We start from the raw sequence: 243,793 nt of genomic DNA, 5'->3' as shown, positions 1-243,793 counted from the left end.
TTTATAGCCTTTAATAATGATAAATAAACTTACTTAAAAGGTTGCAATGACAAATAAATACATTTTTTGACAAATAAACTCACGTTATAACAGGTTCCGTGTTTTTTGTGTCAAGCGCTTGCCGCTTGGCTTGTTCTTTTTTAATTGGGCAGATTGCCACTGTTGAATAGTGGCAATTAGTAACAATTTTTTTTACGTTATAACGTGGGTGAATGGTGACTCCATAAGTTTGAATTTTGTGTTTTATGTTGGTTTATTAGTTTTTGACATGTTTGTATAAGAAAAGACATAAGATATATTTATAATTATTATTTTTATGTAGTTTCAAATAGCCACTGTTGCACAGTAGCAATTGCTGAGCACTTAGTGAACAATGTTGAGCGCTTAATATTGTTCACTGAACGCTTGATAGGTTCCGTATCACTCGGTGGGTTCATTAAAGTGGCCGGCCTGTCATCGATTTTTTTTGGGTGGATTGGTCTGTCCTTCTATTTTCTAAACTAAATTAAAAAAAAAAAAAATCCCAACTTATTATGCACCTGATTTTTTTTACATAAAATAGTATATATTTGATTAAATAAACATTTTATCAAGTTTCCTTCAACATTTTTTTTAAGGATATTCTATCTTGTCTTCCAAGTTTGGCTTTTTTACTTTATTTGTCTTCACAACCCCTTTCCCTTCTTTTCGGAATGAGCTATTTCCCTTTTATTTTCTGCACTTTTTCCTTTTCTTTGAGAAGAAGAATATAACCTATTGAAGCAATATTATCATTTTTTTTCTTAGGAATTGTATAGTGAAACATACTGATAAAAGGGCATTACCCAACTTGATTAGTACGTGTCCTTACTCATTTGGAATTGGATCTCTACTAAACCCCTAGAACATAGTTGATCATTATATACGATTACCAATTTTGTTCCACCAAATCCAATTAAATATCTTTAATATTCCAATTTGTTCCACATATAGTCACTTATATAGTTATATAATGATTAATTATGCAACATGCAACTTGATATTCTTGAATACATAATATATATATATATATAAAACTAACTGGTTAATAAATTAATACGAAGCTAACCATGCTTTTGGACCACCACATAATTAATCTCATAATCCGAACCGTCAATTATTTAGGTCATACTTCAAAGATCATTATTGCAAAAAATTAACTAAATCGGAGATTATGTAGTCATCTAATTTATATCAAATAAATAGACGATCAGTGTTTTCAATAAAAGTATAGAAATAGTTGACTAAATGACTTTCGATTTTGAAATTTTTTTACAGGAATGATGTTTGAAATAGGGCCTAAAAAATAGATAGTTCAAATTTTAAGATTACATTGTACAGTGGGCCCAACATGGTAGTTAGTTTGTATTAACTTACTAACAAGTTAGTTTTAGAACATTTTTGTATATATATATAGAAATATACGATCATCATTAGAGTACTTTATCAATTTGTCCTTGCTCTCTTCCAACTAACTTTGTCAATCACCATCGGCCAACTCAACCCACATGAAGTTAAAGTTACCCCCCCTTCTCTCCCTCTCAGTGAGAATGCTTCTAAATTATTATATCCATGAATCACGTGTGAAAAGTATCAGTAATATTTTACAACTAATTCTAAAAATAGCTATTGACAAAAAAAAATTCTAAAAATAGCTAGGCACGCACACAGACAATGATTGTAATGATGTGAAACTACATGTAATAATTGTATAGCCTTGTATGACAATTCAGTACCGTAAAAGCAGTTGCATACCAACACTGATCAGTCCTTAATGTTACAAACTTAACATTATTTATGAAAGATTGATCGATATACATTATGTTGTTGACTTGTTGGTTCATTTGTTAGTATCGAGATTTAGTAATTAATTTAGCATCAAAGCCTTAGTTGTAGAAGGTCATAGATTCAGTCCTATAAAGTAAAATAAACAGAGGATTGTTGTATGATAAATTTGATGTGACTTCTATTAGAGTTTAGTGCAGTGCGGTAGATGTAGATAAGAATTTCCATACATATTTATTAAGGCTAATTATAAAATACCCCTCTCAGGTTTAGTGTCATTTTTAATTTTCTCCATAAGATTTCAATTTTTTTAATATGGTATTGTTACTCTCAAAAATCACGGCAGAGATTGTCGAGAAAATTGATTAAAACACTGGTAGTCCATTAAATGAATATGCGGGCATGCCATTGTCTTTCGACTGAGAAGCCGTGGACAAAATTTATAACTGAATTAATTGATGTACTGCGCTGTGAAACTGACTTCCTAACCAAACAATTGTTCGGCGAGAAAGGAACAAAATCCCGCCTTGGCTCAATCGCCTTGATCCTCAAGGACTTTTAATTACTTGGTGTGACGATGATAGTGTACTCGAAAGTAAAGATGCGATGAATGAGTGCTTGAGTGACTGGATGCAACGAAAAATTATGAACTTTAATGTAAAAAGTATGGACAATCTGATTATTTTGGAAACGAGTGACAATTGTAGTTCTAATAACAAATCTTATAGTGAAAAGATATGAAAACTAGGATTAAGTCAAAAGAAAATTAGAAATCATTACTAAGAACAATGAGATCCTAGTAGAGCTAAAACAAGGAGAACAATTTGCTTGAGAGCTTGAAGAACTTGAAAGAAACAAGATGTTTGATTTGAAATTTGTATTGAGTAGTGTTTGATGTGTTGGAGAGAGCTTTTCTTTCTAATGCCTTGCTTTATATAGTGATCGATCTCCCTAGGGTTAAGAGACCCTTTCCTACTTGACTTTGGATTTCTATTTCCTTCTTTATTTCTCCTTTCTTTCCACCCAAGTTACTGAATCCTAGTCTCTCAAGGACTCTCGGCGGGGCTGGACTTCTTTTGATGAATCTTCTCGACTTGGATTTTGACTCTTGGGATTGCTTGCATAAAAAAAAAAAACTTGGGCGGCATCCATTGGGCTTTATTAATAAGAGGATGGGCTTGGTAGTGGTCTCGGCCCAAAACCAAAATTGGGTGTAAACATGTATATGTAGTTTTCAATTTAAGTCAATATGCAAACTGAAAAAAGAAAAAAACTAAAAAAATAAAAAATAACTCAATTACCCCCACATTTCCTAGCCCCATCTCTTTTTCTCTCCGGCTCTCTCTCTTTGCTCCCCCGTCATCCCCCTACCCTCCCCAGCCTTGTCGCATCCCCCTCCCTACCACCGCCGGTGACTCGCCCCTCCCCCGTTAACGACGCTTCTCCCCTCTGCACCATCTTTCTTTCTCTCTAGCTCCCCCGACAACACATTGTGAGGAAGATTGGGAATTGGAAGCCATAGTTTAAAAGTACTAGAGGATTATGAGGGAAGATATGAAAATGGCTTGTTTTGAGAACATTTTCAAAGGTTTTGGTGTAGAGATTTGTGCTTGGATTTGTTTTATTCTTAAAACAGGTGCTGAGATTTGTTTGGAGAAGCTCTCATTTTTTATTTTGTTTTTGTTTTTTTTTTTTTTTCAGTTTGCACATTGACTTAAATTGAAAACTATATGTATCACATTGAAAAAACTAAAACCTTATTTGGGGGGTTGGGTTGGGTTGGGTTGGGTTGGGGAATTGAAAATGACAATAAACCTGGAAGGGTTATTTTGTAATTAGCCCTATTTATTAATTAATTCTCTTTTGCGACTTACATCTATTAACTCCATAAATTCTAACCCATTTTATGATAAGTTAATTAGTGGTACGTTGTAGGGTGGTATTAATCTATAATGAATTTCTAACTTTCGACCAAAAAAAAAGAAAGAATTTCTAACTTTTCCTAGGCTCCTAGCTAGCTCTTATTCCCATTCCCACTTTTCTCTTCCACACAGAACTTTGGCACACACAAGGCTTGCGTGTGGGTCTAGACGTCTAGTACTTATCAAAAGGACCATTGGAGTTTGAGAGTTTCTTCCTTTAGCACTAGTCCTACAGAAGTTCTTAGATATGTCTTTAATTAGATTACTAGCTAGGGACATACTTAGGCCCAGTAGGTAGGGCCTAGGGACATTCTTAGGTCGTTTTTAAACTTTCATTTGATTGCATTTCTAATAAAAATCTATAAAATTCCAACCTTTTTTTTTTTTTTTTTGGCCACTATAAAATTCCAACCTTAAAGCGACGTTTTTGAACAAAAACTCGAAAAAAAAGAAGGAACAAATAGAGCCAGCTAATCTCTTAATCAAATTTTATTAAGTGGTCAAATGATGTGGAATTGTAAGACTCCATTTCAACGCAAATTATTATTATTTTTATTATAATGTAGTGTTGAAAACTTGAGGACAAAAAGGTTCTGTTCGCTTTCAACATTGACTATGGGATATGGAACATAATGATCATTGGTGCAATATTCTTCTATTGCGTGTATACACAATACAATGCTAATAAAGTAAAAGTTGTCAATAAAACACACAATTGATAATTATGGAGATAAATACAATTGATCGTCCCTACCCCAGTCTTTAGAGTCCATTGTGGGCCCCATGCATGATGCATATATATATGGTTTTGTAGATTTTTTTTTTTTTTTTTTTTTGAGAATATGGTTTGTAGACTTTATAGTTCTCATACTGATTTAGATTATATAGCAAGGAATCTCTCTGACTGATTGAAGAAATTGAAATATAAAGTGGAGTTATAGATGCATGAAAAGCATACAAGTATCTTAATCATTAAGATCAAAAGCAGTCCTTGCAATTGGTTCCAACTCTAAAGAAGGAAATTAATTAGAAAAAGTGGGTTTCTTCTTCCCCTACTTCTTTTTTTGTTTGTAACTTTTTTATATGGTAAATTAGGAAAGTTTTCCTCTATTCCATTCGGGTACGTACTTTTGTTTTGAACTTTATGCAGACCATTATTTTTTCCTTGTGAACACTTCTTGATTTAGGTGGGGGCCTCTTTGTCTACATGATATACTAATTTACAAATTACAATGCTATATATAATCACCGAATTTATTCACTAAATTTACAATTGATGGCTCAATAATATACGCGTACCTTACTCCTACTATATTGTTGAAAATAAATGACCATCAAAATATACTTAAATTTAAATTGATAACCTTTATACGTACTCATATAAACATCAAAGTAATAAAAAATTAGAGGATAATAATAGAAAACGACCGATATAGACATATATGAAATTCCGTAAACACTTGATATTAATTGAATAATCCTAAATGCAAGTTTTTTTTTTTTGATAACCAAGGGTGTTCTGGGCCAGCTTTCACGTACCAGACTAATTCCTTGGGTCGGTTAAAGGCAGCCAATCCACGCCGGGCCTGAGGGATTCACAAGAAATTTTACCTTTGTTACTACCTGGCTCCAAGGGTCAAATTGGAGACTCGAACTCAAAATGCAAGTTTTTACTTATTATAAATGAATTCAAGGTTAATTTGAATATAAATGAATGAAATTCTGTCACATTTAATTATACAATTTTTTCCAACCTACATACTCTAGGTCGGGGTAGAGGCCCGGGTGGGGAAGTATTAATTATTGTATTTCATTTTCAAAACAAAAAAACAAAGTGATATTTAGTTTTGCTATATATGCGCGTTACGCTTTTCAGGTTTGTTTGGGAAAATCAATAGTGAATTATAATGAAAAACAAATTTTGTCTTTAGTACTTGACCCAATTTGCAAGTAAATTGCAACATAGGATGCTCCCATCACCATCGCACTAATCATTTTCAAGTGGACATTATATCTTTCATCTTTGTTAAGAAACAATAGTACAAATTGTCAACTGTTCTTCTATATATGCCCGGTTTACTTCTATAATTTTATGATAACTTCAAATGCAGTAAATGAAAAACCTTAATGTCATTCATAATGGTGCGAATATGCCAGAGAGCTTTCCTTTGATGCAGTCTAATAAGAGTCTTTGAATATATGCCTTTTATTAACCAATAATTGGATGCCTATAATTTAGACATAATCATAGTCCTAAATTTATTATACTTTTTATTTGATATCTTACATTGGTCAATATCAAATTCGAAAGCAATTTCTCATGCATGTGGTCCACGATTAATTTATTTTTCGTATCTGCCTTGGCTATTTATTACTATTGAACTCACATTTAAGGTGAGATTAAAAGTTGGTCTTCAATCGCTTTAAGACGAAAACACTGTCGATTTGACCAGAAATGATAGTAATGAATGTAATTAATTCAGCAATATTATTATTCATAGACTTTGAGTTGTTTTAAATAATAAATATTATTCCATATATGTACAGTACACTCTATCGGCTTTAAACTTGAGTAGTATATATTACTAGTACATATATTAGTAGGAGAGAGAGAGGAGGCTTTCATATATTCTATAGTTTATACATCATTAACTAAATTTTAAATAATTCATTTCAATTTGCTTCGATAATCTTTTTATATGTGAAGGAAAGAGATTTAAACTTGAAGTTTTTAAAAAAAAAATGAAAAAGAAATATCACTGAACCAATAGTTTATTGACTTAACAATTCAGATCACTGAACTTGCAATCAAAAAATAAATGTTTGCACTTTTTACTATTTTCCATGCCCACACTTGAACCTTTTTGTATAATATATAAAATGTATATATATTTCTTTGAAGCTTTAATTATAAATTTATAATGAGAATCCAGATTTACCACTAGAGTCAAATGCATCAATCATTTCAACAAAAAAAGAAAAAGAAAAAAGGAAATCAATGGATTTTTCTTATAGCCCATACTCGTAGGTAGACATGGGAATACTTTATTATTTACCTCAAATATATTTACATTACGTTGGCAGTAATTAATAAATAACACATGGAAGTGTGCAGGAATCAGGAATGGCCAAACATGATTTGAAGCTCAACTTTTTGGCATCACATTCCAATTCAACCAAACCGGCTGCAGTCTGTAAAGACATTCAAAACTGATCGAACTTCTTGATTTGGAGCTGCAGCAAAAGCAAAAGCAGCAACATATATTAACAAGTACTTTAACCAAAAGCTGCTTATCTATCAACTTATGCAACTTAATTCTTCAATTACCATCTTACTTTCCATTGGTTATTATTAGCTCGATCACTCCAATAAGAACGGTTCTTGATCCACCGGCTCGGCTCCAGCCAGTTGCCACTGCGCCGCCGTCACAGAGAAATAAAACTCATGATGATGATGATGATCAACGTCTAGAAGAAGATCAGGGAGGTCGAAAAACGTGTCGTCGTAGTTGTTGGCCGACGAGTCTTGTCCGGCTTGGCTCAGCTCGGCTTCGGTTTCGGCTTCATGGCTGGTGCAGCTAGGGTAACTGAGAGCTGCTGCTTTAGCGGCAGCCGCTTGGATGTCCTTTGGCGACGCGCTGGCCGGACGAGGCAGCGCGTGAGCCAACTCGGGGAAGTTGAGGTAAGCCGAGCCGCCTTTGATTGTGAGAGCCGCGACGTCGTGAGCTCGAGCCGCCATTTCGGGGGTTGGGAATGTTCCGAGCCAAATCCTTGATTTCTTTCTCGGTTCGCGGATTTCGGATACCCATTTGCCCCATTGGCGCATTCGGACTCCCCGGAACGTTGGATGGTTGGCATCATTATTACTATTCCCATTTTTCACTTTCTTTTTGGTAATTCCAATATCACCCTTTTGTTCAAGTTCTTGTTGATTTCTCTTGTAGATTTTTTGTGCTTGATGATCAGATTCTGCAGCTGAGGTAGTTGTTCTTGTTGTTTGAGATGGAGGTGAAGAGGAGGATGATGTGGAGGTGGTAGTGGTGGTGGTGGTGGCGGAGGTGGTTGAGTAAGAGGAAGAGGTTGTGGTTTGAGCTTCCCACTCTATATTGCATTCTTCTTCTGCCATGTGGGTTTTTGGGGGTAGCAGAAGGTGTGGTGGACTGAGCTTATAACAGGGCTCTGCTGGTTCACTCCTTCTTATGCTTCTTTCACATTTAAAAAAAGAGTGGGGTTATGTTTTCTTATTAGATATCTTGCACGTTATCTTGTCATATTAAATTATTAATTTGAATTACATGTACGTACAAAAACTTTAATGAATTAGTGACGTATTATGTTGAAGACTATTAATTTAAACTACATATTTTAAATAAGAATTTAATTAATACATGAATGTGTGGTTCAAATCAGAAATATGATAATATAACATGTAAATTATTTGACGTAAGAATATTTTTTTTAAAGATATATTATATATTAAAGCAGTGGACCAAAGCAAAAAAGGTTACAAGTCTACAACAATATTGGTCATTTTGCTGCCCCCATGTTGATGTTTGAATGATGTGTGCCTGACTGCCTGTGTGGTATGGCATCATCTTTTACAGCTGCATGTATCTTGGCCTCTCCTAATTGTCTTATTAAAGATTTCTTAATGGGGATTGATTAGTGCAATTTTTCATGTGCTTATTTTAATTGGGCATCAAATTTGGGAATATATGAGGCATATCAGCATGTGCAATTTTTATATAAGCTTATTTACTAGTTTGTTCCTAAAATAACTTCAATTCTCACTTTACCTCCTAAGGTTTATTTTGTATCACATTACTCTATAAAATTAATTTTTGTGTATTATTTTACCCACTTTCAATTTTTACAAACTTTAAAAATTAATTAAAAATAACTTCAGACTCATAAAAATACACGGAAAATTCCTACGGACTCATCTTCACTAGTTCTAATTTACTATGGGGTCAAATTACCAATTTTTCCTTTGAGAGTTTCCAAAAAATTTGGGAAGTCTCAAATTTATTTATATAAAAATTCTAAAACTTTCGTAAAGTCTTGGATGAATTCTGAAAAATATTTTAGAAATTACCAAAAACCTGTTTAGAGAATTCTTTCGAGATTTTACGGAAATTCTAGAATTTTTCTAGAATTTATTTTATAAAGGAAAATTTATTTTTCTCTAAGACCGAGAGATCTTTTGGGTAGCAAGCGTTCATAAGAAATGTAGTGTTATTGTTTAGAAGACCAACGGTGCAAATCTTGTATTTTTTGGAGTTCGAGAAATTATTCTACGAATTTCCAAAGAGTTTAGAGTATTTTATTTTTCTTGAAATACTCGGATAGAAAATTGTTAATTTGACCCCATAGTAAATTAGTACTAGTCAAGACGAGTCCGTATTAATTTTTCAGAGTCCAGAGCTATTTTTAATTAATTTTTAAAATTTATAAAAATAAGAAGTGAGTAAAGTGATACACAAAAATTAATTTTATGGATTAATATAATACAAAAATAAACCTTAGCGAGTAAAGTGATATTTGAAGTTATTTCAAGAGGTGAAATAATAAATAAGCCTTTTTATATAATATAATTGAGGATTGGTGGGGGCCCCAAAAAATATTTGCTTACTGCAAGCTGCTAGCTAATTAACTACCCTCAGATGTTTGTTTTTTTCAAGCTATGAATTTCACATGGAAGCTGGTTCGAGGTTGTTTGTTGGTTGGTATTTTGAGATGTTATGCCATCTGCAGCTTTCATGTAATTACAATGTCTTAAATTCTGATGATCATCACACAAAAAATTAACAGAGAATCTTAACTCCAAAATCAAATAGGTGATTGAAACCAATTTTTTAGTATATATGAAGAGATTCTTTAGTAGGGTAGTCGTGTCACGTGTTTACAACCTCGAATGATATACTGATATGTGTGTATATTTTTAAATGTTTTTAAAGTAAATAATATACATAACGCGTAACATTGGATAATCGTAACATATACGTAATGAGGTAGCCCTATTTAAGAATTTCTCATATAAATGTTTTTTCTATATTAATCATTGAGTTTTAATGTCTAGTTTAGGACCTTAAGCAAGGAAACAAAGCACATTGGCCCATCAAAAGCTAATGAATGTGCATGACCAAAAGAAAAAATGTAATGAATGTGACCTAAAATTTGATCAAGTTATTAATTTACTTGGTACTTAACAAGAGGTACCAAGACATTGTCACATGGCGTTGTACGTGAGCTGGTCAAGGTAACCATGTGGGGCTACGTTAAATTAATACTAAGACATATAATAAGACCGTTGCCCTCACACTTGTTTGGGCAGTGAGAAAATTGAGAAAAAGACACATTATACAGAGTAGCAAGACTATGCTAGTTGTACTGTCTCAGCTACCAACACTGTTTATAGTACTGAAGTAATGACTATTTCCACACTTGTGCGTCTATATGTATATTCTCTTGTGTGAAGTAAGATTCAGATTTACATTATGAAAAACATGCTAAATAACTAATAAGATAATATTATTTTCAGAAATGGTTTTTTAAGTGACAAATTTTGAGCAACAGTGGATATAATTATAGGTTGGATTGAATGTACGTATAATCTCCAAAATGAATAACCCATTGATTTGTTGTAATTCATCTAACTATTTAGTACAATATGGACCAAAAAAAAAAAACTACTGTACTAATTTAGTACAATAAGTTATTGTAGTTGCTCAAAATTTGTCTATTTAGGAGAACATGATTGATATTACTCTATATATAGCCTACTTTTTTTTTTTTTTTTTTTTGTAATGACACAATTTGAGATGTTAGATTATCTTTAGAGGAGGTAGCAAATTTATAGGTCAAATGTGTACTTTGTTAACCTATATGACATTTTATTATGAAAATTCACTTCCTAAAAAATTTGTAATTTTAATGGATATGACAAATGGGTAGAACCGTAGAACAGATATTATTTTATGTATTTGATATTTATTTGGGCCCTAAATACAATAGTTGGTATGAGTTTCATTTATTAAATAAATGAGATGGGCAAATATATGTGTCAGATGGAATGGTAATCCCATCTGGCATAGCATTCTGACTTTGACAGTTTGACATATATAGTGTTTGCTACTTCCCTGGAGGTCTCAAACTGTCAATTAAATTAGACATTCAGACACCATCTTAATTACGTGATTAATAGTTATAGACTTCTAGTTGTCAATTAATATATATAACATTTACAATGTATGACAAAAAAAAAATTGAGCATATGATCATTTTAGTCTCTGTAGTTCATCCATAATTTCAATTTGGTCCCGCAATTCTATTTTTTCAATCAAGTCCAGTAATTTAGATTTTGTTCTAATCAATTTTAGAATTAAGGTTTATTCCAAATTTTAGACAGAATTTTTATATAAAAAAATCGCGTGCAACATTAGCAATTGCAATTTTAAGAACAAAATGATCAAAACATTCGAATAGTTGCACTACTATATTAATAAAAGGAACAATTTACCGTCAAATATTAACAAAGACTTAATTAAGAACTTAAGACTACATAGACCAAATTAAAATAAGAGTTATTTATATTTATACACCCTGAAGTTTATCGGTTTTTCACATGCATCTCTTAGGGTTTCAAAAATTACACATGCACCCCTTAATCTTTTAAAATTGTTGCACATAACTCCTACAATGAGATGAAAAATAATGAGAAAGTATGCAAAAAGACATGCTAAAGGGGTGAAATAACTTAATAAGATTACTCAAGGTGTAAGGTCCAATCTCAATACAAATATATATTTTTTTATTTATTATTTTCTCTTGCAGAAATTATATGCAACAGTTTTGAAACTTCAAGGGTGTATGTGTAATTTTTAAAATTTCAAAAGATATATGTGAAAAGACAATAAATCTCAAAAAATGTAAAGATAAATAATTCATTAAAATAAATGTTGGACTATAGAGACTCAAATGGTTATTTGCTCAAAACATTATTTACATAGATGTATACAGTTAGTTAATATAGAAGACGAAACATGCATGCATATATATGTTGACAAAATATAAGCCATGGGGTTCAAGCAATTGTGACTTTGGTCTTCCAAGGGTGAAGGGACTATTTTTGTCCCATCGACCTGTATTATAATAGTACCTCGATCTCGTACCATTATGCGAATTCGAATAAAAGATGTTCATCAAGCACAAGGCACCTTTTTAGTTTTTTCCACCACCTTCTATAAATGACACATCATCGATCTGATTCTAATACGAACAAAAACATTAATCAGTCAAGCCAAACTTTTAAAAAAGAAGAAAAAAAAAAAACCCAAAAATTGAAAAACAAGAAAAAGTGGCTCAAATTGCTTTCAAAGAGTGAAATGGTTAATCGATCGAGTTTGTGGTTTCCAAATATATTCAAGCATTCATGTGTTCTTAGACCATCATATGAAACAAAAGTTTCTTATTCGTTATGGGAGTAACCAAATTCTTCTTTAATTTATTTGTTTATCCAAATTCCATATATATTGATGCTATTATTGCCTTATTGTCTTGGGGAATCTACAATATGCAAGTGGTCCATCTTCTATTTATTATTTATATGTCCTATGTTTTGGGACCAATGTCCTTTTTTTCTATTAAATTTCTTTTTCTTAATTGATACATAGGGGGTCTTATGACAGACACATAGGGTATCTGCAGTTTCACATTAAAAACCTATATATGACCACATGATTTATACCCAAATTAATTAATGTAAATGGACTGCAGGCTGCAGCCCCACTTTTAGTCTTATTCTTGGTCAAAGTCTTCTTTTTTTTTTTTTTGTCAGTCTTATTCAAAATGACCTTGTTTGGCTGATACGAAGAATTAGTGATTGTTTAGGGTCTTTAAGTGGAGCCTCTAATCTAGGTACATTCTAATTAATCTGTACAAACACCCACATTGTCCCTATATATATCCCTTAAACTAAGTAATTAATAGCATCACATATGCCAACTTTTTTTTTTTTTTAATGTAGTTTATTAATTTTTTATATATCTTTAGCTTTTCTTACCAACTTGTTAGACGTACATATTAATGCTAAGCACTATCTCATGGTGTTATTAGAATTTTTGTGTTGCAAATGGATCAAGGAAATATCCACTGCTCCATGTGTGCTTGCTGGTAGCTAGTAACTAGTTAAGGCATATTCTTTTAAAAAAGAATTAATTACTATAAACACATGCAGCTGGGGCTGAAGATCCCTATGTGCTTGAGGAGGTAGCGAATAATATTCTTGGGTGAGCCAGCAGTATTCACGGTTGTTGTGGAGGGTGGAGTTGAAGGAGCGATTGTGGAGGAGCTTCTTTCTCGAGTTTGTGGTCCTCCGGCTTTCAAGTGGTATCACAAGGTTCTGTGCACCTTCAAGTATCAAATCTATGGCCTCCAGTAAACTGTGTACAAATAAGACAAACCAAAATTTATTAGTAAGCCTTCAAAATAAATTAAAAACGAAATCCAAAAATCATCGTATTCATATCAAACAGCAAATCATCAAAACCTTTGAAAAAAAAAAAATCAAATCAAAAGTCAATATTAAACAATCTCTTCTAAACTTCAAAATTATAATTAAAAAAAACATAAATCTGATTACTAGTGTAATTGTGAGTCAAGAACATTATTATTTGATGTAAATAATTAACTACACATCATTCAAAGTTTCAAACACTCGTTACAAAATTAATCGATCGAGTCTTATACTTAAGAAAACTGTATTTTGTAATTGTCAATCAATAACATTCTTATTTCAAAATAATTATGGGACGTTACTAATTAAATTCGTCCAAAAAACTTATGAATCATCCACCGAAAGATGAAATAAAGAATTAAGAAATATAAATTAGTTATTGTTTGTAATCTCTACTACCATTATTTATATAATGAAAGAATTAGGTTAGTCTATTAAGAATCAGGTAATTGAGCATGTGACTCCACTTCAGGCAACATGTGATGCGCTTGCCAGCTAGATTGGTTAGAATGTTAGTTTTACGTTTTCTCTCTCTGTTCTCTCTTGCTTTTCCTAGCTGCAACTTTCCTTGACAGCGTGCGTGTGCATCTGGCCATGGATGGCGACGAGAGAACCACCCTTGAGTTCCTCTCTCTTCCCTCTTCATCTCTGTGAGCTCGGAACACCCAGCAACCCCCAGACCCGATCGGAGCCCCGATGTTGACTCTGATCTCGGCCTTGTCACAACGTTGCCAAAGAACAAGCCAAGTTCCTCACTATAACAACGCCTAGAAAGTTATTGGGGAAGCCAACTCCACTCTTGTGCCTTCCTTACCAGTAGTAGGTTCTTGATTTTTTTTGTTTAGTTCAGTTTCTGGAATTGCAAGTGAACTGAAACTGCAGAAACTGTAATTTCTGGAACTGCAAATGAACTGAAACTGCAGCTTCTTTATCAGTAGTAGGTTCTTGATTTTTTTTGTTTAGTTCAGTTTCTGAAACTGCAAAAACTGCAGTTTCTGAAACTGCAAATGAACTGAAAAGAAACTGCAGAAACTGTACTTTCTGGAACTACAAATGAACTTAAACTGCAGTTTATTGGAGTTGCAGTTACTAACTGCAAATAAACTGAAACTGCAGCTTCTTTATCAGTAGTAGGTTCTTGATTTTTTTTGTTTAGTTTAGTTTCTGAAACTGCAAAAACTGCAGTTTCTGGAACTGCAAATGAACTGAAACTGCAGAAACTGTACTTTCTGGAACTGAAAATGAACTTAAACTGCAGTTTATTGGAGTTGCGGATTTGCAGTTTCAGTTTCCGTTTTTTGGTGATGCGTTGATGCTGGTATTTTGGAAGATGTCTGCATGTTATGTTTTTGTTATGTCTATTTTCGGATTGTATTTTGGGATCTAGTGGTGGTGGTGTGGTGTCTGCATGGTATTTTGGGATCTAGTGGCGGTGTGGTGTCCGCAAATGAAGAATGAGTTTGTGGTAGGTGGTCCGCAAAGGAAGAATGAGGCTTTAGGTGATTTTGGTTAATAAAATTAGATGCCAATACCTATATATTAATGAACTTTTAAAAAAACCCACTAGTAAAGGCATACTCATGAATCACATACACTATTTGTACACTAATATTCATATATATATATATATATTATATGCATGAAGTCACTCAAGGTATTTCACAATAATGCTAGGTTGTGCCGCCAAATTTATTCATTAAGTTTGTTCGTTAAATAATTAATTTATCAATAGGTATACATATATACCGATATCTTGTTAGAAATAAAGGAAATTCAAAATAAATTTATATTTGAATAAATAAAATTTTATCATACCATTTTTTAATAAAAAAATGGTGACTAACAAATTCAGTGATTCTAACAATATTGTTTCCCTCAGACTAGTAAAATACATTAGATTAATTGAAGATTATAATAGTGTCTATCACTCTAATTTGGGTAAGGAATCTAAATTAGACAGACCAATTAAAGTTAGATCCCTTAAACTAATTAATGTTGTTACTTACAGTTAAAACTATTTATTCTCTCATCTAAAAAAACAAAGAATGCAAAATAAAGAGTACAGAAGATTAAAATAGCTAGTGTCCTTGATATGCATGTGATTGTGATTGGTCATAAGCATGGAGGCATCAAATCTGCATGTCTTTGTCACAGACATGTCTTGTGATGTTCATAAGGCCAACAATGCCTTATTCTTTTCCTCATAATAGAAACTTGAACACCTTTTTAAAATTTTCTTCTGCTTATTATTCCTTTCAAACTTTTAGTACATATGGTTTTAATTTGCTCAACCATGCTTAATAATTGGTTGCAGAGCTCTTCCTGGTTTTAAGTACCATGCTTAATTTGTAGTACAAGCCAGATAGCAAAGCTGGGGTTTCTGTAAGACAATGTTGAAACGGAGCTCAATAATAGAAAAGTTATTATTGTCAATTAGCCATTAATTCCTTCAATTAATATAATTCTGTCAAAATAATGTTTTGGTTGACAAGAAACTAGGGGATTGAGGGGCATTTCTATATTTACAATGTCTATTACCTTAAAAATGATGGATAGACAATATACATCAATTAAATTCCTTTCTAATTGTCAATTCTTCATATCGAAAATCTTTGATTGGGACTAACATTTAATTATAGTCCTTAATTTAATCAAAGTGAAAACAAGATCCTCAATTAAAAATATGGGTATAGTTGGAGTCTTTTTACTAAAATTTTCTTTTAAAACTTTACATTCAGATATAATTATAATTTCATCAATAGTCCCTATTAGTAACCCGGCCAACTGATAATATAACATTTCCATCTGATATGTAAGAAAGAATAGCATTTCCTTACATCTCTTATATATTCATACATGAACTAATACAATATAATTACCTGAAATTAGCCATATATGGTGGATGGGATCTGAGCATCCTGATAAGATCATGAAGAAAAGGCAAATTACTTTTGAGATATTATAGTAACATAAAATGTGTATATTTTTTATCTTATAATTAGGAAATTGTGATTACTTCCTGAAGATGAATGCAAGTTTATTACCATTTGTTTAATGAACATGAACATGTCTTCAGTAAGCTTTGATGCCCATCATGTCACAATGAGCAAAATGAACCTGAACTATAGGGTTCTCAATGGAGGCCTCCCACTGAAAGCATACTCAAAGACTCAAAGTCAATTTTGGCACGTGTGAAATAGAATTGTGAAACAAAATTGGAGGTTTGGGAGGGTGAGTTTATGGCAGGTTGGTCCATGAGAATGTAGTTTGGAACTGGTACTTGTTAGATTTTTATTTTGGAAATGCCAATTAGTTGTTGAGATGGTCCACAATTAAGACAGCTAGCTGCCGTGTGAATGCGATTGCAGCCATTATTGGGTTGGCCAAGGGGTGTATCTTAGGGATGGACCATCCTTCATAATTTGAAAAGACAGGGACAATAGGAGAGAGGGAACATCACTTGAAGAGATTAGGGGGCAGTCGGTGGAGAGAGTCTTCGGTGGGGCTGGAATGCCACTCACCTAATGAGACTCCCTTTCATTTTTTAACATCTGTCATGATTTTGTCCAGCTGGACAAGTCTCTCTCTCTCTCTCTCTCTCTCATTCTCTTCAACACCACCACCTAACAGGCCAGGCCAACACACCCTAACACAACCCAGACCTAGCACGGCAGCACACCCCCACCACCCTCCACAAAAATATTGAAAAACAGAGTTGGGTCAATGGCATCTTCCAAAGGGAGTTTAATAGATGATTGAAACTATTTAAACCCAGGCCCATCCCCTCCCCGCCCAGCCCCATCTCAGCCAGCCCCCACCTAGATCGGAGAGAGTGAGTGAGCAAAGAGAGAAAGCAAGAGGAAAAAAAGAGGGGAGAGGAGAGAGAAGGGGAAGCAAGGCCGGCGGCGGGTGGTAGGGGTGTGCTGGGTTGTGTTGGGTGGTGGTGTTGATGAAGAGAGAGAGAGAGAGAGGGGAGAGAGGAAGGCAAGGTCTGTTGTCTAGCTGGATAAAAATATAACAGGTGTCAAAAAATTAAAGGAAGTCTCATTAGGTGAGTGGCATTCCAGCCCCACCCAAGACTTTCTCGCAGTGGGTGTCATCAAAAGGCTTATGGTCCAATGGGTTAGTTGGGTGTTAGCTAGTCCAGCCCAATTAGCCACAATGTGCTGGGCAGGGACCCCCACTCCTTGAATAGGAGGGTCGGACGAACTCATGACCCTTGGCCCACAGGCCCACTAATTATAGGCCCATGGGCCGGCCAATTATAACCCATGGGCCTACATTCACTAATGTGTTCTACAAATGCAGCCCAAGGTGGAAAAAGAATGATTGACCAAACTTGCTGAATAGCTTTTATTGACACTCATGTTAACCATATTCATCCATAACAATAAAGAAAACAAACCCGCTGTTTGCCATAATCTAGAAGTTGACATTCTAATTATGTATGAAAAGCCTCCGTTACATTAAAATCAGAATTCATTGTGGACAGCAAGTAGTTGTTGCTAGCTTTATTGGCAACAAAATCACAATCATAGTCTTGCGTTTCGGAGTTGGTTCTTCAGCAAAGGCTGGACGTATTCGCGATAGCCATCGGGCACAACTGTGTCATTGAGAGGATCCTTCCATGCCTCCTCATAGAGTTTTGGGTACACATTACCATCATAGCGGCCAAGAACCGAACCAAGGTAGTGATCAGTGTAATTAAATGCATCAACAAGGGCAATGGCATTGGGACGGAGCTAGCATAAGTTAAAGATATAGATTAATCAGATGACAGCAGCCTTTAAAGAATGAACAAGTAGAACTTAAAGGAAAGCCGTAAGGGGCAAACCTGGGAATATAGAGATCTAAGTTGATCATTGGCAAGTGAAGCTTGCTTGGCTGTGATGCTGCCAGTGGAGAGGAAATCACCGAGATAATTGTGAACAAGGAATAAAGCATATACGTTGCAGAGGATCTCCAGCTGTTCTTTCACTCCCTTCCCAGGTATGTCTTGTTGCACTTTCTCAATGAACCTATCATGAAAGAGAAGCTTCTTGTTAAGATTAACAAAGTGGAAAATCCAACAATAGGTCATCAAGAATTTAATTTCCTTCCAGTAGTTCCCTCTACATCCTTCGAAAAATTACTTCATGACTACCATCATCATACAGTCCTACTGCCATTTCACTTGAATTAGTGAGCACAGTAAAAATCAAAAACTTTTTCAAATGACATTATAGAAAGGTACCACAGGGAGGAGTTCAAACCCAAAGAATTGTGTGAAGTCAAAACCTTTTTCAAATGACATTTATAGAAAGGAAGAAGCTTACTTGGAAACAACAATTAATTGGCAATGAGCAACTGCTGCCTCAACTAAATTAGGCGAGAGTTCCGCAAAGCCTGAAGAAGTGGAAACACATCAAAATTAACAAACATATCATAATGACATAGCAAGAATATATGAGATATGAAATATGAAATATGAATGACCATGGAACTTAAGTAAAGTGAAAAGTTGATGTTTAAATACAAATTTAGAGCAAAATGATATTAACCAAATGAGGTGTCACAAAGATTAGAAAACAATTCTACTATCTGTGTCAAGTATTCCCTTAAGATAATGGTGAAAAATACTTAGGAAAAATTTAGCTAGAGGATTCCGATTATACCCCATGTCACTATTCAGGATATGAATTTCACTTTGTATCAATTGAGGATTCCAACTTTGATTTTGTATCAAGTAAGGATTCTCCGTCAGTTGCGTTACAAATTCTGTTAAAAATTGGTCACGTGACATGCACATGACAATTTTTAGGGACAAAATTGTCTCTTTTCTTAAAAAATAATTATAAAAATTAAACTAATTAAACTAATAAAATTATCAAGCACTTAAATTATAACAAAAAATTATAAAGCACTTGACAAACAAAAACAAAAAATTATAAAGAATGAAGCTAAAAGGAAAAAAGAAAGTTTGATAGAAAAAGAAAAAGAGAAAGAAATAAAAGTAAGATCAGACATTCAGACCTCACCCCCGACCCTCCCCACCCACCAACCCCGACAAGCCCACCCCCACCCACCTCCCTCCCCATCTCCGGCCAACGGGCAGCACCCCCTGCCTGCAAACTTCTACTTCTCTCTCCCTCTCCCTCTCCCTCTCTTTTCCTCTCTCCTTCTCTTTCCTCTCCCCCTCCCTTTCTCTCTCTGCAACTCTCTTTCTCTCTCTACTGGTGCTGGACCCAAAGGGTGCCGGCGGCTTCACTGGCCTCCCAAACAAAAGTGTGATATCAATAGGGAAAATTGCAATATAATCAAAGAACCCATATTTTAATTATCTTCCCAAACAATTCGAAATGGTATCTTCTCTAATTATCAAATTGAAGCATAAATTCAAATAAAAAGTTTTATATAATCAAAGGTTGGATTGAAAATCCAACAAAAAAAAAAAGCTACAAAGTACAAAACATAGGGCTTTATTGGTGGGGCCACTAAAAGTACAAAATAGCAACCTTTATTCGTTGTTAATCATTTCGCCGATTGTGCAAGTCAAGATGGAGAGAGGGAAGGTCGTGCAGTGGTCGGATCTTCCCAAGGAGCCCTGGCCGATGAGAAAAAGAGAGTTGCATAGAGAGAAAAAATGTGACAGAGAAAAAGGGGGGGGGGGGAGAGAGAGAAAAAAAAAAGAGGGGGGAGAAAGAGATGGATGCTAAAAGGTAGGGGGTTGCCGATGCGGGGAGGGACGAGATCGTGGCCGGAGAGGGGGAGGGGAGGGGTCAGGTGGGTGGGTGTGGGGAGGGGTTTATGAATATATATATATTTTTTTCCTTTTAGTTTGTTTTTTCTTATTTTTTAAAACTATTTTGGAGGTGGAGGGCAATTGGGGCAAATTGACAATTCTGTCCCTAAAAAGTGGTTACGTGACACGCACGTGACCATTTTTAGACAGTAATGTAACACCGTTGGCAAAAGTTCCTTACTTGACACAAAATGAAAGTTATAGTCCTTAGTTGACACAAAGTGAAATTTATATCCTGGATAGCGAGATGGGGTTTAATTGGCGTCCTGTACCTAAAATTTTCCGAAAATACTTATGCTACTCATTAAATAAAGTAGAGGTAAATGAGAAAAAAAAAAAAAAACAAACAAATTCAGACAAGAGGCAAAAAAACACAAACCCTCTTCTGGATTTGCAAACTTGCTAAGGTCTTGAGCACATGCGACAGACATTCTAGTAGCCCTTGCTTCAAATGCCTCCAGTATTACACTAGGCTTCAACCAATCCTCAGCTGCATGCCATTGAAAATACAAGGTAAACAACTTAAGCATGTAGTTGAACTCTACAAGGTATTCGAAAGGTATACCAAACCAATATAAGTACATATGCATATTAGTCAAGCACAAATTGCCTTTTAGACTCTGTATAATTTAGCAACCTTGTGTTTGACAAATTGAAAGATGTAATGAAAGCTTATAGAATAAATAAATAGTCAACCTTTTTGAACACTACAACGACATTGGATCAAATGTTCTGCACGCCCCATATACGTAGTTGTTCCAATAGGCTTTTTACCAGATGGCAACTGAGAAACAGTCTTCATGAGAAACCTTGCAACCTAAAAGAAAATTTTCAGAAAGAGTTCAGCACACATAATTAAATACTGACAGCAGTATGTTGGATCTGATGCTGAATGAATACAAAGCAAATTCCATCCAATAACCACCAACTTTCAACTATGAAATATAGGAGCCCTGGTTCATCTTAATACACAGCAATGCTAAATGAGGATGCAAAAATAAAAGCAAATTACAAAATAATTTACAAGCACATTTTGCTAAGACAGTAGAAACAGGCATGGAATAAGTCAAAGCAAAAGGTAAAGGGTCAAGTCAAAAGCAGCTCTTATAGCACAGTGGAACAGGCATGGTATAAGTCAGAGGGCAAGGTAAAGGGTCTAGTCAAAAGCAAGTAAGAACAAGGCTTCTTAATCCACAGACCTGTAGAAGTAGAACAATATTGTCTCCTTCATATGTACATGCTGGGACATAAACAGCAAATAACTCAGGAAGCCCACTGCTAGATAGATAACCATGACCACCACATAATTTCCGGCATTCTTCGATGGCATCCTGAAAAAAAAGAGGGTGTGAACTTCTGTGAATGGGATAGGAAATAGCTATCTTTGTTGTGTAGTCCACAAGCTCAATGAATGTCCAGGAAAAGAAGGAAAAAAAGTGAGGCGAGGGTAGCAATAATCTCGTACAGCAGTTGCAGAGGTAGTCAATGACTTCAAACCCGCAGTGCATGCATGAGCCTCAGGCAATGTAGAAAAGTCGTTTGCTTGCAATTTTTGGGTCACATCCGTATATAGCCAGTTCAACCACTGACCAACAAATCTGAAAGCATAGGCAGAAGCCAGCAAAGGGAAGAGTCTATTTTGCTGAGTCTTGTAGTCAATTACCTAAAGCAAAACATGAACCAAAAGCATTAGATACATCATATTCAGGACAAAAAGAAATGACTTCTGTAAATTCATGAAAGAGGATAACAAATTTAATGAGACAATTGGCTTTTGTACCTGTGTCTCAACACCACCATTTTGTGAGCCAAATTGTCGACGAACAGCACTATACCTAGTAGCAATACAAACTGCCCGTGATAAAGCACAGGAAGCATCAGCTACAATTGTTTGTCGCACAAAAACCATAGTTCCATAAAGTAGCTGCCGTGGAACATTGGATTGTACGTATTTTCCTTCTCTTGTAACCTTCGAAACCCTAGCATATTTGAAAGACATATCAGAATAGCCATCCTATCTATCTATGTGAATAATTAAGTAAAATGGGCAGTCAAAACTTTTAAACATCAGAAAGGCCATCCTATATCATTGATTATAATGTGTTAAAAGTACATACCTCATCAACATTTGTTCCCTTGGGATGCGCACATGATCAAATCTTAGGACACCATTGTCCATGGAGTTGTATGCCCCACTTCCAAATTTCATCCCAATATCACCAATTGTTATCCCTGGAAGAGGTAAATGATCATCCAAACTCCGAAGTTGGACAATGAAACCTGAAAATAGGAATTTTATATAATTAAAACCAATATAACATTCATTTCATGAAAGAAGTTGCAAACAATTGTATACTTAGTAGTTACCATGCACTCCATGGTCTTGACCATCAGTATTAAGACGGGCATAAATAACAGCATGTGTGGAAACTTTTCCCAAACCACCAGGCCACCACTACTCAAAACAATGAAGGAAGAATGATAAGAACCTAATCTAGATATTTCTATCAAGGAGAAACAGAAACAAAACTCAACATTATGCTTGACAATATCTAGATAATATAAAAAATGGAACTAAGAACATCTTTACATCAAAAGCTTGTTATCATAGATTCTAAAATTGCACAAAAAGAAAATTAGAGGAAGACAATAGCATTAACAAATTTACTCACTTTGCTTGAGGTCAGTGTAGGACTATGAATAATGAACTCGTCTGTCTGTGGATCAAAAGTTGCTGTGGTCTCAAGCCCTTGAACATTGGAGCCATGGCCAAGTTCAGTCTGTGCATAGCAGCCAATTATTTGCATCTTATATGCCAACGGCAACCACTTCTTTTGCTGCTCCTCGGTACCTGATCCTTTAATAGCAGGCACAAACATTCCCTGAAGAGGAACTTCACATATTAAGTTACATTATAAACTAAATTGCTTTCTCTTATGATAAAGTACCTTAATTAAAGAAAGTGATCAGCAAAGTTACTTTATCATTGTGAGGGCAATCATTTGTTAGACGCAGAAGACGTTATTATAAAAGTAAGTGATATCTAATTCACAAGCATGTCAACGTCTCTCAATGTAAATAAATACTGTCAAATAGGATATGGGAATGTAGCAAATTAGAATGCCACAAAGAGAAGGAATTGGAGCTTACCCAGTGAAGATCTGTATATGCTGGTTGATCGACATAACTCCTTAACTTGGATGCCTCTTCTTCTGCAATAATAGCAGCATAGTTGAATTATTCAACCAGAATGGAAAACGATAGACAAAAATAAAACAAATAATTCTATAAAAATAAGAACTCCCATTCCCTGGTGGAGACAACATACCAGAAAGTCGAAGCTCGTTGATCCGCTTCCAGGCATGAGCTACTTTTCTCAGAGTGTCTTTAAACAAGTCCTTCCTACTAAGCATAGTTCTATTGTCCTTTCTAAAGACCTAAAAATGAAACACATAAAAAAGTTTCAGTAAAATAAAAAATAAAAAAAATCCACAGCAGCAAAGAAGATTAGTAAACATATAGATAAGAAATAATCCCAATTGCTTTCTGCGTCTAATTTTTGACTCGTCCCCAATAAATCATAAGAAATGTTCAACAATCAAACAACTAATGAAATTTATTCATTATTATACAACTATTAACTTTGTTAGTGAAAAAAAGTATAACAGTTAATTTAGAGAGAACAAATTTGGTTTGCTGCCTAAAAGCTACAAACACTGCCATGTCGAATAGAAATTCGGAACCTTTTCCGAGCAATTTCTCGGAAACCAAACAGCTAAAATGAGAATGAATTACCGGATCGCTAGCGACAAGGCGAGCAATTCGATCGGAGACTTGCAAGGCGTGGCGAGAGCCGGCCCAGACGACCTTCATCTGGTCAACATCGAAGCGCGCCTTGCTCCTCTCGTGCGCCAAATGATCCACGCCCTCCATCTTCACAGGAAACAGCAAAACCCTAGCACCAAATCAATGGAAGACTGAGAAGAATTGAAAAGGAACACTCGCTCAGCTCTGGTTTTGTAATTAGTGTCCGCGAGTGTGAACAGAACGACTATTTATATTGTGGGCTGTGTGCCTGTTTGCTTCTTTTGGCTTCTTTTCTAATCAAATTTATTAACAAAACGGAAAAAGAGGAACTCTTGATAACCTTAGGATTTGGATTTTTGGATTTTGCTTTGTGTTTCCCAATGAACATGACAATCATGTTAGAAACAGGAATATAAATCTAAATTGACTACTTTCCCTTTTCTTTTTTACCGACCACATTTTTGCACGTGTTAATACACTTTATTTCTTTTTCTTTTTTGCAATCAAATTAAAGAGGAATTTTAGATAGCTTTTCCTTTGTGTTTTTTCACTTGTGCATTCTAGTGCATTACCATGATCGGTTATTTTATAAATCACTTTTTAAAGATTATTTGTGTAAATTATTGACTGAATTGAAAATTATCTAATTATTTAACTTGTTATTAGATAAATATATAATTTTAGTAATAATGGGATTTATTGTATATTATTTAATAAAGTTAAATAATTAAATGACTTACGATTTGCTTAAATTTTTTTATAATGAGTGATATAAAAAATAAATGATTATAATTGTGACATTATCTCTCTACTTATCTCGGACCCGGATCATATTGGTATTTTTTTTGTTTGGATCGAAATGATACCTTTTATAAACTTTTAAAATGAGGTGTGAACATATTTTGGCAAGTACTTTTCAATTCCTTGACCACTAATTGATATGTTTGATGAAGTCCTCCCTTTAGTTGTGTACTTTTCATATTATGTCCAAAATAGTTTTAAACTTTTCTTAGAGAGAGGAAACTTGAAAGAATTCAACTCTAATGCTCTTTATAATGTTTTTTTTTTTTTCTTTTGTCAAGGTCAAGGTTAAGGAAATTTAAGCAATTTAAACCTATGTATATTTGAACTTATGTTCAACTAGAGTTATTTAATGCATTTATCTCTATAATATTGAAGATGTTTTAAATTCACATTTCTCGTTTTTAAGATAAAATAAATAAAGTTATTATAATGTATTGAGAATTTGTGGAATTTTAGGTGAGTGAAAAATGATAATGTAACACTTATTGTATCTATGTAAGTATTTTGAATAATTCATTGAATGAATTAGCTAATTCTATCTTAAGGATCGACTCCTCCATTAGAAAAAATAAAAATAAAAATCATGCCCCCATATATTTCAACCAAAACATGAAAAATCATAAGGGGATTGGACTCAAATTGGGTCTTCCATTTGCATTTGGGGAATAAAATGCGAATCACCTTTTTATTTTTATTTTATTATTTATGGACAAAGCCTCGGGGATGTGAGTTTATTCAAAGTGGTAGTTTCCTCATGAATATACTTTTATGCTCAAGGCGTAGATTACAAGAACTTCATTAAATTGAAAGGAAAAATGTTGACCGAGTCCAAATCATATCATTCTAAGAGATTTTCTCAGTGTGTGCGGGATTTAAATGTAAATCAAATAAAAGTAAAAGAAAAACCTATTTGTTTAGATTCCTTGTTATGTCTTAATGATAAAGTAGTTGAACAAACTAATTATTGAAACTAAGGCCCGTTTGGTATCTGATTTAAAAACAATTTTTTGTTTTTAAAAATACTAATTCTTTTTTAAATTGAAAAACTGTGTTTGGCAACCCATTTTTTAAAATAAATATCCAAAAAAAACTCAAAAAAACCATTTTCTAAAAACAATAAAATGTCGTTTTTGCATTTTTTTTTTCTTACACCAACTCTCTGCCGACCTACGTTTTTGCCATCGTTTTCTCTCTGCCTCTCATGTTCTTTCATCTCCTCCATATCTCTCTTCTGCTCCCAATGGGCCTTGAAAACCTTGACAAAGAAAAAGCAGTTTGTTATCGTCTATGAAGATCTCAACAACAGAACCTTCAATTTTGCTCCAGTGAAAGTGATCAACATCGCCGTTGTTGCAGTTTGTTTTTTGTTTCTGTTACTCCGATCTAGGAGGAAGAGAAGGGGGGATGAATTTCTCTGATTTTTGCTGCTTCCATCATTCATGAATGGTTTTTGGGTATCGATCGTTTTTTGTTTTGGCTGAGAGACTAGATGCTATGATGACATTGATGAGAAGGGAGATGATAAAATTCAATTTCATACCAAACATGTTTTTAAAATATAAAAATTGATTTTTAAAATTCAAATTTTAAATATTAATCCTATTTTTTGAAAATAATTTCTCAAAATGATACCAAACGGGGCCTAAGTAGTTTTTTTTGAGACTTTGAATGAATCAAACATCATAAACTAAGAGGATTACAACGAAGTTGAAGCTCTTGAACTTGAAATGAAACATCAATTAATCTTTTCTTTTAAATTAACTTTGACTGCTGCGTTTGGTTTTGTACTGCTCACACAATGACACCTCCAGTTTGGAGTCTACTCATGATTTGCTGACTTGTTAATCAAACTCAAATCTTGGTACGTGACCTACTTTGTTGTCATTGTTGGCATGACCAAACTCAATTTGTTCCAAATGTGGTCCAGCAGTCCAGCTTGTATTGCGTTCAAACAATGTGGTTTTAGAGTTTAGACTTTTTATCTTAAAATAGAAATTTAAAATGACATAGTTTTAAATATAAGCTCTAATTAAAAATATCAACTAATAGAACATTCAATTACAATCAATGAATGATATAAAATTCTCTATTTTGTGTTTTCGGACATAAAGTCCGATATGGTATCATTTTGAGGTTTAACTTTAAAATTTAGGACCTATATTAAAAAAATAAAAGCATGAAATGTCAAAATATGAGCAAAGTAAACATCAAATAAAAAAGGGAAAATTCGAGGAAAATGACTCCAACTTATGTGTTGGAGCTAGATCACGGCTCCGACTTCAAAAATGTATCCATTAGGACTAAATCTTCACTTAAGCGTTAAATAAGGCTATTCCGTCAATTTAATCCAAATGTCCTCTAGTTTTAGGGGTAAAATTGTCACTCCACTCATCATTAAATAGGCCCCGTTTGGTATTGCAGTGGAAGACCCAAAAGCTGTTGTGGATGACAATTCTCAATCACCTACAGCAGTTTTAGTGTTTGGTAAAAAAATTAAAAACTGCTTTTTCCCACAATTCTCAACTCCCCACAACAAAAACAGAAAACATGTTTCTAGGTACTTTTGAAAGCTGCAGTGAATCACAGCAACAATGAATATTTTATTTTACGCATAATATCCTCATTGATTTCTATATTTTTAATTTGTTTATTTTAAATTAAAAAATATGTCCATTGTTAGTTATATTTTATATTGTGATAATTACTTATGATATTTTATTTGCACGATTAAAATTACAATATACCTAAAAAAATAATATACATACTTATTTAATAATGTTGTTCTTAGAAAAATTAATGCTAATAAAAATTTGTAGCCAAAAATTTAAAAAACAAGTAAAAAACATTTTATTTTTACCAAATAAATAAGTGAAAGACACTTTTAGCATCATGTCTATTTTAGTAATTATACACAGTCACAACACTTTTACATTAACATTTACCAAACATTTTGATACTGTTTTTTGCACTCACAGCACTTTTGAAAACATATTTTACCAAACACTCATTTGCTTTACTTTACAGCTGACTTTACTTCACAGCTGTTTTACCTCGCAGCTGTTTTTCCACACAGCAATACCAAACTGACCCTAATAATTATGGAGACTTAGAGTCCAGTCCATTTTACGAGTCTTTCTTAGATTAAAACCGGTAGTGATTTAGGGTTTTTAATCAAATCCTTTTATTTTTCCTCTTTGACGGCTTTATGTTAGGTTTTAACTCCGGGATTTTGGGCGGGGGGGAAATACCCTTCAAATCAGAGGAGAACTTTATTATCAATTAAAAGGATTTTTTTATAAATTAAAAGAACTTTATTATGAATTAAAAAAAAAATCTTATAAATTAAATGACTTTATTATGAATTAAAATGATTTTCTTATAAATTTTCAAACACTCTCTATCTCAAAATTGTTTTTCTAAAGGCCCAAGCCTAATTATCTCTAATAATTATAAAATTAAATGTTTTTTTTTTGTCTAATATAAAATTAATTGTTAAAAAAAAAATATTATTTGTTATAAACTTGCTCGTCCACTGCTCGTGATCTGTCTGAATTGCTGGGTGTTGATCACACCAAATATGCCCTACCATGGCTTTTCTGTGAAGCCGTGAAAGAAGTGCAACCACCATATCTTGCATGCATAATTTCCATTAGATTTGTAGCATATAACAGCCACTGTGGCACTTGGACTAATTAGCACTTCAGGGTAAAATATAAGTATGCATTTCAGCTCCTATTTTGTTAGGGCTCTTATTTATTGGACTGCTGAGTACAAATGGGCTGCTATCATGGTTATCTGATGGGGTGATTATCAATAATTCTTCTAAAACATCCATCATATAAGCCTATCACAATAAGTGATATGTCTACCTTGGTGCTTAATTTGCCTCGATCTTGAGCTTTATTCAGTGTTTTGAAATACTAATTGTCATCAATTATGTGACGTTTTCTATCTTTTACGAGTATGTGACTGCCGTGTGGCTATTTATAAGGAGCATTTTAGTCGTGGTAGAAGACCCTTTAATAGATTAAGATCTAATATTTGGCAATTTGTGGCTAATACAAATTAGGTATTGTGATTTTCTTCATATAATTGGGTGATTATAAAGAATAATTGATTGTAAACATAAGCATTTCCTTCTAAAATGCCATGACCGTGGGCACAATACATACCTCACTTACATTACCTTTTTATTCACCAATATATACCTCACATTACCTTATTATGCACCAAATTCCTTAACAACTTCCCAATAAACTTGTTGGTGCTGAGTTTTTTTTTTTTTGGTTTCTTTTTCCAAACAATGGGCAGTCTTTGAGGTGTACATTGGACCAGGCCAGCCTGAGTCTGGCATGGGCACTACCCGTTTAAAGTTGGCCCGACCCATCATTAAATGAGTCGGGCCAAGCTTGGTCCGTACTTATGGGCCGGGTCAGATCAAAGTTTTATATCCCATTAAGCCGGCCCGTTTATATTAGTTTCTCAATTATTTTTTAAAAATTTAAAGACTAACTTTTAGTTCCATAAATAAAAATATTTCCAAAAAACTAAATACAATTATATATTCAATTACAAATTTATTTCTTATTAATTGCAATTTTATAAAAATTTATATTGACATTGTTAATTAATTTTTAAAATTAAGTAATTAATTTATTAAATAAAAATAAAATAAATTAATCGACCCGACACGACCCTTTATAAGATGGGCCATGGGTCGAGCTGGACTTAAGTTTTAAAATAATTAAACCGGACCGAATTGGCCCAACCCAATTATTAAATAGGCCGGCCTGAATACGATACAAAGCACGAATGAGCCGATTTTAAACGGGCCTGCCGTTGTACACCTCTAGTCTTTGGTTGTGCATGAGTTCAATAAACCCAATTGAATGAAGACAATCCTCAATTCGTATTACTACTAAATCCCCAAATGCTCACACCTAATTGAAATAATCAACCCTCATCCCACTAAAGGGTTTTCTATGGTCTGCTGTGAATGAAATGCTCATAAAAAAATGGCCACACAAACACAATTGAAAGAAATCATCACACAACCAGCGGGCAGGGGCATTTGAAAGCACAAAATGAAATTCATGGGCAAAGGGAGTTAATTTTTCAGTTTGGGAGCAATGTAGACTCAGCTAAAATTCAAGGTGCAGCAATATTTTAGCCTAAGATGAAGATCAAGCATTAGTATTAATTGAAAAAAATAAAAAAGGTTAGAAGAAGAACTTGGCACTTTGAAGTTAATTTACAATAATGTTGCAACAAAATGTATACAAAGATTCATATAAAAATGTTGAAGTATATTAGAGAACTTTTTTTTGGCCAAAAAAGTATATTAGAGAACTTCAAATGTGCATCTAACCAGTCAGTATTTAAGGCATTTCCACGCACGCACCATTAAATGTGGAAACACATGCCAAAAGAACAAAGTTATCGACTCCACACTAAGCAACAATGGGTGTGATGATAACCACTCTTTTTCTTTCCTTCTCTGAATTCAACTCTGTTCTAACAAACCACATCCTTTCCAGCTGCCAACTTCCTGCCTAGATTTTCGAGACCAAGCCTGGTGGTGCCAATGATTTATGATTTATGATTCAGGAAGCGGGCTCAGATTGTTCAAGCTTGCATAGTGGAAGAAAACTAGAAAAGGACCCCCTTCAGGCATACCATAATTTGTTTTCATATACTGATACACATTCAGTGAATTAGAATTTATCATGTCGAAAGGCATTTGACAATGTAATCAGAAATTAGCTAGAACATGCACCAAACTTCCTCATGAGCTCTATACTATCTGCAATAGTTGATCCCGCAGTCCCAACAAATCCAAGAGAAGCACAACTGCAAACAGTTTGCTCTACGTATAGAAGAACATCAGGTGTTCCTGGAGGACAATCCTTCTTAATCTGAGCAGTTCCATCATGACTCTTTGGAACAGACCCAAACTTCAAGCCATGACCTGCATCCATGATTCTTTTAGCAGTTTGTATTATCAACTCATCTCTTTCTTTTAGAAAAAACAGTTTAAACTGACGCGAAGCTCCAGCCAAATCCCCCAAGTAACTTCCAGTCCAATTACTTTCAGGAAGATCAGTCATCACAAAGATATGAATTGGAAGAGGGCTCTGCGACAATGCGTCCACTTTTTTCTTAAACTCTTGAAAAGTAGCTTTCCGATGATTCTTGAACTGTCCATCTAACAATCTAAGCTGTGCACAAAGAAAAGGAGCCTTTATGGTATCAAAAGCAAACTTCTTTCCAGCACTCATAATTTCAGGAACAAATGGAAGAAATTCAATCTTCTCTATCAGAGTTCCTATCCTTTTATATCTTGGAGCTTCATGGATATTAATGTACAGCTCCGAACCTTTGTAAGGAGCAGTGAAAAGGCTTCCAAATGCCAGCACAGTAGCTGATTCAGCTTCAGAACCGGGTCCAAGAGTCTTATATACATCTCGGTGTTTCCTAACATAAAAAATTTTCTTCTTCTTGAGTTTTTCATCAGGTTGGAAAGAATCTAATGCCCCATCCTCATTACCATTTTGGTATGTCCAAACAGTAGTTCTGCAGTCTTCATTAACAGCATATAAACACTTTGCATTACCTTTGAGCCCACTTAGTAGAGATCCACATTGCTTTAGTCTATCAAACAAAGAGGCTTGTGTATCCAACTTATTGTAGCAAGCAAAATCTACGTTCACATTGCACCATAAGGATATAAAAACCCTGAAATCTATGACTCGAACTAAAGAAGAAGAAACCAATGATGACATATCAACAATGTCCGCCATGGAAACATACCTGAAACAGAGATAAAGATAGTTGGGTATTATGTAAAAATATACGAGAATGGAGTTATTGTATATTTTAAACATGGCATTTAAGGTCATTCTGCTTTTTGAGAAAACTTGTTTGAGAAGAAATTACATGAATTTTTGGAGTCTCAACAATCTCTACTCAGCTGAGCTGATTAGACTGGCCCAGTAGGGGTGAGTATTCCAACAATTTTCTCACTTACCCAGACGAGGGGTTAAATAAAAACGACAGTTGTTGGTACTATTAACATAGAAACTAAAACAAAGCCAACTTGTTATAAACCCACATGTCAATCCTACCAAACATCAAAGCAGAAAAGAATCCTACCAAAAAATCCAATCCATTTCCAGCATTTTTATACCAACCAAACAATGGGTGAAGCAAAAACCACAAGTTGGTGCCATTAGCATGAAAAACTAAAACAACCCAATAAAACCCACATTCCAATTCAACCAAACTTGAAAGAAACCAAGGAAAGGCCGCATACCTCCCACTGGAAATGAGGTCAATCACATGATCCCAGACCGAAATTCTGATCTGATTGGGCTCGGAAACCCGAAACTTGGGGCAGCTACCAAGGGCAACGGCATGGTGATCGAGAACGGGAGGGACAACCAAGGTCCGGTTGAGAATGGCGGCCATGAGAATGGCGTTCTTGAACTCCATGAGCTGGTTGCTGAAGCCACTGTGGGGAGCGTACCAGAGGAAGTTTTCTCGTCGTGCAGGGGAGGGGCATTTTGGGGAATCGGAGAGTCGGGTGTTGAGCAGTAGGGAAGTGGGAGTGAGAGAGAAGAAGTAGGAGAGAAAGAGGAGGAGGGAGAAGAGGAGGGTCAGATAGAGGAGTGGGGACCTGTTAAAGGGTCGTTTTTTGGTAGGCCATGGTTTCGGTCTGTTTCTTGTGAGAAGGTTCATGCCGCTCTCTCTCTCTCTCTCTCTCTCTCTCTCTCTCTCTCTCTCTCTCTGTATTTTTGTGATTGATTCTGGGATCTGAGGAGGAGGAGGAAGAGGAACGGGTCTGGTCTGACAGTGTTTACTGTTTACGCATAAAGGGGATTTTGAGAAATTTCTTAAACAAGAATGGGTTAGTAAATTAATACAAAATTAATCACTTTTTTTAATTCACAAGACCATGTAATTTTATAATTGAAATTATTTATTTTTTAAGATCCACTTCAAAAATTATTTGATTATAATAACTATTTATATATTTTTATTGAAAATAATATTCATTTATTTATTTGATCATGACTAAATAATTTTTAATTTGGTTAATTTTTTATAATAATAATCTTTGAAGTGGATCTTATAAAATAAACGATTTGAATTATATTATTAATCATGTGATGGGTTTAAAAGAGTGATTAACTTTGTATTAATTTGCTAACTATTTAATTTTAGAGTATTCATATTTCTTAATATTTAGAGAAATACCACTATACTCATTATACTCATTTCTTAGTTCGTTGTTCATGCTTCATTCAATTAATCCAATGATCCAATAGTTTGAAATTCATACACATGTTTGCATCACATGTAGTGACCGCATAATTTTGATAGATGAGGAACTTTGCACAAAATAGTACATCTCTTTTTTCTGGCCAGCAAAACAGTACATATCTTTAAACATTGAGCAATCTAGTGCTATTTTGAGTGATCCTATCAATTTTTCGTCGAGCATTCGAATAACAATTACACAAGCGTAAGCTCAACTTAAAATTAGACTTAAAAATATATTAGTACTGGATTTTTCTTTTCTAAAATTATTTAGACCAAGAAATCGAGTATTCATTTTCGGAGAAAAAAAAAATGATATGCAATTCAATAGATTATTTTGAGTCTTCGATTAACATTGTAATTGAAACAAAAGAGTTTACACGCCCATATTTATAATCATAAATTATTAAACCAATCAATTATGATTTTCCATGACATGGTGTATATGTAACCTCACACACCTCTGAAGTGCAGCCACAATTTGTTAAGTTTGTTTTTCTGTATATGATTTTCCACAGCCCAGAGTAACTGTGTAAGAACCTAGAAAATACTCCAAAATTTTCAAAAAGTAAAAAAAAAAGAATCATCTTGAATCCTTCTGACAAAGTAGATATTCAAATTTATTCATATTACAAGTGAATTACTATTCTAGAGGTAAGAGGGTTACTTGACTTTAGAATGTCTACATGATCAACACTAGGAGAAAAAAACAAAAAACAAAAACAAAGAGTTCGAGACAAAGACAAGATGTCAAAGATTTAAATAATTTTGACAAAAGATGGTACAGCCTAATAACTAAGAACCACATTATAGACTAAAATTAAAAACAAAAAGACATTATTAAGGTGATCTTGCAAAGAGATATGAACTCAAACCCATACCAGCCTGCACATTTCTAGTCTTGTATTAACAGTAACCTGTAAATTCCACGGCAAGGCTACCCACTAAACTGCATGGATTGGGCTACCACCTGAATTCATGTTTGAACTGCCAGAGCCTGGATTTGCATGGAAAGCTGACTGCCTAGAGGACCCTTCAACCAGTTTTAGTGAAAGCGAGGAGGAACCAGCAAGACCCTTAGGCTCTCCTAAACTCAGTTTCGACATGCCTACTAGTTCATCAACATTAATTGGGCTCTTTGAATGTACTGCCCTTGGTTTGAGAACCTCATGTTTATCCTCCTTAGTGGGCTCAGTGCTGTATCCAGGCCACAATGGAAAAGGAATTGGGAAAGGTGAGAAATATGCCGGATATATTATTGGGTAACATGACTGTGAGCTATCAGGCATTGGAGGGGCAGGTTCTCCATCTGAGTTGGTAGAATCCATTGATTCACATTCTTCATCCAAAGCAGGAGGAGCAGGCAATGGGTTGCTGCTTTGAGTTTCAGCTTGTGGATGGTTTTCAGGTAAGAAGTCCAGTGTTTCCATTGGCGCATCAACTGACTGTAGAAATATTATCAGAGCAAAGCATATATAATGATATTGCATCAACCAGAAAAACAAAAGAAATCAGAATCTAAATAGAGATCTCAAATAGGAATCATGCTATACCATCAAAGCATATTTAAACTATGGCCCTAGTTTATAACCAGACAAATACTGCACCCAAGATTCAGACAGAAGTGAAGGTTGTAAATAAAAGAAAAAGAGACAAAGAAGGACCAGGTATGTTAAATTTTTACACATGCAAGGGACATGACTTTTTAACCAACCAGAATACCTAGTCAATACAAATTGGAGAGCACATCAAATTGTTAACCATGAGAAAAAGAAGCTCGATGCAGGAAAAATTTCATATTTGTGCCTGTATGTGGGAACATGTGCATTCTGGTTATGGGACAGAGAAGATACTTACATCATCTGGTATAATATCAAACAGGCTGGAACGTCTTTTTCTCCTTGATACATTAGTCTGCCTAATGAAATATTTCTGAGCATGGCTAGCCACTTGAGTAGGTGTTCTCGTTACAACATAATTGCGAGCGATTCCACGCCAATCACCTTTGCCAAGCTTCTGGAGTCCAAGTAAAAACATCCTATGTTCCTCTTCAGTCCATGGAGTGCCTACAGAAAAGAAAAAAGAAAAAAAAAATTTATAATACTAAGACAAAGGCAAGAGTGCAAGAATAGTACAATGCCTTATACCATGTTCCTGAGGTTCTCTTCAAAAATTATAGTTCTAATAATGAGATGAAAAATATAAGCTACTAATCAATAAATCTTGTGTAATGTAGCACGTCTGTCAAGATTTATGTCCAATAAAACGTTAAAGGACACACTGGACATAGCTGACGTGGCATTTTTTAATGACATGGACACCAAGTTCATGCTATGTGGCCAGAAAACAACAAAAAAATTCAAAAACTTTTAAAAATACAAAATTTAAATTAAACAAAAAAACCAATAAAATTTGAGAACACCCCGAAGATTCCCCCATACACCCAGCATCCTCCCATTGTATCATTAAAAATGTCACATCAGCTATGTCCAGCGTAGCATTTAACATTTTTTTGGACGGAAATCTTGATGGACGGGCTATATTGTAAGTTTTCGTTAGTTCATGTATGAATCGAAATTTTTTTTTTGTTCGTGGACCAACTTGAAATACCCCCTATAGTTGGGGATGTATATGTACTTGAGCCATATAATTATAATAGTAAACAAATAAATAAGTCATTCCAAATCTAATCACTAAATGTATTGACTTAATCCAAATTTTATAAATGGCTTAAAAATTAAAAGAATTTCATGGGAAGTGATAGTTTGGATCTAAACTTTAAATTTACCAAAACAACTTAATACTTTGTTGATTTAATGCTCTAGCCAATATATGTAGATAGGCCATGAATGTCGATCTTAAGAACAAATAGGAGAAATTTATAAAAGGAACCTAATGAAATGAGCAATGTTTTTAGAGGTGTTTTTGAAGTGTGCTAGTGCAAAGCAATACCCAAACACCTGAAGTGTTTGGGTATTTAGCAATTGTTTCCAAAGGCAATCACTTTTTATGCAAGGTATATGCCTCTTCGGTATAAGGCATGCTTGGGCACACCTTTACCCCATAGGCATGTGCCTATAGGGCTAAAACACACACACATACACACACACACACACACACACACTCATTGTTTTGGGCATTGTGTTTGAGAAAATAAAATCACATAAACCCAACCTTAGCATGGTTGGTTACCCACAGATTTGCCAACCTTTGTACTTGCCCAAAACCCAACATTATCATCTCCATTGTTGGCAACCAACTATAATTCTGCTTTAAGTACCATCATCGATCATCCAACTCTCTGAAATTCTTTTTTTTTTTTTTTTTTTTCCATCTCTTCGATTCCTTTTTTTTTTAAACGTCTCTATAACAATGCTGGCAAAGCATGAGTTCATCGGCCTTGACTATATATGTGATAGCTTTGGTAGAGGTGAGTTCAAGGTTGAGTTCATTGGCTTTTCTATGTGTGTGACAATATGCAGCTAGTTCCGGTTAAGTTATACCTTAAAACCATGAGTAAAAAGGATGATAGTGATATTATTTTGGATGATGAGGACGAGTGGAATAAATGAAGTGACTATATTTTGGGATTGATTATTGAAAGATAATTAATCCTTTTTTCAACTCTTTTATATATTAATATTACTTTAAATTATAAATTATTTTGCCCTACAAAGCTTACGCCTCCTTTACACCTTCACCCTTTGCTCTTCGAATTCGAAAACACAGGAACCAAAACTAAGGAACTTAACCTAAGTTTTTCCCAAGACATAGTGGGCATGCACAATACAAAGCACTTCATAAGGTCATTTTTGTAGAAGCCTAAGCTTAATTGGCCCAGCATACTTATTTTCTTTTATAAGGCTTTTCAGTAGTATCATAAAAAAAAGTTTTTGCCTTGATTTGCAAAAACATATTTTCTAACGCATCAGCCAAAATCTAATGAACCCTTCATCATTCATTAAAAAGATGATTTAATATCTCTGCTCTACTTCCAATCAATCTAAATTGGAACATTGTTGCTCTAACTATAATGCAAAGAACAATTGAACATCAATTTTATCACCCAATGAAAGCATGAATGAACATGACACATAAGAATAGTTTAAAAGAAAGAGTTCCCTTATTATCTGATGTAAATAATTGCATCTTTCAAGAAAAGCAGTAGATATCCTTTGACAGGCAATCATATAACCACCACCCAAATACTCAATGAAACACTGATCCAGACCATATGATCCGAAATCCCTAGAAAAGGGTATTGTGCTGTATCTGAAAGTTACATTGCATTTCAATTGACCTTTCATACTGAATGAGGACGACCCGTGAGATGGTTTGAACACTTAAATAAAATCCAGAATATCTATTATAAGGAAGCCCGACATTACTCAATCCCTTAAACTCAACGATAAATTCAAGTACCGAACTTACTTGTTTTAACTTCTTAAAATTAATCAGATAATGTAATGTTAGCACCCTTGTAGTTAGTCAAAGTCAAACTTCAAAGCTTTTTTTAAAAAAACAAAAAAACAAAAAAGTAAGATCCTCTGCTTATGCTTGTGCTGCTATTATGTTTGCGTCCCAAATGATATCGTTTCAGGTTTAAGGTTAAGTATTTTGGATTTAGGGTTTCATAACTAGAGTTTATATTAAAAAATTCATTAAAAACAAGGTTGAACAAACATCGTCTAGGGTATAAGTACAATATCAGCACTAGATCCATGCTTTTTTCCTTTTCTTGAAACATAGTTATTTTATTTATTTGAACTAAACTATTCAAGCCTAGATTTGGATTTAGGGTTGTTCTTGTTGCAAATCGTTTGTTCATCCTCTTCCTTTACACTTAATTTGGGATCGAATCCATTCCAATTTTTTCTCCTTTACTTATTAACTACCATAGTACCACCAACAGAAAATCAAAATTCAGATTATGCTAATTTACAAATCACCGAAAAACACTAACCTTAACACCCCCAAATTCAAACAACTATCAAACAGTAAACTCCGAGACTATAGTTACAGTAATAGCACCAATAATCAAACAAAAACAAACATAATATTTAGAACACTCATTAATTATCCCCTCAAAAATAGAATCATTTTTTTTTCTCAAATCTCATTGAATTTCACCTCTAATTCCTCACGCAACTAACCAAGAAATGACCCAAACATATCAAATAAGTATCCAAACATAAACACATAAAACCCAAATTACTCAAAAATCCAAACTTGAACAAAACGAAATGCAAACAATTAAATCAGCTAAAAACAAAAGACAAGAAAAAACAGCACCTTTTTTACGTTCACGGCAGCTGGAAGACGATCCGGGCACGAAGTCCTCAGAGGCGTACCCGTCGGCGGCGGCAGAGTGATCGGCAGTGGCGTCACCAGGGGAACCCGGATTGTTGGGGTGGAGACCCGAACCCGACCCGGCATAGTGAGTGAGATTGCCCATGCTAGCGCTCTTGCGGATGGAGCCGTCGGTGAGGCGGACGCCGAAGAGCTTGACCCCGCGGTTGGGGCACGTCCGAGAGTTGTGGCCATTGTGGCTGCAATGCGAGCACCGGCGCGTCATGAGGATGTGAAACTGGGAATCGGATCGGACGAGTTGGGTTGGTGGGATCGGAGGATCCGAATTACATGATCCGAGACGAGAGCGTGTGTGTTGGGTTGGAGTTTCTGCGTGTTTGGCGGTTTGTTTTGGGTTGTAATAAACTTTGTTTGTTTTTTGGTGGCTCGGAGTCGGACCCTTGGACCTTGGGTTTAGCAGCAGAGCGGGGAGAGAGAGAGAGAGAGACAAAGAACAAGTAGATTAGCAGAACACTATCCATATATCGTGGCGTGGATAAAGAGGAGAGACTATTCGGTGTTTCGCAGGGTGATTTTCGGGTCCTTATTTATTATACCATATTAGCATCTATCATCTCAATGGTTACTATCAAATTCAATGGTTGTATTTCCAATTTTGGTACCCGGGAAAAATAAAAGTTAGAAATGGTAATTTTTAACAACACTGTGATAATATTATTCAAATTCGACATGAAGTTAATGGATTTAAATTGATTATTTTTTAATACAAGCACAAATATGACATGATATATTAAACATGAATAATAAATAGATCAGATTATATCATAAGATATATAAATCAACACAAACAAGACACGATTAAAAAAAAGTTGGTATAAGTCTATAAGATTGAGCCATTTGACAGGATTATAAACAAGTCAGGTTAATGTTAACTAGTGTTGAGTGTGAACACAAATGATACAACACGACTCGTTAACACGAATTGCCACCCCTAACCATCTCCACATCAAAAAACGTATGGTATCAATTGTTGTATCAAATATGATATTGAAAAATGAAAGATAAATTTTGAGCAACTGTGACAAATAATATATAATTACTGTTTAATTGAATTTGTAATTTCTAAAATTGGTAAGTGATTGACTCATTGTATTTGATCTGACCATTGCTTCCAATACATGCTCACTAGTGAACAAAATTTGCCCCTTAGGTGAATCATGAATGGGACTGTGGAAATGGGAAATGGTCGGGTATTTTTGAATTTTTATGAGGCCAAAGCCAAAGCCAAAGTTAGTAAGTTGCCAAACTGTTCTTTTAACGTGGACAGTGCTTTTGCGTCATCACTTCACGTGAAAATCAATGAAGGACTAATCGATTGCCTATATTATCAATGAATCTGCCTTCATTGATTTTGAAAAAAAAAATAATAATAGTCGTTGCAAAGTTGCAAACTCAACAAAGACTATTTTTTAAAATTGAAGCGGTTAATTAGAATTAAGAAAAAAAAAAGTAATTATTAAATTTGTATCGGATCATCTCTAATGAGAGGTTTATTTTTTATTTTTTGGCCACTTAATGAGAGGTTTATTTAGAGTACTGGTTTTATTTACAATTTGGTACCCCAAATAGGCAAATAGAACCTCTCCATTAGAATAACTTCAAAGGAATTTCTATCATTCCGGATATTAAATGGGATACCAAATATGAAAATGGTACCCAAATGAGAGCTTCACATTGTGAATAATGAAATGTGGCTTTAGGATATTCTATCTTCATGTTTTATTCCCACTTCTTATAAGAAGGCTACTACATTAGCCAAAAAAAAAAAAAACGCTACTACTTTTTTACTTAATTTCATCGGATTATTGTAATTTTACATGGGTAATCATCTTCATGTAATTATTGGCATATCAATTAAGAATAAGTGTTTTTAAACTTACAAGAGATCGAAAATACATTTACAACTCATCTCATATTCATCATTTATCACCGAACTCACTAAGTTACCATATATCATTAAGCGGAGGACACGGAATATTTACAAAGAGGAAGCAAGAAACAAGCTAACACAATTTTCTTGAAAAGTCTAGCATTACATGCTCTTACTTGTTTTTTCTCGATCTCTCTTTTATCTTTTCTGTTTCTTCCTGTCGTTGTTTATGGCTTTTGAGTAAGGTAGTTGGCAATTTGCCCCACCGACCTTGACATTCTATATGTATTAATATTATATTTATATAAATTATAGATAAGTTTCTTCTGGCTAGTTTGACACATCAACATGGAAGGCTTCTGAAGTTATCTCTTTGTCAGTTCATGAGCTCCATCTTGTATGTTTTCTTGACATTCTTGTCATATTCAGTATTCGGTAGTTTTAGTGGCCCAAAAATAAAGTATTCGGTAGTTTAACTTTTAGCAGCACTTGTTCTTGTAGTGACTCTCAGGTAAGAGACCCACAAATTTGTATACACAAGGAGTTAAAATATAACGCTTTAGCAAATATCTCAAAAATAATAATAATAATAATAATAATAATATAATAATAACAACGTAAAAGAAAGTTTGTTATGTTATGTGGCTTTTTACAGTAGTGCTAGATATACCACATTTTTATACCATAATTTCATACCACCTTATGTGGCAACTTACATGGCATTCATACATTGGATACTAAAAAATAAAAATAAAAAGAAAAACTCTGTTCAATAAAGTAATGACACGTGAGATGGTATAAGAATGTGGTATAAGAAATGTGGTAAGTATAGCATTATTCGGCTTTTTAATACCTTTGTTTAGCATGCTTATGTTATATCGTGTAAATCAGAATGATTAGTTAGATAAAAGTGATGATTTGGTATCCAAATTGTCATAGTTTGAGTGGGAGTGCTGAATTTTCTTACCCGTTTTGGTTTTGTAAAGTTCAATTATGAAAAACTAGTCTAAAACCCTTTAAATACTTAAAGTTGAAAAATTGATGAAATTTTGACCAAAAGGTTAAAAAGTGTATCGATTTTTACTTAACGTAATCAAATTCTAAGAATTTTATGTTCATAAAATTCATCAATCTCGGTCAATATTTAAAAATACTAAGAAATGAAAATGTTTTTAGTTAACCAACAAAAAATTTGTTTAAAGGAGTATGGTCATCGTTATTACAAAGTTAAAACTTCTGCACCAAAAAAAAAAACTTAAAACTTAAAACTAGAGAATAAAATAGAAAACTCAACTCTTTATTTACCACGAATGTAAAACCTTGTGGGAAAAGTAAATCAAAGAAATGCTAAAACGGGAAAAGGAGATAAAAGATTCAGATTCAGATATGCCGTACACGTGGAAGGCATATTCTTGCGTGTATGCTATCGTATCGTACAAAGAAGATTAAAAAAGCTCATCCACCTTATCCAAAACCCATCATAATCTCACAGATAATATCTCTAGCCTTTAAAGAAAAAAAGAAAAAACTTGTGGAGCCCACTTAATCTGAAATTTTTAATCAACGGCTACGATCTGCCGCAATGTATGAAATCCTGTATAGTGTATAGATTTCTTTTTCTTTTTTGTCTAAATTTGATTATTTGAAATCACTTAAGTTAATATTTTATATGGATGATGATTTTCACCCTCCAATTTGTACGTTTGCACTCTTTTTCTTGTTTTTATGCTTTGATAATTGAACAAATAATGGAAGAAAAATAACATAGTGGAGTGCAAGTGTACAAAATATAAGTATGAAACTCGCTACTTTTCATGGCCAAAAAAAACAAAACTCGCTACTTTTTATATTACTTAAAAGTTAAAACCATAGCTGAATATATCATCTTTGACCTTAAAAGTTGACACATGTCCAAAAATCTTGGAAAAAATCTACCAAACTGCAAGCTGCAAGCTGCCAAGCTCTACCAAAGCTTGATCCACCCACTTATCCTTTTTATAGGCTACTAAACAAACCTCTCAAAATTCCTCAATTCCTAAATAGTGAGACACAGAAGAATAGTAAAAGTTCAGCAATGAAGAAAAGGAAGCGTCCTTTGCCTCACAAAACATGGAGGGTAGGATTTTAGGCATGAAATAATAGTGAAAGGACTTTTCCTTTCAATTATCTGCCGTTTGGTTCAAGTTTTAAAAGCCTCAAAATGAGAAATTAATTTCATTCTCATGTTTGGTAAATACATGAAAGGAAAATGATTTCTTGACCCAAAGGTAATAATTTCTCTTATTGGGGGGAAAATAAAATCATTGCTAGAGCTCGGGTTTTGATTCCCCCTATCTTGAGAAAACATTTATTGCTTATTTTGTGAACTAAACTAACCCTGATATTTTATTAAATTAATTTTAAAAATTTTTTTGCTTTTGTTTAATAAATAAGGGCATAATTGAAAAAACTAAACCAATTTTATTTCATATTCCTGCATAAACCAAACAAGGAAATTATTGGTTTACTTTCCCAACATTACCAAATAGGGAATGAGAATTTTACATTCCATTCCCCCTGGAAAAGACATAGGAATTGATTTACCCGCGAACCAAACGGGCTAGACAAGTCAAACTTTTCATTGACTAGCGTATTGAGGACAAGATGCATGTTGGAGATGTAGATGTGAATGATAGTGAGTATCGTCCTTATGTAACCCTTGAAGGGGGGTTGAAAATTCCAGAGCACATTTTTAACCAACTCTTTGACTACCAAGGTAGGGGTCCAATGGCTATGGAAATTGCATTGCCAAAGAGTTGGTGGAATTATTGGAGATGAAATGGGTCTTGGTAAAACCATTCAGGTCCTCTCTTTCCTTGCTGCATTGTATATTTGTATGTATAAACCAATCATTATTGTCTGCCCAGTTACACTTTTGGTAAAAAATGGAGAAGGGAGGCTAAAAAATGGTACCCAAATTTTCATGTGGAGTTACTTCATGATTCATGGCATTGTATGTATAAACCAAGCATAAAACATGTCATCTATTGCAGACCCCATAAAACATAGAACGAATTTAACAACTCAAGAGATGCGTTTATTTTCATTCTAACAACTAAGGCTGATGGTTTAGGGACAAATTTGACTGGTGCAAATAGGGTGATCATCTGACATGCAGGCAAGGGAGCAATTTCTCACCAATAAGATATTGAAAACCCACAGCAGAGAAGGCTCTTTAAAGCTCGAGATATGAAGGACCTGTTCGCTCATATTCTCAATTTTTTTCTTTATGACCCTACTAGAAGCTTAACCGATCTGATGTGAGACTAATGCTCAACAGTACCAACACTAACAATGTCCAAAGGCATATGATTCTGCAAATCCTCAAATTTAAGAAAGATAGAGTGTGACTGAGACCACAATCAATGTGAATAGCAATTTGCTTCCATGGGGAATGGAAGAAGATTCAGTCGTATGATTTTCAAGGCATATATTATCACATAATGTCATCATCATGTACTGCAACTGAAAAAAAAAAAAAACAGAGTGATGGATTATGATATATTTTAGTTTGCATATACCATACCACCAGATGCAGCCTTGGATCTGGAAGCTTAGCCAATGCTTTCCATTTCCTGCTATGAGCCATATGTAAGTCTGAGACGCTCTTTCAGGTAGTCCCCGCTGCGGATGGGAAGAAATCTGCAAGCATGCTTGGTGAATATTATCTCCAGTGTAACTTGATTAAAAACAAATAGAAGGAAACAATGTTCTCCCTTAATGAGACATGTTACAAGCCAAACATGGAAGTTGAGGAAAGCTTTAGTCAGTGTTCTAATAAGTTTTCAATGCTAGCATCCAAATAAGACTTGTATTTGATATTTCTTGATTGCTCTCTAGATCATTATCCAGTTCAAAGGAACATTTATCTTAATAATCATGCCACATGAAAATATTAGAAAAACAACTTCATCACTAGTTCATTGCAACAGATTTAGCATAGAGAAAAATAAGGCATGTACCATATGATTTGGTATTAGAACAGATTCCACTATACAATTGGACTAAAGTCTACAGGAGGAGCAACCTATAGGTTGGATTAAAATGCATTAGTATTGTCTATAAACACAATACCAAGTCATTGAATATTGGTAGGTGGTAGGTGAGTGAATGATGTCTATAATAAAGGAAAAAGGAAATGACTACTACCATCAAGCTATCGGGCCAGTGTTGATGGAGGATTGTCATGTCTCAAATGTTTCATATTGAAAAAATAGTATATATTGGAGTAGTATATGAGCTCTTAGACACCCTTCATTCTACCCATGCACCATGACATTCAGAAAAACCAACACTATAAAAGTAGAAAAGCTAAAGCATTGTGTTGGGGTGAATTGGAAGTAAATGTGACACTGGGGAGGACAGAAAAATGGGTGACTCATACCTTGGGGGTGATGATTCACTGCAACAACTCTCCAAGCACTTCACTACCAAGTCTTCATTGGGATCTAAGAAGAAAGCCACCTGAAACATTGAAATATTTTGATTCAAACACTCTCAATTATGACAAAGACAACTCCCTTATGAAAGAGGGCAAACAGCAGAACTTATTGACTGAGAAAGGAAAAACAGAGTACCGATGGAATAAATTAGAGTACTAGACTTGTGGACATTCTGTGATATTATTCTCAGAAAGCACCTGAACTCATCTTTCATGGCATTAGAAACAATTCAATTTATTTTTCATCTTATGTAAATTCAGTTTGTCCATATATCATTTGTAGCTTGCAACTAGCCAACTACTCACTCAACAAGATGTATTCTAGAAATTAAAATTCAGAAGAATCTATATCTTCTGTTTATTTAAAAGGAAATGCTAACATATATCCCACAAATTTTCATTTCCAAGAAATTACGTTGTAGAATGACGCCAATTTGGAACAGGTGTAATATAAGGCTTAGATAGCACACAGCAAAAGTTCACCAACATTAGTAAGCCCAAACGTACAGCTAAACCATTTTCCTAATCAGAAGATGTCATAATATGCCCACAGAAAAAAGCAAATGAAATGGAGGCTTGTCTTCTTCAATAGGTTGGGAACTAAATACCATTTCATTGTAGAGTATTGTCTTACAAAATGTTTATTACTAAGGACAAAAATAAGAGCAAGCGGTTGGTAAATGATTACAGAGTAGCGTTCTTGTCCTGCTGGCATCACTCTGTGCAGTGTTGACCTACAAATAAATAACAAAAAAGAGAAAAAAAATTTCTTAGAGTTGTAAATTCTAAACAATTAAATAGAACAAAAACTTTTTTTTTTTTTGCTCAAAATGGGATAACAAATTACCGGAACAAACAGTTAGTCCACCTCTCCATCATGTCCCCAATGTTAACAATGAATGCCCTGCATATTCAAACTTTGAACATCAGAAAGACAAAGTGACACTTGGTTATTCACAGATGCAGTTTTGTAAAACATGTAGGATGCTAGTAGAAAAACCCAAAACAAACACCCTTCCATGAGAATGGTCTAACATAACAAAGCTATAAGAGTGCTTAACTTTTAACATCATGATCTAAGCAATCTACATCTAACAAAATCAATGGGACGCCATATCCATCCTATCATATTCGCTATATCACACTACCTTGTAATGTGGGACCGTGCACATATATGAACCTTTTTGAAGGCATGTACAAGGGGCTCAACATTCTTATACCAATCATATATCATTTACATGAAAATTCATGATCTTGGACTTACCCATCAATATGAAGAACATCTTCCCAGACCCGTGGTTGCTTAGATTTATCCCTACAAACCTGTCAAGTGCTTACAAGAAATCCCAGCTAAGAATATCATAATTGAGCTTTGAAGCGAATCACCAGGTGTTCAGTGAGGACTACAAATGACTAACAAAAAGCATGCCTGAAGTCCAGGAACACCATTGGATGCAAGGAGTGTGACCATCCCATAATCTGAATGAGCAGAAGCACCATATATTTCTTCATCAGATGATCCCAGTTGACCTGAAATTATGTATACCAAAGCCATGAAAGATAGAAAAAAAAAAAAAACAAAAACAAAAACAAAAGAGAAACAAGAATAAACAAGAAGAATCAAATTTCAAGTAAAAACAAAAATAAACAAGAATAGTAATCAATAAATTATTGAGAAAGAAAAAAATCCATGTTGAAGCTTTGTGCTACTACACCTGGATAGTGCAAAAGGCGAAGAAATGCTGTTGGCTTATTCAGTGCCCCCACTTTTTCAAAAAAATCTTCATCCAGGTTCAAAGCCAAGGCAATCAGAGAGATTAACCTTTTTCCAGCAGACCTGAGGCAGCAAATCCAACACTGGGAATTCATATACATACATTTATATATAACACTTCTGCAATAAATTTTCATGACGAAGCCAATATGCATAGTAACCACATTATAATAAAAAGCTCCTAAACAACTATTAATTATCACTGATGAACAACTCTTACTAAATACACAATGCTTGGAAGTAAATGGTTACCAAGGAGACAATAAAACTTACAGGACTTTTCTATAGTAGGATTCCATTGTAGGTCTCCAGGAGGGAAGGACATCTGTAATTTGCTTCTCAATTAGAAAACTATTTACTTACAAAAGAATTTCATTTCCATGCTACCATAATTAACATTAAAAAAAAATGCTTCCATACCTTCTGAAGGCCATTGATTCAAATTACTTTGACTTGCATCTTCGAAGGGACCAATATAATAACTCTCTTTCGAGTCACCTGTTTCCCAATCAACCCAAAAGGATTAAAATCAACATCATTTCTTCTTTGCCATTCAGAACAACTTACATGAGACAACCAAGTCCAACCACAAAGTTGCTCAAAATTTGTCCTCGTATGAACAATCCCACTTTTTAGTTTAACTTACAAGAAAAGAAGTGATGAAATAAAGGGTGATAAAAAGTGAGTGAGAACCTTTGGAGGTGGAGGTGGGGTCAAGGTTCTCAGCAAAGAGAGGCGTGTAACCTCTGTGTTGGTTGTGGGCAACTTTCAATTTATCTTCCAATGGGAGCGAAAAAAACTTGGTGGTCTCGTGGAACACTTGGCCAAGCAACTCTTCCTCAACACCATGATTCACTAAGTAAAAGAAACCATGCTCAATGCATGCCTGTATATAAATCTACAATTATCTTACAATTACATACAACTCTACACAAAACAAATAAATCAATCAATCAATCGAAGAACCTGACGGATTGAATTGGCGGAGGAGATGGGATCCGATGAGGACAAGTCTATGATAGGCAGTTTCAGAACCTCCGTCATCGCCTTCTTAAGCTACTCGTCCTAGTTTTCAAATTCAGTTTTAGTGGGGACTCAAAAGTCAACAGCGCCAAAACTCCAAAGGTAGAGAATTAGAGATCAGTGCCACCACCCGACCCTCGCTCACGATGATAATTAATTAATTAGTCTTCTTTTTTTTCTTGTAGCGGTATTGGGCTGCTCAAAATTGTTTTTTTCCCTTCAATAAACTCATATAATGTTTCCAAATTTCAAAAAATTTTATTGATGATAAATAAACTCACTTTATTAAAATAAGCGCTCAAATTGACCTAAAAAAAAGGTGCTATGTACACATAACAATAGTCACTGTTCGACAATAACTTTGCAATAACAAATATGTCAAGGGTTGATATGACTCTAAAGGTACTTTTTTGTGTGTTTTATATTGTTTTTATGAACATTTAACATATTTATGTCATAAAAAAATTATAAGTACCATGTTTATGCCTTTTTTATAATTGTTGTACGGTAATATATCCACTATTCAACAATGCCTACGTTGTAAAACATGAGAAAAAAAAAAGGAGTACCGTGTGCTAGGCTCCATGCCCAACACATTTTTCATTAAAGTGGACCACCTATCATGGTATTTTCCACAATAGGATTTTTTTTTTTTTCTTAAAAACACTATCTTGTAAATATTTTAAATTTTTCATATTAGTTCATCTAATTTTGGTATAATAATCTCATGTTCAAACTACTAGCCAGGCTGTTTTGCATTGGTTTGGTTCGGGTTCTCTGCTTGTAGCCTTGTATTTTATGTACAGAGAGGCAGAGAGCAAACCCTGATTGAGTTGTTTCAAACTTTTATTTGATATCTTTTCAATATAATTTCTATATATATTAAAACATAAACATAAAAGTACTTTTAATGAATTATTTCATTACGAGTATAAGAAGAATAAAAGTAAAAAAGAAAGAGGAATATCCCATTTCATATAAAGGATGAGGAGGAATGACACTCAGCAACATGAAACTAGAGATTGTTTTCAAGTCAAGGACACTAATCAATACTTTGACCATTGTTAAATGCATACAACAAATATTTGAGTGCAATTTTCAGAACGTTGGAGTGCATTAGTATATCTCTGTTTAGTGAGCTTTACCATTCTCATCCACAAACGTGTGTTAAAATATAGCTTATCAAAACTTGAAACTACTAAAGCTTTTGAACTCTGCATTGAAATTACATCAACAAGGATTCAAGAATCCCTCCAGTTCTGCACAGTTTGCCGCCGGTAAAAAACTACAAATCCATCTCTGATCCCCATTATGGATGCAATTACAGGAAGAAAAGAAGATGGCCCATCAAATTAGGCATCTCATTAACTGCATCTTAGCTGCACTTCACACCTATAAAACAGTATAATGTATACTATAATTGCTTGCCCTCCAATGGGTACCCTTTATCAGCATGAACCTCATATACAGTAAAGCAGCTTTGTTCTCAATAGCCCTTGAAGGTTTCCTTTTCCCGAAACCGTACCCCAAGGAACAACAATGGTGGGACAAGGACTCCATTTAAGTTTAAAAAATTGCAGGTGGAATATCATCATCTCTTGGAAAATCTGCTTTTTCTAAATCCTCTTGTGGTAGGAATCTGATGAGTGATCCCGATGGCTTCCTCTGGACTCTGCTCCTCTTCCTCGTCACTGGTTTCATCAGACCTCCATCTCGGTCCATGGTTCAAATTTCTGTCCTCAATTGCATAGTCTCCATGGCTGAGGATTAGGAAAATATTATACAAAGAAAAAAAAAATTATATTACTAGAATGTCAATAAAAACCTGCTAGATCAGCGATTAACCACACAAGCAACAAAGCAAGCAAAGAGATTCTAACCGGGCAACAGAGGTAATGTGGAAAACAGAATAAATAATTGTTGAATTCTCACCTCAAGGAGATGTCCACTGGATCATTCTTGGGAACCATATTCCAAGGACTATCATCCCTAGCTGATTGGAATACACTTGGATGAACGTTCTGTGCAGAATCTTTAAACAAGCCATGGTTGCTACTGGGTGCACTTACTGGATTAGCTATAGTGCTGCGGTAGTACGGACTTGTATTTTGTAATGGGGTAAAAAACCCGTTCTGTTCCATTTCTGGTGACAATTTATCATATTGGTTGTCATGGGGATGGCTATTTGAACGTGCTTTTGATGGACTTCTGTTAACGTCAACTGCTGAGGCGGGACTAACCCGGTGACTTCCAGGAGTTGATGCATCCTCAAAATTGAAAGTCTTGCTTAGGCCAACAGAAGGCCTTAATCGGGTTTCAGAATTGGTAAATAACCTTTCATGCAGAACTGAAGAGCCATAGTTTCCAAGTTCAGGCCGATAACTGTCAACAAGCCCAGCTCTTTTTTTTGGGGTTTCAGATATTGATGGTTTCCAGGGAGGATTCATATGATCCTTCCAAAGAGCATGAGAAGAATTGATGGATGAAGGAATCAATAAACTAGTTGATCTCGACTCTTGTACCTCAGGAGATGTTTCTGACATTTCAACTTCGCCAGAGGTAGTAACAGCCATCTCAGGCAATTTTCCATCCTTTACTTGTTGTCGTTGGACATCTGGTAGCAACTCCATGCATTTATCCTGTTCAACAAAAGCATCTAATCATTTAACAAAACAAGAAAAGCACCATGTACCCACAAAGAGACTTCAATAGCTTAATCAATGAACCAAAAAAAAAAAAATCCTCCAAAAGAGTATCAGCATCAAGAAAATACAAGAATGCAATGTCTAACCACAAGACAGACCAATAAGCTTCAATCCATGAAAAAAAATCCAGTCATACACCAATTAATTGAGCCCTTCCTAGCAGGCCCAATTCTCCCACACCTCAAACTACTGTGCCACTTACAAGAGCCCAATGCCTAAGGTTGAAATTACTGTCTGAATAAACAACTTTTAACCAGTTCTATTACATATTGCATTACAAAATACTTAGTTGTCAAAGTTAAGAATAAAACAAAGAAAATCACAAGGCCAATGAATTATGCTGTCTGCAAGTTGAGCTAGCTTATTAAGATGTCCTCATAAAGTCTTAATAGATTAAACCACTTACAATTAATCCTGCTCTCCAGCCGCTCATTGATCTCAGTCTAGATAAAACTTCTTCACTGGCAGAATTCTTTGAAATGAACTCCTGCTCCATGCTTTTAAGTATTTGATCAACTTGGTAAGCTTCAGAGTACCGGTAGCGCTGAAATGACAGAAAGGCAGAAAAAGGTAATTCTATGTCATGAAATCTCATCATAAAAGTTGCACTTTTAACAAAATAAATTACTGAATTATATCTTATAAGTAGATAAGATACATTACAAACTAATACTATAAGAAAACCAGAAGAAATAGTTTTGAAAAGAGTGAGATTCCTTTAAGTTCTTAATGCCACAAAGGTAAATACAAAGGGCCTGTAATCACTTTCATTTGCAGGCCGTCCTCTACTAGATATAAAATTGTGGAGAGATAATTGCAGAAATTATGATCTGCATAATCAAATGTAAGGTCGTACATGCCAAATGATCTTTCATAAAGTGGAGGCAAATTCTTTTCACACACCAACCGGCCCCACAAGAATTAAGCACCAATTCTCAAGCTTTGAATGCATAATGAGCAACACAAACAGCCAACAAATGATGATGCTTCTTAGAGATTACAATGCACAACTACATAGCAATAGCAATGTCAGATGATGAACTACAATTACTCAATTCTCAACCAAAGTCAACAATAAAAAAGAGAAGAATTACCTGAATATAGAATACAACAAGAAGGCTTCCAATAGTTGAGGATGGGTCACCAATAGTATAATCTAACAGGCACTTGTGGAGATGTTTCTCTTCATCAGAATTCCACGGCAACTCTATCATTCGATCTACCATGTTCCTCCGTATACAAAGCAAACAAATTTCAGTAACCAATATCTCCACCCAGTCCTCCCAACTCCTATATTTGCCTTTTGAATCATCAGTTACATCCCCAAATTGTCCAATCTTCAACTTCTTCTCCTTGACTTTGGTGCACAGCATTCTTTGATGCATAAATGCTTCAGTAAAAAGTCCACACTCTACCCTCACCCGAACTGCAGTTACAGCCTCACTAAGTGAAACTGACTTTGACGTACCATCACGACCAGACCACCGTAAAACCAAAAGAGCTGTATCAGGATTTCCCCTTTCTAGTAGTACTTGTGCAATCTTAGGATGAGTTTCTGGGCCTGAGATCTCTGGAAGAAGGTGACATGCTTCCTGGGAAATATATAATCACAAATAAATAAGCATGTAAATGACATTTCAAGAATTTTTTTTTTCTTATAAGAACATTTCAAGAATAAATAATCTAATTCTGAAAAGACAACAAAATATTTGAACTGTATTCTACAGAATATAGCAACATGCGACAACACTACATTATTACATGGATTCCCCCATAATCAGAGTTGTAAGTAGTTTAAAGTTTGATCTATTATTTCAAAATTTTCTTACATCCTTGGGTCATGTTAAATAACAAACCATAAACCAATTCAGGAATTTTAATATAGAAAAACATAGTTTTGTTTGAACTCAAACAAGCAGCACCATAACAGATAGTATTACATTTGACTCAAAATCTTATTTGAATTCTCAAGTCAGAATCTCTTTTTCTAGAGTAGCAAGGACTGGATAAGACCCCATTTCTCTAGAATGCCAAAGCCTGGTTATAGACATATGAATTGTACCTAAAATTGGAAGCAAATAAGATCAATTAATCTTGATACAACTGAGTAAACATGACTCCTATGGCATGGACAGAACTGTCAGAACCAAAACTGGAACTCAAAAGCAATCACCATCTAGAAAAATTGAGCACAACTTACCTGCAGAGCCTCGTCTGTGTGATCATCCAAGAGATAAAAAATTAAGGATTCCAGTAATAAATGCCTAGGGACACCAAAGGTAGCTCCGAAATCCTCTAAAATGTGCCTCCATTGCTCATCAGGCAATGTCCAATGCCGGTCAAATAGGTAATATAGCAACTGTTACAAATTAAGGAAATATAGATATCCCTGGAGGGGGGGGGGGAGGCAGGAATCATGCCCAACTTAGAATATGTACAATAAAGATAAACATTTAAAATCAAAATAAAAATAAAGGATACAATCGCTTGCTTCGCAACCACCAAATCTGAACTACCACTTAGAAAAAGTATATCGACAGCAGCTCGAACATTTTCAAATGGGTAGCATCCTGCAACCCCCTCCATCTTAGACCTGAAAATTGATGAGACTCCATCCTTCTGCAAAGAAGCAAGTTTTAATTCCTCAACCAGTTTCCCTGCATTTCCCTGCTCAATCTCCAGATTTTCAAGGGCATCTTCAATAAACAGGGAACCTTCCTGTCCAGTGGACTCTTCAGAGTTATTTACTGCGTCAGGCCATGATCGCTTAATTGCAGCTGATTTCCTTTCACGAACAAGAGAACGCCATGATGTGAAATTAGTATAACGAGGTCTCACATTCTCAAGGAATTCATGTCTTACACACCATATCATAATCTCCATATGCTGAAAATGAAAACCAAATGTGAAAGAACAATCAAATTATTTGCAGACATATAGGAATTTTTATTGAAAACATGGTCTCTTTGGGAATCCATAATAGAAAAGAGTTTAATGAAATATTCAACCAAATTGATGAGGCTATTAATATATAAAAGATTACAAGCAGCGATCTTGTCAGAAGAAAGTTAAAGGAGCACGATTAAATTTTCCTATGAACTAAAAATCCCATATGCTGCCACTTCTTATGGTTTCATGGCCTTCGAAGTTTGGGCCTTTAAGATGGTAGCTAACAAAATTATAATCTCCTTAGGAGTCTAAATTATAATGGAAGAATAAAAACTTAAGATTAGAGAAACTAAAACATGTATAATATGATAACACATATAGCAAATATCCTAAAACCAATAAAACTCAGGTAACATCAGAGAGAGGTAACATCATCACAGAAAGAACCTGCTTTGTCTTTAATATGCTCTCTTGAAGCTGGTGCAGGTCATGAAGCTGAGCTGAAAGAGACCCCTTAAAAGATGAATCCAAAACTTCAAGCACATTGGATATGCAAGCCAATTGTGCTGAGAACTTAAGAAGTAAACTCAACATAGTTTTCATTTTTTCTGCTTCAAGATTATCTAAAGAATAAAATATTAAGAAATACACACTATTAAAATTATTCAAGAATACATGAGCTTAATATCTACAGACTTCAGATTTCAAAATTTTAAAAAAATATATAAGGATACAAATCCCTTGAAGTTCTGTGATGATGTTCTGGAATGCTCGCTTGCACCAATCCTTAACAACCACTTCATCCAACAAAAAAGCAATAACAGGATCACTAGACACTGCACTTTCATCCAAACAAACATCTGTAACATCTGTTTAATCTCTGTCAAAGAAAACAAGAAAGTTTCAACATAAACATGAACATTTAACAGAAGTGACAGTTGGAATTTCCAAAAGATAAAAGTTCCTATAATGCTTAAATAGGACTATCGGCATGTCATGATTCCTAGTTATTTGTTTAGCTGATGATTTTCCAGTTTGGCTCAAATAAATCCCAGATAGAAAAATACGAGTTATATACCCAAAAAATGAGAAACAAATACTTCTCATTATTTTTACGTACTTCTCTTACCATAGAAATGGGAAAGACTGAAATTTGTGTGATTTTATCAAAACTGAACTGATCTATATGCCTTCAATCTTGAAAATAAAATAAAACAAAACAAATTAGTAAAGTAAAGACTTGATGAAAGGATACAGTGGCATATCAAAGAAACTAAGTTATTCTCCAGGGCAACATCAAATAAAGAATACAGGCGCTGGACATCAGTAGTTATATGCTCCTCCCCATCTTCTTTCTCTTGAAATCTCTTGTCACATCTTTTGGATATAAGGTGAGCTTCTAAACACTGATCGTAAAGGCGACGACGTAGTTTTGTGCCAGTCTTTGGTATCGGAATTCTACAAATCGGGCAAAGATCACACCGCTGGCTACACTCTGCGCATAATGAAGCATGTCCACATGAGTTCAACACATCCGTTACATAGCGTCCACAGCTTCTCAAGTCTCTTGTTGCCCGACAGCGTTCAACTTTAGCCTCATTGCATAACTCAATGAGATCAATAGATGCCAAATGTTCCAATGCTTCCTGAAATCGAAATTTAAAATCAAGATATATAAAAGTTCTGATTTTATTTTCAAAGTACAAGTTATTACATTTAACTCCAGATATTATAGATCCTTAATGGAAAATGAAATTGTTGATACTGTATTGACCTTAAGCTAGTTATCCATATTTGGATGGCCGCAGTCTGGTCCTAAACCTAGTCAACTAAATATTTATCTGAAATGGGTGAAAAAAGAAGTGGTTTAAACCCATCAGTTTTACTCCACCGCCCCATTTCTTGTTAAGTTGAAATCCTTAGACCTACATAAACCTCATCAACCTCACTCAATTTATCTACCTAAAGTCACTTTTAAGAGCTTCTAAAACCCTAATATACAAATTTCAATTCACAAACTCACAGGTTGTACCTTAACAACTCTGCTACTGCAATTTTCACATATTAGCCAAAAAAATATAAATTACCAAAAATTGCCAAACCGAACACCTATAATTCAGAAATGAAATTCTCCAAAACCCACCAAAACTTCTCCAAACACAAATGTACACAACAGGAACCAAACCGTGGCTACAGAGACAGCTAGGGTTTTAGGCAGTAGCTACGCAAGGGAAAATGCATGCAATTAGAAAATGAAACCTGAACAGCATGACTATTGTAGTTAGGTTGCGAACTCTGGGAACCAAATCTTGTGGCTGTGCCACCATTGACGGAGCTCGAAGGTCCTGTTGGTCCGTTGAATCTCCTATCCATTTCTCGGAGAGTGCGAGAGCTGCTTCGGTACGAAGTTGGAGACAATGAATTGGTGAAGTGAGGGTGAGTGGGTTTGTTTTAGGGTTTAGTGAAACGAGCCATTGCAGCTCTCACAAAAGCTTCAGAGACAGAGAGAGAGCGAGCGAAATAAAGAGAGGGAGGGTTTTGGGGAAAGGGTTCAAAATTGGGATTTTCGGACAACTAGTGAAGGCTGTGAATCTGTGATGCTGTAAATTGGGCTGGTTGGAGTAAAAAATTGACAATCGGCCCAAAGCAAGCCTATCCTAGCCCAACCCAAATATCAAAATTTTGGCCCAACTTAATTGGACTTGTGGAATAAGGGTCTTGAGGGAAAGATCCTACGTTGAACAAAATATAGTATTGCTTAGTGATTTATAAGATGTTAGGCTGTTAACCTTCCTCACTCATTGCTAATTAGTTTTAGCATGGATTTACAATTTTCTTCGTGGTATCAAAATAAGTTATACACGTATCAAGTCCAATGACCAACATGCTATCATATCACCCAACATAAATTGGTCATGTATTAAACATAACATTGTCTAGTGATTAAAACAATTTCCTTTTACACCTACACAAATCTAAATTTGCATAAAACTAAATAAGTGATTCATTTAAAACTTACTTCAAAATGTCATTAATGACTAAAGGTGGCAAACGTTGGATACTCAAATGTGTTTATAGAATAGTGCTCTAAAGTTAATCACCATTTCGGGTTCACCACACAATATAATTTCATAATTTAAACTATTAATTTTTTAGACACTACTTCAAATATAGTTATTGCAAAAACTCAACCAAATCAAAATCATTTAACTGTGATTAAATAAATAGAGAAACACAATATTTTTTATAAAGCACTAAAATGATTATAATTATATATTTGGCTACATGACTTTTAATTTAATTTAATTATATAAAAATAATTTTTAAAGTATGACCTAAAAAATGAACAATTCAAAAAATAATGCTAGTTGTACACACTTATTTGACCATATTAGCTAACCACATTATATGAAAGTTGATGTGGTGATACCATGTAATTAATGATATGAGTGATATGCAAATAATTAAAACGTAAAATTCATATCAACCCATCTTATTAATTAAGATAGCATGGCCACCTCAGCTGCCATGTAAGGTGGTTAGCTAATGTGGTTAGGCATTACATTGTTTCATGTAAGCCATTGTTTTATGAGATTACATTGTTAAATAGACCTAAAAAGATTATTAGTTTTCAATTAGTTTTAGAGTGAACATACATGTACAGTGTGTATTTGTACTTAACTTGTTAAGCCTTCACCCTACACGTGAATTTAGGTAGTAAATCCCAAAGAGAGTCCTAAGCTTGTAGGATAAGCAGAGTCCTATTATGGGAAGAAAGAAATAATACAATAAGGGAAAGATGAAATAAAGATCATGCAATTATGAAGATGAAAGCAAACCAAAATAACGATATTGGGCCATTAAGACCTCTTATAAATAGGAGGCATCATCTACTGAAGAAGCCATGTTTTACTGCTCATTCACACAACTACATGTAATGTTTCTCTTTCAAATCCCTAAACTCTAGTTCTAAGTTTTACAATTCTTTCTAATTTCTTAGTTCAATTTTCAATCTTCATTAGTTTTGTTAAGAACCAATTCTCTTGCAATAATCTAGGGAGTATATTTTCTCCATATTCATTGAGGTCGTGAATTTTGAAGCAAACACCATAAACAAATAATAACATGTTTGCGAGGTCTCTTAATAATAAGCATTGATTTTATTATACATAATTGAAAGCATTAAATTCATTTTTCATCTTTCAAGTTTAGGTTGTTTTTTTTTTTTTTTTGGTAAAAGGGCAGGCCAAAGCCCAAACAACACAACAAACTAGCCTTTAACTAACCGGGGTCTCCCAAGACCCAGACCATCAGCCAACACCAGACTAGCAATGGAGGGAGGGGGGGTCACAAAAAGATGACATCCAAGATCCAAATCATGACCAAGAGCAGCAAGCCCATCAGCCACACAGTTCTGTTCACGAAACACATGACGCACTACACAAGTCCATTGTCTGCTGAGTAATTCCTTACAACTACTAACAATGCTAAAGAGGGGATAATGAACCTCAAGAGGAGTCTGTAAAAGGGACACAGACACAGCAGAATCCAACTCCACCTCAAGCATTCTAATCCCAGAATCCCAAGCTAAACGGAGGCCAGTGTATAGACCCCATAGCTCAGCATCAAGAACACCTCCACTCCCCAAATTATAAGCAAACCCTATAATCCATGCACCAGAAGCATCACGAAGAACTCCACCTGCACAAATTCTACCAACATCCCTTCTCAGACTACCATCAGTATTAATCTTATACCAATCAATTGGAGGCCTCACCCAATAAACCATAAGAGACTTCTTAGCACCCATCACAGCCTGACCATCATTAGCCATATACCACTCATTAGTACATTTCCTAATCAACGCTTGAGGCTCAAGAGGCAATTGAAAACCAGGTTCAAAAATATATTTACACCTCCACTTCCAAATAAACCAAAGAGCCATAGCAAAAAGACAAGACCAAGGCAAGCCATTAGACAAGCAAACTTTAGATTTTAAATTCTGAAACAACCACTCCTGAAAATCAGCAGTAAGAGAGATAGAAAACTCCTCATTCCAATTCATGGCAGCCCAAATACGCATAGAGGACCTGCAACTTTTAAGCAAATGCTCCAAAGACTCCCATTGAGAAAAACATCTAGGACACTTAGCATCCTGAGAAAGACCCCTCCTCAATCTAGCCTCATTAGTTAACACCCTACCATGAGCCACTAACCAAAGGAAAGTCTTAATTTTAGGGGGAATTTTCATTTTCCAAATAAAAGCCCATTTCCAAGAGGGCCACTCCTCCCTACATAACAGAGACTGATAAGCAGTTTTAACAGAAAAAATTCCTGAAGGGGTGAGGCCCCAAATAAATCTATCTTCACCACAAGCAGCCCCACCAGCATGAATCCCACAAACAAGCTGAACAATAGAGTCAGGAAGAAATTCTTTTAATAGACCAATATTCCAACCAGAAGGAGTGCAAACATTATTAACAGATAGCTCAAGCATAGAAGGAGGAATGGACTTAATCACATAATCCCTCAAAGCACCCACCCCAGTCCAATTATCATCCCAAAACCGAGTGCTAGAACCAGTACCAACCCTCCATTTAAGACCATTAGCAAGTAATTGAGCCCCATACAAAATACCACGCCAAGTACTAGAACACACAGGGTAGGACTTACCACTAACATGCAAAATACTATCCGATCTCAAATATTTCTTCTCCAACGCCTTAGCCCACAAGCCCTGGTCACGCTGCAACAATCTCCAACTAGATTTAGCAAGCAAAGCTTGGTTCATCAGGGAAGTCTTCTTAAGCCCCAAGCCTCCACTGATTTTAGGAGAGCAAACAACATCCCACTTAGTCAAGTGAATTTTCTTCTTCTCAACCGTGTGGCCCCACAAAAAATTTCTGGATAAACGATCCAAATGATCACAGATAGTACCAGGCAGCTTAACCGTATACATAGTATAAATGGGGAGAGCAGAAGCAACAGACTGCAAAAGGGTCAATCTCCCAGCCATAGATAAAGTGCTACTCTTCCAAGCAGCAAGCCGACCATGAACCTTATCCACCAACACTTTGTAAGTCTCAGTAGTGACCCTAGAATGAACAAGAGGAACACCAAGATACCTACCAAGATTATCAGTGAGCGGAGAGCCACAAATATCAGAGATTCTACTAGCCAAACGAGGGTCCACATTTGGCGAACAAAACACCCTTGACTTCTCAAAACTCACCTCCTGACCAGAAGCTTGACAGAACACATCTAAGCAACTTTTCATCAGTCTAGCCTGCTCAAGACTGGCTTCAGAAAAAAGAATCAAATCATCCGCAAAAAATAGATGGGAAACAGCAGGGCCATGCTGAGAAATCTTAACAGGCTTCCACTTATGATTATCCACCTGAGAAGAAATTAAATGGGCAAGCTTCTCCATGCATAACACAAAGAGATAAGGAGAGAGGGGATCTCCCTGCCTCAAGCCACTTCCAGGGACCACACTACCAGACATCTCCCCATTAACCAAGAACTTAAAGTTAACAGTAGTCAAGCATTGCGTGATTAACTCAAGAATCCTCCCCCTAATACCAGCTTCCCATAAGACCTCCAAAACAAAGCTCCATTGCATTTTATCATAAGCCTTCGCAAGGTCAATTTTCCAAGCTAAAAAGCCCTTTTTCCCTTTAGAAATCCTAAACTTATGAAACAGCTCTTGAGCCACCACCACATTATCCGTGATCTGCCTACCTGGAACAAAACTGACCTGAGTTGGAGACACAAGATCCACCATAAGAGGTCTAAGCCTTTGAACCAAAATCTTAGACACAAGCTTGTAAAGAGTATTACAAAGGCTAATTGGTCTAAGCTGAGCCATATTACTCGGACAATTAACTTTGGGAACCAAAACAATCAGAGTATCATTCAAACCAGCAGGGAGCTGACAAGACTGGAAGCACTCCTTGGTAAAGTTTAGCAAATCATCCTTACAATGATTCCACATAAACTGGAAGAATTTAGCAGGCATACCATCAGGCCCCGGGGCTTTGAGACCTCCAATAGAGAAAAGACTATTCTTGACATCAAGCTCAGTGACCTCACAGTTCAACCCATTAACTAAGGAAGGGTCCAGACGGGGAAACAAATTAGGAAGGCCCTCAGAAATTCCATCCACAGGTTTAAACTCAAAAAGCTTAGAAAAATACTTAGTTGCAATAAGATGCATCTCAGCATTCCCATTATGCCAAACACCAGTATCATCATTCAAACCCTCCAAACGATTTCTTCTCCTCCTAACCACAGTGGAGAGATGGAAAAACCGGGTATTACGATCACCCTCTTTAAGCCAAGTGTTCCTAGATTTTTGAAGCCAAAAAACCTCCTCTTGTTCCAAAATCTTCACATACTCAGAATTAAGGTCCTGCTCCAATTGAACTAAATGGGGCACAAGCTTACGGCAAAGAACTTTTTGAATACCACCAAGCCTAGCAAGAATTCTCTTCTTCCTGGAAAAAATACTACCAAAAACCTCTTTGTTCCAAGCTTTGACAGCAGTGGTAAATAAAGCAACTTTCTGAGCAACAGCACCAACACCACTTGGCCAAGCATCCTTAGAAAAATCACCAAACTTCTCATGCCCAAGCCACATAGCTTCAAACCGAAAAGGACGTAGCTCAATTCTAGGAAGATGATCACTGAACAAGCTAATAAGAATAGGACAATGATCAGACTTAATCCTAGGTAAATGCCTAACAAAAGCATCAGGGAACAAATGTCTCCACCCCATACTGCAGAAGCCCCTGTCCAATCTTTCCCAAATAAGGATACCATCTCGCTTACCATGCCAAGTAAAATCAGCACCCATATAACCCATATCAATCAGACTATTCCTCTCAACCCAACTGCCAATACCTTTACCACCCAACACAATTCTACCACCACTTTTATCAGCACCAGAAAGCAGCTCATTAAAATCTCATGCCCCCATCCAAGGCAAATGAGAGCTAGAAATAACCCCATCCAAATACTGCCACAAGTTATCCCTAAGGGCAGCACAAGGGTTAGCATAAATGGCAGAGAACAACCAATCCTTACCAGCCCCACAAGACACTAAAGCAGTGATAGACTGACCATTATTACCAATAACCTGTAACTGAGTCTTAGTATCATTCCAAAGAAGCCACAGACCACCAGAAAATCCAACAGCATCAACAATGAAATGGTGGGAAAACCCAAGACACTTAACCACCTTAAGAGCTCTCGCAGAGCTAATACGAGGCTCAGAAATCACCAGGATGTCCACATTATGGATTCTAGTCAAATCCTTAATCAACCCAGCAAACCCTTTACTCCCTGCACCCCTCACATTCCAGATTAAAATATTCATCATGAGAAGAAAGAGGAAAGACCACCACACACTAATCAAGTCAAACACAACCCCTCTGCTAAACTGACAGAAGCAGACATAACATGACCTTCATCATGGTCACCAGAGCTCTCCAGCTCCTCATCATCCACAGAAGGAATCTCATCCACCATATCACTCCAAAGAGGATTACCCCTCATCCATTGAACATCAGGGGGATCAGGAGGAATGCCTCCTTCATCCTGCATCACAGCATCATTACCAGGACCCTCCATCAACGAAACATTAGGCACAGTGACCGAATTGACTGGAGAAAATTCATCCCCAACCCTACTCACAGGACCAGCCATGCTCGAACTAGCTAACTCAGGCGCTTTGAAACCAGCAGGAAGCCGATTAGAGATATCACCAAGGGCCTTCCTCGGTCTTCCAACCTTCTTCTTATCCCCAAAATCAGAAGAACCCTTACCCTTTCCCTTAGTGATAACACTAGACCCACCACTCCCATTCAGAGTCTTTTTCTGCTTGCCTTTAGCTTCTCCAGTACCCACAGCCTTACTAGCCTCCGAAAGAGGAGTCTGAGAAATAGCACAATCCTTAATACCAGCTTCCACAGCCATGACATCAACTTCCCTCGCATTCTCATTTTGCAAAACCCCAAATCTTGAACCCTGAGCACCAGAAGCACTTTTATTAGCATTAGACTGAGGCATAGCAGCCTTGCCCACATGAGCCTTCCCTCCTCTACCCTCTGGGACCTTCCCACCTTTTCCCTCCTGAGCCTTCCCAACTTTGCCCTCAAAAGCCTTATCACCCTTCCAAGGCTTATTCCTTCTGTAAGAGACTTCATTCCAAGGGCCCAAAGTAGGCTTATCAGGCACCACAGAGCAAACTGGACTCACACCATCCTTCAACTGAGCTTCATCTAAATTCATGCCCTCCCTAGCCACATCCGCCTCCATAGGATTGACATCTTCAGACAATCCCTCACCAATACAATGATCCCTAGTATGACCCACTATACCACATCGATAACAGATCGGAGGAAGACCTTCATACTCCACATGCACCCATCGCCCTTCAACCTCCACAGCAGGCACAAGAGGTTTAGTCAAATCAATCTCCACACACACTCGCGCATACTTGGCTCGAGATTGGGCAGCAGTATGAACATCTACTTTGAAAGTAGTACCAATAACATCACCAATTTTCTTCACAGTTTCATACTTAAAAAGCTCAACAAGAATTCCAGACAACCTAACCCAGACAATAAGCTTCTGAATCTTCTCTTCTGCCGCAAAAAAACCCGGCCGCCACCGTTGCACAGCCAGATACTGACCCGCAATGACCCAAGGACCACCAGTGAGGACATAGTTCAGATCTTCCTCAAGTAAGAAACGAACGATGTAGAAATCATTACCCAGATCAATCAGTTGAAACGAGCCCTTCAACTTCCACCGCTGCTGAAGACGACCAAGGATGAAATTATAGGTATGAGATTTCCCTACTAATTTCACAATTAGAGAGCACCGCCATGGCCTATAGAGTTTCTCCTTAATCCTCTCCGAGAATCGAATAGAAGGACCCTTCTCAGATCTAGAGACAAAACAATCACTCTCCTCAATCACAAATTTATCGTCATCTAAACCCCGTGCAAATCGATCCACACCAGGAAGAGATAACAATTTAGCCTTAAAACTTGAAATTGGATCTGAAGCTAACGGAATCGCCTTATCAACCTCTTCATCATCGAGAGCTCGCTTCGCCGCCTCATCGCAAAGCCGCTTAGATCCACAGCAAGGACCCCCACCCGGCGGAGGCCCACCGTTCGGAGCTCCAGTCCGCACCAAAGGAGGAGCAGAGAACACAAAAGGAATGGAGGCAGCCACTGTTACTGACGAGAATGGAGAAGACAGACGAAAACAGGGAGAAGAGAAAAGCGCGTGAGGCGCGTACAAAGATCTCACTTTTTCCCGGTTATCAAGTTTAGGTTGTTTTTTACTTTGCAGTATGACCATCAAAAAAACTCTCTACAACATACACTCTAATGTTTCTAAGCTTCAATTCATGTCCCTCTTCAACCTACCCTAACATCTATTTCTTTTACCGTGGTTCCACATAACCCTCAATATAATGCATTAGTTTCATGATTAGAATTGTTTACTTCTATTTACTTAATATTAATTAAATAATTTTTATATTTAGTTAATTTTTTTGTAAAAATAATATTTCAAGAGTGATCGAAATCTTTTTTCAAATATGATATTTAAAGAATGATGTAGAAAATAAAAAATTTCGATCATGACACTTTACTGTGAAATAGATAGGAATAAATTCCTCAATTGGTCATGTAGTTATATGATTATATCCATTGTATGAGGGACCCACGTGAGGGTGCAAAATGACGGTCAGGATGCGGTACGAGCACAACCATAAAAGAATTTTTATTTTTTTTGGTCAATATATGCCTAAGAAAGTAAGAATTATGTTTTCGTCGAGCAACAAAGAAAGAAGCCATCATCAATCCAGCATGCTTACCAGGTATTGTACACTTGAGACGAAACTCATCCGAGTAAAGAGGTCAACAGGTACAACACAGGAGAGCAGAGTCTGAAGGGTCCGACCGGGTCCCACAAATGGGAAATAAAGAAAAGAGGCAAGGCCAAAACAGTAAAATCAGAATCGTAACGCCGTAGTCCGTAGACGTAGACGTAGAGCGTATAGCATAGAAGAGAACCAAGTCTTTCTGCTCCTCCCTTCTCTGTGTGTATATATATAAGCAGAAAAGACTCCATTGCTTCTTTCACAAAACCTACACAAACAAACCCAGAGAACCAGAGCACCACCGCACCACCATCGCTGCTTCTGCTTCGCACACTCTCTGTCTCTCTAGAAACTTCTGGGTATACGTATAGATATATAGATATAGAGATATCTACATATAGATGTGTGTGTAGGTGGTGGGTTTGTGTGTAGCTAGAAGAGAATGGCAACAGCACCAGAGAAGCCGCCGCTGCACAACTTCTCTTTGTCATTCTTGAAATGGGGGAGCAAGAACCACACCAACACCACCCACCGCTTCCGCCGTCCCGTCTCCGCCGAACCCGAACCCGCCTCCGACGACCCTGACTCCTCCGAAACCCACCACCATCGGGTCGGATCCCGCACCCTCCGCCACCGCTTCTCGCTGACTTCGTGCTCCTCCGAGAAGGAGAAGAAGGTTCATAAGCAGAGAGAGAACGAGGAGAGAGAGAGCGAGGAAGCTTCCGAGGTTCAGAAGCCGTGGAATCTGAGGCCGAGGAGAGCAGCGGCGGTGTTGGGTTTGGCTGCGGCGTCGGGTTCGAAAGCGGTTTGTACAACTGCTGCTGCTGCGAACGGTGAAGTGCACGAACCGGAGGGTCCGAACCTGGTCCAGAGTGAACCCAAGTCGATGAGGCTGAGGGGTTTGGCGGCAGCCGAGGGGCATAGTGTGGAGAAGAAGGAGAAGAGGAAGTTCTGGATCGCTTTGTCGAAGGAGGAGATTGAAGAAGACATTTTTGTCATGACGGGCTCCAGGCCCAGCCGGCGGCCCAAGAAGCGGCCCAAGAATGTCCAGAAACAGCTCGATGTATGCGCTCTGCTCTCTTTCCTTTTGATTTCATGTGCTTTTTGTTGTTGAGCTGTTGTTTCTGATAAATTTTTGTTTTTTTGATGATTTTTTTTGGTGGGTTGATTATCAGAGTGTTTTTCCGGGCTTGTGGTTGGTGGGTTTTTCCGCTGATGCTTATCGGGCTGCTGATTCTCCGGCTAAGGTTTCTCTCTCACTCACTCTCTCTCTCTCTCTCTCTCTCTCTCTCTCTATTTTTTGGGAATTAAATTTTGTTGGGAATTTTCATGCTAATTAGTAAATGGGGTGGCTTGGTTTTTGCAGAGGTAGATTTGTGCCCAGAAGATTGTTACTTTCTTGAAAGCTTGCAAATGAAGAAGGCTGCATCTCTGCACCTGTGTTTTGGCGTGGAGACCTCAATTTGAGGTATAATGGTCTGAATTTTTACGAAAGAGGAATTGGAAATTTGGAATTACCTATAGAAGGCAAAAGGAAAATATATATGTGAGGAAAAAAGGAGAAAAAGATGTCTAATTTCCTTGTTCCTATGTTTTGTTCTCATTTTGTATTGCTCATTGGGGGCAGGATGCAGGGTCTCTCTTGTTGCTTTACATTTAAGCAGTTCTAATATGTAAAGATGAACTTCTAAATATAATGTATATGATATAGAGTCAATTCCAAACCTTTTCACTTCAATCCAGTGTTAATGGTATTATTAGGCTTGTGGGGGGGATTCGTTGTGTTTTTCTTCTGTTTTTTGTTTAATGATTCTGATAATTTGATTATTTACAACCTTTGACAGACTTCCCTACATCGTTGGGGGGCAGAGTAGCCTAGTTTGCAAACCCTTTTTGGTACAGGGTTTAATTGACTGCATGCTTCTTTGTTCTGGAAGAGCTCCTTGGTTCAATTGTGCTTCAACAAGAGGAACCCCTTGTGAGGTTGAATGTTAAGTGTTCTCCTGCGTGTTTTCATCTTTTAACTTTCTTTTCATATTTCATACTGATGCTTGTAGCCATTGTGGGTTTTGCATAAAGGCAAGCAAATATGTTTTGCATAAAGGCAAGCAGATAGGTTTTGCAGTTATTGTGCACCTAATGTTTTGCATCTTTTAATTTATATATCCACGTTAAATTGATTTTACATCTTATATAGGCATGTGGGGAGTGCTAGGTGTCCCTATTGTCCCTGCATATAGGTTTTCCGTTTGTGTAGGTAGTTTGATTCTTGTAATTCCTTTTTCAAGCATGAATGAATTTATAGAATAAGTCTAGTTTCTTTTCTGGATTAGGCTCTTTTTTGGTATCTTCAAAGGAGTATAACATTCTGTAGATCTTAATTAGTTAATGCTCATCTGGTGTATCGACTTACTATAGATATCAGTCTCTCTGATTTATGGTTTTTCTAGAGATATCAACTAGTTTGATGGTAATCTTTGGTGTTCATGATTTGTGTTACATGGTTTTAGTCTCCTTGCAAAACTGACACCAACGGCATATGAAGCAGAAAGAGACAATGAAACGGTCTTTAAAATTTTAGCCATAATCTTCTCTTTCTAGCTTGCTTGCTAGCTGTTTTAGGTCAGAATAGTCAAAGGGTTGAAAGTCTCTCAATGTTCTTGTTTTTTTTAGCGCCAAGTTCCATTAGTACTTGTAGATTGCACCTTGGCAATTGGTTTTGTATGAAATAGCTGAAGTAGTAGGGAACCTGATCGATTGCATAGGAAAATGGTGTTTAAATAGGCTTTTGTATGTATTCCACTGAATCACTTCATCTTTAATCAGATAATGGTATGAAGCATAAGTTTCCTGTTTCTATGTCTTGTTCGGATCTTCATAATTGGAGTCTGGCTGATAGAAAGTCCAATTTTCTTTTCCTTTCTTTTCAGTTTTCCTTATGTTACTCTCAATTCATTCTTCAAGTTCCTTTTGTCTCAAAGAGAATTGTAAAACCAATTTCTGAAAGGAAAAAGCACTAGTGATTTTCTTTTTTTCATTGATTAAGCAAGCTCGTTGCTCCCTGAGATTTAATATACTATTCATACTGATCATGCATTTGATCTGACTAGTGAGGCTTGGTCTTTTTAGTTCTTCTCTTAATATTCAATATTTGACATTTATCTTCTCCTTGACTATCAGGACGGAAAACAGCTTAGAATGAAATGTTTTGCTTCTCTGTTGTGAGAGATTTTAAGCATCATAACAATGCCATCAATCTCTCAGAGTCAAATATTTTCCTTCTCTGTTGTTCTTTGTGGCTGAAGCCTCAGAGGTGTTTGTGGAGAGCTATAACAGCTGAAGAAATACTGGTATTTCTGTGTCAGCTCATGTAGGTTTGCCTTTTTCTATACAATGGAAAAGGTAAGACAGGTAGTTAGATTATGTAGCAATTTTAAGCACTGTGCTGCTTAAATGTTTAAGTTGTTGGCTGAACTCTGCACTGGAACAGCAGGTTTTGATCTTCAAGGAAGATATGAGATCTTGAAGCTCCCATGATCTGGGTAACTTGATTTATTTTTCCCCTAATTTGGGATAGTCTCCAAATTCCTTCATATTCCATCTATGAATTATGACCCTGTTACAGGGAAAGTAGCAAACTTTTTTATTTTTAATATTTAATATCCAAAGTAAATAACTATATAATTTGCAATAAAAACTGCTGGGATCTTGCAGTTATACAGAAGGCCGTAACCGTAATTTACAAAACAGTAAAGTGACATTATTCATGTTTCTGTTTGCATGTAAGTTTATTTTCAGTTTCCATTCTTTGTGCCTCCTCCATTATTTTCATGTTTCTGTTTGCCCTATAACGATAATTTGTGCTGTAGGTTCTACCGTTCTAACTTATTGTATGTTTACAAGTAAACTTGTGACAAAGCAACCTTGCTTAAAGTCCAAGTCTTGTTAGTAAACTTGTGAGTTGTGACAAAGGGACCACAATGTGGTTTTTGTCATTGTCAATGGCAGCCACTTCGGCGTGGAGGAGTCGTCCTCTGTGTAGCAGATGATTTAAAAAACGTGGCAATGTTTTATTTATTTTATTTTAATTAATTATACTTTTTATTTATATTTTACAAATAATATATTAAAATAATAATGAGAAATTAACTAGTGAATAAAGTTAGTAGCTCTAGCATCATTAAAGAGGGCAATCATTTTTCTATCTCGAATTCCTAGTTTCTTCTTAGACACGTGGCAACAGTTAGCATTGCTCTAGTATTTCTCTTTTTATGTTTTTTTTTTTTTACTTTCTCTTAAACAAATTACTCATGATGGTGAAGTCCATGTACATTCGATTCTGTGCGGTTATTTTGTTAGATTTATCACATTTTTGTACCATATTTGATATCTCATCTCTTTGTTAGAGAAGTTGAAATGTCATAATAATGTAGAGTACAAATAAGTCATCCATTTTGTTAAGCCTTTTTTATATTGGGTACCTTTCAGAGTTTTTTTTTTTTTGGCCAAGGGTACCTTTCAGAGTTTAAATGGGAAAAGATTGAACGGTGTTTAAGGCCGAATAGGGAAGAAAGGTATAGCTTATCAAAGGTGAGTCACCAAACATCCAATTCTTGCCCGAGCCCAACCGTCTCATTCTCACCATATTTATCATATGGCTGTTTATGTGGTAGGTTTTACATAAATGACGTGAGAGATGAGCTTTTATAGTTTTATATATATATATATACAGGCTCCTTCTGTTGAGGTATACCTCAACTTATTTATGTTGAGGTATGCCATGTTGGGGCCCACACAAGTCGTTTTGTGTCGATCCGAACCGTTCATTTTTTACATTTCCATAGATAGATCATCATTGCAAAAAATTAGCCAAATCGGAAATCATTTGCCTATCTAACTTTGATCAAATAAATGGACGAACCAAATATTTTCGATGAAACCGTCCATTTGTTTTATCAAAGTTAGATAGGCAAATGATTTCTGATTTGGCTAATTTTTTTGCAAGGATGATCTATCAATGAAGATCATCCTTGCGAACGGTTCGGATCGATACAAAACGACTCGTGTGGGCCCTAACAAGGTCATACCTCAACATAAATAAGTTGAGGTATACCTCAACAGAAGGAGCCTGTATATATATATATATATATATATAAAACCGTGTATCACTGTATCACGTCACAATGATTATTTGTTCTTTTAGGTGAAAAAAAAATGCCGACTTTGAGTCTTTGACTTAATTATTTAATTATCTTTTTTTTATTTTATAAAAGGGGTTAATTATTATTAAGCATTAACACTTTGCACATTTATACAGCAAGGACAATTGCACTATATGAGAATACCATAAATGCCCCCTGAGTAATACCATAAATTTTCCAATATATGTATGCAAAATTATTTTTACTAAGAAATATATCACCACACATATCTTTTTTCTGTAGGTTGATTTTGAAAAAACGGTACGGTCATGGGCTCCATATGCTTATAGATCGGCCCACATTAATTGATACATATAGAATTATATTTGACACATTGGTGAAGTGAGCAGCCAAGTTTGCAGAAGTCAAGGTGATGAATTTCATTTACATTTTGAGCCTGGTCTTGAGGACACTGCCCAATACATAGTTTAACACATTACATAGCTCAGGAAGCAAATCACAAGTGCCTATGCATTTTTTTATAACAGTCATCATCTGCAGTTGTATATCCAGTAGTGAATACTAGAATTGCCATAATCACCACACAGCTTATTGCTTGCACACTCTTCAACTCCATTTTTGAAATTTCCTTAATGGAAACTCGCCTACATGAAGCCGGAATCGCTAGTAATCGCCGGTCAGCCATACGGCGGTGAATTCGTTCCCGGGCCTTGTACACACCGCCCGTCACATTATGGGAGCTGGCCATGCCCGAAGTCGTTACCTTAACCGCAAAGGGGGGGGGGGGATGCCGAAGGCAAGGCTAGTGACTAGAGTGAAGTCGTAACAAGGTAGCCGTAGACTCTCCACTTCCGGACCACTCTAATTATAAATTTATAAGAACTTCAAAATTAGCTTCTTGGCCAATCCAAGGACCCAAGAAAGGTCTCATTGTCCAAACCATCATTATTATATCATTCAAGTATCAGGCAGCTGTACATATAATCAGATATTCTAACAAAAAAAAAATCCTTATAATCAGATATTCTGTCAACAAAAAGTACCTATAATCAGATATGGATGGATTTTGTTTATAGCTTAGAAAATACAAATAGTAGTAGTATTAGGCTTTGTGTATATAATCAGATATGGACTGATTTTGCTCATATCTTAGAAAATCTCAAGTATATGCTAGAGTTGTCACTTATGGACAATTTTATTTTTTGAATTATTTACTCCTTGAAATTATAGTTTCGTCTTACTTTACCTATTTATAGTTTATTATCTCAAATTACCTCTTTAAGTTTTTCTATGTATCTAACATAACCCAAAACTGTCAAGTCCGTCTATTGCACCATTTGAATTGCGAACATGACATCCATATAGCAAGAGTAAATTGACGGATTATATGAGTCAATTAATTTTTCTTTAGAACTTTAAAAGAAAAATTATGTAAGCATATTAAATTGATTGTTTTTTTTTTGCCAAAGGAGCCCAAGGGCCCAAAGCAATCCAAATAATCACAAACGAGTCTGGGCCTACTTTTTTCTAGGAAAGCCTTGTTCCAGCGTGGGGAGGATGAGGATCTACAAGACTATGAAAGCCCAAACTAACTCTCTCTCTCTCTCTCTCTCTCTCACTCTCACCCACATCAAACCAAAAATTAATTTATCAATAAACAAAAAAGTCTAAAATCTTGTAAATTGTTATGCCAAGCTTCAAATACTAGACGTGGGATTTATATGGTTCAACCCAAAGACCCTACAGGATCAAGTGGACCCGACAAATTACAAGATTCTACCCCAACTAATTAAAAACAGTTAATAAGATGATTTGCACTAATTTATTGGCCAACCCTCATGCAACAAGCAGGAGGCTTCATGATCAAGCTGGTTGAACTTCAATTATGGTATTACTTTTGATCAGAGAAAAAGCTCATGCCAGCTTAAGATTGTTTCACCCCATTTAATAATGCAAGTAGACCACGTTTATCCCCAAATTAAATTAAACACCATCATTACTCATGCTCATAGGAAACATACTTACAAGGGAACCTAGAATTCACAAAAAGCAATTCATTTGTTTAGTCAACTTGGTCGCTACCTCTCATGCTTACAACCAAGCAATAAATTAGGTTGTTCCCAAATCATTATTATCAGTAGTTAATTTCACCAAATCAAATCATATAGTTCAATGTGGGATCTATATGATTTTTATTTCTCTACTTATTCTTATTTTACCTATAATCTTAATTTTTTAATATAAATTTAAGGATACATAACTATATAAGTATAAAATATAATAAATTTATAACACTTTTTAGATAATTTATGTGTAGAATCATATTTACAAATTAATAATCAAATCCTCAAATTTGTAATACAAAGTTACGATCAAAACAAGTAAAAATAAATATGGCTTATAATCTAAATATTATCGGACTCCAATAGATATTCAATACCAAATATCTTCAAAATCAACTTTCATCATTTGAAGTAATGGCATGATTGAACTTGAGTGTTGATTAAATTTTGAAAGATTAGCTTTTTTTTTTTTAAGAAAGAAAAATTTGTTAATGATTAGTTTCAATCTTGTACCAAAAAGAAAAGAAAAAAAAACATATTCCACATGATTAAACTATGATAGCTTAATATGCTCTGTCATTCGACTCCTTCCCAATAATTTAATAAAAAAGCCCACCAACAAAACATGCTTTTCCAAACACAATCCTTAAAAGTTAAAAACTTAAAACCATACATACTTTTCAGATTCCGAAACTACCCTTCAATTCCCCGCGTGGACCACCCCATTAATTAAACTAAGCATGGGCATATGCGTCAATCGAGTTGTACTTACAACCATTAGAAATTCAAATAGCGTTCGTGCAGCGCACGTGCAACCCAAACCCGGAACATCGATTAACGGAAAAACCGAATTAAGCAAACGATTCGTGTCCAGCCGTTGGATCACATGGTGACCAGCTCAGCTAGACACGTGGGGCCCACCCAAAACGCTTGAGCGAGTATCAAAGCAAAGCTGGCTTTTTTTTTGGGTTTTTTACAGACCCTTCTTTATTGGGAATGGTCGCACGTGCACGTGTGAGAAAATCCTGCAACGGTTGGGATTCGTTTCTATGCATCGGACGGCTGGGACTCAACTGTACGCAGTGGAGAACCGACTTGGCCGGTTAAGAGGGTGAGAGGAAGGCGTGGGGGGGGCACAGATTGGAGATTATTAAAAAATTGGGGAGCAAATCATTTGGATTTTTGGGGGGTGGGGTTTGACCGTTGACCAGATCCAGCAAAGACACGCAGGGTAAAACTTTGACCGAAAGTGTTGCACGTGCGGGGGGGAGGCTACACGTGTGCTTTGCTGTCCGTCGGCTCCATAGAAAACGGTGGCGCCACGTAGGATCACATGAGTGGTAATAATAGAGAGGCCAGAGTCGGGTAGGAAATAGAAAATCCCCAAGTGAAAACTGCCATCGAATGTTCCATAATTACTGACTTGCCCTTCTTCATATTTTTATATTTTTTCATGGTGTTTTTTCAATTTTTCCTATGCTGTTTTTCTTCTTCATCCCACTTTTTCTTTTTAAGTTTTTATTAATATTAAGGGTTAAATACAAAAATGGTCAACAAATTTTACAGTGAATCTCAATTTGGTCCATTAATTATAAAAAGTGTCAATTTAATTCACAAACTTTTCAATTTGTACTAAAGCAGTACAATTGCTAACTTTCATTAAAAAATTAACGGAATTGTTCACATGAAAATGTGTTGAACGGACTGAAATGCCTCTGAAAATGTGGTCATTTGTTATGCACATGATCACTTTTCGTTAATTTTTTCGATAGAAGTTAACGTTTGTACTGATTTAATACAACTTGAAAAGTTCGTGGACCAAACTGACACTTTTTTATAGTTAGTGAACTAAATTTAGATTTACTGTAAAGTTTATGGACCATTTTTGTATTTAATCCTAATATAAATTTTTTTTTTTCAGTTTTCTAATATATGTTGTAGTTATTATTTTATCATTTTTTAGTTTGTTATATTTTTAAGTTTCTATTTCTGATTTTTAGATTTATATATATGAAGTTATTTGAAGATTTAATTTGAATAATGTTGTACTTACTATATTCTTATACTATATTTTTATATCATTTTACGTATCATTATTTTACTGGACAAGGTTTTTCTTTTTCTTTTTGAATTTTTGTTTATCCATACTATCAACCAAATTAATGTGCACACTTGTCTATGTTTTAAAAGTACAAAAATAAAGTGCCTTATCTTTTTTCATCAAATTTGTCTGTGTGGGTGTGTGTCACAATTATAGAAAAAAGTATCTAAGGAATGTATGTCTTTTTTTTTTAAATCCACTAAAAACCCATAAAAAGAAGGAAAAAAGAATATTGTAGAAATGGGAATGAACTTAATTGACTTAAGAAAGTACAATAAATTACTTTAAATGCTATTTGACAACCCTTAATAATAAATAAACTCACCTAAAAGGATTTAATGACAAATAGGTCAACTTTTTGATAAATAAATCAACGTTATTACTTTTTCCATGTTTTTGGTGCCGAGCGCTAGGTTTTTTTTTTTTTTTTTAACTAGAAAAATTGCCACTATCGAACAATGTCAATTAGTATTAGTCATTTTTTTGTTATAACACAGGTAGACGTGACTCCATAAACATGAATTTTGTATTTTATATTGATTTCATTAGTTTTTTACTTGTTTATGTAAGAAAAAACATATGGTATATCTATAATTAGTATTATTTTTATGTAGTTCAAATAGCTATTGTTGCCCAATGACAATTGTCGAGCACTCGATGAACAGTGTCGAGTGCTCAATGAGTTCTATATCGCGCGCATTTCATGAAATTGAACCAGGTTGTGAGCGTACTGTAGCACGTGGGCCGGGTTATCATCATTATTTTTCAACTAGACTTGAAAAAAAAAAAAAAAAAACAAGAAATTATAGGCAAATGACATATTTTTGATAATTGCATGTATTATTTCTGCATCTTCTCCATTAATGTGCACAATAAACTCAAGTCACAGCTGGTCATTTCGATATGAGATCCTTGACTTATTTTTATAATGATTCATAGCTTTCATTAATCAAAGTTGATAAATTTTTCATACTCCCTAGTCTTAATCACCAACACTTGATTTCTTAGGTAGTTTGTCAAATAATTGATTCAAGATCAACTTTGGATTCGGTATGTAATGTTAGTTTATTATGAACACTCATTGGTAAGAGCATAATTGTTTGTTAGTTTAACAAAAAAGATAGCTAAAATCCATAGAGATCGATAAAGACCCAACAGGTTGTACTTCTATAATTGGTTGTACTTTTAGAAAAAAATAAAAATAAAACATGATTCGATTACTTAAAATATGAGGTGTAGAAAATGAAAGGCACATGAAGGAAGCAATTGGGTCACCATAGAAAAGATGTCAATTTTTTCCAACCCAGATTATTTGTATTAAGGTTATTACTTTTAATAGGTGATTGGTTTTTCTCATAGAAAAATGAAGAGATTGGGTTGATTATATTATACCAAGATCATGAGAATCCTTTCAACCTATAACAAGATATAAGTTTTATCTTTTTTTTTTTTGTTGCTATTTGACATCGAGGAACAAAAAATATATTGTTTTGCATATCAAATACAAGTGATGTGAACTAGTGAGATTGTGAAAAGTATTCTACTAATTTCATATAGAGCAATAATTATTTCACAACTATTAAGTACAAGAATTCAATAAAAATGTATTTGAATTCTTTAGTGGTTTATATTTAACTTTTAATTATGATCATCTATTATTAATTCATAAATGATGAATTCATAATAAATATAATATATTATATTTAATTAAGTGTGGATGAACGAATATGCTAATGTAGCAGTACATTTATAAAAACGATCGAGCACTGCACACTGCACCGAGTGCTCGGAGCTGGAGCTGGATAAGAACGTTTGAACACTTGAATAGGCAGGTAATATAGAGAAATTCATATATACGAGCAAAGATACTTTTCTATGCTTATGATGTTCAAAACTTCAAATCATGTTTTTCAAAAGAAAATATTATGTAAGAAATAAAAAATAAAAAATAAATTGAAATTCATTGTGGCATAGAAACTGACATATATAATGTGGTTGGTGGGGAGGGGGGGGATCAAAGGGGCATGAAATTAGTGTGATTTTACACATGACATGACTGAGCCCGAGAGCCCAGCCAACCAAAAAGTCTAATCCAATCACCGGGAGTTGTAGCCAAACGGGACCCACAAAATTAGAGACTCGAAATCATTGAACAAAGCCAGATGGTCCAGATGCGCATACATCTGAAGGGTAATACAGTCATTTCGCAACGCATCAATTAAGCAGATAGAAACAAGCACCAGGGTGGGGAGGGGGGCCTCGCATCACGTGCTGTTCACATGGGAAAGAACCTTGTACGGGCATGTGAGGTGGATGGAAATAGAAGGAAGGAAGGGGCCCACCTCCATCATGGGATTGTCGGATGATAAGAACAAACAAAAGCCAAGCCAATATCTCATAATTCTTGACAAAAAAAAAAATAATATTCTTGCATCATCTTCCGAGTCTTTTTTCAACTCTCTGTCCAAATGATAATTGAACATTTTAATAATAAAGAAATTAATAGTATCAAAACCGTCTTAGTTTCTTTTCTTTTTTTTTTTTGTAGAGAAAAAAAATAGTTCCTTTTCACTAGTATTATGAGCCATTTGCATGAGACCAATATTTGGTAGGGGAAAAAGTCAATTATCGATATCCAAGATTCATTTTTATTTCTTTAGAGAAATGACCTGGGTCCAAATGTCTAATTACAAATAAATTTATACATTTTTTCAAAATTATATATACATTTTTTTTATAATTTTAATTCAATCTAGCTAAAATTTAAAATATATATATATTATTATATGAATTTAGATTTGTATAAGGTTTGTGTTTGATTATTACGCAACAAAATGACTTAGGATTTAGTTCTTAAGTTTTTTTGGGCTTTGTCCAAAATATGAGATATAAACCCTAAGTCATTAGCTTTATAACCCTAATTCTAAACCCTAAACCATATTTATAAACCTTAAACCTTACTTCTATACCCTAAACCAAATCAAGAGCAATATCGTAATTTTATACCTATAAGTAATGAAAAAACAAAATGGGCAAATTGATATTTTTCAAAACACCCAAATACATGACATCAACATGCAGAGAAATTATTATGTGTAATTGATATACCGTCATGTGGTATAACCAATTCAACGTATCATAATATAGGTGAATGTTATTAAAACTATACCCTATTAATATAAATATATCGTCTAATAATACTTTTACACGTTGGATTAATTATAGAAAAGTGACGGTATATCGGTTACTTCCAATAATTTTTGTAACATATGAATTAGGCTTAGTGTCTAAAATGAGATAAAATTTCAAAACTCATTTAACTTTTATGAGAAAAGAAAATCACATTACTCAGTATGTAATATCGAAATATTTTGTTAATTAAAATGTAATTGCTATATTAAAGAATCAATTATTTTAGTTTTCACATTTTTGTTTTAGAAAACATGGAGAAGATAAATAGAAAGAAAATATTGATGGAACAAGTGGAAATTAGGAGGGACCTAGTTCACGTGAAAATCACATGCGCGGGGGGTAACGAAAGAGAGCCTCGTACGGGCAAGACTGAAAGAGCAAAGGAAGGATAGGAGCCCCCCCCCCCCCTAAAGGCCAAGGGCATGATGGGAATTTGGCCTAGTGGGAAGGCCAAATGACTCAATGACTAAATAGCGGAGATGATGATGATGTGTCATTGGGAATCGTGGCTGTAGGGAACACGTGGGACAGCTAGCACGCACGTGTGGGGACACCTTAATCATCACCCGACATCTTGTCGGTACCCATTTAGTAAATTATCCCCTACCCATTTCAAATACCCCCATCAACTATTCAACTCCATCTCTTCTTCATCATCATCATCATCATTACCATCATTCGATCATCAATCCATCATCATGCTTTTTATGACTTTTTTGAAGCTCCTCTAAACATTCTTCTTATTAGTACGTGGTTTTGCACGCTCTCTTTCTCCGCAAATGTGGCTTTTCTTCAAGCTCGGTCTTCAGTTCTAACTTCTAAGAGATCCAGACCAATTATAAAATTATGTTCACAACCTCTTTTTTGTATATTACTTTATCTTAATATAGTCTATTGATATAAAAAATTTAAGGTGTTCTTATTGACACTCTAAAAAAATCATTATGCATTCCAATTTTTTAAAAAATATAAGAGAAAATTCGTCTGTTGTAGTGACATCTATAGCCTATTTAGACAACGGTTAAAACCTGTTGTCTGAATGGTTTCATACAACAGTTATAATTTAAAACTGTTGTCTAGTGTCCACCAAAATGCATGATTTTCATCGAAAACGGTTGTCTCGTAACACAATACACAACGCTTACAGATATAAAACTATTGTATTAGTGGTAATCTCACAATACTTATTTACTATAAAAGTTGTCCAAAGTACTGTTAAACATCAGTTTTAAGAAAAACCGTTGCATAATTAAGTATTAAATTGGTCGAAATGTTGTTCCATGAGATCCTAAACAACAGTTTTTACTAAAAAATGTTGTTTAAATTGCATATACACATCTGTTGATTATCTAAACCCGTTGTGTATTCAAATTTCCAACAAGAAGTTTAACTAAAACAGATAGTTAACTTGTCTGTAGAGTTCGATTTGCCCACACTAGAGTCTCTGATCAGCACGATCTTGAACAGATAGTCGTACTCGTGATCTACTCTATTCGCCATATAGCCTCTCCTCTCCAATTTCAGAAAAAAAAAATCACAACTTAGCCCTAAAAATGAAAATCAAAAGCCCTAGAAAACGAAAATAAAAAAACATCTAAAGAATAAAAGATGCTAAAACTCAAAAAAAAAATAATAATAATAATAACCTAACCTTGAATCAGTAAATGAAATAGAGAAAGAGATGAAGGAGTATTTAACGACGCTCTTGACCTTGGTTCATCACCGGATCTAAGAGAAACCCAGAAAGAACAGAAGATCCAAGAATAGATCAAAAATGGTGGGCAAATGGACCCAGGTTATGAGACTACAAAACCCGGCCTCACTGACCATTTATCACCACAAGTGTAATCAAAGAGAAAAAGCAGAATGAGAGAGATTATATGTAACTGGAATTTGTTTTGCTTATACCCATTAAACTATGGGGCAAGGTGAAAGGCAGCTTCTGGGTTTCGATGGTGACGACGATCGAGACTGACAAAGAAAAGAGGGCGAGGGCGAGGTCGATCGAGGGAGGGTGTGAGAGAGATATAGAGAGTGAGGAGAATAGAAGAGAAAGTTTGATAGAGAGTGAGAGTGAGAGAGAGAGAGAAAAAAAAAAAGTAGATTGAGAGGGTTTGAGAGGGAGAGAAAAAGAGCATATCCAGGGGTGAGAGAGTTTGAGAGTGAGTGATAGAGGAGGACACAGATCGAGAGGATTAATTAAAATATTGTAGCACCGGTTTTTTTCATTTTCTTTCGCATACACAACGGTCACGACTAATAAGTGTTGTTTAGGCAAGTTCATAAAATGTATCTCACAAAAAATCATTGTATTTCATGCATAAATACAACGGTTTTTTTAAAAATTGTTATGTCTTAAAACTACACAACAGTTTTAAAACAACCGTTGTGTAGATAATGTCGTCTATTTATATTATTGTAGTAGTGCACCCCTAGTTTACTTCGTATACCTTTAAGGTCACTTCTATTATTAGTACGTGCTATATATGCTATCTTCTCTACAAATGGATCACAAGTTTTTAATCACGAATAATGTTAAATGGAGCACAATTTGTTTACTAAATTTATGTTTTTATGTTGATTCGGGAAGGAAAATTAAAATGTAAGACATTTTCACTTTGTGAAAAGAAAAATGTTACTAAACTAATAATTAGTTTGTTTTTTATGTCATATTAATTAGTATCACATTTTTAATAGAAGTGAGATCTACATATACAAGTGGGTCATATTTCTATTTTTATTAAGGGTACAGTGTTAATATGTACAGTAATATTGGAAAAACAAAAAGTAATTTAACCCAATTTTTTACTTTTTTAATTTACATGGTATTGTCAAAACTGACTATGATATTTTTGTTCTTTTTAATATACTGCGGGCGGTGTTCATATCATGTCCTAGTCTCCTAGCTAGATAAGTTATGAAAGAAAAATCGATCGGTACTAAGTAATTTGTCTATTGTACAAATAATTGTATGCTTTATTTTTGTTGGCCAATGAAATAATTGTATGCTTTAGGCATGGTAGAAAAGAGTGAGGTTTAGTGGAGAGTTGGGGTCTAGGTTCCATGCACCTTATTTGAGATATTTTGGATCAACTTTGACTGTCTCCTTGAGCCAACCAAAACATAGCACCTTCTTTAATAACAGGAAATAGTATGTTTGAGATTAATTTTCAAGCAGTAAATTAGTTAATGGTATTTTATTATATATGTTATCATTCTCATTCATTATTGCAAAATAAATTAGTACAGAGAAATATTGAAAGACTAATAGTGAGACATACGTATATGTGTACCTTATATACAAGTAAATGATTATCTTTAATGAATATGGTCCTTTTTATTTTTTATTCTTGACGAAAATGAATATGAACCTTGAATGAAACATACCAAATCAATTATGTCGTGATCATGAAAAATATCATCATCATAGTCCTCATAATACTCGTTGTCCCAAAATGCATGTAGTCAATTACATCAATTATTGTCTTGCATTATTTTCTATTTCATACAATGCCTTCCATTAAACCTAAATGTTTGAAAATCTTTAATTTTCTTTTGGTACACAGAAAATCAATAGATGAGGCAGAGGTTCCAACATTGAAAAAAAAATTAGATTAGAATTATCTGTGTAATCTCACATCAAATAAGTAAGCAGTTATTTATTGGTATATATAAAAAGAAATCACACATTAGTGTGAAGTCTTTTGTAAAATACTAAAATCACATACACATTTAGTATCAGGCATGAATAAATTAAAAAACATGTTATGTGTGTGAGCTTATTAAAATATGTAATCGGACTCACCAATTAATTTTCACACGACACAAATTATGAACTTACGTGTGTGTGAGTAAATTTTATGATTTTTATCTACCACTAAAATTAAAAGTCCTTATAAAATCTTTCGTATGTAAGTCAGTAAGTCTAGCTTAGCAATTTAGCATGTCTTTTAGTATTGCAATGGCCGCAGCTATGTCTCCATGAATCATGGTGTCATGCGGTCATCATTTGGACTAAGGTTAGTGATGCGTTTGGCCTATTTAGTCATTGTCTGAATATAATTTAAAAATTATACAAGTTATTTTAGCAAGAAAAGATTTAATGTTTTTTTACAAGGAAAATTTGATTTAGAATTTATCATAAAAAAATTTTCTTTGGGATGATAAAATGTACGTGCAATTAATAATAACTTACTTTCAAGATTCAATAATAGCCCATGAGACTATAAGAGTGAGAAGTACAGTATTGTCAAGCCACCTACTAGCTAGCTACGTGCACATGTAAACCTCCTATGGAAAAACTTGATGTATGAGAATATGAAAAACCAATATTTGAAATTAAAATAAATATGGTATCACATGTATTGAAGGCAAGATAGTGACTATGGGAAGAGACATTACAAAGTATATTAATTTCAAAATAAATGTGATTCATGCATGAACTAATACTAGCCAATGATTTAGATTTTGCAGTCCCATATATCTTAGAAATTTCGCATGATTTTCTTTATGTGTTGGTGGTTCCATGATTAGTAGGTGGGAAAAGTTATTTGCAGTCCAAAAATAGTTCCATACACTTGTTATGTATTAGTTGTGAGAGTTGTCGCTTTTAAATTAAGTGCATATATCACTTCTCTAATTTGTACTTGTTCATATTCTATCAGCTAAACTTTATTTATATAATTGATTTTGTGTAAAAAATTTGTAAATATAGAACACAATCATTGGGAAAGTTCTCCAATCTCATTATTTAGTACATAAAAAAGAAAATTTCTATGGTCAAACAATTTGATATATTATGTATGTTAATTGTCAATATAAATTATGGAAATTTGGATATTAGCCCTTTAAACTAATTTTTTATAGAGTCTAACACCATTATTTTTTTTTTCTGATGGTGCAGGTGTATTAGCTATTGTATTTTCATTAAATCTAGATTCCTTATTAAATCATTCTAATTTAGGTTTCTTATTGAATGATTTTGATGTAGGTTCTTTATGGTATTTTTATTAAATGTAGGTTATGTATTGAATTATGGTAACATAAGTCATATTGAATAATTCATGTAGATTCCTTAGTTTTTTTTTTTTTTAATACAAATGCTTGTTCCTTTGTTGTTGTAGGTTATTTATTTGTTTATGAGAATTGTATGTTTTTTTTTTTTTTTTTTGTGGATGAGAATTGTATGTAGATTCACTATTTTTACTTATTGTAGGTGTGTTGAAGTATATTTTGTTGATTTCTACTTATTGTATAATTCTAATTTTGTTAGTATAGGTTGTTTAGAAGTTTATGAAAAATTTATATTTGAAATTTTAAAAAATAAAAGTCAAAACAAAGAATTATGAGCATTAAAAGCACTAAAGATTTATGAAGCAATAGCATCAGTTACTAACAATAAAGAGTCAAATAATAAAAAAATGTTTGAAAAAGAGTTGAGTTCATAAAAGAGATTTACAATATCTGAATTTTAAGAAACGTTGACTAGAAATATATGAGAGCAGTTTTGCTCACCTCCTTTAATTAGGGTGTATGCTCACCTCCCTTCTCAAATTATGACATCTGTTCAAATAATTAACCTTGAGTTAACATATTTTTTATTTAATTATTTTTTATTTTTTTTTAACACAAAACTATCTCTCTCTTCTCTGCGTTCTCTCTCTCCCCTGACTCACCTCTCTCCTCCCAAAACCCAGCCTCTCTCATCTGTCTTGACCTTCGTCGTTAAGCCCAATGAGGGCTTCCCTGTACTTGATTCCCATAAGTTCACTGTTAAGGTAATCCCCAAACCCTCTGTGTTTGTGGGCCTATTTCGATTTCTCAGTTCATCCAAAACTGTGATTTGGGTTTTTTGTTTTTTAAAAAATCATTTTTGTGATTGGGTTTTCCTTCAATCTAGTTTTGAATCTGTTCTAAAAGACTAATGTGACAAAATGTTTAGTTCTTTTCAGAGTGAAGCTAATGTTTAGGCAAAGCATAGGCAATGACAATCTCCAAAGTCAAAATGGCCGTAGTGTGATTGTGTTCTTTATGTGTACATTCTCTTAAAGATTTCTCCAATTGGGTTTATTGATTTATATTGTAAAGTTGGCTTTTTTGGGCTCGGTTTGGATATTTGATATGGGGGGTTGGGTTTTCAGGGGTGGCGGCGACAGGGAGATCGAGAGAGATGAGTTGGGGAGAGAGAGAACGCAAAGAGGAGAGAGAGTGTTTTGTGTAAAAAAATAAAAAAATATATAATATATTAACTCAGGTTAATTTTTTAAACAAATGTCATGATTTGAGAGGGGAGGTGAGCATACACCCTAGTTAAAGGAGGTGAGCAAAACTGTTCTCAGAAATATATATGAAAAGTAAGTGAATTGGTAACTAGTTAAAGGAATAAATTATTGATCAAATGTATGCCAAATTTATCCAAGGGATTTTAACCAAGCCAAAAATAAAGCTTATCACACCAAATGATTGATGAGTGACTATTCTAACTCTCTTATCACATAATTGATTTTGCGAACACATTTTAAAAAATGCGATATTAGAACATAATGATCATTTAGATATTAGGATTTTAAAAAGGACAATATTTGGGTCACTCCCAAGGGGTATTCCAAGGTTACCCCATTTCCTCAAATTTTGATTTTGGTAATGTCGGTACATGATCGGAATCGTTCACTTTTTAGATAACCAATTAAAGATCATTTTTGTAAAAAATCAAATCAATCGGAAATCGTTTGATAATTGTTGTCAATTAAGTAGAAAAAATTGATGGTTTTCAATTAAAAAGTGATTTTTTTGACCAAACTGTTGATTCTTTATATTTAATCAATAACAGTTATATAACCAAATAATTTTTAATTAAGTTAATTTTTTACAGAGATGATCTATAATAGGTGATCTAAAAAATGAACAATTTCGATCATACATTGGTATTACCAAAATTATAATTTTGAAGTGAGGGGTGACCTTAGGGTAGTAACCCAAGTAGTGTCCTTTTAAAATTAGAGGTTGAGTGAGTAATATAGGGTCCAAATCGCGAACACAAAACATAATATTGTCCTTCTCCGTTGCTTCAGCACGCAATAGAGTATTGTTCCATCCTTGTCCAACGAGGGTGTAAATGTAATTTCAGATCAGATTTAGATTGAGTTACGTGTATATATTGTCCTGCTCATCATTGATTAAACCCTTGGCGATTTTTTAATTAAAGAAAATAAATAGAAGTTAATGATTAGCTCATTATCCTTTGGACTCTTTTGTCATTTCCTGAGGACGTGACTCAACCAGGACCAACTTGCATGATACGAGAACCTGGAGATTAAGACGGAAACGGAGCAACCCCACAAGCCCCCACGCTCAAAAGGAAGCACGAACCGTCACGCGGGTCACCGCATTGGTGGGATAGTAGGATTTGGGTTGCACGCTCTGGGGAGGAGAGTGGAGGGTGGGGGGAGTGATGAGGTGAGTGAGTTCAAATGATTGTGATGAGGAGAGTGTCGGGAAGTGGAGGGACAAGATGACACGCACGATTGTGTGTGTGTGGGGCCCACAAGGTGTAACAGCAAAGAGAGGGGAGGGGTGGGGAGCGTGGGAGAGCACGTGTCCCGAAGGGGAGTGGGGCCCAGGGGCAGAACATGTTGGTCCACGTGAGTTGGGGGCCAAGCCCAGGGCACCTCTGCTCTTTCTTCCACGCTTCCCTCATTTTCGCAATCCTCTCTCCCCCCCCCCCACGTGAAGTCCACTCTCCTGTGTTCCCTTCTTTCCCTCTCTCTCTCTCTCTCGCTCAATTTCGGCTTGGCTTGCACGGCTCAGTGAGTCAGCTCAAGAAAAAAAATTAGCTCGGATAACTGGCTCGTTCAATTTGTTTAACAAATAATGCAATACATATCAAGTACAAGATACTTCAAATTGTTGATTCATCGCCTTCCATAACCCGGCTCGGAGAAGGAAGGGATAAGAGGGCCTAGCAAGGCAGCTTGGACTCATTGGACTTAAACTGAAGACCTTTTAAAGTTAATATCGACTCTAACAATTTTATCTTTGTCTATCACTAGTTGATTGAAGATTTAATTATTGGTATACATAACTACATAAGTAAAAAACAAATTATTGATATTGGATTTGAAAAATGTCGATGCCCATCTAGTACATTTCTTGATAAGATGTGGGCCGATAATGCATAATGGGGCTTGGGATGATTACTAGGGCTCTCAACTACATGAATAGTTCAATGTACTCATCGTTCGATAATATCAAACTCTTAAGTATTTATTGTTTTCTTTGTTTGTTAGTTATGAGGCTTTCTAAAGAAAACTGCAATCGTAGTTTCATCAACTGCTCACAAGATCACCAAGATTCAATTAAGTTTAAATTTAAATAAATATTGTACTAACAAGTCCAAATTTGGCGAATGAAATATAGTGAACATAGTAGTGTTCTTGTCTTCTTGATTTGTCGATATTATTTTTCTAATAATCAAATAAGCACACATCACCTGAGCATGTAATTTTACCATCGAAAATATATTCATATGTCAAAAAAGAAATTGTTAAAATTTATATTTCTAAAAAAAAAAGAATATTAATCGATAATTACAATAATGCCTATACTTGCCTAGTTGCCTTTAATATGTAACGTTAATTCCAAATATTAATATTTTCATATTTGACATGTTCAATCATATCATGTTGTTGGAAAAAATGAATGCCCCTAAATTGCTTGGTCTGTATTTTGAACAAAAAATTTGCTTAGTCAAAATGAGAGCTGAGAGATTCAGAAATCATCCAAAATAAATGAGAGATTTGGTATCCATTTAACTAGCGGCAGTAGGAAATAGTTCTAAAAGCACATTAAATTGCACCAAGGCTAGGAAAGTAGGAATGAGTGTAATGAGCAAGCTGACTTTTACGATTGATATTACAAATTAATTGTCTTCAGCTGGCTTTTACGATTGCATTTAAGGCATATATGACTAAACCTCCCCCATTTGTTTCTAGTTGCCAAAACTTAATGCTGGTTACAAAGTCAATAAAATCAACCACAAAGGTATCATAAAATGTGAAGCATGTGTTATATATTAACATTAACAAAATAATGAGAAATGTTAGTTACATTCTTAAATCTATCATCTCATTCTACCTCACCTGTCAATTTCACAGTGTATTCTCATTATTGAAATTAAACATTTTATGTATCCATTAAAGATCATCCTTATAAATAATCAATAAAATAAAAAATTGTTATTAAAAAATAGATGATTTTGATAGTGTTAGATTTATCGTATATTTATTTTATTATAATTAGATGAGTAAATTATTTCTTAATTTGATTAATTTTTTAGGATACAAAGAGTAATTTATAAAATGAATGGTTATAATCATAAGACTATACTATGAACGAACAAGAGAAGAATGAAGGTAAAAATGAGAAGATAACTAGCATTATTTCAAAATAGTTTAGTAAATAAGTAGTTGTTAGTAGCCGAGTAATGTTTTCTTACTAGACAATTTGAAATACACTATCATTTAAGAATTATCCTAACTAATTGTTTAGGTATCAACTAGATATTAGTCTAGTGATATTTCTCTCCATAATGTTAGAAATGTTTAAAGTTTGAAATTTCGAATCTCCCATCTCGTAGAAAAAAAATAATGATCTAGATTCACAACTCGATGATATAACATCTTATACTAATAGATAGTTTGAAAAAAGAGAAAATTACAGATTTGGTATACTTACTTTATACCTAGTTCAATTTTGGTTCACAATTTTTTTTAAGTTTTGTTTTGGTCCACTAATTATTTCACTTGTTCAATAAAGGTCTAAATTTATTTTCACAAATTTGTCATGTTTTTTACTCTATCAAATCTTAGCCAAATTCAGAAAACATATACTTATTTTAAAGATATGCATCCCCTCTTTACAACCATATAAAGATCATTCAAATCGGAGTTCTAAAACTCAAGATAATTGGCCCCAAAGTATGGTACCCGAAAATACCAATTTTTCCTAGAAAATTATTAGATTTTTCAAACTTCATCAAACTTCAATTCTCTTTAATTATAATACTTCAAATTGGTTCCTATGACTAAGAAATGATGAAATATAACTTATACTTTAATTATAATTGAAGAAAACACAATCAAAATGATTTAAAATTATAACTTAAAAAAGATTGTAGACCAAAATTGAACTAGGTATAAAATAAGTGGACAAAAATAGAATTTAAAAAATATCGTAAATCAAAATTGAACTAAGTATAAAATAAGTAGACAAAATTTGTAAATTCCTCTTTAACAAAATAAGTTTGTAGTTAAGAAATATAATATAAGATTTAAGATAAAAAAGAGAAAAGGAAAACAAATTACACAAGATTGAAGTTGTGGCTCGGCTCTCAGCCATCTCATACACACTCTCTGTCCTTTAATCGTCACGAGCACGCAACACCCACGCGGGCCACACCTTGCAATGACAAGAGAGCGTGAAACCCACGCTAAGAAACGCGAGGGATATTTGTCGGCATACGAGGGGGTCGAAACGCACCGGTTTTAACAGAAGAAAAGGTTGAGAAAGCGACGCTTTTGGCTGAAACCGCAAACCCCGTCGCCCCCACTCCCCTCGTGGGAATCGCACGGGAAGGAACAAAAGAAAGAGAAGAAGAAGAAGATTTTTCAACAAAAGATAAGAGTGGGACCCACAGGTGTGTGTGGGTGTGGTGGGACCCACCAGTGACGAGCCAAATCAAAGGCTTATCTGTCTGTTCGCTTCTAATCGTAGCCATCCGTTTCCTTCACTGATTTGATGGTTGTCCAGCTTCAATTACATGGCCTTGGTCTTAAATCTTAATCATGGAGCACACACAGCGTTTTATGTGGGCCCCAATAGTGGAGTTTGATCAGGAACGTCGATCTTACGAGGACGTTCTAGTGGGCGGTGAGTGTGGCCCCGGGTATTAATGCTTGAGATTCGGTGTGATTGTCCATCTGGATTTGATGGTTTTCTTGTCAAATACCATTTCATTGGTCGATATGAGTGCGAGCAACTTGCATTGATTTGGTTCCAAGCAAAAAATGGAACAAAAAGAGAGTAAAAGAAAGCATAAAATTGGGGTTGGTATAGAAACTTCAATTTCTCATTAATCCTCTCAGAATTTTGATAGAGAACTTCATTATTGCAGGTTAGGTTTTTTTTTCTTTTTTTCGATGCTTTAATTATCAAAAAGAGAGAAAAAAAATAGTTGTCCACATTTGTATCTCACCTGATGTGTCATTACTTTACTGGAAGAGTATTTTCTTTTTCTTTTTTAGGTTTTATTTTTTAATTTTTAGTATCCAATGTATGAATGCCACGTAAGATGATATGAAATTGTGATATAAAAATATGGTAAGTGTAGCATTACTGTTTAATTATAAGTAAAAAATAAGAAAGTTAAGTAAAACTCCAGCTAGCTCAAACGTTAGGTAAAGCACTACTGAGCGCTCGGCGGGATTTGTCGAGCGCTCGGCAGATGCATGTTACATGCATCTGCAATGTAAAACATGTCATCTGCAAGCTAAAAAGATGCATCTAAAATTTAAAAATGTGCATATGTATACTACCGAGCGGTTGGTGTACTGAGCCCTCTGTAAGCTACTGTAGGGGTGGGCACAGGTTGGTTTGGTTCGATTTTTAGCTCAAATCGTAGATCAAACCAATGTGTTCAGCTTGATGGATTTTCAAATCAAACCAAACCAATTAAAGTGAAAAAATCGAACCAATCCAAACCAATCAAAGTCGGTTTGAACGGTCTGGGCTTGGCAAAAAAAAATGTAAATTTTGGCCCAAAGTCAAGTTTAAAGCCCAATAACAAATAACATTTATGACCTATTTGGTAATCTATTCAAAAATTAAATTTTTGTTTTTTCCAAAAATGAAAAAAACATGTTTGTTAGACCATTTCCAAATTTTTAAAAACATGTTTGTTAGTTGTCATGATTTTTAAAATTTTATACCAAACAAGTTTTCAAATTTTAAAAATTGATTTTGAAAAATCACATTAAAAAAAAAATCCTAATTATTGATTTTTTCTTTTAGTAGGATACCAAACGGGCCCTTAAATTCACCACCCCATTATGTATATGCCGCATATGTGATGCCAAATAAGGACCACAATAAGCCTAAAACTAACCAACAATGTGTTGCTAAGTGTATATTTAAATATATAATTTATTTATTTTAGTTGGTTTTGATCGGTTATTTGAGAGCCCAACCCGCTAACCAACCCATTAGTGGTTGAGTTGGTTGGGTTCTAAATCAACCTCTATTTTTTGAGTGTTAGAAACTAAACCAATCCAACCCAATTTAGTTGGGTTGGTCGGTTTGAATCAGTTTTTGTCCACCCTTAAGCTACTGAGCGCTTGGTAGTGTATTTTTTCATCTCCGCCCACGCATACACGTACATATTGAGTTGAAACTTTATAATAAATTACTCATAAACCTAGTTTTTAAAAGATTTTTAACAACAAATTCAGCCAATTAAAAATTGAATTGACCTGAATAATAACATTATACTTTCCCTACCAATAAAAAGGAAAAATCAAGTATGGAGTCCACATCCATGGTCCATCTAGATGAAGCTTCACTAGAAATGGTAGTTAATCATTGAAAGATTCTATTCAAATCTAAAAATGTAATCTTGGTCACCCATTATGAAAAAATAAATAAAATTCTATTTAAACCTTCATTTAAATTTTGTTTGAGTAATGTTAGAGATTTCAAATTTGGATCTCAAACAATATAAAACAAGTAAAACAATATTCCAAATTCTATTCAACATTATATGAAACAAAATGTTAGAGATTCATATATGAGATCACTTTGAGTTCATTTATCTAAAACAAGTAAAACACTAATATATGTATTGTCAATGACTATTTGGTCTAATAGATGACTTTCAGTCCTCCCATTGTTAGAGGTGACTCTAAGTTAAAAACTCATGGACGAAATCTATTAATAAAAAAAAATAAAACACTAACATATATATTGTCACATTATAATGGAATCCAAATTAAAAATTCCTAGCATTATTGATTTTAAAATGATTTTTTTTATAAATATTTTAAAATTACTTAGATTAGCTGTTTTCATTAATTTAAGCCTCTATGAAAAGTGACTTATAATTTGGGCCAAGAGACAAACAAGTAAGCCAAAATCATAGACATAATCAAATGAAACGGTAGTATCAAATTAACTAAATGTTTTACCTCTACATTTAAAAGAATAAATTCATGAATTTAACAATTTTTTGTATTAAAATAATTTAACCCATATTTTCTATCAGTGTAACAATAAACCTGACTTCTTTATTCAAATATCTTTCACTGTTTCACATCATTTAATTATTACGAACTTTATAAAATGCTTAAATTAGTAGTGTTTGATGATTCCAAGTTGGGTTCAAAGTAAATGAGATTGCACGTTATGTATGGACCTATGGTCATAAAATTGAAGCCTCTCAAACCTCTGTACTCCATATTAACATAAACATTTATGATGATATTATTGACAAAAAAAGCCTTACCTTTTATTGAAGTAATATTAACACAGTAACTTCTAGAAAATTAAATTCCCCAACTACTATTATTTATGTCAATAATAAACAAATAATTAATTAGTAACTGATGTTCTTCTGTTTTGTTTGGGTACAAATATTTTTCAGTTTTTGTTTTGGCCATAATCAAGGGTCAACAACACAGTTGGTGCTCACCATACCATGACAGCAAAGTGTACAAAATGTACCAATAAAGTTCAGAGTCAGTTAAAAGGTGTTCCTATATTTACCATGGTTAAAAACAGTGAGTACTAGGCACAGTAAATGATGAGAGATAGAGAGAGAGAACAAAGGTGGTGGTAGACTAGAGTTGGGCATTATTTTGGGGGAACAAGAGCCATGATTGAGATAATTGGGGGTTCCTGACACCTTAGTCATGATTGAACTTACACACCACTCCCACACCCATTTCTCTCAAACTTTCTATAAAACCAACCTCAACATCCCCACCACTCCTCTCCAAAACATACCCATCACCCATCAGGCCATCACCCTTCAAACCTAAACTTTCTCTCTCTCTCTCTCTCTCTCTACTCTCTCTTTGGTTCTCTTTTATCTGAAACCACACCCACTCACCGAGCAAGCACTCAAAACAGAGAAGCTCACACAAAACAGGAGTGAGACTTTTTGGGTTTTCTTGGCAGAGAAGAACAACAACAACCATGATGGTTGAAAGGGAAGATTTGGGTCTGAGTCTGAGCTTGAGCACTACTTTTCCTCATCATCAGAACCAAAACAACAACAACAACAACAACAATACCCTTCAGCTCAATCTCATGCCCTCTCTAGTCCCAACTTCTGCTTCTGCTTCTTCTCCTTCTGGGTTCAGTCCTCATCAAAAGCCCTCTTGGAATGAGGCCTTGCCTTCTTCAGGTTTGTACATATATATCTTGATCTTTCATATATCTGCATGGCTTGCAATTCCAGATCTGGCTTTGTTTATACCCTTTCAACCATTTTCTCTGCCCTTTCCTGAGAAACAAACACACTTAAATCCCCTAATTTTCTCCATTTCTCCCTTTTCGGCTTTTCCTTTGTCATTTCTTACAAACATAGCTTTTATCAATGTGTGTGTGTGTTTTCTTCACCCCTTTTCACACTCAAAAATCTCATCTTTCAGATCTGTGCCAACTTTTTCATCAATCTTAAACAAAACCCACAAATTATTTTCCACCAATTCAATCACCCATTCACTTTTTCTTATATAATTCATTGCGATCCGACATGCAGATCGAAACTCTGTCGCTCGATCCTTCCTCCGGGGCATCGACGTGAACCGGCTGCCGTCGACGGCCGACTGCGAAGAGGAGGCCGGCGTGTCGTCGCCGAACAGCACGGTGTCGAGCGTGAGCGGTAAGCGAAGCGAGCGAGACGCGAATGGTGAAGACCTTGAGATCGAGAGAGATTGCTCCAGAGGCATCAGTGACGAAGAAGACGGCGAGACCTCCAGAAAGAAGCTCAGGCTCTCCAAGGACCAGTCCGCTATTCTCGAAGAGAGCTTCAAGGAGCACAACACTCTCAACCCAGTAAGTCACTCTGCTGGTTTCTACTTAAATTTCTTTTTGGTGCCTCAGAAAATTAAAAAAGAAATTTCCGTTTGGTTACTGAGAAAGTTCTGTTTGGGTATTTGCGTCATTTACTGACATGTATGGTTATTTTTTGTTTTTGCAGAAGCAAAAGTTAGCGTTGGCTAAGCAGCTTGGCCTTCGACCGAGACAAGTGGAAGTTTGGTTTCAGAACAGAAGGGCAAGGTGAGAAAATTTGATCACAGTTGCCAATTACATTTATGCCCTCATGGAGTTGCTTATTTACAGATTTCATTTTCGTTTACAGGACCAAGTTGAAGCAAACGGAGGTGGACTGTGAGTTCTTGAAGAGGTGCTGTGAGAATCTGACGGAGGAGAACAGGCGGTTGCAAAAAGAAGTTCAGGAGCTGAGAGCACTGAAACTTTCCCCACAATTCTACATGCAAATGACCCCACCCACTACCCTCACCATGTGCCCCTCGTGTGAGCGTGTCGCCGTCCCACCCAACTCGTCGTCGTCATCCGATCCCCGGCCCCACCACACGCAGATGGGCTCCATCCCGACCCGGCCCATCCCCGTCAACCCTTGGGGCTCCGCCACTCCCATCCCGCACCGGCCGTTCGACTCCTTCCGCACCCGGTCGTAATTTTCGAAGCCGGTTGAGGACATTTTGGTCATTTTAGAAAAATGCCAATCCCATCCCAAAATCCCTTATCTTAGGAAGTCAGGCACTCTTAGAATCTGTACGGAGGATGTGCAAAAAAGAAGCGGTTGTAATAGCGTACCAATTCTTATATATTCCAAGTCTAGGTCTCTAAGATATGGTGGGTGAAATATGTGATTTGGTGGGTCTACATGTTTTGTATTATTTGGACCCATCATCACCACCACCATCATCATCTTCATCATCACCATCTTTTGTAGATTAGAGTTTGGTACTAATATATCTTCCCCTTCCTTGCAAGACTAAACAATTTGTAGGGAAAGAAAGGGAAGGAGGACTTTGTCTGTAAAGTGTAATGAATGTCTAATTAATTTCATTTTAACATTTGTTAAAGGAGGTTGTATTAAATTAATTAGAATTAAAGTTGAATCTCTCTTTGTCTCTCTTTTGTTTAATATTTAAGGACCCCCAATTTGTGGGGTTTGAAACTTTGAATGCCTAATTCTAAGTGGGCATTAGGGATTTGGTGTTGAATGGTGAGTGGTGGATTCATATAAGTTGAATATTAGGATTGTGATGGACCCAGAAGTGTATTTTTAGTCATGGGGGGTGTGGACAAGTTCCTTGTTCTTGGGGTTTTCTATTTTCTTAAAAAGTGTTTGACAAAACTTTGTTCCTTAAATCTTTGCTAATGCTTCTTTTTCTAGTCAAGAATGTCAAACTATGATCTTCCACATATTATAATCAGTTAATCATTTCTTCAGTTGATTTGGTACTTTATTTTCTTTTTCTCTTGAGCAAAATTGAATGTATAGTATAGTGGGTGGAGATCATTAAGGAAGCTTTGGGCTATATGACTTTTGATGAATGGTGATATGGAAATGGAGTGGTCATGTTAATACAATTAACCAGATATGAATCGTAATATCAATCGATTATGATCTGAATCCGATAATTCCACCAGTCACTAAACAAGCATTGAAGGAGTACTGAAATTTGATGACTACATATCAGTAAGGAAGCTGGAGAGGTTCATGAATTAATGGTACCCATTTGGCATGCTATATTGCATCATGAATTAATGGTAGGGGTGTGATTTGGATTGGAAAATCCGAATCCGACTGATTTCAATCCGAAAATAACCAATTTTGGAACGTCCGAATCAAATCCGAAATCCGAATATGCCGAATTCCGAAAATTCTGAAAAAAATTGGATTGGAATTAGAATGTATTTGTAAATTCCGATCCAATCCGAAATTTTCCAAAGGCATTCCGATTCGATATTTTCAAAATTATGCTAATTTATTCCATATTTCTATTAATATTATATCATTTATTTAGTTTTTTACTATATGTTTCATTAATTTGTTATTTGTTTCAAACATACACATACATATATATTAAAAAAAAAAAACTAATACTATTAATATAAACATATGTATATTATAAATATATATATGTATCATAATAACATAAATGCTAACAAAAATACCTACATTTTTTGTACGTGTAATTACTAATTTTTTTAGTTTGTTTTTACTAATAACAAAAAGTAACGTGAAAATTCTGATTTTTTATCTGAAAATTTCGAATTTTTATCCAAAAGTTATGAAAATGTAATATTCCGAAAATATCTGAAAATTCCGAGAAATCAGAAAATTCCGAATTGGAATGAGATGTTGAAATTCCAATTTTTTAGAATGAAAATTGGAATAGAAATTTCATTTCGAAATTTTTTAGATTAGAATTGAAACACCCTATTTCCAATCTGATCCGTTCGAAACACACCCCTAATTAATGAGCTACATCCTACATGTCCAGAAGGCAGTAAAGGAGAGGAAGCTGGCTACAGCAATTATTGCATTATTTTTTTCTGGTTGCAAATGCAAAAGCTGCAGGCAGCAGAATCTCCTGGAAAAAGCTTAGTAGGAAAGAAAAATTTAATGCTTTGCTCATTTGGTGGGTAGAGTTGTGATGCTTTGCATGGTTGCTCATCATTTTTGCATCCTTTATTTGAAGACTCCCTTTCTTGAATTTTTGAAAAGGATGTCAAAGGTTGAAAGACAGCAAATGAAATACCTGATTCTGGTTTTCGCCAGTATAATAAATATTTCTGATTCTTGTAACAACTTTTTTTAATAAGTGGGTACTGATTCTTTAGATCATATGATGTCTACTTCCTTTTTAAGAATACATGATTCCTCACAGAAGACGAATACATGGGCTCAGAACTTCTGCAAAGCCCAATAAATGCTCAAAAAAGAATGAAAAGCTTGGGCTTTTCAAAGCCCAATGTCTTATTTCTTCTGGCAAAGCATAGTATTTTGTTCTTTTGGATAAATCTCCATGAATTTCCTCTTCTTCTTTATTTTATTTATTTGTAAGAAAATCCCCATTATCATGAATAGCACAAAGGGGGAAATGATTCTTGTTATTATTGTTTGAGGAAAAAAAGTTGAAGCATCAACACGACTTCTGAAATCCCCAGCCTACATCAAACCGAAAGTTGAACACATTATGTATGGATGCAAAATTCTTCACTATTGCATTCACTTTAATTTTTTTTTTTTTAAGGGTCTAATCCCAGCCTAACATTGAGTGACATGAGGCATTAAAAGTGATTTGGCATTGTATGCTGCCTAATAGGTTCAAAAGGGACATTTGGGAAACCTCCTCACTTATTTAACTAAAAATTTCAAGTGTTGGGAGTATATCTCACATCGAGAAAGTAAAATCTTGCGTTACAATATATTATATTTTAAACTTCTCAACGTATTTCAAATTTGTTTTGGATACAATGCTCTAACTTCCACATGGTATATGAGTGGCAATTCATATGTTAGACCCAACAACTACAAATGTCCACATGTTTTCCAATATAAATTGTCAACGTGTTCGATGTAAGTCACCCAACACGTGAGGGGACAATGACTTGACCCAATACATTATATCTTTGTTATCTTCAACCATTATCAATCGATTTTGAGTTGAATGCTCTAACTTCCATTCCAAAAATAACTTCAGGATGAGAATATATATATATATATATATAAGGCTTAATTATAAATTTACCACCCAAAACTGTAACTCATTCCTACTTTGCCACCTGAAAGTTTTTTTGTCCCAGATTACAACATGTAACTTACATCTGTGTCCTATTTTACTTTATTCCGTCAACAATTCCGTTAAAATTGATGACATGGCGCGTTGGATGTGCGTCACGTGTCACATCTTTGCTTTTATTTTCGGATTTTTTATTTTTATAAACTTTAAAAATTAATTAAAAATAGCTCCGAACTCAAAAAAATACACGAAAAATTTCTACGGACTCTTCTTGACTAGCACTAATTTACTATCAGGTTAAATTACCGATTTGTCCTCTAAAAATTTCCAAAAAAATTAGAAAGTCCAAATTTATTTATAAAAGATTAAAATAAATTCTAGAATTTTCGTAAACTCTTGGACAAATTCTCAAAAATATTTTGGGAATTACCAAAAGCCTGTTTTAGAGAATTATTTCGAGACTTTATAGAAATTCTAGAATTTTTCTAAAATTTATTTTCCTCTAAGACCGAGAGATCTTTTGGGTAGTAAGTGTTCACGAGAAAGGTATTGTTAGTTTTTAGAAGACTAACGGTGCAGACCTTATATTGTTTGGAGTTCCCAAGATTATCTTATGAATTTCCAAAGAGTCTAGAGCATTTTAATTTTCTAGAAATAGATTTGGACTTTTCAAATTTTCTGGAAATTTTTAGAGGGAAAATTGACATTTTGACCCCATAGTAAATTAGTACTAGTCAAGACAAGTCAATAGGAAGTTTTCATGTATTTTTTTAAGTTCGGAGCTATTTTTAATTAATTTTCAAAGTTTATAAAAATAGAAAAAAAAAATCAGAAAAAAAAAGTGACACGTGGTACACATCCAGAGCGCCACGTCAGCATTAACGGCCAAGTCATCAATTTTAACAAAATTGTTGACGAAACATGGTAAAATGGGACACGGATGGAAGTTACATGTGGTAATCTGGGACAAAAAAACTTACAGGTGGCAAAGTGAGAATGAGTTACAGTTTTAGGTGGTAAATCGATAATTAAGCCTAAGAAGCTTGATATACTTTATATATTTTTTCCTAGTGTTTAAAAGTAACTGTAAGTCCAACAAATGAAGCTCTCTAAAAGCGAATTGAGCTGATCTTTGCTTTGAAAATTTGCATCAAGCCTTTCCTAATTGCACCACTGGGTAAAGTTCAAGCCTAAGAATCACATGAAATGAACTTTTTAGACAGCATATAATTCCTAATCTATTTTAATGCCTCATACCCCTGAAAGTTAGGAGGGATTAGACCTTTTGCTTAACACCAAAGATAATGCTAATTTCTATAATTTGAGGTCACTGTTTAAGTGGCAACTCAATACCTGCAACCTTTGCAATGAGTTGAGATGTTGTAGTTAACTAACCGAGCATCATGGGCAGGAGAAGATAGGGTCTTCGACAAGCAAGCTTTTATCTGGGCCTTCACAGGTGGGCTCAAAGAGAGGAACAAAGTTTTACGAGAGTGAGAGAGAGAACAAATTGGGGAAGAAGAACAACAATGATGAAAGGAAAAAAATTGGTGTACCAAATGTAAAAGTAGTATCCAATCTAAATTACACACACATTGAGTATGGATTGGCTATCTAATACACTCAGAATTCAGAAACAATCAGATATTCAAACTTCTGCTTAAATGAAGTAATTGTTTGACTAACCTGAATAAGATGGGATATCTTTTTCTCAAATAACAACGATACCAACTATAGTTCTTCCATGTGCCTTCTGCTTAAATAAAGTGATTTTTATTTTTATTTTTATTATAGCTCTAATAATTGACTTTAAAAATTTAAAATTGCCTTCACCAATTTGATCATATGTAACTGGTCCCGTATCAAAGTGGACAGACTTGTGATTGCTTCGTGTATATATTCCTTATAGTAATGCTAGATGTATCACATTTCTTATACAATACTGATATCATCACGACTTTTGTAGAAGTGAGGTCTACCAAAACAAGTGAATCTCACCTCATTAAATAGTAAGTATCGATGTAGTATAGAAAATGTGATACAAATAATTTCATTTATATTCCCCGATATCTTATAATAAAAATGGTTTCAACAAACTACTAGGAGAAAGTTGTCCAAATATAGAATACTCAGCCAAAAAAGGACTGGACTTGCTCAAACAGTGTAATATAGATGCTAAAGTAAGTCTCTAAGTTTCAGATTCTCATCAAATTATCATTGGAGGGAACTCCTGGCACTAGAATTCTGCAGGTCCAGAATGTGGTATGCATGACATGGTCAGTAGACATATCATGAATAGGCTTTGCATTAGGTAGAGATCTTAAATGTCTTCAACTAATTGGAAGAAAATTTAAGAAGTAATAGCATACAAAATGGCTTTCATAATTCTTCAAATGCATAGATGGCATAATATTTTATTTTGACAAAAGAAATACTAGCGTGATCACATTAGCTGACCATATTATGTGACAATTGTGACAATTGACGTATCTATTAACAATTAGACATAATAATTGTTAACATGGCCAAAAAAAAAAAGACATAATAATTGTTAACAAGTAGCCTCCACCTGCCATACATATAATAGCATATATTGGAGGTGGTAGTAGGTCCAATGACCATAGCTATACAGCATTATGAGGCACATCTAGATTAAATTGCTTGCACATATAATGTGACAATAATAACTGGTGAAAAGTTTATATGTATGGTTGTTGTTCTGAAGAAGACCATCATATTTCATAATGGCAAAGAGAAGCAAAGAGAGTAAAAAGTGTTATTAACATGGACACTTCTCAGGTGCAGTTGTTGGTGTGCTGTTCATACACAAAAGCATGTAAATCTCTGTATACCATGGCCATAATTTTGAAATAAAAGCTATAATACCAAGTCAATTTAGAACATAAAAACCCAAGAAAATGAAACTTTAAACACCCAAGTTTAAATCCATTCTGTTTTTAACACTAAAAAGGGCTGAAGGATATATCTTCAGGTTTACCTTGACATGTTTCTACTAATCTGAGCACTTGATCTCTTGATAGAATCTATTCTCTGAAGCCTAATCTGCTCCCTGAATTTGGCTATGAACTCATCAGCCTTCTTATCCACATCAGGCCCTCCATCACTCACACTCCCAGAAGAAGCAGCAGGTTCATAATGCCTTGGACTTGGCTTTGGGCTCTCCACAATGTCTTTTTGGATGAAACCTCCTCCAATGTTATTATCATCATCCTCACTTTCTGTTTCTTCATCTGAATCCGAAACCACATTGTCGAAAAGATCTTCCTTCTCCTGATCACCAGGGAATTCACCAAAAGCTGAGGTTGGCATGTTGGGGATGCAGAAAGAAGTTTCATCAAACCCCACCCTCTTTCTTGATGTTTTCTCCACCAAAGTTGCTTCAACTTCCTTAGAGCTTTTCTCCACCTTCCCATTTACCCAGTTAGCCCCTCCTACATTTTCACCAGCTCTTGTTGTTCTCACTGACATCCCCATTGACAAGCCATCAACATTACTTCTTTGCTTGGAGTCAGCACCCCCTGAATTCACTCTGCTCACCAAATATTCCCCATTGACCCTTTTCATTTCCATTGCTTCACTATTGAAGCTTCGCGTAAAATCCTTCTCATACGAAACCCCGCCATTGCTTGGCCTCATTGATGATGCTTTAAAAAACATTGGCGGGGGAGGTGGAGGCGGGGGAGGACAAGACTTGTTAAAGCTCTTCTTCCTCCCCGAATCCTCCGCACTCTTGGCTAGTGCTAGAGACTCCCCCGCCAATGAAGGCGAAGGAGATACCTTCTTCGGGGAAGAAAGTGAAGGCGAAGGAGACAACTTTGGGGATGAAGACATAGAATTGGACCGAGAAGAACGAGAACTTGGAGGCCTAGAAGCCCGAGGATCAAGGCGGTTAAACTCAGATTCCTCCATTGGAGGAGGAATAGGAGTAGGAAGATTGCACATGGTTGGACTATTATCCACTTCTTCCTTCACATCCATCATCATCCTTCCTGATCTTGATCTCCATGGAATTGGCGAAGGAAGCACAACACTTTCCTTCAACTTCTCCTCCAATTCCTCATGATCTAAACCCCCAAATCCATCAACACCTCTACCCTTATTCCCTTTGCTCGGAAACCTTCTCGAACCAGACCTCGAGTTAGACCTACTCAGAGAACCAGAATTGACCCTAGATTCATTAACAGACTCTGTATTATCAAGGTCAGGTACGCGTTGTTTCAAGCTCCTAACAGGCAAAAGCAAAGGCTTTTCACCAATTCTTGAACTGGTGCCTCTCTGTTCATCAAGAGCAGAGTGTTCTTGAGCCACAACCACCACTGGCTCATTCCTATAATACTGACTACTCCATGTCTGGACCTTGTTGTTCTCATCAGACCCAGGTGAGATTTCGGCCTCATCATCAAAAACTGAGGACACCTGAAGAAATCTGGACACATAGGAATGAGCATTATCGAATTTTGCGTTGTTGTTTTCTTTCTCTGTTTTGTCATTTCTTCGGCTAAACAGGCCATAAGAGACTGCTATGCCAACAAGCAGGAGGTGCAGAAGCTCCCAGCTTCTGGTGACCACAGTTTGGTTGAAGAATTCAGGAGCTTGTGATGGAAAAAGTGGGAGAATAACGAAGAAAACTACAACTAGAGCAACTTTGTAAAGAAAATGATTGTAATACTTACTTGAGTTTGCATGGTTTTGTTGTTCTGAGGCCAACTTTTGGTGTTTGGGGTAGGACTCTGTTTCTGTTTCTGTTTCTGCCATTGAAGAACACATAGAGAGAGATAGAGAGAAGAAGAAGCCCTTGCTTCAATGTTCTTTGGCTTAGCAGAATTGAGGAAGAAGAAGAAGGAGGAGGTAAAGAAGACTTAAGGGTTAAGAAAAAGTGGAGAGAGAGAGAGAGAGAGAGAGAGGAAAGTAGAGGAGGCAGTGGAGAGGAAAGTTTTTGAGAGGTGTGAGAGAAATTTTCAATCTTTTGCTTTTAACCTTTCTTTCCAATTGTCATTTATAGCCTTTACTTAATTTCCCCAAATCCAGAATGTTTTTTTGTCAACAATTTGTTAAAGAATGTTTCAAGAAGAAACCAGTTGGTGAAGCCTATTATTGGCTATGGCTTCCAATTATTCCTTTTCTTCAAAAAAAGATGCTCCTTAACATTCTAGTGGGGTGTAGTGAGAACATAATACCACTCAGACTACTTGGAATCCACAATTTTTTGTTTGAATATTGTTGTGAAAAAGCAGTCTTGTACGTTATGCTGAAGCTCACATGCTGATGAAAAGTAGCGATAATGGTATTTTCTTTTCCCAGTTTAGGCTATTGCTGCAAGTTGAGGCAATTATTCATGCCATCAATCCTACGATGTACAGGGAAAAAAAATCTGTGGTATTGTTGTTGGCCGTAAGAGAGGGTGGGTTCACTACTAATTTTGATAATATTGTTCCCAACTTAACCACTTAAATTCATTATTTGACATATTCGGTGGACCGTAGCCCTATCCAAGTGTGAAGTTTTGGTACTATTAGTAGTAGAAAATGATTCTCACATCTACATGTGAGTCATTCAAATATGGTTTTGCATAAATCTCCGACTTATATATTATAGATTGTTGAACTATTTTTGTGATCGATGTGAAATAATTGTATTTGATCCGGAATTGCAACTATTACTATAAATAATTTATTGTTGTAGATGTCAAATAATCACTAATTCTGATAGTGTGCAACTTCGCACCACTGCTCAAGACAATAGAGGATGAGGAGTTTGTATAGGATGACAGATCAACAAATAAATAGGAGACATAAGTTGAAGGTTTTGAACTTAAATCTTTGAAAACCAAAACTTGGATACTATGTTAAGCAGTCGTTAGACTTTACCAACTTACACTATTGAAAAATGAATCAACAATTTATATCCAACTAATACATTAAAACTACTTCTATATGGGTGAAAAAGTTGACTATGCAGTTAAATTTTAGAGAATAAAAAAAGTGTCAAAAGAACTGAGTCAGATGATCGTAGGACTGACGTGAACATGAATCTGGAAGAAATACGCAGTCTGAATACTTGGAAGTATTCAAGATAAGGTTTTGCTCTCCACTTTGTACATCACAAACTTGTTCTTTTCTGCTTTGTAGATGCATTGGATGAAGGGATGAAGTGGAAAGGTATGCACTGTGAGTATTTGGGTTTGTTAAAGTTAATATCATATATAACTAATTATTTAATGATTTGAGAGAAGAGAAAAACAGCACAAAGGAAAGGACATTTTGGGATGAGGGAAAATGGAAGGGGCAAATAGGTTGCGTGGATGTGGTGGGGATTCTTCTTTTGGAGTGCCTACGCTAGCTTTTCTGCGGAGCTAATAATATATATGAATAAGAAATAAAAAATAACAGTTTGGATCGTAAGATTATATTGTGCAGTGAATTTAATAAAGTAATAAACATCGTATTATCTTATTAATCCGCTAAGTCTAAACCACTTTTGTATCTAGTAATAAAACGATGTTATATTACAAAATGATAAATTTGAATTACACGTTTAATTGAGAGTATTAAACATAATCAATTATCTATATCTATAATTTGATAATATAATATTATTATGTTCTCACATTATTTGACAGACCTATATTTGTATATGTATATATATTCATAAAGCAAACAAAACAAAATATGGTATTAATTTATTTGCAACTTTGGTGGGAATGCTTTTCTTAGTCTATTTTGCTTCTGTATTCTTCAGCTGCTAGACTTGGAATTGTGATGATGTTATATCAGAGATGCCCTTAAGGGGGCACGCAGTCATTTGGGTAATTCTTTAATTTCTTTAATAATAATAGTCTAAACCAAATTAATTGGAAAAAATGGAAGTAATAGTATTTGCTAGTGATCATCTCTATGTCATATTTTGTCATGCATAGGTGGAAGATTAATATTTAATCTCACAATATATTGTGAGATCTGATCCTAAAGTTTGATTGACTGAGAAAGTTCTACATATTGTGCAATGTAATTTATTAGATTGATTATTCGAAATTGGACTTCTTCCAATGGTTTGTTCTATTAGGGAATTTAGGGTCTTATCAAATCAAAATATATATATGCATGCAACTTATAACACTTTCCCATTCAATCTGTTCTGAGAAAGAAAGATCAAAACAGATGGAATGTCTGCCCTCAATTTCTTATTCTTTTTATTTCTTAAAGAACTAATTGAACAAAGATGGATCGAGTGGATATATGTCTACTAGAAATTAGAAACAAGTTTGCTTGGGAGGTGCAGGAAAGACGAGTAGTAATTTATGACTAGTGCTAGGGATGACACTGGTGGCAATGAGCACAATGAGCTGAAGTGTTTGAGAAAGACTAGTATAAAATGAAACTACAAGGTCAATGGCATTTTCATTCGTTTATTGACTACTTCCCATACAACTTAATGTACATGAAGGATATATATGGGAAACACATGATTTCAGTTTATAGATAATATACAATAAAGGATATCTTAAACAAGAGATTGCCAGCCATTTCTTTTGGCAATAAATTTATTGCTTATTTTGAGTTACAACTGGAATAATCTGCTAGCATTTGAACATATCTAACACACACGCCAAACAAACAAGCATGCATGTAAAGGGTGCTTATTGAAGTAATCATATATATATATATATATATATATATACACATTAGAATAGTAGGCAGCTTTAGGTGGAGAAAAAGCTAAAGCAAAATTAAGAACATAATCCTCAACATAAGATGATATGAAGAAGGATGAAGAAGGGTGATAAGGTATCCTTCTTTTTTCACATTTGTGGCCGAAAGTACATTGGAAAGATCCCTAGAAAATGGATCTGATTCCCATGCTTTGGAGTTTGGAATGTCCAAAATTTCAAATAAGTGTTTGTCGTACGACTCGTACCTTTTCTTCAACTTCATATATAAAATATAATGGTTTCTCCAAAAAAAAAAAAAAAGGAAAATATTTGACTCTCACATATAATGAGCCATTTTCATTAAAAACCCCACTTACAATTTTACACATTTATTTATTTTTTAATGATTAATTCTCTTTATAAATCAACACGTATCAAGTTGTAATTGGTTTGTACAAATAAAAGGGCGACTCTTTCGGCCTCTAGATCAGAGGTTGACATCCTTTGAACTAGAGGCTGGTAAGGTTGCAAGCCTCCCATTGTTCGGGTTGAAGAAAAAATGAAAAATAAAAGAAAAATGTTTTAACCTGAATAAGCGGATCTTGGACCTAACCCAAATTGAAACTTAAACCAGTTCGGGCCTAATTAAGATTAAAAACTCAATCCACCCGATCCAATCGGATCCTCACTTCTGCTTCACCTGTGGTCTTCTCCATTTTCAGGGTTTAGGGTTTAATCATATTTGGAACAAATCCCTAAGCTGTCCTTCTCATGTTGACCATTTCTTCAATCTCTTGATTCCTCTGCTCCTCGGTTGTTCTAAAAAATCACAAATTCTCAATCTTGCAGTTCTCTACTGCCTCATCTGCAGAGGTATTCTAAAATCTGCTGCAAAACAATGGTGGCAACATAGAGAAAGCCCTAGCCTCAATCAGGGTCAAGCTGACTTCAAATGTGTAAGCCAGGTTTTAGAGAGATGCTATCTTAGCCAATCCCATATGGGTTGGTCTTCACTCCAGTAATATGCATAGCCATTTTATATATAGCAAAGCTTGTGCATTGTATGAGATTAAGCTAAACCCGAGTGTTATTTTTTATGTTTAGGAGGCTTATAAAGTGGAAGGGTGTTTTGTTAATATTGGGACGTTTGAAGTTGTGTTCAATTTGTGCAAAGAAGCTAAGCTTGCTGATGAAGCTTTGAGGGTACTTAGGAAAATGCTGGAATTTGATTTACGTGCGGATGCTACGGTGTATAATGTTGTTAGAGCATATGCATTGGTTAGCTAAAAGCTAAGCTAAAATTGCAATAACTAAATTTTTAGCTAAATTTAGCTAAAAATTTAACTATTACAAGCTTAAAAGTCAAGAAAAGGCTAGATTTCATTATGCACAATAGAAAGAGAGAAAATGGTGTGGTGGTGCATGCTGATTGATTAGCTTTCTTGGGGCTGGGTCCCATCCAGTTTGCATGTGAAGAAGCTGGCCCACTTGTGACCATGATCGTTGCACACTTGGTGTTAATTACACGTGGTGGCTGGATTTCAATTCATTCAATTGTTTTTTTTTTTTAACTTTTTTACATATATTAGTCAATCAAAAGAGTGTGGTGGGCCTCATGGTATTTTAAAATTGAAAATAGTTGGTTGGGTCTCAAACTCTCAATTCATTCAATTGTTTTTTATTTTATTTTTTTACATGCATCAGCCAATCAAAAAAGTATATTCAATATTATAGTTATATTAAAGATCTCATTAAAATAATTATAATGATATAATTATTAAATTATTTTAATTTATACATTTTAATTTATTAAGAGTATATATGAATATGTTTTTTAAATTAAATAGGTGAGTTTTAGCTATAACGTTTACTAACGTACAAGTTTGTGGTTTTAGCTAAAAGTTATAGATAAATTAGCTATAGCTTTTAAGTATAACTATAGCTAAAACCAATGCACATGTTCTTATAAGGCTGTTTTGTGATAAGGGTGATATGGATATGGCTGGAAGTTTGGTGAAAGAGATGGGCTTGGTGGATCTTTATCTCGATTTGATCACGTACATGGTAATGGTTAAAGGGTTTTGCAATGTGGGTCGGTTTGATGATGCTTGTGGGTTGTTTAAGGCTATGAAGGAACATGGTTGTTTGCATGCTGTGGTGTACTCGGCACTTGTTGATGGATTTTGTAGGTATGGGAATATGGAGAGAGCTTTGGAGTTATTGAAGGAGATGGAGAAGGAAGGTGGGGATTGCAGTTCTAAAGCTTACGTCCGTTATTCAAAATCTTTGTGACAAGGGTCAGTTGATGGAGGCGTTGGCTATTTTGGACCAAATGGAAGGTGACATTGAACAAAAGACATTGTTCATCTGTCTTGGAGGCTCTTGTTTGCTGATCTGGAATTGGTTTCTTCTACATTGTTCGTCAAAGTATCTTTACTTTTACTCTATGGCCCTGTGGATTGTGGCAATTCCCTAGTTTATATACTAAGTACATGTTTATGAGCTATTGGGTGATCTCTAATTTTAGTAACAATCTCTTGAACAATGGATTATAATAATTATAAAACAAATGATTAGCATGCATAAGAAAACCAGTGAGAAAAATTCTGATTACAAGTTTTTGTGTGCTCTATTTTGAGCTTTGGTTGATGTTACTGAAGGGCTTTTTTGGTTCTGCATTCTGTTCTGTTATGCATTATTTCAAACAAGCTGATCAAGCCAGAGATATATTCTGACTATATCTAAGTATTCATCCAATCGTCAGCTTTTTCTGCTACCTGAGTGTTATTGTTTTTTTAATATGAAGTTCTTGTCTATAATTGGTGTCAAAATTCATTATCATCATAATGTTGCTTACAAGGCTGACATTTGTTAACTTTGATTTATGAAATTACAGGATCAATTGGCTCCCAGCGTTTATCTTAAATTACCAAATGTAATTGCTTAACCATGACAGAATGTTAGAGGCATTGTAGTGAGGTTTTTTAGTACATAAGCTTATTATGTTATTGATAAATTCAAGTAACCTTGGTATCATAAATTCGCAGAAATTGATATCATGCTTTGTTTTTAATTATAATTTCTTTATGGTTCATAGTTCAATTTCAAAATACTGTTGTGGTCATGAATCATAGTTAGGGTGAGCTTTATGATAGCCTTGTTTGCTTATGATGGACAGAAAACTAAGTACGGGGTTTAACTTTTTATTGGGAATGGTTCAGAACATGGAATATTTTGTATTTTAAACTGAAATGTTTCCTAATATGATGTCCCTTAATAGAGGTTGGGCAGCTCATTTGTTTTAGACACTAGTATTCAGCTCCTCCATCTGTCTTATCCCTTAAATAATTGCAATTACCAGTCTGATCAGCATCCAAATTTTAATCTCAGTGGGCCACAAACATTGTTTCATTGAAAACACAATTGCAATTAGCATGGTACAATATCATTTAGTCGTTGTTGGTTGTTCTCTTAAAATGTGAAGAAACCCATATGCTATTTCATGTAGTTGACCGTTCAAAACTTTGATGATTCATTGCTTGTTACTTCAATTCTATTCAGACAAACCTGTACATTGAGGACTAGATCAGTTTGGAAACCTTGGAAGGACATGAAAGGGTCTTGTAAATTAGTCTACAAATGTAATATTTGAAAGTATGTGGTGCCTTAATTAAAAGATTCTGCATCAAGGAGTGGCAATACAGTGAGGAGCAACTTGTACCTCAATTTGTTTTGGTATCTGTAAGCATTACTCGCATCAAATATATATGCAAGGACAGATCTTGCCCAGGTTCAATGGTAGAAACAATGCTTGCTTCTAAGTTGCACATATAAAAACAGTGAAAATGAATAGGAGAACATGTTAGGGTTAGAATAATAATATAAAGCAATCAACATAGAGTCATTCTCATTCACTCCTTTATCTTGCCTTTCCCACATCACATACCAGAAGTTGTGGCTGTGAAAACATGGACGGTTGTGATGCTGACTAAAATATCTTTAAATTCCTATAAAGGTACATCTATAGTGTCATAGCTCAAAAGGGTCGGTTGGATTTGTCATGCAAATTTCTTATTCATCTTATTTGTGTCATGGAGATTAGTACTATTACGACCTCCTATGATTATACATATGAGAGTGGGACCCAAATTTTTTCCCTAAATGTTAATGATGATGAGGAAGAAATAGAGTATATGGTGTTTTCCATATTCATTCACAAGGAAAAGTTGCACATACTCTGCTTTTAATGGTTCTATAATTTGCACTTGCATCAAAGACTACCCATTTTCGTGGTTCCATCAGTGTAAAAATGCTAGAGAAGTAGAAGCTATAATGATTGGAAGTGCTAGAGAGGTTTCTGCCGAGTAGGATGAATCATCAATGCTGGAGTGGCTGTGTGAAGGGGTCTTTAGATTAAAGACCCTGCAAATTTTTTCCCTAAATGTTAATGATGATGAGGAAGAAATAGAGTATATGGTGTTTTCCATATTTATTGAAAATGAGTATAGAAAGTTCTTCATCAACTTTCAACGTTGAAAATGAGATTTATTGGCCACCTAAGCTAACTTTCATTACCTTTTTTTTAAAAATATTTTAGATTAAATAACATTTTTCCAACAAAAAAATCAAATAATGTTTGAATTCAAGAATTCAACAACCTCATTCAATTTAAAAAATAATTTCAAGATCTCAATCAGTTACACCTCCTTTATCACTTATGAGAGTTGAGACTATTAAAATCATTTTTATAAATGATATTTGCATTAGATTTAGTTTTGTATTCTCAGAGTGATTGAGTCTATTGGAGAGCACATACTATGAACAAGGCGTCCACAGATGATCAAGGCAAAAAAAATTTCTCGATTAAGTTTGAGAGTTGGTAATTCAAAAGAGGAAAAGAAAAAAAAAATCCATAAAACATAAACGATAATTCTTAATTGCCTATTATTTTGTAGGGAGGTATTATTTGTTAGAGTTAATTACACTTACACCTTCTGAGGTTTATCGTCTTTTCCATACACCTCCTGAGGTTTCAATAATTACACATACACTCCCCGAGGTTTTAAAACTATTGCATATAACCCTTTACAATAGAAAAAAATAAATAAACAAAAAAAAAATTTATATTGAGGTTGGACCTTACACCTTAAGTAATCTTATTAGGCCATTTTACCTCTTAATATGCATTTTTGTATAATTTCTCATCATTTTTTGTCTCACTATAGGGGTTTATGCAACAGTTTTGAAACCTCAGAGGGTGTGTGTAATTATTGAAATCTTAGGGTGTATATGTGAAAAGACGATAAATTTCAGGGGGTGTAAGTATAATTAATTCTTATTTGTTAGCACTTTCCAAAAAGTACTAGGTCTTTGTCTATTCATAATTCAATATTTGAGTTTAAGATTTAAGATCTAAGGTCTAGTGTATGGCCTTGTAATTCAAATTTTGCTCTAAAAGGGTAAAAAGCAATTAAAAATAACTTTACCAACTACAATTTATTTGAATTTTACCAACTACATTGATAAAACGAGATTAAACAAATAAATTAGAAGAAGGAAGAATAAAATAGAATTTTACCAATATGCTATATTTTGTTTTATTTTTGGTAAATTATCCTAAGAAGCTGCATCAGCATTGTTGTCGGCTAACCCGAATCCCTCATATCGCACCACGTGTCACTCTTTAACACCGACTTTCAAACTCCCTCTCCGATCTGTACGGTGACTCTATCCCTTCCCTTCCCCCTCCACGCTGTTTTTAATTCTCTCTCTCTCTCTCTCTCTCAATTTTTACGTCCGTCCGCTCTCAGAGTTTGTTGAGCGAATGGTGGAGTGGAACCTCAGCCTATCATCTTATTCAAGCAATTTCTAGGGTTAGGGTTTTCTAATATTCCCTGCAATTCCCAAATCCCATTTGATCCCCCCAATTTCAACGATCGTCGGTCAATCAGGCTCCTCGATCGCACCCGCATCGTCTTCGTCTCTTTCTCACCGTCCGATCGAGCCGCTTCTAGCAAAATATGGTCGCGATTTCTCCTGGGATTTTCATATACTCTTTTCTCAAATCGAATTTGCTCCCGATCCTTCATTCTCTTTCAGTTGCAGAAGCAGAAATTATAGGTGTTCTCGCATGATTCTGTAAATTTTTTTGGCAAATAAGGGAAAAATTGGGGTTTTTTGTTTTTCATACGGTTTTTGTTGTGTGATGGTTGTTTGTATGTAAATATTTGGGAAATTTAGGGTTTGTGTTGAATTTGTGGTGTAATTGTGATTAATTTCGTTTGAGTTTGAATTGAGGCTATGTATATTGAGGAATTGAAAGAAGGGGAACTTGGAGGTCGAGAAGAAGGGAATTTGTGCCCTGGAAATAGCGATTTGGGGAGCAGGAGCATCGTTGGTTTAGATGCGAAACGGGTGTTGATCGGCGCAGGGGCTCGTGCGCTGTTTTACCCGACTCTGCTTTACAATGTAATTAGGAATAAGCTTCAGGCTGAGTTTCGGTGGTGGGATAAGGTCGATGAGGTACAATATGTCATCTTTTAGTGCTCGTTTGAGTCGTTTCTGTTTGTATTTATTTTTTTGTCATATATGTCTAAATTGTATAATGGATAAATTGTTTAGATGTTGGGTTCATTTTGGATTATGATTTTGAAGGGATAGCATGTGTGAACTTATGTCTTAATGTTATTTATGAATGTGGTTTATTTCTGATCTGCCCTTTTTTCTTATGTGGTTGTTTTACCTTTTGCTGCAATTGTGAATTAATTTGCAAAAGTTCTAATGATTCTATTTTCAGTTTGTATTGTTAGGTGCAGTTCCATTCCCTACTGATGTGCCCTGCTTAAAGGAGGTCGGAGTTCGTGGAGTCATCACACTTAATGAGCCATATGAGACTTTGGTTCCAACATCGCTTTATCATGTTAGTGTTTTCCCCTCGTGGTCCCATTGCACCACAGTATGCTTGTTGAGTTTTTTATTGTGAAAGTTCACTTGCTTTGGAGATTAGTTGATGCATTTTTCTTTGGATTAAATGTTATTGACTTCTTGCTGCTCTGTGATAATCTTCTTTGCGTGACATGTTTAGTACTTTACAGGGTTAGGGGTTGGTGTTTTCCTGCACTTTTGTTTGTATATGTGAACTGTGGGGATTAAACTGACTTGGTTCATGTCTGTACTTGACTAGTACGATTTAGATTTTTGTTATGTTTTATTCAGTTTACTTTATTTCTTGGGTTCTACTCTATTTTCCAGGTGGTTTTTTAGGCACCCATATATTTATGACTTACTATTTAATTTTTGGCAGTCTCATGGCATCAACCATCTGGTGATCCCTACAAGAGATTACTGCTTTGCACCATCACTAAGTGATACATGTCAAGCTGTTGACTTCATTCATGGTAAGCATTCTTGCAACTTCATTTGATTATATTGGGGGGGCCTTAGTGTTAAGTCATGATATTTCTTTAAAGGTTTAATCCTAATTTCTAAGATGTGATTCTGTTTTCCTCCACAGAAGACAATTAATTGATGATATTTTTATTTATTGTGTAGAAAATGCATTAAGTGGACAAACAACATATGTTCACTGTAAAGCTGGACGGGGGCGTAGTACTACCATTGTTATCTGTTACCTGGTTAGTGCTAGACTCAGAAAATAACAAATTACTTGAAGATTGCCAGCTTTTCTGATCTTTCCTTTTTATATAGGTCCATCACAAGCAGATGACACCTGATTCTGCGTATGAACATTTGAAGTCAATTCGGCCAAGGGTGCTTTTAGCCTCTGCTCAGTGGCAGGTAACTTATACAACTTATCTGGAATTTGTGCTCACGTTGTGGGCTTATTTTCCCTGCTGGTTGGTGTTTGGAACTCTGGGAAGTTGTGCGTTCATCTTTCTTTTGTAGGAATGCTGTAGCTGGTATTTTGGGTGGTCGTAATTGAATGCCACTATTTGCTCAGTGAACCTGCAAAATTTTTGTTAAACTCTGAAGTTTATTTCTTAATATTGAATAAACAAGGGTAGAGATGGTATTATAAATTTTTATTGGTGTAGTGAGCAAATATTTTCTGTGAACGGAACTATCTTTCTTTTCTAGCTGTGTTTTATTTTACATTGTAGTTCCATTTCTGCTCCTGTGCTCCGTGTTCATCAAGATTTTGAGGTGAATAATAGATAAAGTGATGGCTAATCTTATTAGCCTCTGTTGTTCATCTTGGGAGATATTATGCTGTGGAACAATTTGACTTTTTCTGCTCTTTCTGAGCTCTTCTTTGATGGTTTTGCAGGCTGTCCAGGAGTACTACTATTTTATGGTGAAGAAAGCTGTTGTTCACAGCCACATGACCCGTCTAATGATGAAGTCCCTGCAGTCTGCTGCATCGCATGATGTTCCATTCGATGAGGGCTCCATAGTAGTGGTAACAGAATCAGATCTTGAAGGATATGATGCGAATGCCCAATCAGGTGCTTTGAGAAGTGACGTATGGACAGACTTAAGTGTGGTCTATCGAGTTCGAGTAGCTGGTCAGGCAGCTCTGGAAAGATTCTCATGCCTGTGGCTCCGCTGCCAGGCCCACCAGAAGATTTCAGGAGAGAAGTTGGGCAGGGAAAGCAGCTGCTCAATCAGGGCTGATCATCTGGGAGGCATTAGTGTGGACATACAAGTGTACTGAGGAAAACCTCGGAAAATGCATATAAGATGTTTGCTTAGTGTAGCTTTATATTTTACTTCTCGTACATAAAATGACAAATAATGTTCCATTTGGCTGCACTAAACTGTGTTTTTCTCTTCCCCTGTAAATTGAGTCGGTATGCTGTCGTGAATCAAAATGAAAAGAGAGTTGAGCTTGAGTACATAAAGTTTCGTGATTTTGGTGCAAGATGTAAGGGAAGGACCTTCAAAAGCATTACTCAGAAACCTACTTAATACTTAATACCTGCGTTCATATGTTATTTGGATGCTTAACAAGATGTTTGACTACAAATAGGAGAGTGAATGATGCAAATACAAAGCCAAGGTTGTTATGCGCAACAAAGTGACCGCTTTCCACAAAACTCTCTCACTAAGAACAAGTTTCGTGTGTACATGGAATATGATCCTCATGCAGCATAACATTTGATCTTGCAATTTATTCTCATTTCAATGGATAGTCGGTACGTAAACAACTATACATAGATGGAAGGCATGAGGTAGTCACTATCAGGATTTTTTAGGTTTTCATTCAATTACCATTCCAATATAAAGCATAAATACTATTTGTTAAATACAAAAAACTTTACCGTAAACCTCAAAACTACATTATTTTACGTATAAGAACAATATCAACACTCAAAACATAAGCAGCAATATACCAAAAAAAAAAAAAAAAAAAAAAAGAGCAGACCGAAAAAATGAAAAAAGCAGCAAATCCTATTTCTTATATTAAATGAAATTCTTTAAGGGCCAATTGTGCTTAGTATTCATCATTATTGTCTAAGGAGAGGAACTTATCTATCCCTTTTTGTATACAACATCTGAAACACAAATATGGTCATGTAACTATATCAGATGACCATATTTATGTCTCACATGTTACATACACGAGATAGGTAAGTTTTAGCTTTGTCTGAGATATGTCCTTGCACTTTTGATGTATATATATCCATGAATATTAGTATAACTACATATGGCAGGGCTCCAGTGACTGAGGGGCAAAGAAAATATATCAATTACTGTACACAGATCATCCCCCCAATCATAACCTAATGTTTTAATCTGTATCAGTCGTGAGGCATTGACTTGTCCTCTGTGAGCCCAAGAAGTTCACCGAAGAAACTCTTGACCTGTAAGGGCCACCTGTATGATGTTGATCCTTCTAGCACAACTTCAGTTGATGATTCTAGCACAACTTCAGTTGATGATTCCTCATCAAATTGAGGCACTACTACTTTCTTCACATTGCTTCCCACAACTCCATCTTCAACTCCACTCACCTCCTTGTTTCCGTTCTTTGTTGGTGCTGAGTCATTCAAGTAAGGCACCACATGCTTCTTCATATCACTCTCGGAGATTCCAAGATGACCTCCTGGAACACTGATGTACTTGACCCTGCCAGCTTCATCCAAGGTTCTCAAACCGATCCAGTCCTCAGTGTAGAGATTGGTCTGCATAAAAATAAGGAAAACTAAGATGGATTTATGCTTAAACCAATAAAGCAAACTTTGTAATACATCAAACTTGAATGTACTGTTAAGTGGCTAATTATGAGGGTGTTGTATGGCTTTGACTTAAATTGCTGAACTGCAAACAAACATTTTTAAAATCAGGTAGGGTAATATGATGAATTTTTTTTTATTTTCTAAAAAAAAATTCAAGAGAATAATCAACAAAGACAAATTGAGATATCTTCATGCTCATATCAAATAGTTTCCACTGAGGAAATAAGTGCTAGTCTTTGATTTGACATTTGATCTTGATAGTCATAATCTACCATCTTTCTAAATTGTTTCTAAAGCTTCAGATTAGTCTTAATTGGTTGTCCACCTCTAAAATCAATGCAATGACTAAAAACAATCTGATGGTTATTTTCTTTCACATTCTCGATTATGCTCAGGATATGGTCAATCTCAAACAAGAGCTTTCAGTGGGGGCTTCAAGAAAATTTTCTATGAGCAGCATGTCACTGTGGAACAGAAGTTTCAGCTATCATTTTTCAGCAAATAAAAGCGAGTACATCAGAAATTGTAGTGATTTTTTTTTAAAGATAAAATAACTATGTCCCTTTAAGATGTGAATCAGCACCTTGATCAGATATTCAGGTTGATACCACCAGAAATTAGTAGTATTACCTGTTGTGGATGTAAAATTGAATTGAAGGCATCATCGTCGTAATATCCAAACCACGAGGTTTCCTTAGGTATCAAAACAGCATCCTGCTCAAACTGTAGAAAATACAAAATTAAGATGGACATAAGCAAGTATGCTTTATTAGCTAAACTAATTATTCTCCTTTTTTTTTTGGACGAGAACTAAATTATTCTCCTTAAATAGAGATTTTAAGTAATGTTACTGCATAGAAAATATCTTTTCCAACTTACCATGATAAGCACCAGGTTCTGTAAGCTACTAAACCTTTCCTTGTAAGTGGGGTTTCTCTCATTAGAGAGTTCATTGTTGAGTTTTGGAAGAAACTTGCATTTCCCTAAATAGTCAGACAAAGCCTGGAAACAAATTGATGATCCGGATGCTTAGTTTTACAACTATTATAACCAAACAGAGATATAATCATTGGTGAAAAATTATGAATGCATACATGACTTTGGTTATAGGACAAATGGAAATTGAGCGCATGAAAGCTACTTCATATAGTGAAATTCATTCCAAGTATAACCCAGTGAACACAAACAACCTTTTCACATTTGGTTAACCCAAAAATGAAAAGGAAGAAAACAAAGCAGCAGGCTTTTGATTTCAGTGAACTTATGATTGCAAGGCTAATTGAATGTATTGATAGCATAAGAATATGAAGTAAGAAAGGGCTCATTCAATGTCTCTAATGCTCCAACACAGTTAGGTACTCACGTTGGGTAATTTAAGATAACCGCTGGGAGCCAAGTGAGCCTGCAATTCCAAAAATCAAGATTCAAATGGTCAGGCCTCATGAGAGATATACCAAGGAGAATGGAAATTGACATGACAAAAGAGGCAAGAAGAAAGAATCGGCAGAAATAGATGCATACTTGGATATAGTCGGTATAAATCTCTGATTTGAGTAGCTTGTTTGCAAGAATGCAAAATATTCCAGACTGTAAAGGCACAAAAGCCCTTCAGCAACGTCAACATATATCAAAATAGGTCACCGAGTATTTTTAATCAGAATTTAAGTGTTCGTCAGCAGGTTTTCTTATGGGAGATAATTATCTACTCTATGACCATTATTATTTGAGACACATTGATATTAACATTAAATTTCTGCAAATCTCACAAATATACATAATACTTCAGGAGTCAGCATTACCTACAAAGTGAAAATGCTTCATCCCATAAGGGAAACAGTCTGAAAATAGGTGGAAAACCCCTACAACAATGGGATCTTTGTATTGAAGGTGCCGCTCTTAAGTGGACTATCATAAAACATGTTTTCAAATTATTCCTAAATTCTGTGATTGAATAAATAATGTAGAAAATGCTGCTCACTGCAACCATTTGCAACAAAGTACTGCAGGAAGTGCTAATCCACTCTTGCATAAAAGCTTAACTTTTCCCAAATATGTATTAATTGTGCCAAAATTTTTACAAACTGCCTCTATGTACCACCCTAACGCTTGTCCCAAAACCCCAGGCTATTGGGAAGAGGGAACATCAAAGCTTATATACCATACAAGGGTGTAGTTTGTAAGCAAGGTGGGATTGTACACTCTAAGTCAGTTCAATTGTAGTTCATATGTACTCTCTTAACTCTCTTAACCAGAAGCAATCTCAGGGAGACAGAAAAGCATTAGTATATGAAGTGATTAAAAAGCTGTGATGATTATATGATACTTACACCACAAAGAGGCACAGAAGCAGTACCCGCATGAGGTCCTCCTAAAGAGATAAAGTTCTTAACCTGTTTCCATAATTGAAAAGCAAGAATATCAAATTATTTATCTTAAATTAATTCAATCAACCTTTTAGATATTGACCATTTTATATATAAGTAATTAGTTAAATACCATCGGAATATCAATAGTAAACTTCTGTCACATTCCCCAAAACAAAGGCAAATCCCAGAAGTGCATAAAAAAAGAAAGAACTTATGAACTATGCAGTTTATTTCCTCAAAAGTTTCTCTAAGACCCATAGATAAATCCTATGAACTATTATCTCACACTACAAGACATAAGAAAATCCTAAAGAACTTATGAACACCATCTGTGTGCATTTCAAATTAGATTGATAGAATTTAGCTCAAAATGGTATGATGAATAAAGTCCAATTATTATAATTAATAACAATTCATGTAGTCAATTGAAAGACAGAATAAAAAATTCGGAACTAGCAGAGTTTGTTAAACCAAATCTTACAGGAGGTCCATCGTCGCAGAATTCTACGACACCTCGGCCTATCAAATTACCCTGTTAAAATGATAAAAAAAAAAAAAAACATTGAGAGAGAACCAATTGACTGAGGTTACCTGAGCGTCAAAAGTCAAAATATATGAATATACATGCTCTAATTTATTAATTCACTAATAAGCATTAGGGAATTGAGAAAACAATCTAACAATCCGAATAAGTTTATCAAAGATCAAACCATTTCTCTGCTGATGAGATCAAGGAACATTTTTCTTATTTCGGAACATTTTCTTATTTTCGAAGAAAGCTGCGGAACAGAAAATATGACCAAGAGAGCTTAGCTGATGCATTAAATTTTGACATATATAAAATTTATATGCTTTTTTCAAAGGCTGGAAAGATATTTTTTTCTGCCATTGCTAAAGGTATGCAATGGCAGTTCAGAAAGTGACAACTGCTACAAAAATGTACATTAGTTATTATGTACATCAAGAATCAGTAGGGTGACTGAGTGAGGATGGTGAATGTATGATAGCACATGTAAGGAGTGATTTGATTCAAAGTCAAAGTGCTAAAAGGACCAGTTGTAACCAATCAGAAAGAAGAGAATTATGTGGACGAGGCAAGAAAAACTTAATGACATCTATTTAGTAAGCGCTATTAGTCTTGATAAAGCTAGTGAGGACAAAATCCAGGCTATTCCTGTTCTGGGGCTTGATTTGTGAAGTTAAGTTGAGTTAATCACCAATCTTATTTATTCATGACTATGTGGCAAGAAAATTTGGCATCAATTCCACAATCTTGCAAGTGTGCCAAACTTGATAAGACCCCTTCATTAGTCATAAATGAAGAGTATCATTTTTTCTGAGAACACCTGAGAGACCATTTTTTATCAAGCATTAGGGTGCATACAGGAAGGGATTATAATTAAAACTCATCTATCTGCCATTCTAAAGAATACTTAATGTAGAACTACAGCCTTGTTTCACACACACACACACACACTCGCTTAAAAACAACAGTTAGATGACAATTTTGAACATGATATGCTCAAATCCATCTGTTAAAAGAAACATGAGTGATACCATTACTTGAGATGGCAACTCAAAAATGGTTTATTTTGTCTATATGACAGTACTTCTACTCAAAGAGTGCCACCAGGTTCTTCTGAGAACACAAGCAAACATATTTTTAGGAATAGGATGAAGTTTAAAGGTCTGCCAATGTATCACAATGCAAATCAATAAGGGAATTGGAGCATGCTGTATTACAAATATATGTGCGAAAGCAGCGATACAGAAAGATCCAGTCATGATAAATACCTGAGAGAGACCAACAATGTTGTAACCTTGTCTCAGTTCTTCCATTTCTTTAACCTGTGGTTATAGTAGGGAACAAAGTCAAAGGTAATAGAAACTTCACATGCCAGCAATATATAGTAACACTGAGAGCTTTACCACCTTCTCACAAACAATTCTGGTCTGCAAACATGTAGAAAAATTCAAATCAGAAGTGAACATCTTAATAATTATATCTAAGATGACAAGCCATGTTTTTTTAGTATTTACCTGTTCCTCAAGAGGCAAAAACCAGGAATCCCATGTTCCACTCCCAACTTCTCTGCACAGAGGCAAAGGCAAGCAATATCATTATACATGGAAAAAAATACACTGACATATAAAAGATGCCCCCCAAAAAATTTCAAAGTGAGTAAAGAACCATATTTCTCAGTATGCACACCACCAAGAGTCTTTAGAAACAATCAGGTCATATTTTATCATCTTGTTCTGTGAAACTCAAGTAGGCAACATAATATGTTGAAATAAAACTTATATTGATCACAATTTGAATCAGGAGCATATATAAAAGTTGTTAAAAGCAATATGATGCATGAACTGTAAGAAATTATCTCTAGCAAGATAGCATATAGGCGTTAAAAAAAAAAAAAAAGATTTGAGGCAAAAAAAAAAAAAAAAAAACAAAACTGCACCGTACATGCAGTATCCTTCAACACCAGAAAAGTTCCTCAGTTGCTCTGTGAACTGTTTAACTCCTCGATTAGAGCACTGATCTCCAATGCCTGCCATGGTGAAGCATTAGAACTAGAGTAGAGAAATAGCATATATATGAATAGAATGATGAACTTATAGTAAGAAATAGGTTATATTATTAATTGCAGTGACCTACACTAACAAATTCCAGGAAGAAATACTAATCCAACATATAAAAGGACAATTAAAAGAGAAGTACTACAAAGTACAACTTCCATGGAGTAATTTTAAAGGATGGAATTCATAACCCAATTGAAATCACTTCAGAACTGAAATCATATTGACACAATTCCAAAGAAACTAGATATCAGTGAAAATGTTCAAACTTCTTATTAAACATAAAACACAGAGCATTTTCTCCGTTCCAAAATTTTCTTTGAGAAATCATTTTCACTATTGCAAAATTGAATTGGTTCATTAAGTTATGCAGGGTTTATTGAATGCACTAGTTGATAATTTTTAAATTGGGATAATTTTTCTAGTAAACTCTTAAAAGGTAGGTGAACTGAAATATAGGGATTTAATTCCTTCATCTGTAATCTTCATGTCAACGGTTTAATCAACTAGGACAATTATTTACTATGTAAGTTTTTTTTTTTTTTTTTTTTTTTTTTTTTTTTTCAGACCATACGGAAAATTCTAGTTGCAGAAAATAAAATGCACAGGAGATCTGCACATAATTCATGAATTTACTTGCAAAGTTAGATTAGACACATAAATGCATACACTAGTGTCTAAACTAAATGAACATCATTAGTAACATTATAAAAATAAAGTTCCTCTTATTCTTAAAACCTTCTCTAATACAGCATATCACAAAAGTCCAACATTAGCTGCAATACCAATGATCAACTAATCAACACTTGTATATTTATAAACAGCAAACAAAAATATCCAAAACCCAGAACAAATTAGCAAAACCCACATACAAAAACAGATTCATCAAACAAAACACAGATCATTTTGTCAAAAGAAAAGCTAACAACTACAAAATAGAGACCAAGAAATTACCATGGAGCACTATGAAGGGTACGGAAAGTGAAAATGGGATGGATATGAAGGCCAAGATGAGGAAGAATCCAATGGAAGGTGAAGTCAAGTCCATGATCTTGGTGGGTTGTTGTCTCTGAAAATTCTCTTTTAAGGACTCTAATAATATTTGGAAGAACTAAAATATAATAAAAAACTGAAATTTTGTTTTATGGTAATAGTAAGGATTGGTGGAGAGGAAGCTGAAAACAAGGAGGCACGAGGGGGATGAACCACTTTATTGCTACTGAGTACTGGCTGTTGCTCTGCTCATGAATTTTTTGACCATATCAGCATATCTAGTTGCTTCTTGGAGTCGCCAATGGGAGATCATTTGCAGTGTCAGTACACATGCTTGGATCCTATGTGGTGAGGTTTTTGTTTGTTACTGTATGGTGTCTGCCATGTCATCATTTTTAAAAAAATAATTAATTAGTCTAAAGTTCAGACTTCTTTTGTTTTTCACTTTGGTGAATAAGTATAATGTAAACTATTCAAAACCCCCTAAGAGTTTAGTTATTTCAAAACTTCCACCCTTATTAAAAATAATTCAAAACTCCCTATTAGTCATTTAAACTCTCCCAAAACCCCCTGGTCAACTAACATCCACTTATGTTTGACCCACATTTTTTTAAATATTCCTATTATAACCCTGTTATTCAAATCAGTTTTTTTTTTTTTATTTCTCTCATCCTCATCCTCACGCTCTCTCTCTCTCTCTCTCTCTCTCTCTCTCTCTCTCTCTCATTCCTGCACCTTCTCTGTTCTCTCTCCTCCGCGCGCGGCTGTTGTCGGCGCGTGTGGTGTCGTCCGGCAACGGTTGCCAGCAAGACCACCACCATCAGCTTCGTCTTTCTCTCCTCTTTCTCCCTCTGTCATCACTCACCCCGAATCAAGCCCAAACAGCCCAGATCGCCGCCACTACGATCGGTGGTGCTCGCCGGCGATCTGCCTTTTTCGACGGAGTTGGAATGCCGGACCACCCAAGTCTTCTTCCTCTCGACGTTCTGAGCACGATGGTATGCTCGGATTCTCCATCCGATCAGCCACGGCTGCAGATCGATGCCACAAAGGCCGCGGCTTCTCCGCCGGCGATCTGCCTTTTTCGGCGGAGTTGGAATGCCAAACCACCCAAGCCTTCTTCCTCTCGACGTCCTGAGCACGATGGTGTGCTCGGATTTTCCATCTGATCAGCCACGGCGGCAGATCGAAGCCACAAAGGCCGCGGCTTCTTCGCCGGCGATTTGGCTTTTCCGGCAGCCATTTCCGTCGAGTCAGGTACTAATATTCTTCTCCTCATTGTACTCTTCAATGCTATGTGTTTGGATTGGACCAATTGCTGATGAATCAAAAAACCCCAAATCGAACCTCATTGTGTGTTGTTGTAACTGTGTATAGGGAACTTTAAGCCTACATTTATTGATTAAACAGTTTCAGTTCGTGAAACAGTTTCAGCTCGTGAAACAGTTTCAGCTCATGAAACAGTTTCAGCTCGTGAAACATGAGTTTTAAATGAATTTTGAATGAAATTATGGTTCTGAAATATGATGAATCAAATTTGCAGGTAGAAACAGATCGAGGCAGTGGCGACTGTCGTGTACTCGTCGCGCGTGAGATGATCGGACGACGTTGTATTGTTGGCTACTCCTCTCATCTCAATGCCTTATTGTATTGTTATTGTTTTTTTTTTTTTATAAGGTTGCTGTGTTCTTTTTAGTGAAACGGAATTCAGTAAAGGTGTAACTGTTTTAGTGAAGTGTAATTGTTTTAGTAAATGTGTAATTGTTTTTTAATTAAGGTGTAATTGCATTTTAGTCGAGGTGTAATTGTTTCATCACTTAATTCAGTTTCAGTAAGTGAATTCATAAATGAATTCTTCAATTTAGTGTAACTGAATTTCTGAAATTCAGTTTCAGTGTAATTGAATTCTTGAAATTAAGTTTCAGTGTAACTGAATTTTTGAAATTCAGTTTTAGTGTAATGAAATTCAATTTCAGTGTTTGATTTTAGTTTTAGTGAAATATTGAGTTTTAGCAAAAACATCAATTCCAAAAAAAAAAAAAAAAAAAAACAGTTTCACCAAAATACAGTTACAGTGACGTCAGCATATGTCAGCATGCGTCAGCGCGCGTCAGCATGCGTCAGAAGGGTAATTTAGGATTATAAGTTTTAGGGGGTTTTGAAAGAGTTTCTAGATGGGTGGGGGTTTAGACAAATTTTTTTGGTGAGTAGGGTGTTTAAAATTAGGCACTAATAAGTATAATAGTTTTTTTTTTTCTCCTTCAAGAGTAGGTCTCTTGGTTTAAAGTTTTAAACTTTTTACTTTTTGGTAAAATGTACATGCATGATATGGGTGAGACTTGAGTGTGTTGTGAGAATTTACTTAAACTTAATGTTAGAGTTGGAATCTCCTATCGTGTTTGATATTTTGACATAATTGATGCAAGAAGAATTAAGATTTGATGGAGATTTCTTCTCTCTGCTAACAAGGCACTTGAAAGTGCCTTTAACTTTACGTGTATGATTTAGACAAAAAAAAAAAAAAAAAACTTTTATGAGACGACTTTTTTTTTTTGAGAAAAAAAAGTTGTTGGATATGCTATAAAGAATTCAAACCATTAGATTTGAAGAAGAAAAGTATAATGGTTTGAGAAAGGAAAATGATAAATGCGCTTTAAAACTATTTCTTATATTCCTTAGTGTACTAAAAAAAAAAAAAAGTGCAAATAGTTATTTTTGGAGTGCAAATAACAGCTTCTTTAAGAAAAATGATGAGCCGAGAAGATGAGAAGATCTAGGTCTTATCTTATGGAAAAAGCTGGATAATAATTGATTTTGTTATTTATAAATTATACCTTGCGTTTTGAAGTCTAAAATTCATAAAGCTTCATCTTTTAACATTAACTTTTTTAATACCATAAAATTTTCCTTAATTTTTTTATAGGCTTTTAAAACTCTACATTAAATACACTTGGATTCGGAAGTCGTGCTAGATCATCTATATTGAATACACCTAATCTTTTTTTTTTTTTCTTTCCACTTTTGAGTTTTGAAACAAAGGGTTCATAATTTTATTTTCCCTTTCTAAAATACAGAGGGGCAGATAGGTGAGTTATCTAAAAAAGTCGTCTCTCTCTTGCAGAGCCTCTTTCACTAGAAATGAAATTTCCCCACGCTTTTTTTTGGTGCGTCTATCTAAGGTTCTGATGACAAAAGAAATGGCTATTAAATTTGGTAGCAAATTGGGTTGCTCTTCAGCGCTTAAACCATAAAGTGCAGATTTTATCTAATTCTCAATTTGGTGTAAACCTAAAACCTCAATCTTGGGAGTTGGAAGTAAGGTGAGATGAGAATGAAAATCAAGCATCCAAGAGAGTAGTGAACATCTTAATTCTTAAGAGGAAGAAATAGTAGTGAACACGTTTCCCTTTCTGGGATTCACTCTGGCTCGTGGGCCTCTATGTCCTTCCTTGGGTCGGCATCTTAAATCTGCCAATGTTTGCATGCAGATTCTTAATCTTTGTTGTCCCTGCAGTTGGATATGCAAAGCAGATGAGCAATGTAGTTGCAATATATAACACAACTCCTGATTATGTCTGTATGAGATTTCATGAGATTTGCATGTGCCCTCCTTATCGTGTCCGGGCTGGCTTCAGATAACCCAATATACTTTATCTTTCCTTCTTCCACAAGTTTCTTCAGCTCACCTACCTAAACTCCAAGAAAAACAGAAGTAGATTAATCAATTTTTCGGGCCAGATCACGAATAATATGCAGAGTTTAGTACTCCTAATATTATGCAATTGTGGTGTTTCAGTTGAATGAGGAAGAGAATGATCACATACAGTTTCTTCTATAGGAACCGAAGTGTCCACCCGATGTTGGTAATACAGATCAATGTAATCCACTTCAAGGTGCTTCAAGCTAGCCTCACAGCATGATCGAACATACTCAGGAGTACCTTTGGCTGTAATACCAGGAGGTTCCACTTTTGAAATTATACCAAACTTTGTGGCTAATTGGATTTTTTCTCTTGTCAACTGCTTCAAGGCCTATAGAAAACATAAAATGTTGCAGTTAGCTGCTCGCTAGGTGGTTAGGTGAGCGTGAAATTCCCCGCTCTATGGTTGGTGAGTGATCATTTATGTATATATATATATATTAAGCAATAAAGATATTCTAACGTCTGGACTTAGTGTCAAAGAGCATACCTTCCCAAGAAGAACTTCATTCGAATGAGGTCCATATACATCTGCTGTGTCAAAGAAAGTGATTCCTTTACTGAAGGCATCTTTTATTATTGAGATACCATCCTCATCAGCAACAGGGGAGTTGTAGACCCCAGTCAGGCTCATGCATCCAAACCCCAATTTTGAGACCTGAAAAATTAACTCAAAACTCTCCAAATCATTGGAATTTAATTAAACATCAGTTAATTCAATTATTAACCATTCTTAATTATTTCACTTAAGTGCATTGATGGAAGAAACTATACAAGACTTCTTGGTTCAATATTGTATCCTGTTGTGCACTTGTTGAATACATGCAAACACTTATTCACTCAGCAAAAAGGAGAATAAAATTGCAATCATAAACTAAAAAATATTCTATTTTTCATTAGCAGAAATACAAAGATAAGGATTTTCATTTTTCTTTCATTAAATGAATAGTTTAGGATTTTTTTTTTTCTTTTAAAGACGAAAAATAGTAAATTTTGAGCATACTATGATCAATTATAATGCAGGAGCAAACATATGCAATGACATTATTTAATCTGAAGAACAAATTAAAGACAGAAATTGAAATAACATTAGAAATCTAGACAGATACCTCAAATCCCTGAGTTCCAAGTTTAACTCTTGGAATCAGTATTCCCTTCCCCTCAGCCATATTGTTCCTCTTTTTCTTTGAATAATTCTTTTGATTTCTTCCTTTTAGATCAATCCCAAATGTAATTAAATAGGATTTGAATTCAAAGTCAATGCTGTGTTAGGATTAAACTATTTTTATTTTTGGTCAGAGGATTAAACTATTAAATTGTTTCCCACATCACTGATTCTTTATATATTCTTACACTGACATCACAGATTATGTCACTTTGTCATAATTTCTACACTAACATTCATAGATTATGTTCCCCAGCCAAAAAAAAACATTCATAGATTATGTTGCCATGTCACTGATTCTCACTATGTCGCTGTGCTGTCTATTGCTCCTTCATGTGTCATTCTATCTTTTTTTTTTTGGCCAATATGTGTCATTCTATCTAATTATATGAAAAACTTGTCCTCTATTGGAAAAGATGATCATTTTTTTTCTTTTAACTCTAAAAAAATGAAAAGATTTGAACGTAAATCAGGGCCAACTCTACTCCTGTCCCACATCAAGAAGTTCAAGAAGCTAAATCACACTCTGATCACAAAATTAATAGTATTCTACAAAGTTTGGATTGTTTTCACCGAAGAATTCATCTTTTCTTGAATTATGTAAGTGGGATTTTTCAAGAAATGTGATTTGACCACAAATGGAACTGAAACTGTTGATGTGGTGGCTACTTCGCAAATAAAAACTGAAACATGTGAAACAGAGTTGTTGGAGATGCAATTTTAAAAAATTACATGAAGAGATCTTGAAGCTCCATGCAGAGATCATGCCAACAGAAAAACTAGAGGAATTAAAATTAAAATTGAAGAAACTCAAGAATGGAAGTGAGTTATATATGGTCTACGAAATGTCAGGCTGATCCTAGCTAGAGCTAGGCTATGCTACAAAATCTATGCCTGATGTGTTAAAACTCCCTATCCTAAGACATGATGTGTGTGTGTCTTAGGTGTATTATCATGCATTATGCCTTATGGGCTTAATGGCATTGCTAAAAAAGTCACCAATCAACCTGGATGATTCAATACTTTCAAGTGCATTAATCAACTTCAGAATTATTGTTCATTTCATAACTTGCATTTGTGGTGCCTCATGATTCTAATGTGCAAAAGTGCTTAACACTGACTGTTGGCTTGCTTGAGATCAGCATTGTGACATCTTTCAAATTTAAGAGCATTTCATTTTGCCCATCCTTCTGACAAAATAAAAATGGCTATACATACCACACTGCACATATGAAACCACAAGAATTAGAGATCATTTGTCCAAAAGACAAATTCATTGAATAAGTAAAGCAAACGAAGCATAAGTTGTACCTACAGCTTGATGCATAGATGACATCATTCTGCACCCATGAAATTTAATTAGTAGGGAAAAACAGATAATTGATGAGCCAATTCATAGTTTAAGTTCACAGAAAGTCTCAAATTTATGGCAATTTTAAAGGAGTAGCACATAGTTTAAATTTACAGAAGTTCTAAAATCCAAGGAAACTATAATTATGTTCCTGATAGCTTGCAGCATATCCCAAGTTATGAAGGCTCCAACACTTGAACTATGGAAGATACCTAACCATGTTTAGGTTTCTCTTGTCCATCTCCAGATCTTCTATGCGCTTCTTAATTGCTTTGATGTCAGGCTTGAACATATGTCTCAACTGATCAACACACTCCACAACCAATTGTCGGTGAGCAAGAACTTTCTGACTCTTCATAATCCGCACGATTGCAGCATCAGTAGCATATCGCCTGTCTTTGTCAACATCTTGGATTACGTCCTTCCTTTCATCCACTGTTGGCAGAGGAATCTTAATTCTCTTCATTCTGTCTGCAAACTTGGAGTTGGACTCAAAGTTGTCATTTGGAGAGATAGTCTTCGTATTTGGCTCCTTAATGAGTATCTTGTACTTGGAACATGACAGCGAATGAAGAATTCTAACCAAGTCGTCACCGGTAAGGTTTAACTGAGCTGATATTTCTGAATAGCTCAATCTATCTGCAGTGTTGAAGAGCAGCAGGAGAGCAGCCTGATAGGTTGACACAACCAATTCAATTTCTTTTGGCTCAAACTTGCCAATAATGTTGCAAGTGCCCATTGAGTAAACCCATGTAAGTTTTCTGTTGTTCCTTTCTGTTTCATAGAATTCCTGGAAAACTTGGACACACTTCATCATCTCTGCAGGAAGGTAAAAATCAAATGATTTGTAACTTGGCCAGAAACCAGTTGTGAGAACAGTGACTGACAAATCCATCCCAGGATTTGTTAGAATTAGAGCATCCAACCCAAAACCAATTGGCAATGGATGGAGAGGCCCAAGACTTATAAGCACATATGTTAAGCCTTAGTTTTCCGATGTGGGACATTGCTCCACATTACTCTCAACACGCCCCCGCACGTATGGCGATATTTTTGAGCCTTACACGTGAACAAATTGTATTGGGTGACGTGGGAGCACGTGTGGCCGTTGGGCCTTACACGCGAATAACCAAGCTCTGATACCATGATAGAATTAGAGCATCCAACCCAAAACCAATTGGTAATGGGTGGAGAGGCCCAAGACTTATAAGCACATATGCTAAGCTCTAGATTTCCGATGTGGGACATTGCTCCACATTACTCTCAAAAGGATTTACATTTGGGTTATTGCGAAGATATTCCTCAAAGATGGCCTGGTTGTCCTGAGCCAGTGCCAAATCTGTAAGCATTCCCTCCATCTTTGAGGTAAACTTTCCACCACATTGTTGCTTCAGCTTTGTTAGAATACTTTTTTCATGGTCCTCGTTGGCACTCTGATAAAAAAGTAGCCGACGAGCAAGTTTCTTCCAGTAGAAATCTGCAAAAAGGTTTTTCTCATGGATATATGGAAGCAGCTTGACAACCTTCTCAAGCTCTTCTTCTATGGCCTCATCACTCAACTTCTCACTCCCACCCTTTCTGAGGACATTGTCACAGAATGCAGCAAATAATTCAGCACATGAAGTCCCTGCTATAGCTTTATTGCAAACTACCTCTAAAACATCTTCAATAGCCTTGTGAAAGAGAGAGTGGTTCATGAAGCAATCACTGACACGTGCCATATACTTATGATGCAGCTCAATTATCTTTCTGACAAGTACCTGTTCAGCTCCATTGGAAGTCTGGTTACTTGCAGCATCTTCAGCCTCTTGGACCAAGGTTGTACCTTCCGCAGTCATGTGCTGTTGAAATGCATTAGCAACAGTTTCGAAGCCTCGAGGTATTTTTTGGTAGAGTGTATGCATCCTAGCAAGATCCTCGGCCTTACCATCTCTAAGAAAAGCAAGGAAATGCTCCTTTTCAAGCAATTGATTTGCATAGACCACCAACAACTCGTGTTGTACTTTCTCCAGCAGCTTCTCCTCACTGCTTGAATGCAGGTAATGAGAAGCTCTTTCCTTCTCCCTTCTCAAGCATCCCTCAGCCTTCAACATATAATCTGCACATGAATCCTCCAAAGTCCAACGTGATGCTTTACGAGAATAGTACTCAACGGTATCTCCTAGCATGTGTTTTTCAAAGTCCACTTCATATACATATATTTCTCCCATTCCAATTTCAACAAACATGTTTATTACAGTCTTCAACAGTGCTCTATCAATCTGCTCTCCCTCGCGTTCTTTACGAATTAGACCAAGTGCTGCAACTCTGACATTACCATATACCTCCTGATAAACCAAATTGAGGAAGCATCTATGTCCAATTTCATTTAGGCTAGGAAGTGACATCTGAGGGATGAAGTAGAAATCAAGATAATGAAAGAAGCGTGACATCCACCTAACCATAACTCTATGATTTCCCCATCTCTTGGCAAGCTCCTGCAGCAGAAATTCATCATATATGCTTGTCTCTTAGAGAGGGCAAGACTGTTGAAGTAATGTATTCCTCAAATGTCTCCCCATATTTGTCATAAAGCTGTTGAGCATAATTGTGAGGGGCCTTTTGAGCACACATGTTATAGGTAATTGTGTAAAGCATCATATATTGGTCCGCGTCGAATGGAGACTCCGGCAATCCTTCTAAATTCTCCTCAGCTTATTGAACCCCTTCTCCATTATATAGTCCCATCCTTGATCGAATTCGATAACTCTGCGTTGCATTCTTGTTGATACAAATACTCTAGAGCCTCCAACTATAATGAAAACACACAAGGGATATGTAAGTTTAGAATGGAGCATGGTTTCTTAACAAGTTAACAGCTCTTCTATTTGGACTTGCTATCAGATTTGTTTTTTTTTTTTTTACTTTTGTATAACATAATCTTTGTTTGTTATGGACTAGATAAATTTAACAAAAGAAATTATATATTTAGAGAGAAAGTAGTTATAAGACCAAATTGTATATTTAGGGAGTCAAGTTAGGACAATTGCAAGCTTTCCATAATTTTTTGTACAAAGTGAGCTGGGAAGCATGTGAAAAGCATGTGAAGGGGCATTTACGTTATTTTAGGTTGGTTTAAGTCATTTTAAGGTATATGTCTTTTCTCAAGAAACCTCAAAAGTACCTTGCTTTTTTTTTTTTTAGAGAGTTGAATAGCAGGATACCAACTAAACTGGCTTAAACCTACTTAATGTACGTTTTTTCTTGTGCTCTCCTTGTGCACTATTCGAACAAAAAATTAACGAAAGTTAGTAATTGTCCTAATAATGATAACTTTAATAAATTGCAAGTTTAAAAACTTAAAATATCGGGGACAATATTAAAAACAAGCCCAAATAGCTAGCAGACACTAACAATGCAATTTAGCCTGGATAATTACAAATGATTAATGTAACATTCATGGTCATCACATAGACATGTAGTAAAATGAACATTGATTTTTCTACCAAAAAAAACCAATACATATTGATTGTTTCAAGGGTACCTGGGTCCATCTCTACAGGTTAGTTTTATGTCTTCAAACTCTGTTGAACATAATAGTACTTATGTGAGTAGCTAGGGAGTTTCGAATAACCACATATATATAGTAAGAATTTCTCTGAAGAGCAGTTAACCACACATGGAATAGGCCGGGTTGTCATTCGAACAACAGTGCATGCTGATACTTGTGTTTTATTTTGAGGTTTTTGATTCATTTACTGAGCCATTCAAATGATATACAGTGCAGGTATTCGTGATCTCTAGAGTCAGATTGTCTGTAGTAATACATATACATTTAATAAACCCCAACATATAAATGATTCATCTAACTTTTCCCTATAATAACAATTAAAAAGTCCATACCAATGTCCTATTACACATAACTTGGCCGGGCTACATCGATCATTCAACTTATATATTTTCAAGATAAAAGAAAGTTCAATATTAATTTGTACTCCCCAGAGGAGTGCAAGTATACAAGTGGGGAGTGCAAATAATACTCCCTGAATATATATATTTTTCTAGGAGTCCCTGAATATTTATTTCCTATTACACACTCTAGCTAAAAAGGTATCTAGATTTCTAATTTTAGAAGTTGAGCAAATATTCCTCTTGTTTCTACATTTTGCAAGATAAATGCAATGTATTATGTATATAGCGTGTATTCCAAAAATTAGTTATAAGTTTACTATAACACTTTAGAAAAATGAGAAGTATTGGATATATATAAATATGAGAAGTTCTTAATTAACACCATGTGTCCTAATCTGATTCACCATCTCGATCTACTGCCTATCTAGTCTCCTTTCTAAGCTTTTGATTACCTAAAGCTATATGTCCTAAATAAACCCGATGCAATTTTACTTTTTTTTTGGCTTAATGCTGGTGGTGGTTACAGTGAAGAGGAGTTAAAGAGAAAGAAATGTTAGAAAAAAATGAAACTAGCATATTGTGAACCATTGGATTTAATATGTGAAGCATGTCATTATTTATTTTAAGGCTTAGTTTGCTGGTGATCCAATTTGAAATGGGCAAACAACCATTTTGGTCCCTGTAGCTAGTTTGGTGATTGTTTCAATTTTGTTCCTGTTGTTTCAATTTTTTCAATCAAGTTCTTATAGTTTTGAAATTGTTTTAATCAAGTACAAATTTAGAGTTCCATCATGTTTTAAGATGGTAGAACCGTTAAGGCAGGGGTATAATCGTCCAAGAATAAAAAAATTATTACCGTCTTTTTTTTATTGAAACAATTATATCCTTGCTTTAACGATTATACCATCTAAAAACTTGACGGAATTATGATTTTGGATTTGATTGAAACAATTTTGAAATTACGAAAAGTAGATTGAAAAAATTGAAACAACAAAAACGAAATTGAAACAACCACCAAACTACACTATTTGTTTTTTTTTAAATGAGTGGATTCCACCCGCCAAATCTTATTTTCCCACCAACTTTTTTTAAAAAGTAGGTTATAATTTTACTTGAACACTTAAAAAATAAAGAGAGACCTAGATCGATCTGCCATAGCAGCCATGACCTATTATAATGCTCAATGGATCGAAGAGAGGGATTTCGAATGTTGGTATGGGGTTAGAGATAAATACGATCTCAACCACTAGATCTGCAATCCCCCACCATATTCAAATCAGTTTTTTTCATTTTGATCTTGTCCAGGAAATGTAAAGGATATATATTATTCCTAAAGAATTACAAGGGAGCTAGAAAACTTATTAAAAAGGATAAAAACAAGAGAAAAGATAATTTACCTTTTGCAGGCAATGAAGTCTGATTCAACTTGAACCCAGAAGAAAAATATATTGTTAGACCAGAGATATGATCGATAGAAGGAAGGGGTTTTAGTATCCTGTAAGAATTTGATATGTGAATGCTTTTTGATAAAAACCTGAGATGTCATATATATATATGGTACGTTTTTTATACCATATAAACATGAACTCAAACTCACGAACATCGTTTCCTCCGCCTTGCTGTCTGTGGCTTCCAAGTGTATACACTCTCCCTCAACGTTACTGTTTACATACTCTGTATGTTTCTTAATTTATGTATCCTTGTGTGTTAAACTAGTGCTTACTCTACACTATATGGAAGGTTCATTAGTGGCTAATAGGATTTGTAATGTAATATATATAGTTCCTTCTTAATTTTTCCCATATTTGTATTTTGTATGGTGCATTGATTAGTTTATTCTTTTTTTGGTAATTAAGCATCGGGATTTATCGCCCAAAACCAAAGAGACTAAACAACCGCTCTAAGCTTCTAACCCGATCACTAACCCCTACCAAATCCTCAAACAACACAGCACACGCACAAGAGGGACCAGAAGGAAAAGATACAAGACTAATTACACCGCAAAGATCGGCGCAGCAACTCTTGGCAGCTCTTAATAATAGTGGCAAGAGACAACAACACCAGCTCGACGGCGTACGTTGGCAGAATCCAACTCAACCCACACATCCGTATATCTGTTTTCCTAAGCAAGCTGAAGAGCATATAGACTATAGCCCAAAGCTCAGTGCGCTTGCAATATTTGGCCTACACCCAAGTTGATCGCATAGCCACCAACCCCAGTCCCCGTTGTGGTCACCAAGGACACCACCAGCTGCAATCTGCCCTAGCCTAAACCAAGTAATTTTGACACTCGTTAGTGTCAAACCCAATCCCCGTTAGTGTTGATCAATTTTGACACAAATAATTAAACAAGTGGGGTTATAGTTAACTAGTATTTGATACAAACACAAATACAACCCACTAGCATGAAGAGAGCTTAGGCACTAATGGCAAAGATGGGAAAGGCCAGGGTTTCTTTAGAGATCGACATCAAGCATTCAAGCCTGTTGCTGTCATTGACTGCATCTTCTCTGAGCAAACGGGGTACCAGTGCTAAGTGCTCGGCATCTTCTTTAAATTCTTTTACTGGGCAAATAGTCACTGTTCCACAATAAAAACCATTATTATGATTAAACAATAACAAACACTAACACTAGATTAAATAAATTCAATATGGGAGAACTCACCTCCTCGTTTTCTACACATTTATTCTCTCTTCCAAGTTTCCCACTCTCTCCTTCACTATTAGTGTTCACATACTTAATTTGTATCTTTATATATATATATATATATATATATATATATATCCCTAAGTTAAATGTGTTAAATAAGTTGGGCTAGCATGAGAAGCGCATACATGACATGACTAAAACATGAATGACATGACCCGAGCACAAAATGGGCTGAATCGACACAAACACGATTCAAATAAATGGGTCGGGCTGAATATTTTAGCCTATCAAGCACGGCATGCCCTAGGCCAAGCACGACACGAGCACGAAATGAGACTAAACAAGCGACATGCAATTCAATTACATTTAAGTTTTTTTACCTTAAGAAAAATTCAACCAAAAAATTCAATTTTTTCAAGCAAAGAAATGTGAGATAATGATAGGAGTGGTTTTTTTTTTTTTTGTTGAGAATAGGGGCCCAAAGGGTGGCGCCTAGCAAACAAAACTAGATTACAACTCTAAAAGAACCAACCCGAATGAGGTCATTAAACATAGACAAACACTTCCTTGGCCTAAGCGGCCATAGTCACTCTAAGAAGCTGGACATATATGTTCACTTCCATATAGCTAGTTAGTAGGCTAAGGTCTTGTTTCTTAATGAAATTAATTAGACAAATTACTTCACCAATTAAGAACGGCCATGCACCTCGTTTTCAAAGGTATGCCTCTAAGAGTAACTTTTCACAAAAATTGAGTTATCATTTTTGGTTCTTCTATATACAATCTCTCGTTTTCAAAGTGGTTTTTTAGAAAACTTAAGTACCCTTGTAAGACTTTGGATATGTGAGTGGATTTCAAAACTCACCAACCTTGTCTTCTATGTCTTTATTTTGGCTTTCAAGCATCATATATAATCCCTCACAGGGCTGGCCCAGATAATGGGCTCGAATTAAGGGCGATCGCCTTGGGGTCCGCTTTGGAGAGGACCCACAAATTTAAACCACCTCGCCTGCATCATCATAGTTTACGTACTTTCACCACATTCATCGGCAAGCAGCTCCAAGCAAGAGCCATAACGATCCAGGGGGGCTTATGAAGGAATCTAGGTATCCAACCTAAAACCAATTGACAATAGGAGAAGTAGCCCATGAAGGAATCTAGGCATTCATCCCAAAACCAATTGGCAATGGGAAGAGTAGCCCAAACCCTTATAAGCCACTATGCAATGCCTCATATTTTCAATGTGGGATATTTCTCTCAACACGTCCCGGCCCGCATGTGTGGTGTCATTTAAGCCTAACACATGAACAATTCATATTGGGTGACATGGGAGCACGTGTGGCCGTTGGGACCCAACACGTGGATAGCCTGCTTTGATACCATGAAGGAATCTAGGCATCCATCCCAAAACCAATTGGTGGCAATGAGAGGAGTAGCCCAATCCCTTATAAGTCACTACTGACGACATTGTAGTATTAGAAATCCACTCGGGAACTGTATCCACTACCACCCAAACAAGCCGCAATTAAAGGTTTTTATCTTTAGTGTATATATCTTATGTCTTAATTTTTTATTATTTTTTTCTTTAAATATTTACAACTTCAAATTTTCTTGTTCTTGATTTCCATCCAAATAATAAGTTTCATAAATATATGGGTATATTTTATAGCGTCTCTCTTTAAAGTGGAATTCATCCTTGGTTTTTTTGCATTCCATTCATGAGGATCTCTTCTATTTCATCAATTTTGTCTGGATCCTCCTTTTCTTCCGGAAAAAGGGAAGGGGAAGGATCTTCTTCAGTGGATCCTGCAGACACCTGGCTAAAAAATGTGCTTCTTGTGCCAAATTGATTAGTTTTTTCATTTTATAATAATGACTAACGATAGAAACGACCAACATATATTTTAACAACCCACAACCCAAGGTGCCAAATCTTATATATTTTCCCTCCGGATTTTTTTTTAAAAGTAGGTTTATAATTTTACCCAAACACTTAAAAAAAAAAAAAAAAGGAAAAGAAGAGAGATCTATATTAACATGACAATAGTGCCATTCCTTAATATTTTAATTCAGTCTTTGGCTACAAAGAAGGCCATAGGAAAAGAGGGAATTCAAATGTTGGTCTTAGAGTAGAGATAAATATGATCTCAACTGCTATATCTGCAAGGTCCCCACCATATTCAAATTAATTTTAATTTGTTCATGTTGATCTTGTCCATAAAATGTAAGGGACATTATTCTTAAAGAATTACAACAAAGGAAACTGGTTAAAAAGGAAAAAAATAAAAATAAAAGAAAAGATAACAAACTTTACCTTGAATGCAATGAACTTTGATCCAACTTGATGATCGAGAAAGAAAAATATTATTAGATCGACAAAGATAGGATTGAGGTAAGAGAGTTTTGGCACCCTACAAGAGTTTGATGTGTGAGTGCTTTTTGAGAAAAATTGAGATATCATCTATGGTACGTTCTTTTATACACATAAATAGAATATTTCACCAACCCCGTTTTCCACCTTTAATATGGCTTCCAAGTGTCACCTTCCCCAATATGTTTATTTATGCATCCCTATGTGTTAAATTAGTGCTTCCTTTACTATGGAAGGTTAGACCTGGCAAACGGGTCGTGATTTTCGGGTTCAGTTCAAACACGAAACGACCCGTTAAGAAATAGGTGACAAAAACATGAATATAAACGGGTGAACATGACACGAATATAAACGGGTGAACATGACACGACTCGTCTCACCCGTTAGAAAATAAAACTATTATTTTTTAAGCAAAGTTATAGCAAATTACAACATAAATTACAAAAAATTATAACAAATACTCCATAAATCACATCCCAAAATTCAAGCTTGCGCTGCTCTGGTTCAAGCCCGCACTCTTTTTCTCCAAGTTGGTCACCTCCAGACTTTCGACACGCTCCGATCTAAGCTCCAATGAGAGATCAATGACAAATCAGTGAGAGGCTGAGAGCTTGAGACCTAAGTGATTAACTGAGAGCTTGAGACCTAAGTGATTGACTGAGAGTTTGAGACAAAGGGTTTTTGCCTTCTGGGTTTGTCGAGAGGGAGAGTGAAACTGTGAGAGACATAGAGAGTGAGTGATGGACTGATGATCGGTGAGCCAGAGAGGGTTTGTTGTAAGAAATGAGAGGAGAGAGAGAAACAAATTGAGTCACTCATCAGTCACAAATCAGAGAGCCAAAAAGGATCGTTCGTCGAGAGGAAGAAGATGAGAGAAGGAGAAGGAGAGAAGGAGACGACGAGAGGATCGTTTGTTCGTCTATAATCCTTCTTAGGGGTGGCCAAGAGCATGGGCATGAAGGGTGACCGCCTTGAGCCTCTCTTTAGGGATCTTTAGGGAGGGCCCATAAATGTAATCATGTTACTAGATAATGTCTTTATGAGTTCGGCTACTATGAGAGACTATTCTTATAAGAACGGTTAGATTAATCAAATGACACCTGATTTGTTGTCTTTATGTTAGGTTTTAAGTCTTTCACAAAAAAACCTAGAGTTAAAACCTAACATGCAACCTCTACAAACTCTATTCTACACCCTAAGAGAGTATGTGGTGAACCCATCGACATATGAGGTCAAAACCGAGACGAAGAATAAAATGGGTTTGGGTGAGAGTTTTTTTGTTTTAGATGAGTTATTGGGTAATAAACTAGGTATGAGTGAGGTTTTCAGTTATTAAAAATATGTGTCATTGGATTAATCTCTTATAAAACGTTCAGCTCCTCATATTAGTCATTCTGATTTCTTTATTATATTATAAATACTTTCAAATAACACCTGTTTTGTTGGCTTTATATTAGGTTTTAACTTTTTCACTCAAAATTTCAGAGTTAAAATCTATATATCATGCAGTTTCCACAAACTCCAATATACTCCCTAGGAGGGTGTATGGTGAACCCGTCGACAGATGAGGTCAAAACCAAGATGAGGAATAAAATGGGTTTGGAAGAGGGTTTGTTTTTTTTTTTTTTTTAGATGGGTCATTGGCTAATAAATTGGGTATGGGTGATGTTTAAAGTTAATTAAAATATGTGTCATTGGATTAATCTAAGAGCTCTTATAAAACAGTTCCTCATATTAGCCGTTATGTTTTCTTTTTTATATTATAAATTACTTTCAAAGCAGCTTAATTAAGTGCGTATGTGCATGCTAGGGCTATTGATCAAGTGCTTTATTCTTGCAGTGCCGACCATAGTTTGATTCTGAGCAATTGCATTATTTCCTTGTGGAATGTGTAGGTTCTTACGCCTGTGTTTAACTGTTTACTCTCTCTCTCCTTGTGGACTATGATTCCATGTTAAAGCCTCATGGGCTTTTAACTCACCCTTAAAAACTGGCTTGAAAGGGGAAGATTGCCGAGGCATCTAACAAATTTCACTGCTAGCTAGGAAATTCAGAGCCTCTCTCTCTTTCTCTCTCTGTTTTTTTTTAACTGCCCCTCTCTCATTATTTTCACCAATTTGAATTATGCTATAACCTCTTGCCTTAGTTGATTGTAATAACTCATAACTCAGTATATTGATTGCTTGTCAGATGTTGCCTACTCTAATGGATGAGCACAAGAATAATACTCAGTGTCAGTATTATATCAGCAAAATCACAAGTACATCTTAGGTGTACTAGCACATATATATATGTATATGTATTCCATGTATATATATGGCTTAATGGAATTGCAATTAAAGGTCATTTAACCCTCTTGACAAGGTGGATTGTTAATTGTTTTCAGTGCACCTTCAGCCACAAAGCTCAAAACATCAGTGTTGTGGCATTGTCTGGTGCTTCATGATTCTAATTTCCAAAACTGTTTCACACTGACTGTTGCCCTGCTTGAGGTCAGCATTGTGACAACTTTCAAGCTCAAGGGCTTTATAGTCTCCCAGTAATTTCTCAACCTGAATTTGATCTTGCCCTTCCTTCTGACAATGTAGTTTTTTGGACTGATGCGTGTTTATTCTTACCAGTGCTGCCACCGCGAAAACAAAAATGGCAATACACACCACTGCACACATCAAACTACAGGTATTAGAGACCATATCTCTGTAAAATAAAATCACTAAATAACTAATGCAAACTAAGTAGATGCTTCACCTGTAACTTGATACCAACTTGATACGTCTTCCAATGAAGTGGAGAGAAATATCACTAGACTGATAACTAGTCGGTTTACAATTTAATACTTAATTATATGGCAATTTTAACATTATTTTGTACACATGTATTATATGACATATCAGAAGTTGGTTTTAAAGGTCTCAAGGGGTGCAAAAGTGACTAGAAGGGAAGTTTCCTTGTGTTCTTTGGTTGACTGGCTGGTCAAAGTCCTAGTTTAATTGTTTAATGAACTTGACGGAGGCTTCATATATGTAACATATATTTAAAGTCCAAGTAGGTTGTTAGGATGACCGAAACACAAGGGAATCACATAAGGGTCAAGCAACATGTTATAAGTTGCAGATGGAATATGGTTTCTTGGAATCTTCGATCAGATTTTTCTCCCTAGTTTTATTTATTTATTTTTTTTTGTTATGGACTATTATGTCCCTCACTTAGACTATCCCTCAAAAAGTACCTCATGGTTTCTGACTCAACAAGTTTAGCAATATTCCTCTTGTTTCTACTTTATAAGGATAGATGTACTGTGTATTCCTGAAATTTCCAAACCATTTTGTTGTTGGGAAATTTTACTACTTGTTTTTATTTTATAATATTCAATTCAATTTTGTTCATAAAGGGAGGAAACTGATTAAAAAAGACAAAAGTAAAAGAAAAGAAAGGAAAAGCAGAGGAAGATGGAATTTACCTTTAACATGTGTCATAGTGAAACATTGAGTTTGTTGTTCTGTTTTTGGCAGCAATGAACTCCAGCCTTCTGTTGCTTCAGAATCTTGATGACCAAGTAAGCCCCAAGTTAATCCCAGACCAAAACTATTGTCAGAGAGATAAGGACTATACCGAAAAGGAATAGGAATGGTTTTCACTACCCTGCAAGAATTTGGGACAGCCAAAGAAGCCTCCACAGTGTAAACATGATAGCCAGAGCCACTTAAGCAGGGGATCTCTGTGAAAGAAGGCTCAAGCCTAGCTGAACAATTGAGATATGAGTACTTCTTCACAACATAGTAATATTGAAATGGGGTAAGGGAAAAATTGAGATTGAGAAAGACTTCATGGACACAATTCTTGGGGTCAAGAAGATTGAGTTTTTTGGTGTTGTATGAGATGGATTTCACCACCAAGTCACCATAAGATGGGAAGTGAATTATGGTGGTGTTGTTGCTGCAGTCAAGCTCATAACCGGGTTGACCACAGTGTTGGGGCTGCTGGCCTCTAACTTGGAAAGGAAACTGAATATCGGGAGCCCGAGGATTGCATTTCTTTGTTGCGCAGTTTCCATTTGAGGCCTCTGTATCAAGAAAGATGGAAGTGAAGAAGAGGGTGAAGAAGATGAAGGAATGCATAGCTTGGCAATGAGAAGGACACTGTAAAGGGTTACCCCTACATGTTTTATATATATAGAAACAAAGATAACATCAAACTTTGGAAAAAGTAGCAAGTCTGGACACCCAAGAAGACTCCAAGTGGGGGAGACCCAAAAGACTATGAAGCTTCTGAGTTCTGCCGCCTACAACTAGAAGTTTTTTAATTGGATTGTCAATCTATCTTTCTTTTTCAAAAGAGGTAGAGGGCAAGATTAAAGAATTTCAGGCTGATTATAGAAATGGGTGTCTTGTAAGTTTAAACAAACTTTGTGTCATCTAAGAGTGTCTATTGGGGTTGAATTTTCAGCTTTAGGGAATATATAATGAGAAAATAAGGATCCACCGATGATGAGATCGAGGTTAGTTAGTAGTTGGGTCCAACCAATGAAAAGGCATACAAGAACATATATAATACTTGAATGTGGAACTTTGGCCTGAAATGCAGTAGACTCTTCCTATCAATTTCTCCTTTTTTTTTTGGGCCCGGCTATCATTTTCTCCTTAATTTCGCATACACTGCCATCTGTATGGCTTTTGCTACTTGACTCTTACCTTCCAAATACGCCATTAGGGGGTCCATAATTCTCACAGGTCCTTTTCCTCCTCTTGACCATTAAATTTTGTTGACTTTAATGCCTTCCTAACATTGTTAAACGTACAATGGCCAAAAATAAAATAAAAACATTGTTAAACGTACTCTTAAAAAAAAAAAAAAAGAGATTATGCTGACAGGTATTCAGATGGAAAATTTAACATAATGACCTCTTTGGCCACCTGTATTGCTTTTATGACCTCACTTATCCAATCTTTACTTTTACCCTTTTTCCTTTCACTACACATCCTATACTACTTTTTCATTTTTTAAATTTCTCACTAAACACTTAAAATTCTCAAATAACCTCACCTACACAAAAAAAAAAAAATCTAAAAACACCCCAACACTCGACCCATCCCCTACACACAGCCACCGGACTCGACGGACGTCGTTGGATTCATCACCGGCGCACTTCCTCCTCCCTCTCCATCTTTCTCTTTCTCTTTCTCTCTTTCAAAACACCTAGCCGGACGAAAAGGGAGGATGGCAAGGGGCTTTGAAAGAGAGAAAGAGAAAGAGAAGGAAAAGAAGGATAGAGAGAGAGAGAGAGAGAGAGAGAGATGTGTTGGCGGCTAAGGATCCGACCACAAACGACGAGGGCGGTGGCAGGTGGGAGGAGGCCGGCAAGGGCATGAATTAGTGGTCCATTTTTTTGATTTGTTTTGTCGTTTTTTTAGTTTTTTTTTCCTTTATGGTAATTTAGTTTTGGGTGATTAATTTTTTTCATTTCACAAAAATACAGTTACCTCTATTTTATGGTAAAGTCTATACATATCCACGAAAGATTGTCCACCTTACAATCACTGGGTGAAGGACAACATCCATCACTAGAATGATCTTTTTCAAGCAGTTGAGTTGCATAAACTACCTGTGAGGATGTGGAGTGTTGTCTCACATTTGAAATGTATAACCTTGCATAGTGGCTTATAAGGGTTTGAGCTACTGCTCCTATTGCCAATTGGTTTTGGGATGAATGTCTAGATACGTTCATGGTATCAGAGCAGGTTTGTCTATGTGTTTTAGGCTGAATGGCCACACGTGCTCCACGTCACTCAATATGAGTTATCCATGTGTTTGGCTTAAGTGACGCTACACGTACGGGGGCGTGTGAGAATGTGGAGTGTTGTCCCATATTGGAAATGTATAACTTTGCATAGTGGCTTATAAGGGTTTGAGCTACTTCTCAAATTTCCAACTGGTTTTGGGATGGATGCCTCACTACCAACAACTTATTTGGAATTTTCTCCACTAGCTTTGCTCACTTCTTGTATGCAGGTAATGAGAAATTCTATCCCTCTCCTTTCTCAAGTATTCCTCAGAATCCTATAAAAACCAACTTGATGCTTTGCGAGAAAAGTATTCCATAATATCTCACATATTTGGATCCTTTACTAATCATAATCTCATACTAATCAATTAAAACTACGTCATTTTGTCTCTTCCATGTTAGTTTGTAGCATGTGTGTTTTGAAGCCCACTTCTAAGCATTCATTTGTCCCATTCTAATTTCAACAAACATATTTATCACATTCTTCAACATTGCTCTGTCAATTAATTAGCTCTCCCTCTTGCATGTTCTGTATGAATTATACCAATTACAACTACTCTAGCATTAGCATTTACCTCTTGATAAACCAAATCACAAAAGAATCCATGTCCAATTCATTTAGGCTAGGAATCATCTGTTAGCATGTGTGCTTCAAAGTCCATTATGGCTATAGTTCAAGTTTGGCTAGAGTTCATTGCATGCTAAAGGTAAACTCCATTATCTTTTCTTTTAATTTTTTTTTTTTTAAATTTTAGGAAAGTAAAAGAAGCAAAAGAAAGTGAAAAAGGGGGAAAGGTGTGGGAGCCATGACAGATAGCTAAGATTTAGGTCTAGCACAGTCAACGACTCATTCGTACTCATGTCGTGTCGTAGGTAGGCCGTGTTGCGTTTTGGCTCGCAATTGAGGATGTTTTGGGTCCATGGGAACTTCCACGGAGGTTTGGAATGAAGTTTGGAGGTTATTTTAGGAGAGTGTCAAAAAGCTCAGAGGATCGATCCTATGCGAAGCTGACAAGAGACCATGTTATTGTAGGATTGATCCTTACTATTCATAGGATCGATTCTCTAAGGAGCTATACAATGGTAGGATCGATCCTATCGTACTGAAACTCGCCCATGAGCTTTTTTGGAAAGTTTTTCCCATTGTTTAAAGGGGATTATGACTCCTACTTTGTTAAGAATTGTAACCTAAGGCCTACGGAATATAAATAGGACCTTAAGGCTCAGAAAACCTAGAATAATAACATCAAAAGTGTTAGCCAAAGGTGTGAGAGAGAGTTCGTGTGATCATTATAGTTTTCTCTTAAAGTTAGTGAAATCTCTTGGTGCTCGCCGTGGACGTAGGTAAATTGCCGAACCACATTATTTTTGGTGTGTTGTTTTCTTTTGCTTGCTTGCGCTATTTAATCTTTTCTTTGCTAGAATTTCATCCTAGCCCATCAATAACAAGATTTGTAGAGAGATTGAATCACACATAGTATTTTAATCTCAATAGGCCGGTTATAAGCCTTTTTTCTTTTTGTTTGTTTAGGGTTAGAAAACTTATCTTGTGTTATTTTTTCATTCTCATAGTTAAATAATAACATTTTTTTGTTGTTGCAAAATTGAATTTTCCTTTTGAAAAGTTTTTAAAAAAGTAAAAATAATGTTAAACGAGGCATGCCTAATTTGACCTTATTTTGTGCTCGTGTCATTCTCAACTCGTGTTGTGCTTGTGTTCGTGTGCTTGTGTTGTATTGTGCTTGTGTCGAATCGACTGCTTGACACCTCTGTTTTATGGAAAAGTCTAAAGATCCTCCACCTTACAATCATTGGGCAAAACACAACATCATATCCAGCACTAGAATGATCTTTTTCAAGCAGTTGAGTTGCATAAACTACCAACATGCAACTCATGTTGAATTTTCTCCACTAGCTTCTGCTCACTACTTGTATGCAGGTAATGAGAACTCCATCTCCTCCCTTCAACATGTACTTTGCGAGAATAGTATTCTACAATATCTCCTAGCATGTGTGTTTCGAAGTCCATTTCAAAAGGATTCATTTCTCCCATTCCAATTTCAACCAACATATTTATCGCATTCTTCAACAGTGCTATGTCAATCTGCTCTCCCTTGCATTCTTTATGAATTAGACCAATTATAGCAACTTTAGCATTAGCATTAGGCTTTTTATCACCAATAGTCTTTCTATTTTCACTTAAACATCAAATTGGTCTCTAAAGTGCATTTTCAATCAATTTCATCCCTCATCTTTGCCACCGAACATCAATTTGGTCCCTAGACACACTTTTTATTCTGAACTGACACAAGAGCCAAATTTTTCCCTCTTAAAAAATGAAAAATCAGAAAACGTAGACCCACCCCCTCCCCTCTTTCCTATTGGCAAACCTTCCTTGGTCGTAGACTAGGGTTGCCCTTTGGTTTGGTTTTTACTGAACTGACCGAATTTTTTTTAGTTTGGTAAACCGATTTTCACAATTCGAAAATCCGAAAAAAAGTTGGTTTGGTTTTGGTAAAAAGTGAAAAAAGTTGGTAAACCGACTGATTACCGAAAATTATTACTGAAAAAACTGAAATATATACCGAAAAACTGAAAAAAATTATCAAAACTTAGTTATATATGCTTATATAATACTATTATGTTAGTGATACAATAAATATTAAACTACTAATATTATAAACAACCATAAGAAAATATAATTGTATAATGTTATCATATTAATATGGCTTAATTATCGATTTACCACAAAAAACTGTAACTCATTCTTATATTGCCACCTGAAATTTTTTTGTCCCAGATTACCACCTATAACTTACATCCGTGTCCCATTTTACCTTGTTCCGTCAACAATTCTGTTAAAAATGCTGACTTGGCTGTTAATGCTGACGTGGCGCGCTGGATGTGCGCCACGTGTCACATTTTTGCTTTTATTTTCGGATTTTTTTTATTTTTTTAATTTTATAAACTTTGAAAATTAATTAAAAATAGCTCCGAACTCAGAAAAATACACAGAAAATTCCTACAGACTCGTCTTGACTAGTACTAATTTACTATGGGGTCAAAATACCAATTTTTCCTCTAAAAATTTTCAGAAAATTTGGGAAGTCCAAGATGCCTGAGTTAATATGCCTGATAGGTTGACACAACCATTTCAATTTTTTTTGGCTCAAAGTTTCCAATAATGTTGCAACTGCCCAATGAGTAAATCCATGTAATTTTTCTGTGTTTATTAAATTTTTCTCCGTAGAATCTCTTGAAAACTTCAACACACTTCATCATCTCTGCAGGAAGGTTAAGATCAAATGATCTATATCTTGGCCAGAAACCAGATGTAAGAACAGAGACTGTCAAATCCATCCCAGGATCTACATTTGGGTTACTGCAAAGATATTCCACAAAGTCGGCCTGGTTGTACTGAGCCAATGCAACATCTGTGAATATTCCCTCCATCTTTGACGTGAAGTTAAGTGTCCACCACATTGCTGTTTCATCTTTCTTAACATACTCTTTTCATGGTCCTTGTTGGCACTCTGATCAAGCAGTAGCCGGCGAGCAAGTGTTTTCCTGTAGAATTCTGAAAAAAGGTTTTCTCATTAATACAAGGAAGCAGTTTAAAAACCTTCCCAAGCGTTTCTTCTATGGCCTCGATCATCACTCAACTGCTCAAGACTCCCACCCTTTTTGAGGACATTATCACATAATGTAGCAAGTAATTCAACAGTTGAACTCTCAGCTAGGTTGATCAATTTTCAGACAAAGACCTGTTGCGGAATGCCAGCTTGTTACGTGCAGCATCTTCAGCCTGTTTGACCAAGATTGAAACTTGTGCAGCAAAATGCTGCTGATATCAATTACCAAGAGGTTCCAACAGCACATGTTTCACTTCCTCCACCACCTTCTGCTGATCGCTGCTTGAAAGCAGGTAATGAGAAGCTCTATTCCTCTGCCTTCATCATGTACTCTGGATAAGAAATATCTTTCAAAATCCAACTTGATACTTCACGAGAATAGTATTCAAAACCCCCATCTTCTAGTATGTGAGCTTCAAATTCTTCATAAACATCCATTTCTCCAATGTCAACAAATACATCTATCGCATTCTTCAATAGTGTGCTGTCAATTTGCTCTCCCTCGCGTTCTTTATCAATAAGACCAATTACAGCAGCTCTAGCTTTTACCTTTACATTCCGATAAGCCAAATCATGGAAGCAGGAAACTCCAACTTCATTTAGCCCCGGAAGTTTCCTCCGGGGGATGAAGTAGCGATCAAGATAACGAAAGAAGCGTGACAACCACAAAACCATAACCTTATGAGTTTCCCATCTTTTGACAAGATCCCGCAGCATAAATTCATCATTTTTCTCCTTTGTTAGGGAGGGCAACACGGTTGAAGTGATGTATTCTTCAAATACCTCCCGGTACTTGTCATAAAGCTTTTGAGAATAATCATAAGGAGGACTTTGAGAACACATAACCTCGATGGTTTTGTAAAGCATCTTTTATTCAGAAGGGTTGAATTCAGGTTCTAGTAATCCTTCTGCCATCCTCTTCAACTTTGTGATCCCCTTCTGTATATAGTCTCATCCTTGATCAAACTGAATAACTGCAATTGAAACACATAAGGAATATAAACAAGTCAGAATCTTTTACAATGTATTAAAGGGAGAGAGGGAAAGTTTTATGATTTGGAATCTTTTATCAGATTCTTAATTGTCCCCAATATAAGATTCTTTTGTTTGATAGTTATGGACAAGCTAAATTTGATAATTGAAAAAAATAACCTAAGAGAATAATTTGAATTGCATGTAAATATATTGTTCATGTAATTTTCAAGCTCTATCTGTCTCTCACCTAGAAATACCGATTTAATTGAGAGCAGTTTTGCTCACCCTCTTTAATTTAGGTGTATGCTCATATCCTACCTAAAATGCTGTCATGTGTTTAAAAAACTAACCATGAATTAATTTATTATATTTAATTATTTCTAATGTTATAATGATGAAAAAGAAAAATAATTTGACAACTCTTTTTTATTTTTACCTTTATATTTTATTACTCAACTTTTTTCCAATTTTTTATTATCCATTAATTTCTCTTTTCTCTTTTATTTAATTATTTCTAATAATTTTTGTTTCTTTTGTATTTTTTCTCTTCTCCAGGCCTCCAATACCCAAAAACCACATTCATTTAATAATTTTTGCTTTTTTTTTTTGCTCTTCTCCAGTATGCCTCCAGTACCCAAAAAATCACATCCATTTTGTTTGGGTCTTCTCCTGTATATAGCTTTATCTATTTTTTTAATTAATTAAAAAAATATTCCAACAACACCTTTTTTTTGGGCCTAAGAATTCTTCTCTCTTGTCTCATACATGACATTTTCAGATCAAACAAATTTTTAGGCCAATCTAAGGTGTTGCAGCATTTGAAGAGAGAAGAATAGTTGCAACGACATAATATTTTTTTTTTTTTTGAACTCATGTAACTTTTATATTGGATTTTCTATGTATGCAAATGAGTTGTTTTAGATTTTTGTTTGGCCAACATTTTAAATTAAACTTTGCAAATGAGTTTTTTGTTCGAATTGCAAATGTGTTGTTGGAATATTTTATTTTTAATTAATTAAAAAAATAAATAAAAGTGTATACAGGAGAAGACCCAAAAAAATGGATGTGGTTTTTTGGGTACCGGAGGCGTACTGGAGAAGAGCAAAAAAAAAAAAAAAAAAATTATTAAATGGATGTGGTTTTTTGGGTATTGGAGGCGTACTGAAAAAGAGCAAAAAAACAAAAGAAGCAAAAATTATTAGAAATAATTAAATAAAAGAGAAAAAAGAAATTAATAGATGATAAAAAAGTGGAAAAAAGTTGAGTAATAAAAGATAAGGGTAAAAATAGAAAAGAGTTGTCAAATTATTTTTCTCTCTCATCATTATAACATTAGAAATAATTAAATATAATAAATTAACTCATGATTAGTTTTTTAAACACATGACATCATTTTAGATAGAAGGTGAGCATACACCTGAATTAAAGGAAGTGAGCAAAACTACTCTTAAGCATCCTAAGTCCATCTTAATAGATTAGAGTTAGAGATCAATATAAATATCTATAAAAACCTGTGTGTCTATCTATGTCATCGATATTACTTAGCATGTGATTATAGAGATAGACACAATAAATTTTATGAATGCATACACTTGTTTCATAAAAGTTTTACTCTTGATTATAGGAATTTGGCGGCCCTGCATGCCTACAAGCCTACAACCTAGTTTGTCTAGCTAAGTAATTGTAAAGGAACCAAAACCTTGGAAAATTCTAGTAATATTAATTACTATAATTACTATTAAAATACTATTATTTCATTAAAGTTTTCCATCAATATCATCTAATTTTTTAGTTTCAAAATAATATTCTAGCATAAATATCCTGATAGTCCCCCTAAATTCATGTGATTAGTTATCAATTTAATTTTTGACAATCTTAACCTAATTATCATGTTTATATAAAATTACCTGGAATCTTGTAATTAAAATAGCTATAAGGAAAATTATCTGGAATCTTGTAATCTTGGGCAATATAAGATTTCATTCAAGACAGAGTACATGAAAGCCACACCAGTATAAAACTTTATATACGACATTGACAGTGGCTTTTTTGTTTTATTTGGGGAGAAGAGTGAATCAAGCTTGGGTGTAGGTAAGGAATAAAATTTCGGGTTTCGAGGAAATTTCGAAGATTTTTAAATTTCGACAAAAATTAGACGGAAATGACGGAAATTGCTATCAAAATACGGAAATTTTGAATGAAACTTTACCATATGTTTATTTATCATATTATCTACTAAATTGATAAAAAATATTGAAGAAACCAAATTATATAGTAAGTTTCATGTGATATAAGATGAATATAATGCACGCTGGAGACAAATACTGTTAAATAAAATTAGTGTAATAAATAAATGAAATTAGTATATTATCTATACTCTATAATATGTACACTAAACCTTATATGTTTTATAATCTATATTCTATATTGTTTAGGATATGATATATGATATTAGGGTTTAGGCTCTTTAGGGTATTTTAAATTATTTTTATATAGAAATATATTAGAGTTTACTAGTTTCGGGTTTAAAAACAACTAAACGAAACTCCAAAACGGCCAAACAAAACCCCAAACTATTTTTTTTTCCTTACAATTACCCAAAGACCCCAAACCCCAATCAACCCTAAACTTTTAATTTTTTTATCTTTTTTTTCTTTTCTTTTTTTTTTCTTTTTTTTCTTTCCTTCCTTTTTTTTTTTTTCTTCTTTTTCTTTCCTTCCTTCCTTTTTTTTTTTTCTTCTTTTTCTTTCCTTCCTTTCCCTTTCCTTTCTTTTCCCCCAAGGCTCCAGCAACTCCCCTGTTTTTTCTTCTTCATTTTTTCTTCATTCTTTCTCTCTCTCTCTCTTTCTGCATCTCGCCCCGGCATCGCCCCGTCGCCCCTCTGTCGTCGCCCCCCTGCCCTTGCCCCGTCGCCCTCTGCCATCACCTTTCTCTCCCTCGATCTCCCCCTGCCGCCACCCCCTCTTTCTTCCTCGATCTCCCCTGCTACCGCTCCATTTTTCTCCAAAAACCCAGCCTTCCAAAACCCACCAGATCTCACGGTCGAAAATTTCGCTGAAATTTCGAGGATTTTGGAGAAATTTCGATAATTTCGACGAAATTATCCCGAAAATTTAACAAATATGGGTTTCGATTTCAACACCCAAAAAAATCGAAATTTAACACCTTGGGTGTAGGTGACAAATTCTATGGCCAACAACTATGATATTGACAGCGGTTTTGGATGCTAAATATTTAAAGCAGAGAACACTGTTTTTATTTTTTGTACTTTAACAAAATGTCTTTTAACAGTTAACACAATTGAAATAATCAAAGAGAGGAATATCAACGAAAAAATAATAATCAAAGAGAAAAAATATTATTTTAAATTGTAAATAGCTAACATTTATGAGAAAGCAATAAAATACTGATTTGATAAAGCAAGCATACCTGGATGCATCATCGCTACAGCCTCTTAACTCTAGTAAAGCCTAATGCGAAGACTTGATCGGTCAATTTGGGAACATGATCCAACTTTCTAATAACAACATATATATATATATATACATGCTCGTTCTATTGAGGTATGCCTCAACTTAGTTATGTTGATGTATGACTTTGTTGAGGCCCACACGAGTCATTTTGTGTCAATCTAAACCGTTTATTTTTTACATCTTCATTGATAGATCATCCTTACGAAAAATTAGCCAAATCAGAAATCATTTACCTATCTAACTTTGATCAAATAAATGGACGAACCAAATATTTTCGATGAAACCGTCCATTTGTTTTATCAAAGTTAGATAGACAAATGATTTCCGATTTGACTAATTTTTTGCAAGGATGATCTATCAATGAAGATGTTAAAAATGAACGGTTCGGATCGACACAAAATGACTCGTGTGGGCCCCAACAAGGTCATACCTCAACTTAGTTCAACATAACTAAGTTGAGGTATACCTCAATAGAAGGAACCTGTATATATATATATATAGGCTCATTCTATTGAGGTATATCTCAAATTATTTATGTTGAGGTATACCCTATTAAGGCCTACACGAGTCGTTTTGTTATATATATATAAGCTCATTCTATTGAGGTATATCTCAACTTATTTATGTTGAGGTATACTCTATTAGGGCTCACGTGAGTCGTTTTGTGTTGATTCGAACCATTCATTTTTTACATCTCCATTGATAGATCATTTTTGTAAAAAATTAGCCAAATCGGAAATCATTTTCCTTTCTAACTCTGATCAAATAAATAGATGAACCAAATATTTTCAATGAAACCGTCCATTTGTTTTGTCAAAGTTAGATAGGAAAATGATTTCTGATTTGACTAATTTTTTGCAAGGATGATCTATCAATGAAGATGTAAAAAATGAATGGTTCGGATTGACACAAAACGACTTGTGTGGGCCCTAATAGGGTATACTTTAATATAAATAAGTTGAGATATACCTCAATAGAAAGAGTCTATATATATATAGAGCATTTTTGTATATATATATATATATGAGCAAATTACAATTTAGTACCTCAGCTTTACATGTTGTTTCAACTTAGTACCACAACTTTGAAAACTAGCAAAAAAGTACCTCAACTTTCATTTTGTGTCAAAATAGTACCTTCGTTAGTTTTTCTGTCAAATAAATCGTTATCTGCTGACGTGGCATGGGTATTTTTGTCATTTTCTCTAAATTTTAAAAATAATAATATTTTTAAAAAATTTAATAAAAAAATAATTAAAATTTCTTAAAATAATTAAATAAACAAATTTCATAAAATAAAAAAAAAACAACATTTCCCCAGCCATCCCCCCTCCCTTCCCTGCCCCCCACCCATCCCCTCCCTCCTCCTCCCCGCCCCCACACAGCCAGCCCCCAGCCATCCTCCCCTCTTCCTGCCCCGACTCACCCTCTCTCCCACCCCAGTCCCGTCGCACCCCCTCCCACAGCCTCAACCCCGTCGCATCCCCTCTTCACCAGCCACAGCGCTGTCGCACCCCTCACCCCCAGCCTCGTCGTACCCCCCAGCCTCAGCCCCCGTCGCACCCAAGCCCCAGCCCCAGCCCCAGCCCCATCCCTTCCCCTTCCCGCCCCCACCCCTCCTTCAGCCATCCTAGCCCGCCCCAACCCAGCCCGCCATCCTCCCTCTTTCCCTGCCCGACCCACCACCAGTCTAAGCCCCCTCACCCCTTACCCAACCCCGACCCCTCCCCTGCCCATATCCCCCCAATTTGTTTTTTTAAAATTAATTTTTAAAAGTTTTAATTATTTTAGAACAACGGGGCTGGGGGTGGGGGGTGCGACGGCATTGAGGCTGTGGGAGGGGGTGTGACGGGACTGAGGTGGGGGAGAGGGTGGGTCGGGGCAGGGAGAGGGGGAGGATGGCTGGGGGCTGGCTGTGTGGGGGCGGGGAGGAGGAGGGAGGGGATTGGTGAGGGGAGTGGGGGGCTGGCTGGGTGGGGGCGGGGAGGAGAAGGAGGAGGGAGGGGATGGGTGGGGGGCGGGGAAGGCTGGGGAAATGTTGTTTTTGTTTTTTTGTTTTTTTATGAAATTTGTTTATTTAATTATTTTAAGAAATTTTAATTATTTTTTTATTAAATTTTTTAAAAAATATTATTATTTTTTAAATTTAGAGAAAATGACAAAAATACCCCTGCCACGTCAGCAGATAACGGTTTATTTGATAGAAAAACTAACGGAGGTATTATTTTGACACAAAATGAAAGTTGAGGTACTTTTTTGCAAGTTTTCAAAGTTGGGGTACTAAGTTGAAACAATATGTAAAGTTGAGATACTAAATTATAATTTGCTATATATATATATATATATATATATGATAACCCACTCACCAGATAGAGGATTTATCTAACTTAAAGTCCATATATACTCATGTGGCCATGTCCTATATATGCATGGTTATTGGTTAAGGTGCACTAAGCCCATAATCATTCATCACCAACTAACGGGTTGATTTTTTTTTCTTTTTTATATTGAAAGAAATTGAACCATTGATCTATTCTAATCCTACTTATTATCCCACATTTCTTCACCACTTAAGCAAATCCCAAAGTATTATTAACGGGTTGAATGTGTCAAACTCTCAACCCGGTAACACTTTGTTTAGTTCTCAACAAACATAAAATATAATGGATAATGATGCTCACTCTAAGGGAAAAATATTGGCATTAATATTTGGGAAAATACTTTGTTGCTAGATGCTCGGCATATGCATCTGCAATTGAGGTTATCTGCAGTTTTTGAGATTTTGAGCTAATTTTCGAGCTACATCTGCAGATGTAGACTCCACTAACATGATAGCCAAAAGCCTAACCAAACAATTGAGATATGTGTACATCTTCACAACAAAGTAATATTAAAATGGTGTAAGAGAGAGTCGACTAAGGAAGACATTATGGATACAATTCTTAGGGTCTAGATGATCAAGTTTTTTGATATCGTACAAGATGGATTTCAAAACCAAGTCCACATAACGTGGTTTGCAGTCGGATTTTTTTTTTGGTATCAGGTGGTGTAAGAGCATCTTCGGTCATTTCTTAAACCTTTTCTAAAATTTGTATTTGGAGGAAAATTATATAAAATATAGCTCGAACAATTCTTTAAAATCTCCCCAAATTTGAGATTTTCGTAAATCAAGTTGAATGGATGAGGCACCTTAAACTTTGCTCAAACCTCCAATAGTCAGATTTTAAACTAAAAACCCAAACAAAAAAAAAAATTTAGGGAAAATTTCAACTTTGGCATTGGAGAGCCATTCCCTAAATCAAACTTTTTCCCCCAACTTATCATCAAATTGGAGATGATCGGAGATGGAGAAATGACTGGAGATGATCGGATGCATATAATTTTGGGGGTGATAGTAAACTTGGTAGCCAAAGGATGCTAGAAGTTGAAGATTGGTGACTGTTTTGTGGTTTGATCTTCACAAACATATATTTGGCTTTGTATATCAGATCGAGCAACATCAACACTTCATCCTAGGTGTATAAGCATATATTTGGGCTTAATGGCCGACATTGCCAAAGTCATTGAACCCCCTGGAAGATTTAGTGCATTCATCTTCATTCATAATTTATTATTTCAATCCTAAGCAATCACAGTTTTATTTCATAACTTGAAATTTTGGTTCTATTCAACATAAACTACTAACTTGTTTTGATTGAGCTAATTTTTTACAGGAATGATCTTTGAGTGAAGAGATAAAAAAATAAACGGTTCAGATCGTTGGAAACATGATTGTATCATATGCTTATACATACATATAAATGCAAACAAAAAATGCACTGATTTGTCTCCCAAGTCCCCTTAGGCGGCCAAATTAGACATTCATCGCCTAATGGACTTTTGGGCGACGATGTTATGTTGTCACTAAAAGTGACATTAGGCAACGAAATTCGTCGCCTAAAGGTACTTTGGGTGACGAATTTGCAGATTGGTCTCCCAAGTATGGCACTAAGACCTATTTGGTGCGTAACCTTAGGCGACGAACTATTTTTGTCGCCCAAAGTTGCTTTAAGCGACGAAATATTTTGTCGCTCAAACTTTCATGGTTTAGACGACGAATTTCCAAATTCGTCGCCTAAGGTGTCTTAAAGCGACAAATTTCCTAATTTGTCACCTAAGGTGTCTTTAAGCGACGAATTTAGGTTCGTCATCGCCTAAGGTGTCTTTAAGCAACGAATTTAGGTTTGTCATGTTGAAGTTAATGTTTAAACTAATACTAACACAAATGCAAAAGTTATGAAAAATGTGGCTCAAGCCAACTTCTCCAGAAAATTGGAAGTTGGGAGGACAATCAATTGTCAAGACACTGACAATCGATCGTCAAGCCAACTTTGACAGAAAATTTCTTTTACTGTTTTGTTGTTAGCTAAGTCTTATATCTCGATCATTGAATGGTAAGATCATCAAGCACATAAATAGATGGCTGAGATCATTACCTTAGATATTTTGTATTAAAGCACTTTATGCTTCCGTAGTTGTTAAGAAATCTAAGTAGGAAGGTTTGATACTCAAGCTCATGTAATTGGCTAAGATAAACCTCCTCAAAATATTTATGTTGTCAAGTGCTTTATGCAACTTGATATAAATATCACTTGGATGATATTGTATCAGATAGACGTAGAGACACATTATGAGCTATAGATGACATTGGATGATCATATCCATGAGTTGTAGATAACAATAGATCATCACCTCCATGAGTTATAGATGACAATGGATCATCACACCATAAGTTGAGATCTTTATGTTGTAGACTTAAGGACTTGTCTCAGCTTCACATAACAATCGATAATCATAATCGTTGATATATGAAAAATGAATCCTCCATGAGTTGTAGATGACAATAAATCATCACACCATGAGTTGAGATCTTTTATGCAAATTCTTTTCTTTCATAAACTAGTGATTAGATACTGAATTGCAGGTCATAAATTTCAACTTGGTATCAAAGCAATTCCAACTTGGTATCAGGTCTTCAAAATTCCAATATGGTATCAAAGCTTTGTTGATCAAAATTTCAACAAAGTATCTGATCAAATTTCAACATGGTATTAGAACCACATTTTTTAACTTGGTATCAGAGCCTAGTTGATCAATTCAACTTGGGAGTGAGTGAAATCAAAAAGGGGGAGATGACACTACTGGAAGACTCCATCAGAAAAGATGCCAGAGCCCTTCACCTCATTTAGAAAAAGAAGAAGAACGAATACAAGGAAGCTACTAAGGTAAGAGCTGTTAAACTTCAGTCTCTTAGTAGAAATTTTGAGTTCTTGATCAGAGATTGGATAGGCATGCTGAGTATTATGTAGAATGTACTAAGACACTCACAATGAGTTCTAAGTGCAAAGAACAAGCTCAGTGAAGTTCTCAACATGAGTAGCCTATATCAACAAAGAATCAGAAGATCAAAGGAAATAATACCTTTGAGAAGAAATTGAAAATCTTTGTGATGTTTTCCACACAATCTAACAATAGCAATCATACTAAGTGTAATATATGTGATAGGAAGAGTCATACTGAAGATCTTGTTGGTTCAAGGGAAATCAACAAGTTAATTATTTTGAAGAAGATAGTGATTTGCAGGAATGTTAGTTTCAATAAAAAAAAAATTCATAGAATTGGGAAAACAACTCAGTTCAAGTTTCTACACTTCATGTCAATGAAAACAATGAAAGAGAAGAAAGTGAAGAAGAAATTGAACTCATGACACAAATTGTAATCAACTCATCAGCATTCCTCAATGAAGTCTTGAAGGAGCAGGTCCTTTGTTGATCAACCCCAAGGTATTATCATTGAAGAGCAAGAACTAAAGGTGTACAAGCTGAAGAAGGCTCTTGGCCTAAAGCAAGCACCTCGAACATGGCTGAGAAGAATCCTAGAAGGCCTTGCCAAAGCAAAGGTTCAACTTTCTAAGTGAACTCTTAGGTGTTCAACAGTTTGACATTAATGGGGAGTGTTGAAGTTAATGTCTAAACTGATATTAACACAAAGGCAAAAGTTCTGAAAAATGTGGCTTAAGCCAACTTCTCCAGAAAATTGGAAGTTAGGAGGATAATCATTCGTCAAGACACTGACAATCGATCGTCAAGCCAACTTTGACAGAAAATTTCTTTTACTGTTTTGTTTTTTGCTGAGTCTTATATCTCGATCTTTGAATGGTAAGATCATCAAGCACATAAATAGATGGTTGAGATCATTACCTTTGATATTTTGTATTAAAGCACTTTTTGCTTTCGTAGTTGTTAAGAAATCTAAGTAGGAAGGTTTGATACTCAAGCTCATGTTATTGGCTGAGATAAACCTCCTCAAAATATTTATGTTGTCAAGTGCTTTATGCAACTTGATATAAATATCACTTAGATGATATTGTATCAGATAGACGTAGAGACACACTATGAGTTGTAGATGACATTGCATCATCATATCCATGAGTTGTAGATGACAATAAATCATCACCTCCATGAGTTATAGATGACAATGGATCATCACACCATAAGTTGAGATCTTTATGTTGTAGACTTAGGGACTTGTCCTTGCCCTAAGCTTCACATAACAATCGATAATCATAATCGATGATATATGAAAAATGAATCCTTCATGAGTTGTAGATGACAATGGATCATCACACCATGAGTTGAGATCTTTTATGCAAATTCTTTTCTTTCATAAACTAGTGATTAGATACTAAATTGCAGGTCATAAATTTCAACTTAGTATCAAAGCAATTCCAACTTGGTATTAGGTCTTCAAAATTCCAACATGGTATCAGAGCTTTGTTGATCAAAATGTCAACAAGATATCTGATCAAATTTCAACACATCACCCAAAATGTCATTGCCTAAACTACTTTTTCTTGTAGTGTGCATGCGCAACATCGCCTCATAATGAGACAAATCTCCACTAATGACATATGGATATAAAGGATTAGTTGTGTTGGATAGTCATCACCTTCTCTTCTTGCTCCTACACAAGCTAGCTTGATGCCACACTCCTTTACCTAGAGCTTAGATCTCGTGATACTAAAACAGTTACTTCAACGCCACTTTCCAGTTGATTCTCAAATTTGTTCCAATGACTTGACCATATCATGTCTTGTTCATTACCCAGAACGCCGGAGAATAATGGGCCATAAATCCACTTTAGACCCATACTCTTATTACTGACTTTTGTTATCATTGGGTGAGGAAAACCATCTCGGATTTCAACGATACTGCTAGGACAATAACTATTGGATTGGGCATAAATAGAGAAGGCGTTCAAGCCTTAATTGGATCCTTTGATTGGGAAGTGAAGGCACAGTAAAAGATATCAAGCACTACCTAGTTTTATGGCTAAATTAGTTTGGAACCTCACTCCCAGGAAGATATGTGTTGATTATACACGGGTATTCATGAAGTAATATGAAATCAAAATATTAGTCAACTATCTTGCATATTATATCAGATAGCTACTTGTATAAGAAAAGAAAAAAAAATGGATGGGAAGTGTCCTCTTCCCATATAAGGCATCGTAGGCTGTGTCTATCATAATGGTGTCAGTGGGTTGCTGTTGGTAATTTTTAACAACAATATTAAAACCTTGCAAGTGCACAAATCAAATGATAGTATAGTAAGCAAGCAAGGGTCATTCCCACAGAGATTGTAATCTAAAGAGATGTTTATCAATGTCACACAAAGAAAACTAGAACACAAGTAAACACGAAAACAAAATAAAGATTGAAATCACAAGGACTTCCACACACACGCCAACACCAAAGGGGTTTCGATTTAATTTTGTAAATAAAACAAAACAAGGAAAAGAAAACAAAACAGAATTTAAATTAGATTTTAAGAGAAATTGGTTTAAAATCAATCAAGAACAATAGCTAGGACTCACTATCCACCTCCAAACAATCAATCAATCCATAAACAACAATAGATAATCAATTTCTAGCAAGCATATGATGACAACACTCACAACAAGATCATGGCATTTGACTCTAGTTGTATGATTCTCTCTTAAGTGTATGTAAGGTGTATGTCATTTACATCAATACGTGTATTCTTAATTGAAATCCAGTATGGCATCTACTCAAATTAACAATCAAAAATCCATTAAGATCAAAGAGAATATGAGTGTCACAAAAACCCTAAAACATGGCATTTGTTATTAGGAATTCAAGAATCGATTTCTCATAACTAGTTCTTAACCCAATTATTCGTTGCAAACGAGAGCACATTCAATATGGCAATTGACATATGTTCTACAACAATTTAATTCCGATACATGCTTCAAAGTTAGCTACTCAAAGAATCAAAATATCAGAATTCACATAATATAGAGAAACCGAAATCATCACTCTTGTAGAAACTGAAAAATCCATTCAAACTTGTTTATAGAATTAAAATCATGTTTAGGGCTTCAAGATTAAGCCCTAACTAACAAGAAATTAGTTACTCATGTTCTTGGATGAACTCAAAAATAAATACATAAGAACTGAAAATTAAAAGAAGAAAGGAAAAGAAAGAACTCGCTGGCAGCTTTCTCCTCTTGCCGTTGCTCTCCTTAGGACTTGATTCCCCTTGTATGGGGCCTTGGCTGGCTTTTTATATGACTTACATCCAAGTCCTAAACCCTAAAATTGACTGAAAAGTCGTCCAAGAAGTCTTGGTAAACAAGGAATCCAAATAGGAAAGTAAAGATCACAATTCCTAACTCCACAGGGAAATACAGCTCAGCCCAATTGTCACACGATTTGGGGATCTTCAGCCTTCTAGAAAAATAAGTAAAAATATATTTTAGAAAGATAAATGTCTTATCTTTCCAACCATATATGGCACGTAACTTGGAAAATTTGGGAAGGCTTTCGTTTCTTCATATTCACGTAACATGTACGAAACTGTCCTGTCTGCACGTGGGCTAACTTTACTTGTAAAACTGTACCAATTGGCTCGGTAATAAATTCTAGAAAAATCACAGATTGAACTTCAAGGTGTTAGCTTTCATTTCCAATTGGCCTTGCGCTAAAATTCCTCCGAAAAGTTGATTTTCCCGTAAAAACCTTCTCTGAGCGCAGAAAAGCTGAAAATCAGAAGAGTGAAGTAATAAGCCCTTTTTAAATCTAATTCTTCTACAAAACCTAAGTAAAAAGAGTACATGAATGAGTATATTTATGGACTTATCAAATACCCACAACTTAGATTTTGCTAGTCCTCGAGCAAAACAAAACGAAAAATAAAAACAAAAGAACAAAGACTCAACGCAAACAAGCGATCGACAAACTTCCCAATATTGATCTCAAAGATAATCACAAACCGTTAGCTAACTTCCAAGAAATAAGCAACAGTAACTCAAGACATTATCAAAGGATTAACCAAACTTGAATTGAAAAACTTGGATGTAGTGTGTGAAATAGCCAACATTAATACAACCCACGACTTAAGCTTCACATAAGTTAAATAACCAAATAAGAACAAGCTTCAACTTCAAATCTCATCACGGATGTTCACTCCAATAAAAGCACTCGAAATTTGACTAGTTATTGTCACTCATAAATATGTGAGAGGAATCAAAGCAATATGATATACTCACATAATTGAAATAAAAGCTCAAGACAAATATAAAAAGATCTCATGGAAAGATATCACATACTTGAAACATTTAAACCATCCGACCATGGTACTTCCACACCTATTCTCCACATGAGGAACCACACTTCTCCTTGGATCAAGTAGGACTTTCACTAAGGTTGTAATGGGGCTTAGGGTGATGGATGGAACAAGAAAAAGATATGGATGAACAAATTCTAAGGAATTCATAGAGCTTTCCATTATAACATCTTGCACTCTGAGCACGAAACTTCATATTGATACTGTCTTGAAATTTTTTTTTTTTATTTTTATTTTTTTTTTTAACTAACTCCATTAGCTTTCTAATCAACCCATGTAACAAGTGTTAGGCCAATAACTCCCAAGCTAGATAGCTTTAGGGTATTAAGTGTAAAACACTCCTCGGGCTTAAAAACTCGAGTTGAAAAGGCTTCGAAATTAGCTTTATTATTATTATTATTTTTTTTTTATTTTTTATTTTAGTAGTATCCTTTACTTTCCACATGATTGAACAATTTGTGCAATTTTCCCTTAACAAAGAAAATACTCTATAGAACTCCTTAGAAGGGTATAGGATAAACATATGATAGATTTAGGTGAGGAAAAATGGGTAAAGAACGAAAAAGCTTACATAAAAAAAAAACACAAGGGGGTTAACTAGGGTTAAAAGTGATATGTGTTGGCTAGAAGGGCTCAAACGAAAGAAACAAGGCCTATATCACTTCCTTGGATCCATGTGGTTCATGAAATATGCCTCGAATAGATAATGAAAGTAGTTCTAGTAAATAATTTAAACATCCTCAAGTACTTGACCAAAACAAAGAATAATGAGATCACAACGACTTGTAGACAAGAAAATTATCGAATAGTATATAACACTCAAGAACGAAAGGCATAGGCTCAAAAGCTTACATAATAAGGGTTATATAAGTCTACACTAGCCTTATTTGGGAATTTAAATCATGTGAACTCCCTAATTGAACATCATATTAATATGGCCATGTGCAAAAAGATTTACCAAGTTAAATCACAAAATTATGGTTAACACAAAGATAATGTAAAGAATTAATGTCATGCTCCCAATTCCTTGAAAGTTAATGGCAAATAAAATTCAATCTCATCATAGAATTGGGAAGTGACTACCGCAAACAATTAGAAACAAAACCCTAAATGAAAACAAAACTTAAAAAAAATTTTTTTTTTTTTTTTTTAAATTGCTCTAGAGAACCGGTCCTCAAAGAAGAGAACCGGACCTCCAGAGAGCATGGCTCTAGGAAGTGCAAAGAAGGACCGGTCCTCAATGAGAGAGGACCGGTCCTCAATGAGAGAGGACCGGACCTCCAGAAGCGAAGCTCCATTCCAGCTACAGAGAGGACCGGTCCTCACATTTGAGGACCGGACCTCCAGAGAGGTCATCTTCTTCCAGCAGTGTAGAGGACCGGACCTCCAAAGAGAGGACCGAACCTCTGGGCCAAAATTTTGAAATTTTTTTATTTTTTATTTTTTTTTTTCTAAAACCCTAGAAATCTAAGAACAAAAACGAAAGAACTTGCCTTTCCCCCCAAACTTAAATGACACATTGCCCTCAATGTGAAACCAAAGAACTCAATCACCCACAACTTAAAACAAACATTGTCCTCAATGTTGAAAACAAAGAAAACTAATTCATGCAAAGTCAATTAAAGAGAGAGAGAGGGTGTGAGAACTTCCCGGGTTTGTGTAGGTGTCTGGATGAGCAAAGCATATGTCGAAGTGGGAGAGGATGGACAATGTAACGAATGCTTGGGTTGCCTCCCAAGAAGCGCTAAGTTTAAAGTCTTCAGCCAGACGCAGTTCTTTAGATGATTAAACAATAGATGGGGGCGGTGCATGCACGTGCATGCTCTCTTTTCCAAGCTCAAAAGATTCATAGTATGGCTTCAAGCGATGTCCGTTCACTTTGAATATGTTTCCCGTCTTGTCATTTTGAATCTCAACTGCACTATGAGGGAAAACATTAGTAACAACAAATGGACCGTACCATCTAGAACGTAACTTACCTGGGAATAGCCGGAGGCGTGAATTGAAGAGCAAGACTTTTTGCCCAATCTCAAAGTTCTTCCTTTGAATGGATTTGTCATGAAATGCCTTAGTCCTTTCCTTGTAAATCCGTGCACTCTCATAGGCATCATTCCTCATCTCATCTAACTCATTCAATTGGAGTCGCCTTGCATCTCCAGCCTCTTTCATATCGAAATTGAATTTCTTGATTGCCCAAAATGCTCTATGTTCAAGTTCAACCGGAAGGTGACATGCTTTACCATAAACCAAACGAAAAGGAGACATACCAATGGGGGTTTTGTAGGCTGTCCTATATGCCCATAATGCATCATTAAGTCGCAAGCTCCAATCCTTCCTCGTAGGACTCACGGTTTTCTCCAAGATTTGCTTGATTTCTCGGTTACTAATCTCCACTTGTCCACTTGTTTGGGGATGATAAGGTGTTGAGACCCTATGTGTAATTCCATACCGCTTTAAAAGTGCCTCAAATGACCTATTACAAAAGTGACTGCCTCCATCGCTGATAATGGCTCTTGGTGTTCCAAACCTAGAAAAGATGTTGTCCTTCACAAAGCTCAAAACAACTTTTGAATCATTAGTCCGGGTAGGAATTGCTTCCACCCATTTAGAGACATAGTCAACAGCAAGGAGAATGTAAATAAAGCCATAAGAGGAAGGGAATGGTCCCATAAAATCTATGCCCCACACATCAAATATTTCAACAATAAGGATAGGCGTTAAAGGCATTTGATTCCTAGAGCTAATGTTACCGGTTCTTTGACATCTATCACATGTGGAACAATAAGTATATGCATCTTTGAACAAGCTAGGCCAATAAAAACCACATTGTAATACTTTAATGGCTGTTTTCTTAGTACCAAAATGTCCACCACATGCAGATGAATGACAAAAGGTAAGTATAGAATTAAATTCAGATTCGGACACGCACCTTCTAACAATCTGATCTGGACAATATTTCCATAAGTATGGATCATCCCAAACATAATACTTACTTGTTTTGACAAGCTTATCCTTTTGAGCTCGAGTGAGATCCTCCGGAATCAGTTTTGAAGCCTTATAATTGATAATGTCAGCATACCAAGGGTCCTTGGCGTCGAGGGTAAAGAGTTGCTCATCGGGGAAACTTTCACGTAGAGGAAGCATGTCCTCCTCTTCATTGGATCCGTGCACCAGCCTACTCAAATGGTCAGCCACCACGTTTTCACTCCCTTTCTTGTCTCTAATCCCCAAATTGAATTCTTGAAGCAAGAGAGTCCACCGAATCAGTCGAGGCTTGGCGTCCTTCTTGTGGAGGAGGTACCGAAGTGCTGCATGATCAGAGAATACAATTACTTTAGTGCCAATAAGATATGATCTAAATTTCTCTAAAGCAAAAATAACAGCAAGCAACTCCTTTTCCGTAGTTGAATAATTCAACTGAGCATCATTCAAAGTCCGGGAGGCATAATAGATGGCATGTGGTACATTGTGCACCCTTTGTCCAAGCACGGCCCCCACTGCATAATCTGAGGCATCACACATCAACTCAAAGGGAAAATTCCAATCTGGCGGCTGCATGATAGGGGCAGATGTCAAAAGCTCCTTAAGCTTGTTAAATGCAGCCAAACACTCTTCATTAAACTCGAATTCCACATCTTTGCCAAGCAACCGACATAGGGGCCTTGATATCTTTGAAAAATCCTTGATGAAACGCCTATAGAACCCTGCATGCCCTAGGAATGACCTAATCTCCTTCACGGTTTTGGGGGGCTGCAAGCTTCTCACAATGTCGATTTTTGCCTTGTCCACTTCAATTCCCCTACAAGAGATAATGTGACCTAAGACAATACCCTGCTGTACCATGAAGTGGCACTTCTCCCAGTTGAGCACTAAATTGCATTCCTGACACCTTTTTAACACTAAAGAGAGGTTGTGAAGACAAATATCAAATGAATCACCAAAAACAGAAAAATCATCCATAAATACCTCTATTATCTCCTCCACCATATCAGAAAAAATTGACATCATGCAACGTTGAAAAGTGGCAGGTGCGTTACATAAACCAAAAGGCATACGCCTATAAGCAAACGTACCAAATGGACAGGTGAAGGTGGTCTTTTCTTGATCTTCCGGAGCAATGGCAATTTGATTGTATCCAGAGTATCCATCCAAAAAACAATAATGACTATGACCTGCAAGACGCTCAAGCATTTGATCAATAAATGGTAACGGAAAGTGATCCTTACGTGTCGTGGTATTGAGCTTTCTATAGTCTATGCATACTCTCCAACCCGTTTGAATTCTTTGAGGCACCAACTCATTGTCTTCATTCTTCACAACGGTAATTCCGGATTTCTTGGGAACAACTTGGACGGGACTTACCCACTTGCTATCCGAAATGGGGTATATAATTCCCACGTCCAAAAGCTTCAAAACTTCCTTCTTAACGACTTCTTTCATCACCGGATTCAGCCTCCTTTGGGCTTCCCTTGTAGGTTTCGATTCTCCCTCTAAAAGGATCCTATGCATGCACTTTGTAGGGCTTATTCCTTTGATGTCTGCAATGGTCCAACCTAGGGCAGTCTTGTGCTCCCTTAGAACTCGAATTAGTTTGTCTTCTTCGGATGCACTCAAATTTGAAGCAATGATCACAGGCAGCGTCGTTTCGTCACCTAAATATGCATATTTCAAGTTCTCCGGAAGGGGGTTTAGCTCAACCTGTGGTGCCTTCACAATAGAGGAAACAAGCTTATTAGTAGATAACGGAAGAGACTCAAAAATAGAGTTAAACTTACCTCTTTGGGGAGGCAAGGCCTCAAGCATGTTCACAGCTTCAAGTACAACTGTGTTTCCCTCTTTGTTCACAGTTTTAGGGCTTTGGATGAGTGCCCTTTCCAATGGAGTCTCTCCTTGTGATACATTAAACGTTTCTTGTACCATCTGCTCAAGTACATCTATGGAAAAACAAGCATGATCGTCATTAGGATATTTTAAAGCATCAAATACCTTAAATTCCACGGTTTCCTCATCGAATGCCATTGTGAGAGTGCCTTCATACACATCAATTTTTGTCCTTGCTGTTCTCAAGAATGGACGTCCTAGAATCAATGGAAGGTCTTTTCCAGGAATAGGAACTTCCTCCATCTCGAGCACTAAAAAGTCGGCTGGAAAAATTAGCTCATTCACCTTGACCAAAACATCTTCCAACACTCCCTTAGGATACTTGATTGATCGATCAGCCAATTGTATGCTCACGGAAGTCTTCTTAAGCTCACCTAAATTTAAGGATTCAAAAACAGAAAAAGGCATCAAATTAATTGAAGCACCTAAGTCTAATAAAGCATGTTCAAACCTTTGATTTCCAATGAGACAAGGTATAGTAAAACTCCCTGGATCCTTTAGTTTAGGAGGCAATTTACGCAATAACACAGCTGAAACTTCTTCACTCAAGGCCACAGTTTCATGCTCCTTGAACTTCCTTTTATTTGTACAAAGATCTTTGAGGAATTTTGCATAGCTCGGAATTTGCTGGATTGCATCGAGCAAGGGGATGTTCACTTGCACTTTTCGGAAAGTCTCTAGGATATCCTTTGAAACTTGCTCCTTCTTTGAATTCAAAAACCTACGAGGAAAAGGAATCTTTGAAGTAATCGAATGATCCAAAAGAGAACTTACCTTAGAGTTGTCACTTGGAACCGTAAGCTTGGGAGAGGGGGCAGCCACAGTTTTGGTTGAATTTCTCTCTTTACTGTCATCCTTTCCCACCTCCTTTCCACTTCGAAGAGTAATCGCCTTTGCAGTTTCATAGCCTCCATTAGGATTTGGAATTACTTGGCTTGGAAGCTGTCCTGGCTCTCTTTGACTCAAGGAGGCTGCAATTTGTCCAACTTGGTTTTCAAGGCTCTTGATTGCTGTAGACATTTGTGCATGTGTTTGCCTTGTTTCCTGCATAAAACCTTGAGTGCTTAACGCCAAAGAATTAACTAACTCTTCTAAAGACTTACCTTGCCTAGAAGGTGGTGGTGGTGCAATTTGTTGAGGAACAAACTGATTTTGTTGAACCGGTGTTGTTTGCACGTTTTGGTTGTTCTTCCATCCAAAGTTAGGGTGTTGCCGCCATCCCGGATTATAGGTGTTAGAAAATGGATCATTCCTTGGCTTTTGTTGCTGCATATAGTGTGCTTGAGCCATCTCTTCTCCATCACCATACAAGCTTGGACAAGACTCCGTAGGATGTCCGGGATTAGCACACACAGCACACACTTGTGCTTGAGGGATTAACTGCTTAACAAGGTTAGTCAAATTAGCTATTTGAGGACCAATATCACTAACACTTACCTCATAAACACCTGCTTTCTTTGGGGGAGCTCTCCGGTAATTAAACTGTTGAGAGTTTGCTGCAATGTTCTCAAACATCTCCTTAGCTTAAGTAGCACTCTTGTTCATCAAGCCTCCTCCACTAGTAGCATCAACCATCATCCTCTCTGAATCGAGTAATCCCTCATAAAAGTATTGCATAAGTAGCCAATCTTCAATTTGGTGATGAGGGCACGAAGCTAGGAGTCTCTGAAACCGATCACAATACTCATGAAATGATTCTCCATCTAGTTGCTGCACTCCCATGATCTCCTTCCTAATACGGTTTGTCTTTTGAGCTGGAAAGAACTTTGCAAGGAACTTGGAAGCCAATTCTGTCCATGTGGTGATAGATGCACTAGGTAAAGAATAAAGCCACTCCTTGGCTTGTTCCTTGAGTGAGAATGGAAACAAACGCAGTCGGATTGCCTCATCACTAATCCCTCCATTGTGCATAGTCGCGCACACGGCAAAGAAATCCTTGATGTGTATGTGAGGATCATCCCCAGGCTTGCCATAGAATTGCGGCAAAAGGTGAATGGTGCCACTCTTGATCTCAAAGGTGGTTGTAGTGGCTGGATACGCAATGCAAGACGGCTGGTCCAATGCTCTAGGAACCGTGAAATCCTTCAAAGGTCGGGTGAGGTTGTTAAGTGCCAACTCGTCTCCCATCTTGATTGGAAGTGTAGCTTGCGTATTTTTATCTCGGCGGAGATAACGAAGTGTGTTCTCTAGTTCAGGGTCGTATGGTATAAGCTTGGAACCTTGCGAACGACGACCCAGCATATACCTGAAATTGAAAACAAAACTTAATTAGATAAACAATCCCCGGCAACGGCGCCAAAAACTTGTTGGTAATTTTTAACAACAATATTAAAACCTTGCAAGTGCACAAATCAAATGATAGTATAGTAAGCAAGCAAGGGTCATTCCCACAGAGATTGTAATCTAAAGAGATGTTTATCAATGTCACACAAAGAAAACTAGAACACAAGTAAACACGAAAACAAAATAAAGATTGAAATCACAAGGACTTCCACACACACGCCAACACCAAAGGGGTTTCGATTTAATTTTGTAAATAAAACAAAACAAGGAAAAGAAAACAAAACAGAATTTAAATTAGAGTTTAAGAGAAATTGGTTTAAAATCAATCAAGAACAATAGCTAGGACTCACTATCCACCTCCAAACAATCAATCAATCCATAAACAACAATAGATAATCAATTTCTAGCAAGCATATGATGACAACACTCACAACAAGATCATGGCATTTGACTCTAGTTGTATGATTCTCTCTTAAGTGTATGTAAGGTGTATGGCATTTACATCAATACGTGTATTCTTAATTGAAATCCAGTATGGCATCTACTCAAATTAACAATCAAAAATCCATTAAGATCAAAGAGAATATGAGTGTCACAAAAACCCTAAAACATGGCATTTGTTATTAGGAATTCAAGAATCGATTTCTCATAACTAGTTCTTAACCCAATTATTCGTTGCAAACGAGAGCACATTCAATATGGCAATTGACATATGTTCTACAACAATTTAATTCCGATACATGCTTCAAAGTTAGCTACTCAAAGAATCAAAATATCAGAATTCACATAATATAGAGAAACCGAAATCATCACTCTTGTAGAAACTGAAAAATCCATTCAAACTTGTTTATAGAATTAAAATCATGTTTAGGGCTTCAAGATTAAGCCCTAACTAACAAGAAATTAGTTACTCATGTTCTTGGATGAACTCAAAAATAAATACATAAGAACTGAAAATTAAAAGAAGAAAGGAAAAGAAAGAACTCGCTGGCAGCTTTCTCCTCTTGCCGTTGCTCTCCTTAGGACGTGATTCCCCTTGTATGGGGCCTTGGCTGGCTTTTTATATGACTTACATCCAAGTCCTAAACCCTAAAATTGACTGAAAAGTCGTCCAAGAAGTCTTGGTAAACAAGGAATCCAAATAGGAAAGTAAAGATCACAATTCCTAACTCCACAGGGAAATACAGCTCAGCCCAATTGTCACACGATTTGGGGATCTTCAGCCTTCTAGAAAAATAAGTAAAAATATATTTTAGAAAGATAAATGTCTTATCTTTCCAACCATATATGGCACGTAACTTGGAAAATTTGGGAAGGCTTTCGTTTCTTCATATTCACGTAACATGTACGAAACTGTCCTGTCTGCACGTGGGCTAACTTTACTTGTAAAACTGTACCAATTGGCTCGGTAATAAATTCTAGAAAAATCACAGATTGAACTTCAAGGTGTTAGCTTTCATTTCCAATTGGCCTTGCGCTAAAATTCCTCCGAAAAGTTGATTTTCCCGTAAAAACCTTCTCTGAGCGCAGAAAAGCTGAAAATCAGAAGAGTGAAGTAATAAGCCCTTTTTAAATCTAATTCTTCTACAAAACCTAAGTAAAAAGAGTACATGAATGAGTATATTTATGGACTTATCAGTTGCAAGTTTATCGAGCCAAAAAGTACGGTCATTTCTACCTCAACTCTTTCAATGGGTTCTAACTTGTACTAACTCTCAATTTCAACTAACTGGCTGCCCGGCCAAAAGATACTTTTAAATGGTCAGTAAAAAATTGATTGACCTGTTATCTTTTCCAATAATGTGCATCCGGACACTTTCAGGTGTTGTACTCTTGGTAACCTTACTAGCGATTTGAGCCCCGTACACTCATAAAAAGATAGTTCATATGCATCGAGCCTTGTAAGACCTCTAATGCAATCTGGTAGGCAACAAACCGGGTCTGAGCTTAGATTTAATCTTAACAATGCAGATAGGTTACCAAAATCCTTGGGAAAATCGTCATTAGATCGATCGAGAGATTGCAGTTATGACTTAAATCCACTAAACTGTGTGGTATATATGAAGCTAGCCCAAACGATTTCTGTAATCAAGTATGGATCAATATTGGAATCTCATTTAGCATTAATGCATTTCTATTATATGGTGGGCCCTACATGCATGCTATGAAAGAGAAATCGATCACATGTGATAGTCACATACAAAAATTTCTAGTATCCGTAAATATATTCTTTCCCAACTTCACTGATGGAGCTTCCAATCACTACCTTATTATCCTGCACTCAAGCAAGTGACCAGAAACAAACAAGCCCATGGTCACAACTAGAAAGTACAAGTGCAATACAATCAATCAAACTCCTCTAGTATCACACCACAACCACTTGCAGTGCAACGACCTCCTCCTCATCATCATTATCACTTACAACAACCAATGGACTGAGTAATTGCGATCATGATATCACATTAGCTAGGCAACTTGCTAGTTTCTTATAGAAAGATGCCAAAGCTATGTTTCAACTAACTTCTATATATATTATTCTCTCAAATCTAGTTTATGAGTCTTAAACCTGATCATGCTAATTAAGGACTTAATTTCCAATGTAGAAAATATAAAGATATAAATGCTTCAAAAATTGTAAGTACTGATCGAGATTTTAGGTAATTCTTCTATTTGTAGCCTAAAGGATAAAAACATTTCAATACTCTGATCGACCAACAACGGTAGAATAACTCTACCGAAAAAATAATCGCCAAGCAATAAAACCAACCAAAGATTTATCTAGTTTTTCAAATATACTTTGAAATGAGAGCCATAATGCAAACATGATCACTATATCAAATATAAGAAATTCATGGAGGGCTGGTGGTCTGTAGCTTCTTCTTTCGCTGAAAGAGAGAAGAGCAAGCAACCGAAGGAAGAGAAAGAAAGAATACAGCGGCCATGATGAGCACCTTCCAACCTACACCATCGTGGTTATTGTTGTCCCTTTGTGCTTTAATCGCGCCATCAACATGTTCTTCTTCTGCTTCTCCTTCTTTGCCTATACAACATACAAATATCAGAAAATTAATTGCTCACATACAAATCTGAGAAACCTTTTTGAAATCAATGTGGATAGATTTGGAAGTGTTCAATGGAGTATAAAGTATAAGCCATCAATAACCTAAATAAGAAAAATAAACTTATGATCCTAATTTATCAACGATGTCATTATAGCAGGAATAAAATCAAATGGGACATCATTGGAACCACACACCTGTTATTTCATCGGATTCCTTGATGAGGCATTTGAGCCATTCCGACTCCCATATATCCATATATGCTATTGGCACAGGTGGATTGCAGAGGAAGTATATTCCTGGCATCACCTGATAACTTGACGTATGTACACCACAGACATTTCGATAGAAAGGAATATTTGTGGTATTTTTGTGTTGGGAACTCATCGTCTCTTCTTGCTGGTACACAAGCTTGATGCCACACTCCTTTACCTGAAGCTCAGATCTCGTGAATACTGAAACTGTCACTTCATCGCCACCTTCCAATTTATTCCCAAACTTCCAATGACTTAACCATATCATGTCTTGTCCATGACCCGGAATGCCGAAGTATAATGGGCCATAGATCCACTTCAGACCCTTGCTCTTATTATCAACTTTTATGATTATTGGGTTTGGAAAACGACCTTTGAATTCATCGATCCTGTCAATGGTAGATTGGGCATAAACAGAGAAGACGTTCAAGCCCCGAATCCTTTGATTTGGAAGTGAAGGTACAGTAACAGATACGGAGGACCCTCTACTTTTGTGGCTGAATTGGCTTGGAACCTCACTACCAGGAAGAAATGTGCTGAATATACCGAGTTCATGAAGTACCTATACCATTGAAATCAAAACATTAGGCAATTGTCCTGCATATTATATGAAAAAGAGAGAGAAACAAAAAACCTGGATGGGACGCGTCCTCCTATTCCCAGTTAAGGCAGACTCCATGACCGTCTCTGTGGGTTGCAAGTATATCGAGCCAAAAAGTTGGGTCGTTTCTTCTTGAACTCTTTCAATGGGTTCTAACTTGAACAAGGACTGAATTTCGACTATGTCACAGTAGGACGCCCGAATGGTGCGTTCAGTTGGTGGCTGCAAACTTGATTGATATGTTATTTTTTCCAATAATGTGCATCCGGACACTTTCAGCATTTGTACTCTTGGTATTCTTACAAGCGATTTGAGCCCCGTACACATAGAAAAAGAGAGTTCATCAAGTTTCGTAAGGCCTCTAATGCAATCTGGTAGGCAAGAAATTGGATTTGAGCTTAGATCTAATCTTTTCAATCCAGATAGGTTACCAAAATCCTTGGGAAAATCATCATCAGAGAGATTGCAGTTTGCAAGACTTAAATCTACTAAATTTTCTGGTAAATGTGAAGCCCAGACAATTTTTGCATTTTTGCTTGGCCATAATTTGATCTCCCCAATGGTAGTAAACAGTCGATGTATTGGAATTCCATTTGCTTGAAGCTTTTTCAAAGAATTCATCTTCCACATCTCCATTATTGGAAAGTTACCAAAATTTGAGCAGCCAGATATGATAAATGTTTCAAGGCATTTTAACCTAGAAATATTCATCGGAAGCTTTCTAATGATTTTGCAATCTTCCATATCCAAATGAACAAGTCTTTCTAGGTTTCCAATGGATTCATGGACATCAACCAAGTTTGCACAATCTTTAAGATTCAAACTCTCTAGATTGGGGACGGGTGAAAAGTCAGGGGTTTCTGTAAGGTTATGAGAATGACTAAGATTTAGGATCTTCAATGATGGAAGATACTGGTGACATCAAGAAAAGATGAAAGAAAGGTATGGAGTTAAATCAAATGAATTAATCATTGAAAAACCAAAACAATTAAAGAAAACTGACAGATATTGTGTAGAGTAGCATACCTTTGTTTTAGTCCAGACTTGTTTCAAGCTACTATAACACATTTCAAGAGCAACCAGGCTCTCCAGAGGAAAATCATTGGGTAAAGAATCAAAAGAAAATGCATTCCAACGCAACCATCTTAACTCTGTAGGAAATTCTCCATATGATCCATTGAGTTGTACATGACTAAGCAGGAGTAGTCTGAGTTTATGCATTTTGGTAAATGCATTGGTTTCCAAAATTACCTCATTTGAATTTTTTGAAAGAGTGTATGCAGGATGCATTTCCATGTTCAAGACAAGACCTTCAATTGTTTGCGTACCCTAATAACCAGAAAAGGAAAAACATTTGGATGAGTTAACCAACATTGCATATGCAAAAAAAAATAAATAAACACCTAATACACTATACGGTCCCTTATATAATTAAGAGGAGCATATTTCATATATATATTTCTTACATTTTTTTTTGTCAATACTTTGAAAGAATCATTATGATGCCATAATCTACTACGTTCTTCAGGCTCCATTGATTCTAGGCGAACAATTCCTCTTCCCATGTCCCGAATCATGTCATGCATTTGCACCTTGTTATATTCATCAATTGTAACCAAACATCTATCAATGAGGTTTTGAATGCCGATAACTGTGTAGAAATCACAACTATCTAGTATTCTAACAATAACATCTTTGTCCATTCCAATAAAGAAACATGCAATGTGGAGGAATAAATTTTGATCATGGTTATCTTGCAAAGAGTCGTAGCTTATTCTGAGTTTATTCATGATTTCACCATTTGGAATAGCTTGCAATTTGTTCAATGCGCTTTCCCATACAACTATACTTTGCCCAGAAAGAGAAGAACCCAAAACTTTCAAAGCTAATGGAAGTCCTCCGCATAGGCTTACTATCCCATTTGAATATTTCATGTAATCTTCATTTGGATGGTCTTGTCCAAAAGCGTGCCAACTAAAAAGCTCTAGTGATTCACTTTTACCAAAAGTTTCAACATTATGCACCTCAATAAATTGGTGGCGAGCTTTTAACAACCCTGCATGGCTGGTTGTTATGATGACTTTACTTCCTGGATAAAACCGACCTTGCAAACTGAATAATGCGTCTAATTGGTCCACATGATCCACATCATCAAAAACAAGAAGAACTCTTTTAGAGGTAATAGCATCTTCAATCTTCATCATTCCCTCACTAATAGTGTGTATTTTCACTTTTCTCCTATTCAAAACATCAAAAAGAAGTTGTTTCTGCATACGAATTAAGTCATTGGGTTGTCTTGAACCTTCTCTAATATTTTCAAGGAAACTACTTCCTTCAAATCTTTCGAAATTTGAATTATATACAAACTTTGCAATGGTTGTCTTTCCTATACCACGCATCCCATGAATGACAAGTATGCCAATATCAGTTGATCCATCTTGTAACCATAAATTAATGTTTCCGACTTGAGAATGGATTCCAATCAAATGCGAGGCAACACTTAAGGGTGTGCGACTTAGTTTGTCTTCAATCACCTTAACAATTTTTTCGATAATTTTTGACTCATGCCTAGAAAATGTAATCAAAGTGAAAAACAATTCAAACATGTCAACTTGATGACTTGAAATTATTAAATTGTAAAGCCTCATGCCATACAAAATAAATATGTAACATGGCAAAATTGTAATATATGTTCAGACTTCAAACAATGGACAAAAAGAAAGAAAAAAAACATGACAAAATTGTAAAGCCTCGTGCCAATAGCTGATGTGATGGAGACCATAGACTATATGAAGCTTAAAGTAGAGAAGAGAAAATCAAGTCATAATTGAAAATTGAAAATTGAAAAAGAAAAAAAAAAAAAAAAAAAAAGGAAGAAGAAGAAGAAGAAAAGGAGCCCATCAACCCAAAAAAGCAAAATCGAAGAGGGAAAAGAAAATTGGGATGACCCATCAAAATAAAAAAGCCTTACGTGAGAAAATGAAAGGTTTTCTTTGGTTTACTTCTAGAGAAGAGATGTGAATGGTTGAGGCTACAAGCCCTACAACACAATGGAAAGGGAAAGAACAAAAATTGAAATGAGGGTGAGAGCTGCACGCTGAGGAAGTGAGAGAAACTAGGTATTTCTTTCATATGGAGTTGTGTGATTTAAGGACCTTCAGAAGGGGTCGGTGTGAAGATTAGATGAGTTTTATAAGCTTCACTTGATGAACAGTTTTTGTCATCTTTAGCATTGGGTTCCATCACTATGAGAAGAAAGTTAAGGATCAAGTTAGAGAAACTTGGAAGTTACAGAGCAGAACAAGTTGAGGGTAATTTAGGAATTAAAGTAATAAAAAGTGATGGAGGAGTCTAAGTGGAGTTAGGTCCCATTTGGGGTTGCTGTTTAGGGAAATAAAGCGCTAGTGCGAGTATCGCTTTCCTTTCTATCAATCTAAAAAAAAAAAAACATAAAATCATGTACAAAAAAAAAAAAAACAAAAACAAAAAAGTAAATGCACCCTTCCTTTCCCACAAAGAGAGAAACTTGCCTGTCAGTATGACGCCAGGTCAGCAATTTTGACTTGGTGTCACAACCCAATCAAGTAATTAAGGACACCTGTATCTCCCTCTCCCACTTCTCTCTCCTTCTTTCTCTCCCCCTCCCCTCCCCGCCCCGCCCCCACCCCCACCCCCACCCCTCCTTCTGCCACACCTTCTTCCCCCACCCCCATCGCTGTGTCGACCCACCCCCTCCTCACCCCGATCGACCTACCCCTTCCTTCCCCACTTTTTCCTTTTCTTTTTTCTTTCTTTCCCTCTTTTTTTCTTCATCCCCGACTTCTCTTCCTTCTCTCTGCAACTCACCGATCACTCTCTCTCTTGGGTCGGGGCACCCCTTCCCCCTCTCTTTCCTTTTCTTTTTTCTTTCTTTCCCTCATTTTTTCTTCCTCCTCGACTATATCTTCCTTCTCTCTGCAACTCACCAATCACTCTCTATCTTGGGTCGGGATTGGGTGTGTGGGAGGGAGGTGGTTGGGCCAGGCTTAGGTGAAGGAATGAGAGGGTAGGTAAATTGAAAATCATTTATCTATAAAGATTAGATGGTCAATATTTCAACTTATTTTATTAACCATTTAATTTTTGTAAGTAAATGGTTTTCGATTTAATTAATTTTTTTCAAGAATACTCCTTTAATGGAGATCTAAAAAATAAATGGTTTGAATCATTAAAATTCTACATGGAGTGGGTCCTATTAAATACTTGTGTAAAAAATATAATATCACGAATCCACCTCCTCTCTCCCACAAATCATTATGGGCATTGTTCCAAGGGTAATTGCAAGGGTCTTATAGACTTATAGCCACCCGGCCTCCACCATTTCTCCCAAACCCCAACTCAGAGTTGAATAAATTAAATTTTATTTTTGAGAATAAATTAATATTAGAGTTCACGCATCCAAGACTAGGTCAAACTTTAATTTTTTAATTAATCTAATAAATCTAATATAGACCACATTGTATATGCCAATTGCGCTAGTAATATTTAACCTCTTTTGATTCTTCTATGATCTGCATTAGGATATATCATATTTCGTATGTTCTTCTCTTACCACAATGCATGATATGTTTTTTTCTAGCTATCTGATAAATTCCAAAATGATATGTTAAGAATTTGAATGTCATTGACTCTAGAAAGAGATCTAATCAAGCATCATTAAAATTAAAAATAGTAAAGCCCAAGTGGTGAAGGTGAGTGGAATAATGGTTAAGATTATACTAGATCCAGAATTCGATTCCTTTCAATTAATGTAACAAAAAAAATAGTAAATTAAAGAAACCCCCTTCAAAATATTATTTCCCCAAACACTTACACTATAATAATCCTACAGACAATTCTCAATTATTGGACCCTTATTTGACCCAATCATGATCTGAAGAAGATATATATATATATATATATATCACACTAAGTGTTTTAATAAATTTAAGGGGATTCTTTTTCTAATGGGAGAATTAACAGCAATTGAAGAGTGCCGCAATTTGTTTTCAAATATTAACTACATAATGACACAAATTGTAAATAGTAGCTAGAGATCTAATTAAGGGAGTGATTTTGAATATAGATTATAACTATTAAAAGAAAAGAAACGGTTAAATCACCCAATTAAATGGAGTACTAGTTAGAATGAAATGAATAATTACCCATCAGCTTGATTTTGTAAGACCATCCCTGCCAGATCTGCGACTTGTGTAAGCGCTGCTCTCCATCCCTTGATCTTGTATGTTTCACAGATTGATTTTTCTGGTGTCTAGCAAATGCTCTTGCAACACTTCCTGTCTGCTTCCTGAGATGAGATGGATCGACGTGGTAGAAGACCGGTAAAACGACGTAGTCGTCGTCGTTGGAGGTCCTCTTGCGTTCCAGAATCATCACAAGCTCGTCAAGGCACCATACGGAAGACGCGTAGTCTTTTGAAAAGACAATGATGGAACTTTGTGACTGCTGGATGGCTTTCCGGAATTCTGGTTTCATATCTTGCCCTCTCTCAAGTTCATCGTCGTCCCGGAACGTGCGAAACCCTGCTTTGATAAAGGCTGTGTTGAGGTGGTCAGAAAAAGTCTTGCGAGTGTCTTCGCCCCTGAAACTCAAGAACACGTGATAATTAGTACTGAAAGAGGAAGAGGCTTCTTGAGGTCTAAGTGCAAGGGCCATCTAATTAACCCAACAATAACCAAACAGCTCTAGCAGCCTTGGAAGATATCAAAGTTTGTACTTCTAACTTCTTGGTGGTGGTTTCCAATGGAAAACCGATGGTGTATATATACAAATTACAAGCATGCAGCTCATGCATGGGTCCTCAAAATCAATTATTAATGTATTTTATTGGAAATTAGGTCCCATAATACGTTCATTTTCCTAGTAATTCTTACCACAGATGCCAGCATCATTCATGCGTCTAGTGTATTATAACCGACGATGGAGTAAATTAAGAATGCAATTATTTTATTTATTTCCCAATGCTTACCTATATACAAAATAAATTTATGGTTGTTCTAACCGGCCTCTTTCTATCTAAATAAAGTGAGGTTTTATCATAAATAAATAAATTCAAGGCAAACAAGAATCCAAAAAGAAGGTCAGTGCTAGAGTGCCCTAATAATTGGTGCTTTTTTTTTTTTAGTCCATTAATAATTGGTGCCTTAATAATTGTGCCTTAATGTCTGGACAAAATAATAATTGATAAAAGAAGTAGGTGTTGGACTCTTGAATAGAAGAAGCAGGTATTGGGGTCTTTGATTAGAGAAACATTCAAAATTGGAGACTTGGAGTTAAGAAGATTCAACATGGAGACTTGGAGTTGGCCGCACTACTAGAAAAATCCCTTTCTATAGCAGCCAAAAAAATGCTATAAAAACCATTTCATAGCATTTTGTCAAATGCTAAGTAGGTCATGCTGTAGAATTTGTTTTGTTTTTTGAGTAAATTATGCGTTTGGTCTACTTATTATTCCACAAATCCCGTTTTAGTTTATAAATTTTTTTAAGTTCCATACTAGCTAGTCCACGAATTGTCTAAAGTGTTCCATTTTAGTCCAAATTGGACAATTTTGCTCCTCAGTTTTGTACCAATGAGTTGACTTTGAGGGACAAAATTGTCCATTTTGGATCAAAATGGAACACATCAAATAATTCGTGAACCAATATAAAACTTTAAAAAATTTATAGACCAAAACAAGATTTATGGAATAATAAGTGGACTAAACGCATAATTTTCTCTAGTTTTTTTATAGCATTTATGCCATGCTATGAAGAAGTGCTACGAAATGTTATTTATAGCATTTTTTTTAATGTCGTTAAAAGATGCTATTAAATACTATGAAAAGCATTTATTAAATGCTATTTGAAAATCTATCATAGGTTTTACATAAATATTTTAGTATAACATTTAAAAAATGTTATAAAACGTTGCATAAGAGATTTGGTATATGAAACCTCCATAGCATTTCTATCTGTCACATATTTTATTGGTTACAACAATTGAAAAAAGGAAACAATCTTTATTCTTTAAACCTCATTTAAGAAGTTTGGTGAGAGAGAGAGACATTCAAATGCGTATAACAAGCCAAAAGGTACAACTACAAGTCTACAACAAGCGTAGCCATAACTCCAAATAATTATATTAATTTAATTGTGATGTGTTTATTTGAGTATGTCACATAAAATTAGGGCACATATATAGATGGTGTGCCCTAGTGTGACACAAAATCATTTCCTGATAAATTTTTTTTTTTTTTTTTGCCAGGACTGATAAAATTTTCCTTAAAGGAAAAGATTTTATGTCACACTAGGGTACAAGATCTATGTGCCCTAATATGATGTGGCCAAATATTTTTGTACACATCAATATTTATATATTTGTCACATCAGAGTAATATCATAAGCGTTAAAAGACTATCTTACCCTACCATTATTTAATAGCTGAAATTACTAATTAATCAACATTAGAAACAATCCAATGGTCAATCTAATATCCGTGTTTAGCCACCAATATGTCTGCTCTGTTGTTGTTAAAAGAGAGGGCCTAGGTTAATTTATTTCAAATTATGAGGAATGTTTGGTGCCTATGGTAGTATGGTGGAAGACTAGGAACTGTGTGGGGGCGGGTATTTGGAATTAAGTTTAATCAAATATGAGATAGAATATTGATTTTGTGTTGTGAGTGATCCATTGTTAAGGCCTTGGGTATTTCGTGGAAGGAAAGCAAGAAAGAGGTCTTTGATTTTTTTTTTTAAAAATAAAATTTTGATTGATTTTGGCCGAGCACCATTATTACTAGCTCTGCAAAGTGAAGAAGAAGAAGAGAGATAAAATGTTGTGGGCAATTTTGTTTCCTGGCTGTTGTGAATCTTAGGGATGGCAAAAATCCTTGCGGGTTCGAGTTTCCACTGTTTAAAACACAAATGGGGATGATAAATAGGGGCGGGTTCGGATTCAGGGATTTATGTGGGGACCCGGATCGGGGGTGGAGTGGGTATGGTATAGGTTCTCCCGACCCTGAACCCACCCCCGATTATATATATATTATCTTTATTTTTAATATATATATATTAAAAATATAAACACAATAGAAAGTGGCTCACCTGTGGTTCTATATAGTCCATAATTGGATCAAAGTAAAAACGAAATCCTCAACTGAAAATACAGGTATAGTTAGAATAATTTTGCTAAAATTTTATGGAGAATAAAAGTGGGGAGTTTTTGTTAAATGACCCATTAGGTAGTGCTAGAGTGTTCTAATTGTGCCCTCATTTTTTTAAGGGGAGGGGCTATTCAGACCATCCAAATATGCTGAGTTCACCACCCCATTGATTTTTTATCCTTTTTTGCCCATTTTGCCCCTACATAAAAAAAAACTCACCCCTCCAATTTTGGCCCGCCACCCCTCCCAGCCCTCTCCGCCGCCGGCACAACCCACCCAGCCCTCTTCGCCGCCGACCCACCCAGCCCTCCCCTGGCCCGATCTCCCTTCTCTCTCTCTCTTTTCCCTCTCTCTGCCATCTTTTCTCTCTCCCCTTTGTCTGCCTCCCTCCCTCACCGGACCACCATGGGTGGTCGGCGAGACCCCATAGACCTCCAGATCGGGGGTCGCGCCGGCCACCCATGGTGGTCCGGTGAGGGAGGGAGGCAGACAGAGGGGAGAGAGAGAGAAGATGGCAGAGAGAGGGAAGAGAGAGAGAGAAGGGAGATCGGGCCAAGGGAGGGCTGGGTGAGTTTTTTTTTTTTTTTTTTATGCAGGGGCAAAATGGGCAAAAAGGGATAAAAAATCAATGGGGTGGTGAACTCGTATTTTTGGGTGGTCTGAATAGCCCCCCCTTTTTTTAATATCATCAAAATTGCCACATAAGCTTATACAAAGACTATTTTAACCATTATTCAAATCTTGCAAAATCTAAATGGATCTGAATGCGATCTCTATTTATTTTCGGATCAAGATCCTCTGCCTGTAACAAGGGTGCAGTTCTCTGCCTTCCGAGGTATCTGAACCGGCTAATTAATCTAGTGGTATTAATAAGGCCACCTCAGCATAAAGTATTTTATATCAAAATTACTTTTACAACCTAACAGTTTTTTCTTTTTTAATTTTTATGGATAAGCTAACAGTTACCATGTTCACCGCCTCTCTCTCTCTCTCTCTCTCTCTCTCTCTCTCTCTCTTCGATCTTTGTCTCCTCTCACATGGCCTTTAAGTCATCAACATTCATGATCCGATAGAGAAAGAATATTTCAGGTACTCAGGGCTAGGCTTGGAAGAAAACGGCTCAAGATGAAGTTTTTTTTACTGCTTTAATTATTTCTGTTTTCTAGAGGTTCTCTTAAAAATTAGAATGACTTTGAGACTAACCCAAAAAGAAATTTATAAAAACCAAAAAAAAAAAAAAATTCTCACTTTCACACTTTGGTGTGTGTGGTTGTAGTGTACCAATCGACTCTGTGAGAGCGAGGAAGAAGACAAAAGGAAAGGAGAGAGAGGGGGAAGCCGAAGACAACAGGAAAGGAGAGAGCTAGGAACGAAGAAGACGGTGGAGATTGGTAAGTGTTGCAAAGAGTGAGTTTCGATCTTAAAATAATTTATGCTGAGGTGGCCTTATAAAGATCATTTGATTAATGTACTGGTTCAGATGCCTTGAAAGGCAGTGAACTGCACGGTAACTAAAGGCAGAGGATCGAACAGCCCTTGTTTAAGAAAAGTTTGCAGCCTCAAAATGATGTATTTTGGACAGACAATTAAACCAACCAAAGATTTTTATCTGGTTATCCAAATATACTTTGAAAGATGAATCCTGGGTATTGCCATCCCTTCTCACAGAGTCACAGGTACTTATTTTGGACTGATATTATTCCCAATTTCTCACACCCTTGCACACATCAAACCACACGACTATCAGAGATTTCTCTGTAAAATACAGATTCACTGGACAGATCAAACCAAGCAGCAATAGATTCCTCACAGCAATCTAAAATCCAAGGAAACTCTGATTCATGTTCATGTCCACTCCTGCACTCCTGCATATCCCAAGTATATGAGAACAACAACACTAGAATCATGCAATATACTTAAACATGTTGAAGTTATTTTTGTCCCTTTCCAAGTAGTCACGGGTTATAAGATCTTCAATGCGCTTCTTAATTAATTTGATGTCAGGCTTGAACATATGTGTCAACTGCTTAATACACTCCATAACTAATTGCTGATGAAGCAGAACTTTCTGACTCTTCATAATCCGCACGATTGCAGCATCAATAGCATATCTCCGATCTTTGTCAACATCTTGGATCACCTCCTTCCTTTGGTCCAAAGGTGGGAGAGGAATCTTAATTTTTCTCTTTCTGTCTGTGAACTTAGAATTGAACTCAAAGTTGTCTTTTGGTGAGATAGTCTTTGTATTAGGATCCTTAATGAGGATCTTGTACTTGGCACATGACAGCGAATGAAGAATTCTAACCAAGTGTTCATGGGTAACGTTCAACTGAGTTAATATTTCTGAATAGCTCAGCCTATCTGCAGTATTGAAGAGCAGCAGGAGAGCAGCCTGAAAGGTTGGCAGAACCAATTCAATCTTTTTTGGCTCAAAGTTGCCAATAATGTTGCAAGTGCCCAATGAGTTAACCCATGTAAGTTTTCTGTGTTCTGTTTTTGTTTCATAGAATCCCTTGAAATCTTCAACACACTTTACCATCTCTGCAGGAAGCTTGAGATCAAATGATTTATAACTTGGCCAGAAACCAGATGTTAGAACAGTGACTGTCAAATCCATCCCAGGATTTACATTTGGGTTACTGCGAATATATTCCTCAAAGCCGGTTTGGTTGTCCTGAGCCAATGTCAAATCTGTGACCATTCCCTCCATCTTTGAGGTGAAGTATCGACCACATTGCTGTTTCATCTTTTTCAACATACTCTTTTCATTGTCCTTGTTGGCACTCCGATCAAACAGTAGCCGGCGAGCAAGTCTTTTCCTATAGAATTCTGCAAAAAGGTCTTTGTCGCGGATATAAGGAAGCAGCTTAACAACCTTCTCAAGAGTTTCTTCTATGGCCTCATCACTCAACTTCTGATGACTCCCTCCCTTTTTGAGGACATTATCACAGAATGTAGCAAGTAATTCAACACTTGAACTCCCACCAAAAGATTTATTAAAAAATGCATCAAAAGCCACTTTCAGAACATTGTGAAAGGCATAGTAGTCTTTAAAGCAACCATTGACATGTGGGATATACTTATCGAGAAGCTCGATTAATTTTTCGACAAGGACCTCTTCTGGCATGCCGGGTCCATTGGAAGCCTTGTTACTTGCAGCAATATCTTCAACCTGTTTGGCCAAGATTGGAACTTGTGCAGTAACATGCTGTTTAAATCGATTAACAAGAGGTTCTAACAACACATGTTCTACTTTCTCCACCAGCTTCTGCTGATCACTGCTTGTAAGCAGGCAATGACAAACTATATCCCTCTCCCTTTTCAAGCATTCTTCTGCCTTCAACATGTAATCTGGATCAGAAATACCCTTTGAAATCCAACTCGATGCTTGACCAGAATAGTATTCAAAACCCCGATCTTCGAGTATGTGTGCTTTCAAGTCTTGATAAACATCCTTTTCTCCAATGTCAACAAATACATGTATGACATTCTTCAGCAGCGCGCTGTCAATTTGCTCACCTTCACGTACTTTATTGAGAAGACCAAGTACCGCAGCTCTGGCTCTAACTTTCACCTGGGGATAAACAAAATCACGGAAGCAGGCAAGTCCAACTTCATTTAGCCCAGGAAGCGACCTCCGAGGCACAAAGAAGCGCTCAAGATAATCAAAGAAGCGTGACAGCCACCTAACCATAACTTTATGAGCTTCCCATCTTTTGACAAAATTCCGCAGCATAAATTCATGATCGTGTTGCTGCTTTGTTAAGAATGGCAACACGATTGATGTGTTGTATTCTACAAATACCTCCTTGTACTTGTCGTAAAGCTGATGGGAATAATGATGAGGAGGGTTTTGAGTACACATGTTGAAGACAGTTGTGTAAAGCAGCATATATTCTTCTGCGTTGAACTTAGGCCCTGGTAGTCCTTCCACAATCCTCTTCACCTTTCTGATCCCCTTCTCTATATGCTCCCATCCTTCATCAAACTGAGTGACTACAAGTAATGAATCAAAACACAAAATCAGAATGTTTTACAATTTATTAAATCATCACTACGTAATTCTATATATGATTTGGAATCTTCTATCAGATATTGTCCCTAGACCCTAGTAGGAGTCTAGGAGATTTGTTGTTTGTTTGTTATGGACAAGCTAAATTTAATTTATGAACATGTAGCCAAAGAGAAAATAATTTCCATGGTAAATAATTCATTTAATCAGGTACGGAGCCCGAAATGTTAAATTTTTCTTTTCCTATCAAGCAGATCGACAAGCACACATAAATTGAGCAAATCAGAATTGAAGGCAGGTCTCTCCACCTCAATTCTATTCAAATTGGCAACCCTTCACATTCAAATATGTAAATCCAATCATTGCAAATAAATTCGTTTAAACATAAATTTTATAAAGAAAGAACACAACTCAACAATTGCAAGAACAACAAAATAGAGATTCACATTCACAAAAATAGAAAGAGTAAGGCTATATCGTCAAAAAAAGAACAGGGAACCTGCTAATGTAACTGATGGAAAAGATAAATCCTTTAGGGCACTTTTGTATTATAGTATAATAACTGAGTAATATACATATTTTATTCAAAAAAATTAGAGAGAGGACACGTGTCTCCCCTAAAATCAACGTGCCTCCATCCATAATAATTTTTTTTTATGTATTAATCAACTGTCGTTTATAAGATTTGAACTCCCTCCTCTTGCAAAAGTAAGATTAATTGGGTATATTCACTATATTAAATGGTCATTGGTGGAAAATAATAAGTTAATAACTAGGTCAAATTACATTTTTGGTCCCTATACTTTCACTAAATTTTCACTTTGGTCCTGTAATTTTATTTTTTACGATTTTGTAAATGTACTTTTTATACGATAGCAATTAAGTTTAAATAGTTTACATCGTTTAATTTGTTGACGAAAAATTCGACGTGGAAGCACGTGCTTCGCACATGAGTAACATTTTGAATATTTTAGTCCACCTAAATGCACGGGCAAACAAGAAAGCGACACAGACGACAAAGAGAACAGCCAAAAAAACCCTAGCCCTTGAAAGATGAAAGTGCGCCGTCAAGGAGAAACCAAGCCATAGACACTATCGCCAACACACCGACATTACTACAACGCAACAAGTTTTTGGCAGTTGAATTTCTAAACCATCACTGCCATTCAAAACATAATTCCTTAATTTCTATACTTCCTATTATTGTATTAAACTTTTCAATCAAAATCATATAACTAATCAATTCCAAAACAAAATTCTATTATTGGTATTGATACTCACAAATTCATATGATTAGCTATCAATTTAATCCATGACAATCTGAATCCACTACCAAGTACCATGTTTATGTAAAATTACTGATATCTTTTAACTAAAATAGCTAAAATGGTTAAACATAAACCCTAATTATAATAGGTCAGACAATTTTTTGCACAACAGAAGCATTCACGGTCGAAGTGTGGTCCGTTTGCACCAGTACGTGGCAAACAAATATGACATTGACTGTGGCTTTGGATGCTATTCTTTATTCAAAGCAGACATATATGACGTATCTACTTTTTCTTAGGAGTTCAAGAAAATCTTTTGACACGTAGACAAATAATCAAAGAGAACATTCTTTGTTTTCGTAGTAGTAAATAATTAACACTAATTCATGGTGATCAGGTAAGAATGTGAAAACAGTAAATATTGATTTAATAAACGCAAGCATGGACATACCTGGACGCATCTCTAACTTTAACCTGATGGGGAGGGAGACTTGGTCAAGATGACAATTCCACGCTCTCAATAACTATTTATATATATTACATGTAGACCTTGGTTCATTCATAAATCCTAATTCATAAGGGATTTTCTCTCACCGGCCAAAAAAGAAAGGAAATAAAGGGTTTTTACCAAATCCTTTCCTAACTTGGCCACAATTTGTAAGAAAAATAAAAAATAAAAACTTGGCCCACAATTAACATAAAGTCCTATAATTCTATAGTGTTACACACAATAATTTCTCCAAAATTTAAGAGTAATGATATACTTTATCGTTAAAAAGTTGTATAAATATTTCATTTTGGTTATAATTTCATAGGCTGAATATTTTTCCTGATTTATAATATTTCTTTCTTTTTATTAATCAATTGTAGTTAGTGAGATTTGAATTCAGTTCTCTCCTCTTAACAATCTTTCATCTACTATACCAAAAAGTTATTGAATTTTTTAATAATATGTAGGCCTTTTTAGGACTCGTATGGTTACTTATTAGTTATTTACTACTATTTTGGGCCTGAAGACTCCAATAATTTTCTTCATTTTTTTTTTATTAACATGACTATATATTTTCAATGGAAAACTTTAGCAAAAAGATTGATACTATATCTCTTGTCGTAGTTGAGGATGACACATTCATTTTCTTCTAATTAAAGACTTCATTTTCACGTTAATTTTAATCAAAGATTTTCTGTCATGTCCGTCACATTTTTTCGTTTAAAATACATTACGTAATATGCATGTGACCAAATTTTAGGGACAAAACTATATTACCATCTAAAAAATGGTTATAAAACTAACAAAAAAAATTATATAATATATAATAATTAAAAAACAAAAGTGGAAGGAAGGATCTAAACCCTCCCCACCACCGAACCTCACCCCCTCAGCCACCGCAGGCAACTCCCCTCCACCGGCGACTCCCCCCTCTGCATTGCCCCATCTATCTTTCTCTCTTTGTCTTCCTCTCTTATCCAAAATCACAGCTTGGAAACAAGAACTTTGAAACCCACAAATTGATATCTATGGCTGCCCACTCGCCCACAACCATGCCCTTCGAACGACCACCCACCCACCCACATCCACATCTACAACCACCTCTTCCCCTCACTTTGGATCCACAACCACAACCACACCCACACCTCTACAGTTAGCATTGAGAGTGAAGATTTTTATCCAAAATCACATCCAATCGGGTTTTAGCTCATCTTTTGCTTGAGAGTGGGTGGGAAGGGTGGATCTGCATATGTGTAGGTATGAGTCTAGATGGGTGAAGGAGTGGGCGCCGGCATGGTCGACCTCGACACATTCAGCGATGGCGGCGCCGCCTTCGATCTCTTCGATGGTGACTTCCCTTCCCCCATCAGACCCAGCACCCATCCAATTAATAACGATACGATATTCATCCTTGAGACCATCGAACATCTTGTTTACAAGTGCAATGTCGCGATCCACTCCCAATTCGAAATCATTTTGAAGCCCTTGCGTTCCTGCTATTCCATGCAAGTAAACCTCCAAATTGTGAAAATCACTAGGATTCTTCAAGTAGGGAGATTTGAGAGAGTCAAATGTCAACTCGTTCCCAACATGAACATAATCAAATATTGGGGGTAAAGGTATTGGTAAATTAGGGACGCTATCATTTACATTTGTAACACGCAGGAAGTGAAGATTTTGGAGGCTCGAGAAGGCAGTGCTGAAGCTTGGGTTTCCAAGACGAGGGCTAGCAAGCACAATGGCTGAGACAAGACATGACTTACTGTATCCGTTATAAACAATGTCTGTTGCATTTAGAATTCCTATTGCAGCTCCCATGCTATGGCCAGTGATAGTAATGCTCATCTCCTCACCCTCTTATGCTTCCACCAGTTCTTTAACCGCAGCTAGAACCTGGTAAATTAAATAGAATGATGTTAACGTACTTCATATATACGTATATTTTTGAGGGAAGTTCTCGGATGGAAAAATATCGAATTGCGCGTTTAGTGGTTTATAAGGTGTTGGGTCTTCATCCATTATTGCATGTCAATTAGTTTTGGGTTGAATGCTCGAATTTTCGTTATGGTATTAGAGCGCGCAAGTTATACACGTGTCATGTCAAGCAGCTAACGTGCTCTCACATCACCCCAGTGTGAATTGGCCACGTGTTAGACTTGAGTGTAACTACACATATATGGACGTATTGAGAGAAAGATTCAACATTAGAAAAATATGACATTTCTTAGTGGTTTATAAGGTGTGGTTTATCACTATTGCATGTTCATACTTATTTGATCAATTTTTCTTTTGATGAAAAACATTTGATGAATTAATTGATCTTAGAAAGAAGAAAACAAGTACCTGGGCTCTGCAGCTAGCAGTTTGATTGTGGGGGGAGTCAGAATCAACACTAGTATAATAGGCATGCCAACCAGAGTGCAGCTTGGGGTCATTGACATTGTCCTGGCCAAAAAATCAGAAGCTGAGACCAAACCGACGTCTAAGTCAATACCATATTCTTCTGTCAACTTGGTTCTTCTCCATGAAATCAGAATGTCCCTCCTCCCCAACACTTGCTTTCCTTCATCTGTTGTCACCGCAACATAACCGAGCCAGATTGATTTCCCGGGCAATCTTTCGATTGCTGCGCGCACTGGCGGATCCAAGGTGGGGTCAATGGGGTCAATTGACCCCATGAACCCATAAATCTCCCTCTAGATGAAAATTTTTGACCCCATGGTTCATGGCTTCTCCTTGAAGTTCCAGGGGCAAGATATGGTGAAAGGTGTTTGTGAAAATGTTTGAAAGAGGCAAGGAGAAGAAGAAGAGAGTGGATCACGTATTTAGGAGGTGTGATTTTTTTTCTTATTTTTTTTAACTTAGAGACTTATCAAAACGACGTCGTTTTGACAATTTTATTTAAAAAACAAAAATTGAAAGACTTAACATTCAGACAACCCCTTTTTGTCTTTCACATTGAGAATGAATAGGGCCCTAAACCCAAACTCAATTTGACTCTAGTCTCACCCAAACTCAATTTAACTTTCACACATATGGTGAAGCTTATCGTCACAAAAGGTGTCGTTGCTGTTGACTCTCACACACTCGACTTGAATCTTGACCCCATAAACAATGATTCCTAGATCCGCCACTGGCTGCGCGCATATAAATACTTCTTCACCGAGTACTCGTACGGGTTACCTTTCTCCAAACCCACCGCGGAGAACAAATTCCTCTTGGCATATCGAGAAAGTCCGAGGTTGTCTGATTTTGTCTCGTCAATGAAGGCGTCGCCAATAGCGGCGGCCCTTTCACCGTAGTGAATGATGTAGCGGCGGAGATCAATGTCGAGAGGGTCCAAGAGACCCTCCCACTCGTTCTCGCCGCTCAAAACCCTCCACCTTGTTGCTATGCTCCCCATTGAAAGGATTGATTTAATTGATGTGCAAATATGCTTGATGGCTTGATGCTTTTGCCACCATCCAAGCTCTTGTATATATTAATTTATAGGTGATTAGTAATTTTATATTGCTAAACTATTATAATTTTTTTGTTAATTAATTTTATTATTGGTACTTAATTATCTTTCTTTTATCTTCTTGGTTATTAATTCATAACGTACTACAACGTGAAATTAATGTATGCATTTTAATAAATTAATTCACGTATGATTGAACATCTCAATTAAAGCATGTGTTTAGTTTAATTAATTAGCCCTTTAATTGCTGGCTTCAGCAGAATAGTGCCAAATTAAGAGCTCAAAATATGAAGAAGAATTCAAGATGATCCATCTTATCTATTCGGTAAATTTTGTTTTACACAAGTCGATCAGCTGCGTAGCTCCAATCCAAGAGTTAACAAACATATTACATATATTTATTAAGCCGGCCATTACGTGATTCACATATTTATTATAAGATAATTAATTATCATACATATGATTTTATTAAGGTTCATCCTAATCACCACTGAAAGCAGATATGCATTTGGTTAATGGAATATCCAGTTCAATCAAATTACGCAACAATAATAATGTCCCGTGATACTCTTTTGGTTCTTTTACAGGATGATTGGGCCTCCACGTTTAATATGTGCTGAGGCCCAGATTGATTGAAGTATAGCTTTTCTTTCTATTGGGCTTCAGCCCAATTATACCGAAAATAATAATAATAATAATACAATAATGTAAGGCTTACCAAATTTGTTTACAAAATCTGTTAACCAAATTATGTCTGTGCACATTCATTTATCTTGTAAGAAATAAATAACATCTAGAATGAACTCAAATTTGAATAAATAAAATACTAATACATTTGTTGAACAAAATTTGATAAATAAATTTAGTAATGGTAGCAGTGCTTATAATAATATCATAAGGAACTCTCTCTTTCCCTCCCCCACCTCAATGAATATTCAATAAAGACCTAAGGGAAGCCTAAAATGAATATTCAAAAAATTAGACAAAAGAAACTGAACTTCATTAATAAGCCGCTTGTCATTGAACTCAACAACTTTTTGCTGTTTTTTTGACCAAAACTTGTTCCAAGTAATAACAAAGGAAATGAAGCAATTGTCAAAACTTGAAGATTAAAGAAAGGAGACGATTTGGCACTCCAAAAAATGACTTCTTGCACTCCTCTACACTCACACACATGAGGAGTGCATGAGGTAGATTTTTGACTGCCAAAAGCATCTCCCTAAAACATGCTTCCCTCACCAACCTATAAGTAGGAGTTTCAGGAGGGCCATCCTAATATATAATCCGTTCTTTGCTTGCCTGAAATAGGCAGCTCTCGGATCCCCATCAACATCGACAGTAATCTGCATGTCATTTAGAGAATAAAGAAATTAAAAAATAAAACATTTGGTTTTTTTTTTTTGGGTATGAAAAACATTAAGGGCTCAAAATCATTTAGAAATCACATGCATACTTCATCAAGTCTAGGCAGAGGGTGCATGACCACAGCATGGTTCTGCATCACCTCTAACACACGACGATCCACAATGTACTTTCCTCGAGCTTCTTCATAGAGGTCAATTCTCTCTCCAAATCGTTCACGCTGAATGCGAGTTTGGTAGACAACATCACACTTAGAAGCAACTTCCATTAAGTCAGCACTTTCTTCCCATTCAACTTTCATTGACGTCAAGTAATCCTTTATATCATCCTGGAAAAGGAAATATCAAAAAGATGAGACTCCAATCTCCTAGATTTCTCATAATTTTCTAGACTTCCCTCAATTACCATAATTTGATGAAAGCAGCAAAACTAAAAAACTGATCTGAAACCCTTTCTGAAATTTACCTTCATTTTTACCACATCAGGAGAGACAAAGTAGATCTTCACATTTTTATACCTCGCAAGCAGGTATGCAAGTGAGCGCACTGTCCTTCCGTTAGCAAGATCTCCAACAAGCGCAACTTTAATGCCATCCAGTTTTCCTATCTCTCTTTCAATAGTATAGACATCCAAAAGAGCCTGTGAAAACAAGCAAAGCTTTTAACTGAACAGGTTATAGGATGTATTACAACCAAGTAAAAGATACTGAAAATAACAGGATCTGTGGTAGCAGTATGCCTTATATATGTGATCTGATTATTATGCTAATAGTACTAGCCGCATCTGTAATTAATTGGCATGGTAATCAGCACTAACTAGCACAATGAATTATCCCTCTTATATGGGGATTCCTTTCATAACCACCCCTTTTTTTTCATGCCAGAATTATCCCTCTCATACACTACCAATCTTTATTTTATTAGGATAAGTTCACCTCTTAACACGATTTGAAAAAAACTGAACAGCCAACTCCCATACTTGCAGTTTCATTAACTAATCATTGATGTTTTTGATTTTTTAAATTTTTATATTAACAGTATTCATTTGTGAAAATGAAAACAAACTCACAAGCTCTCTAGAATGGGATTATGCTAATGGAACAGACATCTAGGACTACTCAATTATATAAGAAGGATTGCTAACTTTGGTTCTTTACATTCATTTTTGCACAATCTTTGATGTTTCTTTCCCGTACAATGGGATTTTTACATACCATCAAACAACAGACTTCATTCTTCACCAGTTAATTTGCAATGTGGAAAATTTTCGGCATACCTGAGTTGGATGCTGTCCAGGACCATCTCCTGCATTTATCACAGGAATGCCAGCAGTTGCTGCAGCTCTTTTGGCTGCACCACTCTCAAAGTGCCGCATCACAATAATATCCGAGTAACCCTCAACAGTTCTTATAGTATCTGGAACTCAAGCCCCCAAATCACTACCAAATTGTAGTAAACCAGTCTCTAGAGACCTGATAAGCAAATGAAAGGACATACCTTCAAGTGTTTCTCCTTTAGCTGCGGACGAGAACTCCCTTGCATTTTCAGTTGTCAAAACTTCCCCGCCTAACCGTCTCATTGCAGACTCAAAGGAAAGCCTAGTTCTAGTGGAGGGTTCATAAAAAAGAGTTGCCATAAGATAGCCTTTAAGAATTTGGCTACCTGGTGAATTCTTTTCAATCTTCTCCATGTCACGCGCAACTTCAAATGTAGCACTGAGAACATCTCTATCAAATTGTTGAGCTTCAATCACATCATCAAGTTCAAACTTCTTCCCTACTGAAAAGGAAAGTGAATTTTCAATTCCCAATGCCCGGAACAAAATCCCATTCTTTTGCGAGAATTTCTCGGTTTGTTTGCATTTTGATGATTTCTCATTGGGTAACATCCTTGAATGTGTTAGATACTTCAAGTTGGGGTGACCCAATTGTTTAGAACATATCTTTGTTTCGTGAAATGGCATGACGCCTTGGAATGAACACGAAAATAGTGATGATAAAGCAGCCATTTCAATATGTAAAATTGGCTTGATGGGTCAAATTGTCTATCAAGAAATCTGAAGTCTCTGTACATATAAAGAACAAGATAAAACTGGAAAATCAATCAATTGCATGATAAAAAAAAAAGTCAAATTAAAAATAAAAAAATATATACATTCTTTCATGGTTTCATAAGCAGAACAAAAATCCAAATGTACAGAATTCTAAACATAATACTTCTATTGAACGACAAAGAATCAAGTATTGCATACAACTCATCAATCAATTAAAATCTTAATTGACACTAATTAAATCCTAAGTTAGAAAATAAAATAAGAAACTAGAAAAAGAGAAAAAGGTATACCTGGGTCAGTGGGTAAAGAAGAGACGCAGAACGGCACAAGTGAAGTGAGAGTGGGAGGGAGAGGGTTGCGTACGGGTCTCTGGACCCTTGGGTTGGGGAACAGGGCCTGGAGAATTGGGCGATGTTTAGGGGCTGGGTTGGGCTGTGGGGTTCTAGATTTAGATACATTGCTAGGATTTTTCGTTTTTGGGAAATTCTAAAAGGGCTCTCTTTCTTGCTCTCTCTACACTCTATCTCTACACTCTAAGTAGGGGTGGGCACAGGATGGGGGGGACGGGACTGACCTCATCCCGTTCCCATCTCATGATTTGAGTTCGGGATCGGTACGGAATGGGATGGAGGTTTTGGGATTATGGTACCATCTCGTCCCGTACCAAAGTGGTTCGGCACGGGTTCGGTACCATCCCGATCCCAAACAAAAAAATAATAAAAATTCATTATTCAATTTTTATTCAAGATTATAACAACCCATAACACATTTCGGCTAACAGAACAAATAAATTATAACAAATCTAAGTATCTAACATTCTAACCCAGAATACTCAATCAACAAATCAAAAAATTCAGAAACCAAATAACAAATCTAACCCAGAATGCTCAATCAACAAATCTAAAAATCCAGAAACCAGTAGAAACCAAATGCTCAATTACAAACTCAATCACTTACCATAACCTGTCGAGAGAGGCTGGTGCAGACGTGCAGACTGTGCAGTGGTGCGATGCGAGGGGGAGAAAAGCTGGTGCGACGGCGACAGAAGCTGGTGCCTGGTGCGATGGCCAGAGAAGCTGGTGCGACGGCGACGTGCAGTGGTGCGATGCGAGGGGGAGAGAGGCTGGTGCGACGGCGACAGAAGCTGGTGCGATGGCCAGAGAAGTTGGTGCGACCGCGACGGCGAGAGACGGCGACGACGAGAGACGGCGACGACGAGAGACGGCGACGGCGAGAGACGGCGACGGCGAGAGACGGCGACGGCGAGAGACGGCGACGGCGAGAGACGGCGACGGCGAGAGACGGCGACGGCGAGAGACGGCGACGGCGAGAGACGGCGACGGCGAGAGACGGCGACGGCGAGAGACGGCGACGGCGAGAGACGGCGACGGCGAGAGACGGCGACGGCGAGAGACGGCAACGACTTCTGGGGTCTGCGACGGCGACGACGATAGACGGCGAGAGACAGCAACGACTGGCCGCTGGGAGAGGGTTGGGATGCGAGGGAGAGTGGCCACTGGGAGAGTGGTCAGTTGGGAGAGTGGCCGCTGGGAGAGTGGTCGGCGGTCGCTGGGAGGGAGTCTGAAGTCTGAACTCTGAATCAGTTCGATTGAAATTCAGAATTGGGAAATTGGGATTACTGAATAGGGGTGGGCATTACTGATTTTCAGTCTGATTTAGTGGATTAGGCATTTAGGATTTTAGGCCATTTGGGCCTCACGGGTGTGGGTTGGGTTTTGGGTAAAAGTTAAAAAATGAAATGGGCTTGGTGATATTTGGGCCCATTAAATTAAATAAATTAATTTTTAATTAAATTTTAATTAATCGGTACGGGACGGGACCATTCCGGTATTGAACCTTCATGACCGATTCTATCCCGTTTAAGATCGGTACAGTATGGGATTGAAAAAAAAAAAAAACGAAATGAGACCAAACGATATGGAATGGCATGGAACGGGATGATTTCAGTATTTTCGGTGTTAATGCCCACCCCTAACTCTAAGTATGAGGTTAGCAAAGCAAAAAAAGAGGGTCATTTTAGAGTTTCCCTTCCTTTTTTTCTTTCTTTGGGAGAGGATGGGCAATAGTTCACCTTTCGTAGCACAAATAGGTCCGATTAATAAACCAGTTGGGTTAGTAACCATTTGTAGGCATGCACTACTTCAATGGGGCATGTCATATGAAATATCATTTCAAAACGAGATGGGTCTTGTCTCAATGTGAAATGATGTCCATAAGGCATGCTTTATAAAAGACTATTTTGAGTAGCCGCCTCGATGGGTAACCGGCTGTCTTCAAAATCTTTAATGAAACTTTATGGGAGGAAGTATTGGCATTTTCAAAAAGTTATAATGTATTCCTTTTTTTTTTCTTTAAATCTTATTTATCAATTTAATTTCCAAATTACCCTTATTTGTTTTTATAGCCTTTTTAAATTTTTTAAACTTATTTTATGAATTTAAAGCAAACGTCGAGTCCTCAACCCAAGAACCCAATCCCGAAGCTTCAATCCCAAACTCTAAATAGCGGAAATTCGAGTTCCAAACATTAAACCCTAAACCATAAACCCCAAATCCCAAATCATGTTTCTAAAATGAATATATAAAAAAGCAATTAAGGGTACGTACTTTTGGCAATTAATTGATGAAGAGATTAACAAAATAAAAAATAAGATATGAGCGCATGCATGCATGATGACTTTAATTTGAGTATTACACCAAAACCAAAAACAAAAAAAACAACAACGTCCCCAACTTTTTGAATGTGAATATGTAAGGAGGCCCATTTTAATAGACTCCCATGACATAAAAAGTCTAAAAAGTGTACGTAGTAGTCCACACCAGTAGTTAGGTTTATTTATTATCATTCTCAAGTATCAGCTATGAATGTTACTCCATAATTTGGGATCATCAATCATGCATCTTCATCTTCATGATCATCCATCAGAACCCAGGTGCCATCATCTATTTGAACCATAGACTTATTCTTCTCTATCCACCACTCAGCAACTACATTATATTCATCCTTCAAACCATCCACCTTTTTGTTTATCAATGCAAGATCACGAATCACCACCAATCGAAAATCACCATTTTGCCCTTGTGTTCCCGCAACTCCATGCAAGTAAACCTCCAACTCATGCAAGGAGCTGGTTGCATCCTTCAGGAATGGCGATTTTGCAGTGTCGATTCTCAACTCTTTCCCAACATGAACATAAAATTCCGAGGGCGGTAAAGACGGAACGATGTCGTAGTCATTTGTGATACGCAGGACATGAAGATTTTTGAGACTGTAGAATACATTGCGGAAGCCTTGGTCTCCAAGACGAGGGCTGGCAAAAACAATGGCTGTGACAAGACAGGCTTTGTCTGGATGGAATGTAGGCTTATTGTATCCATTGTAAGCAATGTCTGTCGCATTCAGAATTGCAAATGCAGCACCCATGCTGTGCCCAGTCACAGTTATGCTGATTTCCTCGTCCTTGTATTGATCCACTAGATCTCTCACTGCAGCTAGAACCTGAAAATTAATTATAGGAGTATATAAACTAGCTAGCTTGTTAGGTTTGTTGGAGCCAAGTATATAGCTCTAACATACTTGTATAAATTTAGGGCTTTGCACGAAGATTCCGAAAAACACTGAATGTAATTTATATTTTTCGAATACGTTACTTAAATTAATAGTTTAACAATATAACATGCAATATATACGAGAAAAAACACTAGCCAACTAAGTATATATAATTGAATGAATCGATTATTTGTAAGTATTAAATATATATACTATATAGCTATGTGATTAAATAATTTCATAAATATATACCTGGGCTCTACAGCTAGTTTTATTGTATGGAGACTCAGGATCAACATTAGTGTAATAGGCAAGCCAACCATGGTGCACCAAAGCCTGCTCATTCTCCTCTCCCAGAATATCAGAAGCTGAGACAAAATCGAACAGCATGTCAATACCTGCCTCTTCGTTTGTCACCGTTCCTCTCCACGAAATCAAAATGTCTCTCCTTCCCAACATTTGCTTCCCCTCATCTGTTGCCACCGCAACATAAGCCAACCAGTGTGATTTTCCCGGTGCCAATTCTGTCGCTGCATATACATACTTCTTCACCATGTACTTGTACGGATTAGAAGTCTCCAAACCCACCTCAGAGAACAAATGTCTCCTCGCATACCGGGAGAGTCCGCAGTTCTTTGATTTTTCCTCCGAGATATAGGCGTCGCTGATGGCGGCGGCCCTTTCGCCGTAGTGAATGATGTAGTGGCGGAGATCGAGGTCGAGAGGGTCCAAGAGACCCTTCCACTCCTTCTCGCCGCTGAGGAGCCTCCACCTTGGTGCTATGCTGCTACCCATCACTGAATTAATTAATATCACCTTTTTTGAGTTTTTCTCTTGCTTAACCAACTTGAAAGGAGGAGTATTGGTGTTTTTGATTAGCCAAGTTGAAAGGATTGATAAACTTAATTGGTTTACCAATTTGAAAGGATTGACATTCTTAGATGCATGCTTCTGTCATGACTTGCACCATCCAAGTTCTCTTGCATTTATAGGTCATTATGGTAAATCATTCACGTTTCTGTTTGCTTGTTGCTTATATATTTTCATTCTGAAATAATTTTTCTGAACCCACATTTTCGAATTGGTATGATGAGAGCACTTTTAAAACAAACATTTGAAATCCGAACATGCACTAAGAGATTAATTAGTGTTCCAAGGCTCAAATATTGAGCATTCAAATAATCAAACACTGGATGTCTGGATTCCCCAACGTCCTTTTTAGAAGTTTTGCCTTGGCATGGAAATATTGTCTAAATTTTTTTAGGGATTCATATAAATCCCTATTTAGTCATTAAAATACTAGATTTAATTTATTTTGCCCCTTTAGATCAATAATATATAGAAATAAATTTGGAATCACTAATTTTAGACATTTATTACTTCTAATTTTGAATTTGAATGTTTTTGTTGCCAAAAATGTCATGACACATTAATCCAATCCAAAAGATCTTTATAACCACCAAACTATCATGAACAAGTTACACACACAATATACATATATATACTCTACCTAGTAATAGTAGTGGAAAAATGAACATAGTAAGTCTTCACTTTGAGTAAAAAAAAAAAAAAATCTAATATAAAGGTAACAAAGCCCATTAACACAGATTGAAACATATTCTTAAGGTATATAATTAAACATGCATGCATGTAGCAAACTCCAACCTATGTATGAGACATATTCATCTTCTACATTAACCTATATATGGCAAATATTATGTGATGATAGCTAGGTAGAACGCGCCCCAAATCACTAATTATAAAAAAAAAAAACACAAGAATAGATCGAATACGAGCATTGTGCATTAAGGTAGGTGGATTTACCGTATACTAAACAAAGCACTTTGAACTTTTGGGAAACCCTAGGTAGGGTGTGGGGCCACCGATGACGAGAGAGGCCGGCGATGAAGTATTTGGATTTTTTGTTTCTTTTTTCTCTGAAAGTTTTCAACATAAAAAAAGAATTTTAAGGAATTTGGGAGGTGAATTCAGCATATAGGATAGATGCATGTAGAACCACTCAAACAATTTGCACAATTGGCCATGGCCCACCACTAGGTGCTGGCTTTCTTGGGCAGTGTTGGACAGACCTTGGTGTTAGATCGACTGTTAGTGCTAGCACCGTTGGTTTGGTGGTAGTCATATATGGCCACACCTAGGGCTGCCCTTTGGTTTGGTTTTTACCGAATCGACCGACTATCGACCGAATTTTTTTGGTTTGGTATACCGATTTTTATAATTCAAAAATTGAAAATCTGAAACCGAAAATATCTGAAAAAAGTTGGTTGGTTCTGGTAAAAACCAAAAAAAGTTGGTAAACCGACCGATTACCGAAAATTATTACTAAAAGAAACCGAATCGATTATTACCGAAAAAACCAAAATTTATACCAAAAAAATTGAAACAATTACTGAAATTTAGTTATATATGCTTATATAATACTATTATGTTAGTGGCCGGTACAATAAATATTAAACTACTAATATATATCTTAAACAACTATAAAAAAATATAATTGTATAATGTTATTATATTAATATTATCAAAAGTGTGAGTTAAGATATAGAGTCATTCTCTAATAAAGTAAATGTTATTATTTTTAGGAAAATAAAAATCTCATCTTTAGGTAAGTAATGCGTATATATATATATGTATGTATATATATATACACTCATATTTATCGGTATATGTACATACTAAATTAATAGGATATGTACTAATACATATTATTAAACTAATTATACTAGTATATATTATTACTAGGGTAAAATACTAGTACTATACTAAACTACCAATACTACTCGTGTAAATATATATTCATCAAACATTATATTTTATGCATCATATATATTTGATTAAATTTTAATTTATATTGATATATAATAATTAGTATTATTATAATTAAACTGAAAAATGAACCGAAGATATACTGAAGTAAACCGAAAATGAACCGAAGATATACCGAAGTAAATCGAAAATGAACCGAAAATATCCGATACCAAAATTACCGAAATTGAACCGAAAACTGAAATTTACCAAAAAGTACCGAACCGAAACCAAAAAATACCGAAATCGAAATATCGAATTTTTTGGTTTTGATTTGGTAAGCCCCAATACCGATCTGAACCGACCGATGGGCAGCCTAGCCACACCGCTGGAGCGCAGAAAAAATAAAAGCAAATTATCGATCTACTCCGGCTATCTAGGAATTATATATATTTAACTTTACCCCACCTCTATTCCTATTTATCTAACCACATTTTAATAATATTAATTAATGTCACATTTGTTTCTCTAATCATGATTACTTCAAGTACTGAGAGTTCTGCCAACTGTAGTGAACTTGCTCTCAACAATTAATTAAGTTTTGTTTTGCCTATTTTTATCTGCTTAATTTGCATGGAAATCTAGCTCTGATTCTCAGTAAATTAAGAGAGAGAAGTAGAGGTCGAACTAGGACTTTATTGAAAATGAAAGACGACTTACTACAAATCTTATTAATCGGACTCCGCACAACATATATGCAGGAGCTGAGGAACCAACAAGACAACTAATAGAGGCTCCCATCGAAGACCTCTATATCCCAACAAACATACAAAGCTAGGGACATCACATAGAAAGGCCAAACACACTGCCTTTTACTTATTTTTTAATACGTAGTAATTACTTTTCCTGCATTGCAGTCCATTGTGATTAATTATCATCATTCGTATTCTGGCTCAGGATATCATCCATGCATCAACTCCCAGGACCCATCCTCCTATTGAACCATAGACTTGTTCTTCTCCATCCATAAGTTAGCATGCAACCTTCTTATACTCATCTTTCACACCATCTAACAACCCTTTGTTTAATTGTTTATCATCAACGCCAGGTCGTGTTTCATTTTTAGGTTAAAATTACCATTGTGCCCTTGTGTCCCTGCAACTCCGTGCAAGTAAACCTCCAACTGGTGCAGGGTGTCTTGTCTCCTTATATATACTAGGCTCTTGGCACGCACCACACGCATTTGAATTGACATTTTTAATTATTTTTCTTTTAATTTTTTTATAACTTTCCACATAACTTTCCACCACTTTCTCCACGTTTTAAGGTGGTGGGGTGTTTTTTTTTTAAATTTTATTTTAATAATTGTATTTTACAACTATATTCTCATTTATTATATTGTTTTTATATAAATATTTGTTGAATGAAGGATAATTTAGTCAATCTCATTTTTGATGAAACTTGTAACACCAAACTCCTCTTTTGACTTTATATATAATATTAAAGATGATAATTACTGGTGAAATTTTTAAGCTGCCTCTAATTGCACTATGCACACCCACTTTGAAGCAAAACCACAAAGTGACTTTAATATTTGCAGAGAAATATAATGCTAGTTGTCTTCTCTTTCGTGTCTTTTCTTTGTGCATTTTTTTTTTTCTCTTGTCCATTCTGCAAAGTAGTCCAATGGTTACAACCGTTCATTTTCTAGATCAGAATTTAAAGATGATCTCTGCAAAAAATTAACCAAATCATTAGTCGTTTAATTAATAAATTGCATGATATCAAATAAATAGACGGTTTTAGTATCAGTTAAATTGACCGTACCTATTATATTATTTAATAACAGTTAGATACCTAAATAATTTTCGATTTAGTTAACTATTTGTAGAGATAACTTTTACAATATGATCTAAAAAATAAACAATTCCAACCTTGAAATCATACTATGAAATGAAAGAAGAAAGAAGGCACAAAGAAAATATAGCTACAATTTCTCATATTTGCATAACCGAATTTCACAAGGGAGGGAACGAAATAAAAATCTCTAGTTACTGGTCAACTCTCATTGGCCTAGCTAAGTAGAAATGAAAATGATAGAAATTGAGATATATTGAAAACAAAAAGACAAGACAAAAAACCTCTGGACCACGAAGCAATGTAAAAAAGAAGAAAATATATCTTATTTTAAGTTTCTTCTTTAGAGTATGCATGCTATGATCTGTTATTTATTTATTTTGCTAGCTAGCTATATAGTTGGATTTAACAGGTACGTAAGATAAAACTTTGCTGAAAATGAAAGCCTTTATTAATCAAAGTAGGCAAGGAACATACAATACAAAGCTAGCTGTTAGAAACTAGTAGGTAGTGATCATAAAGGCCATGCAAACCACATTATTAATAATAGAGAAGCCACGGAAACCATATAGGCCAACTTTATTATTTATTTATAGTAGGTAGCTAGTAATCATTCCCTAGTCCCCCATTACCATATTATTCATTCAAAGACTAGGCCAGTTCATCATCATCGTCTTTCTCATGATCCATCAACACCCAGTGACCATCGTCCCCTTGAACCATAGACTTGTTCTTCTCCGTCCACCAATTCGCAACGACACGATACTCATCCTTCACACCATCCAACGCTTTGTTCACGAGTGCAATATCACGATTCACTTCCATTACGATATCACCATTTTGAGCAGGCTCTCGGGGTCCCGCAACTCCATGCAAGTAAACCTCCAAATTGTGGAAGAAACCCCATTTTAAGGAGGTCTCGAAATCCGAAGGATCTTTCAAGTAGGGCGATTCCAGAGTATCGATTTTCAACTCTTTCCCAACATGAACGTACTCCAATATTATTGGGATGGGTTTGGGTGTATTAGGTACGGGATCTCCCTCATTTGTGACACGCAAGACATAAAGATTTTGAAGGCTAGAGAATAAAGTGCCGAAGCCTGTGTCTCCAAGTCGAGGGCTAGCAAGCACAATGGCTGTGACCATACATGCCTTGTCTGCTTCGTTTGTAGGCTTATTGTGTCCATTATAAACAATGTCGGTAGCATTCAGAGTTGCAATTGCAGCACCCATACTGTGACCACTCACAGTTAAGCTCATCTCCTCGTTCTGGTATTTGTCCACTAATTCTCTAACTGCAGCTAGAACCTACAAAATTAAATAGAATAATGTTAATTAGCTTGATATATGTACGTACGTACATTATTGAATTGTTAGATTGAACTTTGAAAAATTAAATAAAAAATTAGAGCAAATAATCAGTTTAGTCCTTGTAGTTTGGTCATTATTTCACCTGGATTCTATATATAATTTTAGTTTTTTCAATCAAGTCCATGTAGCTTACTTTTTGTTACAATCAATTTCAAAATTAAAATTTTAACCAAATTTTAGACTATAAACCCTTGTTTTTGTCAATGCAACGGTTTAAATTTTTGACTATTTTGTCGACACACTTATTAAGACTATATACTAATAGGGTACGTTGTCTCCACATGTACGTAAATACTATCTAAAATTTGGAAGGAATTTTAATTTTGAACATATATAATTGTAATAAAAAGTAAAGTTCAGAGAGTGGATTAATCCATATGAACAAGAGACAAACTACAGGACATTGTTATTTACCCTAAAAAGAAATTTAAAAAAAAAAAGTATACCTGAGCTCTGCAACTAGCAGTTTTATTGTAGGGGGAGTGAGGGTCAACACCAGTATAATAGGCATGCCAACCAGAGTGCACCTTGGGCTTATTGACATTGTCCTGGCCAAAAATATCAGAAGCTGAGACCAAACTGAAGTCTGAGACGTCAATCTCAGTCTCTACATCATCCAACATAGTTCCTCTCCATGAAATCAGAATGTCTCTCCTCCCCAGCACTTGCTTTCCCTCATCTGTTGTCACCGCAACAAAACCCAGAAAGATTGATTTCCCGGGTAATTTTTTTGTTGCTGCATATAAATACTTGTTCACCACGTACTTGTACGGGTTACCAATTTCCAAACCCACCTTAGAGAACAAATGTTTCTTTGCATATCGGGGAAGTCCACGGTTGCTTGATTTTTTCTCATAGATGAAGGCGTCGCCAATACCTCTTTCACCGTAGTGAATGATGTAGCGGCGGAGATCAATGTTGAGAGGGTCCAAGAGACCCTCCCACTCGTTCTCGCCGCTCAAAACCCTCCACCTTGTTGCTATGCTACCCATGAGTGAATCTCACTTTTTTTCGGTCGGAGTTAGTGAGTATCAATTTAATTGCAGAAAATTTGATCGATGTGCAATTGTGCATGTTTGTGCCACCATCCAAGCCCTCGTATTTATATATAGGTGACAAAAAGTATTGCATGTTTAAGTAAGCAGTAGTACTTATCCTTCTTCACTCCTAGCTACAACGTGAAATTGCATTTTCACGATTTCATTATTTTATGACAAGCATTTAATAAGTCAAGTTAATTGACTATGTGACCCTATGCAGCTTCAGTAGGTAGGAAGGTGATAAAGAAGAAAAGAACATAAGACAAGTTAGGGAAATGCCGTCCATATATTGTCTTCAATCTTTCTTCTCTACCGACTTTCTTCTTTATTATATATTTTTATTCTACAGTATATTTTCATGATCTGAACTATTCATTTTTTAAATCGTTCTTTGAAGATCATCTTTGCAAATAATTAACTAAATCGAAAATCGTTTGGTTATTTAATCGTTATCAAATAAATTGTCACCAAAACTGTTTGTTTATTAGTTTGATCATAGTTACATATATATATAATCAAACGCTTTTTGATTTTATTGATTTTCTACTGAGATGATATTCATAGAATATATGAGCTAAAAAATGAAGGGTTTTTATCATGAATTTATACTGCGAAATAAAAATAATAATAAAAAATGTCGATGGAAAAAGTAAATTAGAGAAAGTGGATGACACTTCTCAACAAGTTAAACAAAAATAATATTTCACAAGCTTATACAACCGAGCCTCACGTAAGAATTTAACTTAACATCAAGAAAAAAACTTACTTATAATAGAGATAGAGGCTGACTTGATATCTTAAGAAATAGTTTCTTTTTTGAAATTAGAGAAATTTTTATGTAATGAAATATAAAAGTATAAATGTTATCATATTATTGAATTATAATACTAAATCAATCATGTTCCTATTGGAAGGAGGTTTCTCTCTCTAGCTAACATCAAATAATAAAAGTCACGTGGGTGAATGACTTGTATGTCTTTTTCACCACATGTTCTTAACATATTATGCGCATTACAATGCATCTAGATGTAGGTTGCTAATTTACTTTTGCCACCGACATGCATGAATAAATTATAGTCTGACTTTTACCCGTAAATCTTAGGCATAAATTCAATTTAGATACATAACTATATATGTCATTTCAACGGAGTCCACGAACTTTAAAATATTTTAAATATACACCCGATTTATTATCTAAATTGAAAAATAGACTTCTGTCCATCGATTTGTTGAGAGATCATTTAAATGTCAACTTGGCTTTTGCTGACGAGGATTAATCGGCGACGTGGCGCCAACTCAGCATACATTTCCCGCCAAATGAGCGACACATGTCCACCTGACACGGGCCTATATACACACCCATCACCTCTTTCCCGCTCGTCGAATGCTCTCCTGACCATTTAGTCTCCCAAAAACATTACGTTTTCCCCCAAATTCGAATATAAATCCCTCACCTGTGTTCGACGAGTAAGAAAGAGATGATGAGTTTGTGGGCCCGTGTCAGGGGTTAAGTGGACAGGTGTCACCGTGTGGCTCATTTGACGATAAAGGTTTGCTGAGATGGCGCCACGTCGCCAAGTAATCTCGGTCAGCAAAAGCCAAGCTGACATTTAACTGATCTCTCAGCGAATCAATGAACGGAAGTCCATTTTTCAATTTAGATAGTAGATCGGGTGTATATTTGAAATATTTTAAAGTTCGTTGATCCCGTTGAAATGTCATATATAGTTATGTGTCTAAATTGAATTTATGCCTAAATCTTAATAGATATACGTGTACGTTATACATATCAAGTAATCGGAGTTCTGGCCAAAAAAAATAATAATAAGAGTTCATTACTCTCTCCAATATATAACTTGTTCCGATGTAAGAATTGAATATATTTTGAGTGTAGATGTGTGGTGTGGCAAAGTTTGTAAACTTATCACCCATAAATTTGGTTTAAACTTAAAAACTAAATTTGAACAAGAAAAGCTTTTATATCACATATGTATACACTTATGCATCTATATCTTTAATTATTTACTAAAATCACGTGATGATAGAGATAGAGACATTAAGTGTAATGCTCGTTATATGAAAATTTTACTCCAATTCGAACAAATTTAAATAAATATTAATTCACTAAAATCAGCATCGCATAAATCTCAAATTAGCTTTTAAGATATATTGTTTTTCCTTTTATATTCATTAGCGTAACATTTCACAAGTAATACATAATAAAAGTCATTTAATGGGATATAAAGCTTTTGAACGGTTACACTTGACAGAAAATTTATACAATTACTTAAAACATGACCGGATCGTTTATTTTTCAAGGACATGGAATATTCTGTGCATAGTTATTGACAGAAAATTTATACAATTACTTAAAACATGACCGGATCGTTTATTTTCAAGGACATGGAATATTCTGTGCATAGTTATTGACAGAAAATTTATACAATTACTCATACCCTAATCAAATTTGGCTGCTCTTAATTATGATTGAAGCTCTAGTTTAATCGTAACTTTAGTGATAATGTTATGGTCCTATGGAAACACTGTATTATTGCCTCAAGATATTTCTTAAAAGCAATAATGTTAGTAGTACTGTAGTAGTTAGCAGTTATGGTGCATGGTCGACTGGTGGTTGGAATTACAGACATGGTCTTGCATCCCGGGGATGGGCCCAAAAAGAGGATGGTGGTGTAATGGAAGTAGGACCCAAAAAATGGAAAAAATCATGGCAAGAAACAGCCCTTCTCTTTTTTTGTAAAAGTGATTGTATTTATACCCAAAAAAAATTTAATTTCTACATTATTTTTGTTGTCAATGGAATCTCAATCCATAAATTAGAAAACAGAACATACAACATGACAGGCCAAAGAACAAGGCATATGTTAAAAATAAAAAAATAAAAAATAAAACAAGACCTCCCAAAACACAGAAAAACAAAATATAAAAAACAAATCAAATTACAAAGGGCCATGAACTCTGTACACGGACAAAAACTAACACAACCCAACAAGAGAACGTACACCAAACCCTAACCCTAGAACTAAGAATTGCCCCATCGCCAAGAAGTGTCACCATCAGCCTCCACAGAGGCATAACCATGGGGAAGATAGTAGCAGCTACAGTAAAAACCGCGACGACACCTGAGCACAAGAAAAAAGAAAAAAAAAAACCCAAAATCACAAAAAACTAAAACCAAGAGTCACTGGCAGAATCCCAAAATCCAAACTTCACCATCTAGAATGGCAACCACAGCTGCAAAGTGGAACACAGAGGGTAGAACGGGAATAGGATCTCAGGGGTGAACAAACCCACAAGCCTTGACGGCCAACATCCAAAATTACGGCATGATGCCATTACGACAAGAGGATGACCAGTTCAGAATCAGGATCCAAAGAGCAGCACAACAGATGACAAAGAGGGGAAAGGTGATAATGGGAGAGATGGACCTAGTATGAGGAGGATGAAGGTGATAGAAATCTAGTGTATCAAATATGGGGTAGAAAAAAAATAGGGTAAGGGAAAACAAAACAAAAACCATAAAGGAAAATCATAGGATGAGAACTTAAAAGCCACTCTCAAAAGGACAGAGATCTTTAGCACCACATAGAGTTACTGTACTCAAACTTTAAATTTACAAAATAACATTTTTACTCAATGCATGTTACTCGTAAATACCTCAAAACTACTTTTTTTTATTTGTTATTTTAAATAAGAGCATCAGGAGCTACCGTCCCCATAAGGCTGGCCTAAAGAGGAAGCCAACCGATCACATATGACTTAGTTTTCTTTTAAAATTAATTTTAATTTTATTATATCTTAAAGAGATTGTAAGATATTTTTTTACAATGTCTCAGTAATTATGAGAGGGATACAAATTTTATTTATTAAAAGTTGAGTGTTGAAACTTTATCCAGTAATCTTATAATTTCCCAAACAATAATTCTTTTTGGCTAACATGTCCAAACAGAGAGAAGAATAAATAATTAATATCACAGAAAAAACAAGGCATAGCTCTGCAACACAGTCGGGGATCTTCGGCCAAACAAAAACAGAATCAAGGATCTGCGACATTCACGAACTAACAAATATCCACTGCGATTTCTTTTGAACCAAGCAGAATCTATGAACAGACAATTATATAAAGAATCATAATGTAACAAACGTAGGTTTTCGTGTGATAGTTTGGATATAAGTGGAAGCATACTCACACATTTCTGAACAATACAGGCAACGGACAGATCTCAAGAATCATAACTATACCAGGAACTAATCATCGGAGATTTGGAATGCTCAGATAATTTAGCTAAGAAATGTTTGGTGGTACATTTAGATCATAGGCTACAAGTACAAACAGAGAGTCACAAGACACCGCAAATACAAATGGGAGGAAGAAATTACTGGAGCTCCCTTGCTAACCTCACTGGTTTTTCCTTCAGGAAAGCTACCTCACCAGTTGGTGAAGTCAGCAGATGATGACCTGGGTCTTCCACACTTCCTGCTGATCCAGATGATGCAAGAGATTCTGATCCATCATCATCATCATCTGTATTGACATAATAATAAAGATAAATAGCACAACTAACTTGAGTTCCTAACTGTCCAGTAGTTGATCAATATCTAAACCAAAAGCAATTAAGTAAGCATTCAGAGTGTTTAAAATTATAACTCTTCCTACAAATGAATTCCAACAAATTCACAAAGGAAATCGAAGAGCAGGGCAAATCCAGGGTCAAAATTTATGATGTAACAACATTTTTATGTGTTATACTTAAAACCCTAAAATAATCTAAACTATTATTAAAGAAACTCTCTTGGGTAATGATTCTATATGAACTCCAAGAAATGCTATCTTAACCCCCCTATTCAATGAAATTTTTAATACTTATTTTTCCCTTGCATAAAATGATAACTAAGGACAAGTAAAACTAGACCCATTAAACTTAGTCTCTATCCATATCGACCTATACCTACCAGCTCTCTCCCATCCCACACACTCTCCCTCATCCTAAAATCTCAATTTCATAGTTCAACCTTGATACACTTGGAAAATGGACGAGCAATTGTGATCTGAGAGGATTATATTGAGAAAAATGCAAATTTTATTGACTTGTTTGTTATTTTTTTTTCGTTTTTTCCAGGTCCACACTTTGTTTGGCCAACCAGGGGGGAATATTGTATAAATGTTTAAAATCTATCAAGGTTGATGTCAATCAGATGTTGTTCAGTTGTCATGAGTCAGATATATCACATTTGTTTGGCTTTGGTCGGCTGAACAAAGTTCAAACACAGAATCAAAAAACTTAAACACATATCTAACAACAAATACTCACATTAGTTGTCTAAATTATTCTCACATAAAATTATTCTCATATGTGTAGGACGTGGGAGAATATATATATATAGAGAGAGAGAGAGAGAGAGAGAGAGAGAGAGACTGAAAAACTAAATATCACAAACAAAACCGTAACAAAACAAGACCTAAGGGCCTAAACAAACTAACTCATATTACCTCAAATTCATAAATTTCAATTCTAGGGCATTCCAAAAGTTTCATGAACTTAAAACACACAAAAATCAGAATTTTCAAATAATTTAAGGCACACATTAAATCTAAAAAGCATACCAGAATATGCCGGATGGTCAGGAAGATGCCTCACTGCTGTAATTTGAATGCTTTCTGGTAGAAGACAATTACAGAAAGAACCTGAAACTTCAGAGAATTCTCTACTCAGATAAAAGGAAAAGCTCATTAAATTTATTTATTTTTGGTGGAAAAAAGCTCATTAAATTTAGGCCAGACAATTCATATTAACAAGGTCAAGTGTTCGCAGCAATGCCACCATAACGCCTTGGGGACCTTTATACAACCCATTTCCATAATGACGTGTATCCACCTATGGTACGGACATGCGGAGCCAATTTAATTAAATATCCAACACTAAGATGTATTTATAATCAGAAAGAAGGATTTCATTCATTCATGAGGTCTAGAAACAAACCCCCCCCCTCCAAGTTAGCTTGCTAGCTCCTGTGAATATTGAACTAGAGGATCTTTACTCTCACCTACTCGGGCCAGTCGATTTACCCATCCAGGGATAGGTTTTCCAGTTAGCCGCATACAGACTTCATCAGTAAAATGGTTGCAATTCTTGGAAATTAAATGATAGGTGTCACCATGATATTTTCCAGAAAGGTGCTCCATAAATGACCGAAATTCTGATCGAGACATATCAGTACTGCCCAACAAGAGTGACCTTCTGAAGATGAAGCCAGGGCAACTTCTTGGTTCCACCTCAAACACCCCGCTGCTAGGATACTCATGGGCTCCAAAGCCATACTCCAAGCCATGCACTGTTTAAAAAAACAGGTAGAACTATATCATGTTTTTAAACAATAATTTCATATGAAGGCTGCCAAGGTGATGCCACCCAACTACTCAAGTACAAGGTAAAGAAAAACCAATGGCAAAGAAAACAAAAATAATAAGTGCAAGGATTCATCCAAGAATTAATGTAAAACATTTCTATAGTAGCATTTTGGTATGCATCGATTCCATGGTTCAAGAAATATTGTTTCCACAGATAATTATCAGTTCTATCTGATATTGTTACGATAACCCTTTATATAAGTTGATCCGTCACACATATAAAATGTACTGTATGATTTTTTTTCAAATAATAAAAAAAACTTCTGAATTAATTAGTGAAAGATATACATAATTAGAAAACAAGAATCTTTCTTGATTATTAACATGAAGAAGATAATCAGCATGTTTTCATTGATGCCCAAGACAAAGCTCTATTAATGCAAAACCAAACCTTTGACCAAATATAGAACTGTAAACATTGTTTCCATCCAATTTCTTCTAGTTACCATTTCAATCACTTTTTTTCCTCTTACGAAAATCAGCACAGCTTATCAATAAACAATAAGCAGTCCAGTCGTCCAGCAAACTCAAATTTTCACATAACTATCCAAATATGCTAACAAAGAACACAACAACATTTCTCAAAATTAAAAATTTACCGCAATTAAACAACAATAACCCCCAAAATGAATATGAACCCCTCAAAATTCAAACTTGCATTACTTAAAGAGCCTCATACCTTCGATGCCGGAGTGGAAGATCCCCAGTCCGAACCAGTAGAGGTAGTTATTTACAGGTGTGAGATCGTAGACATTGAGGTACAATAGGGCGCGACTTTTTTTCCGCTCACTCTGCTCCTTCTCTACGCTGGAGCTCGAGCTCGGGCTTGAATTCAAAGGAAACAACCGCATTTTATTGAGTCGCTAACCCTAATTTCCCCAATTGTGTTCCGAAAAAGATCACAAGCTGATCATCTTTTGTTGCCAATCAAAAGGAACCTTGGCGAAGTGAAGAAGTTTAGAACGCTTTCGAACCCTAAGTCGTGTGTTTGGTTGCCGAGAAAATTGAGGAAAATCGAAAATAGTAAGGGGAAAATTTCGGAGTTTTAGGTTTGAATTGCGTTTACGTTTATTGACGACTTTGTTTGTTTGTTTTGTTTAATTTCGAAATATTCGAATGAATGAACTTGGCGAATGGCGATTGTGTAATTATTGAGAGATTACTCCAAACAAGTGGGGTTATGAGTCTTATGACAATGCCCTTGGTTTTCAATGTAATATCCCCAACTTGCCCTGTAGCTCATTTTTTAATTTTTTAATTTAGAATTTTAAATTAATGTTTTTTTTCTCTGACATTCCGTACAATCATTTCCAAGCGATTTGGGTCGGAGACTGCAAACTTGTTGATTTGTCAATGGTGGGGCCCACACATAGTGCAGTGTAATTGGCTGAGTATTTTTATTTATATATTTTATTTAGTTTAGTGTTCGAATTTTAATCGTAAATTAAAATTTTGTTCAGTCTAATAAAGACAAAATTATATTCGTATAAGATTTCCAGTTAGGGATGTACAGAATAAAGAACCTATCATTTTTATCTAAATCTTTTCATGCCATTTAAGTTAAAATTCATGAACTTGAGACTGATAATTCAGTTTGATTTTTAAGGGTGGAATGTAAATAGGAGTTGTTCTGCATAATTTACCTGGTGTAAAAACAGCTCATTGCAAGACAAAATAATGATCTGTGACCCACCAGATTGCATTATCTGATCAAACCCAGATCACATGAATGATCATATCACATTATCACACATGGTACTGTCTATCTTTTGCCTCTGACCTAATTATGTTTGTATGACAAAGGAGGCTTAGCAGGCCTAAAGTCCTTGATCAGTTTGGGTTTTTGCACATAGAGTATCACAATTGACAGCACCAAATTGCATAAGCCACAAGTGCACTCATCAAAAGGTATTCCACCTTTTGAATTCAAATGCTATAAGGCACTTAAAGTAGACAATGAACATTGCACCAGCTAGTTAGCACAAATCAATGCATTGCATATGTTTGAATTCAGTTTTAGTGCATCACATATATGGGGTAACCAAGTAGTTGGGTTATCTTTCGGTAAATGTAGGGTTTAAAGTGAAAACGGGCAATGCTTGAGAGGGTGGCTGTGTAAATAATCTAAATTTCCCAAACACCAAATGGAGGTTCTTCCATTTTGTTGTTGTCACATCAAAAGCAATAAGTTTATAGTTTGTGAAGGAAATTAACTATACTGTTTTGGTACAACCATTAGGAAATGTGACGGCAATGTATTTACAAAACAGCCTCATCTATATATAGGCGAGGATGATAGCATCAAAACCATCTACATTAGAAGACATATTTACATCAGAAATAACATTATAATTACATGTTAAACATTACTTGTAACATCTGTTTGAAACGTTTTCCAAGAGTGATCGATGCCCATATAGTTTGCATTTGGTATCAAGTATGAACCATATATACGACAGATGAGAACAGGCAGGAATATGTGCAAATGCCTGGCAGTGATTGAGTAGCTTCAACAACTTGAACAGTCGAAATCTTGAGTGTCCACAACATTATAGTACAAGGAAGACAACCTGCCATCAAATTTGGAGACCACCTGATGAGAAGATAAACCACAGTAACGCTTTCCTAGCCGCGCAATGCATATAGAGATGATCTTCTTGAACATGGAATCTTCTTGTATTAGTGGTTGTTCCACAAACTCATCTAAGGGCATCCACTGCACAATGGCACAATGCTTGAAGTCAGAGTTATCATAATATCCTATGATGTAATAAGAAAACATAGTTTGATGCATCTACAAAGAAAAATTGCATGTAGCTTATTGCCTCAATTCCTATTAATTTTGTTGACCTGGTTAGCAAAACTATTAGTGAGGTGTATGAGGAAAAGAGAAATGAGTCTCTTAAGCAAATGCCAATAAGCTACCATACCAGAAATGCCTTTTAGTTTGGCAAGTGAAGCATTACAACAACCAGAAGTTAGTAAAGCAGGGAGGAATTAGCTCATTGCTGGTTCATTTTCATAGCTTTCCTAAGCTCCAGTCAATGCAAGTCATCATCAATTTCCTAGACTCTCTTTTATGGTTTTCCCATCCTTGTTTCTATAAGTAACGTTGATACTATGTTAACAGGAAGACAGAGGGATATGAGAAAAAGGGGAACAAACAATAGTTATTTAATCTCCAAAGTTTTGTAGTATTAAATTTTCTTTACTTTCCTTTTTTATCTTCCACACCTTTATATAGGTGCAAAACAAAAGGGTAATGTTTATGACAGATTGTTCAGAAACTCTAGCTAAAAGAGAGTAAAATAGAATTAAGCTTGGATTTTTCCTTGTGCGCAAATATTTACCTTGGCTGCTTGAATTTCAAGATCATCAATTATAATCTGAGTTGATAGTGGTCGTAGCATGCAGATAAAGAACAAATCTGACTTTTCAAAAGCTACATTGTGAGCGTGCCTGAAGTAGAAGGTACAGAAAATATTATATATGGCCGTTTTAGAAATCAGTAATCAGAATTTATATGAAGCGTCCCATTACTTGCTTCAAGTGGTTTACTTATTGAACGGTTTACGCTCAGAAATATGCAGCATTCTTTGCAAACAATGCTGATTATAATAGAGAAATTAGCCATACTAAAAATTTAAATCCTAGAGTGATCATCTTCTATCACATGTCTATGTGAATAAAAATTACATATGGTTATTACCTGAATGCAATAACTTCAACAAATTCTGTATCAATCTGCCATAAAAACAAAATGCAGCTAACACTATTAGACGAACCTTATTGAATAGTGTAAACCCTTTTGCAAGAATAAGTTAGTACAATCTAGATGGAAATTAACCCTAGAAGAAATATTGAGTACCAAATTCTTACCCCAGTTTCCTCTTTAACTTCTCTCACAGCTCCTGTGAAAATCTCTTCTGACTGATCCCAAAGGAAGAAATAAATAATTTGACAAAAATAAATAGAAAAAAAAAAAAGTGAACTATACAGTTAGTATGCTGAACATAGTGAAGCTTAAAAAACGATGGTCAAGGTCCAAACTTGGTTAAAGCACCTCAAGGATGAAGCCAGTTGGTATTTTCCAAAAACCAGCGCATGCAGGAGCACAGTGTTTCTCTTGAACAACAAGAACCTGTGATTAGTCATCAGTTTGTTAGTACTTGATTTAATCGACACGCCTGAACAAGTTTATTAAATCAGATCAACTCTAGGATATGTGTAGTGAACATTCTTGTTAGAATGCATATTAGATTCAACAAGATGACTATTTAGGCTACTTCGTCCTGAAAGATACAGAACCAATGAATCTTTTCACAGATATGTTGAATTGATGGCAGTTAGGTTGCTTACAAATAGATTTAGGAAGTTTCCTTGCTTAATTAAAACTCCTATACATTTATGCAGAAAATTTATGAAAAAGCTAACTTAAGATTTTAAAATAAAAATTAAGAAACTTGGCCAGTTGTATAATGCAAATCTAATTGTCCCTTTAAGTATTTAGCTACCTATCCAAATAGAAAAGGTATACATTAATTATTAAAGTGGAGAGGGATATCTAATGCAAGTGCAACAATATAAGTAGTTCAACTCATTGTTTCTTTCTCACATTATCCAACAGAAGCAATTATACCTCATTTTTGTCATTGATGACAAATCCCCCAATCCCTACTTGATGTGAAGCATTAGCAGGAAGCATGCAAGGTCCTTCCGGAATCCAGTATGTCAACATCACATATCCTCGCTCGGCATGGTGGTACTGGAAGCCTTCCTGAAACCGAAGGGATTATCTCAGATATTTACAGACTCCAACAAGTAAATAATAAAATTAAAGAAATGAACCAGCATTCAGCATTTTGATTCTAGGACATTCTTTTCTTTTACTTGTTCTGTGAAACTTTTTGTGCAATCTAGCAAAGGATCAAATGCGAGTTAGAATTCACCTTCAGTTCAAGAAAGAATAGTTTCTTATCTTAAAGTCATGCATACAGAAGTTACCTTAACAGCAACTGGAACAAGCTCAGCTCTTTCTACTGGCAGCTTAAGCCAAATTCCCTTCTTTCCCTGCAATCAAATTGAAATTATATAGTACATGTCCTGAAAGTACCAAATATATTAGAAGGGAAGGGAACAGATATGAAGGTTGGTATCAATTATGCAGATCAAGGATATACAGTCAGCAGTTTCCACTACCAGACAACAAACTTGAATAGTTCTGCCATGCTTCTGGTTATACAAATAGGCAAAGCATTTATGTTTCCACTATGTTGTTATACATAAATTCATGGTTTCAAAATTCATAAAGACTAAGTAGAAACTAGAAATTCATCCTAGGAAAAGCATTGATGTTTTCACTATGTTGGATAAGATTATGGTGCTTGAGATTAAGGTAGAATCCTCTTCCAGGCCCACCCAATGGCTATGTATCATATCATGGTGATGTAACATAAAGACTTCAGAACAAAACTGCAACATGCTATCAGTATTAATTTAAAAACAAGACCAGAGAATCAAAGGCTCTCCATGTGACTAAAGTTTGGAACTATTAGCTTTCTAGGCAAAAGGTGAGGTATTATACTATGTCAGTACTCAATGCATAGGTAGATAATATACCTCCATTTTCCAGTGAGATAGAGAGGAATGTAGGATATAAGCAAAGGCATTTGGGTTTTCAGGCAATCTTTCTGGATCAACGATAACGCCCCCATACTCATCATCAAAGGCATCAAGCACTCTAATCTCTCTAGGATACAGATTTGATCCTGCACCATTACTTCCAATTATTTGAAACAAGCAAGTTTCTGCTACAAGTTTATCTCCACCAACTGAACCAATAGCATTAGTTGACAGAAAAATATGGTTTGAACTGGAAGGATGAGAAGAAGAAGAAGCCTTCAGAAGAATCCCTGGAAACAAAATAAATAAATAAATAAATAATCCAGGAAACAGAAGAAAGCATTCAATAAATTTCATGAGCTCAAAATCTAATTCAAGCATTAAGAAGAACTTCTAACTTTCTTACTCTAACAGAAAAACGAATTCAAAGTATTACTGAGAGCCTTAATAAAGAGTGGAGAAATTACATACTAGGATGAATTTGTGCCAAATAGAGAGATTAATTAACCAAACAATTATTTCACCCAAAAACAAGTGTGTGCATTCTCATTAGTGATCAATATAATAGCATAAGTCCTTTGTTTAAGTGCTGTACTTCTTATTAGGTTCTTGGCATATAAAAATAGCTGCAAACTCATCAAAACTTGCATTCGTATCTGATCAACTAGAAAACTAAAAGCAGGACAACGAAGCTAACTATCAGCTGAAACTTATCATATTAAATGTTTGATTTCCATGAATATGAGTGAAAAGAGGCAAAAGAAAACAAAAATTAAGAAGGAAATTGGGTTGAAGCAGTCATAAGCTTTTGAAATGTCTACTCCTGTCCCTATCTTTTTGTTGTATGAAAGCAATTACCTCTGCAAGAACAGAGCTGTGGAGAGAATTTGACACCAGCTGGAATGTGCCTGAAACTTAAAAGCGGGTTCGGATACATCCTTCCCATCTGAACTATCTCAGACGCAGACATAGATTTCGATTCAAACAAACTCATCTCCATTAGAGACAGTGTCCCAAATCCCAACTACCTTAACCTGACCACAGCTGTACCATCCAATGAAATCAAATGCTCAATATAACAGTCCCTCAACTTGGACCAAATTAACATTATCTGTTACAATATCCAGATTCCCATAACATGTAACGCTCTAGAACAACAAAACCATAGGAATCATCGTTCGAAGTCAACTAGAACTTGGCAAGTCTGAATGACAAAGACAACCAGTTAAGCTGTTGATTATGAGTGCATGTAGCAATAAGTATGAAGGGTTAAGAGATATCTTATCTAAAAAGCAAGATTAATAATGTAGTCGTTTTATGACCAAAATATGTGGTGTGAAGTGGTGGTGTATGATAATGACAAACAAGGAAAGAGAAAAAAATCTCAAATCTCTTTCACAGCTGAATGAAGAAAACGAGGGAAGTAACTGAAATTTATAGAGCAAACCCACATATATTTTATTAGAGGCAAACTCATAGAAGGCGTTAAAGACTTGGAAAATGCAAAAGGAGACAGATCAAACACATGGGGACTGAATTTGGCAGAATTTGGCACAAACCCAAGTAAGGACAGGCAAGAAAAGCCATGTTTAAGACATGAATCTTATCTTAAGACAAAATGGAGTGTAAGAGTACGTGGATGTGTTGCTTTGCCTTGTGGTGTGAAATGCGTGGTGCGGTGCTGACATGACAAACTCCACCGGAGCAATTAATTAATTGAAGGTAAAGCTGAAAATGAATAATTGAATAAGTGGGATGTAGTAATTGGAAATGAGGCCTTGAATTGAAACAAGTGCATTACCATTTCATTTTGGTCGGCAGGGCATATATCATGAAACTAAGCTCATCTATCAAGTGAATGATATGCGATTTGGTCATCAAGGTTTAGTCCAAGTAGCGTCCAACGCGTGACAGAATATATTCTAAGGTTTGTTAGAACTTAGAATATACTCTACGCACATACAAGTTGTTTGTATGGTAATTGGTGTGTTTTTGGAAACAGTTTTTGTTTTTTTGTTTCTTAGAAAGAGAAAAGACAGCTGATATTTTTGGAAAGATAAGATAATTCTCCTTTATCGCATATTATGAATAATAAAAGTAAAAGAAAGAGAACAGACAGCTGATATTTTTGGAAAGATTAGATAATTTTCCTTTATCGCATATTATGAATAATAAAAGTAAAAAAAAAAAAAAAAAGAGAAAAGACAGCTGATACTTTTGGAAAGATTAGATAATTTTCCATTATCGTATATTATGATATTGATGGATAATACATAAAGGTAAACTTCAAATTTATACTTATAGATAAAATAAAAAAGAAAATTTTTAAAACAATTTTTTACTAGAACACCAAAGCCTTGTAGTATTGACATTTTTCTTCGCTTTATTAAAAGAGGCTTCACTGCCAAATTCGAATATGTTCTCTCTCACAAATTAAAATAAATGTATAAAATCAAGATGTTTGCTATGCATATGTTAAAAGTTTAAAATATTTCAAAACGGTGAGTGCTCAGAATATTTTCATATTTTCTAATTGGAATTGTTGAAATTTAGAATTTCGGTTTTCAAATTTAATTACATGATTCGAAAGTAAGAAATTTTGGAATAAATTTTTGTCGAAATCAGCATTTCTAATTCAACTTGGATCATTAACATGAAGTAATATTCTTTGATCACATCTATGAAAAGGACTTGGAACCTCAGTCTATCTTTTAATAGGTGGGTCGGCCAGAAGTGATTAGTATTAATACATAAAAGATCTACTATAGATATGATATAAAAGGCTTGCTTTTATTTGGAGGAAGGAGAATCAAACTTGTAATAACTTCTAATACAAGGGAGAGAAATTTCACTAATTAATTAGTTAGTTGATTACAAATGCTCCTTAAGGTATAAAGAGATGCATATGGTTATCTCAACAAGTGGAAATGGTAAAATAATCTTCATTTAAAGAACAATAATAAATAATGATCCATAAGTTCACTCTACATTTTTTTGTATCATAAATCTACCTAATTTTTTTTATGTTAAAAATTTCTACCAAAAACTTTACAAATGATAAAGAAACCTACGTTATAAATGTAGAGGCGAGCGCTGAAACTATAGTGTCGATAGATCAGCATGCTACTATTTTTTAAAAAAAAAACTTTTGGTTGTTTTGATTCCTTACTTGACATGGTGGTGTGGTTTAGGGATGTAGATTTGCCCAACCCAAAACTTTAAAACTAAACCCTAAGCCCTAAGAGATGAACTGGTGTCAATCGACCCTAGATTGATTGTATACATTTACCAATCAATTTGTTGCCTGTGAAGTTTGAGAATAACTTTAGATTCACTGGCACTTAGAATCATTGTCGTTGTCAAACAGTCACAACGAGTGTCATTGTCATATTGTAACTGATTAATAGCAAATCACAAATTAGGGTGAATGTGAAACTATAAGATTGAATTTTGTATTTTATGTTAGTTTATTAATGTTGATGCAGCACACATCGCACATGACTATTAGCTTCGAAGTGATAGGCGCAAATCTGGCCATTAGGCTTCCAGTGTCCGATTAATTTTTGCACACAATACCTTTCCAAAAAGGGAATGACGAGGCGAGTCCAACTAATATGGTGGTGAGCTATGGTGGATTTTGGCCCAACAAGGCCATTTGCATTTAAAGTTTTTCCAAATTTTTTGGACATTTTTAATTGTCTTTTATTGCTTTCAGTATTTAATTTGGCCGTTGAATACCATTTATGACCTCTTGGGAGTTACCTAGGGTTTTGGTGGTATTTAAACAACTTTTTCCAGTTGTAATTTCAGTTTTTTATGATTAATGAAAATAGAGATTTTCCTCTAAACCTTCTATCAACTTAGTAATCTTCGGATCAATAAGGTTATTAACCCCCTTGTTCTTGGCATTCTCAATCTAGAGAATCAACAAGTTTAGGGTTTGTGAGTATGTGTTGTGATTCATCACTTACGCTGCGTCAAATGTTCGACATGTTTATGTAACAAGAAGACAAAAGGTATATGTATAAATATTATTTCTAGGCAATTTTTGGGTTGTCGCATCTCCCCAACCCATTAATCATTTTAGGGTGTAAATCAAATTAAGAGCTTAAGTTTGATAGCCTAAGTCTGGAGAGTTAAAACTTAAACTCTAAATTCAAAATATAAAGTTCTACACCCTAAAATGATTAATATGTTGAAAAATTTGTAAAAATTTAAATAGCCATTCTAGTGACCAATGGACGCCATTTAAACGATATAAGCTCGTAATTGGAAGTTCTTGTTGTTGAGAGAAAGATCTTACATTGAGAATTTAAGGCCTTGCATAGTGATTTATAAGGTCTATCTTGAGCCTCTTTACCTATTGTCAATTGGTTTTGGGTTTGATGCTCCAATTTCTTCAATGGTATCAAAGCAAACAATCCACATGCCGTGCTCCCACATAACCCAATGTGAATTGTTCACATGTTTGGCTTGAGTGGTGCCACATGTGAGGGGATCACATGTTGAAATTGTAAGGCATTGCATAGTGGTTTAGGATCTTAATCTTTTCACCCATTTCCAATTTATTTTGGGTTTGATCCTTCAATTTCCTTCACTTCTATACAGGATTGCATGAAAAGGTATAATTTCAAACCGATGTCATTGTAACTTTTCATTTCTATTGGAATCAAATTTTAGGACATCTTCCCATAAATGGAAAATTGAGTGTCACCACTAGATCAAACAGTATTTGGCTCTTTGAAATTATACCTTAAAAAAGGTATTCTCGAGGAATGTTATTTACCTTCTCCAATCTACTTTCTTTACCGACATTCTCCTTTATTATTCTCATTCCGCAGTGTATTTTCATGATCAGAACCATTTGTTTTTTAGATCATTCTATACATATCATATTTATAAAAAATCAACCAAATCAGAAATCATTTAGTTATGAAAGTGAGATCAAATAAACAGATGATTTTGGTAATAGTTTGATTCACCGTTTGCTTATTTGATTACGATTTTCGATTTAATTTATTTTTTCAGAGATTATCTTCAAAAAATAGTCTAAAAAATAAACGATTTCAATCATGAAAATATATTACGAAATAAGAATAATAAAATAGAAGGTCAGTAAAGAAGGTGAATAACATTTCTCATTCAATAATTCTCACAACTGTGGTTTGTGCAATGCGTGTAGGTAAATGCATTTTCCTTGAAAAAATTAGTTCACTTTTTTTAGCTGAAAGTACATGGACAACATTACAGCTCGTGGCTCATTTGTTGGTTTGGAGGCCTGTTCAGATAGATACTTCGTAAGTTCATATGGTGTGGTCCAATAGATGTTGCAGATATTGATCAGTGATTGTCTACTGCTGCGGACCACAGTAAAATTGTTTGAACATAGTGATGGACTGATGACTTGCAAAACATATTGGACATGGATCATCACATAATTCACATCCAATGCAGACGATAACAGATTGCAATTTATTGATGATATTGTGAAAGAATTGTATAAAAGCCTCCCAAGATATTAAAAATAAATATATAAGCTTAAACCAATAATTTTAGTGGTTGTGGTGGGAGTAACTGTTGGAATGGATAGACTGATAGACACACTTTTGTGGCTATTGTCTCCTACTCGTGATGTATGATGGGGATGGGTCCAGACCAATAAAGAGAGTACTTTAAAATTGAAATCTTCACTAATCATGTATTTAATAAAATTAAAAATAAAATTCTCCATTTATATTATCCAATACAAAAAAGATATTATCATATTGCAAATTTGCAATAATGATATAAGCACCAGATGTTATAAAAAGCTTTTATTGACGTTTTATTTGGCATTTTCAAGCTTTGTACACCACCAAACCCTTGCAAACAAATGGAGAAAGATCAATAAGAATAAAGGAAAGGAAAGGAAAGAAAAGAAAAGAAAACAGTTCAAATTGGAACACAGTGAGGGAAGCTGAAGCAGTCACAAGTAGAAAATGTTTTAGACTCTGTAATATGGATTGACTTCAATATCCAAACCCCTTAGCTTTGCAAAGGACTGCACCTTCCCTTTCAGAGTGTGAAGTTCCCTTAGCCTGCATTGCAAGAAAATAGCAAAATCAAATTTAGGCAACAGGCAACACTGCCAAGACACATAATAAACAAAGAATACATGTCCTGCATTACTGGTATGATGAAACCTTGAACTAGTATATAATTGAATCAATTGTGGTCACCAATGTCCAACCCAAGAAAGAGGCCAACCTTGAAATCTCTGCGCGTCTCTTGGCTTCTTCAGCCATGATGCTCACGTCCCTGAATGTGTACCTCTCGGGGATGCTCCTTCCCTCCATAGTTGGGTGGCCATGAACCGACCGCTGTTCTACTGCCCATGCAGCCTCATGAGCTTCCCTACTTTGGGTGTTGAAAGCCGTCTGGAAAATTATATACATATACATTATTGGCAATGCTGTTAGAAAGTCCAAGGAAAAAAAGAAATTCAAAAGTTTTTGTTACAACTACAAATGGAAGCCTAACAGAGGAACATAGCAAATCAAGCACATATATGTTCTCATCTATTCTTGATGTCTAATCAAATACCATGAAATAAAATTTAATCATAAGATGGAATTCACTCACTTTGTTAAATGCCCGATTCCAGGCCTTCCCACTGAGTGCATATCGAACAAAAACCTTAATAGGGTCAAGTAGCATATAGATTATAATGTTGTATATCCATATGATTGCACACCAACTCCAGCCGATCGATTTAATTCCAGCAAATTTCCATGTTGCTGTAGCAGATATTGCTGTTGCAACCTGTAAGCATGAAACATTTTTCTTTTAATGAATATTAACCATTTTTAGTTTAGTATTATCGACTAAAGTTTCTGAAGAAAAGAAAAAATACAAAACATCTTCCAAATATAAATTTTGATGAATAGGAAGCATTATTTGAGGCTGCAGAATTTCTATCTAATGCTATCTATTGAAAGCTATTCAAAGAAAAGGCATGAAACCGTTTACCAGTTGAGCAATTATGAAAGCACCAACAAGAAGAAGACCAGGTCTTTCCATAAATGACCAGCCTCTGGAGCGAGTTACGAAAATTAGAGCTTGGCTGATGGTGCTAACTTGAAGGTACACAGCAGATGCTAGCTGGGCATTCAGTGGCTTGGTGACGTTGGGATCTGTGAGATTATAGAGCTTCTTGTAGAAGTTTGGCTCTAACTTGAAAGGTTTCTGAGAGAGAGAGAGAGAAGTTAGCAACTTTGCCGTTGCCATCAAAGTACAAAATGTGAGGCCTATGTATCTATGCTGATCACAATAACCATGAAACAAATTCAAGTTTACAGATGCAAAACTAATAAATTCTTAAAACTGGGGGATACTAGGAGTCTTTGTTTTTTGTTGTTTTTTTTTTTAAGCCAAAAGAGGCTGCTAGGATATGAGGACAAAAGCACACACACAAAATAGAGGTGTGATGCCATATCAAGCTAGCATTGATACTGAAACTTAAGCTTACAGGAAATTGGGCTCTTTATAATGTGCATGCCAAAACATAGAAATACTAACAGAATGAAGTAAAGCATGATTAATATAAGGAACAATTAATAGATGAAGCAAAATTGGTTAATAATATTGCTCCTTGTAAATACTTCAGAAAATTATATTTCAACTTTTTATCTGGAAGAATCAAGGGTATCCTAAGAAATGATACACAATAGGCACATTTACCGCAAAGAACTCGGTTTCATAAATGATGCAGAAGAATATAACTGTCGTCACGGCAAGGTAACTGCCTAAGACAATCCCAGTTGCAAATATTTCACTGAGCTTCCAACTTTCAGGAACTGGAGATGGCTTAACCCTGTCTTTGGATATTGTCATGATAGTACCTGGGAAATAGTTCAAAATTCAGACTTATTTTCGAAAGGAAAAAGGGGTATAAATGAAAGAATAGCTGAAAACCAAGAATTCGCACTCAAGGAACTCTGTTACAGACAAACGCAAGAGATGAGAGAACTTAAAAAGGGTAATAATGCTTACCATCATTAAGAATGGCGATGATGAGGACCATAAAAGGAGGGAAATCAAATCTCCAGAATAAAGTGAGCAACAAGAAACCCAGCTGTTATACAATCCCATTTAGAAATGAGAAATGACCATTATAATTTGCTCATATGTGACATAATCTCTTTAGCAAAGAAAAGGAGGGGTTGGGGAGTGGGATCATGAGCTACTTACCACAATACGTATTGTTATAGATACCGCATATATCTGAAAAATGAAAACAACAAAAAAAATATATATATATTGAAAACAAGACCAAGATTTAGCTCCAGGCTCACTTTAAGGTCCACGTCCTAAAAGAATGAGAAGAGAGATTCCCCTTACTGTGTAATTCTTCATTCTTTGAAAGATTGCACGGCTTGTCAAAACAGCACTGATGATTACACTCAACCCAGGTTCTGTCAGTACTATATCAGACGCACTACGAGCAGCATCTGTAGCATCTGCCACAGCAATTCCTATGTCTGCTTTCTTCAATGCAGGTGCATCATTAACTCCATCACCCGTCATTCCAACTATGTGCTTCTTAGCTTGTAATCGCTGCACAATCTCATATTTATGCTCTGAAATGAAGCATCAAGTCAGATAAAAGCAATGCAAAGTAGATTAGAAAAAGTAACAAACTGTAATGGATATGATTACCAGGAAAGACGCCAGCAAAACCATCATCTTTCTCTATGAGTTCATCAATTTGTAGAGTTGCATCTAAGCCGTCCTTATTTTCCCCAAGCAAAGACGATGATGGATACATGTTTGTGCCCATCCCAAGTCGTCTCCCAGTCTCTTTAGCAATTGCCAGTTGATCACCTGGAAAGTAATTCCATTAGGGGAGTCAAAAGAAAGTTTTGAAAAGATTACTGAAATTTAGGATATTGATACGGTTGGAGTGGAATCAGTGATAATCTATGAAGTTCATCAAAAGGTTAGTCACTTGAAAGTACTACAAGATAATGAACTCCATGAAGTTCATTAAATATTTAGTGGCATGAAATTGGTCAACTCTGTGAAGCTTGATAGTGATCAGAAATTTTTCTAGTAGTGAATCTTGATAGTACTTTCCTACCAAACTATCAAATTCTCTTAACAGCAATTTTCTGATAGATCCTGACTTAGACCCTTCTGCTACAGGCCCATAAAAGCAATAAAGCAAGGAGTACCTTGATTTTAATCAGGTAAGGCTTTTTCTTTGCTTGAAGATGTTGCATCAGGTGTTGGTTGAACTTATGGACGTCATATTGTTTAAAGTGTACAAGGGCAGAAAAGCAATCTGAACTGTTCTATATTAATCTTGATGATTTAGCAATCTGAACTTATGGAAAAAATGCCTTTTCTCACATACCTGTGATCATTTTAACACTGACACCGAGATCTAGAGCTCTTCTAATAGTTTCAGCACTGTCATGGCGTGGTGGATCAAACAGAGGGAGAAGACCAACAAACTCCCAAGGTCCACCAGGACTGTCTTTGGTACCAGCTGGTACTTCCTGTAAATTACAGAACTCTCCTCATCCATAATGCACCAGAGGAACATACTTCTAGGAGTAGGAATTTTATAAAAGCTTGATTACCTGACAAGCAACAGCAAGGGATCGAAGTCCACGCTCTGCAAATTTGTCAATTACTGAGTGCACCCTTCTTTCAATATCTGATCTATTCCATGCCAAATTGAGTATCTACAAATTACACATAAAATGTTTTGGAAATTTAGGTCATATTTAGTGTGAAGGACTAAGAAACCAAGATTTCAAATTGATACACTAATTACCTGCTCTGGTGCACCTTTGCTCACTCTGTGCATTTTACCAGCTTTGTCTATGTATGTAAGTGCTGTCCTCTTATCAGTTGGATTGAATGGAAGGAAGTGAACTTCTGTAATTCCAGCTCGAGCCTACAAATTACAATTGAGCAACAGGAAAAACTCATATCAATTAAGCCTTAATAAACAAAACACATGGTTTCATATGCAAGTTTCAAAACTAAAAAGAAGGCAAATCTCATGAACTAAAAGGCCTGAAATTAGTAGCACTTCAACCAAACACAGCTCTGCAAGTTCGAAAGGCTATATGCCTATATCTGTTTTTTCAAATAGAGACCATACTTTTGCCTGCGTAAAATGATACTATGAACATGCACTTCTCGTCACTGTACAACAATAGAATTCACATTGGATTTGCACTTTCTTTTTTTGGCCCAAAAAAAAAAAATTTGAAACGCATATTCAGGTCCAATTTCTCCAAAAGTTTCAGTTTTAGGATCCTATTTGGAAAAACATTTTGAGTAATACGATCTACTACCTCCTTGGAATCAGCTAGCATTGCAACAATTGCTGCATCAATAGCATCTTGATTCTCCAACCTTGAAGCTCTGGCAGCCATCAATACAACCATGTCCTTCTCAACATCTTTGGCAAAAACCTATGAATGGAAGTGATTGTCAAATGTCGAGATAATCCAATATGATGATCTTAAGATTTACATCCATGGAAAACACAATAAAACAGGACATTAATAGTTTTCATCTTTATCTGGAAACAACAATATATATGCAAAATCTTCAGCTATATTTTGTGCATTCTAACCAACTAAAATAAAGACATCTTGAATCCTTGTGTTGGTTATATAGCTTACTACAAGAGGGCTCCGGAGAAAATGTACTTTATTTATTCATATGGTTCTCTTAGACTATTGGGAATAGATACATGTTTAATTGTTTATCATATATTGTTGCAAATTTATTAGGAGAAATCTTAAACATGAAAACTACTGGCATTGGCAATAGCTTTATTGTGCAGATGTAAACATACCATCCAAATATGTATTTAGCTTAAGCTTCTATAAGAAAGGTTAATTACATAGTTCATTGTCATGTCGGTCAAAAGATTTAAGCATATGACAGGATTAAAAAATATCACCTCTATCAGATTCTTGTCCACTGTTAATTTGTTGAGAGTTAAAGTTCCTGTTTTATCACTACAGAGCACATCCATACCAGCCATTTCTTCAATAGCTGTCATTCTCTTTGTAATTGCACCCTGAAAAGAACTCCAACAAGCTATTACTTTGATTTCCATACTAAAGAGAGGCTAACTCAGTTCTGAAATTTCATGATTGTAATTAAATGAAGCTTTTAAACCTGCTGAGACAAACAATGAGAACCAATGGCCATGGTGACAGACAGAACTGTTGGCATAGCAATTGGGATGCCTCCAATAAGTAGAACAAGAAGGTTATCTATCGAAGCACGATACCCTCTTTTTTGAACTGCTAAGAAAATTATTTCAAGCACAATCCCAATGGCAATCGAGCAAATGCAAAAGTTTCCAATAGCTGTTAAGACCTGAAACAATCAGTCCAAATAGTAATTCAGATGCACAACCACTAAAAAATTCTCATACTCAAGATGCAACACTCTCTAATATGAGTAGATTTCACTGTCCCATTAACTTTAAGCAACAAATAGAAATTTTTTATACTGCCGAATCCTATATTCAGAAGCCTCTCATATGAATCATGTCTATTGGCTTGACATTCTACCAACATGACCATGTATTGACACTATTAAGATGAAAAGATTTTAAAAAAAGAACCTGCTGAAAGTGCCCAACATGGGTTGTGTTTTCCACAAGATGAGCAGCTTTTCCAAAGAAGGTATGTACTCCAGTTGCAATAACAACTGCTTCAATTTCACCTTGTTTACATGTTGAACCAGAGTATACTCCATCACCAGAATGCTTAGATACTGGGAGTGATTCCCCTGTAAGAGCAGACTGAAAAGAAGAAAAGAAAAATATAACAGAAAGCCCAGAAATGAAAGTCTGTCAAAGTAGAAGACAAGAAATAATAGAACCAGGTGATATAATGACATATCAAACACTCTTACTGACGATACGTCGATACATCCATAACGGTTCATCTTAGGTATGAATTCTTTTTGCAAAGACAAGAGTGCAAACACTTCCTTGGCCTCAACATTAAAATTAATTTTAATTTAAAAATCCAAACAAGAAAAAACTGCAAAGTATGAGTAACCATGGTACTCCTACAGCTCAAGGTCATTTCATAGAAATTAAGAATCAATTAATATGGAAAAAGGATGTAGGGATGGTAGCATCAAGGACACATAATTTTACATATATGTATTTGCTTCTTATCCAGTAGAACAGTAATATTTAGGTAAGAACCAGTTACACATGCCAGTTGTAAAATTAAATTTCGACTGTGCATTGTGATTACATTTAAGGGTAGAATTTTATTATTAGACCTGGAGATTAGACACCTTACACAAAGTCCCAAAGTCATTTAGCTTGAACCTTTTCATTTTGCACATTCTATCCCTAACCCCTAAATTTCAATACACTTGCACATAAATGACTGACTAGCAATGGCTCAACAATGATAAGAGTATAAGACACATGCAATGATTTATTAACAATAGACTATGACTTAGCTACCTGATCAATTTTTAAAGGATCTCCATCTAGCAAACGAGCATCAGCGGGGATTATATCACCTAATTTGATACTAATAATGTCTCCAGGAACCAGCACAGCAGCATCTTCCTCACTCCATTTCCCATCACGTAAAACCTGTCAAGATTTAATGAATTATCAATCTTACAGAGAGGCAACAGAAAAAACAATCTTCTGAATAGCAAAGAAAGGAAAAATTAATGAAATGGTTCATGGAGAAGGAAAAAGTAATTCATCCATACAAATGAAAGTAACCTTGGCTTTAGGAGCCAGTCGTGCCATAAGAGCCGCAGCTGCATTGCCAGCATTGTTTTCCTCAATAAAGCTTATTGTTGAATTTATAATAAGTAGTGCCAGGATGCCCCCGGAATCATAAACATCTCGATCCTTTCCCTGAAAGAATTTGTTTTTCAAAAGTCAGTCTAGAAACCTAGGTTTTGTCTCAAAGGTAAGACGAACTCCTAGGGACTTACTCCTCCATGAGCAAGAGTTATGGACATTAATGCAGCTGCTTCCATAACCCAAGACAAAGGGTTCCACATAAATCCCAGAAAGTTGAGTATTTTACTTTCCTGCAAAGGAAAAGACAGAGTAAATTAACAAGAAGGTGGATGCTTAGCTTACTAAAAGAAATTACCGCTTAAGAAACAATTTATATCAAGTTAATTACAATAGAAGAAAGAGCACAAGCTGTAACAAATTATTTGAAACCTTTTTCTCTTCAAGTTTGTTGTAACCAAACATCTCCAACCGCTTTTGCACCTCGACAGAACTGAGACCCTCAGCTGTACATTTCAAATTTTCAAAAACTTCCTCAACAGGGATGTTCTCCTGCCATTATAGTCAAGATTAACAAAAATGTAATAGCCTTAAAATGGATTGATGCAGAGACTCGTAGTTCATAATGGCTCAATTCATCAACCTAGATCATCAGGCCCAAATGTATTACAAATTGATAAAAATTTCCTTTGAAATCATAAAACATAATTTTTATGTCCCCCCTCCCCTCCTTAATTTCAACAAAACAAGAATGAAATATACTAACTCTGAATTAGATATCATCCAAAAACTTAATAGAAGTCATCATTCCCAACTAGCAACACAGAAAACATTGCTCCATCGAAAGAACACTGAAAATAAAACATACTATACATACTACCAGATAATACAAATGCTTTCTGAGAGGATTATTGTCCAGTTTATCAAGAAAAAAGGTTACTCAAAACACTCTAATGTAACAAGTAAATAGGTACTAATTCCCAGGGAAATCCTCTTGCACACTAGTTTTATATGACCTTTATGATCAGCGAAATTTTGAGGCATGATGGTTTAACACAAAAATGAAGTAGATCAAGAACATGCACCAGATCAACAGCTTCCTTGCTAATAAGCTCAAGGGCAATTGATGTGTCCATTGTGGCTCTACAGTCTTTGGCTCTTAGCCCTCAACGAGAAACGCAAAGATAGACAACCTGCAGATTCAGAAAGTTGTCATCATAGAAATTTTGTGCTGAAAAAATTATTTAACAAAAACAAAAACACATCTAATGAAGGTTGGTGATATATGATTCCTCCAACATCTTGAGGCCACAGCTTCTTGTATCAATGTCAAGAAGGCCATGTATTCCATTCATTTAGTTGATGACATGAGAAGAAAGAAAAATAAAAACTGAAACTTATAGTTCCCGCTTTCTGGTTTCGGACATTAGAAAAATCAGGCTTAGTTGAGTGGATTTTCTTGTTTATTCAGTCTTTTTTTTTTTTAAGTTTTAGAACAGTAGCATTAGTCTATTATAATCTCATTCCTCCTCTTATTCACCACTATCTGAGGTAACTAATATGCACATAAGCTGCTTAAATTGAATTAGAGCAATGCATGGAAAGTAAATTTCTAAATGTCAATGGTAACTTATCTCATTAGTTATCTTACCAAATGAACAAGACTCATCTCATGAGTCATGAGTGGGTGTTGGATATTGCATAAAAATTAATCATATCTTAATGTTTCACTCCCCCCTGTGAACACACATGCCAGTAAAGAGGTAAGATGACATTAAACATAACCATAAAGACTGAAATATGTAAACCAGCCAAGTACCTGAAAACTCAAAGACAACATGATTCAAACAGCTATTAGGCAACACAAACATGGTCATCAGAAAGATGATGGCAGCAATGAATGATATGATATTCTCATTTCAGTGGCTAATTAAATGGGTTTTGAAACTGCAAATATGTACCAAATTGAACAGAAATCTCAAGCAGTAGTCTGCTTTTTTAACATGAACCCACTTCAGAAAACCACCATACACCAAGACCCTTCAAAGCCACAAACCATAGAAGAGGGTCTGCGGTGTTGCTGGAGAGAGTATGTTGATAAATGAATTACATTTATTAGTCTTCTCTGCAGCTTTTATTTAATTGTGGTGGCTGCAATATTTAGTGTGTTGTTAGGTGATTGTCTGTCTTGGAAATCATAAAGTCTATTTGGGTTGTAGGTGCCTTTAATGAGGTAGTTGATTGTTGTAGCTCTGTATCTCTTATATCAGGAGTGTCTTTCTCCTGAGTTCTTATGAATGAAACTCTCCTCTTTGCACCATGGATGTAGGCAGCAAAACTTGCTGCTGAACCACGTTAATTTATTCTGGTTTTCTTCTTCCATTTTCTTCCTTTCTAAACTACAGAGTACTTCTGGGAGAAGAAAAGAGAACTTGGCATGTATAAATACACATAAAACCTGCCATATATGCAAACCAAGCCGCGTCCACCATATGAAGACATAATGTGAGATAGAGAGAGAGAGAGAGAGAGAGAGAGAGAGAGAGAGAGACATGAGCAGAATATTGGCCATTTGAAAGAATTAAGACAAGGGCTCAGCTTCTGAAACAACGTCGCCAGCATGAACACAGCTAGCTGATAACACAAAGCGCACACTGTTTTTAACGAAGAAGCTATCGAGATAGAAACTAACGTATGAAAGTGAATGAATGAATGATTGGCGTAAATGTGTGATTTGCTTAATTTTTGTTCATTAATTAATTGATGTTGCACATCCATATCTAGGGCTGGGTCGGTTTAACGGAAAAATCGAGATCGTATTCGAAACTGCTCCAATCGATGCCGAAAAGAACCGTACCGAGATATTGGTTTGCCAACCGAACCGGTATGTTCAGTTTCGGTTTCGATTCCGGTTCTGGTTCTCAGATTTTGAAACCATCGATTTACCGAACCGAACCAAATATATACAACATTAATTTAAATATAACATTTTTATACATTTTTAATTTTTTATATCCTAAAATACCTTTCTATAATCCATTTATATACATTTCTATAATTTATATAAAAAATATATAAATTTATAAACCTTAAACCCTTTTTATATCCTAAATCTTATAATTAATAATTTTTATATTTTTTAATTTATATAATACATTAACATATAAAAATTAATTAAAAATATCCTAAACATTGAGTGGCAGCATTAATAGTGAGTCACCTAATCACTGAGTGTCACCTGCCTTTTGGTTCTACTATTTAGAAAGCTAGCTTCACGTGGTCTTCTGGCAATATTGCTTCCTACAACTTTTGCTTTTCTGACAATTCATTCAATTCTATTGCAGGCAGCTGGTGATGACTGATGAGGCACTAATCAATAATATTTTTATTTTGGTTTCTAATATTTTCCAACATCATCGTCTGCATTGTATATATATTCCTGTAGCTTTTACACTCATCGTTTTTGTGGTTCAAGAGGTTGAGTAATGAGTATGGAAGAAGTGGTTTTTAGACCCAGGGGCTCCGCTTACACCAGCGCCGTGCTGGGATAGAGAAAGAAAGGGGAGGAGGAGGGTGGTACACTGGGCTGGGCTGGGCTCTCTCTCTCATCCCTCTCTTTGCTGCGTTCTCTCTCTCTCTCTCTCTCTCTCTCTCTCTCTCTCTCTCTCTCTCTCTCTCTGATGCGTTCTCTCTCTCTTCCTCTCTCTGCGATCTCTCTTTTTTTGTTTCTGGTCAGAGGTCCATTCCGAGCCGAGCCGACCGAGAATGCCGGTCCAACTGAGTGCCGGTTTACCGACATTTCGGTACCGGTCTCGATAACCAAAGTGGCCAATCAACGAGGAGGGTCCGGTCGGTACACGGTTTGGGGTTCTCGATTCGGTAACCGTACCGAACCCACCCCTACATATCAGCCGCTTTTGGAAAGCCATACAAGTAGGGCTGGGTCGGGTTGACCGAAAAACCGAGGCCGAGCCCGAAACCAACCCAACCGATACCGAAAAAACCGTACCGAAATAAAACCGTACCGGAAGTTCGGTTTGACTACCGAACCGGGAGGTTCGGACTCGGTCCCGGTTCTTATATCCTTAAACCGTCGGTAAACCGAACCGAACCGAATATATTTAACAAATCATTTACATAATTCATTTTTATACATTTCTTATACATTTCTAATAAATAATTTATAATTTTATATAATACATTTCTATAATTTATATAAAACATATATAAATTTATAAACCCCTATAATTTTAATTTATATGTTTTTTAATATATATAAACTAATTAAAAATACCCTAAATCATAATATTAATATATTATACTAAATTAGTGAACGGAGTCAAGGCCCAAAAATGGCCCAAAATGTGGCCCAAAACATGGCCCAACATGTGTTCGGTCTAGGCCCATAACCGAGCCGAGCCGACCGGATTCTTCGATTGACCGAACATCGGTTTACCGGCTTTTCGGTCTCGGTCTCGGTTGTCGTGGAGGCTTACCGGAGGGGTTCGGTTCGGTCTTCGGTTTAGGGGTTTCGGTTCGGTTACCGATCCAAACCCACCCCTACGTACAAGTACTCTTGTACTGGTCCTACTGGACACCCGCTTCCGGCTTCCCTCTTGTGATCTCCCCAAGGCCCAACCTTCCCTAAATGGTCCATTCACTTGTTGAGTTGTGTTTTACGTGTTAATGACACAATGCTTGTGCCCAAAACTCATTCTACTTAATTATCTTTCTAATATAAACTTAAAACTTAGCTTAAGTTTTAAACAATGTCCTTTTGGTGATAAAACACCATGTTAGGACACAAAATATACTAACTGTTGATCTAATGGTATATGTCTCTAGCATTAATAACGAGACGTCCCAATTTCAAATCCCCTTTTTATCAGATAAAAAACACACACAAATTATAAGTCATCTTAATTACTTATAATTTGTTAGTCATAATTGATTATATATATTGTTAGTCAGAATGTCATTTTATTTTTAAATAACTTTCTATAAGTGCTAAAGATATTATCTTCATTCTTCTAACTTTGACAAGAGTTCTATTTTTAGGTGCTACCTTTCCCTCTCCTAAATAAAAAAGGTGATCATATACTAGTTCTTATCAAAAGATTGAGAGAAAAAAACAAGGCAAAACAAAGAGTTTGCTAATTATGTGGCAAATGTAAACCCCTCATTATTTGTGCTACGGAGTATAATAAGGGTCAATCCCAATGGTATACAAGTTGGACGTGTACCACCGTACGGTTGGATTATTTCATTGGTCTCTTGCTAGCACCCCTCTGTCTCTATCTTGTTTTTAAAACGGACAATGTCATAGTACTCAATTTGTCATTGAAAAAAAAGAAATTCGCATAACTTTGTCATTGACAGTGCCATATATAGTACGGTTGGATTATATATACATATGTATATAGTATGTGACAACCATCAAATGATTGCTAGAAATTAGTGTAAAAACAGAGATAAAGACCAACTATGCAATGACAATTAGACTTCTGATATGAAAATGCAATTAGAGTATTATTAGACTTTTGAGACTTTTGATTGACATCAACCCACAAAATAACAAGAAGAACAAACAGAAAAAATAAGGATAGAAATAAATAAATAAATAGATTAGCTGACAAAGGTGCCCAGCATAATAGAAAACGTAGGTTTAAAAATCCATCTCCAAGTAATAAAAAAATGCATCCACCATACTAAATGATTTATAACATAGATCAATATTATTTTACTCCCCAGACTATTGCACTTGTATCAGTTTATTCTCTAAACTTTCAATTTGGAAAATTAAGATACTGAACTTTTTTAATTTTATCAATTGAGGTAATTTTGTGAATTTGCTCGCTTTTCATCCAAATCTTCGTTTACACAAGTCAAATCCTCATCACGAAGAGTCTTTATTGAGAAAAAAATGGTAGTCACGTGCCCATCACTTATATCAATTTACCGAGTAAATTGGAGAAATTATCTCAATTGGCAAAATTAAAAAATTTAAGTACCTTAATTTTTAAAATTAGAAGTCTAGAAAGCAAACTGATACAAGTGTAATAGTTTGAATAAAAAAATGACACTTACCCCTAACATTCATCAATGTGTGTTGAACTGTTAAATCTCAAATTATTTATAACATATTCATCTGTTTCAATACCCTGTCCATAAATCTTTTTTATGGGCCTTGGCCCTTGGGTATGTTGGGGGAGAGTTTGTTGTAATTGATCAAGAATGGAGTGGTTTTGACATGGCTTAATGAATTGTCCAAAGATGGCCCGGTTGCATCTGAGGGCTTAAAGAATTTAAGCTGGACTTAAATATTATATAGCCGTTTGATGCATTGAATTTGATTAAATAGATTAAAAAGCAAGATTCATGTATATTTAATGAAGAAGATGAAATATGTCTTCTTCGAAGTTGGAAACTTTTTTCATAAATACACATAAATCTAATTATTTAACATATCCAATCAAATCTTATATATGCATCAATGAGGCCTATGAGTTTAAAAAATCTTTCTATAGGTTTAATTTAATCCAACATTCTTCCTTTTATCTTCTTTATTGAATACACATGAATCTAATCATTTAAAATATCAAATTCAACATAAACATCAAACAAGGCTTACGGGTTTAAAAATACTTTGTGGGCTCAAACTCTTTTGTAGAACATGGTTTTAAATAATTAGCTAATTATCCATCCATTCAGCCTATGATCCGTTCCCGAGTAATGACGAAGAAACATATATTAAATTATTAATTACTAAACTCTTATTCTACTTGAGCTATGACTCAATGAGGTAATCGGTTCGGACCTCTAATTAGGAAAAATATTATTAAATTCATATATGGTAAATATCTGAGATTAATTATGAACTGTTTTCAAACAATTAAGTCGTGTGGTTAAAGAAACCCACCTTTCTTGTTCAAGATCAAATTCACGAGGCCATTTGACTTTTCTTAAACTCAATAATTGAAACCCTAGATTAATCTGAAATTCGGATCATGGGGCTACCTGGTCCAACATAAAATCAAAAGGATCTCTCCTTTTATTTAATTTAATTTTTAGCAAACATTATATATATTAGAAAATTATAATTAAATACCAATACTTCCTATACAAACACCTGGTTCTTCTCTGACTAGTTTGCAATTTTATTTTTATTTTTTTATAATGACTAGTTTTCATCGTAGAAATTGGTCAAACAATTATATTAAAGATATATTTCAAAAAAAAAAATCTTGCTAGTAAATACAATATTAATACTATTGGAAGCTCTATATATAATCAACATCAAAGCGCACGAGCTAAGCTGAATTTGATCAAATAAAAAAATTTAAAAATTGTGATTTGTACCAAAGAAAATAAAAAATTGTGATGATGATGATAACAATTATAAAATTTAATCAATTTCTGGTACATTGTTTTGTCAAAATGATTTCCTAATAGATGAATAATAGATCTGTTCTTTCTTTTGTGGTTGTCTTTCTAATAAAGTGGTTTGGTGAAAGGCAATCTTTTTAAAGTGTTTTTCCTTGCTAAAGTCTTCATCTTGTATGAGTCTAATTCACGTGTTCTTTTGACAAATCGCAGTACTCTTAATAATTTGACAGGTTAATCTCTATTCTCTTAACGCAAGGTACTATGCCAGCCTAGTCAACTCATAAATAACATAATTGATATATTTCATATATAGAATAACATTTTCTTGTCAAATAATTTAATAAATTATACTTTATATTGTAAATAAATATTCCTATAAACGTTAATAATTCAAATTAATAGTTTAATAACATAATATATAGTCAGTTCTCATAACATGTATAAGTCTAATAAAAACTTATTAATTATAATAAACGAGCAAAGTGTTTTTGATAAAATACTCAAAAACATCATGATAATAATCAAATAATTAATTCATTTTTATTTAATTAATTCATTTTTTTTCATGAATAGATGATCTGTGAAGAAAACCTAAAAAATTAAGTGATTCGCATCACGAAATCACATTGTTGCTACACTCAAAAGAATTGTATAGGTTGGAAAATTTCTATATATATATATATATATATACAGATATTCATTAAAAAATTCATTTCGCACACATGTTATTATGCCAAACGAGTCTTATTTAATCGTGGCATTATCCCCTAAACCACACGACAACATGAAATATCATGTTAGAAAAGATTGCTTTTCTTGCAAATATTCATCACTAATTGAGTCATATACAAGAGTAAGACAGCACAACAAAATATAAGTCATAGAGAACGAGACAAACTTGGATTGTCTAGGATGCAAGGAATGCTATGACTTTGACTTGTCCCCAGCTTAATTAAGTGTCAGGTTGGAGCTCGTAATTTAATTAATTAATTTGTACTAGTCTTGAATTAATATATAAGCATTAAGTATGCACTGCATTCACTTTCTTAATTTACAATACTCTTCAATGAATTTACACTATTCACCTAAAATCAAGCCTTGATATCTTCATATGTTAGTATCCACCTATATATCTGGTCGCAGATTGTCTGGACGACTCTGAAATAGACTTGGAAACTCTCATTTGTAGTAAATATTCTCTAATATGATTGGGAGTGTAACTAAACTATATTAATTATAAGATGTCATATTTTGCCACCAAACTAATTAATTAAACTACCATTTGGATTTTCAACTTGTGAAGTCAAGAACTTTGAATTCATCGCACAACCTTTAGTTCTTCTATTTTATAGAAGAGTAAGACTATTTTTACACACTTAACTGACATAAGCTAACCACTTTATGTGTAGCCGATAGCTGATGTGGCCATGCCATATAATTAATGGCATGAGTTGATATATGAATAATTAAAATTTTAAATTCACGTCAACTCATCTTATTAATTAACATAATATAATCACATCAACTATCACATAAGATGCTCAGTTAATATGGTTAGATAAATGTATACAAATAATATGATTCTTTATAGAAACCATATTCACTTCCATGCCTAGCTCCATCAGATCATCAATTTATAATAACATCATGTAGGCTGTTTTCTCGTCTTTACCGATTGGTATTTTAATAATAAATTACCTATAACTCTATAAGTAATTAATATGTTCTAAATTGTTTCAACGGTTACTACAACCGATAATCACTTTTTTGCATTTTTTATTTTTTTTAGACACAATTGTTTATCTTAAGATGTGAAATCATGCTAGAGTTTAGATTTAAACAGTTTAAAATTTAAGAATTAAGTGACTCGCAGGTGGTGGTAATGAATAATTAATTGTATAACTGTTATATTCTTATGTTGTGTTATTAATTTATGTACTATAATATAGATGAACGGTACTATAATTTTTAAGTTTAAACTCATTGTTTACATATATTATAATAAATAATAACAATTTATAAGGCTAAACTCGTTATTTACTCGTATTATAACAAATAATACGTAATAATATTATAACGTTTATGTATAATAACTTTTCGCAGTGATGATGCTAAAAGTATGGTAGCAAACAATGCCACCTCCTCTGGTTGAAACTCATTTTAGTAACTTAGCAGTGCTACGTGCTCATCACTAACTCTCTCGGGGTTTGACATTCAAAGCCGGGCACATGCCAATTCTGTCATGGTGACAAACTGACAACACCATATATTCAAAGAGTCTTAGTGAACCTCAAACCACGAGTTTTTTGTTTGAATGGTCAGATCATTTTTTTTTTTTCGGTGCTCGAATGGTCAGATCATTTAATGCTGAAGTGTCGAAATTCAACAAGCTAGGCCAAAGTATTCACAGAAATATGATGGTTTGGATGTCACATAGAGTAGAAATTATAAGCCTGGACAGCATATTATAAAAGTATACATCATTATGACAACAATGATAAGGAGGGTTCTCCTTTACGGAGACATTATAATATTTAAGAGGAAAACAAAATAGTCATTGTGTATACAAATCTATTTTAACTTCACTACTAAATTTGCCGTACATGTGAATATGTGATTGAACTCCACACAAAAAATATATATATATATATATGTACCCTTACAAATTAAAGCATCAATCTATTACTAGACCAAAAAAATAAGCATCAATCTATTACAGTAAATGATGCATTAGCTTACTATGAAGGTTAAAAAGGTTTACTTAATTTTTTAAGCATGATAAGTGGGCTTATGTTTCGAAATGAGCGGCATGTTTGCACAGTGCTGAGCGCTCACCCAGAAACTATTGGATGGTAATAACTAATAAAATTAAGGTGAATATAATTTCAAATGATTATATCTTTATTTTTTGTCTGATTTATACATATTTCACATGTATATGTAAAATTAAAAAATAACAAATTGTATAAATATCAATCTTTATGATTTTAGGTTGAAATTGTTTCACGGTTGTACTGAAACAGTGAAACATAAACAATACGTCAATTAGTTAGTAATTCACCGAGTGCTCAGTGCTTGTGGCAAGGGCTTGCTATATAAAAACTGAGCCGGCTTGTCATACACTTGTTCGTGTGCGCTATTTTGTTCATAGAGCCCTCCATTTCACCTTCAATAAAACGAAACCGTATTACACAGTTGCCTTAGTTTTTATATCAAATCAAAGTCCATGCATGAAGATTTCCAAATCACATATAAATGTGTATTTTCTTAATTTGTATTTATTCTTGGTTAAACTCATTAATCAAAAAAAAAAAAAATTACAATTTCAAGACAAGGTAGCGGTCTCTATAGGCTATATGGTCTTGTATTAATTTACATTTGTAATTACGTTAGGTCAATGAATGGAATGGGGACTGCATTAAATGATGCGAGTTGACTTCTATATATATCAAGACATCACATGAGCTCTTAATTTCATCGTTGAAGCATCACATCGAAACACAGTAAAATGGCGGCTAGAAGCAGCCTCCCATTATTAGTTATGATATATGATTTACAATACGTATAAAGCCAATTAGTGGGATACACTTGAAAATTTGAAGTTGTATGAGATATGTATCAAGCGCCACTATTATTTATAGTAATGAGTCTATTTTTGATCACCACAAAAAGGTAGTGGTGAGCATTACCACTATGGTGGTTGGATGACAAATATCACAAAAAATTAGTCAAGTGATACATGTCATTCATCTATCATGATAGTAATACTCATTATAGTGAACAAAAATGATTCCTTATAATAATAGTGTTAAGAATAAATGAGATTAAGAGTGTATTCTAATTTGAATAGATAAAACGAAGTGTTTTTGGGATTAGCTTAAGTGATAAGGGTAGATAAATTAATGGATTATGATTAGATAAAATTTAAAATTCAATTCCTTTGATGCAATAAAAATAAAAATGCAATTACATAATTCGTTAAAACAACTTTGATACATGAATATGATGAGTATTTCTATACTTATGCATCTATATTATATTAAGAGAATCTACTGTATTAACTAATAAGGAATAAGGATGAACGCATCCAGTGGCGGATCCACTAAGGGAGGCAGGGGGTCAGGCGACCCCCCAAATTCCGGAGCATGAAGCCTACCACCACCTTTCTCAACCGTCAGTGACCCCCAAACCTATGGATGGCAACTCTGCGAACCCCTGGCCGGTGACTCCTCGTTGCCTAGTTGCCCACCAAGTGTTTGATGAAAAGCCTGAGTGGCTGAGTGGGAACAGAGAGATCAACCTTCTTTTTTTCTTTTTCTTTTTTCCAGTTTGTAGCATGGCCAAAACAACATCGTTTTGAATCAGGCGTGTTTCATTTTTTAATTTTTAAGTTTTCTATTCAAAACAGCACCATTTTGAGCTAGGAATTAGAAAAAAAAAAAAAAACAAAAATCAAAACAAACCACCATAGCAGAAGATAGATCCAAGCCTCCAATTCCCAACATAACTTCAAACCTCAGAATTCTCCAAAACCAACACCCAAGTTTCAGAAAAATTATAGAATATAACTGATATACCGCTATGTGATATAACCAATCAAATATGTAAGGGTATTATTGGATAATATATTTATATTAGTATGGTATAATATTAATAACATCTACTCATATTATAACACATAAACTAATTATATCACGTGTCAATATATCAATTATACAAAATAATTTATCCAAATCCTAATCCACCACTGTTCCCCACCATCACATTTCGCATCCACGGGTCACTTGCCCACCATGACTCCCCGGATTAGAGATCCTAGATCCGGCATTGAACGCATCTATTGATGTGTAAATCTAGTCAATTAACTGGGGGGGTCCAAGTGATTCGACCGTGGTATGGCCACCGCTCGTCCTTTTTTGACCTTTTGTTAAGAGTTTTTGAGCAGAACTTCTATGCTCAAATTCTTAAAGAATGGACAAATAAATTTATTGAAAAGAACACTGGTGTGGTACAAATTGAAAAATCTCTAATACCTAAGTCAATAATATCTCACTAAAGGAAAAAGTGTCCATAGATATAGATATTTAACGTGTTAGTTTGTTAAAGTATTCAATTAAGCCTAATGATTAAGCTTCTTATGTACGGTGGAAAAAAAAAAAAAGAAGCTTCTTATCATTTTATGTACAAAATCTTTTATGATGTAATTAAGCTTTTAAGTCAGATTAACTAAGCCCTCTCCGAGGTTTGTTTAAAAATAAGAATAAAAAAAAGAAATCTCATGTAAATACTATTGAATAAAATTTGATTTTATTCATTATTATGGGGATTCCATAAAAATTTCATTTCAAAAAAAGAAATCATGGGGATTCTGTAAAAATTCTAATTCAAAAAAAGAAAGTTTGAAACAATTAATATTTTTTTTAAATTGGATGCAGTTACTAATTCATAATCTGGTACGTACAGAAATAAAATTTCTTTGTGAAATTCTTAACGTATAGGTTCCCGACTGAGGTGGGATGTACCCTACAAGGTATGTGTGGTTTTAACCATTCCACGTACCCTTACCAATACCATTGGGACTTTGTCCCCAACTTCTCCAATTTTTCTTGGGATGAGGTCGGTAATGACCAATGGTGACGGCATCGTTTTGACTATAGCTATAAGTTTTTTTTTTTTTTTTTTTTTTTTTTTTTTTTTTTAAGATCATGATAATTAATACAAGTTAGAGTATTGCATTATTTTATTTGGATGTTGACAATTTGACATATATAGCATGTTCTCACCAACAGAAGAGATTGGTATCTTATGTGTAATCTTGAGGGAGAAATTTATGCTCTCACATACATAAATTATTAATTGTTGTAGCGTGATTCCCTAAAATAGCAATATAATTGGCCAAAATCTTATTTCTAAGATTTATTATGATTGTTTACATGTACTAGATTAGTATTTATTTATTTTGTATAAATGTAATATGATTATATGATGAAATTAATTCACGTGTTATAATATTAGATGGATGATATTAATTTTAAGGAGATTTCCATTTAGGTCCTTTAGTTTTATAATATACTGATTAAAGCTTTATGGCTTTTAAAATTTTAATTAAAGTCCAATAATATTATGACTATTCAATGTTACATAATATTGGTGTATTAGTTTCTATTTTTTTCACACGTGACAAGCGTCTAGTGCTCGGCAGCCATTTTCGAGTGTTCAGCAATGTAGTTTTACTTATTCCTCAGGCCCTAGTTTATCGGTTTTATATTAGACAATTTCAAAATATGTTGGACACCAGTGGATTTGAAATTTTCACATGTACATCGTAAAAATTTTACAATATGCTAACTTCATACATTTATAGTCTAAAACGTTAATGTACCCTCTCCAAGACTCAAAATTTCTATACGGGTAATGCTAGGTACCCTAATTGACATGGAATTCTATGTCAAATTCTAATTTTTTTTATTAGGAGGAGGGAGGATCGAACTTGAAATGTCATAATTTACATGCCACATCATTTTTTACAAAAAAAAATAAAAAAAATATCACGTTTTCTTCTTCCAGCCATGACCTCTTTCCCCCTCCGCCATTTTTCTTCATTCCTCATCACCATCCCACATTGTCCCTCCTCTCTCTCCTTTGTCGCCCACCCCTATCTCATCAAATTCCCTTTTTTATAGAAACTTTATTCATATCATCAACATCTTCAATGGAATTCATCCCTCCAAATCCGATCTCTTCCGATTTCAAATCTCGAAAAACCTACTACCTAAATCGCCACCAACGTCATCGAGAAATTATCATGAATAGAAAAGGATAGAGAGAAGGAGACGAGGTAGGAGAGCGATGGGGAATGAAGAGAGTAGGTGGAGGAGGAAAGGGTCCATAGTTGCCATGACTACATGAAAAGAAGAACGCAAAGATTTTTTTTTTCTTTTTTATTTTTTAATACTTATTTTGATATTTTGTTATAATGTTAATAATTATAAACCCCCTAGTTAGAGATAAAATCTTTCATAACCTCCACCCAAAATCTATCTCTCCTATAACCCCCAATCTTACACTTAATATTTTCTTAAACCCCCTAGTCAACTAATACTCAGTCAAGTTTGACTCCCCATCTTTTAATTTTCCAGTTTTACCCTTTTTTTTCCAATTATAACCCTTGAAAAAAATATCAAGCCCACATTTCTGAAATTTCTCTCTCTCTGTGCGTGCTTTCTCTCTCTCTCTCTCTCTCTCCCCCGCGGTTGTCGTCGGCGCGTGCGCCGCCGTCCGGCGACGGTTGCCGGCGATACCAGTCCCATCACGCTCACCTCTCCCCCTCATCCTCTCCCTGCCCTCCACTCTCCGCGAAATTGAACGTCGACACCGGATCGGGTCTAGGCAGACCCGAGCTCCCCGCCGGAGATCTGCCAGTTCCGGTGACGATGAGGTGCCGGACCGCCATGGATGGCTTCCTCTCGTCGTCCCGAGTCCACTGGTGCCATCAGAAGATTTGGACGACCCCTAGGCCCGCCGTTTCGAAGGAGAGAAGCCGGCGACATCATTGTCGGCGATCTCTATGTTCCGGCGACCATTTCCGTCGAGTCAGGTAGCCATGTCATAGATAGGAAATTGTTTGCGTTTTGGATGCTCTGGACTGATGCAGATCCATTTAGTGTATTTTTTCTATATTGTGATAAGTTGAGTGTACTTTCTGTTTTGCAGTCTGACCGCCTTCACAAGGTTTTGGAACATGTGAACGAGGTTCATTCTCTTTGTGGTGTGCTTGGCTTGGATTTTGGCCAGATTGTTAGTGAAGTGGATCCTAGCTTGCACAAGACAAGCATAGAACAGTCCACAAACATCAGCAATAGCACATTGGAAGGTCTAGAACAGACCATTGTCAAGTTGAAATCCGAAAGGAAAGCTCGAATGCAGAAGGTAAATGCTGATCCTACTGTAAATGTCGAGTCAGGTCGACATCATTGTGAAATTTATGTCTTTTATCATGTAGATTCTTTTGGTCTTTAGAGCTAGGTGTGAAAGTTTGTTGGTCTTTAGAGCTGGGTGTGAAAGTTTGTTGGTATGGTAATTGTTGCAGGTTGGTTGATTGTGGTGGTGGTGGTGCAGTAAATGTCATGCTTATTTAATTAAAGATTAAAATGTTATTTAAATGCTCCTTAGCCATCTTTTTATTGATGGCTAAGGAGCATTTAAACATTTATTGATGAAACAGTTTCAGTTCGTGAAATAGTTTCAGTTCGTGAAACAGTTTCAGTTCGTGAAACATGAGTTTTAAATGAATTTTGAATGAAATTATGGTTCTGAAATATGATGAATCAAATTTGCAGGTTGAAACAGATCGAGGCAGTGGCGACTGTCGTGTACTCGTCGCGCGTGAGGTGATCGGACGACGTTGTATTGTTGGCTACTCCTCTCATCTCAATGCTTGTTGTATTGTTGTTTTTTTTTTTTTTTTTTTTTGATAAGGTTGCTGTGTTCTTTTTAGTGAAACGGAATTCAGTAAAGGTGTAACTGTTTTAGTGAATTGCAATTTGTTTTAGTAAAGGTGTAATTGTTTTTTAATTAAGGTGTAATTGCATTTTAGTCGAGGTGTAATTGTTTCATCACTTAATTCAGTTTCAGTAAGTGAATTCATAACTGAATTCTTCAATTTAGTGTAACTGAATTTCTGAAATTCAGTTTCAATGTAATTGAATTTTTGAAATTCAGTTTCAGTGTAACTGAATTTTTGAAATTCAGTTTCAGTGTAACTGAATTTTTGAAATTCAGTTTCAGTGTAACTGAATTTTGGTTTTAGTGTAATGAAATTCAATTTCAGTGTTTGATTTTAGTTTTAATGAAATATTGAGTTTTAGCAAAAACTTCAATTCCAAAAAAAAAAAAAAAAAAGTTTCACCAAAATACAGTTACAGTGACGTCAGCATGCGTCAGCGCGCGTCAGAAGGGTAATTTAGGATTATAAATTTTAGGGGGTTTTGAAAGAGTTTCTAGATGGGTGGGGGTTTAGACAAATTTTTTTGGTGAATAGGGTGTTTAAAATTAGGCACTATTTGTTATACAATTTTACATAACAACTCAAAATCAATGTGAAACGTTAGATATTAATATGTAACACTTATCATTTTATAGTTAAGTTTGATCTTAACTTATGTAGAAAATTAAAAATAACGTGTATAAATAATAAACTCTATGTCATTAGAACACACGATATTAGTGCCCATAATCGATCTTTTCCCTATACAAGTAATATATTCTCACTTTTTGATACGTTTGTGCTAATTAACTACCAAAGAAAGAAATTAATGACCAGAGCCGGCCCTAAGCATGGGCGCTAGGGGCAACCGCCCAGGTCGCACTTTCAAGGGGGGCCCAATTATATATATATTATATTGAAAAAACTAAATTTAAAACTATGGTTTGTACCGATCTAGTAAGGTGTCTAAGGTTTATTTCACTCCAGGCCTTTAAAAAGTAAAAAATCAGGACCGACATTGTAAATGACATTAAATTGGACATAGATTAGTTTCATGCTCGTACAAAAGACTTAAAATTTGTGAATGAGTTTATTCTACTTGTCAATAACATTAAACCTAACGATGAAGCTTTCCAACCAAAGAAAAGTTTGACAAAAAAAAAAAAAAAAAGGTATATTTGGCCATGGTTTATATATATATATATTTTTACTTAATCGCAATTATTTTATAAAGTCCAGTTTAATAGTTCATCATGATAATATACAAAAAATCAAACCAATTAATCACATCCAAAAGAAACCATAACAATTAATCAACCAAATCCTCTCCATTCCATTATCGAAGGTTCTCACGTATACATATCAATCACATATATACGGATCCATATATATGATATATCTCTTTTTAACTTTTCTTTCAATAAAATAAAAATAAAAACAACGTGAAATTAACCATTGTCTCCTAATCTAAAACGATTAACACGACGTCGACAATCGAAAATCGAAGTAATTAATTAATGAAATCTCTCATTAATCATTATACGACCATAAGCTGTGGATATCCTAACGACGGGTGTGGAGATAACGGCGACAGAGGCGGAACGTTAAAAATCCCCTTCACATCACCATCAGAGTCCCAAATCGTCATCCAACTTGACGGCGTCAACGGAATATCCGGTAAATAACGAACGGCCTCTTCAGATTCCGTCAGCCTCTCCTTCTTCACCACCACCACCGGTTTCACTTCCTCTCTATCTTCCTCATTACGACGTCGTTTTCTGTCGACGGCGGCTGCCTTGGGCGGCTCGGCAGCGGCCTTGCCGGCTTCGAGAGGAAAGTTGAGTATGGCTTTGGAGCCGCGGAGCTTGAAGGCGGCTCGGTCGTAGGCCTTGGCGGCTTCGATGGCGGTGTCGAAGGTCCCGAGCCAGACCCGAGAGCCTCTCCGGTTCGGGTCTCGGATCTCGGCCGCGTACTTGCCCCACGGCCTTTGCCGGACTCCTCGGTAATGCTTCTTCTTCTCCTCATCGGAAGTCGTCATCGTTTTCTGGACAAGCGGGTTTGGGTTGGAGTCCGAGTTTGTAAATTGGATCCACTCGGTCTTGTTTGGGAGTGAGATCGTGAGCGAGGGTTTTCGGTTTGTACTGAGCGGTTTGGGAGGTGTTTGGCTGGAAATCTGGGGAATCGGTTGGAATTCAAACAAGTTACGATCAGTAATAATTACTGGAGCTGGCTTGGAATCGAACTCGAACGAGTTTTGCGAGGTGAAATCGGAGGGTTTTGGGGTTGTGAGGTCGATGAGTTGAGGTTTGGCTTCAAATTGGAGAAAATCAGCTGAGCTGAACTTGAACTCGAAGAGTTGACTGTAGTCGGAGATTTCAATGGAGGAGGAGGATTGAGACTGAGAGGCGGAGGAGAGTTCGGAAATGACGGAATTGCCCTGAGAAGACCATTCAGTATGGGGAAAACTGGAGGCGGAGTCGGAGAGGTCGGTGGGAAAGGTGGTACCGTTGGCGTAGGGCGAGAGGTCACCGAGAAGATGGTTCTTGATGAGCTGGAGCGCAAAGACCTGGTCTAAACTGGCCATGTCGACTGAGCTCAAAGCCATGAACAAGTAATTTTTGAAAATTTGGAGATAATAGAAATTAGAGAGGGAGATGTTTTGAGAGTGGAAGTTGGGAGTGGAATGGAGAGGAAGATGGTATTTACCCTTATATATAAGAGGAAGGGAAGGAAGGGAAGGGAAGACTTTCATGCTCAGCTTCCTCA

General features: G+C 35.5%; 21 protein-coding genes and 7 pseudogenes across 26 annotated transcripts; 5 read left to right on the top strand and 23 right to left on the bottom strand.

Moving 5' to 3' along the window:
• Positions 1–6,708: 6,708 nt before the first annotated feature.
• LOC147273744 (Integrase-type DNA-binding superfamily protein) lies at positions 6,709–7,931 on the bottom strand. Of its 2 annotated transcripts, none has more exons than XM_086256060.1 (2): positions 7,054–7,931; positions 6,709–6,959 (listed from the first exon to the last, which is right to left on the bottom strand). In XM_086256060.1, the coding sequence occupies exon 1, from the start codon at positions 7,849–7,851 to the stop codon at positions 7,087–7,089; it is 765 nt and encodes a 254-aa protein (XP_086112186.1). In that variant the 5' UTR covers positions 7,852–7,931; the 3' UTR covers positions 6,709–6,959; positions 7,054–7,086. The 2 variants fall into 2 exon arrangements, with proteins under 2 accessions (XP_086112186.1, XP_086112185.1); XM_086256059.1 differs by having other exon boundaries at positions 6,711–6,959; positions 7,062–7,931.
• A 9,637-nt stretch (positions 7,932–17,568) lies between these two features.
• ACX1 (acyl-CoA oxidase 1) lies at positions 17,569–24,176 on the bottom strand. The gene is made up of 14 exons (XM_086257395.1): positions 23,816–24,176; positions 23,349–23,457; positions 23,171–23,232; positions 22,693–22,902; positions 22,388–22,475; positions 22,138–22,300; positions 21,801–21,999; positions 21,486–21,683; positions 21,220–21,351; positions 20,717–20,837; positions 20,400–20,510; positions 18,555–18,624; positions 18,074–18,257; positions 17,569–17,981 (listed from the first exon to the last, which is right to left on the bottom strand). Exons 1-14 carry the CDS (start codon positions 23,951–23,953, stop codon positions 17,772–17,774), a joined length of 1,995 nt encoding a protein of 664 aa, XP_086113521.1. The 5' UTR covers positions 23,954–24,176; the 3' UTR covers positions 17,569–17,771.
• A 5,792-nt stretch (positions 24,177–29,968) lies between these two features.
• Positions 29,969–32,524, bottom strand: LOC147273742 (O-fucosyltransferase family protein). Its single transcript, XM_086227577.1, has 2 exons — positions 31,944–32,524; positions 29,969–31,441 (listed from the first exon to the last, which is right to left on the bottom strand). The coding sequence occupies exons 1-2, from the start codon at positions 32,366–32,368 to the stop codon at positions 30,391–30,393; spliced, it is 1,476 nt and encodes a 491-aa protein (XP_086083703.1). The 5' UTR covers positions 32,369–32,524; the 3' UTR covers positions 29,969–30,390.
• A 995-nt stretch (positions 32,525–33,519) lies between these two features.
• LOC147273741 (myb-like transcription factor family protein) lies at positions 33,520–38,784 on the bottom strand. Its single transcript, XM_086257344.1, has 3 exons — positions 38,243–38,784; positions 34,808–35,016; positions 33,520–34,395 (listed from the first exon to the last, which is right to left on the bottom strand). The coding sequence occupies exons 1-3, from the start codon at positions 38,523–38,525 to the stop codon at positions 33,895–33,897; spliced, it is 993 nt and encodes a 330-aa protein (XP_086113470.1). The 5' UTR covers positions 38,526–38,784; the 3' UTR covers positions 33,520–33,894.
• Positions 38,785–43,247: 4,463 nt separating this feature from the next.
• Positions 43,248–47,596, bottom strand: LOC147273740 (kihadalactone A synthase LFS-like). 2 transcript variants are annotated; one of them, XR_015124193.1, is made up of 13 exons: positions 47,411–47,596; positions 47,138–47,330; positions 46,865–46,942; positions 46,718–46,769; positions 46,386–46,507; positions 46,100–46,200; positions 45,935–45,993; positions 45,518–45,574; positions 45,359–45,404; positions 44,614–44,693; positions 44,379–44,488; positions 44,192–44,256; positions 43,248–43,871 (listed from the first exon to the last, which is right to left on the bottom strand). XR_015124193.1 is itself a non-coding variant. In XM_086256398.1 (11 exons), exons 1-11 carry the CDS (start codon positions 47,486–47,488, stop codon positions 43,808–43,810), a joined length of 930 nt encoding a protein of 309 aa, XP_086112524.1. In that variant the 5' UTR covers positions 47,489–47,596; the 3' UTR covers positions 43,452–43,807. The 2 variants fall into 2 exon arrangements, 1 of the variants encoding a protein (XP_086112524.1); XM_086256398.1 differs by lacking the exons at positions 44,192–44,256; positions 44,379–44,488 and having other exon boundaries at positions 43,452–43,871.
• A 905-nt stretch (positions 47,597–48,501) lies between these two features.
• HOS1 (ubiquitin-protein ligase) lies at positions 48,502–55,597 on the bottom strand. Its single transcript, XM_086256826.1, has 10 exons — positions 55,321–55,597; positions 54,317–54,707; positions 53,796–53,930; positions 53,509–53,684; positions 52,654–53,058; positions 52,373–52,531; positions 51,267–51,764; positions 50,579–50,716; positions 49,400–50,106; positions 48,502–49,227 (listed from the first exon to the last, which is right to left on the bottom strand). Exons 1-10 carry the CDS (start codon positions 55,432–55,434, stop codon positions 49,059–49,061), a joined length of 2,892 nt encoding a protein of 963 aa, XP_086112952.1. The 5' UTR covers positions 55,435–55,597; the 3' UTR covers positions 48,502–49,058.
• Positions 55,598–57,331: 1,734 nt separating this feature from the next.
• LOC147273738 (uncharacterized) lies at positions 57,332–63,435 on the bottom strand. Its single transcript, XM_086228268.1, has 3 exons — positions 61,527–63,435; positions 61,147–61,404; positions 57,332–61,026 (listed from the first exon to the last, which is right to left on the bottom strand). The coding sequence occupies exons 1-3, from the start codon at positions 63,433–63,435 to the stop codon at positions 57,332–57,334; spliced, it is 5,862 nt and encodes a 1,953-aa protein (XP_086084394.1).
• A 784-nt stretch (positions 63,436–64,219) lies between these two features.
• LOC147273737 (chromogranin (DUF1639)) lies at positions 64,220–65,699 on the top strand. The gene is made up of 3 exons (XM_086257381.1): positions 64,220–65,024; positions 65,137–65,208; positions 65,328–65,699. The coding sequence occupies exons 1-3, from the start codon at positions 64,404–64,406 to the stop codon at positions 65,331–65,333; spliced, it is 699 nt and encodes a 232-aa protein (XP_086113507.1). The 5' UTR covers positions 64,220–64,403; the 3' UTR covers positions 65,334–65,699.
• Positions 65,700–90,519: 24,820 nt separating this feature from the next.
• LOC147273736 (homeobox-leucine zipper protein HAT4-like) lies at positions 90,520–92,693 on the top strand. Its single transcript, XM_086256554.1, has 4 exons — positions 90,520–90,934; positions 91,292–91,587; positions 91,733–91,812; positions 91,895–92,693. The coding sequence occupies exons 1-4, from the start codon at positions 90,724–90,726 to the stop codon at positions 92,232–92,234; spliced, it is 927 nt and encodes a 308-aa protein (XP_086112680.1). The 5' UTR covers positions 90,520–90,723; the 3' UTR covers positions 92,235–92,693.
• A 5,378-nt stretch (positions 92,694–98,071) lies between these two features.
• LOC147273735 (hydroxyproline-rich glycoprotein family protein) lies at positions 98,072–100,230 on the bottom strand. The gene has a single exon (XM_086256553.1). It carries the CDS (start codon positions 100,101–100,103, stop codon positions 98,310–98,312), a length of 1,794 nt encoding a protein of 597 aa, XP_086112679.1. The 5' UTR covers positions 100,104–100,230; the 3' UTR covers positions 98,072–98,309.
• Positions 100,231–103,755: 3,525 nt separating this feature from the next.
• Positions 103,756–105,460, top strand: LOC147273734 (Tetratricopeptide repeat (TPR)-like superfamily protein). The gene is given in 5 exon segments (XM_086228266.1): positions 103,756–103,924; positions 103,927–103,978; positions 103,980–104,239; positions 104,942–105,236; positions 105,238–105,460. Coding segments are annotated over 5 exon segments (999 nt in total).
• Positions 105,461–108,728: 3,268 nt separating this feature from the next.
• On the top strand, positions 108,729–111,917 carry LOC147273733 (phosphatidylglycerophosphate phosphatase PTPMT1-like). Its single transcript, XM_086256592.1, has 6 exons — positions 108,729–109,506; positions 109,781–109,903; positions 110,288–110,381; positions 110,536–110,618; positions 110,692–110,781; positions 111,272–111,917. The coding sequence occupies exons 1-6, from the start codon at positions 109,285–109,287 to the stop codon at positions 111,656–111,658; spliced, it is 999 nt and encodes a 332-aa protein (XP_086112718.1). The 5' UTR covers positions 108,729–109,284; the 3' UTR covers positions 111,659–111,917.
• A 460-nt stretch (positions 111,918–112,377) lies between these two features.
• On the bottom strand, positions 112,378–119,408 carry LOC147273732 (uncharacterized). Of its 2 annotated transcripts, none has more exons than XM_086256304.1 (12): positions 119,084–119,408; positions 118,017–118,101; positions 117,590–117,641; positions 117,482–117,502; positions 117,344–117,397; positions 116,031–116,081; positions 115,511–115,573; positions 114,705–114,770; positions 114,547–114,585; positions 114,063–114,185; positions 113,814–113,906; positions 112,378–113,129 (listed from the first exon to the last, which is right to left on the bottom strand). In XM_086256304.1, the coding sequence occupies exons 1-12, from the start codon at positions 119,175–119,177 to the stop codon at positions 112,746–112,748; spliced, it is 1,125 nt and encodes a 374-aa protein (XP_086112430.1). In that variant the 5' UTR covers positions 119,178–119,408; the 3' UTR covers positions 112,378–112,745. The 2 variants fall into 2 exon arrangements, with proteins under 2 accessions (XP_086112430.1, XP_086112431.1); XM_086256305.1 differs by having other exon boundaries at positions 112,949–113,149.
• A 3,206-nt stretch (positions 119,409–122,614) lies between these two features.
• Positions 122,615–123,991, bottom strand: LOC147273731 (putative aldo-keto reductase 1). Its single transcript, XM_086228265.1, has 4 exons — positions 123,932–123,991; positions 123,313–123,480; positions 122,947–123,153; positions 122,615–122,812 (listed from the first exon to the last, which is right to left on the bottom strand). Exons 1-4 carry the CDS (start codon positions 123,989–123,991, stop codon positions 122,615–122,617), a joined length of 633 nt encoding a protein of 210 aa, XP_086084391.1.
• Positions 123,992–125,537: 1,546 nt separating this feature from the next.
• On the bottom strand, positions 125,538–128,097 carry LOC147273730 (cullin-1 pseudogene; annotated as a pseudogene).
• Positions 128,098–136,461: 8,364 nt separating this feature from the next.
• On the bottom strand, positions 136,462–138,714 carry LOC147273729 (RING-H2 finger protein ATL22-like). Its single transcript, XM_086227331.1, has 2 exons — positions 137,712–138,714; positions 136,462–136,910 (listed from the first exon to the last, which is right to left on the bottom strand). The coding sequence occupies exons 1-2, from the start codon at positions 138,367–138,369 to the stop codon at positions 136,666–136,668; spliced, it is 903 nt and encodes a 300-aa protein (XP_086083457.1). The 5' UTR covers positions 138,370–138,714; the 3' UTR covers positions 136,462–136,665.
• Positions 138,715–143,156: 4,442 nt separating this feature from the next.
• Positions 143,157–159,154, bottom strand: LOC147273728 (cullin-1 pseudogene; annotated as a pseudogene).
• A 429-nt stretch (positions 159,155–159,583) lies between these two features.
• On the bottom strand, positions 159,584–164,806 carry LOC147273727 (uncharacterized; annotated as a pseudogene).
• Positions 164,807–167,811: 3,005 nt separating this feature from the next.
• Positions 167,812–174,570, bottom strand: LOC147273726 (disease resistance protein RPV1-like; annotated as a pseudogene).
• Positions 174,571–178,686: 4,116 nt separating this feature from the next.
• Positions 178,687–191,315, bottom strand: LOC147273724 (aspartate carbamoyltransferase, chloroplastic-like). Of its 2 annotated transcripts, XM_086256420.1 has the most exons (8): positions 191,120–191,315; positions 190,824–190,895; positions 190,659–190,776; positions 189,146–189,427; positions 188,925–189,064; positions 188,115–188,288; positions 187,792–187,977; positions 178,687–181,045 (listed from the first exon to the last, which is right to left on the bottom strand). In XM_086256420.1, the coding sequence occupies exons 4-8, from the start codon at positions 189,336–189,338 to the stop codon at positions 178,961–178,963; spliced, it is 2,778 nt and encodes a 925-aa protein (XP_086112546.1). In that variant the 5' UTR covers positions 189,339–189,427; positions 190,659–190,776; positions 190,824–190,895; positions 191,120–191,315; the 3' UTR covers positions 178,687–178,960. The 2 variants fall into 2 exon arrangements, with proteins under 2 accessions (XP_086112546.1, XP_086112547.1); XM_086256421.1 differs by lacking the exons at positions 178,687–181,045; positions 191,120–191,315 and adding an exon at positions 187,266–187,630 and having other exon boundaries at positions 187,741–187,977; positions 189,146–189,713; positions 190,659–190,895.
• LOC147273725 (phospholipase A1-II 1 pseudogene) lies at positions 184,013–186,254 on the bottom strand (annotated as a pseudogene).
• Positions 191,316–192,614: 1,299 nt separating the features above from the next.
• Positions 192,615–194,066, bottom strand: LOC147273723 (phospholipase A1-IIgamma pseudogene; annotated as a pseudogene).
• A 4,457-nt stretch (positions 194,067–198,523) lies between these two features.
• Positions 198,524–200,315, bottom strand: LOC147273722 (phospholipase A1-IIgamma-like). Its single transcript, XM_086227927.1, has 2 exons — positions 199,712–200,315; positions 198,524–199,202 (listed from the first exon to the last, which is right to left on the bottom strand). Exons 1-2 carry the CDS (start codon positions 200,255–200,257, stop codon positions 198,546–198,548), a joined length of 1,203 nt encoding a protein of 400 aa, XP_086084053.1. The 5' UTR covers positions 200,258–200,315; the 3' UTR covers positions 198,524–198,545.
• Positions 200,316–204,422: 4,107 nt separating this feature from the next.
• LOC147273721 (deSI-like protein At4g17486) lies at positions 204,423–207,843 on the bottom strand. Of its 2 annotated transcripts, none has more exons than XM_086256051.1 (4): positions 207,412–207,843; positions 206,369–206,656; positions 205,929–206,015; positions 204,423–204,848 (listed from the first exon to the last, which is right to left on the bottom strand). In XM_086256051.1, the coding sequence occupies exons 1-4, from the start codon at positions 207,581–207,583 to the stop codon at positions 204,700–204,702; spliced, it is 696 nt and encodes a 231-aa protein (XP_086112177.1). In that variant the 5' UTR covers positions 207,584–207,843; the 3' UTR covers positions 204,423–204,699. The 2 variants fall into 2 exon arrangements, with proteins under 2 accessions (XP_086112177.1, XP_086112179.1); XM_086256053.1 differs by having other exon boundaries at positions 205,929–206,009; positions 207,412–207,841.
• A 1,085-nt stretch (positions 207,844–208,928) lies between these two features.
• On the bottom strand, positions 208,929–213,900 carry NUDT8 (nudix hydrolase homolog 8). The gene is made up of 9 exons (XM_086257457.1): positions 213,213–213,900; positions 212,352–212,644; positions 211,737–211,802; positions 211,372–211,509; positions 210,796–210,873; positions 210,612–210,662; positions 210,442–210,476; positions 210,083–210,191; positions 208,929–209,448 (listed from the first exon to the last, which is right to left on the bottom strand). Exons 1-9 carry the CDS (start codon positions 213,352–213,354, stop codon positions 209,242–209,244), a joined length of 1,119 nt encoding a protein of 372 aa, XP_086113583.1. The 5' UTR covers positions 213,355–213,900; the 3' UTR covers positions 208,929–209,241.
• Positions 213,901–218,099: 4,199 nt separating this feature from the next.
• LOC147273719 (ATPase 11, plasma membrane-type-like) lies at positions 218,100–227,505 on the bottom strand. The gene is made up of 23 exons (XM_086257361.1): positions 226,976–227,505; positions 226,808–226,893; positions 226,242–226,349; positions 225,589–225,708; positions 225,351–225,449; positions 225,133–225,270; positions 224,860–224,994; positions 223,996–224,175; positions 223,542–223,745; positions 223,321–223,440; positions 222,704–222,823; positions 222,175–222,297; positions 221,978–222,082; positions 221,749–221,893; positions 221,052–221,216; positions 220,734–220,972; positions 220,584–220,616; positions 220,386–220,467; positions 220,074–220,234; positions 219,363–219,578; positions 218,976–219,155; positions 218,601–218,770; positions 218,100–218,431 (listed from the first exon to the last, which is right to left on the bottom strand). Exons 3-23 carry the CDS (start codon positions 226,290–226,292, stop codon positions 218,338–218,340), a joined length of 2,880 nt encoding a protein of 959 aa, XP_086113487.1. The 5' UTR covers positions 226,293–226,349; positions 226,808–226,893; positions 226,976–227,505; the 3' UTR covers positions 218,100–218,337.
• Positions 227,506–239,999: 12,494 nt separating this feature from the next.
• On the top strand, positions 240,000–241,016 carry LOC147273718 (65-kDa microtubule-associated protein 7 pseudogene; annotated as a pseudogene).
• A 1,320-nt stretch (positions 241,017–242,336) lies between these two features.
• On the bottom strand, positions 242,337–243,715 carry LOC147273717 (ethylene-responsive transcription factor 5-like). The gene has a single exon (XM_086257086.1). It carries the CDS (start codon positions 243,630–243,632, stop codon positions 242,565–242,567), a length of 1,068 nt encoding a protein of 355 aa, XP_086113212.1. The 5' UTR covers positions 243,633–243,715; the 3' UTR covers positions 242,337–242,564.
• Between the last annotated feature and the right edge of the window lie 78 nt (positions 243,716–243,793).

Source organism: Dryas octopetala, chromosome 9, assembly GCF_963921425.1.
Source record: "Dryas octopetala chromosome 9, drDryOcto1.1, whole genome shotgun sequence".
In the NCBI taxonomy this organism is placed as follows: Eukaryota; Viridiplantae; Streptophyta; class Magnoliopsida; order Rosales; family Rosaceae; genus Dryas; species Dryas octopetala.
Note: the sequence above shows the minus strand (reverse complement) of the source record. Positions and strands in the feature narration are given on the sequence as shown.

Excerpts from the sequence above, each read along its gene's own strand:
- LOC147273744 (XM_086256060.1), bottom strand. The coding sequence starts at position 7,851 with ATGGCAGAAGAAGAATGCAATATAGAGTGGGAAGCTCAAACCACAACC.
- ACX1 (XM_086257395.1), bottom strand. The coding sequence starts at position 23,953 with ATGGAGGGCGTGGATCATTTGGCGCACGAGAGGAGCAAGGCGCGCTTC. Across the intron at positions 23,233-23,348 it reads CAACGAGCTTCGACTTTCTG|AAGAAGAGGCATCCAAGTTA; the intron begins GTATGTTGTCTC and ends CTATTATTGCAG. Across the intron at positions 18,625-20,399 it reads GTTTGCAAATCCAGAAGAGG|GCTTTGCGGAACTCTCGCCT; the intron begins GTTTGTGTTTTT and ends CCACTTCTTCAG.
- LOC147273742 (XM_086227577.1), bottom strand. The coding sequence starts at position 32,368 with ATGAACCTTCTCACAAGAAACAGACCGAAACCATGGCCTACCAAAAAA. Across the intron at positions 31,442-31,943 it reads GACCTCATTTCCAGTGGGAG|GTATGTTTCCATGGCGGACA; the intron begins GTATGCGGCCTT and ends TCTCTGTTTCAG.
- LOC147273741 (XM_086257344.1), bottom strand. The coding sequence starts at position 38,525 with ATGACGCGCCGGTGCTCGCATTGCAGCCACAATGGCCACAACTCTCGG. Across the intron at positions 35,017-38,242 it reads CTGCCGTGAACGTAAAAAAG|GCACTCCATGGACTGAAGAG; the intron begins GTGCTGTTTTTT and ends TCTTTTCTGTAG. Across the intron at positions 34,396-34,807 it reads TTGATATTATACCAGATGAT|TCAGTTGATGCGCCAATGGA; the intron begins GTAAGTATCTTC and ends ATATTTCTACAG.
- LOC147273740 (XM_086256398.1), bottom strand. The coding sequence starts at position 47,488 with ATGACGGAGGTTCTGAAACTGCCTATCATAGACTTGTCCTCATCGGAT. Across the intron at positions 47,331-47,410 it reads CCGCCAATTCAATCCGTCAG|GCATGCATTGAGCATGGTTT; the intron begins GTTCTTCGATTG and ends ATTTATATACAG. Across the intron at positions 45,405-45,517 it reads TGGACTAACTGTTTGTTCCG|GTCAACACTGCACAGAGTGA; the intron begins GTAATTTGTTAT and ends ATTTATTTGTAG.
- HOS1 (XM_086256826.1), bottom strand. The coding sequence starts at position 55,434 with ATGGATAGGAGATTCAACGGACCAACAGGACCTTCGAGCTCCGTCAAT. Across the intron at positions 53,685-53,795 it reads CACAGAACTTCAAGGGATTT|ATAATCTTGAAGCAGAAAAA; the intron begins GTATCCTTATAT and ends TTTATTCTTTAG. Across the intron at positions 50,107-50,578 it reads GCTGGAGAGCAGGATTAATT|GATAAATGCATGGAGTTGCT; the intron begins GTAAGTGGTTTA and ends TTTGTTGAACAG.
- LOC147273738 (XM_086228268.1), bottom strand. The coding sequence starts at position 63,435 with ATGGTCATACTGCAAAGTAAAAAACAACCTAAACTTGATAACCGGGAA. Across the intron at positions 61,405-61,526 it reads CTCTGGTGACCATGATGAAG|GGAGTAAAGGGTTTGCTGGG; the intron begins GTCATGTTATGT and ends TGAGGGGTGCAG. Across the intron at positions 61,027-61,146 it reads TTTAGTGTCTTGTGGGGCTG|ATTTTAATGAGCTGCTTTCT; the intron begins GTAAGGATTGGT and ends TGGGGGCATGAG.
- LOC147273737 (XM_086257381.1), top strand. The coding sequence starts at position 64,404 with ATGGCAACAGCACCAGAGAAGCCGCCGCTGCACAACTTCTCTTTGTCA. Across the intron at positions 65,025-65,136 it reads ATGTCCAGAAACAGCTCGAT|AGTGTTTTTCCGGGCTTGTG; the intron begins GTATGCGCTCTG and ends GTTGATTATCAG.
- LOC147273736 (XM_086256554.1), top strand. The coding sequence starts at position 90,724 with ATGATGGTTGAAAGGGAAGATTTGGGTCTGAGTCTGAGCTTGAGCACT. Across the intron at positions 90,935-91,291 it reads TGAGGCCTTGCCTTCTTCAG|ATCGAAACTCTGTCGCTCGA; the intron begins GTTTGTACATAT and ends TCCGACATGCAG. Across the intron at positions 91,813-91,894 it reads TTTCAGAACAGAAGGGCAAG|GACCAAGTTGAAGCAAACGG; the intron begins GTGAGAAAATTT and ends TTTCGTTTACAG.
- LOC147273735 (XM_086256553.1), bottom strand. The coding sequence starts at position 100,103 with ATGTGTTCTTCAATGGCAGAAACAGAAACAGAAACAGAGTCCTACCCC.
- LOC147273733 (XM_086256592.1), top strand. The coding sequence starts at position 109,285 with ATGTATATTGAGGAATTGAAAGAAGGGGAACTTGGAGGTCGAGAAGAA. Across the intron at positions 109,904-110,287 it reads TTCCAACATCGCTTTATCAT|TCTCATGGCATCAACCATCT; the intron begins GTTAGTGTTTTC and ends AATTTTTGGCAG. Across the intron at positions 110,782-111,271 it reads TAGCCTCTGCTCAGTGGCAG|GCTGTCCAGGAGTACTACTA; the intron begins GTAACTTATACA and ends ATGGTTTTGCAG.
- LOC147273732 (XM_086256304.1), bottom strand. The coding sequence starts at position 119,177 with ATGGACTTGACTTCACCTTCCATTGGATTCTTCCTCATCTTGGCCTTC. Across the intron at positions 114,586-114,704 it reads TTTATACCGACTATATCCAA|GCTCACTTGGCTCCCAGCGG; the intron begins GTATGCATCTAT and ends TTGGAATTGCAG. Across the intron at positions 113,130-113,813 it reads CAATTTTACATCCACAACAG|ACCAATCTCTACACTGAGGA; the intron begins GTAATACTACTA and ends ATTTTTATGCAG.
- LOC147273731 (XM_086228265.1), bottom strand. The coding sequence starts at position 123,991 with ATGGCTGAGGGGAAGGGAATACTGATTCCAAGAGTTAAACTTGGAACT. Across the intron at positions 123,481-123,931 it reads TTGGAACTCAGGGATTTGAG|GTCTCAAAATTGGGGTTTGG; the intron begins GTATCTGTCTAG and ends TTAATTTTTCAG. Across the intron at positions 123,154-123,312 it reads ATGAAGTTCTTCTTGGGAAG|GCCTTGAAGCAGTTGACAAG; the intron begins GTATGCTCTTTG and ends TGTTTTCTATAG.
- LOC147273729 (XM_086227331.1), bottom strand. The coding sequence starts at position 138,369 with ATGCATTCCTTCATCTTCTTCACCCTCTTCTTCACTTCCATCTTTCTT. Across the intron at positions 136,911-137,711 it reads CACTATGACACATGTTAAAG|TGGTGTGTATTGCCATTTTT; the intron begins GTAAATTCCATC and ends TGATGTGTGCAG.
- LOC147273724 (XM_086256420.1), bottom strand. The coding sequence starts at position 189,338 with ATGGAGAAGATTGAAAAGAATTCACCAGGTAGCCAAATTCTTAAAGGC. Across the intron at positions 187,978-188,114 it reads CTGATGTGGTAAAAATGAAG|GATGATATAAAGGATTACTT; the intron begins GTAAATTTCAGA and ends TTCCTTTTCCAG. Across the intron at positions 181,046-187,791 it reads TGGATCGTCGTGTGTTAGAG|TTTGATGAAGGATGGGAGCA; the intron begins GTGATGCAGAAC and ends GTAGTCACTCAG.
- LOC147273722 (XM_086227927.1), bottom strand. The coding sequence starts at position 200,257 with ATGGGTAGCATAGCAACAAGGTGGAGGGTTTTGAGCGGCGAGAACGAG. Across the intron at positions 199,203-199,711 it reads CTGCTAGTTGCAGAGCTCAG|GTTCTAGCTGCAGTTAGAGA; the intron begins GTATACTTTTTT and ends TTAATTTTGTAG.
- LOC147273721 (XM_086256051.1), bottom strand. The coding sequence starts at position 207,583 with ATGCGGTTGTTTCCTTTGAATTCAAGCCCGAGCTCGAGCTCCAGCGTA. Across the intron at positions 206,657-207,411 it reads CTTCCACTCCGGCATCGAAG|TGCATGGCTTGGAGTATGGC; the intron begins GTATGAGGCTCT and ends TTTTTTAAACAG. Across the intron at positions 204,849-205,928 it reads TGACCATCCGGCATATTCTG|ATGATGATGATGATGGATCA; the intron begins GTATGCTTTTTA and ends ATGTCAATACAG.
- NUDT8 (XM_086257457.1), bottom strand. The coding sequence starts at position 213,354 with ATGGAGATGAGTTTGTTTGAATCGAAATCTATGTCTGCGTCTGAGATA. Across the intron at positions 210,663-210,795 it reads CAACTGGCTTCATCCTTGAG|TCAGAAGAGATTTTCACAGG; the intron begins GTGCTTTAACCA and ends CTTTGGGATCAG. Across the intron at positions 210,477-210,611 it reads AAGTTAAAGAGGAAACTGGG|ATTGATACAGAATTTGTTGA; the intron begins GTAAGAATTTGG and ends TTTTTATGGCAG.
- LOC147273719 (XM_086257361.1), bottom strand. The coding sequence starts at position 226,292 with ATGGACACATCAATTGCCCTTGAGCTTATTAGCAAGGAAGCTGTTGAT. Across the intron at positions 225,450-225,588 it reads ACAAACTTGAAGAGAAAAAG|GAAAGTAAAATACTCAACTT; the intron begins GTTTCAAATAAT and ends TTTCCTTTGCAG. Across the intron at positions 218,771-218,975 it reads GGAATCGGGCATTTAACAAA|ACGGCTTTCAACACCCAAAG; the intron begins GTGAGTGAATTC and ends ATAATTTTCCAG.
- LOC147273717 (XM_086257086.1), bottom strand. The coding sequence starts at position 243,632 with ATGGCTTTGAGCTCAGTCGACATGGCCAGTTTAGACCAGGTCTTTGCG.